General features: G+C 33.9%; 41 protein-coding genes and 1 long non-coding RNA gene across 53 annotated transcripts; 20 read left to right on the forward strand and 22 right to left on the reverse strand.

The window, feature by feature from the left end:
* Positions 1-3,113: 3,113 nt before the first annotated feature.
* On the reverse strand, positions 3,114-7,009 carry LOC108815014 (P-loop NTPase domain-containing protein LPA1 homolog 1). The gene is made up of 8 exons (XM_018587673.2): positions 6,744-7,009; positions 6,473-6,651; positions 5,501-5,820; positions 5,314-5,395; positions 4,787-5,185; positions 3,989-4,714; positions 3,804-3,920; positions 3,114-3,715 (listed from the first exon to the last, which is right to left on the reverse strand). The coding sequence occupies exons 2-8, from the start codon at positions 6,647-6,649 to the stop codon at positions 3,344-3,346; spliced, it is 2,193 nt and encodes a 730-aa protein (XP_018443175.1). The 5' UTR covers positions 6,650-6,651; positions 6,744-7,009; the 3' UTR covers positions 3,114-3,343.
* Positions 7,010-29,238: 22,229 nt separating this feature from the next.
* On the forward strand, positions 29,239-33,756 carry LOC108817731 (E3 ubiquitin-protein ligase WAV3). The gene is made up of 2 exons (XM_018590497.2): positions 29,239-29,619; positions 31,590-33,756. The coding sequence occupies exons 1-2, from the start codon at positions 29,410-29,412 to the stop codon at positions 33,513-33,515; spliced, it is 2,136 nt and encodes a 711-aa protein (XP_018445999.1). The 5' UTR covers positions 29,239-29,409; the 3' UTR covers positions 33,516-33,756.
* A 7,048-nt stretch (positions 33,757-40,804) lies between these two features.
* Positions 40,805-45,013, forward strand: LOC108817239 (uncharacterized). Its single transcript, XM_018589881.2, has 4 exons — positions 40,805-41,004; positions 41,681-42,816; positions 43,026-43,696; positions 43,776-45,013. Exons 1-4 carry the CDS (start codon positions 40,993-40,995, stop codon positions 44,795-44,797), a joined length of 2,841 nt encoding a protein of 946 aa, XP_018445383.2. The 5' UTR covers positions 40,805-40,992; the 3' UTR covers positions 44,798-45,013.
* A 125-nt stretch (positions 45,014-45,138) lies between these two features.
* Positions 45,139-49,887, reverse strand: LOC108818148 (homeobox-leucine zipper protein REVOLUTA). Its single transcript, XM_018591034.2, has 17 exons — positions 49,661-49,887; positions 49,083-49,501; positions 48,728-48,893; positions 48,548-48,621; positions 48,357-48,447; positions 48,157-48,252; positions 47,863-48,060; positions 47,527-47,757; positions 47,332-47,438; positions 47,064-47,238; positions 46,801-46,989; positions 46,622-46,702; positions 46,411-46,545; positions 45,990-46,327; positions 45,807-45,915; positions 45,576-45,725; positions 45,139-45,511 (listed from the first exon to the last, which is right to left on the reverse strand). Exons 2-17 carry the CDS (start codon positions 49,313-49,315, stop codon positions 45,329-45,331), a joined length of 2,556 nt encoding a protein of 851 aa, XP_018446536.1. The 5' UTR covers positions 49,316-49,501; positions 49,661-49,887; the 3' UTR covers positions 45,139-45,328.
* Positions 49,888-65,863: 15,976 nt separating this feature from the next.
* On the reverse strand, positions 65,864-66,585 carry LOC108814805 (protein S40-4). Its single transcript, XM_018587437.2, has one exon. The coding sequence runs from the start codon at positions 66,505-66,507 to the stop codon at positions 66,019-66,021; it is 489 nt and encodes a 162-aa protein (XP_018442939.1). The 5' UTR covers positions 66,508-66,585; the 3' UTR covers positions 65,864-66,018.
* On the forward strand, positions 66,580-68,717 carry LOC130497413 (uncharacterized). The gene is made up of 4 exons (XM_056990181.1): positions 66,580-67,364; positions 67,646-67,823; positions 67,916-67,993; positions 68,098-68,717. Exons 1-3 carry the CDS (start codon positions 67,052-67,054, stop codon positions 67,932-67,934), a joined length of 510 nt encoding a protein of 169 aa, XP_056846161.1. The 5' UTR covers positions 66,580-67,051; the 3' UTR covers positions 67,935-67,993; positions 68,098-68,717.
* Positions 68,718-76,646: 7,929 nt separating this feature from the next.
* On the forward strand, positions 76,647-77,535 carry LOC108814149 (60S ribosomal protein L12-3). The gene has a single exon (XM_018586652.2). The coding sequence runs from the start codon at positions 76,787-76,789 to the stop codon at positions 77,285-77,287; it is 501 nt and encodes a 166-aa protein (XP_018442154.1). The 5' UTR covers positions 76,647-76,786; the 3' UTR covers positions 77,288-77,535.
* A 2,520-nt stretch (positions 77,536-80,055) lies between these two features.
* On the forward strand, positions 80,056-81,750 carry LOC108814148 (probable aquaporin PIP2-4). The gene is made up of 4 exons (XM_018586650.2): positions 80,056-80,461; positions 80,754-80,904; positions 81,057-81,342; positions 81,443-81,750. Exons 1-4 carry the CDS (start codon positions 80,155-80,157, stop codon positions 81,554-81,556), a joined length of 858 nt encoding a protein of 285 aa, XP_018442152.2. The 5' UTR covers positions 80,056-80,154; the 3' UTR covers positions 81,557-81,750.
* A 4,490-nt stretch (positions 81,751-86,240) lies between these two features.
* Positions 86,241-86,792, forward strand: LOC108816418 (uncharacterized). The gene has a single exon (XM_056990525.1). It carries the CDS (start codon positions 86,260-86,262, stop codon positions 86,686-86,688), a length of 429 nt encoding a protein of 142 aa, XP_056846505.1. The 5' UTR covers positions 86,241-86,259; the 3' UTR covers positions 86,689-86,792.
* Positions 86,793-88,308: 1,516 nt separating this feature from the next.
* On the forward strand, positions 88,309-91,450 carry LOC108818052 (protein disulfide isomerase-like 1-4). Its single transcript, XM_018590903.2, has 10 exons — positions 88,309-88,992; positions 89,205-89,500; positions 89,605-89,723; positions 89,810-89,890; positions 90,045-90,131; positions 90,219-90,362; positions 90,452-90,532; positions 90,625-90,759; positions 90,858-90,914; positions 91,013-91,450. The coding sequence occupies exons 1-10, from the start codon at positions 88,394-88,396 to the stop codon at positions 91,220-91,222; spliced, it is 1,809 nt and encodes a 602-aa protein (XP_018446405.2). The 5' UTR covers positions 88,309-88,393; the 3' UTR covers positions 91,223-91,450.
* A 133-nt stretch (positions 91,451-91,583) lies between these two features.
* On the reverse strand, positions 91,584-102,250 carry LOC108815090 (pumilio homolog 11-like). The gene is made up of 5 exons (XM_018587751.2): positions 101,264-102,250; positions 100,659-100,821; positions 100,411-100,574; positions 100,061-100,310; positions 91,584-91,878 (listed from the first exon to the last, which is right to left on the reverse strand). Exons 1-5 carry the CDS (start codon positions 102,133-102,135, stop codon positions 91,771-91,773), a joined length of 1,557 nt encoding a protein of 518 aa, XP_018443253.1. The 5' UTR covers positions 102,136-102,250; the 3' UTR covers positions 91,584-91,770.
* On the reverse strand, positions 95,050-97,854 carry LOC108814993 (glycerol-3-phosphate acyltransferase 9). Its single transcript, XM_018587649.2, has 12 exons — positions 97,697-97,854; positions 97,537-97,594; positions 97,339-97,457; positions 97,083-97,182; positions 96,808-96,903; positions 96,624-96,720; positions 96,400-96,487; positions 96,231-96,327; positions 96,066-96,151; positions 95,750-95,869; positions 95,545-95,643; positions 95,050-95,288 (listed from the first exon to the last, which is right to left on the reverse strand). Exons 1-12 carry the CDS (start codon positions 97,801-97,803, stop codon positions 95,240-95,242), a joined length of 1,116 nt encoding a protein of 371 aa, XP_018443151.1. The 5' UTR covers positions 97,804-97,854; the 3' UTR covers positions 95,050-95,239.
* Positions 102,251-107,243: 4,993 nt separating the features above from the next.
* On the forward strand, positions 107,244-107,751 carry LOC108816811 (putative defensin-like protein 274). The gene is made up of 2 exons (XM_018589376.2): positions 107,244-107,316; positions 107,499-107,751. Exons 1-2 carry the CDS (start codon positions 107,244-107,246, stop codon positions 107,657-107,659), a joined length of 234 nt encoding a protein of 77 aa, XP_018444878.1. The 3' UTR covers positions 107,660-107,751.
* A 2,606-nt stretch (positions 107,752-110,357) lies between these two features.
* On the forward strand, positions 110,358-111,085 carry LOC108818136 (putative defensin-like protein 274). The gene is made up of 2 exons (XM_018591017.2): positions 110,358-110,486; positions 110,664-111,085. The coding sequence occupies exons 1-2, from the start codon at positions 110,414-110,416 to the stop codon at positions 110,822-110,824; spliced, it is 234 nt and encodes a 77-aa protein (XP_018446519.2). The 5' UTR covers positions 110,358-110,413; the 3' UTR covers positions 110,825-111,085.
* Positions 111,086-111,163: 78 nt separating this feature from the next.
* Positions 111,164-115,477, reverse strand: LOC108818135 (4-hydroxy-3-methylbut-2-en-1-yl diphosphate synthase (ferredoxin), chloroplastic). The gene is made up of 19 exons (XM_018591016.2): positions 115,314-115,477; positions 114,842-115,075; positions 114,604-114,761; positions 114,344-114,450; positions 114,161-114,261; positions 113,994-114,070; positions 113,564-113,914; positions 113,374-113,490; positions 113,219-113,293; positions 113,053-113,130; positions 112,913-112,972; positions 112,775-112,837; positions 112,560-112,704; positions 112,347-112,485; positions 112,192-112,269; positions 111,949-112,108; positions 111,775-111,873; positions 111,562-111,666; positions 111,164-111,473 (listed from the first exon to the last, which is right to left on the reverse strand). Exons 2-19 carry the CDS (start codon positions 115,047-115,049, stop codon positions 111,369-111,371), a joined length of 2,226 nt encoding a protein of 741 aa, XP_018446518.2. The 5' UTR covers positions 115,050-115,075; positions 115,314-115,477; the 3' UTR covers positions 111,164-111,368.
* Positions 115,478-116,130: 653 nt separating this feature from the next.
* Positions 116,131-117,799, reverse strand: LOC108815993 (uncharacterized). Of its 2 annotated transcripts, XM_018588545.2 has the most exons (5): positions 117,619-117,797; positions 117,120-117,360; positions 116,870-117,045; positions 116,488-116,779; positions 116,131-116,407 (listed from the first exon to the last, which is right to left on the reverse strand). In XM_018588545.2, exons 1-5 carry the CDS (start codon positions 117,692-117,694, stop codon positions 116,344-116,346), a joined length of 849 nt encoding a protein of 282 aa, XP_018444047.1. In that variant the 5' UTR covers positions 117,695-117,797; the 3' UTR covers positions 116,131-116,343. The 2 variants fall into 2 exon arrangements, with proteins under 2 accessions (XP_018444047.1, XP_018444048.1); XM_018588546.2 differs by lacking the exon at positions 116,131-116,407 and having other exon boundaries at positions 116,638-116,793; positions 117,619-117,799.
* A 1,739-nt stretch (positions 117,800-119,538) lies between these two features.
* Positions 119,539-122,549, reverse strand: LOC108818471 (uncharacterized). Of its 5 annotated transcripts, none has more exons than XM_018591447.2 (9): positions 122,390-122,548; positions 121,966-122,039; positions 121,165-121,680; positions 120,928-121,087; positions 120,569-120,851; positions 120,418-120,490; positions 120,234-120,324; positions 120,076-120,155; positions 119,539-119,982 (listed from the first exon to the last, which is right to left on the reverse strand). In XM_018591447.2, coding segments are annotated over exons 1-9 (1,485 nt in total). In that variant the 5' UTR covers positions 122,391-122,548; the 3' UTR covers positions 119,539-119,775. The 5 variants fall into 5 exon arrangements, with proteins under 5 accessions (XP_018446949.1, XP_018446948.1, XP_018446951.1 ...); XM_018591446.2 differs by having other exon boundaries at positions 121,165-121,683; XM_018591449.1 differs by lacking the exon at positions 122,390-122,548 and adding an exon at positions 122,146-122,383 and having other exon boundaries at positions 121,165-121,683.
* A 10,384-nt stretch (positions 122,550-132,933) lies between these two features.
* LOC108814522 (F-box/kelch-repeat protein At5g60570) lies at positions 132,934-135,205 on the reverse strand. 2 transcript variants are annotated; one of them, XM_056990738.1, is made up of 3 exons: positions 134,966-135,205; positions 134,418-134,601; positions 132,934-134,292 (listed from the first exon to the last, which is right to left on the reverse strand). In XM_056990738.1, the coding sequence occupies exons 2-3, from the start codon at positions 134,512-134,514 to the stop codon at positions 133,145-133,147; spliced, it is 1,245 nt and encodes a 414-aa protein (XP_056846718.1). In that variant the 5' UTR covers positions 134,515-134,601; positions 134,966-135,205; the 3' UTR covers positions 132,934-133,144. The 2 variants fall into 2 exon arrangements, with proteins under 2 accessions (XP_056846718.1, XP_018442615.1); XM_018587113.2 differs by having other exon boundaries at positions 132,934-134,601; positions 134,966-135,203.
* A 247-nt stretch (positions 135,206-135,452) lies between these two features.
* Positions 135,453-138,895, reverse strand: LOC108814548 (serine/threonine-protein kinase GRIK2). 3 transcript variants are annotated; one of them, XM_018587146.2, is made up of 13 exons: positions 138,735-138,895; positions 138,049-138,259; positions 137,567-137,963; positions 137,408-137,482; positions 137,281-137,325; positions 137,121-137,195; positions 136,959-137,046; positions 136,745-136,869; positions 136,557-136,652; positions 136,407-136,473; positions 136,181-136,302; positions 135,993-136,071; positions 135,453-135,902 (listed from the first exon to the last, which is right to left on the reverse strand). In XM_018587146.2, the coding sequence occupies exons 3-13, from the start codon at positions 137,867-137,869 to the stop codon at positions 135,733-135,735; spliced, it is 1,245 nt and encodes a 414-aa protein (XP_018442648.1). In that variant the 5' UTR covers positions 137,870-137,963; positions 138,049-138,259; positions 138,735-138,895; the 3' UTR covers positions 135,453-135,732. The 3 variants fall into 3 exon arrangements, with proteins under 3 accessions (XP_018442648.1, XP_018442645.1, XP_018442647.1); XM_018587143.2 differs by having other exon boundaries at positions 138,049-138,337; XM_018587145.2 differs by having other exon boundaries at positions 138,049-138,334; positions 138,735-138,892.
* Positions 138,896-140,057: 1,162 nt separating this feature from the next.
* Positions 140,058-142,080, forward strand: LOC108814262 (probable pyridoxal 5'-phosphate synthase subunit PDX2). 2 transcript variants are annotated; one of them, XM_056991389.1, is made up of 6 exons: positions 140,058-140,357; positions 140,901-140,988; positions 141,101-141,174; positions 141,251-141,406; positions 141,526-141,623; positions 141,741-142,080. In XM_056991389.1, the coding sequence occupies exons 1-6, from the start codon at positions 140,178-140,180 to the stop codon at positions 141,874-141,876; spliced, it is 732 nt and encodes a 243-aa protein (XP_056847369.1). In that variant the 5' UTR covers positions 140,058-140,177; the 3' UTR covers positions 141,877-142,080. The 2 variants fall into 2 exon arrangements, with proteins under 2 accessions (XP_056847369.1, XP_018442299.1); XM_018586797.2 differs by having other exon boundaries at positions 140,066-140,357; positions 141,251-141,442.
* Positions 142,081-142,897: 817 nt separating this feature from the next.
* On the forward strand, positions 142,898-144,706 carry LOC108816559 (uncharacterized). The gene is made up of 2 exons (XM_018589127.2): positions 142,898-143,544; positions 143,665-144,706. Exons 1-2 carry the CDS (start codon positions 143,007-143,009, stop codon positions 144,387-144,389), a joined length of 1,263 nt encoding a protein of 420 aa, XP_018444629.1. The 5' UTR covers positions 142,898-143,006; the 3' UTR covers positions 144,390-144,706.
* A 998-nt stretch (positions 144,707-145,704) lies between these two features.
* LOC108816423 (uncharacterized) lies at positions 145,705-146,829 on the forward strand. Its single transcript, XM_018588995.2, has 2 exons — positions 145,705-146,013; positions 146,097-146,829. The coding sequence occupies exons 1-2, from the start codon at positions 145,740-145,742 to the stop codon at positions 146,819-146,821; spliced, it is 999 nt and encodes a 332-aa protein (XP_018444497.2). The 5' UTR covers positions 145,705-145,739; the 3' UTR covers positions 146,822-146,829.
* Positions 146,830-146,932: 103 nt separating this feature from the next.
* On the reverse strand, positions 146,933-148,066 carry LOC108816422 (dehydrodolichyl diphosphate synthase 8-like). Its single transcript, XM_018588994.2, has one exon. It carries the CDS (start codon positions 147,997-147,999, stop codon positions 147,184-147,186), a length of 816 nt encoding a protein of 271 aa, XP_018444496.2. The 5' UTR covers positions 148,000-148,066; the 3' UTR covers positions 146,933-147,183.
* Positions 148,067-149,773: 1,707 nt separating this feature from the next.
* LOC108816629 (dehydrodolichyl diphosphate synthase 8) lies at positions 149,774-150,738 on the reverse strand. Its single transcript, XM_018589192.2, has one exon. It carries the CDS (start codon positions 150,668-150,670, stop codon positions 149,855-149,857), a length of 816 nt encoding a protein of 271 aa, XP_018444694.1. The 5' UTR covers positions 150,671-150,738; the 3' UTR covers positions 149,774-149,854.
* Positions 150,739-151,647: 909 nt separating this feature from the next.
* LOC108816073 (protein transport protein Sec61 subunit beta) lies at positions 151,648-152,267 on the forward strand. Its single transcript, XM_018588642.2, has one exon. It carries the CDS (start codon positions 151,791-151,793, stop codon positions 152,118-152,120), a length of 330 nt encoding a protein of 109 aa, XP_018444144.1. The 5' UTR covers positions 151,648-151,790; the 3' UTR covers positions 152,121-152,267.
* An 8,025-nt stretch (positions 152,268-160,292) lies between these two features.
* Positions 160,293-164,388, forward strand: LOC108818239 (auxin response factor 4). The gene is made up of 12 exons (XM_018591139.2): positions 160,293-161,093; positions 161,240-161,296; positions 161,511-161,696; positions 161,795-161,879; positions 161,957-162,047; positions 162,127-162,288; positions 162,383-162,502; positions 162,575-162,650; positions 162,727-162,895; positions 162,975-163,654; positions 163,742-163,932; positions 164,022-164,388. Exons 1-12 carry the CDS (start codon positions 160,731-160,733, stop codon positions 164,188-164,190), a joined length of 2,349 nt encoding a protein of 782 aa, XP_018446641.1. The 5' UTR covers positions 160,293-160,730; the 3' UTR covers positions 164,191-164,388.
* Positions 164,389-165,794: 1,406 nt separating this feature from the next.
* Positions 165,795-166,989, reverse strand: LOC108816905 (agamous-like MADS-box protein AGL62). Its single transcript, XM_018589466.1, has 2 exons — positions 166,669-166,989; positions 165,795-166,313 (listed from the first exon to the last, which is right to left on the reverse strand). Exons 1-2 carry the CDS (start codon positions 166,987-166,989, stop codon positions 165,795-165,797), a joined length of 840 nt encoding a protein of 279 aa, XP_018444968.1.
* A 3,646-nt stretch (positions 166,990-170,635) lies between these two features.
* On the reverse strand, positions 170,636-175,935 carry LOC108818419 (E3 SUMO-protein ligase SIZ1). 2 transcript variants are annotated; one of them, XM_018591385.2, is made up of 17 exons: positions 175,639-175,935; positions 175,419-175,499; positions 175,262-175,304; positions 175,100-175,172; positions 174,847-175,009; positions 174,594-174,724; positions 174,386-174,454; positions 173,977-174,064; positions 173,816-173,891; positions 173,592-173,665; positions 173,353-173,460; positions 173,011-173,172; positions 172,795-172,899; positions 172,641-172,721; positions 171,429-172,554; positions 171,103-171,188; positions 170,636-170,984 (listed from the first exon to the last, which is right to left on the reverse strand). In XM_018591385.2, exons 1-17 carry the CDS (start codon positions 175,660-175,662, stop codon positions 170,913-170,915), a joined length of 2,562 nt encoding a protein of 853 aa, XP_018446887.2. In that variant the 5' UTR covers positions 175,663-175,935; the 3' UTR covers positions 170,636-170,912. The 2 variants fall into 2 exon arrangements, with proteins under 2 accessions (XP_018446887.2, XP_018446888.2); XM_018591386.2 differs by lacking the exon at positions 170,636-170,984 and having other exon boundaries at positions 171,116-171,188; positions 171,429-171,544; positions 171,648-172,554.
* A 10,079-nt stretch (positions 175,936-186,014) lies between these two features.
* Positions 186,015-186,638, forward strand: LOC108817610 (uncharacterized). The gene is made up of 2 exons (XM_018590337.2): positions 186,015-186,225; positions 186,310-186,638. Exons 1-2 carry the CDS (start codon positions 186,143-186,145, stop codon positions 186,539-186,541), a joined length of 315 nt encoding a protein of 104 aa, XP_018445839.2. The 5' UTR covers positions 186,015-186,142; the 3' UTR covers positions 186,542-186,638.
* Positions 186,639-186,994: 356 nt separating this feature from the next.
* Positions 186,995-189,315, reverse strand: LOC108817608 (elongation factor 1-alpha 1-like). Its single transcript, XM_056990549.1, has 3 exons — positions 189,173-189,315; positions 188,192-188,655; positions 186,995-188,102 (listed from the first exon to the last, which is right to left on the reverse strand). The coding sequence occupies exons 2-3, from the start codon at positions 188,651-188,653 to the stop codon at positions 187,215-187,217; spliced, it is 1,350 nt and encodes a 449-aa protein (XP_056846529.1). The 5' UTR covers positions 188,654-188,655; positions 189,173-189,315; the 3' UTR covers positions 186,995-187,214.
* A 3,307-nt stretch (positions 189,316-192,622) lies between these two features.
* Positions 192,623-194,859, reverse strand: LOC108818372 (thiol protease aleurain). The gene is made up of 7 exons (XM_018591329.2): positions 194,481-194,859; positions 194,016-194,131; positions 193,829-193,902; positions 193,475-193,739; positions 193,255-193,386; positions 193,017-193,152; positions 192,623-192,882 (listed from the first exon to the last, which is right to left on the reverse strand). Exons 1-7 carry the CDS (start codon positions 194,797-194,799, stop codon positions 192,845-192,847), a joined length of 1,080 nt encoding a protein of 359 aa, XP_018446831.1. The 5' UTR covers positions 194,800-194,859; the 3' UTR covers positions 192,623-192,844.
* Positions 194,860-196,756: 1,897 nt separating this feature from the next.
* LOC108815997 (uncharacterized) lies at positions 196,757-197,491 on the reverse strand. The gene is made up of 2 exons (XR_001943775.2): positions 197,221-197,491; positions 196,757-197,140 (listed from the first exon to the last, which is right to left on the reverse strand). It is a non-coding gene; the product is annotated as an uncharacterized LOC108815997 (long non-coding RNA).
* A 2,211-nt stretch (positions 197,492-199,702) lies between these two features.
* LOC108815089 (stress response protein NST1-like) lies at positions 199,703-202,646 on the forward strand. The gene is made up of 4 exons (XM_056990869.1): positions 199,703-200,669; positions 200,790-200,868; positions 201,147-201,887; positions 202,101-202,646. The coding sequence occupies exons 1-4, from the start codon at positions 200,634-200,636 to the stop codon at positions 202,472-202,474; spliced, it is 1,230 nt and encodes a 409-aa protein (XP_056846849.1). The 5' UTR covers positions 199,703-200,633; the 3' UTR covers positions 202,475-202,646.
* Positions 202,647-203,873: 1,227 nt separating this feature from the next.
* Positions 203,874-205,065, forward strand: LOC108814840 (adenylate kinase isoenzyme 6 homolog). The gene is made up of 3 exons (XM_018587470.2): positions 203,874-204,193; positions 204,468-204,613; positions 204,694-205,065. The coding sequence occupies exons 1-3, from the start codon at positions 203,945-203,947 to the stop codon at positions 204,881-204,883; spliced, it is 585 nt and encodes a 194-aa protein (XP_018442972.1). The 5' UTR covers positions 203,874-203,944; the 3' UTR covers positions 204,884-205,065.
* Positions 205,053-206,351, forward strand: LOC108836205 (3-hydroxyacyl-[acyl-carrier-protein] dehydratase, mitochondrial-like). Of its 2 annotated transcripts, none has more exons than XM_056990871.1 (4): positions 205,053-205,171; positions 205,532-205,806; positions 205,914-206,029; positions 206,115-206,351. In XM_056990871.1, the coding sequence occupies exons 2-4, from the start codon at positions 205,540-205,542 to the stop codon at positions 206,209-206,211; spliced, it is 480 nt and encodes a 159-aa protein (XP_056846851.1). In that variant the 5' UTR covers positions 205,053-205,171; positions 205,532-205,539; the 3' UTR covers positions 206,212-206,351. The 2 variants fall into 2 exon arrangements, with proteins under 2 accessions (XP_056846851.1, XP_056846850.1); XM_056990870.1 differs by having other exon boundaries at positions 205,083-205,310.
* On the forward strand, positions 206,336-207,078 carry LOC108816626 (uncharacterized). The gene has a single exon (XM_018589190.2). The coding sequence runs from the start codon at positions 206,469-206,471 to the stop codon at positions 206,934-206,936; it is 468 nt and encodes a 155-aa protein (XP_018444692.1). The 5' UTR covers positions 206,336-206,468; the 3' UTR covers positions 206,937-207,078.
* A 142-nt stretch (positions 207,079-207,220) lies between these two features.
* LOC108836206 (putative L-type lectin-domain containing receptor kinase I.10) lies at positions 207,221-209,532 on the reverse strand. Its single transcript, XM_056990868.1, has one exon. The coding sequence runs from the start codon at positions 209,399-209,401 to the stop codon at positions 207,404-207,406; it is 1,998 nt and encodes a 665-aa protein (XP_056846848.1). The 5' UTR covers positions 209,402-209,532; the 3' UTR covers positions 207,221-207,403.
* A 3,219-nt stretch (positions 209,533-212,751) lies between these two features.
* Positions 212,752-213,675, reverse strand: LOC108815088 (L-type lectin-domain containing receptor kinase I.9-like). Its single transcript, XM_018587748.2, has one exon. It carries the CDS (start codon positions 213,673-213,675, stop codon positions 212,752-212,754), a length of 924 nt encoding a protein of 307 aa, XP_018443250.2.
* A 2,987-nt stretch (positions 213,676-216,662) lies between these two features.
* LOC108815299 (L-type lectin-domain containing receptor kinase I.9-like) lies at positions 216,663-217,574 on the reverse strand. Its single transcript, XM_018587943.1, has one exon. The coding sequence runs from the start codon at positions 217,572-217,574 to the stop codon at positions 216,663-216,665; it is 912 nt and encodes a 303-aa protein (XP_018443445.1).
* A 3,144-nt stretch (positions 217,575-220,718) lies between these two features.
* LOC108816770 (protein STRICTOSIDINE SYNTHASE-LIKE 12-like) lies at positions 220,719-222,114 on the reverse strand. Its single transcript, XM_018589336.2, has 3 exons — positions 221,850-222,114; positions 221,454-221,723; positions 220,719-221,196 (listed from the first exon to the last, which is right to left on the reverse strand). Exons 1-3 carry the CDS (start codon positions 222,080-222,082, stop codon positions 220,719-220,721), a joined length of 981 nt encoding a protein of 326 aa, XP_018444838.1. The 5' UTR covers positions 222,083-222,114.
* A 1,346-nt stretch (positions 222,115-223,460) lies between these two features.
* Positions 223,461-225,867, reverse strand: LOC108814142 (enolase 1, chloroplastic). Its single transcript, XM_018586645.2, has 7 exons — positions 225,392-225,867; positions 224,824-225,131; positions 224,584-224,738; positions 224,177-224,494; positions 223,951-224,097; positions 223,827-223,877; positions 223,461-223,744 (listed from the first exon to the last, which is right to left on the reverse strand). The coding sequence occupies exons 1-7, from the start codon at positions 225,784-225,786 to the stop codon at positions 223,679-223,681; spliced, it is 1,440 nt and encodes a 479-aa protein (XP_018442147.1). The 5' UTR covers positions 225,787-225,867; the 3' UTR covers positions 223,461-223,678.
* Positions 225,868-228,042: 2,175 nt separating this feature from the next.
* Positions 228,043-228,771, forward strand: LOC108816236 (uncharacterized). Its single transcript, XM_018588807.2, has one exon. It carries the CDS (start codon positions 228,136-228,138, stop codon positions 228,571-228,573), a length of 438 nt encoding a protein of 145 aa, XP_018444309.1. The 5' UTR covers positions 228,043-228,135; the 3' UTR covers positions 228,574-228,771.
* Positions 228,772-230,465: the final 1,694 nt, after the last annotated feature.

The raw sequence follows: 230,465 nt of genomic DNA on the forward strand, positions 1-230,465 counted from the left end.
GCAGAGAGTACTTTCTTACAGCCTTTACAAATATATTACTCCCTCTGTTTCTGAATAAGTGTCGTTTTAGAGTTGTGCACACGGATTAAGAAATCATTAAATTTTGCATATTTTCCATACAAAAACATCATTATCCATACATCTTAACCAATAGAAAAATAAAATGCAGAAAAAAATTAATAAATTTTGCATTGAAATGCTAAAACGACACTTATTTTGCAACGAAAAAAAATATCTACAACGACACTTAATATGAAACGGAGGGAGTATATCAGTACAATTAAGATCGGTGGCAGAAACTTGAAACTGTATATGTCACATATATAATGGTCTAGCTTTCCTATACGTTGTGTTCTTTTTGTTTTTGAAAGGGTTTCATTAGAGAGAAAAACATAAACCATATATATTAGAAAATTAAGTTTAGCTGTAATAATGGAATTTTCTCACCTATCATTAGAAGTGAATTTTCCTTGAAATTTATGATACAAGAAGGGTAAACTTGTAAAATATGAGTTTCTTCACATAGTGGGATGCAAATAATCAATCCAAGAAAATCACGGCACGATTCATTCCGGTGATCCTACCTCTCTACGTGAAAATGTCTTTGCATTGACTGAAAGGTTCCATTTGATAATTTATACTATTTTTGGGGTTAGTTTTTTTTAACATACTAGCTAGTGTCATAGAAAGAAACAAATTTTTTAGATTCTAACATAATAAAATATAATTTTGATGATGATGTAATCAGATCCCTAACTAATGCTTAGAAATATTGTGACAGCAGAATTAACAGTTGTACTTTTATAGTTAAAGAAAGTCACCATGCGTTTCCCTCACTAAAAATAGTTTAGACAATTGACAGAGACGTGCAATATATAAATACTAGCAAATCATCCGCGCCATGCACATATCGGAATATTTTATAAATATTTTAAATATCTTTTTTTAAAATATATTTTTTTAAAATATAATAATAAAAAAATATATGTAAAATCTATTTAATGATTTGATCAAATTGAAATTGTAAAAACATTTATCTTTTATATATCAATTCAAGTAACACACAAATCTTAAATTTTGAAATCAAATTATTTAAATATTTTTAGTATGATATATATTTAATTTAAAAGATATATATATATATATATATATAATGAAATCTCATAATTATATAATTTTATGATCATTAGTATACGAAAAGAAGAGGAAACACAAATTATTATCAAGTCTTTGTTATTCAAAATCATTCATTCATTGTCATATAGATTTTAGTCATATTAGGTAATTTTAAATCTTTTATTTTAAAAAATAAAGAAAAATATTTTTATAGATTACTTATTAATTTTATGGTTAATTTAATAAGAATTTTAATATATATTTAGATGTACCAACATATTTTTCTAAAGATTTTAAGAGTATTCTAGTGGACAATGACAATACTTAAATGTTGTAATCCTTTTATTTTAATATATAAGGGATTATTTTGTTTATTGATTTGATATTTAAGTTTGTAACGAAATAAAATTGTACATGACAAAAAGAAAACCAAATAATTTTTATCAGTGAAGAAAGATTGATAACACTATATTTTTTCATTAATCTATTCTACTTAAAAACATCATATGAAATTAAATTTATCTATATGTATGATTTACAATTTATACCACCCAAACTTAGTTTAAGATATTCAATTAGATTTAATTTATTACTTGCAAATTAAATTATTTTAATACAAAATACCATTATCATGAAACTATATATCACTAAATATTTTCTCTAATTTGAGATAAATTTTATCTTTTCTATAAAAATATCTTATAGAGTTTTTTTTCAAAATTTAATATTTTAATAAATAGATTAAATTCATAATTTTATTAAAAATATAAATATTAAAAATATTATTAATGTTTCTAGTTTTCAAACCCAACATTTTAACTTAAACCAAATTAAATATTTTTCCAACAAAAAATCAAATCAGTTTACAAATATAAATAAAATTAAAATAAAATATTTTTTATTTATTCAAGTTCTGCAAAGGTTTACATACTTTAAATGCAAATAAAAATCTAGTTAGTGGTAATTCATGACAATTAACATGTTTTGTGACGAAAACATGTTTTTATTTAGCAGTTCCACGTTTTTGGGTGTTTTCGTAAGGAAATCTCTATTATGAAAAATAATTTTCATAATTATTTTGTTGTATTCATTTCATAGTATGATTATGATACATGTAATTAAATTGGATTAGGAATGCAATTTCTAAAGAAAAAGAAAATAAGCAAACCACTAAAAAGGAATCTTATATTGTCAACTGCAGTAGCAACATGCTGGTTACAATGCCAGCAGATTTATAGATGCACACAAATTATTATGTATACTAAACTGTGACATGTGTATCTAAGACAAAAGTGGCTCAACAATTGTAAGTCAAGTTCTCCGGATTCCATTAGCGAATTTAATTCGATGATGTTATCATATTATGTGTTTATTTTGGTTGTGAGTTTCATTTTTTAATCCAGGTTCTAGATCAAAGTCTGTAATTCTTCCAAGTCATATTGAACGAGACTTCTAAGGTTTGCTTTTTGATATTTTTCAGTTACACTTGGTAAACGAGCTCATCTTATGTTTAAGCTACTATATAGTTCAACTCAATTAGACAATTTAATATTTGACACAAGGCGTTTGAAACAAAATCCAATTTGTCTTTGATAAAATGTTATGTGTCCACCACAATGCCGCTTTTGTAATCTATAAAGCTTTATGTTTCATAGATAATTGATAACCAAAAACTATATCCAAACAATGGCCTAAACAAAGTTGTGAATGAAGAAGGCTGTGAATAAAATGAAATCCAAGACATGGTATGTTATACAACATTGTATCCATTGCTCTTACACTCCTTGACCTCAGCCACATTGAACATTCTCCAATTTTTCGGTTTTATGCTCAGGATTTAAGATTCTTATGTCTTGGATCGAGACAAAAACATCTACTTTGTGCTGCATCACTTTTTATCTACCGTGTCCAGTTAAGTACTACATAAAAAACAAGAGAACTCTGAACCAACGTTGTTTTGAGTCATTGCCACTAATTATATGTAAAAAAGGGATATGAATCCAAGATTCTACTTGCTTTTACAGCTCCCCAATAAAACGTAAGTATAGACTTAAGTCTTAAAATCTGAGATCAAAGTTCATAATCTAAGGTCTCAAGTCATAAGAAAAAAAGTGTTGAACAATCCCAAAGTTTTAAACAAGTAATTAACGACTATACACACACACACACGAACCCACAAAAGTTAAACTAAACACTAAACCATAATTAACTAACTAAAGGAGTTTTATCATGGGGCACCCAAAAGAATCGGATCACCCAAACCCGACCCACGTTTTCCAAGAGCCGAGATGCTTAGAGAACGCTTCCTCATCTTTTCTTTACCCGACCAAAGTCTCCCATCTCCATACTCGCACGTGAGCAGCGATGCGCATAGCTCGAGCGGCTCGACCAGCTGCTGGTTCGCGGCGGTCCGAAGAAAAAGGTCCAAGTTCTGTATGTACTTGTCATCTTTTGTTGCCGGCTTGTGGTTCTTCTCAGACATTACCGCGACCGTATCTCGTGACTCTTCCTCGTCATCCGTCCAGTAACTTTTGTCTTCCATAGCAAGATCATCGTACTCCTCATCTGACTTTGTAGACTGCTCATCAACCGATCCCACCTGTAAACAATCACCCACAACACTTTCTTTAGATACTCAAAACACAAAAAAAAACATTTGAATATACTTTTTTATTTTATTTTTAAACCTCGTCATGGTCTCGCTTGTTATCATCATCATCATCGCTAAAATCTGTATCTTCTTGCTCAGGAGGATCATCTTCAACTTCTTCATCGCTACCATGCACGGACTGCTCCTCCTTAAGCTGAAAATAACAATACCATATAAGCCACATAATCATAAAAAAAAACTTTCCACATTTAGAAAGTATACCTCTTTGGAGTTTCCTTCAGACATCCTAGGCGAGCTGCAGCAAGAAGAATAATGCCTACTAGCGTTTTCACCCAAGTCTACACTCCCAGCTCGGCTCGTAGCTCCATCACTAGGCCAAGCACTGATCCCAAACAGACCAAACTGAAGATTCACCGGTTCGGCTTTCTGTAAGTATCCATAAACAGGATGCTCCATTCCATTCGTCTCATTACAAAAGACAACAGGCTTCCCGGTCTCATGATCAACCTTACCACCAGCAAGCGGCCAAGTTCTCGCGAAAGTTCCATCAGTATTCAGAAGAGCCATCAGGTTCCTAGAGGAGCCTTTCCTCTGGATCAGCTGAAACATTCCTTTGGAACTCAGCGTGTTAGCCGTGCACTGGTTCCTATACTCGTCGTCTATCACGGAGACGGTGTTGGTGGTAGCGTCATAGAGCTGCTCTCCTGCTTCTCGCCTACGCATGCAGCTGAAGACCGTAGCGTGGATCGCTGCCACGCTCTTGTCCACGTTGGTGTTGTTTATCTTGGGAACTAAATGCTTGTCTGCTCGTTTACACAAGTAGTCCTGTATGGTTCTTATGTTACGTATATACTTCACATACTTGTTTTTCTCTGGGTCCAGGGTCATGTACTTGGCTCTCACTGCGAACCGTTCCAAATGTTTCTCCTCGTTTGAGATGTAAACCATGAATGGAACGATGGAAGGATGCTTTTTCATTAGTCCCATCTACAAGAGCAAGTAAGAAGTTATACAAAACGAGATGTGTGGTTGGTTACAAGGAGAGTCAGAGAGGCTTACCACAAAGTTAAGGCTTAGATGGACACCTTCAACAACCACAGACTCTTTCCTTTCTTCCCATGAGGTAATGAGTCTATCGAGATTCTCAATCACCATTTCACTCTGTGCCTTAAACCCTTCTACAGCCATTTGCTTGCGACTTAACAAAGTATTACTGGACTTAACACCTTCAGAGGCATTTGGTTTCTCTTCATCAAGTATTGATTTTCCATAACTATCCAACTTCTTGGCTCTTCTTCTTTTGGCTTTTGACTCGGCAACTGCCACAGGGTCGAGGTACTCTCCAGCGTGGTAGGTTGATGCCCAAAGCAGAGGATCCTGCTTCTCATCAACGAAACTTCTCATCATATGACGGATTGAGTCGGTTGAGACAACCGTCGTAATCCCCAACCTGCTTCCCTGTTAACAACAAGATGCAGCATTAATGTAAGCTTCTCAAAATGTTAACCTAAAATCAAATAGCCAAGAAAAAGGACTTAATATGGCTAATCTATCTAAAGGTTATAAATAGTTATGATGAATAATACCAAAAGTGCAGAGAGTGTAGATTTGCCACAGCCACTAGTGCCACATAACAGAACCGTCACAGATTCTTTCCTTTCTCTAATCCTGCAGCAAATAATTACAACTTTTTAAAGATATGATAATGAGAAGTAAAAGAGCATATTATATTCACCACATATATGTTTCTGATTAATGGTAAAGAAAAATTACTTGCAAGCCAGAATCAAGTCTGCTCTTTGGTCATGACCCACATACTTGTACTCAGCAAGAGCGTCACATACAACGTTTAAGAACACCTCTCTTGTAACAACGGCGGTCGTTCGCTTTTTATACATCTCAAACGGCTTGCTTTTGCTCTTATCATCAGCAATATCATTGGTAGCTGAGAAATTAACTTTGTTAACCTTTTCTACAACATCACAAGCTGAAGGAGTATCACATGTCTTCCCAAATACAGATTCTTTCCCATGAGAGGGTGAAAGTATTAATGATCCCTCACTTCTTATTAACTCGAAAACCCTGCGGCTAATCTGCTCACAACGAAAGAAAGAAAAAAAAACAGAACTTCAGGATCTATCTTGAAACATTGTACCTTTACAAGAAACTAAAGACGCTCATGAAAAGACTGAACACAGAATCCAAAGACATGAGGAACATAATACAATTAGACAGAATCACACCACAACTTTAGCTAAGGATCAAATGATCTAATCTCCAATCAAAACTAAAAATACTACTCTGTAAAAACAGTAAAAAAATCAAATTAATAAAAAACATTGATAAAATCAAAAGTCATGTTTACATTAACCTCAAATATTAGTAAAATAATTAATCATCTCATTCACCCAAAAATAATAATTAATTCTGAAAGAAAAGACATGTCGGTCAGTAAAGCCAAAGTACGAAACCGAGACGACAAAACAACGTGCTTAAAACTTGTCTAAAATCCAGACACAACTCTGTTAGAGAATCCATTTCAAGTCTTTGACAAGAAATGCGTATTCGTTATGATATTGTTCCATCCATATAACTTTATAACCAAAAAACTAAAATTAAATGGAAATAATCTCATACAATTAAACGACAAGAATAAAGAATCAGAACTCGATGAAAGCGATGTTATCGGAAAATAAATCAAAAAAAAAAAAAATCCGAAGAAAAAAAAGAAGAATCTGAGATGACCTTGAAGGCGTGACGCGCTTTGCATCCCATGAGCTGGAGAGTACTCTGCAAAACCGGACGCGTATACCTAAACGAATCTTTCCAATTCCCGGTACCGTCTTCTTCCACAATGGCCGTCGTTATATCAACATCGCCGTCGACCACCACTATGTACATCACCTTTGTCGTCTCCGTCATGTCTGTTCAAAAGAACAATATATTTTTTAGATACATGATATAAACCGATAACATGCAGGAATGAAAAATGAATTCATTATTAGGGAATGTGTACCTTGTTTAGGAAGGAAATAAGCGTAGAGATTAGGGTTATTAAGAATCGCAGATTGTGAATCTATCGTCGTTATAAGGCGGAGAAGAAGAAGATGGTGTGGCCACTTTGTGTCAGCTTTGTTCCACGCATCGCTTCAGTAAAGCCTCCACGAGTCTCTCTCTTTTAAAGCCCACCTTCCTCTCTCTCTCTCTCTCTCTCTCTCTCTCTCTCTCTTTTGTCGCGTTTCCTTTACAGATGAAAATTTTTTTTGTTTTGGTCTTGGGGCTTAATTGGATTTTTTTCAAGTTCAGACAGTATCTATCTTTTCCTTTTAAATGTTATAGATGAGCTTTGTTTTCAATCAAATTGCTCCCTACCGGAACCAATCCGAATCAATTCATCATATTCACACATCCGGTTAGATTTATTACAGTCGGTTAATTCTGGTTTAAAGTCAAACTTTTAGTTAGAACCAGCTTAAGTTACATACCGAATCAACATGTGTAGGGGTTTTTAATTGACCCTTTTTATTTTAAATTTTCTATAACCAAGTGTTTTTTTTTTAACTATAACCAAGTTTTTCGCCGACCCCAGTTCTTCCGGTCTTCGTCAACAATTAATTAGGATCCAACTTTTAAGAGGAAAAGTAGTAATATGTTTTAAAATAAAAAAATTACATACACTATAGTTATTATACTATATATTTTTAAAATACTTGATCTCAGTTCCTGTAAAAGAAAAACTCAATCCAAAACTTCATGTGTTCCAACTCACAAAAGTAAACAAATCTATAGTTGGTGTTTAAAAAAAAAGTGTTTCAAAAAAACAAATCAATGGTTGACAAAAAAGTAAATAATTTATTTGACGAGTTTGTATTACCCAATTTCTGGAAATTTTTATTTTTTGGCTAAATATCAAAAGCATGATCAAAATGGCAGGTTTCAAAAGATATTTTTCCTCTTCATAAAATCCATAAAAAGATGAAATACACACTGCCTTAACCATAATTAGATAACCCGCAGATATTTAACTAAATGCAAAATTGATAACTTTTCAATTTAATCAATCGTTAATTGGTAATTTTTTAAAATATTTTCTAACAGATAAACATAAATTATATTTATTTTTTATTAATATTATAAATTTTCTTTTTCTTATTAATATTTTAATATAAATTTGATTTAACTGAACATTAAAATTAAGATAAAAACAATTTTTTTATTTTGAAATATATTTAAGAATGTGCATGTATATATTTAAAACTATAATCTTAGGTAGATTTTCTATCTATTTATTTTAATTAAATATATTAAATAAATATGTAAAATTGCATAATTTTCAAAAATTAAAATTAAACAATATTTATAAAATCTGTAGATATATATATAGAAACTACTGATTTTACGATTTAATTTGATTTTATGATTTAATTTTTATAATTTTCTAAAAATATGTATATATTTTGAAATATTTTTAATTTAAATGATATTTCAAAATTTGAAATGCCATAATTGAATATATTTATTTTAATGATGATTTATGAGTTATTACCATATTTTTAAAAAGTCCAAAAATATAAATCGACAATAAATGTAATACATGAGTTATTACCATATTTAAAAAGTTTACCAAAAATATAAATTAACATTAAATATAATTTTCCATGTCATATTAATTTATTAGACATGTCATCAATTTTAGTAGCCATGCCATATTACTTTTGTGAAAATGATTGTAGAAGACATGTGGTAAAATCATTTCTCAAATATAATCTAGGGGATGAAAATTTCATAATTGTCAAAAATTAAAATTTAAAAATATTTATAAAACATGTAGATATATATAAGAAACTAATGATTTTACGATTTAATTTGATTTTATGATTTAATTTTTGTAATTTTCTAAAAATATGTATATATTTTTGAAATATTTTTAATTTAAATTATATTTCGAAATTTGAAATGTCATAATTGAATATATTTATTTTAATGATGATTTATGAGTTATTACCATATTTTAAAAAGTCCAAAAATATAAATCAAAAATAAATGTAATATATGAGTTATTACCATATTTTAAAAAGTTTACCAAAAATATAAATTAACATTAAGTATAATTATCCATGTCATATTAATCTATAAGATATGTCATCAATTTTATTAATCATGTCATATTATTTTTGTGAGAATGATTGTAAAGAAGACATGTGGCAAAAATTGTCCATGTCATATTAATCTATAAGACATGTCATCAATTTTAGTAGCCATGTCATATTATTTTTGTGAGAATGATTGTAGAGAAGACATGTGGCAAAATCACTTCTCAAATATAGTCTAGGGGATATCGTAACCACATATATTTTTCTGTTTGATCTCATTAACACGAACAACAGAAGCGAATTAAAATTACATAAATAACTCATCCTATAATATTAAATATATTTTTCACCTATACTTGCTCTCCTTGTCCAAAACATTATGATATTTCCAAAACCAAAAACGAACTTAACTGAATATTCATTGTCCCATGATTCATCTAATCAAAAACTTAACTATCTTGACTTTTAAAGTCTTCCTGGGACAAGAATTCCTTCCTTGAATGACGAAAGTCGCCCTAATTTCCGCCATAAATTACGTGTTCAACCAACGCATCATATCACTATATCAGCTCCTAGATCAAAGGGTGTTCTAGGGAGACCACCCAAAATTTTTTGATGGGCCTTCCTGATTGCATTTAAAACCCAACCTGTGGGGCCAGAAAGAAAGAATCAAGCAGTGGTAAAAAATGTAGTAATCATGTGATAATAACAAGGGCAAAGTAGCTGACTGTGATGAGAAAAGGAAAGAAAAGGACCGAAAAAGACAAGAATAGTGGCCCAATATCGGGTCAGAGGACAAACGTCGCATCCACGAAGGTGACTAAGCGGCTGGACCCCGTCAATTATTTTCATATTTGTCTGTTGTTTGTAACGGAGCCCCATAATTTTTTTTTATATTAACTTGTTTTTTTTTTTTGACAAAAAAGGGTTAAACCCGGGTCAATGATGACACAAGTCTAACCCCCGGGTGGAGATACAGCCCACGGATAGACCCTTTCCTGGACATTCAAATGACCGAAAGCAATAGCTCATATCCGTGTGGCCGGTGGGGTTATATTAACTTGTTTTACTTGAGAAAGTTATAAAATGATCAAATGTATTGGTAAATCAATTCACAGCGGACTGTGTTGGTTCTAAACTGGCCCGGCCGGTTCTATTCAGGTGTTCCGGTTTCCTGATAAATTATCTACTTATAAATTGGGATATCATTGGTAAGATGTGTCTGAGTTGTACGTGTTAGAGCTTTTTCTTGTTCTTGAGTACACTCGGTGTGGCTCTGTTACGGGTTTATAGATTTAAGAAACTCTGTATTGTAATTTTTTGGGTATGAACCTCTATTTTCAATTAATAAATTCAGTTAAGAAATTGCGTACTTGAGGAGCAACACATCACTTTGAGAATTACACAACCTAGGAATCAAATTCAAAGAGATTATATCAAATTTAAGTCAGTTATCGTATGTTTCAGAGTCTCAATAGTACTGTATATAGTTGTCGTCCTCATCTTACATGCCTATCCTTCTCCACTCAAGCTTCCTAAAACGCTCCAGTACTAGTCAATCCAGCATTATGTTCTAGGTGGAAATTGTATGGTCTCCACTAGCTGGTTTGAAATCTGAATTTATTATGTGTTTTACCTAACTAGATTTTGATCCGCGATTTTTTAAAGCACATAAATTTTTTCTTTTCAAAATATAAATCTGAATTTATTATGTGTTTTACTTAACTAGATTTTGATCCGCGATTTTTAAAGCACATAAATTTTTTCTTTTCAAAATATTATTTTAAGAGAAAAATATTATTAATTATAAGATTATGTGTTTTAGTTTTGATTTCTAATAAAATTACACTTTTATTGTTTTTTATGTTTAAGAAATATTTATAAATTGTAAAAAGTGATTTAAAAGTTTCAAATTTATACTAAAATAAATTAATTATGAACAGTTCAATTTCTAAGTCGTCTTGTATTAAATATTTTAATATTGTCTAAACTACTAAATTCATATGTCATTATTTTGTAAATATAATCCGTAACTCAAAATTTTAAATTTAAATGTCATTACTTTGTTATCTTCTTATAATATAATGAAATTACTTGAAAAAAAAACAGTGTATAGTTTTGAGTTTTTTGTAGTTTTACAAAATCTGGATATTATCAAATTTTTGAATTATGTACCAAACATATATTATACAAACATATATTATACACGACTTTTTTGTAAAAGCTTGTAGGCTTATTTGTTAGAAACAGAGTTGTAATGATGTACATAAAAAAGTAGCATAAATGGTAAGTACCGAAAACATGGATTAGGGTATGTATATTGTGCTTTAGGTATTAAAATACACTAGATCATGACCCGCGCGACCGCGCGGATTTTATTTTTTATTTTTTAACACATAACATATAATCTATAATAGTTAATACAATTTGGAGTTTGTCCTTTTCACATAATGTGGTTTTATATAATTTCGAGTTTTCTCATTGTTTAAGAAAAATGTTAAAACTGTTTTTTCTATTAATAGTTTTTCATTGGTGTATTAGAGATATAACTTTATGGTGAAAATACTAACATAATATCAAACAATACGATTTGGTTTTGACATTGTGCTTTTTGGGAGTTTTTCTGAATGTTTTGTGAATGTCCAATGATGAATAGGAAGGCAAGTACTTGTACACACATTTTAGTGTGAGGAAATGAATATTTTCTAACCTATTAAATTAGATATAATAAATACAAAATCTATATTGACACCGAGATTTTAGGTATAGTAGAATAAACTTGGAGAAGAGGGTTTTTCATATTCATGATTTTTGAAATCTGGCAATATGATTGTCAATATTTGATTGTAACCGAGATTTTAAGTATAGTAGACTCAACTTGGTGAAGAGGTTTTCCAATAATCGATTTTTTAAAAAAAATATATATTGATGTTTTTGAAATAAGAACATCAATTATTATGTATATTCTATTTAGTGTATATTCAAAGCAAACCTCGATTATTTGAGCATAAATTCTGATATCTTTAGTATTGAGTTTCAAAAGTTCTGTATCAAGCTACTTAAAATTTAAAGATTCATTAGTATTTGATGCCAAATAATTGTTTTTTAAATCCGATATTGTAGGTTGATAGTTATTTGGTTAATTGAATCAACTGGTTTAGTTGTATAATGACTGGCTAAAGATTCGTGTAATATTTGTAATTTTTTGTCAACTTACTCGTGTAATAATATTTATATTTTTAATAACATGTGTAATATTTATTTTTATTTCTATCTATTTATATTTTTATTTTTAAGAACTCAGACTCGTGTAATATTTATATTGGAGACATTTATTGTATTCATTTGACTATAATAAAAGAGAAGGATAGTTATATTTGTACTATGATATAATATAAATATGATAATGTAAACATACTTTAACGAAAAGAATAGATATTTTGTTTAATAGATATATATAATATAAAAAATATATCTTATAGTGGAGTTAAATGATAGATGGTTGATATTTAACTATTTAAGGAAATATTTTAATGAAAGGTTAGACTAAAAATAATAATGTGATGTCCAACTTAAAAATCCACCTAGAAGAAGTTATAATGTTTCTGTTTTAATAAGATAGATATTTTTTTTTTCAGCTCAGAATTAACTGTTTTTGAAATTTATATATGGACATAACTCACAATAGATTACATATTATTGGTACAATAGAGAATTAACAGAACCAATTAAAATGAGTCAATTTCGAGTGGTTTTGATGGGCCTTTAGTTTCCTCAAGATTTTTCAATAATTTAAAATAAGAGCAGTTGATTGGTTAAGTAATAAGTAATAAAAATTAATAAATAAAAAAGTTATAAAAAGGCATAGCACTGTAAATATCTAAGAAAATTAAGGGCATAATACCAATAGGAATTATGTTTTTAGTAATATAGATTACTTGTAAAAAAACAGCGTATAGTTTAGTGTTTTGTGTAATTTTACAAAATCCGAATATTATCAAATTTGTGAGTTATTTACCAAACATATTATATACACGATTTTTTTTGTAAAAGCTTGTAGGCTTATTTGCTAGAAACAGAGTTGTAATGATGTGCATAAAAAATAGCATAAATGTAAAATACTGAAAACATGGATTAGGGTATGTATATTGTGTTTCAGGTATTAAAATACATATCTGTTTTGTGAGTTCAGAATTGGCTGTTTTGAATTTTATATATGGACATAATTTACGATAGATTACATATTATTGGTACAATAAAGAATTAACAAAACCAATTGGAAATGAGTTAATTGAGCAAGAAAATCAAGTGGTTTTGATGGTGCCTTTAGTTTCGTTGAGATTTTTCAATAATCTAAAACATGAGTAGTTGATTGGTTAATTAATAGGTAATAAAACTTAATAAATAAAAAAGTTAAGTATGAAAATGGCATAGCACTGTAAATATCTAAAAAAACTAAAAGCATAATACTAACATATATTATACTTTAATAACATAGATATCATGCAACGGTTTTGATAAAACATATTGAAAATATATGGTAGTGAATTTCCTGTATATATATTTTAAATTAGGTTAAACTGTCGTGCTTATTATATATTTCAAATTTCAGGCGTATTGATCCTCTAATCTTCTGAAATACATAGTTGGAGCTTATCTCCAATATATGTATAAAATACTACAAATTGAGTTTTTTTCTAAATAACAAACTACAAATTGAATTTTTTTTGGCGGAAAGGGGAACACATTTTTTTCTACGAACACGTCTATGCAGTTATATTATTGCGAATTTATATAATCGAGTTCGTATAGGAAAATAATTATAACTTTTGCTTGACAATCTTTATTTGTTCTCCTGATTAAAAATTAAAACCAATGGGATTCAACTAATAGCCATTGGTTTAGGGTCATGGTCATTGGCGTACATAACTGATCTTTGTGGAGACCCACCACTAAGTTACAATACAAGTTCACTAGCACGCACAACCGGAGAAAGTCTGTATCTTTTGCATGTTGGAACATAAAAAATGATTTCCTTCTTTGTCAATCTCTAGCAAACAACTTTAAAAAGCTTTAGGTAGTTGAGTTCCATTACATTGATTATATATGCGAATACAACATGTCAGTTTATTTTATTTGTTAGCATGCACATAAAGCTAAACACAAATGAAAATCTTTTATATTTTCTTAGTTGTTTACAAATTGCCAACTAATATTCTTCTTGACTGTTACGCCTATCTTGAAATTCAATGTTCAAAGGTAATAAAGCTCGCCGATGAATATACAAGGATACATATAAGAGTTACCAGATATTAATTACACAAACACTAGCTGCTTCACGGACTTTATCTTTATCTTTTCCATTATGATTTTTTGCCCTATCCACTGATCTGATCGGTTTCGGAAGAAAACACACGTAATATGTCTTATCCGAGTTTGCAACACCTTCCAGTTAATATCAAATGTTGGACCGATCTTCTAATCATTTTACGAATTAGAAATCTCCCTGAACTTTTCTTCCTTCAAAATTGTACTCTTCCTGCTATATATTTATACAAAGTTGTATGTTGTATATTGCATCTCTGTGTCTTAAATCTCTAATGTACCAGTAAAATATATCTGTGGTACGGTATGCCTTTTCGGTTTAGGAAAATTACTATTTCTATTGGGAAAATGAAATCGGGTTTTTTGAGGCTGTATAAATAAGGATCTAAGGGTTTCTAAATTATTATCACATCATTAATAAAAACCGTAAACGGGTATTTACCTCAATACGTTTTGTTCTCTATTCTTCTTTTACCCTAACGGTGACTGTTCACAACATTGCAATTCAGAAGCCTAGTGCCAAAGAGGCTACCACATCTTGTTGAAAACCAAATCATCCAATTTCGTTACATGTGATCATATTTAAATAACCAAACGATGTATTAAGAATGGTGCCGACTCATAAGCAGCCAATTACACAAGCACTCAGTTACATAATTCCCTAAACCATAATATTATTTTCAGTTTAATTAAGAAATAACACATTCTAGTTCAATTTATTGTTTTGTGTTTGAAAATGTTTAACACAGGACTAGTAAGTCTACCCGTATTTAGAAATATTGAAAACCTTACAAAATCAATTAAACCTTTTGTTATAAATTAATAAATTATTTAGATTCTCAAGTACATTATGAGATCTATATCCTAACTTTGTCCTTTAAAAAAAATCCTAACTTTGTCTATAAAATAGTAAAAATAACTGATTCGATATGTTTGTGTGATATACACTCAAGCTGACAAAAAAAGAGAAAAAAGTGTGATATACACTCAATTGATAAGCAGCCAAGTGAGAATACAATCAGTCTAGCTTATTTTATATCTTCGATCGCTATCTATAAATATCGCTCTAGCCAACTTAATGAGATTAGAGAAAGAAAGTATCACAATCTTGATACTCATCTTTACGACTTTAGAAATATATATAAAACCAAACATATATATTACACATGGATCAGAAGCTTGACCGAAAGATTGTTGACCAAAATTTAATGTGTCTGATTTGACGGCGATGGCTTCGGCTGACAAAGTTAGACATTCCCGGTGATCTCGAGGAGGTCCATGTTTGGTCCGAGTGTCTCTAAGACTCTAAGCTATATTTTTTTAAAGTGGACTTACGTTGAACTCACTTCTTGCATTAGACTTTGGGAGATATGCAAATGAGCGAAAAGATAGCAGCCAAAAGTAAACTGGTACCGTAGTGTGTTATATATATTAATCAAAACTAAGTTTGGACTCGAAGGCAGCAGGTAAGACCAAGTTATTTAAATATTTTATTACAAACAAAAAGTTATAACTAGGGATTAAACAAAGTGTTATATAAAGAATAATATAAGCTCCATGAACATGTGTAAGACTAATATTAATAGATATAAAGTCTCTGCTAAGTATGGCATATATTTACGAAAAAGTTCAAAAAAAAAAAAGTATGGCATATATACTATACTTGGATTTTATATATAGAAAAGAGGAAGAAAAGATTTGGCAAAGTTGTTTAAATATAGTTTACAAAAAAAAAGTTGTTTAAATATCCCAACCTTTCACGATAGTGGAAGTAAAAAAAGAAGTAAAAAGAGTTATCACTAATGGATAATGTTTGTCAGTATTAGTAATGGATTTATAGGTTGAAGAAGGATTAGTTGGCCTTAATTGAGCTCAAGGGACGGATAATTCATATCACCAACTTAAACTGAGATACTGATAAGACTTAGAAGCTACAAGACATGCACTTCTTGTTTAAAAATAAAAATAAAAACTTGATTCAACATCTTGCTTATATATAACTAGTGTTGGCCCGCACGCCCGTGCGGATGATATCTTCAATTTTTAGAAATTTTACAATGTCTATATTTCTATTCTTTTAATATTTATTAAGGCATTCAATTTGTTTGTTCAGTTTAGCTACTTATTTTTTCAAATAAAATTGTTTTTTTTTCTTCAACTCAAATGTGTGTGTTTCTTGCTCATTATGATTTTTTTGACAGACATGATGTCTAAGTTTTTTTTTATAATTATAATTTTAAAAAATAAATTTGTATGCTCATTTTTCAGTAAAAATTTTTTACTATTATATTTGAAATAAAATGATTTAAAATGAATTTTTATATGATTTAAAACAATATTATTAGTTTGTATATTAGATATATGTATTAGCTTGTTACAATAATAGGTAGTTTGTATAAATTTGAATTTAATACTATAGTAATACATTAAAAATAGGAATTACTTTGTTAAATAGTTGGCCCAAATAAGAAAAATTGTGAAAAATATGAGACCTTATTCAGTGATAAAGGCCGAGCCCAAATTCTGTGAACAAAATCTTGAATAATACAAAAAATATATGTTTGAAAGGTTAGGTCAAAATTGTAGAATTTAAGTAAATATTTTGTTAGTTGTGATTCGAAATAATAGTTATAGGCATATACATTTTTAAATTATTAACTACACATTCATTTTTTATTTTAGTCATCATAAACACCAGAATATATTTTTTAATACAGATTAGGTAATGATTTCCTTTGTGTGATGGTGGATGCGTTGAAATTGGGAAAAACAACTGAATATGGTTGAGTTTAGAAATTATTGAATTTATTAGTATGAACGGATTAATTGTATTTTTATATGGTTTATTTTTCTATTCTTGTGTGTATGTAGGAAACGTTTTTGAATTATTTTATTTTGGAAACTAATAAATTAGAAATATAGGTTACGTGAACAATATCAAATGATTTAAACCTTTTGTCAAAAAAAATCAAATGACTTCAAACTATAATATATTTTGTTATTCTTTAACCTAAATACATTTTTAAAAAATATAATAAGATTTTATCCATATCAGAGAATTGTTAAAGTACACCATGTTAGAATCCATACAATTGATCATAAAAATATCAGAGTAAACATAAAAATACATACAAAAATTAATGGTTTAGATGAGAATAAGTTAGATGATAGCACAACAATGTCTATTACACCATTCCTCTTAAGCATTGTATATTTTGAATCGATTACCTGGTTAAGTATTTAAACAATATGTGGTTAGGTATTTATATATTGGTTTTTAGTTTGTAGAGCAAGGTAGAAGGACGCATGTTGAAGAGAATTAAATTAATTTTGGTTCAGTGGATTTAGGTGGTATTTATATATTTGGTTTTTAGTTTGTATTGGGCTGGTATTGTGATGTCAATGTCTTACGCTCGTTTAGGAATTAAATGAAACGGCAGTTTTTAATCTAATGGCAGAGGTATGTAATTATTGTGTAAAACTAAGGGACATTTCCTATTTGTATTTCACTTTTAATAGTTTAGATATATGTTATGTGAATATCGTTTTCATATGATATTCTTTTTTTTTTGATCAATCATATGATATTCTTCATATCCATCAAGATGGAAGCTTAATCTAATCGTTTACAAAGATTGAAAAGACGAAATCAGAGTATAACCAGTTTAATCTTTTTCTTTTTGTACCAATCATTTAACTTTCTTAAGTTTATAGATTAATAATATTTCAGTGGTCAATTCTGTCAAATAGTTTTTTAAAAATTTTATCACAAAATAGCTCTAAAAAAATAAAATGATCAAAATAGTTTTTTTTTATTTTGAAAAATTTAATATTTATTTTTTATTTTTAAAAATTTGAATTTATTTCTTAAACCCCACTTCTTAACTATAATCTCTAAGTCTTAGATTAGTTAACACTAAAAATATAAATACATATTTAACCTTTAATAAAACTTATTTTGGTCATTTTCTTCTTTAAAATACTATTTTGTGAAAATAAATTAAAATTGATTATCTAAGAGAATTTCTCTATTTCAGCAGTCTTTCTTTTTCTATTTGATTTAGAAGTGCTAAACTTCTATCCTTTTTTTGATAATTTCTCTTCTTTTTTCTTTTGACAATTTTCTTTTGTTATTACAACCGAATTGTCCATTTAATTATTTAAAGAATACTACAAATCATAACATAAATCAAATAAGGTTAAAAATAAACATACCCCTACATAAGATATACTCATCTCATCATCGCATTAATTCCCATGAACACAAACACCATCGAAGGTAACAAGTTCCTTGACCTTGAGAATATCAAACCCAAAACCAACACCAAAAAGGCAACAGCCTCTGCACATTAAAATTCACCAAAGCAAACGCAACTGAACTAACAAGAATCGAAAATTGATTCTTTGAACACTATCTCTTCTCAAACCGGCACGAACCCTTACCGGCAAGAAGCATTTAACTTATCGTTGTCACTTTTCAGGCACTGGCTAACAAGAAGCATTTAACTTATCGTTGTCACTTTTCAGGCACTGGCTATAATCGAAAATCGAAAATTGATCCTTCGTTCTGTATCTTTCTGAATAAGTCCAAGCACACGCGTTTGTTCCTGAAATATCAACAACCTGAAGGTTATATCGAATGGCTATGTCATTCTGTATCAATAAAAGTTCGTATTTCAGAAGGTAAGATACGTGCCTTGGATATAGCTGCTATTTCATCAATACCAGGTGATGCAGCATTGAGCATATCTTCAAGGTTCAAGTCCACGATGGCTAGAGAAGCAGCACCGGCTTGTTTTCCCGACACCTCCTTTTTACCTCCCAGAAGGTAATACACCAAATCTTAGTGAGCAGAGCACAATCGCACATACCTGATAATTGGACCGCTGAATTTTTCAAACCGGTGGTCGGACCAGATTCGACCTTAAATCGATGAAATTGGATATAAAACCACCCAAAAGCAATGAACCGGGAAACAGATTGGTTTCGGAGATAGCTTCGGGGATGGCTCACAGATTCGTTACATTCGTATGTGATCTTTTAAAAAAGTGAATGGCAAAGACTTTTACCGGCCATTTTCATTCTATTATATGGGCTCATATTTAAGCCCATATAAAATTGAAGGTGAGGATATATACCGGAGATGAGATGGAGTGGCTACAGAACTAGAGAAATCTAAAATGGAGTATCTGCAAGCCTCAGTGGTGGTTACGGAGGCTAAACGAGTAATGTTTTCCGGATTTATTGGTGAAACATACTGCAGATTTTGGAAATCTTTTGTTTTAAAAATAAAAATACCAAAGTTTGTATTACATTTTTATGAAGTATTTACACTGACATGTATATGCTTGATCAAGGTCATTTTACATCTTTTCTCAACATTATGGACTATGAAAACATACAATACATCTTGTCGCCTTCATTTCAACGTTCTATTTATTTATGTTATGGACGATAGCAATATGAGCCGGGCTCATCCATAACATAGCACATTGCATGACAGTAAGTCACCATCCGGAAACCACTTCATGGTGGCCCAGTGGTAAGCGCCAAAGAGGAAGCGCCCTGGGTTCGACATGCGGTGGCCATCGGGGCTAGCGTTAAATCGCAAGAATACGTGGGTTGCCGTCGGCCTCGTGAGATTAGTCTGGGCGAAGTCTGGGACCCCACGGTTATCAAAAAAAAAAAAAAGTCACCATCGGGACCAAGTGAAGCTGCGGGAACATTCCAAACAGGAAGGTATATACGAAAACACCGTACCACCAAACAGTGCTGAAAGCCTGAAAGGACATATATCATATCGTGCTGCATAGAAATCTTCAACTTCTTTTTGGTTCTTTTAATTCCCATAACGTCTGGCCAACCTGAGGACATGGTGATTGTTGTTGCTCATATAGGTTTCATTTCCTTTCAGACGAAGTACAAGAGGAAAAACGCTTGGATAAACTTTAGTCTCAATTGTAGCTCGAAAATTTGATAGTTTATGTGTGTTATTTTTTATGGTTTTGAGATTTGAATTAATATGATGTTTTAGATTTTATTGATTATTGATTTTCATGGTTTGATCATGATCATCTTGAGACTTGAGTAGTAAGATTGATATTTGGTAAAAATATGGACTAAAAACGAATATTGTTACAAATGAAAACTGATATTCTGATCCCTTGCAACTTTCTTTCTTATAATTTGTCTAAAAGTGAATTAAAAAGTTGTCACAAAACAAACTAAAAAGGATTTAGGAACTATTTATATAAATGGTTTGCCAACTTGAATTTGTATCGCACATTTTTTATTAAACAATATGTAGAAAACTTTGGTAAATTTTGACAATGATAATTACTTTTTTGTTGAATGAGTATACATTATGCATGTTTGAATTCAAAAGCTGACACAAAAAAAAAATACACCCTCCATTTCAAAATAATAAATCTTTTAAGATTTTCATTTAAGAAAAATATATAAACTCTTAACTAGAAATGTATTATTTTCGTGATTATCTATTTTCAACAATTTTTAATCAATTAAAATTCAGTAAACAAAATTAATGTCTTCAAAATTTATAATTTATCATTATTACATATGTTGAAAATGTAAAATATAGAAATATTTTTTTTCATAGATCCGAAGGAGTATTTACAAATTATTAAGACACATGGCATGCTCAAACAATTATAATTAAATGTTGATATTGACCAGGTTTTGCTAATAATAAAATTTCTAAAAATAAAGTATTGTTTTTCTTGCTAAACAGTTGATTTCATGTTTCGTTATCCAAAATATATATTAGGTTGCTTGTTGACCAAATCGTTTATCTTTGAATTCAAACTATGTGTTAGTTAATATTCTTCACTAACACTATGTCATCATTTGAATAAAAAGCATGTTAATACACAGTGACTTATATACATTTGCACTAATTAAAATGATACTAAGTAGGCATGTAATTATAATGCCTCGCGTCAGGTATTTAAACCAACTGCAATTTTTTAGTTTTTCTCTGTAACTTCAAATCAAGATCTCATAACATATAGATAAGATAAGAGTTCGATTCATAGTTGGAAACATTCAACATTAAAACACCGTTACCAGACCATCGTTTTGTTCTTTTGTTCTTTTATCTCTTTGGTTTTCATTTTCTGTAGAGTGTACTAGACGAGGTTATAGAAATACTAAAAATCTTTTGAGTAACAAACCAAGGGTGGTTAATGACAACACGTATCTTCGGTTGCTTTCATGTGTAAACTATTTTAATAAGAAGCGAAAAAGATATGTTTAGTTCAAACAAAACGGCGGAGGTTTAAGTAAGAGAACTCGATGGAACATTCAGCGCAGACCAATGAAAAACTTTCGGCTTTGGCATGTTATCCAAAATATATTTTCTGCATATAATTTAATGTTTTTCATTGACATCTCACTCTCTCCATAGCTGTCTGTATTATCTCAAATAAATTAGCCGATAAATTATATATGTGAATTATACTCTTTCCATTTCGAAGAAATAATGCATATTTTAGAAACTTTCACATTTTTAATAAGATATAATAAAATATATTAAAATTTAATCATAAATACATAATTTTCTGTAATTTTATATTTTTATAATTTTAAACCAATAAAATTTTACAAAATACAATTAATATTTTTGAATTTCATAATTGAAAAAATCTTACATTAGAAATATAAATATTATATCTTTTGAAATAACTTTTTATAAAACTTGCATATTTTTTAAACTGATGAAGTAAAATATTGCGTCGAATTATTTGTGAAATGAAAAAAAAGGTTAATAATAACACGACAAGAGTCACAAGATACCGTGGGTGCAAATAAATGAAACCGGTTTTTAGGGGTGACTTTTAATAAGGGAGAATGACTTTTGGTGGCTGCAAGTGATCTGTTTTCTTTTACATTTCGCAATCTTGGTTAGGTTGTATACAGCAAAGCATGGTGTTTGTATTAATATACAAACCATCATTGTAACATCTATATCTATTCATCAAAACTCCATGTAGACGAATTATTCAACCACTTTTATCCACTGTGACGCGCACATATAAAGAATTAACAACAATAAAAGTTACTATATCCAATATTGTTGTTTATAAGATATTAACCAATATATGTAATCAGTTTCTTGACCAAATTCATAGTCTAATCATTTATATATTATGCCGACGTAGTATTATTATCGGAGTTCAGATTCAATGGCATATATACAAGTAATTGAATAAAATTAGTTTCTTAATTGATTAAGTTGATCAAATATATGTTCTTTGTAAAACCATCGAAGAAATGTTTTTTTTTTTTTGGAGATGCGATTAAAAATTATTATTATCTTTCACACGGCATATCTCATATAACCATCTCGCTTTTGTTTTATCAGGTACTCGGATGAAAGAGCTTCCGGCCAACGAAACTAGCAAAATTATTGCACGCTAATGAGCTCTCGCGTCAGCTTCAGGTTGCCTTCACACACACAAACACATGCATCTAAGTACATAACAAACGGAAAAATAACTTAAAACCTTTGTCTTTGTTTCATCAAAGAAATGTTTATGTGATATATATTCATCTGATCAACAACTACACAGTTTATGCTCATATAACTCTAAACTTATACCCTTAGAACCCCAAGTATACTTCTAAGGGAGCGCATGACACCCACTGCTTAGATTTATTCTTATCCTAAATATCTATAGTGTTAAAGTTATCTTATTTGTACGTGCCAAGACAAATAAAACAAAACTAGCTCATTCACCTTTACAAATGTATAAAGATGGCGAATACGGGACTCTGCAACTATTCATATTTTTATTGTAACTTGACTATCTATCTTCATTCCCACGTATATTGGTAATACTTTTCGATCAGCTAATACAAAAGACAACAGAAATATGTAGAAGTACTTAAGTAGTCCGGGGTAATCCGACCAAACTTTTCATATGATATTTTAGTATATACCTTATACTAGTCCGATCAATGTACTTTCTACATAAATCAACCTCTATGCCATGTGGAATGAATGATATCACTTTTCACTCATGTGTTCTTTCCTCACAACTTGGGATGTTACACATCTATATTATTAAAGTTGAAGTACAAATTGGAGATGTTTGGAAACAAGGATATTAGAATAAATGAGATATGTTTGGCAACATGAATAGTAGAGATGTGTACTTTCTTTTATTTACACATTTGACCATTGTATTTTCAATAAATTAATAACAAATGAGAATTGCTTAGAAACATGAATGTCAAATTTAATACTTCTTTTTATTTAAACATTTAGCCATTGTTTTTATAATAAATTAAACAACTTTTTCTATATTTCTTTTTATTTACAATCCTATCACTATATTTACACATCTTTTCATTTACAATTCTTTATGGTGAAAATGAAAACACAAACTGAAATATAAATAGTATATTATATTAATTTTTTAAAAAAACAGTATTATTATCTTATTTAGTTTATTCAAATACAAAAATTTCAAGAGTTCAATTTTCAAAAAAAAAATCATAAAATTAATAATAATTCATAGAAAACTAATGCAAAAAAATTAAAACTTTGAAACATGGATAAAAGTATGTCAAGAAGAAGAAAATAATGGCTTATGTTATTAATAAAAATTGGAAATCCATTATATCAGTTTTAAAATATACAAAATGGACTAATCTAATTACCTAAAAACATTGTTTTGTCTAAAATAATCATAAAATAAAATTTGAATCTTATATACGTATTTCAATCAAAATAATAATTTAGTAGATTTATATCAAAAATTGATTTAAAATATGCATATATTAAAAAAAATATTTTTACTAAAATATTTTCCAATAACCATTATTAAAAATGTTTTCAATATATATAAGAAAAATACAAAAAGATTAATTTTATATACTAACTTAAATTATGGTTTTTATATATCTATATTATTAAAGTTGAAGTACAAATTGAAGATGTTTGGAAACAAGGATATTAGAATAAATGAGATATGTTTGGCAACATGGATAGTAGAAATGTGTACTTTCTTTTATTTACACATTTGGCCATTGTATTTTCAATAAATTAATAACAAATGAGAATTGCTTAGAAACATGAATGTCAAATTTAATACTTCTTTTTATTTAAACATTTAGCCATTGTTTTTATAATAAATTAAACAACTTTCTTTCTATATTTCTTTTTATTTACAATTCTATCACTATATTTACACATCTTTTCATTTACAATTCTTTATGGTGAAAATGAAAACACAAACTGAAATATAAATAGTATATTATTTTAAAAAAAATTTAAAAACAGTATTATTATCTTATTTAGTTTATTCAAATATAAAAATTTCAAGAGTTCAATTTTCAAAACAAAAATCATAAAATTAATAATAATTCATAGAAAACTAATGCAAAAAAATTAAAAATTTGAAACATGGATAAAAGTATGTCAAGAAGAAGAAAATAATGGCTTATGTTATTAATAAAAATTGGAAATCCATTATATCAGTTTTAAAATATACAAAATGGACTAATCTAATTACCTAAAAACATTGTTTTGTCTAAAATAATCATAAAATAAAATTTAAATTTTATCAAAAATTGATTTAAAATATGCATATATTAAAAAAATATTTTTACTAAAATATTTTCCAATAACCATTATTAAAAATGTTTTCAATATATATAAGAAAAATACAAAAAGATTAATTTTATATACTAACTTAAATTATGGTTTTTATATATCTATAAAAACCATAATTAATTATATGGTTTTTGTTGTCGAAAGGCTATTCTATTATTTATATAATGACCCAATACAATTAATTATATGATGACATATATATGATACATAATAGTGACTAGGGCTGGGCGTTCAGGTATCCATTCTGGTTCGTTTCAGATCTGTTTGAGTTTTGGGTTTCCAGTAGCAAAGATTTCAGCCCATTCATATATTTCTACATTTCAGTTATAACTAGGGCTGGGCGTTTAGGTATCCATTCGGGTTCGTTTCAGATCTGCTTGGGTCTTGGGTTTCCGAGGTCAAAGATTTTAGCCCGATTCAAATATTTCTAAATTTTAGTTCGAATTATATTCGGATCTTTGCGGGTTCACTTCAGGGTCGGATAACCCATTTAAATTATATTTTTTTAAATTCATTATATATTTTGAATTTCTTAAAATCTATAAATAAAATAATATATTGTATATAAATCTAAATAACATATGTCTAAATACCTAAACTTAACATATAAATTGGTTTGGTTTAAATTTTGGATCAAAAATCAATAATTATTTTAAATATTTTTGGTATTTTGAGTGTACTTCCACTATGTTAGATATTTATATTTGACTATTTTATATATTTTCAAATATTTAAACCAACCTAAAAGTATCATATATATTCTAGGTGTTTTTTATAAAAATTAAAACTAAAATAATTAATATATATAAGTATATAAATCTTTTTCGGATACATTTTGATATCCAAAATACTTTGGTTCGAATTGGTTATGGTTTCGGTTGTCTAAATATCACAATCTTGAATAATTTGGATATTTAATCAATTTTGGTTGGGGTTTGGTATTACTCTTTCGGATCGTGATCGGTTCGGTTCTTCAGATTTGAATTTTTTATTCAGCTTTGATATTGACATGAAAAATAAATAGCAGTATATTTTTGAAATATACACCCGCACCAGTGTGCGGGTCAAAATTTAGTTTAAATAAAAATGTAAATATTTAATTAATATTGAAATATGTCACATTGTTTAAACAAAATATTAATGTAAAAATATTGTAAAGTTGCATTCTAAAATCATTTATTTTAACAGCAAGTCAAATAAATATGTTGATTGGAGAGGAATAAAATAAAGCCAGAGAAGCACATAGTTTACCAGAGACACCTTATGTGTCAAATTTATTATAAAGAAAATTTCACAAAATTAAATACATTCAATAACTATAAACAAATAATATATTTCATAAAAGTGAAAAATAATACCCGCGCTTTCGAAGCGCGGGTCAAAATCTAGTTCTTTAATTTACAATAATACTCTCATCTCTAATTCTCTTCTATCATAAGAGGCTCCAACAAAAACAAAATATGCTTATCTTTTCTCGAAACTCAACATTTATGACATGAATAATATTCTTCTTACAATTGAAAATATTCCAAATGAAAGGACTCCTGAAAATTTACACATTAAGCAATTTACTCATTTTTCTGTTTCAGATTAATTCATGTTTTAGATTTTTCACGCTTATTAATAAAATACATTATATCTAGTTTGAAACAGAGGAAATATTATTAACCAAAGATGTGAATATCAGATATTTTGTTTGGTTGGATATTATTTTCTCCATGAGATTTTTGTTTTCTCTATAGAATTCTTTATGATGGTTGACACCCTGTAAATAGACCACAATTTCAATATTCTCTACCTAATGAATGGGTTCTAATTAATGGCTATGAAGTTTTTTGCTTTATCTTTGTCCCCTGCTTTTTTTTTCCTATCCTCAACTCATTTCTCCTCTCTTTTTCTTCTCCTTTTCAACCATTCTTAATACACTTATCAATTTTCCTACACTTCCATAAATCTGTGCACGCACCCTCACGCGTTTGACACAACCCATACTCCTACTCTCATAGTTCAGATGGTTTAGCCGCGTATTTTAGGACAATGACTTTTACTATATCAGTTTATGAATGTAAGAACTTATTACATTATTATTTCCTCTGTTTCATATTACTTGTCGTTCTAGGTTTATATACACATATTAAAAAATATATTTAATTTTACATAATTTTTGTAAAAAATACTATTACCAATACACCTAACCATATATCAACCAATAAAAAATATAATAGAGAATATTGTCACTAAATTTTGCATTGAAAACCGAAAATAACACTTCTTTTTGAAACGAAAATTCTACTCTAAAACGATAAATAATTTGAAACGGAGGGAATAGTTAACTTTCATAAAATACGAATTAATATCACTAGGCAAAATCCTTATTATGTTCAAATATGTTTTAGTAAATTGCTGGGAAAACTTAGTCTAAATAAGAGCGAGTCAGCGAGAGAATTTACAACTTCCAAATTTTCTATTTTGAGATAAACTATCTACCTTTATCTTAGGAGTAGGATTTGTTTTACATACGTGCATGTAAATTTTTTTTTCCTGGCTGGGGCAGTGGTTAGAAGTTGGTGAACCATCATTCTGTGACTGTATATTAAATTCCATGGGCAGAGCTTTTACTTGTGGAACGAAGAGAATCCAAAACAATATGCAAATTTTAATCTTAAAATACGTTTAGATTTAAGTTGCTGATGATATATGACCATGAGTCTTGACAATCAAATGTTTTGCCATTACTCCTGAACTAATTTTGGATAGTTTGCAAGTTAAGGTCATGTATAATTCAAGGTCTGGCTTATAATTTACAAAATATTAACTGCAGAAATTGCTTCAAACAAACAAAACAAGTAGGTTGTATAAGGCACGCATGCATTGATTAATTTCCAACTACTTCAACGGCCACGGCTTAAATCTTACAAGTTTCAGTCTTTTTTTTTCTTTCTTTCTTTGACATGAAATAATTAATGAACGCTAGCACAAAGTCATTTTCTTATGAAACAAAAAGTAGATGCATTCATGGAAGAATCAGATTGTGTTGGAAGTCTTTTTCTTGGGAGGAAAAACTATAGCCAGAAAAATATATCGAAAATTTCAAAAATCGTGTAACTGAAAATTCATACCTTCATCTTGTTGTGTGAACAAAAAAAATGTCAAACATCATCAAGTAAATTTTCTATTATGATAATTTAGGAGCATCCCCAATCTATTAAAAATGTATAGACTAATTCAAGAGCATGTAACTCTCTTTCTATATATTCAAATGAGGCGTAAGTAATGAAATCATATCTAAGTAACCATGTAATAGAAGCTTTCAAATACATGTTGTTTGGCAACCCAAAGATCTCTACCACTATACTACCATTAGTAGTTATTAAGTAAATAATGTTGGGAAACAAAATAACTACAATAAATTAACACAATATAATGCCATATTTGGAAGATATGATGTAATTATCAAAAAATATTGAGAGTTATTGGTTGGGATGTAACAAATGTCTTTAACTTTTTTCTTTTATCTATGGTTATTAAAATCTTTTCTGTTTCATAAAAAGTGCCATTTTAATCTTTTTTCTTGTGACACAAAAATATTAATTTAAATTTTCAATGCAAATTATACTTATTTTCAGTTTAAAATTAGTTACAAATTGCATTAATCTTATAAATAATTTTATTTATCTTAAATATCAAACATGTGTAACTAATGCAAAATTAAATACATTTCAATCACTTTTTTAATTTGTGTGAAAGAATCAAAATAACGTTTATTAAGAAATAGAAAGAATATCAATTGTGCATTTTTTATCTATTTAAATAAAGCTAAAACCAAAAAGTAATGAAATTGATATAGCAACTATGCTTTCTAAAGCATTATTTAGCAAACTGAAAAAAAATATTTCATAAAAATATATTTTTGTTTTGATTATTTTTTCATTTAATTCTTTCACGTACATCATATATAATTACATCAGAATTTTCTACAAATTAAATTTTACATTAAAATTTCTACAATTACATTCTAACCAATCATCACTGTTTCATATATATTATGAATCTAATTACAACAAAGTACAATAAAGCACTTTGTATTAATAATGTCAAAATTATAACGTTTTATTAATTTCTTGATTTGGGAATCTGATTCAAAACCAAAAAATACTACTATTAGTTTATTAAATTTTAATTTCTTGAACACTAATTTATAACAAATTGTATTTTAAGCGGCTGTAATCAAATCAAATCAAAAATTGAGAGTACTAGCTAGGTAATAGCATTAATTAATTTAGGAAGCGAAATGTTGAACAATAGTAAAAGTCGTGTCTGACCAATAAAAGAACACCAAAAAACATAAAAATCAAAGGTCAAATTTAACTTTGGTATAATCCCAAAGTTTTCATAGCGAATTGTATTGACCAAAGTACCCTTAACCCATTCCATCATCTAAAAGAAGGTCAAAAACTTCCCCACCGTGTCTCTCTCTCTCTCTCTCTCTGCGCAGACAAAGAAACTTTGGAGATGCTCTAAACACATGTCTACAGAAGATAAGACGTGAATATTTTCTCCGGAAATTTTCATTTTTTCGTTCATTTCTATAGATTCTGATCCCTGCAAAAAAAAGAAAAAAAGAAATGGGAAGCAAATGGCGAAAAGCAAAGCTAGCTTTGGGTCTAAACTTGTGTCTTTACGTTCCCAAAACGGCCGAAGAGTCTTCATCGCTGGCAAGGAGATCCAACGACGCCGTTTCGCTTTCTCCGGTAACTGTTCCAAGGCCCACGACGCCTACTCCGTCCTCCTCTGGTCTCCGATTGCCTAGGTCCATTAGCATATCCTCATCAAAGGTTTGATTTGTCTTTTCTCCAATCAATGTTTTTTAAGCGTTTCTGTTTACGTCTGATTACAAAGTTTTTTTTTTATTTTATTTTTATATTTCGTGTTCATCATCTCTGTGTTTGATTCTGTTCCAGTAGATTTCATTTTAAATGGTTTAATTTTTCCAGTCAAATTTGTTTTGTTTATGCAAAAAAAAAAATTAAAGTTGTGAAATTTCGATTTTGTTAAAAACTTTGTATGGTTCAAAACTTGGGTTAATACAGCAAATCCAAGTGCTAATCTTTCTTGGAAATCCAAAATTAATTTAAATTTACCTTTTTTAGTTGTTATTTTGTACTTTTTAATTGTTTAATCTTCAGTTAATCTCTTTTTCTTAAAAGTGTTTGGATCTTCACGCACATCAAATGATCTTATTAGGAGTAGTTTCTTTTCTTTTTAATTTGTGACCAAACAATAACAACTCATTTAACTTCTTAAAAAAACAAAGTTATGAAAAATCAAGCAGTAAAATGGAAAATGTTTCATTTGATTAGATGTGGTTTTCAACTACTATGGCCCTCATATGTTTGTGTTTATCAACTTAAAATCAGCTAATATATTTTTTATTGTGTTAGAGATTTACTAGCTTTTAAAAATATTATTCATTCTGAAAATTATAATAAAAGAAAAACCCTTTTCATAAGGTTAAGTAATAATGTCTAGGGATATTAGTAGATAAAAATGTAGAATGATTAGTGAGGTTAGGATTTGGTAAACGTTTTTCCTTCAAAACAAACTTAATAGTATAACAGGAATCATGATATCTTCATCAAGATTTTGACATTATTATAGCTGGCTTAAGATTGGATTCTATTTGTTCTGTCTTTGTCCCTGGTTTATAGTGCCTTCTGTCTCTTTCTCTCTTTCTTTTTTCACCATTTTCTTAGTGTAATATTTATTGGTATTGCTGAAGAAAGATGAGCAACTTGTTATATAATGTAATGGAATCAACCTCCCAAATGGAGCCACTATGGGAAAAAAGTTTTTGGACAATAGTCAAGTGCACTTCAAGGACCAATCTTCTTTTTTCGGTTGCTTTTCTGTGCATTCAACTTTTCAATTATTGTTGATTGATACCCCTCTTAGAGTTTTAAATCTACTGTTAACTATATATATATATATATTAATATATTATCCTTAATCCACTTTAACTTTTCTGTTTACAAGTACATTTTTCTTAATCTTAGCATACATCTAGTTAACCAAAGTTGTAATAATTCTTAGTTTTAGCCATTAGATTACATTACTGTTTACATAAGCATTTGGTTTATAAGTTAGTTGTACCTAATTTGATACTGTTCTTCTAAAATTTAACGCTTTTTTTTTTTAACTTTGCTTTGCATTTACTATATATATTTTCAAACTTTCATCTTTATGCCGTTGAATTTGCCTAAAAAGCTTTGAATTACTGATCTGGTTAATTTTGTCCTTTAACTTTATAAAGCTGAGTCCTTTGTGTTTCACTCTCTTTTATCCATTGTTCTTTTAGTTGTTTGACCTCATTAGATTCCAAAGAACTTTGATTAAGATTCCAAGATCCCTATTCTCTCACAGAGAAACCAATTTTTTTGCTTGGGTCTAATATTATTGAATGGTCAAACTACTAAGCCTAATGGTTATAATCTTAAGTACATTCTCTGAGAATTTATATATTATTTTCCTGGTTATTATTATTATGGAAGATTCCATAATTTTTTTTCCTGTTATGCTCTTCTTTTTATGCATCATTCAATAATAGAGGCTCATTAGTAACAGAAACAAATGTGTCAGAGACTATGACACAGACTCACTTATGTCAGGTTCCTTTGGATTCTTGCAATCAACTGACAATGACTTGTCTCACTCTGTATTACGTGGAACCCATTTTCTTTCTCTCATAAAGTTTCCCTTCAATCTTTTATCCAGAATCTAATCCCTCATTGTTTTGTGACATTTGCAGAAAACATGTGCTATCTGCTTGACGGCGATGAAAGCAGGACAAGGTCACGCAATCTTCACAGCAGAATGCTCTCACTCGTTTCATTTCCACTGCATCACCACCAACGTTCAACACGGGAACCAGATTTGTCCCGTTTGCCGAGCTAAATGGAACGAAGTCCCTCTTCAGAGCCCTAATGCTAATGCTAATAAGTCTAAACCGATAGTACTTAGACCAAGAGATGATGCGTGGATGACAATACCACCACGCAGGTCGTCTCAGAACCAATCTTCTCCGCGTCCCGACCGTCTAATAAGACCTGTCTCCACGATCTTTAACAACGAGCCTGCTGTTTTCAATGACGACGAGGCTCTGGAGCTTCAAGACCTTCCTTCCGAATCATCCAATGGCGTCTCCGGGAAGCTGGAAGTTAAAACGTATCCAGAGATCTCAGAAGTGGTGAGATCCGTTTCGTTCAAGGACTTCGCCGTGCTGATCAACCTAAAAGCTCCTCCTGTCTCATCCTCCTCTTCTTCTGCTTCCCGTGCCCCTGTTGATCTAGTCACGGTTCTTGACGTGAGCGGAAGCATGGCGGGAACGAAACTAGCTTTGCTGAAACGAGCCATGGGGTTCGTGATTCAGAATCTCGGACCTTTCGACCGTCTCTCAGTCATCTCCTTCTCCTCCACGGCACGCCGTAACTTCCCTCTCCGTCTCATGACGGAGACAGGTAAGCAAGAGGCGTTACAAGCTGTTAACTCTTTAGTCTCAAACGGTGGGACTAACATAGCTGAGGGTTTAAAGAAAGGCGCGAGGGTTTTAGCCGACCGTAGATTCAAGAACTCAGTATCGAGCATCGTCCTCTTATCCGATGGTCAAGATACATACACCATGACTACTAGTCCCACTGGCTCTAAGTCTAATAACACCAAAGGAAGTACTGATTACAAAACCTTGCTTCCTAAAGAAGTAAACCGGATCCCGGTTCACGCGTTTGGTTTCGGTGCTGACCACGACGCTTCCTTGATGCATTCCATCGCTGAAAACTCGGGAGGGACGTTTTCTTTCATAGAGTCCGAGACGGTTATACAAGACGCGTTTGCGCAGTGCATTGGTGGTCTTCTTAGCGTCATGGTTCAAGAGCTTTGCGTCAAGATCGAGTGTGTTCATCCCTTAAAGATTGGTTCGGTTAAAGCTGGGAGTTACCGGTTCGATTCGAGAACCGGTTCGATTGAAGTGGGTGATCTTTATGCAGAGGAAGAGAGGAACTTCTTGGTGGATCTTGATGTTCCTATTATAGATGGCGTTTTGGAATTGGATACAATGTCGTTGCTCAAGGTTGGATGCGTTTACAGAGATCCGGTGACGAAAGAGACGGTTGATATGAGTTCTTCCGGCGAAGTAGTGAAGATTCTAAGACCGGTTGTGATGTTGTCGGAACGAAAACCTGTGGTGTCTATCGAAGTTGATAGACAGAAAATTAGGTTACGTGCGGCGGAAGCAATCTCCGAAGCTAGGGTTTTAGCTGAGCGGGGTGAGTTAACCGAAGCTGTTTCGGTTCTAGAGACTTGTCGTGGGGTTTTGTCGGAGACTGTGTCGGGAAGAGCGGGAGATCCGTTGTGTGTGTCGCTTTGCGCGGAGCTGAAGGAGATGCAGGAGAGGATGGCGAGCCGTCAGGTGTACGAGAGTTCTGGTAGGGCTTACGTTCTCGCGGGGCTGAGCTCGCACTCGTGGCAGAGAGCCACGGCGAGAGGGGACATGAGTGATAGTACGACGATTAGTTACCAGACGCAGTCGATGGTGGATATGGTGAATCTTTCTCAGACCATGACGTTCGGATGCCCTCCTAGAGCAAACTCTAGTTCGAATAATCCTAATCCAAAACCTTCGGCTCAGAGGAAGCTCCGGCAGGCTCTCACTTTCCCGGCGAGGCCAAGGCCTAGGTGATTGATTGGTGGAAGCTATTTGATGACGTTATGCATTTTTCATATTCTCTTGGTTTTTTTTTTTCTTATGACGATTTGTTTTGCAATTTGGGAGGGGTAGTTTAAGTTTAGTTTTTCAATTTTGGGGGTATAAGTTGAATGATTAGCTTCTGGTGGGGTTGGAACAAAAAATGAAAAAGAATATGGTACAATTGTGGAATCGGTGGTTATATATAAGGTAATTACATTGGCATTTTTAGCAAGCGTGACTTGTTTTTCTTTTCCTTTTTATACTTTTCCCCCCTTAATGTGTCTGATTGGGGGCCTGGGGGTATAAGTGTGTGTGAGTTGTGAATCTTGTGATTGTGGAGAAAATGCTCTCCCATAAATATTCTAAGTTTTTATATACGTTTTTTTACAGTTTTATCTGATGACTATTAAAATATGAATAGAAATGAGTAGAAAATAAAAGAATATGAACAAAATTAAAAGAATAAAAAGAATATTTATTATTTTTGTTTCATATCAATTTTAATAAGAAAATGTTTTTGTTATATGGTTCTTAAAGAACGATAAAGAATCAAAAGCAACAAATTTTTTCTATAAATGATGTAATTTTTAAAGAATGAGTAGGAATCGATCATTTTCCTTAGTTTTATATGTCACCATTTGAACCCTACATGAAATTCCATTACAAGCTACCTTATTTTTGAAATGTGAAATGTGTCATGTGCTATGTGTTATTCTGATGATGACATATATATAATTCCATTAGAAGTTGCCTTATCATGAAATTATGTAAATAGTTTCCACGACTGTTATGTGTTTCTTAATATATTTCTTCGACTTTATCTCTTGTAATTAAAATTATTAAAATAACGGTTTATCACCTTCAGCTTATAAGAAAATGGATATATATATAGTTTCTAACCTAACAACAAATGCATATCATTTTTTAATCTGAACTTACAATATATAGCTTCAATAAAGTTGGTATTTCTGTTTTACCAAAAATAAAAGTTGGTATTTCTGAACACAATATTAATGTCCGCGTTGATGATGTGGCAAAAAACTCATGATATACTGTAAACTCGTTCTCTTTTGTATTTTATGTAGTTAGTATAAGGGGGTGTATTGAATCTGAAACTTGAATTGATTTGATTTTTAATGAGTTTTGAGATGATTGCAGGAGAATTAGAGAATTTGATGTGATTTTTGTTAAAACACTCTAAAATCTCATCTAAAGTAGTGGGATTTGGATTTTTATTTTTATAACTAAGGAACTCCCCTCAAACACTCTAAAAACATTCAAAGTACTCTAAAATCTCCAACTTAAATTTTGTTCAATAACAGTGGATTTCAGAGTGTTTTATAAAATGTCAAGTTCAATAACACTGGATTTTAAAGTGTTTTTTAAAATCCACGTTTGAATAACAGTGGATTTGTCATTTTAATACAAATCACTTAAAACTCTTAGTTGAATACACCCCCCTAAGAGAAAATTACACTCAAAGATTGCTACTTCACACACTTTCCTTCTATATGTTTTACCTATATAACCCTGAATAACTAAAGAAACTATTAACTGTATCTTTAACTATTTACCTAACTAAAAGACTTATTAACCTTCTTAAAAAATATTAATAAAAATTACAAATTACAATCTTATCTTTTCGTCTTTTCCTTGGCGATCACAAGTCTTCGTAAACCAAATTACAACATTATCTCTTCTCTTCTCTTCGGCAAGACCACTAATCTAGAAAACAGAGAAAAACCTAACTACTCTTCGTCTTTTAAATCTTCGAATCTAACAATCTGCATTATTTTGACATCGCAATTTTGTCATCTTCCGAATGCCTTTTCTTCTTTATCAACGCCGTCTATTCTCATCTATCCTCGCCTCCGTAAAATCTATCCTCGCCGCTGTCTATCTTGACGCCGTCTGTTTTCATCTAGCCGGATCTGTTATACAAACGGAATTAGCTTGACGGTCGCAACATCACTAAGAACGAAGCTTAGTTATGTGGAAACGTTGGCAGTGGAGACCATAGTGGAGGAAGCGATGGATACTGCAGTGGAGGTGGTGGTGGTTATGGAAGCGATGGAGGAAGACGTGTGGTTGGTGGTGGTTACAATGGTGGTGGTTGGTGGAGGTGACTGCTGAATCTTCATCCACAAAACCTTGAACATAAGACCGCGTCCACAAGATCATCATCCACAAAACCTCTGTTCTGATTGATATCTTTTTTCTGTGTCCACATGATCTCGTCCACAAGACCTCTATGCCGAATCTTCATCCTCAAAACCTTTAACACGAAATCTTTTGTAAGATTGAAGACATTTTGATAACTTTTCCAAGGTTCTCAGCCGTGGAAAATGTACGTTAGATCCGATATGGTCTTACTTCATATGAATTGTAGAACCTGTAGGCTTTCTTAAGATTGAGATTTATTTGTTGAAGTTTTGTGATTTGAATCTGGATTTGTAGTATACTCGTTGATCTATTGTTGAGGGATTCAGTGTGTAGTATATGTAATGTTTTATTTGATTCGATTTTAATCCTATTTGCAGCGAGGTAACGACTGATATATTGATGTGGAAGAACAAGAAGATTCCACAAAACAGTGTTCATAATATGTACGTCCACATAACACTCGTCCACAAAGACGCATCCATACAAAATTTTCACATAAACACTTGTCCACAAAGACGTATCCATACAAAACTGTCACAAAAACCTGACTCCAATCTCTGCTCCAGCTTCTTTTTTATTTTGTTCATGATTGATTAAAGAGATAGACATTTAATATGAGAACGTAGTTGTTGTCCTTTTATTGATAGAAAATTATAACTTGAGGATTGTGAGGCACTCGGAAAATGTTTTAAAGCTGAAGCAATTCGTGGATGTGTTGGTGCTAGGGTTGCAAACTCTAATTGGTTCTGAATGAGGCTCAAATCTGAAAGAAGCCATCCATATCCACAAAACAGTGTCCATATATGTCCACAATTTGCATGTCCACATAACACTCGTCCACAAAGATGTATCCATACAAAATTGAAGGACCAGATCTGAAAATAATCAGGAATCTACCATTGTTGCTCGATCTCTTATGTGACGAGACAGAGATGGCGATGACCAGCACGATGAGGCTTGAATCTGAGTATGACACCATCGACAAAGCAAAACGACAGAGATGGTATGGTAGCGCGAGATAGAGCGACGAACTGCTGTAGAGAAGAGAGAGTTTGAGACAAATGAATCATGGAGGATACAAAGCATACGCTACAGAGGAGGATTGCGGTAGAGAGCCGTTGGTCAGATTACAGTGGCTGGTAATTGTAACGAGAGAGAAACCGCCAAGCTTGATCGCGATGAGTTGATGTCGAAAGCAAAAAAAGCCACGAAGAAGATGAATCTAATTTGGAGAAACATTAATAATCTAACTATTTTCCTAACTTAACTAACAAGAAGAAAGTAACTGGTTTTTTTTTGCTAACTAATTTAAGGGTATAAAGGTCAAAAAAATGTCTTGGTTTCGTAAATTGTGTGCTAAAAACGCAATGTGTTCTTTTGTGAAAAGAAAAAGACAAATGTGTCTTTTATTGTAAGTCTCTCTTAGTATAAGCTATTTTTTGATCAAAATATAAGCTATTAACACAAGTTTTAGTATACTAATACTATGGATCCAAGCCGAAAGAAATTCTTAAGCATCGAATTATAAACTTCGGCCTTGTTAGCCCATGATAATATGAATCCACTAGTGTGCCAACCATTAATAATTTTGTGGTTTGATTTGGACATACACGGTAACACAGATCTATATATACCTGGAATTGAGTAAAATATAATAAACTTCACAACGAATATTTTAGATAGTTCCAAAATAAAAAGTTTTTAGATATTATTCATTAACTTTTAATTCTCTAATGGATTTTTCTTCCCTATATTTAATTTTATCTATCTATATTATTTTTTGAAAATTTATTTTACTGATTTGTCATATTTTCTATAATTTTAGAATAAGTTATTAATTTAATTAATATTTTAATTTTAATATATATATATATATATATATATATATATTTTATCTTGATATTTAAGATAACTAATGAACAGATTTATTAATTAATTCTACTGACATATATATATATACAAATTTTTATAAGTATATTAATACACATATTTATCATAGTATTTAGGATATTTAATTAATAAATAGATTTTAAGAACAAATATTAACAAATTCTATTGATTTCTCTGATTCTCATTGAAAATATTGATCGAAATACTGATTACTCCTTATTACAATATTAAAATTAAGATTAAAGGTCATCATTGAAAATATATGTCATAAAATCTAAATTTAATACTCATGTTACATATTTATATTTTGAACATTAAAAATCATATTATTAACCTGAAATAAATTAATTTGTATTGGTAAATGAAAAACATCAAAATATTTTCTGATCTATAAAATAATAAATGTTATCGAATAGTAAATTTAAAACCAAAATAGTAAGTATTATATAAATAAGATAAAAAATTGAATAACACTAAAATTTTGACAAATAATAAATATAATCTAAGAGGATACATAGATAATATCTTGTAAATTATTATTTTTGTATCTTGTCTCACTGTTTTAAAATCTAAATTATAGAGAGTATATAATTTTTATTAGTTATTTTATTTTGTGATGTTTTTATAAGTTGTGATTGTTTATAATCCTTTGAGTGCACTGAATTTTTTTCCGTAAAAAAATACAATAATTGTTTTCCTAATTTGAATTTTGATTCGAAATCTACATCCCATAAAATAAAACTATAAAACAAAAAAACAGTTTAATATATCGATTACCGACATGAACTTTGAAGTTTTATAATTCATAATGTTAATTTATTTTTTATTTAGTTTAATATTATGAAATTACTATAAAAGTAAATATTTAACTAAACTTTTTAAGGTATATATATTAGTCTACACAAGGTGTGGATTATCAATTTAGTTTATGTATTTTAACAATTGTAAAAAAATGAACATGTAGTTATTTAAATATAAATAAAATAAGAAAAATAAAAAGAAAAATTATAATTAAAAAAAAGAATAGCACAGACCGAAACGAAAAATCGACATACCTAATTTTTAAATATGAAAATCGACTCACATGTTCAGTCGGCCTTGAGAAAAAAATAAAGAAGTTGAAAAATAATCACAAACGTCCTAAAAGATTTTGATGGCAGAAAACGTCACAGATTACTTTCTTCAGTTCCTACAACACATACGTAACTAATTTTGTTTGATATTTAAAAGCTGAGGACAGTCGATAGGCGAGACTGGCTCACGTGCTGAAGCCTTTGTTATTGGATCTCAAGATCTACCTCCCAGTTCTCTCAGTAAAGTCAAAGTACTTATAATATATCTGTGAAAGTCAAATAGTAATTAACAGTATTTTATAGTAAAAATTCAGTTAAACAAGTTTACAGCATGACTCATGAATAAAAAAGATGTCCGTCGAATTTTAAATAGTTCCATCCACCAAAGCCCGCTCGATTAGGTGAATGGCCAACTAGGACTTATCACTTGCTTCGGTATGGTGAGTCTTAGTCTAGGTTTTCCGTTTTCCGTTTTCCGCTTTTGTATTCCAATAAAACTTAAATTAATTCAAATTGGAAAGAAATAAGCAAAGTGGAAATAAGCAAAGTGGAAACGTTTACTTTTGTTGAAAATCTTCCAATACAATGATAGATTTTGTTAACGTTTCATGGAATATCTTCTGACTTTCTAATCATTCACAAATATGCAAATATATATGGATAGATAATTATAGTGGAATACCATTATTCTTTCTTCCGAATATAATCTAACATCGAGTTGAAAATTACATAAAACTAAGCTGGAAATACTCAGAAAATGTGATAATTTATACCAAGTTGGAGATATAAAAATAAACAAATGACAAATATATTAGGCTAAAAAAATAACGCACTAGTACCCCGACTTTGAATCGAACATATGTACACGGTACACCACTCGTACATGGACTTTAATAAGACATATGTATACACATTTGAAAGTGGTGTACTTGACACTATGATGAAGTTGACAAATGACTAAAGGCTAAGTTTGGTGAAGTTCAAATGAGTAATTACACTATACAATCCGTGTCTTCATGACTATGTGTCGGTCCACATATATTAGGTACAATGGAACAAACGAAGCTGCTTGGTCGTGAAAAAGGGTTGGTTTCTGAGAAGTCAAATTACAACTTCCTTGAAAATATATAATTGCAGAACTATCTATATTTGGAGAGACCGGACATTATAATTCAATTTTCTTTCGATGTTATTTTTCTACCTAGTCTTCAAACTTTATTAACCAGCGGCCTAATCAAATCATTCTACACAAGATGTAAATATAAGATAGGTCAACTAACAGGTTGTAATACATAAGGTGGTATTTTCTTGCTTGTTTTGTTGAAATAGTTTGCTCTTCTTGATCGTTGATATATAAAATTCACATTTTCGGAAATACATTGTCCTTCTTGATTCATATTTTTTTAATACTTGACTGTAAAATTTACTTGTGTTAAATGTCTTGTGAATTTGTTGCTCAGCAGTAGCTCTACGAAAATAAACTCAGATGTATTATCATATTGAATCCAAGATGTATATATGATATGACATAACTTAGAAAATGTGATGTAATTGGATTCAGTGACTTCATCAATTTTAGAAACACTGGACACCTTTTTTTTTTGTACAGCCAAAAAAGTTAGAAGTAATTTGTACAGTGACACTATTTAATGGTATACGTATAGTGATATGTGTATATATGTACATCAAATAGCAAGTGACATCCAAAAAGTGTGCAATCATGTTTACCGTGTCTAGTTGAGTGACTAAGGATAAGTATATATTCTTATGTAAATTTACACATGCGTGACCGACCTCAAGACTCGTAATCTAAGTGACAAAACAACCATTGATCATAACAATCATATTAATAATAACCATGTAAATATGTAATTATTCACCCACGAGAAAAAGATACTTATATGCCCAAAGAAATTTTGTATTCTTGTAATTAATAATTTATAATATAAATTTATGAGTTTATAAAATGGAGCTTTCTGGTAAAATGTTCGGCTAAAGGCCACTAAAATGTAGACTATAATATAATTAAAAGGTGGCAAATTGCTGCAAAGTTCAACTACGTATCTACATGCAAATTGCAAAGTCAAACCGTCGCTTGTTCGAGACATTTGTATAAAATGTTTTTGTACTCCAAACTTTCAATAACTCATTCTCTACTCAAATCTTTCTTCTTTATTCTTTTTGGGGTCAATCTCTCTACTCAAATCTTTCGTTCTTCGGTTATTGGACTCATTTCAATTCAATTTTGCATTACTCGAGGAGAATCTGTACTATAATATAAATATATCGTGTGGATCGTCTGCTGAATAAGAAAAGGCTCAAGTTCCCACAATACGACGATCATGTTCACAAAGGTAATATACTTGATGTATCTCATGAAAGTTGGTTCCAAAAATATACTATATTTTATATATCTTTTTCATGATTAGACTGCATAAATCTTTAAATAATCATTTAAATGAAATCAATGAATAGAGTGCATCAAAATTGATTTTGGTCTAGCTTTTGAACAAATCAGGATACCAAAATTTGTTTCACTTATGTTTCATACATGGGAAAAGTGAAATATCAAATTAAAAATAATATATTGTTCGTTCAAGTAACAAAGCGATTGAAGTGAATAAGACTACCTCTGTTTGTGTCATTAGTTATATTCACAAACACAATATTGTATTTACAGAATGAAAAAAACATAGCATATGCAAGTGTTAAATGCAAAGGCAACCATTTTACACGCCAATGAACCCGGCTTTTCCCGTTGCGTATCGTCCTAATTATCCATTATTAAATCATATTCTCTTGAATAAATATAACAACTCAAGGAGTTACAAAAACCTTTACTTTATTCTTAATGAACGTTTACCCCATGTGATATCCCTCCTTCCTTGCTTAATGCTTCTTCACCTACAAATCTCTGTTTATATATATATTTGCATTTGTCTTGTTCCTCTTATATATACATAAAAAGCTCGAAGAGGAAAAGAAACACCAACCTTTACGTTCTTATCTGATATCTCTTGTTTTCTTCAGATTAAAAAGGTTTTGGATTCTGAGAAAATGGGTTTTATCCGGCCACCGGCGGTGAGAAAGGACGGTGACTATATCGAGAGCATATTCGGAGACTATTCCGCCGGAAAACAAAAACCAATCCGGAAGCTCAACTCCACCAAGTTCGTGACGGTGCTGACGTTTCTTCAGTTCGTATTCGCCGTCTACGCCACTGGACTTCTCTACTACATGAGTCCTTCTATTGACTTGCGGGCCAAACCAGACTTCACTTGGGCCACTAAATGGGCCCATAATATGCGTACTTACATCGTCACCCCTCACGTCGTCAGCCATTTTCAAGACTCTGCCTCTATGCTAAAAGAGGAGAATATTCCGGCGGTGTTCTCTCCGGCGGAGGTTTGCGAGTACGAGAAGATCGACTTCTCGCAGAAAAAATCAAACGACGAGAAGATGATCAAGATGAAAAGAGAGCTATTCGACGACGTTCTGGACTTCCAGAAGAAGAATCTCGGTTCCGAGAGTTTAGAAGAGCTGATGAAGATGAAGTCCAAATGGGCCTTAAACGGGCCCAACAAACCCAAAGTAACAGTGATCCTAAACCATTTCAAACGAAAAACACTTTGCGCTCAGCTCGACTCTCTCCTCCACCAAACGCTGCCGTTTCACCATGTCTGGGTCCTGGCCTTCGGGAGCCCCAACGAAGCATCTCTCCGGCGGATCTCCGGGAGCTACAACGACTCTCGGATCAGCTTCATCAGCTCGAACTACGACTTCAAATACTACGGAAGGTTCCAGATCGCGCTTCAGACGGAGGCCGATCTCGTCTACATCCTCGACGACGATATGATCCCCGGGAAGAAGATGCTCCAGATGCTCGCGCACGTCGCGGGGACGGAGAAGTACGAGAACTCGGTGCTGGGAAGCATCGGACGGATTCTTCCCTTCCGGCAGAGGGATTTCACGTTTCCGAGCTACAGGAAGTTCCGATCGAAGGAGGCGGGGCTTTACTTGCCTGATCCGGCGTACGACATCACTCTGGATCGGATCCTCCAGGTTGATTTCTTGTCAAGCTCGTGGTTCTTATCGGCTGAGCTCGTGAAAGCGTTGTTCATCGAGAAACCGTTCACTTTCGCTACTGGCGAAGATCTTCACCTGAGGTCAGTTTCGACTTTTCACGTGTTTCCTTTCCTTTGAGTGTACAACAAGGCAGTGTTTCTAATTAAAATAACCTAATAGGAGGGAGGATGATGATCTTCGTGAGAGTAAATGACTCACGTGTTTAGGCAATGTTATGTCACGTGATGATTATTAAAAAAAAAAGGAAAGTTTGTTCTTGAAGTAATGATTTGTTTGTTATTTTTGGCAGCTATCAGCTTCAGAAATACAGGAACGCAGGTTCTTTTGTTCTTCCTGTGGATCCAAACGACAAAGAGACGTGGGGAGATAGTGAACATAGACTCGCTTACGTGTCCGAGACCACAGTGATATTCAAAAACATTGTGGAAGTCAGAGACAACCAATGGTGGAAAGCTCTTTCGACTGGTTACATAACCCAATGGGCTGCGATGTATCCTCAAAAGATCGACGCTCTGTTCTACGCGCATTCGATCGATGAAGTCAAGGCGCTTGGTCCTTTGCTCGAGAAGTTCAGAACCACTGTTGGTAAAAAGGCTTACATCGCGGTTTCCGGCGGGAAGTTCTGTCCGTGCGAGGATGCTGCCTCGGCTTTGAACTGGCCTAAGGTGGTTTGCAACGAGAGGAGGTTCAAGATTTTTGATTTGGAAGTTGGAGCTATCTTGGGTGTGTCGAACTCGGAGGTGCCTGTGTTGCAAGCTGTGTATTCGAGTATGAAAGGGCTTATCAAGATCCATAACCCTAGCGTGGTGATTACGGTAGCTGATGCTGATCCTAATGTCAAGAAAGCTTTGAAAATGGCTACCGAGACGAATCTTAATGGCACTGCATTTGTTCTTCTTCCCAGAGCTTCTATCTCCAAGGTTCTATGGATGGCTGATTTAAGATCAACAGCATTGCCAAGTAAGTAGAGTCATTGCCTCTTTACTTTTCTTTTTTTGCATTTGCAATTTTGCTTACTTGATATTTGACATGGTTGCAGACTGGAATAAGATGAGAGTCTCAGTGAACATCATCACCCAAAACCGAGCTCAGTCTTTACTAAGATTGCTTAGGTCTTTGAGCAATGCATACTACCTTGGAGACGAGATACCTATCAGCTTCAACATGGATAGCAAAGTGGACGAAGAGACGATCAAAGTAGTGAGCACATTCGACTGGCCTCACGGTCCCAAAACCTTAAGAAGAAGAATCATCCAAGGAGGATTAATCAGAGCCGTGAGTGAGAGTTGGTATCCAGCTTCTGATGATGACTTTGGTCTCTTACTCGAAGACGACATCGAAGTCTCTCCTTACTACTACCTCTGGATCAAATACGCTCTCCTCGCTTACCACTACGACCCTCAAATCTCTTTCCCTGAACTCGCCTCCATCTCTCTTTACACGCCCAAGATCGTCGAGGTTGTTAAAGAGAGACCCAAGTGGAACCCAACAGAGTTCTTCAAACAGATCCATCCCCACACACCTTACCTTCACCAGTTACCTTGCAGCTGGGGAGCCGTCTTCTTCCCAAAGCAATGGAGAGAGTTCTACGTCTACATGAACATGAGATTCACCGAGAACGCCAAAGCGAACCCGGTTCAGATTCCGAAATCAAGAACCAACGGTTGGCAAGCTTCTTGGAAGAAGTTCTTGATCGACATGATGTACCTTAGAGGATACGTTAGTCTCTACCCGAACTTCCCTAACCAACAGAGCTTCTCCACCAACCACATGGAGCCAGGAGCTCACATTGCAGCCAAAGACAACGTGGTGAAACACAACAAAACCGACTTCGAAGTTCCTCTGCTCATGGATGATTTCAGAAACTTCTTGCCGAGCCAGAAACTCCCTCCGGCGTCGAAGCTCCCGTCCCTCAACCTCTTTAACATGCCGGTCTCTCTTAAAGGTCTCAAAGCTGCAGGAGCTAAGCTTGGTCAAGACGTTCTTCGTTGCAACAATGTCTCTGAGATTGTTGCCGTCAATCATCAGACAGGTTTGCCAGCTAGATGCATGAAATTCTGAAGATGCTCCTCCCATCTTTAACGGCCGGTAAAAAATTTTACTCGGCTGTAATTTTTCTCTGTGGATTCTTGTTGATTCTTTGTTTTTAAAAATTAGTTATATATTACTATATATGGTAGAAGGAAATAAATATAAGGAGATATGTAACTGTCTAAAGGCAAAAGAGGAAACGTTTGTAACCTTTTGATTAACTCCACTTCACAAGAAACATGATTTGATTCTGATAAATATACAATGTTGTTTGAAACCTTTGTCTCCAGAGCCATCACAAGAGATATATGAATGCTTCTCTCCATGATTCCATTCACAAAGCTTTTGACCCAAAAAGATGGCAAATCATCTCCTTAATAATATATATATATATAGATTCATCATACCAATCCTCAGCTAAAATGAAAACACAATGAAAAGAGATAGGAACATCTGATCAAAACAGAGAAACCAGACGTCTTACACAACCAAAAAAACAGAGTTGTCTAAAAGTAGTTTTTGATTAGCCCTTCCTAAATAAACTCACAAGAAAATACAAAATTACACAAACGACCAGTTTACAAAGGAGAAAGCAAGACAATGCAAAGTATGATCATTGCCGTCGCTGTTGTTCTCAGATGATGCAGTAGTAGCAGCAAACACTTTCCAAGCAACAGCTTGTTCATAAGTCACATGTCTTCCCATCGTAGACAAACATATTCCTGAAGGCAAGCATGCATATCCCTGTAGAGACAAAAGACAATTAGAGTCTCAAAACATTTTCTTCTAACCATTTTTTTGTTTTTACCTGTTGCATTAGCTTGGCGAAATCTGAGCAGAGAGCCTTTCGACCAGATTCATCAAAGATCTTTTCCAGTGTAATGTCTTGTAAGGCTACAAGTGTTGTCTCTAGCATGTCTAAACCAGCTTGGTTCGCGAACATGAACACTGGTTGAGGCTACAACATAACCATACTATATCAAAACCGAGTTACAATTAAAAAATGATTATAGAACTAAGGGGTGTTCACGTCACACACCTTTAAAGAGCAACACAAGATGGCATCTTGATGATCCCATAGGAGTTTCAATACCGAGTCGTTGCTCCCAAGCGAGTCAACCGTCAGCAACTCCGACCCTAAGTGGTGACTGTAACAACAAACATTACAAGTTAAAGACATCATCATTACTTAGCTAGGAACCATAAGTAAATAAAAACTCACGTGTAACTTTGTGAGATCCACTGGGCAAGTGTGACAGCTTCAGGAGAACCCGGGGAGAGTTTAGAGCCGAGACTTGGGCTTATCCCAGACGGTGAGATCGCCATGGCAACGCGTTGAACCGAAGAGATCACGCTACGCACGTACTGACAAGCCATACCAGCAACATTGTCTTGCAAGTTGTTTTCAAAAGGGAACTGAAACGCGATGGTGAGGATGCATCTGGAGTTTGAGCCAGAAGAAGAGTTCCCAGAAGCATTCTCTGGCGATGGACCAACTTCAAGGCTAGAAGTCAAGTCTAGTGTCCGGTGGTTAGCTGTTAACAGATCTTGCGCATCTCCCTGTATGAAAGAAAACAAAAAGAAAATGTGAGCCTTGAGACACAAGAAATCTCTTAAAAGTAAAGTGGAGCGAAGACAAGTACCGTTTTAGCATCAACGGGTATGACTCTGAATCCAGAAGGAACAAGAGGAGCATCATCCGGGAACATCTCATTGATGGGAGCAAATATTAGTTCTGAACAAGCTCCAACAGCATTCTCATCAATCCCAGTACATATCTGTCAATACATCATTTAAAGGTCAGTTCAACTATTATGAAACAGCGAGAAACTTCAAGAACCAAAAGATATATACCTGAAGAAGATGGACATCACGGGACATAAACGCATCTTCTTGTGCAAGAGAATGACCTTCTAGTCTAACAACTTCAAGCATCTGAAGCCATTAACACCACCAAAAATACATTTAAATAAAAAAAAACACATTAAAAATAAATGTTCTTCTTTCATCGGAAAAGACTTTGAAATAATTACTTCTTCGTGTTCAATGGTATGCCCTAGAGGCATTATGATTTGGCTCCCGGTGAACCTCGTAGGTCTCATTCCCGGATAAGCAAAACTTCCCGCTTTAAGCGTCGCAGCAGAATATGCATCAACATTGAAATCAGCCCACTCTGACCGATGCTCTCTTAGAAACCGGATCAAAACCGCAGGAGGAACATTCTACAACAAAAACAACACATTACAAAGGGTCCAAAGGACACAAAAGAATCATAACTAGGTCACAAGTTACTTACTTGGAGAAGCATAGAAGCCTTGGCACAAAGCACACCTCCAAGGAAGGAAAGAGAATTAGACATATTATTCAAATGCTTTGTAGAGTTAATAGCAACGATGATGTCTTCAGCCCCATCACAGTGCATTGTTGACCATCCATCGTCACCAAACCCATTAACCGCATCATTAAACCCCCTGCAAGATTAGATAGATAGATAATAACTTAAGCAGCAAGAAAGAAAAGTAAAGTAAAGAACAACATTTTTTAGATTTGATTTGAATTATTACCTGCTTAATCTTTGGCTAAATGTTCTTAAAACAGCAGGCTGCCTTCCTAATCCATACACTAATTCACCATTAGACTCCTGAGCTAGTTGCCTGATATACCTCAATGCCTAATAACATCATGAGCTCAAACCCATTAGATATACCACATGTGGAATCAAATCATATGTCAAATGTTTATTATTTATATACACTCACGGAAATGGTCATTTTCTGTGCGACGACTTTAGATGACTCGTAAAGTGGTCGAAGCACATCAGGAACACTCCAAGCCTCAAGATTAAGGTGATCGACAATGTGAATAATGGAACCGCCACCATCACAAGGCCTTATTAGATACCCACTAGAAAGCATTTCTGCTCTCACGAACTGAGAAGCTGAAGCAGCATTAGGACCTGCTCCAGAACCAGAGAGTGACCTCTCACAAACCTTTTTTTTAAAGACGCATGGAGAAAAGAAAAAAGAAGTCAACAACCAAGATATATATATATATATATATATATATAGAAACATAAGTTTATGAGAGTGGCATACCACAAAACTGCCATTGTCTAGGCTAGTTGTGTATCTCAGGGTCCAGAAATCGCGGGCAGGAGCCAGAGTCGTTGGTGCATATGTCTGCATATACACGAGCTCAATGGTGCCGCCATTACCAGCAGGGAACATAGTGAAAACTTCGAGGCTTCTACAGTCACGGAACCAAGCTGGCCTATCTTTGAGGATCTCTGCAATCTGCAAGGAAACAAATAACACCAAACTGGTTTTAACAATGTTTGACTCTTTAAGTCTCTGCAATAGCTTTTGAACAGAGTGGCCGCTTTCTATTACCTTGACGGGTTCTAAACTAACAAGACCACAGGCTCGAGCTGCCACCCCACTGCATCTTTGCGAAATAGCAAATATGCCAACCGAATCCGGACCAGGCTAAACATACAAAACATCTCAACATTTGAATATAACCATAGATATTCAACAAAAAAGACACACAAAAGTAATGAATGATAGGAGAGGAGGAGTGTAAATAAAACCTTCATCCCAGGCATCTGAACCCAATCAACAGCAGTTCCTGTAGCCTTGGATAGGAACTCTGCCAATGTCTCCTCCGCGATCGAGAGCAGTCTAAGTAACCCCAAAAAAAACAACTCATTAGCAGCCCCAAAAGATACCAAGAAACGTCACTACAACAAAATCAAAAAAATAAAATAAAAGAAGGTCTTACCCAGCAGGACTATTGGCGTCTCTAAGAGAATGCTGAGGAGTTGTTACCACAGAATCACAGCTTGGATCATTCACCTGATGAGAACACAACAACAACATCATCAAGCTCAAATCACTTAATCATCCTTTTTAAGAAAACCTTTTTTTAAGAAAACAAACAAGTTTTAACATAACAACATACAACAGTAGTAGTAAGCTGCTGCTTCATATATCCATTTTCACAGACAAGCTGAGAAACTTGCTTCTGCAACCTATCGTTCTCTTCCATCAACAGTTTGTTCATTGCTGATAGCTTCCTGTTTACGCTCTGTAGCCTCGACGCCTCTTTCCTCTGCTTATCTCGACACCTAAACAGTACCAAACATCAGACTGATAACTTTAGTCACGAGATTTAATTTTAGGAAAAAGCTAATGAAGAATCCAAATCTGGAAACCCTTTCGAAGAGAACAGGAAAACTGTGTCAGAACATGGACCAAACTCTTTGTAAGAGAGCAAAGAAACCAGACAAAAGTGGTCCAAAAGTCTATATATTTACCTCCGGTTTTGGAACCAGACTTTGATCTGCTTAGGCTCGATATTGGCCAAGATAGAACACTCACGGATCAACTGTTGCCTCCGGAGGGAGCTCGGCTTAGGACACTCGGCGTAGACACGCTCGAGGGCCTCGACTTGCTCAGCCGTGTACCTGACGTACTTGCCGCTACTGTCTAAATGTCTGTTCATGCTATCGCTGCTTCTCTCTCGGTGATTAGCCACCGCCATCTCCATCCTTCTTTGCTTACTCTTTTTTATTTGTTTTTTTTTTTCTTTTTTCTTAGGAAAGTCCGTCTCTGGTTTCTTAAGAGAAACGTAAATTGAAAGTCTTTTTTTTTTTTTTTTGTTCAGACAAAAGAAGATTCTATAATTCTATGGTCGTGGCTTGTAGCGAAAGACCAAAACCGGCATGTGGATTCTCTGAGAATTTTGGATAAAGATAAAGATGACAAGTTTTAAAATTAAATTTAACAAAAAAAAAGGTTTATAAGAACAGAGAGAGAGAAGAAAGAAAGAAAGATTCAGAAGATCTGAGAATTTTGAAAGATTCTTCTTAGGAAAAACAGAGTAACCACTCACAATTTACACAGAGTTTGAACAGACTAACTGGTTGAAGAAAGCATTATCAGAATTGAGGACACATAAATCTTCTGAACTAAGAACATCGCTTTGTGTTACAATTTGAAGCTGGAAAGTTTCTCTTTACGAATCTGAAGAAAAATTTAAACTGAGAAGAAAAAAAACAAGACAGAGGAGAGAGAGAGAGAATGGTTGTGTGAGAAAGTGAAGGGGAGAGAGAGAGAGTTTAAGTGATGTGTGTCCGCTGTCTGAGCTTAAGAACAAGAGAGGGAAAGAATAAAAGAAAGCAAGAAATTGTGAAACAGAGGATTTGCACGCAAACCGACAAGCTGTAACACAAAAAAAAAGGTCTAAACTTGTGCGTTTTTCTTTTTCTTTTTTTTTTAATTTTATAATATTTTATCTCATTTACGATGTTGTCCCTATTGTTTGTGTTAAATGACAACTTTCTAAGACTTTATTAGTTTTTTTCTTGTTTATTTAGCGTTTTAATCTCGTTTGCTTTGAATTTGCCATTTGGATTAGATCAACTCCGTTCATAATCGAGTTTATTTTAAAATCTTGACTAAACTGGAACAATAATCTGTCAACTCTAGTTGGTAAATGGTAAAGAATCTAAAGGAACGAAATCGAATTATTTACCAATAGACTGAAAATAAATAGTTTGTATATATTATTTGTTATGTCTACTTTTATAAAATGTGATTGGTTTGATTGTAATGGCAAATTATTTGATGTAATATGTCGTAGCTCATATTTGTTTTTATGTATGTAGAAGAAAAAAACTTATGATTCAGATATTTTACATACACACAGTAAAAAAAATAAAAATTAGTCGCATTGAGACTTATTTATATTCTTAGCTTATGAAAACATAAATAAATAATAATAATTTTCAGTTGGTTTTTGCTAGATTGTGAAAAAATGAGGCTGCCGCCAAATGATGAAAGAGATATCACTCCAAAGAAATCTAACTTCGATGGTAAAAGTCATAGTTGGACGAAAAAATGGTTTTGAATAACAAAAATATAAAAATACCAAAAAAAAGGTTTCCGGCAAGAATGAAAATAAAAACATTGTATGTCAAACCTCAAATTAACACACAAGGGAATGAAGTCATAGCGGATTAGTTGGTCAATATTATGTCAGATCCAAATTCACATGACAAGTCCACAAGGCACGAACACCTCCAACAACTATCCTGGGATTTTTAGTTAGAGCTAATTTTTAGTTGGCTAAGCTTTACTGATATATTAGGACATTATACTGATGATAGGAAGATGTGCGAGAGAGTTATCAAGGTTTTGAAGAATACATTCATGAAATCACATAAAATATGATGTGTTAGTCTGTGTGGCATATCCATATCACGGTGTTTTAATGGCATGGAGGCAGCATTCTGTAAATATAAATGGAATTTGAGATAGCCACCATGATATATATAATGCTTTTACTGTATGAACTTTTACTAAAAATAAATTGTGAATTGTAAATTCCAGAATATTGAGAACTAGTTACTGGAAACGAGAATAGACGTTATTAAGAAAGAAAAGCCTTATGATCGCTCTGTCTCTGACATAATCATTTTAACACATCAAGCAATCAAAGTATGTCTTGTAATGGTAGTGTTTTATTTGTTAGCATGTCTTATCTTCCTTTATTATACGAACCAATTTTGTTTTATTTCAAGAATATAAATATAAACTCTGTAAAAAGGTTTACGAGAATAACTTGGTGCTATGACTGCTATCCTACAAAAGGCTGTCTAAAGGAGCTAAACCGCTGAGAACACGCCAAGACACGAATGCTAATTTAAAAGCCATCGTTCGAGTTAATAAAAGGTTAAGGTTGCCAGTACTATTAAACTACCATTTACAAACTGATTAAGGCAGCGCATCGTTTATTTGAAGATAACAATTTTAAAAATCTAAAAGCAATCAGAAGACAGTGATCAGTCAGTCAAACGCAGTAATACGACTAAACCTCTTTGAAAATTTTACACAACACATATCATACCGCCTTTTAACTTTCATCTGTAAGTGTAATTACTTTCTGTAAAAAAAAACTTTTTTACTTTTTTTTGGGTTCCAACTTCCAAATATAAAAGTTACTTTCTTTTTGTTCCAAGTAAAATACCCCTTTTTCTTCTGTTTTTTTGTTTTCTTTTTAGATAATTTTATATCGACAAAAAAAAAGAAAAAAAAAGATAAATTACACGGTAGATTAACAAAGTATATATCATGTATATGTCCTAACATATATACTGTATATACTCCATTTCCAAAATATACATGTTTAGTAAAAAGTTATCTCTAAATTATTATTTTTTTATTTTCTAAGCATTTTTATTAGATAATAATAATAAATTATTTTTTGTATAAAAATAATTATTGATTTTTATTTAAAATCAAGAGAATTATACAATCATAGAAAGGATGCATTATTAAAATTTTAATATATTTTATTAATAGATAAATCTCAAACCTACATATTTTAAAAATAGATGGAGTATACATTCTTTGTTTGGGAATTTTTTTGTTCGATTAATTTAGAATACTACGAATCTATAAATAGCTCAGTTTAATCTTGAAATAAAAGTGCAGTCTATGATGAAAAGTGTTATACCATGTTCTTAAACAAAAGTCTAGAACTACAAACCATGAAAACATTTTAAAAAGACAAAAAAAAAACAACAGCGCATAAATTTCAGGGAACCAAGCAATTAACAACATAGCCTTACATTTTAGAAGTTTGCTTTGTTTATTAAATATGGGTCTTATAAAAATAAAGAAAACAATTTACGGAAAATGCGAGAGATAAAAGAAAAAAAAATGAAAGGAGGGGGAATATAAGATCCTTTTCAAAAAAAAAAAGGAGGAATAGAAAATAATAAGGTTCCTTAATTCCAGACAATCTGCGTCTCTTTTATGGCCTCACTCTCCCTTCAGACTTCAATTATCCGTCACACATCGCCTCACTAGTTCTCTTCCTTTTTCTTCTATTCTTTTTATGTTTTTCTTATAATTATTCGTTCTAGTACTATATCTATTTAAACTCACTGTATATCTACAAATCGTTTTATGTTTATGATGGGTATTCTATTATTCTATCTACATTTTCCTTACCGTGTTAACACCACTTTTGAAGAAAACCGTGTTTACACCACAATATTCAGTTAAAACGCTACTGACGACCAAAGTATGTACGTTTTACCGCACTTTTACTGCCCAGCCATGACAAACACAATTGCCATTTTGCACGTTGATTTGATAGTATGAATATTGATTTTGCCGAAAGAATTTTCATTTTAATGTTTTTATTTGCTTTTCAATCTGAAACCATTTCAGTATAATATAAAATGAAAAGTGTTTGACGACGTGGTATTTTCATCAGCTTTTCGCATGCGCCAAAAGTAACTCTCACGTGCTGACCACACATTTACACCCATTTATCTATTATTTTATTTTCTTCATTATTTTCAGCAATTTATTGTTTTGGTAATTTATATGTTTAACTATAATCTTTTTTTGAAACTTATCTAACTATACATTTTTTTTTTGTAAACTATCTAACTATACATTTTGCCATGTTTATTTATTTGATCTTATTACTTGTACTGCTATATAAGTTTACCAGCTATAATTTTCAGTACAATAACCTTTGTTCAGCTATTATATAGTTCTATAAATTTACCAGTTATGAACATGATACTATAAATAACCTTTGTTCAGCTATTATATAATTCTATAAATTTACCATTTTTGTTTTAACTTCGACGATATTCTCATTCCGTATGTTACTTACAAGTTTGACTGTAATACATTTTACACAATTGTTTCAAAAATAGTTTTGTTGTTTGGTGGATATATTTTCGGACTGGGAAGTTTAACTTGATCATAATATTATATATATCCAGCTATGGTAAAATGCATTTTTCATGTGTAGAACTACACCTGGAGTTGGATGATCAACTGTGTATTGCATATACAATAGAAATAGACTTTTTTTTTGATCGAACAATAGAAATAGATTTATTTTTATGTATATGATTGTTATTGTCACTCGTAGATCTGTTGCTTTTAAAGGTTTTTTCAGTCATGTTTTTTTTTTAAAGATTCATTCAAAATTTGAGGCACTTGTCGTTAGCTGTGGCTCATAATGATAATGCACAATTTCATACTATACTAAAATAGTACTATATGTTTGACCCATGTGCTTGATTGTTTCGCAAGCGACAAATTAAACAGTTTTAAAACAGTTAAATTAAAAATGGTTATATAATCAGCTTCTTCTTTTTAACTTGAGGTTGAAATTACTCTTTTTGGAACAATGATTACCTTATTTTATTTCATAGTGTCTAGTGATGAAACCATGATTCTTTGTTCTATTCTTTCAAATTCTATAGAAAATCAAGCGCTATCTATATATTAATTAATGCGTGCATATATGTATGCGTAACATGACGACAAAAGCCTAAACCAAAGAGATACTGAAACTGTTTAAATCCAAATCATTGGCCAACATGTCCAATTAAGGGAAGTGTTTAGAAACGTTAAGACTACTGCCATCTAACTATTCCAAGTTCGACTATATGCGCGTAATATTCACCATTTTTGTTAAAAATAGAGTAAGAAATTTCCTTTTAAGATTTAACTGGACATGCAATATATACATGTCCTAGCCAAGTACGTTCGTTCATTTATGTAATATGTAGAACGCTTAGCGATTCGATTCAACTACATTATCATATTCATAAATACAGACGTAACATTTTGCATAAAAAATTTACAATACACAATCTAACGAACGTTTTTTAGTGCAATACACAATATAACCCGCAACGTAGAGAAATAGTTCAACTTTCAGCATGTTGCATTATGCACTAGCTTACGGAATTTACATAAACTGCATAATACATATTAAGCACTAAAAATGGTAAGAAACACAACGGTTAACTTATATATTGTTTAATTTTAATACCAATGAATTCAAAGCATTTCACTTACAATAGAATGTTTTTAACAATACCATCTTCTCTAAAAAGGGGATCCTATGATAAATAAACAATTTCGACTAAGTTACATGGAACCAGTGCCGGCTTTGAACACATCCGCAAGAAACATTTGATTGGGGCCTCTGATTTATTAAAAAATTCAGGCCTAATTTTCTTACATTGTTATTGTTTGTCGTAATGTTTAATGGGATCTTCTAAAACCTATTTTTATTGAGTAACACAGATTTGTAACCATATCTTTCTTTTTGACATAAGTTAATATGAGAATTAAAAAAATTAAGTAAACATATAATTATCTCCGAGGTTAAATTATTATATCCCAAAACAATTCTTTCACACCTCCTAAATGTTACAAGAGCAAAATATAAAAGAAAAATCAGAAGCTTTTCAAAACTGAAGTTGATAAAATCTTATTTGCGGTCTACTATGTCATAGAAAAAATTAAATGGTTTGGTTATACTATCGATTGAGAAAGATATAATCAAATACCTTGATTGTGAAAGTTTGATGGATGATTTCGTAGAAAAAAATGCAAGAAAAATTATTTTTAAGAACTCATAAAGTTTTACTGGTTTCATTAATATTGTACCTTAAGGTTTTTATGGATTAAGTTCTAATGTATTAATTAAGGGCCTCATTTTTTAATTTCGTATTGGACCACGAAAATTTCAGAACCGGCACTGCATGGAACTGTGTTTAAACAAATAATAAGCAACCGAAAAAAACTAAAAAGTCTGGCGTGGGTGAAAAGATCGGAGAAGCTGAACTTTGATGAACACCGGCAACCATTAACATACTGTCATGACTTTACCAAAACAAAATCACAGAAGGTTGAAACATAAGATGAATAAATTAAGTATGTTAAATGTGTGCTACTCAAATTCCTCGTGTATAAAATAGAATGTTAAACAAAATAAGATATTTATGAGATTGAAATACTCCTTTTAATCATATTAAATGACAACCAAAGATAACAAAAAAATGACAGCCAAAAACAAAATCACAGAAGGCTGAAACATAAGATGAATAAGTTATGTTACAATTAGCTTCATGTTTGATATATTCATCTTCTCTAAAAAGGGGATCCGACCCTTTTCAAGTTTCATTTAAAAACAAATGTTTTAAATCATATTTCATGTAAATGTGTTAAATTATATATTGATATATATTAATGAAGTTTTAATTGTTTTGCCTGAAAAAAATGTAACACTCTGACCATTCATGACTAGTGAATTTTATATGTTCGTTCTCTCGGTCCGTTACCTCGTTTCGTCACGAGTGGTGAGTGGTGTGTTTTTTTAAAAAAAAAATCGAAAGTCTTATTGACGGACAATAGAATTACTACATGAATCTTTTTTTCATGTTTTGACCTTGTTCACGTGAAATCATAAATCACTTCCGAAAGATCACCCATACTTTTACTATTCTACTTCAAACATGTTTAACTCTGGAGTTTTAAATGGATATGTGTCTAAAAAGCTAAGTTCACTTTGGTGATCACATAGATAGTCAGACCAGTTCTCTTAAGTATTTATATATATATTAGAAATTGAGATATTAAAATTCATCCTCACTCACAGAATGCAATATCTTTGTTGTGCTCTACGATAGATATTAAGATATTTTTTGGGTCAAAACCGAAATAGATAATCAGCTTTGATATCACTTATAACACTTTGACCGCCCACGACTAATGGGTTTTTCATGCTTGTTCTCTCGTTCGATGGGCTCATTCTGTGCGACAGTCGACAGACGGTTTATTATTTTTCAACGCTTGTAAATCTTAGTTACTAACCCTAAATTCAACCATTTTTGGTAATTTAGTCTTACTCACATAATATCGCGAATCATTTTTTATAAGTCACTCATCTTTTTAATACTCCAATTCAGTCATTTCTAAATTTTTAAATGGATGTATAACCAAAAAGTTAAGTGTACTTTAATAATATAAGTAATTAAAAAATCAATTTCTAAAGATATCAAAAATCAGAATGCTACAAAAAAAAATAAGGTAAAAACAAGGAGATACGAATAGAGGATGTCTCCACATCAATGGTTGCGAGTTGCAACAAATAAAAGAAAGTGTCCCCACTAGTTTCACATTGTAGTACAAACTCAAATTATACACAATAATATTCTTCTTGAGATAAACCACTCGGATGCCGAAATAAATCTAAATTTAAATATGGAAAAGGTCAAAATGTCACACTCTTGCTTTTGTTTTTTGTTTTAAATATTATCTTTTGCTTTTTATTTGTCAAATATAAATATTTTGTTGTTGATGTTGTTGGTCTTGATGGGATATTAATATTCCTCCACTTTGTCCCCTCCTAACTTCCCCACCCAAATTTAACATCTTCTTCTCCTATTTATTGTCCACTTTACTTACCTCCCAATATAACGTATAGTTTTTTAAGGCAATATAACGTATAGTTTTTTGTGGTAAAAATATAACGTATAGTTTTATGTACCATTTATGAATGTTTTGGGAATGGTAGACGCTCTGTCTTCTCTCTTCTTCTTGAGAGAAAAAGTGAGGGTCGTGGTGGTTCCCCGACGGTGGTCTTCTCAGATTTTGGCTCCAGGTGACGGATATTAATTCAACCTGTTGGCGCCGGCTTATGATTCCGGAGACGGAGGTTCCTTACAACTCTGTACTGCCGGCTTTGTCTCTCTAGCGCTGTCACCTTCTTCTCTTTGAAGACGAAGCTGTTTGGTTCTTTGGAACTCGGGGTTCCCGAGTATAAAAGGTTCTGATGGTTGGATTAGGGGGTGGGGGTACGTTTAGGCTCCGGTAGAGATCTCAAGACAGGTTTGATGAAGCTTTCCGGAGGGGCAAGTATTGGTGACGACGATGGGCGCGGTGGTTGGTCGACGGTGAATCACGGCGAAACAAGTTTTGTTTCGTCTTCTCCGGCGAAAATCCCGGCCGTTGGTTCGTGAAGGGATGTATAGAAGACGCGTGTCTCATGCAATCGGTGGATTGGAGCGCGTGGTCGGTTTGGTGTGCCCTGTGGACGCGTGGTGTTGCAAGTGACGCGTGGATGCGTCTGTGGGCTTTCGGGTTTTGGCCCATTTTGTCGGGCTTTGGGTTTTGTTGTACTCGGGTCTTTTTGGTCCCTTGTATGTTGGTTTGGGCTTGGTCCGGTTTTGGACCTTGTTCTTTTATTTAATAAACCTTTAGATGGAAAAAAAAATGTTTATTTATGAATAATCATATACATATGATATGTCGCCTTCTATTTTGTTGAAAGCATTGCTTATATAAGATAATACCATAATAAAATCGCATTTCTTAACTATCTATATATTTATATTTACATATGATTTTTCTTTTCACTAATAATAAGTTAAACATAAGTTTCAAAAAAAAAAAATTGAATATAGAAGCAATAAAACCAAATGTTTTAGATCAGAGACAATCTAAATATTCGAACAATTAAATAAATTGGAATCCATGTTCTGACATTTAGTAAAGATTAATCTACTAAAATATGTATATACTGTAGAGCTTTACTTTCCTGAGATTCATATTAAATCTCACCAGTATTTATAATATTTCAATTGATTTCGACTTAATGTTTCTTTCTTCTGCGGCTATTGTTTGTGGTTATCAAATTTTTTATTCAATAACATCTTTGAAATTAAAAGAGGATAGTCTTGAAAAGGTAAAACACTGAGTAAAAGGATAAAAACTACGGGGTACATATATGCTTAAAATATTGATGCAACAGACTTTTTTTTTTTGAGCAACTGATGCAACAGACTACTAACATAAATAGTTGGATAGATAGATGGAACAGGAAAAAAATTGAAATACAGTACAAAACTACAAATATATGATAATTATGTAGTTTGATCAATAAAACTAAAAAAAAAAAAAAAAAAAAAAAAAAAAAAAAAAAAAAAAAAAAAAACCCGTATCATCAGTGTCTTAGGTTCAATCCTTGATAACACCCCTTTTAGCTCTTTTTCAGAAAAAAAAAAACGTTTCAACCAGTCAACCAGATACATGCGTGATAGCATTCAATGTATACATAGTTATTTAATGGTGCTATCAATATATATACACTTACATTGTGCTATATATACCGCAGCAAACACAGTCAACAATCCAAAATAAAGAGAAAATTGTCAATGTTTTATCGTCCTTGTGCTGTTCAAACCACGACAAACACTGTCATAATACAACATAAAGAAAAATATCATATCCCAAAACCCGTAGTGAAAACATTTGAATCAAAATTAATAAAATTCCTCTGCATATAAAAGCACTTGAAAACATCAAAACGATTCTAAGATTTAAGAATTTTAGCCAAAACAAAAAAATTAAGAAAGCAGATACATATTAGAAACACACACAGATAAATATAACTAAAACAAAACCTCAGTTTATATCATAAAATATTGTTTAGCAGCCTAAATTCAATATATAATTATAAATATGTGTCAAATACTTTGTTGTCGTCTATTGGTTTATTTTCGTGTTAGACCAAACAACTTTTTTCGATCAAACCAAATAACTTTCAAGGTGTTACAAAAAAAAATAAAATAATAACTTTCGATGTTTAACTCTATAATACATAATAAGATTGAAAGTGAGGTTAGATGGCCAATATTACTCAAAACTAAACGCTAAAATTCTAGCTGGATCTCCTTTAAATATATTTAATCGTTTATGTGCTTTCGGATATTAAATTTTGTAGAATTAATTTTTCGTCATAGAAAACTTTTGGGATTCTCATATTTATTAAAAAATAGTATATAGAATAAAATTATTATAATTATCTTTATTCATAATAATAATATTGGCCACGATAAAAGAACTAAAAACATTTGTTTCCTATTCAGGCTAATTAATGGTTTTAATAGAAAATTTAAAACACTATAGTATCTCCCCCACCGCCCCAAAAAATGTTTTTATATGCTTTCATAATGTCATACATATTATCTTCTCAATGCTTTCAATCTGTTCTTAAACAACATTTTCTACCGATCTAAGAAGCTTCTTATTCCAGTTGTAGTTTTGAAGAGGAAACAAGTTTTCGTGTGATCCAACTCCAAAACAACTAGTAGCAGTGCTAAGTTGTTTTGGAACATAAAAGTTGAAAGTGTTTACAAGCTCATAGAATATGTAGTTGAAGTATATATTAGATTTATGTACACATAAACAGAATGTAATATGTGCACAGAGTGATTATACAAGAGAAAGAGAGACTATACACCAAATATTTTAGGTTAAAATTAGGTGTGTATACAGTGTATTTGTGATGAGAGTGTTGCCTTCTTTACAGATGTGATGAGAGCCCATTGCTTGCAGGAGAAAGAGAATAATGTGGGAAATGGGACATGCTTCGATAAACCCAAATATTCTGGGCCAATAAAAGATCCAATCATATGGGCCCACTTTGTCTTTATAATGGGCCCCATCAGTACTTTTAGAGGTAGCTGTCGAATGCGGAGACCTGACCTAACTGGGACCCAATCATCAGATCCCTTCATTATTCTTTTTGTCGTTCAACTAAATTCCTCAACTAACGAAAATGAATAATTGTCAATTTTATTCACATCACATCTTCAAATCTTGACAATGCGTCTGTGCCCTCTCCTCCTCTGCGTTTGCATTGTTTTAAAACCGAAACTTTTTGCGTTTGAGTTTACATATATAAAAAATAAACAAAAGGGTCTTTTCTCGTTTGTATTTGGCCCAAGTGAAATGATTTTGCATCTGTGACCACAATGCGTTATAACTGTTCAAAACCCCATCTAGGAGAAACAGAGGTTTGGTCCTCTCCTCCTCGATTGGCATTGATAACGACAACTCGAAGAGTATTGCGTAAGGCTAACCTAATTAATGTAGTTGACTGAAGGCTGATATGTTGTTACCAGTTTACCATTTTTATATAAACGTCCGTGGCACGATTTTTCATGATTCTTCTTCTTGTTTTCTCCTCAACTTTTGTTTTCTTATCTTTACCAAAGTCAAACTAAGTTTTTGGAACATATGAATTTTCAACATCTTAACGTCTATAATAAACAACTATGATTGACATTGCAATGATAAAACTTTATAAGACTATTTGACCAGTACACCACCATAAGCTAGTGAGCAGACTAGGACAAGGAAAAAGAAATGAATGCAGATTAATAATATTATTAAGAAAGTTTAGACTATCTAATTATACATAAATCTATGGAGTTGAAAGTCTCGAACGCTTTGTCTTTGACCAAAAGTAAGCATTGGCTAGAGCCTAGAGGCAAAGAAAAGCAAGACATACATCTCATGAGTTGTTCAGTACGAGAAGTATCACAATACACATGATTACAGAAGTATCCCTCAATATACTTGACACTTAAAAATTACAAAAGGTGGAAACTTTCTCTTTCATTTATATGTGTGTATAATTTATGTTTAAAAGGGAATTAAAACCTTATACTTTTCTTAACAAAAGAAGAAAAAATCCTTCCACTTGTTAATGGAGGGGGATGTGGCTAGATTTGATGTATCAGCTACTTTAGTCTTTAGCGTAATTAGAGCACTAATCAGTATTATTTTACAAAACTAATCGCTCTGACAGATTGCTGACATAAGCGTTACTCCAGAACTGAACATGAGTTTTAAGGTTTCCTTCATGCCTTGATGAGGCTTGAGGAGGTGAAACTAAATGCATTGGTTATGTACAGTACTTTTTGACATGTTATGTACAGTATTCTAAAAGACGAGAACTATATAACGTGTATACGTTACCTTACCTGTATAAGCCGTCTGTAAAGCTAATCGAATTTAGTTGTCGCCTGTTTGTCATTCCATGTGAAGCTTGATACATAATTTCGTTCTAATATTTGAAAATTGAGATTAAAATTTTGTATTGTGAACATATCAACGGAGTTATTTGTGATTTCTTATTTTTGTTGTGGTCACTTTTGTAACTAACATTTTTATTGGAATTCATATGTATATTAATTATTATGAATTTCATCGATACTTCTATCTATATGTTTTTTCTATATTATTTGTTTAACGTTTTTAACCAAAATATATATCTTGTACTCACTGTATAAATGTTTGCATTGCATGTAAATATGCAAGACGAATAGCCTGTAGCATATTTTAAAACACATATCTTAAACAGGATTATTTTTAATAATAAGAAACATGTTCAAAAAAAAAAAACATGTTCATGATTTGAATGGTAATCAATATGCATAGTTGTATAATCTTAGCTAACGAGAAAAATAGTGGTTTACGGTGTGTTACACTATCACCATACCTTTTTTTTTTGAACTTAACTATCACCATATATACTTGGTAAAATCAAAGTTGTACACAATGTTTTGACAGAAAGAAAAAGAAATACATTGGCAGTATACAAAACAGTCAAATTATGTAATAGTTTCGACTTTTAACAAAAAAAACACCATTTTCTTTTTGTATAGCATCGACATACTTCAAAATTAATAAGTAGGTATCGTATTACTCTGAACAAATCCACGAAGAAAGATCGTAAAATTAATATCTCTATTGCTAATAGTTAAAATGGACTTGGGCTTTATATACATGGGCCATTTATCCTTATGGTTGAATTACGTCTACGTGCACGTCCATATATAATAATCAAAATGTCACATTACAGCTTTATTTAGAAATTGACATGACAATGATTGATGACTATAGCGATGTGGATTGTTCATCTAACTTGGAGGAATTTAAAAATTTCAACTAATTTACGAGATGTCACTTACAAATCCAGTCAGTCTACTTATAGTTTAACCATAAAGTATGGGCAAACTATTTATTTCCACACCAAAATTATAATAAAGTAGGTTCATACAATTCTTCGTGCTCGTCCTAATTACACATATTAAATATATGAACTTATCTATTTCATTTTCAAAAATCAAAACCCGAAACCACACAGACAAAGATTTATCTTGGTTTTTACTAATTTAGAATCTAAATCGATACCAAACCAGTTAAATCAATCAAACCAAGTAGTATCGAACTGAAATTAAAACCCGATCCAACCTGATATTCAAATAGTACTCGACCCAACTTCTTAATAGGATGTTGGGTTAGGTTCTATTTGGATATCAGGTCAGATTTTAATTTAAGTTCGATACCAACAAGTTTGATATTGATTTAGACTCTAAACTAGTAAAAACCAAGTTAAACCTTCATCTGTGTGGTTTCGGGTTTCGATCTTCGAAAATAGAAATAGATAAGTTCATATATTTAAAATGTGTGCAATTAAGTTCATATACTTAAAATATGTACAATTAGAACGAGCATGAAAGATTGCGTAGAACGTTAATATACGATGTTTCTGGTGTGTAAATAGGTTGTTTACTCAAAAAGTATTAACCCTTAGTTTTTAATCATAACTTCCATCCAAGAAATTTTCAAGATGTTGTAATGATTTATTTTAGAATAATTTTTTTTAATCTGATTGAATCCAGGAAAATCGCAGATCCGCGGATAAACTTTTTTCAAAACATTCAAATGGACCAAACCTGAAATGTGTTAGCGTCTCAGATTTGTCTACTATCACTTAACCATGAGATCCGTTCTGCTATAATAATTTAAAGAGACCATAAGCTACTCATAGCTGATGATGGTTCTATTGTAATTGTTTTCAATATGGTTGTCACATACATTCTATTGTATTCAAACAAAAGTTAAGATTCAAACAATAGCAAATGACTTATATTTGTATTAAAAAATGTTTAACTGTTGGGGATGAAAATAATATTATATAATGTAGTTTTAGGTATAAAAGAATACATCGTTTTACTCTTGAGTTTTCTGGTATTCGAAAGTAATAATAATAGTAAAAAATATAAGCTAACACCTATTATTCTATGTAAAGATTCTCATTGATAAAAAAATACACAGGTGTTTTTTTTTTTGATAATAAATACACAGGTGTTTCAAAAAAAAAAATACACATGAACCAATCCATTTATTATAAATTATATTCTTTGTCAACAACTCATACAGCTATTCTTAAGGTTTAAATCTAGTGACCATGTACCAATTACCGATTTTTTTTGAATAGCAAACATATTAACTTCTTTCTTTGATTTTTTTTACAAATAAAATCTACCGATAAAATAAATATGTAAGGGGAGACGACGCCGCTACGGCGGATGGACGGTTAGAAGGTTTCTTCACGGATCTGACTGGTTTAGAGATTTTCCGGCGGAAATCGGGGGAATCGGAAGCGGCTGAGGCTGATGAGTAGAGATCGGATTCGTCGAACTCGAATCCGGAGTCGTTGGCGGCGTAGTACGACTGATCGGTTCCGCCGAGGAAACGGTGGCTTGGCCGTGCGTAGTAACTTTTCCCCGTCGCCATCGAAGAAGAGGAGATTTTAAGAATTTAGAATTTTATATTAATTTTTAAAAATTGTTATTTTGAAGTTTTGTTCTGCTGTTAGAACTTAGAAGAATAAAATCTACCGATAAAATAAATATGTAAGGGGAGATTATTGGCTAATAAATTATCATCGACTTTGAAATTATTGAAATTTCATTGTCATTAGTTCATTGATTTTAACAATCTTAGTCAAATCTTTTATTATTAGTTTATTTTTTAAATCAATTAAAATCTATTGTTATTCAAAAAAATAGTTATTACTGATTTTCTAATTCTAATTAAATTTAGTGTTATTGAAAGATGAATTCTCTTCATTTTTACTCATAAAACATAACTTTCATAATATTATGTGTATCCATGAGATTTATAAAATTTATGTGATAGAAAAGTCTACAAAACAAAATAATCTAAAATTATAATTCATTTTATATATAATTGATTTTGAATGTATAATTATATTTTATCGTTTATCATTAAATAAAATAAAATAAATTTATATAGTTTTCGAATTATATGTTTTGTATTCAAACATATTATAAAACAAATTTCAAATTTCTTATTTCGTATATTTTCATATCCTGTAAAGTGGACCGGAGATCTGTTTCTTAATTTTTTAGTATTTATGATTTTTGTTTTAATAAACATTAACATTTTCGTATTTGTTTCACTCTAAAAGTACATAGATATTTGTATTTTTTAGATCGAAACTAATTAAATTAACGGACAAAGTATTTTGCCCTACTCATATTGTTAAACATACAAATCAGAATATGACACCCAACTTGAGAACTTCATTAGTCATTACAATGCCTTTGCCGGTCCCATAAATTACGACTCTAATGCATGTTTAAGTTGCAACTAATAATAATTTGCAGGTAGAATAAGATGATTATGTTACTCTCATAAGATCGTCTATGTAATTCGTTAATTTCCTATATAGAATGCAATTAGTTACATATTCTGGACCTTAAATCCTATAAATTATTGTGACAAGAAGATAAATTCCAAATTTAATAATTTTCGAGAAATGTGTTTTGATAATGACAGTTCTTACATTGAGGATAGTAAGCATAATGTTCAGTCACAGGAAGTGCATGTCAACTTATAATCCCCTACAACACCATTCACGTAATCGTTTGCTGGACTTTGATAAGCAAATCCATTTTTGTTTAAATAAGAAACTTGTACCATCACTCATTCACTTGTTATAAAATATTCGAGCAAACGAATATGGTTGAAACCATATTCAAAAAAAAAAGGATGTAAACAAAGAATGATGAGAATAATTCTTAAGCAACTATGTCACTTTCATGTGTTCTAAGCCTCTGCTTTTCTTTACCCACTACATCAAACACTCAACATCCCACCAATAACTCAAACTATTCCTCCCCCCCTCCCCATTTTTCAGTTTTCTCCATTTACAACCCCTTAATTTAATTTTAACAACGAAATTTCCCAAATCTGGATTTTACAGGTTAATTCGCAGTAAATGACTTTGTTAATGAAATAAGAAGTTACTTTTCTTTCTTCCGGAAACATTATGGCTCTAACTGGTGACCATTAAATTAGGAATAGGAATGAGTAGAAAGGAATGAATAGGAATAAAATCAATGGAATTAAAAGGAATATTTATTACTTTTGTTCCATATCAATTTTGATAAGGAATACTTTTGTTCTATGGTTCCTTAAAATTAAAGGAATGACAAGGAATCAGACGGAACAAAAATTCCCTATAAATGGTGTAATTTTTAAGGAATGAGTGGGAATGGATCATTCCCCTTAGTTCCCTATGTCACCAGTTAGAGCCTATATATTACAGTACTCATCTCAAGACGCAAAATGTAATAATATCTCAAAAATTACATGGAGAAAATTTTCGGAATAGATGATAAGTCAAGGGCATTTCAAGAAAATATCAAATGCTCTCTCTGACAGTTACTTATTAAAAGGACCTCAAATTTGAAAATATTAATCCTGGAACCCAATTTTCTCAAAAATTGCATTTCTAACCCTACTCAGATCTCTCCCTTTCAAAGTCCTCCCAACTCCTTCGTGAACCGAGAACGACGCCATCCTCGTCTTCGCCAGAAACTCGTGCGGAGGCAACCTCCCGCCGCTGGCGTCCAACCAGTCGCCTCCGTCTTCCTCGTCATCCACGACGCTTCTCCGACGGTTATCGCGACGTTCCTCCCGGAGAATCTTAGACCAGTCCGGCACGTTCACCGGGAGAGACGACGCCGCTACGGCGGATGGACGGTTAGACGGTTTCTTCACGGATCTGACTGGTTTAGAGATTTTCCGGCGGAAATCGGGGGAATCGGAAGCGGCTGAGGCTGATGAGTAGAGATCGGATTCGTCGAACTCGAATCCGGAGTCGTTGGCGGCGTAGTACGACTGATCGGTTCCGCCGAGGAAACGGTGGCTTGGCCGTGCGTAGTAACTTTTCCCCGTCGCCATCGAAGAAGAGGAGATTTTAAGAATTTAGAATTTTATATTAATTTTTAAAAATTGTTATTTTGAAGTTTTGTTCTGCTGTTAGAACTTAGAAGAATTATGCTTTGAGGGGAGTCTTTGCTTTTATACAGGAGTGCTGTTCGTTTGGTTGCCGCAGCTCTGGCGTCTGCGTCTGCGGCAATAATTTTCGCACAAAGTTTGTTCGTTTCATCGACGCAGGTACCGGCGTCTGCGTCTGCGTCTAGACGCAGCGTCCAGCGTCAAGACGCCGAAAAAACTAGCGGTCGCGTCTTTTTTTATGCGTCTACTTTACCTATTTACCAATCCACCCTTAATTTAATTTGCTAATTACCAAAATACCTAAACCTATTGACGCAGACGCTTCTCTTCTCCGATAGACGCCTCAGCTTCTCTTCTCCAGCTCTCTCTCGATCTCTCGATCTCAAACGCAGCTCTCTCTCTCTCATTGTCTCCATCTCCGACACAGACCGCTCTATCATCTCCGGCTCGAGCACTCTCTTCGCCAACACAGACCACGAGCTCTCCCATGTCCGGCTCGACCTCTCTCTTCTCCGACGCAGACCACGAGCTCTCTCATCTCTGGCTCGAGCTTTCTCTTTTTCGACACAGACCACGAGCTATCTCACCTCGACAGAGATCTCTCGATCTACCCATCTCCCAGCTCATCTCATCTCAAGCTCTCTCTTCTCCATACCTTTTCATGACTCTTCTCTTTCCTCTTGTTATCATCTTCCACAGGTCTTCAGAGCTCTCTCTCTTCTTTGCCGCAGCTCGAGCTATGTCATCCTCTCTCTCTTCTCCACCTCTCTCAAACTCTCGACCTTCTCTCCATCTCTCAGGTTACATCTCTTAGAAACTTTCTTAAGTCTCTTTCTGTTTTATAACTATGGAAGCTATCATATCAACTGCAGCTATAGTAACTTCTTGGAGAAACCAGTTTAAGAGTATATATTTCTATCTGTTTTTACAGGAACCCTTTGTTTAAAATAGTGGTCTGAGCTTCTGGTCTTACCTTGTAGCTGTGTGTCTTTACTTGTGATGTTTCTGAATTTGAAACTGTCTAAGCTTTTCGTCCTGGTTCATGGCTGATAAGAGTTTCTAATACATGATAATTGCTAAGGTGGACTCTTCCCATTATACTTGTGGTTGTTAGTAGAAAGAGTAGCTGTCATCTCACTGTTTTTCTTCTTCATCTCATTATACTTCACCAATGGAGGAAGCTCCCACTCTTCCACATCCATGGTTAGTAGTCTTCTGACCGGTGAAAGCCTATCTGGGGAAGTATTACTGAACAAGAGGTAAAAAGAACGTTTTCAGTAAAGTATATTTGGTGTTTCAGAATGTAAAAGTGCTGAGGTGTTTGTGTTCTGTGTTCTTTAAATATGCTCAGAATCAGAATCTTGAACTAGAGGTGAGAAGACTGAGACTCGAACTGCAACAGTTTAAGTGTACCATGGCCCGAGAAACTGTAAGATACTTACTACCATATTTTCAAAAGTATGTGTCTTTGAGATGGGTTTGTGTCTGATGTTGATGCTTTACTGATGGGTTTCTCTTGTTTGGTATTTGCAGGTCTCAAGCTCTCCCAAGCTTCTCTCACTCAAGCTCTGTCAAGCTTTTCTCACTCAAGCTCTGTCAAGCTTCTCTCACTCAAGCTTCTCTCATTCATATCTCACACAAGAGTGGAGAACAACACGTATTACAGTAAACAAGAGACCTGTTGAGATCGTTTGACTCGCAGCAAAGGCTAAGCTGTTTTGATTCTAACGTCTTTACACAAACCAGAAGCAGCAATGTTACCAAATTATAACTAATACAAATTCATCAGAAGCAAGCACCCAATTACACAACTGAATACTATGATTCTACATTGCAGATAAAAACTGGTGGAGTCCCATCTACAATGGGTTTTTGCTTCATTATATCAACCAGATTTAACCCAATTCAACCTATAATCCTCTCTTCATAATTCGACCATTTGGATATGGCAAAAGCTTCTCTCAGCACTATTACTTGATCAATTACCATTATCTTTCTCTTGACGATCATGAAAGAACCAGAATTCAAAATCATTATCTTTAAAACATATTTGTCTTATTTGTTTGAAGTGATAATTTCAAAAATTAAATGTATGATTTTATCATATTACTTTAGTATAATTTTTTTAGTATGATTGATTATGATTATAAGTAGTTTGATGTATTATTTTTATTTTTATCTAGCTTATGATTTATGACATCAAATATTTTTATATTTGACCAAAAATTTATTACCAATTAAACATAATATTCTTATGGATGTAAATATATTTAAACTACATTTTATTTATTTAAAATACAATTTTACAAATTTTTAAAAATAAAATATGAATAAATAAAAATAGTCGCAGCGTCAACCAAACGAACAACCTAAAACAGCGTCATGCGTCGGCGTTTTGCGGCTGCGTCAATTTCATGCGTCTTTAAAACGAACAACAATCAGCGTCGGCGTCGGCGTCAGCGTCAGCGTCAGCGGCAACCAAACGAACATCGGATAAACGAGTTTGACGCAGCTATTGACGCCGACGCCGACGCCGACGCTGACGCTAAAACCGGCAGCAACCAAACGAACAGGACTAGGTTTTGGGGGTTGGATAAAATGGATAAGAGTCTCTCTCTCTCTCTTAACTTCTAGTCTCCGTTATTGTGGAGATTACGCAACTACCCTTGAATTAATGAATTGTATAATGTTCACGAACGCGAAAGATTACCTTTCGTGGAGAGAATATTACGTGTGTCGTATTGGCATATACATACCACTTTGTTTTGTTTTTTTGAAGTATTCGTCTACTTAAATATGAAATTTATATCTCTATATGATACTTGTACTTGATTACAAAGTGTGTACTAAATATGGCACCTGAATTATTTTTCTAATCAAAATGTTTTTTTTTGTGTGAACTAATCATCTGTTATATTAATTTAATTTTTTCTTTTTCAATATAAGTATATCCAAATCTAAAATAATGGTATATAACTATATACTAACTTCAAAAAAATAAAATAACTATAATATATCTGTTGACAGAAAACAACGATAATACCTCTTGAAAACACATCATTCTCTCTGTGTTGTCACCCATACAAAGAAATAAATCCAATTTGCAAGAAAAAAAATGAAAGAAGCCTTCGATCCAAAAAAGGAAAAAAAAAAATGAAAGAAGACTCCATTCACAAAAAAAAAAAAACTTTAACGTCGGCAAAAAAAAACAAAAGAAAAGAAAAAATGACACCGAAAAATGACAAAGAAAACGCATGGACAGAGAATATTACGGAATATAATAGTAGTATAGTAATAATAAGCCTCGACCATTTGGAAACTTACGAGGTTGGTCGGTGTGAGCAGCGCGGAGAACCAGAACCGTCGAGAATTTCATCATCACTCGTCAATGTAGCCGTTCACATTCGAATTTTTTAATTAGTACTCTCTCCGTTTCAAATTATATGTCGTTTTGGAGCAAAATTTTCGTTTCAAAATAAGTGTCGTTTTATGATTTCAATGCAAAATTTATTGACTTTTTAATCTAATCTATTTTTCTATTGGTTGAAATCTAATTAGGTGTATTGGTAATGATGTTTTTATCTAGTAAATATATAAAATTAAATGTTTTATTAATCTGTGTGCCGAAGTCTAGAACGACAAATAAATTGAAACGGAGGGAGTAGTATTTTTATAATAAATTATGTACCCAATGAAAACACTCTGCACAAAGCTCCCCACTAATGCTTTCTCTCGTGTGCTTATTTATTTATTTATTTTTTTATTGTGAATATTAGGCCTAAGGAATCTTTTAGAAAAAAAAAATATTAGGCCTAAGTGTTAAGATCATCTCTAACAGTTTATTTTTATTTCCACTTTAAAATAGAATAATTTAATTTAAATTTTATTCTAATGATATTTTATTTTATGGTAGAAAATAGAATGATAAATAGAAAATAAACAAGTTATTTTATATTGGGAATAAATTTATTTTTATTCTATTATAGAATAAAAATATAGTATTATTTGAACATTTTTACTCTAAATTCTATTTTAGAATATAAAATATAGTGGATATAAAAATACCTTGACTTATGAATCATGACAAATGCAAAATAAATATAGATCATTTATCACGCATATTAGACTTCAACTTTTTGTCGTTCAACTTTCTAAATACAGATCAAAAATTATAAAATAAAAATAAACTGCATACAATATAAATCTGGTCATTAAATTATGATATGTTTGCTCAAAAAAATATTAGCTAGCTGCGGTGAGAAGAAAGGAAAGGTATCAAAACAATACTGAGGACCAATGGGATTTATTCATTTCTTATTTTTCTGTTGACTATAAATATACTCATTAATTTCACTTTTGAATTAAATACTATATTTTATTTCAAAATTACATTTAACATATTGTTTCATATTTTCATATCTATTAGTAGTTTATTATAAACGAATTTTCTAAAATAGATATTTAACTTATATATACTGTCTTCTATAAATTTGGTAATAGAAATTTTGTATATGTAGATTGCATATTCATACTTTTATATATTTTGTGATAAATAGTTATGCATGTTATGTTTTATATAATCTAAGAATATATGTTTATACCAGAGAATTTTATAATGAGATTTTAATAAAGAAACATATAATATAATATATGTTATAGTTTATATTTTATAAATGATAATAATTAACATAAATAAGTTAATATTGATTTTATGATTGAGGCAAATGATGTGAAAAACAAAAATTACATAAAAAAGTATGACTAACATTAGAGAAATGATTGTAAACATATAGTGAAACAAAAATATTTCATCTCATTTTTATTTTTAAATTTTCAACATTAGTCGAATATGATGATTTATTAAAATAAATTCCAATGAAAAATTATGTCAAGAATTTTAAAATATTAACCAAAAATAAATATAAATTTCTAATTTTTAAAACAAAATAGTTATTTTGTTAAAATATACCAAAATATAATTTAATCTATAAAATATTTAATAAAAATATGAAAGTTTTAAATGTGAAAAAATATAAATATATAATTTCTATCTTTAACAACCCAAATTATTTTGTTGATATTTAATTAGAAATCCATTGGAAATTTCAATGTTATTTTATGATAATTTATATGTTTCTTATGGTATATGTATTTGTTTTGTATAATTATTGATGAGCATTGGTTCTGTATTTGTTCTCTTTGATATGCGTCCATATTGGAAGCCTAGAATTTTAGATTATGGTCATCCGCTAGATTTGCTCACATATTACAGTTTGACTAACAGATAGCAGATGTTGCACAAATGAAAAAGACTAACAGATAGCAGACTCCATAGTTCACAATCCATTCTTCGTAGCTTCAAGTTTTCTTGTGGTTGAACTTCTTTCTCTTTTAAATGCATACCTTTAAGCCATGTGACTAAATACTACTACCAGTTATCACGAGAACATCTGCGCTCTAATATTTTTGCTATTTTCCATATATACATGTTTGATATGTAAATTTCCTCTTCTCGAAGTTAGTCTGCAAGTTAGCATTTAAAAGAGAAATAACGGATCATACCGGTGCAAGTCTCTTGTTGCTTCCGCCAAAAGAAAGAAACAAAACAAAATTAGGGGAATATTAGCTACTAGTTTCAAAGAGAATAAAAAACGACTTATTAAAGCAAAAAAAAAGAAACAATATTATATAGCAAAGGAATTAAATTTGACAGTGTTAAAAGATCTCAAATCCTCGATTTGAGAAGTTTTCCAACAAGAATTATGACTGAAATATTTTAAAATTTAGTTTTGTAATTATTAAAATTTCATTTCGTTCATTTTTATATATTATGATATGAAAATGTAAGTACTCTACTAACTCTCTTTCTTTTTTTGGTCAAACTCAAACATCATTTTTCATAAAACTATACATGAACAAGTTTTGTCGTGACTCGTGTGACTGGGTTCTCTTTCGCCAGTCCCAATTTCCAAAGGCAAGGAGAGAGACAATCAAGCAGAGCATAGAGTCTGTCTGCGACCGATACACGTGTCGATACAGACCAGTCTCACTACACGTGGTATCATTTTTCCTTCGATAAACGCCATGAAAGGTGGGACCCGGAATCTGACGCGCTTAGCCGTTTTTTTCCGTCTAATTTATTATAAAACGAACAAGACCGAAGCCCAACATACATAATACAAGGAGTACAAACCCGAAGCCCAACAACGGTACCTAAGACAAAAACGGCTACGAAGCCCATTAACCTAAACCGACCACACGCGTCGGTAATAGTGAAGAAAAGACATGTGTACAGTCCTCGACCTAACGAGGTTACACGCGTCTCACCGAAACCGCCACCGAATCAACCTCTCCCGGAGCTATCACCGGAGGAAAGACACCGCCGAAACTACTCCGGAGAACCCTGCAACGCCAGTGTACTCACCGACGGTTCACCATAGTCAACTCGGGAATACAAGATCTTCATCTTTCCCGATTTCAAACGTTTATATCTCGCCAACTCGAGATATAATAATATCTCGATATTTCTCGTCTCGTTGAGGTATAGCTCGTGGTTTTATTTCTAGGCTCCGATGTGCATAATTGCAAAAGGGGTTAAATTATAGAAAAAATAGTTAAACCACAAAAAAATAAATTTCGAAAATGATAAAATACATGTTAAATAGATTAAAATATTTAATTGAAAAATTAATTAAAATATTATATATTTAGTTTGTTATAAGAAAATACAATAAATATCACTTTGTTATAAGAAAAGTGTGATATTTGTTATAAGAAATTATTTTTAAAATTATAAAATTTTGTGGAATGGTATTTACTTTCTTATTATTACAAAATGTGAAAGGAACCAAATTTTATTAAGATATTTAAGTTTTTATCATAAATATTTAACTTATCTTTCAATACATTTTTGATAATAAAATAATATTTATGATATAATATAAAATAATAATAATGTAACTTTACTTATAACATAATTATTTATCATTAAAATTTTACTGTTATTTATTTAAAATTTATAATAGTGTTAACATATAATTTAATAATACAAGAAAATTAGTTTTTACTTTATAAAAATTCTATTTATACTTTTTATTAACAAAAGTAAAAACCTGCATTTTATATATTTTTTATTCGATAATTTATTAATTTATAAAATATTTGTGAAATCGCGTTTAATGCACCATTCTATTATCATTTCATTCCGTAAAATCACCAATCATGGCCTTTATCTATTTTTGAGCTTCCGCTGGTCATACTGTTGAACTTCTGCTTATTTAAATGTTTTGTTCAGAGTGATGTTTTCTTTCTCTTTATAGATTTTTTTGTGTCTATCCACATCTACGCATTTTAATTTATGGGTTTTTGTTATATCGAGACGATTTAGTTTTTTTCTTTCTCTGAGAATTAAATTGTTTTGATGGCTCTTCGAACTCATTGGGGCGCTATCTGAACAGAGTCGACGTAGTTTTTCACGTACATCGATCGGTACATGGTCAATATTATTCTAGGCGTCACTTTAACTCATAGATGCAGTTGGCACAAGACTGAAAATTCATATTTACAAATTTCATTAACTTTTTTAAATGGTTCATATAATCATATTTGATGTGTAAGTTTATTTTCTACAATGTAATATTATGTTTTGTATTTTGTTGAGGTTATTCTAACGGATGATTGTTTTACGTATTCGTGGAAGTGAAACGGAGAGAAAAATTCAGTTTTATATGATTTCAGTCAAGTTAGAATGTTGTTAATTATTTTCTGAAAGCAACATTTTTACGCATATCAAAAGCCTTTTTCACCATATTTGTTTCTGTTTTAGAGGTTTATAAGAATAATAAAAACATAGCGTTTGTGCTTCTTCCCAAGTGATCTGAAATGTTGTGTAATTCACTTAAGAAACGGATAAAGTAAAAGCATTATCTATTTTTAAAAGTGTCGACATTGTGGGCACATCGACACTATTAGCCCGATTATATTAATGATTAGAAAAAAAGGAAAAGTTGAAATTCTGCTCTGTGATGGTGATGATGATAACAAAGTGACTTTACTGCGAAAACCTAAGAAAATAGATGCTTTTCAATCATGTTATCCTTTCCCGAAAGTTTTTTTTTGAAAGCGCCTTTCCCGAAAGTTACGAACCATAAACACAATATATGAATTATAACAGAGCTTGGTTTTAAATAGGCACAGCCAGTCACATGGCTCAGGGGAAAGCGAGAATATGAAAATTTACAAGTTTTTTTGAAGTTAGTGGTGAATCATTGGCCTATTGTATGTTGTGTGGAGTCTTTATAAATGATCAATCGATTAGATTCCTTTTATGTAATTCAGTTGGTCTATGAAAGATCATGCCACGCATAAAAAAATGCAAGAGAACACATCTGTTATAGTGTTAACTAAGTTTCTTAACGGTAGTATTCAAGTACACTCTCATCAACAGTTTTGTAAGTCTTGTTGAAAATCTTAAAAGATTTTAAAATACTTCTGTCGTAATTCTTGTTTTAAAAATCTTAGCAGGTGAACTTAAGACTTCTTTGCAAGTTTTGAAAAATGTTTTACTTTCCTAAGAAAAAATTAACAAAAATGCTATTTTATGATTCTTGTTTGTTAGGGGAACAAAATAGGACAATTTGCAGTTTGATAATGGTAACATATAAGATTTTATGATCATGTAACAAACAAATTTTTGCAAGTTGTTCGTTGTCAAACACATGTTGTCGACCAGAATAGTTTCTAAATCAATAAATGAATATTCTATATTGGGAAATATGATTGTATATATGAATCTACGTTAAACAGAAGCTTTGAAGATCAATGCGACTATTCTTTTTCTGCAATTATCTTTGACGTGAATATACAAATACGTATGCATGTACATTAGCACCAACTATCACTGAATCCGATAAATTTGCTATTTGTTTTATCTCTTGTATGGCTATATACAATAGTACAACTAATATACACATGCCTCGTTGGCGTTGTCCTACATCCTTTGAACTTCGATCAATCTCCCAGTTAGCCAGTCCAGGTGCTCGGGAAAGAGCTAACCGTAGCAGTCAATACATCAGATATTAATTTGCGTATGTATGTACATACAGACCCATTCCTCTTCAAAAAGTTCAATCACAATGCAAATTCCCGGAAGCATATCGTATAATCACTGAGTGCGATTGGTAAAGTGTTAGAGTAAATAAAAAATAATAAAAAATGAAAATAAGAGGAAAATAAAAATGGAAGAACGAGTAAAGTAGACTATGGCTTCGACTGAAAAGTGTGGTTAGCAAGAAAAGAATTGGAGTATTTTTTTATTTTATTTGCTGAGTTACTTTACATTTAGCCAATCAAGTGAAAATTTTTTCTTTCGGTTTCTTCGAATTACTGTTTAAATGGAGGAAAAGCGTGAAACACACTTACGATTTTACTCTTAACTTAAATAAGAGTAATTACTCTGCTTTACTTGCTGGGATGAGGCATTCAAAGCTATAAACAGAACTAAAAAGAAGAAAAGACAACAGAATTAGGAGACAAACTCATTCAAGTGCCTAGTGATTTCAGTTTTTATGCAAGATTCCTCCGATCTCAGTGTAAACATCTTGTGTGGCACTGGCACTGGCACAGGCCCTGTACTGTACATTCCAGTGGACTTAAACAGCATTAAAGAGACAACACTGACTTCATATCCATATAAGACTACCATTTCTAGCAGTTCAGAATTCATTAAATCTTCTTTATTGTGCAACAAAAGTGGACTACCTATATACATATGTGGACACACAAGTGGAGTATATATTGAGCCAATTCCATATCTTAACAAGAAGGTTCCTGACAGGAAAATTAAAATGAAAACGAAAACAAACCCCATTGGGCTTTCAAATCTAACGAGGCCGTATTCAATTATACATGAGCATCCATTAACTTTAACTTTGTCGAATAACCAGGCCCATGTTAATCGCGTATCTCACAAACATCCACACCACTGAACCGGACCGAAGTAAAGTCGGAAATGAACGAATCTCATGAATTTCTTGAAGCTTGGTTCTGAGAAGTAACCAACGACACTCGACTTGTGATTTCGGGTCAAGGAACCAAACCCGTACCGGGGGTAATTTCGTTATTTCCATCAAAACCCTAGTTACTGGGGACTCGATTTATAACTGAGAAACCCTAAAAAAAAGCAGAGTGAGTGAGTGACACAAGAAAGAGAGATTAAGACAAAATGCCGCCGAAGTTGGACCCGTCTCAGATCGTCGACGTCTACGTCCGCGTCACCGGAGGTGAGGTCGGAGCAGCGAGTTCGCTCGCCCCTAAGATCGGTCCACTCGGTCTCGCGCCCAAGAAGATCGGAGAAGACATCGCCAAGGAGACGGCGAAAGAGTGGAAAGGGCTGAGAGTCACCGTCAAGCTCACCGTTCAGAACCGTCAGGCCAAGGTCACCGTCGTTCCCTCCGCGGCGGCTCTGGTGATCAAGGCCTTGAAGGAGCCGGAGAGAGACCGTAAGAAGGTGAAGAACATCAAGCACAACGGGAACATCTCGTTCGATGACGTCATCGAGATCGCTAAGATCATGCGTCCGAGGTCTATCGCTAAGGAGCTGAGCGGGACGGTGAGGGAGATCTTGGGGACTTGCGTCTCCGTTGGGTGCACTGTGGATGGAAGAGACCCGAAGGATCTTCAGGAGGAGATTGTCAGTGGAGACATTGATGTTCCTAACGAGTGAAACAAAGGTTTCGTTTTTTGAGTTCTCTTGCTGTTTTGTCTTTTTTCGGGGATTTGCTTTTTAGTATACTGTTTTTTCGGTATTGAGATTTTGGATGATACTTTTTGATTTTGCACATTTGAACCATTAGAATGTTTCATTTCTATAGTCTATGGACTTGGTTTTGAAGTGTCACAAGGATAGTGACATGATTGAATCTGAAGCGGTTGATCAGTCATCTATAAAATTTATAATGAATTAAGTTCTTACTGTCTCCTCCTCGATTTGCTTTGAATCTGATTGTAAATTTAAGACAAATTATAACACTTTGGCCTTGGCTGTTTTTATAGTAGTGTATGGAAGAAACATTCAAATACCTATGAGGTCTTGTCGATAGAGTGAATATTATTTAGGCTGTCTCATTTTCTACCTCCTTGAGTAATGATGGATATTGTCTGTGATGTATTATTCAAATAATGAAAATTGTTGAATGCATCAAAAGATACGGAAGGTTTATAACAAAATACATGTATAATGCGCAGTGTTTACTCGCAGTTACTCTTTAATTAAAAACACCTGGGTGAGAAATGTAACAGTGTACTTGTCCCTAACATGATATAGTTCAGTTGATTGCGTTAGCAGCGTTACAGTGCCTTTGGGTTTGGTTACTTTCTTGTCGGGCTTGTACTTAAAACCCATTGTTGAATGATGGACTTTGAGTTAATATGACTAGTGGACTTTGTTGTTTGATCCAGTCATGTTAGAGATTCGTATTTACGGGATAAAAAACGATGGTAGTTCAAACTTCAAATGAGAGAAAGCAGGTCATTATATAGGACCTTCTAACACCAGAATAGTAATGCTTCAAAGGGTTGTTCAGTTGTTAGAGGCCACTATCAAAGACGCTTATATACTATGAAATGATCATCATCATGCTGCCAAACTCAACAAAGAAAAATGTACATGCTCGCTCACATGCATCACTTACATGGATCCATATATATATATTTGTGGTCTCACTCAACGATATAGATATATCTGTAATGACATAATGTAATTAGATATATAATATATGTATGCATTAAGTCCAACATTAATTGAATAATTGGAGAAATTATGAGCAAGGGCGCTGGTACATAATGCTATGTATACATGAAAAATCGGCTGGCAAAGATAACATATAATAATATGTTCAAAGCTGTTCTTATTTTGCCTGTCATGGATACCATTCTTATCATCTTCTCCTCTTTATTATACAGTAAATCAGGGACAGTATCATGCTATTACAAAATCTGTGTAATCATTGTTATTAACTGTATGTAATTTGATTTTGTATTACTTCTTTAAAGTTTTGCGTGAAAATGATATACAACTTTTTAATGTGGGTGGGGTGAGACTTTGCTTGTTCAATGAACAAAAATCAAGTGCAGAAAATTCTTGCACACCAAAATGCAATTCCCAAAAAGCGCATTTTTTCTTAATAAGCTAATTAGTTACATAACATTTTACAAGATTCCTGTTTCCTCATATCTTTGTGGAACTTTGTCATATATGTATACTATATAGTAATTATTGCTACAAGCTGGCTCTTTCCCGTTAATGTCACATATACGAATACATGATTAGTCTAACTTCAAAAAATTTAAGTTGTGACGACGTTGATGTAGACTCGTTCCAGAATCAATTCGGTGCAAGTAAGGAAACAATAATAGATAAACATATCTTAAAAGTATGTCTTGAGTTTAATATCCATATATATAAGTCATCTTCGTTGGGCAACGTAGTTAATTAGTACTAATACATTATGGATTGTTCAGCCATAATATATAGTTTGATCATCTTGTTAAACGTATTATCCAAATATATTTTATGCATGATTTTCATTCTATGCAACATTTCTTTTCTATTTATTTATGCAACATGCTGGACTAGTGATAGATAAAATTAATGAGGTGAAATTTGACGTTGTAAGTTGTAACAACTGAAAAATATTAAATTAAGGGTTCAACTAGAATTATTACGAACACAAGTACATGTCTAAATCGAGGGGTTGGTTGGACGGCTTAAAACAAGTTTATCTACCCCTAATCATGCAGTTTTAAGACAGCTTGGAGTCTCTGACCTTTAACTAAGTTATTCCGAAAATTCACGCATAATAAACAAAATGTTGAATTGAAGAAACATCTATCTCGACATAGATTAGTGGAGGCTCTGGAGACAGATGATTGGCTATACGAATGTGTTGTATAGTCTGAACTATCATGCTTTACCTTGCATTGTCTATTTGCCTTACAAGGACTTTTTAGTTAAGTTTCTGATTAGGCCCGTAATTTTTTTGTTTGGTTTGGGATCAGTCTTTTAACCAGAAAATTAATGGACCTCAATCCCAAGCAATGTCAGGACTAAAGGTGATCTATGGTTCACCCTCCTTTTGGAAAGACCATCCAAACGCCACTACACTACTTACATTTCATTGCTTAACCGAACACACCCGCCTTTTTCTTAAAGAAAAGGTTGATATAGAAGCCAATGTAAGAAAATCTAGAAGTAAAAAAGATTATATGCCACTCATCCCTTTATATAGTGATAATTACAAACATAATGGCGATGTTGAGATGTTTTCTCATGATACCACCAGCTTATACGGTTTAGATAAGATTCCTTTCGTAATTAATTCTTTTCATAACTATTTTCAAATATATATACACTTAACTGTCATAATAATTAAGAATCATATAAATGATCTGTCTTATAATGTACTTATACCAAACCTTTTCATACAGTCTCTGTGTATATATATAGACACAATTAAACCCAAGAGCTACAACAAACATTAAAACTCATCTATCTCTTGCTCTCTCTGTCTCTCATCATCATCATCTTTGGCCATGGCAAAGGACTTGGAGGTGCAAGAGAGGGGAGCAACGGCGGCGAGAGATTACGTTGATCCGCCTCCGGCGCCTTTGTTAGACATGGAGGAACTTGGGAAGTGGTCGCTCTACAGAGCGGTCATAGCTGAGTTTGTGGCGACACTTCTCTTCCTTTACGTCTCAGTCCTCACCGTAATCGGCTACAAAGCTCAGACCGACGCAAACGCGGGAGGAGTTGATTGCGGCGGTGTAGGAATATTGGGGATTGCGTGGGCTTTCGGTGGAATGATTTTTGTTCTCGTTTACTGTACCGCCGGTGTCTCCGGTAAGTTTAAACAAAACGTTCGAGTCACGGCACATATATTGTCACGTAAAAATAATGTCAGAAATATTGTTTATTATGAAACAAATAGACCATAGTTGCTTTAGAAAAAGAAAAAAAATACCATTATTGCTCTACGTGTATTAGTTTTTAACATCATTCTATGTTACTACGTATATTAGTTAGAGATGGTGAATCCGGTTAGGTATGAATTACTTTTGTTCAGCTTATCTAAATTAAAATACAGCCATAATACAATTTGAGTTAATTTTGTGTGTATTATTTACCTTTGAAGGTGGTCATATAAATCCGGCTGTTACGTTCGGATTGTTCTTAGCTAGAAAAGTCTCATTGGTGCGGACAGTGTTATACATTGTGGCTCAGTGCCTTGGTGCCATCTGCGGTTGCGGTCTTGTCAAAGCATTCCAAAGTTCTTACTACACCAGGTTCCATCATGTCTCAACATTCATGCCTCAAGATTTAATTCTAAATCGATTTTAAAAGCCAATCAATTATATATGTATAATTATAAGCATGCATGTTAGTATATATTTGATTACGATGTTTTATTAACTACCAGAATTATTGATAACATTAGATATGGAGGTGGAGCTAATGAGCTAGCTGACGGCTACAACAAAGGAACTGGACTCGGTGCGGAGATCATCGGGACATTTGTCCTAGTCTACACCGTTTTCTCGGCCACAGATCCCAAGCGAAGCGCACGTGACTCTCACATTCCTGTTTTGGCGCCACTTCCTATTGGTTTTGCCGTCTTCATGGTTCACTTAGCCACCATTCCCATCACCGGAACCGGAATCAACCCGGCTCGTAGCTTCGGAGCTGCAGTTATCTACAACCAAGAAAAGGCCTGGGACGACCAAGTACGTTATTGACTTTTTTTTATATGGACACATTGTATTAGTAACGTATGAAATGAATCTAATGATATGTTTGATTATATATATCTGATAATTTGAACAGTGGATCTTTTGGGTGGGACCATTGATCGGGGCAGCCGCAGCTGCGTTATACCATCAGTTTGTTCTAAGAGCAGCTGGGATTAAAAGTCTTGGCTCCTTTAGGAGCTCTGCTTAATTTTAATTGTTTAAATTAAGCCACAAGTTGATCTTTATTCAAAATGATAATTACCACAAATTCCACAACCAGCAGAAAGAGGAAGTTTACCTGTATCTTTTTTTTTCTATGTTCTGTTTTTTTTTGAATTTCATGGAATTTCCCATTGGTTGTAAATGTGGTTTTAATTAATGTTGCTTTAAGATAAATCTCGATTCCGCTTTATATCATTTCGTAGAGTTAACGTTAATTCTGCACTGATTCTATTGCTCTTGGGGAATCAACAAGAAAAAAACTCACTTTATCAACAAGAAGGAACCTCAGGTATTCTTTTTAACCGGGCTTCGTAGCCTGGTGGTAATGGAACCTCGGCTGAGGTGCCCGCCACCCAGCTTCGAAACCCGGCCACAGCGATTTAACATCCTTACTGCTGGGGCGCTGGACCCCTTCGGGAGATATTTGGGAAAGTGGCTGCCTAGACACCAGAGATATCAAAAAAAAGAAAACTCACTTATCTCTATTTTCATAACTTTCTCGATACACACAAACTTTTCCAACAACGAGGACAAAACATTTGGATATGCATATCATGTTAATGATTATACAATTCTCAAATTACAACTTGTTAGTTCTCTATCTGATACCAAATATACATAACTGAGTGTTTACCAAATATACATAACTGAGTTATGTGATTCCTCATCAGGCTCCTCAATATGCTTTGCTTACATATGATTTGGTCAGATACCTAATCGGTTAGAAAGCTGGTTGGTTTATTAGCGGGAATTGAGTGTTATATTTTGTAGTTGTAGTAATAAATCCGATAGGATACTTAGGATTTGGTAAGCAGAGTAAGCAAACCCGAGTTAAGAGTTGACTTATGTAGATTGATTTCTGTCTTTGTTCTCACTGTCTCAGACTACTTAACAACTTATGCACAACTTTTGTCCTGCTCATTAATAAACAAAAAAAGAAGAAGAAGGTTTCCTTTTTTATTTATACATGTTTGTACGTTTTCCTCCGCCTCAGTTTCTCTTCGCTCTTATTTCTCTCGTTCGTCTGAATGTTCACTCCGAGTTTCGTGCTTTGCACAAATAATAAGCTCTCTAAATTCCATGTCCCCAAAAAGCAAGCGTCTTGCACTAAGGCGCTACAAACTTTGCGATATTTACATGACGTTATCACTTATCACCACGACCAAAAAAAACATGACGTTATCACTTTCCAAGTAAGGGTCTTTTGTCTCTCTTTTGATATTTACATATGAGAACAAGCAAACTAGTAATTCTCTTGTTATATTTAGGGTTTAAATATACATCACCACTGGAGATGTTAAACCATCCAAGAGAAGAATATGGAGGATGGCCAATAGAGAATCTGGCGGTATATTCTCAAAATGAGTTTCAACCGTAGTAAATATTCTACAGAAACTAGTTTTCTACATATGCGAAGAATCAGCTATAACACCATTAGTATATATGTTTCATCCGTGTTACGTAACTATAATTAGCTGGATAGACTAAAATATCTGAAATTTCTTAATATCACTTATATTATCTTTTATAAAGAGATATTTTGACTATTTATAAAAAATATTAAACTAACAAAGAATATTTAAAATGTTAAATCATAGCTATTGCCTAATACTGTATATAAAAATTCTAATATCAACTTGGGTAACTTTGAAATTTTGAAATTTTGAAATTTTGAAATTTTGAAATTTTGAAAGCTCAACTTGGATAAAATCATTTGAAAAAGAAGTTACATGAACATCTTAGTAAAGACATATACGGATTTATATGTTGGGAATACATGTTTCATGCATACAATCTATATTTGTATATAATCCCTGATAAAGTGACAATCTGATTTTACATAATTCGTCTTTTTACAAAACACACAATTACTTGCAATTTGAAGAACATCTTTATTATCACAATATATTGATATACTATGAATTTTATCCATATTTAGCTATTTTATATAAGTGTTTTAAAATCTGTTTACCTTGATTTGAAATCATTTTAGAGTATTTATAGGTTCATGTATATTTTAGAGAAAATAGTGATTTTAGAGCATTTTGGAAATAAATTTAGAAGAAACTTGTAACTGACCATGGAATCAGTCCAGAATAGACATTCAGAGTCAACCAACGAACGACGGATATCGTCTGTCGTCGATCGACAGCGAATCGTGCAAAAAACGACTTGGTTTTTTAGTCGATTTATAGCTCAAGTCCCACACAATTACATAACTACCCTTTATGATACCTTCCTTTTCTCAGTCATTTTTACTTTGTCCTCTTCCCTTTCTCTCTTCTCTCTTCAGCCATGACTCTCCTCCATCTCTCTCCCCTCTTTCTCACGGTCATGACTCTCCTCCAATACTTTCAGCCTCTCTTACTTGCTTTTGAATACCTTCAGCTGGTTTTTGAGAAGATTTGTCAATACTTTGAAACTGTCTTGGTTACTTCTGAGCACTATCTTTTTGGTGATTCTTTTTCCGTTGAGGTTGTCTGTAACCGAAACAGCCCTCAAGGTAGTAGATGCTGTGACATTCATATCAACCTTGCTGTTTGATAGAGAAGCGTGGAGAAACATGTGGAAACATACCGTTTTACCTAGTGGCTGCAACGGTTTCCTTCTCCTTATTTGGTGTTGTCTTCCGCCTCTATCTCAAGAGACCTGTCTTGCACATGATGGAGGTTGCTAATAACAGATTCCCAAACGTCATCTTGTTAGTTGGGTGCATGTGCACCTGGTGGATCTCGGTTGGTTTGATCTCCCTTGCCTTTTTGGTTCTAGACTGTGATAGCTGGAGCAGCCTTGGAGTTGTGTTCTTCTTTAGTTGGTACTTCCAATTCACCAGTTCCATAAAACTCTTCCTGCAGAGAGAAGATTTCTTTGGAGTTTGCGGTTCTATCCTGAAAATCTTTCACGCTCTTTATGATTCAACCCTCTAGATAATTATTGGGAATCACCCATCGTCTACACCCTCGGTATCATCCTTCTGATGTTTAAAGGTAATGTTCTTCGATTTCCCGAGGTACTGAATCTGAATGAGCCACTAGGATTTGCTGGTCAAAGGAATGATGGGCCGGTTGGTGATGGTGATGGGCCTGAGATGGCTCTTTAATTACATTGGTTATGATGGGCTTCATGAGGTTGTTCTTGGTTGTGATGGACTGCCTGAGGTTGACGGTGATGGGCCAGAAGATGGTGAGGGTATTGAGGCAGGTGATGATGAGGATGATGGGCCAGAAGATGGTGAGGATGATGGGCCAGAAGATGGTGAGCCGGGTGCTCGATTCTGGTTGGTTATGATGATGGCGGCGTTTCTGGGCAGGTTGGTGATGTGAGTGAAGGTAGAGGTCAATGTAGAAGTCGGCTGTGCTGAAAGGTTGATGATTTGATCGTAGATTAATATTTAAGTGTTTCCTTTTTAGATCTGTCAATGCTTTTTAGTTTTTTTTTAATTAAAAAAAGTTATCAAGTTTGGATGTATCCTTTCGGCTTTGGATCCACAAGTACAACGAAACTTCTTTGTTTTGGTATAGCAGTTTGGAACATCGTTTTTTAACTAGCCATCTTTATCTTCTTCTTCCTTTCGACTCTAAGATAAGTCTCACTGTTATCTTTTCCTAGAGTTAACGTTTATTTTGCTTAAGTTACGTTTCTCTTGGAAAATCAGATGTCACGTATGTTTACAGTAGTATCCAGACACAAAGAAAACTCACTTTATTTCTATATAATAATATTGCTAACAAAAGCACTCTCTGTTTACTTTCCAGCACCATATGGTGTCAACTATGGATTGAAAACAAGAGCAGTTCGAAAATGAAACAATACAAACCTTAAATGTGGACCCGATTAATAATTTTCCTTTTCTTAGTGTTTCTATATTTATTAAGTCTCACATCGAAACTTGAGAGATTTATAGGGTAATATATATGTGATGTGGCAATCTTCCACTCTTGAGCTAGCTTTTGGATGTGAGTTAAGCCCATCACTAATATAGTATCAGAGCCAGGTTTTAATTTCTCTTGATTGTGGTCCACCTGTGGATGTCCAGTCCCACAAACTTCACGCTTCAGATGTCCAATCCTGAGCGTGAGGGGGGGGGGGTGTATTAAGTCTCACATCGAAACTTGAGAGATTTATAGGGTAATATATATGTGATGTGGCAATCCTCCACTCTTGAGCTAGTTTTTGGGTGTGAGTTAGGCCCATCACTAATAATATTCCATTGCGGTTCCTTCAAGCTAACAAACTCTTCATGCATTCTTTTCTACTAATCTTACCCCAACTAAAACTACAGGAACAAACCTTATGGACGATATGTTTTAAAATGATTTAGCCCATATATCAAATATAAACAAAGTAAATTCCAACGGTGAAACCAATAAACTACAAGTCTACAAATTAAAATATTTAGTTCTGGTAGTTATTTAAGCAAGTTGTACTATCAACACTTGTGTTAGAGGGAAATTATTAAACTAAACAATGAAATTTACAAACAAGAAAACTGCATTAACCGAAGTGGGTTTTCCTCGACTTCTCTTCACTCATTCAAAAATAACTTTTTCTTCTTTTGTTATTGTACAATCATACAATTCTGCACTTTAAGCAACAACTATCTTTACTAAAAACCGACTTTATAAAGACCCGAAAACACACAAAACAAAACCAAACATTAAAAGGTTTATGTGGATAAAGAAAAACAACATGACATACCTAACTCATTCCTTGCTCTTCTTCTTCTCCTGCTTGTTAATGCTTCTATGTGTGTCCATTGCAGGAAGCAGACATGCTCACGATCCAGTTTATTTAAACCCATCTGCCTTCTCTCCGGAAGCTTACGATTTCTTTCACCCAAAATCATCACTTCCTGACAATAATCCGCCAAGAGACTCGCCTTCTTCGCCATCACCTTCACCATCACCTTCAAAGACCTCTAATGTAGAAGCAGATACACAAGGAAGTAAATTTTCATCAGAAGAGCACAAGAGTCTCAGAGAAGAAGGAAGAGGAGAAACCCTTGGAATAGTGTTAGGCGTTTCTTTCGCAGCTTTTATCTTGATGGGAGCTTACTTTGTGATCAAGAAACGACGAGCAAATATAACCCGCACGATTGTAATCCAGTATAATGCTTGAATTAACCAAAAAACATTATTTAAAGATTTGTCAAATTGCTATTGGTGTGATTATGTAGAATGGTATACTATGTTACCCTGAGGCAAGAGATCGAGCTCTAAACCTTTTTTTTTATCAAAACTTCAAAGTTTTGCTATTACCAAACTTCAAAGTTTATGCAAAGTTTAGCAAATTACTAAACTTCAAACTTTTGTTAACTACCCATTCATCTCAAAATTCACGTAATCTTCCAAACTCAAAATAGTAGTATAAATTTTCAAAATTTTCTTGAAAAATATAAAATTTTGAAGATAAATATCAAACTCAAAATGATAATATTTTGAATTTTGCAAAAGATAGAATCATAGATAATAAAGAATAAATTTTTGAAATGACCATGAAAAAATAAACTATATATATTGTAAAAATTAAAGCAATATAATATTTTGAAATCTTAACTAAAAATTAAAAGAAAACTTAATATCATAACATCCAAAATATTCTATATCAATAAAATTTACTAAACTAATATGATAGATGCTACTACGTAAAATAATAATATTATTTAAACAATATATTTTTTTACTTATACATCCCGTAATTATAATATATGTTAAAGTATATTTTTAACACACAACATGTAAATATAAATTATCTTAAATATTATTTATTTTCTATAATATAAATAAATAAAATTTAAAAATATATTGTAGCAAAGCATATAAATTAAAAAAACATATATTGAAAAAGGTTATCTATTTGATTATTTTATATTGTATGTAACTTGAAAATATATTAATAAGTAATAAAAATTAATAACAAAGTAAAATGTAATAACGTTCAAAAAAATATAAAAAAATATTATAGAATTACACAATATATAATACAAAAATAGAAAATATATATATATATATATATATATATATATATATATATTTGTAATAATATCAAATACATTTATATTAAAATCTAGTTTGTATTAAATAGGGGTAAAGATGGAGCTCCAAACTTACCAATTACCATTTTTTATTTTACCAAAAGAATAATTGCCATCTTTTAGGGGGATGTATTCAATTTAGCATTTGATGTGATTTGATTTTTAATGGAGTTTTAGATGATTTTAATAAGTTGCAGAGATTTAGGTGATTTTTGTTAAACTACTCTAGAATATCACCTAAAACAATGAGATTTGAGTTTTATTTTTTTTAACTAAGAAACTCCACCCAAACACCCCAAAATCACCTCAAAACTTTAAAATCCCACAACTTAAAATATTTTCAGTAACAGTGAATTTCAGAGTACTTTACGAAATGTCAAGTTCAATAACAGTGTATTTTAAATGAGTTTTTAAAATGCATGTTTGAATAACAGTGGATTTGTCATTTTAATACAAATCACCTGAAACTCTCGGTTGAATACATCCCTCTTATAGATTTTAACTATTTTGAGCTTTAAAAGAATTGCCGAAAAAACCATATTCAATGTCGTATACTTAAAACTGAAATAAAATTTAATTGGTGTCAGAGACAATAATAGTTTGGATTCAGTTCCTATATTTTGGTGAACTCATTTAATTAGCTCGTATCTCAAACCGACGACGTACAAGTCAAATCCAGCAAACGACGTCGTACAAGTCAACTAAGTATTGTAGTAATCGTCAGATCTCAACAACATCGATCCCTGTCTGATCTCGATCACACAGCAATTTCAGACAGTCGCACTAGAAATGGCTTTCCGCGTTTTCCTCCTCCTCTCTCTCCTCACCGCTCTCCTCGTTTTCTCCGCCGTTTCTCCTTCTCTCGCCACCTCCGACAACGTCGACGATGAAGATCTCAGCTTCCTCGAAGACCCCAAAGAAGAATCCGACCACCCCACCAATCCACTTCCCTCCACCGACTCCGAGCTCGACGAGTTCAACGAAGGAGAAGAAGAAGATCCGGAGATGTACGGCGACGAAGACGAAGACGAAGGAGGAGAAGATCTCTCCGATCTAGGCAATCCGGACTCAGATCCGTTCCCGGCGGCGGCGGCGGAAGTCGACGAGAAAGACGTGGTGGTCATCAAAGAGCGCAACTTCACGGACGTGATCGAGAAGAACCAGTACGTCATGGTCGAGTTCTACGCTCCCTGGTGCGGTCACTGCCAGTCTCTTGCTCCCGAGTACGCTGCGGCCGCGACTGAGCTTAAAGGAGACGGCGTCGTTTTGGCTAAGATCGATGCCACGGAGGAGAACGAGCTCGCTCATCAGTATAGTGTTCAGGGCTTCCCCACCATACTGTTCTTCGTGGATGGAGAGCACAAGCCTTACAATGGAGGCAGGACCAAGTAAGTCAACTCTCCATTTTTTTGTAACTAAAGTTCAAACCTTTATTGTGAATTGTATTCAAAGTTCAAACCTTTATTGTGATCTCTATTGAAAGTTGAAACCTTTAGTGTGAATTGTATTGAAAGTTCAAATCTTTATTTGTGAATTGTATTGAAAGTTCAAACCTTTTAGTGTCAACTGTATTGAAAGTTCAAACCTTTTGTGATGACAGAGAAACGATAGTGACGTGGGTGAAGAAGAAGATAGGTCCTGGTGTGTATAATCTAACCACATTAGATGATGCTGAGAAAGTGTTGACTTCTGGGAACAAAGTGGTGTTGGGTTACTTGAACTCTTTGGTGGGTGTTGAGCACGATCAGCTTGCTGCTGCTTCCAAAGCTGAAGACGATGTGAACTTCTATCAGACAGTGAACCCTGATGTTGCCAAGATGTTCCACATCGATCCTGAGTCTAAACGGCCTGCTCTTGTTCTAGTTAAGAGGGAAGCAGAGAAGATTAGCCATTTTGGTTGGTTCTTTAAATCTTTTTTTTTTTTAATAACCTTTTGGTCTAGTGGTATTTGTTTATTTTGGCTCTGCTTATTGTGTGTTTGGGTTATTGTGAATCTGCAGATGGGGAGTTTGTTAAGTCTGATATAGCTAGTTTTGTGTCTGCCAACAAGCTTCCTTTGGTCTCTGTTTTCACCAGAGAGAGTGCACCCGAGATTTTCGAGAGTGCAATCAAGAAGCAGGTGTTTGTTTTTTTAGTGAGATTCTTCAATTCCAGAAGATGTCTTAGGCTTACTACTTACATGAATGTATATGTTCTCTTTTGCAGGTGTTGTTGTTTGTAACACAAAATGAATCAGAGAAGGTTCTTCCAGAGTTTGAAGAAGCAGCAAAATCATTTAAAGGAAAGGTACGAACATAGGCCTGCTGCCAGGTTTAATTCTGATGTATATTTGATATGCTTTGTTTTGCATCAAGACAAAAGCACATGAAACTGGCTATGTATATATCTTGGTAGGGTTACTTCTAAGAAGCCTTTGTTGTTTGTTTGTTTGTTGGAACAGCTCATCTTTGTATCTGTGGATCTGGATAATGAAGATTATGGGAAGCCAGTTGCTGAATATTTTGGTGTGTCTGGGAATGGTCCTAAAGTAAGTCCTTTCTTTTGTTTATATATCTAAGCTCAATAGAGTGTCACATCTTTCTTTGGCTAAATACTCGTCTCTCTCTGTGTGTAGCTTATTGCCTACACAGGAAATGAAGATCCTAAAAAACACTTCTTCGATGGTGAAATCAAGTCTGATAAAATCAAGGCATTCGGGGAAGAGTTCTTGAGCGACAAGCTAAAGCCTTTCTATAAGTCTGACCCTATTCCTGAAAAGGTAACAAAATGCCTGTCTCTGTCTTACCCATTCATTCCCCATCTTTGATTCTCTATTCATGTAAACGCTGGATTTAATGCCTCCTATAGAATGATGAAGATGTGAAAATCGTGGTTGGAGATAACTTTGATGACATTGTCCTGGACGAGTCCAAGGATGTTCTTCTGGAGGTACATTACTATTGTGTACCATAGTCTGTTTTATAAACCGAAATGGAATTCATGTTTTCTCATATTTATGTTTAATTTAATGCAAAACTTAGGTCTACGCACCATGGTGTGGCCATTGCCAAGCCCTAGAGCCAATGTATAACAAGCTTGCTAAACATTTACGAGACATTGACTCTCTTGTCATAGCCAAGATGGATGGAACAACCAATGAACATCCCAAGGCGAAGGTAGAGAATACTTTCTTTAATGAAATGCATTAAAAGCCCTTCTTTGTTCTACAGACTCGTGAGTTTTAATTTTTTTTTCAACTTAAAATTGTTTGCAGGCCGAAGGATTCCCTACAATTCTCTTCTTCCCTGCAGGAAACAAGACCGCAGAACCGGTAAGATCTGCTCTTCTCTGCCTGCATTAGGTTTTTGTCTTCGTAAACTCCCTCCTCTAAGACATAATTTGTCTTCTTTTTTGCTGTGTGTGGAGCAGATAACTGTAGATACAGACCGCACTGTGGTTGCATTCTACAAGTTTTTGAGGAAACACGCAACCATTCCGTTCAAACTGGAGAAACCTGCTGCATCAACTGAATCTACTAAACCTGCTGAGTCCACACCAAAAGTAGAAACTACTGAGACCAAAGGCAAACCTGATAGCACCACAAAGACTACCGAAAGTGACTCCAAGGACGAGTTGTGATCCGAAGCTTAAGAAGAGGATATATGAGTTATAGAAAACACTCTCCATAAGTTATGTTTGTCTGATCAGAATTGTTTAATCAATGATGGAGATTTTTGAGTTATTTTAGTGTTGAGAAAGACACTTGTACTCTTTTGATTTGTGGTTTTGAAGACCAACTTTTAAACTGTAACACAAGGAAATAAGTTAAGTAGCACAATAAGATTCAATAAAAATATTTCCGTATGATCTTAAAAGATTCAAACTGTTCATTGTAAAAGCTCAATTTCTTGTGGATCAAGACACTTAAAATAAATAGATTAGAGGGCAGGGAATGTTGCACTTCTTAGCGTTTCCAAACTCAGAGGAGCTCGTGGGTTGCGGTCAAGTATACAAACAAGATGCAAAAAAACATGACTCGTTAGATCAAGTTTCAATACAAGAAGATAAACAACATCCAAAAAAGACAGTGACAACAACAGGACTTTCTGTCTTGTATGGATGATATATAGAGAGTCAAGTCCTACGTCTTCAACAAAACAACAATACTTTTCTTGCATGAGGGGTTATCACTTCCTCAAGTGTCGGCTCTTGGAGAACATCCTCTTGCAATATGGATTCATCTTAAGGTTTCCAAATGTTCGTATTTTATTAACCAAGCTCGCCCGAACATAGCCCTACGCAGTCCAAAAAAGAATAGCAAGTTATGTTACACTCTGTTTCCGAGTGTATTTATAAAATATGATGATCACAACTGGGACTGAGAGTAGTAACCTTAGTTTTAGATAGAGCGGACTGGATAACGTGACCATTACTCACACATTTTCTAGGCTAGCTATTGAGTATCTTTTCATAATAATTATAAAAACGTTACCCAAAAGGGTCTTGAGCAAGGTGGAGAGAGTTTCTGGCTATTTCAGCAATGAGGTTCTCACGTTCCGCACCATCTGAGCATCTAACGCAGAGTTGCAGCACACAACATCCATATTTATGAGTTGCAATTGTGGCACAGAATCTCGTAGCACCCTCCAAGACGAACTGCACCCAAAAACAATATTTATTATTTAATGCTCTCACTCACCAAATTTCAAGAAGGCGAGGAGATTATGTTAAAACTTAAACGCTGCATTTAATTTTTTGGTTGACTCCTATAGAATGATGAAGATGTGAAAATCGTTGTTGGAGATAAGTTTGATGACATTGTCCTGGACGAGTCCAAGGATGTTCTTCTCGAGGTACACTACTATTGTGTACCATAGTCTGTTTTATAAACCGGTATGGAATTAAAGCAAAATGAGCCACGAGTTTGTTTTATCTAATGGAAGGTGCTTTATCGTTACATTCACTTCTCTTCCAATCTAGCAAGGAGGGACTCCGCGAAACTCTGTTGCCTGTGAAATCCAAAGAAACACAAATAAGCATCAATACAAAACAAGTACCAATGCCACCAGCAAGTACTAGGAATGATTCATAGAGCAGACAAATTGAGCCCTTAAAGTTGACGACGTAAAGCCACCACAAATAAACTCAGGCATGGTATGACTCTGAACTAATCAGCTAATAGACAACCATGGTACTGTAAATTCTTAAGAGATTCAACAGGACAATCAAAGCAGTAGATTTTCTATAAAGAAAAACACGTTGAACATAATTGCGTTCACTATGCTTGGTGGTCTTGAAAACTTCAAGTATCCATCCCAAGGGCCTTTTTTGAGGCACAATAATATCAATAGAAATCTTTCCGTGAAACGTTAAAGTTTCTAACTGATATACTGCAAAGCTGGATTTCATGTGGATCAAGACACTTCAAATCAATAGATTAGATGCAAAGCATGATTGAATTTTAGCAAAGACTTCTATACCTTGTATTGAGATTTGTTTTTACTGATTGTTCTGTTACAATCTTATTACTCATATCACTCTAAATTTAAGTAATGAAATAATCTTTTGATGTCTTGACAAAAAAAAAAGAAAAAAGAAATGATCTTTTGATGCTAAAAAATTGTTAAGTAATTCATACTAAAATAAGACAGCTACATATTTTGTATTCATATGTAATAAAAACATATATTCAAGAATGATATACAACAAAAATTTAGTAAGATGTACTAATTTTGTAAAATATTTTTTCTAGAATAGATATTTTTAAAAAAAATATTTTACAAAGATAGATGTTTTACCTGATGCAAAATGGTAAACTTTAAAAATTTAAAAATTAAAAATTAACCAAACGTCATCTTGTTAGTTGGGTGCATGTGCACCTGGTGGATCTCGGTTGGCTTGATCTCCCTTGCCTCTTGGGTTCTAGACTGTGACAGCTGGAACAGCATTGGAGTTGTGTTCTTCTTCAGTTGGTACTTCCAATTCACCAGTTCCATAAAACTCTTCCTGCAGAGAGAAGATTTCTTTGGAATTTACGGTTCCATCCTGAAAATCTTTCACGATCTTTATGATTCAACCCTCAGATAGTTATTGGGAATCACCAATCGTCTACACCCTCGGTATCATCAACAAAATAAAAAGTGAATTTTTGCTTTCGTGAAATTCAAATTCGACTAGAAAGATTAAATAAAATTTGTTCTTTCTTACTTGTTTATGGATAGATAATTCAAATAGAGATATAGATCTATAGAGAGTCTTGCATCGTTTTGTATTTCCTGAAAATTACCTGTTGTTGGATCAGATTCCAATCAATTTTGTATAAATTTTTAATGGAATAATTTTTTTTCTTTATTAATGACTATTAGAAGACAAAAAGAACAAAAAAAATAAATCTAACATGGAAATTATGATAATACGTGTATTTGATTTTGAAAGATTAATAAGTAAATATATATATATCTAATACTGATATACAACCTAATAGAAATATATAGAATAGTAACTACTATATATAAATAGAATAAAAAATAGGTAAAAGAAACCTCAAACTAAATAAATGGACGTATTAATGTTTTGAAAAGGGAAGATGATTGCTTTAATGAGCTGGTAAGTTTGGATTAAGAAATCTTTTGTTGCTGTTAAGTTGTAGAGAACTGATTATGTAATAGTTTCCAGGGTTAGTGTCAAACTGTGATGCTGAAAACTCTCAAGATCTAACTGATTCTGGAAATCCAAGGCCACAGAACAACATTCTAGTGATACTGCCGAAGAGAGTTTCAACAAATGGAAGAAACCGCAAGGGGTGATTATGCTCTTGAACATCATCTCTCACTGAAAAAGAGGCGCAAATTGCTTCTAGAAGCTACTTTAATATTTTGAGCTTATACTGTCACAGGCACTCGCTAGGGTTAACTTTTGTCTAATGGTTATGATACTTGTTGTTGCAGGATAATACTAAAGATTGCCATGAAACCGATCTTTCCAAAATAAAAGCTGGAGAATTCATGCAAAGCTTCATCTTCTGAGGCCAGATTCAGCGGGCTTTCTAGAGAAAATTGATTCTTTCCTCTATAAGAAAGTTAGTATAGGTTCAGAGCTTAGTAGAGAGTTCATGAGAATGATATTCCGGTTGCTAACAAAAGGTCTTTTGAGTTGTCGCCTGAAGCCAGTCCAATAGAGAGATTACGAACACTCTCCATTAAGTAGCAACTGTTATGCAGAGGAACTGTGTAAAAAGAGTCAAAAAGGAATCCACGTCCTTTGAACGTGAGTGAGAGGTACAGTTGAATCAAGAAAAGTGTTCGTCTTTAGATCATTGCGTCATGGAGAATGTTACCTCAGAGAGAGAGAGCAAGTAGAGAGGTGGAAATACATGATGAAGATGAGCTAGATTTTGTGAATTTGATCTCCCGCTTGACTCGATGAGATAGACCACATGAAACTAATTGATAGGTTAAAGCTTCAAAGATTGAATCTTTCTTTAATGAATGTATTAAATTCTTAGCCTTTCCAAACTCGGAAGAGCTCGTGAATAAGACCGGTTGTAGTCTTACAAAAAAATTCATATTGAAAGATTCACAAAACGTAGAGAAACTAAAGCAAAAATAAGCCACGAAGTTTGTTTTATCTAAACGGAAAGGTGCTTTATCGTTACATTCACTTCTCTTCCAATCTAGCAAGGAGGGACTCCGCAAAACTCTGTTGCCTGTGAATCCAAAAAAACAAATAAGCATCAATACAAAACAAGTACGAATGCAAACTCCAAGTACTAGGAAGGATTCATAGATCAGAACAATTGAGCCCTTAAAGTGACGTAAAGCCACCACAAATGAACTCAGGTAAGGTATGACTCTGAACTAATCAGCTAATAGACAACCATGGTACTGTAAATTCTTAAGAGATTCCACAGGATAAAATCAAAGCAGTAGATTTTCTAGAAAGAGAAAACACGTAGAACATACTTGCGTTCACTATGCTTGGAGCTTGGTCTTGAATACTTCAAGTATCCATCCCAAGGGACCTTTTTGAGGCCTGCCCGAAGAGATATCATGTCTCTCACCCTGTGACAAGTAGATAAAAGTTTAATCTCACAAATGTTATGCTAGGTTTTGTATTTCTAGTACGAAACTTATCTATTATAGAAGGCATAAGAGAAGAATGTCCTACCTCTCTGCAAACTCAATTGCTGTTTCACCAGGCCTTATAGTTTGGGGTTCCAAGTACCACACTTCACACACAACTGCCCATGAAGTCATGAGTTGCAGCAAGTGCATCGTGAATGATTGTCTGCAAAGACAGACAATGCAACACCTTTTTGTTAACAAGACAAAGAGATGGCCCTAAAATATTCTGCTGTTTTTGCACCAGAACAACACTTCTTTCAATCGCAACTATGCATTATAAAAGTGAAACAATACTCGTATAATCTATCTGTTAGAGATGCTTCTCAAAAATACACTAGAAATCCAAAAATTGTCCTTACTTTCTGCTGTTCCAGAAGGCGTCAACAAAAATCTTGTTGTATTTGATTGCGATTGGACATACAGTGCAGCCCAATTCAAAAGCACCCTGAATATTGCCATGAAGCGAATCATAAACTATAGTATAGAGGGCAAAATACATAAACAGCTTAGGTTCTTCAAAATACCTTCTTAAACATCACGGTATAATTATTATTTACACACGTCCCTTCGGGAAATATGAGAAGAGGATTATTGTCAGCTCCTTGGACATGGTCCCTTAACCTGAATTAATGTGATCAATATAAGTCGACTCCATAATAATCAGAATATAAAAGAGATAAGAATCATGCATACTTTCTCGCTACAATTTCACGATCCTTTGCCTCGGAACGATTGAACCAGATACATCCTACACTCTCTAATATTGTGCTCTGCAGAAGCCCTTCATTTTCAAAAGCAACAAAAGTCAATATTGGCTTTAACAAACAAAAAAAAGCACGAAAGGAATCACTAGTCACAAGCCTAGTAAAAACAGAGCAATCATCATAAAGCACACTTCAAAAACCCCTGAGACGTACCAACCCAACCAGGATGCTTCTGCATTATAACAGCAAATGCGGTCATCTGCTCCAAGACGATGAAATCAATCATTGAGGTATGGTTGGCAACATAGACCTGTTTAACCACACTCACATATGAAGCATATGTATACAAGGAGATAGAGACAAAGTTGAAGAGTAAAAGGAAGGAAGGAAGAATGACCTGTTTAGGACGAATGCTAGGGCGTGGGCCATGATATTTGACAACTCCTGTCCATGAACCGACAAAAAAGCTGCAAATCATTTCCACCAAGACCCTCTGGTAATATACATTAAAAGACAGTACCGAGTTGAACATCAAGAGCTCCAAAAGGGAGGAATATATGAGCATAATACAAGAAATTTATCCCGACTTAAAAAAACATCATCTTCCTGAATTCTAGATGTAATAATATAATAACAAAAATAAAAGCGAGAAACATAAAAAGGCAACTCCACCTCTATATTTTTCCTCAACCTGTCTTGACCTTTGAGCAGCGAATGTACGGGGATGAATGTTGAAAGGAAAATAAACCACCCAAAAGCTAAAGTGAGGCACCTGCACGTTTTTTTTTAAATGAACCGCTCAGTCCAAACACATGGCTCTGCATAATCTTAAAAACTTTTTTTTAAAACAAGAAAGAACCCAACACTCCATACAGAAGGAAAGCACACGGTTCCTAGAGAATCGAAGTGTATTACAATATACAAGTACCTCAAGGGAAAGAGAATGCAGTATCTAACAACCACCCCAAAGCACCATAGAGGAAACAGGTAAATGTTCCAGTTCCAAGGCTCTGGTGGATTCGACTTGAAACATCTTGTGAATGAGTCCTGCAAACAAAACATATATATAAGCTCTCAATCCTTTTGCTCATTATAAAAAAAAAACAAAAAAAAAAACAAATCTAACATCAACGATGGCACCAGCAGCTTCAGTGAGAGTCGGTGAGATGTCGATCAAATCAATCCTTCAAAAATCAAAAGACAAAAGAGGCATTGCTACGGATTCAAATCACATTTTAAATTCCAATAGATTTTCTGACATGCGGAGGGAGAGAGAATGAATTTACAGGCGGAGCTTGCCGCGAGGTTCATGGATGGACGAGCCGGAAGGAAGATAATCTTCGATGTTAAGCTCCGATCTCGACGTCACCAGCTTCCCCGCCGTACTGCTCATTGTTCCGTGCACTTTCCGATCGCCCGCCGGGTGAATGAATTGGTTGTGGTGGTGAAACGAAGCACAATACCACATTGGGGATGCAGCAGGCCAGGCTCATTAGTGTAAAAGGCCCAACCCAATTAGAATCGATAATCTTTTAGCTCGAGTATAGTAAAATTAATTTTGGAGTTGCATTTGGTTAGAATAAAATCCAATTTGATTATAGAATTCTTTCTATTTTACAGAAAAAAAAAATGTAGAAATAGATTAACTAGACATGATATCATATCATTCAGTCTATTTTCTGTTTTTCTTTATCACTAACAGTTACATTTCTTCTTTCGTGGAGTTGTCTATAATTAGTTTGAAGTCAACCAATGAAAGAAACAGATTTAAGTACGCGTCAAAATAATATTACAAAGTGGTCACTTGCATGAACTACTCTAATTATACGTTCCATCGTTTTCACGTACTTCTCCCTGTTGAATATTTACTATTGCTCACAATCCAATATTAAATACTTTTGCAAATATCATAACCGTTGACCGTTTGGTGCCAAAGCAATATCTCAAGGGGGTCACTCAGATGAACTTTAAGTAGAAAATGAACAACATCACTACCTTCATCTCTTGTTTCCCTCCGTATCTAGTTGCTATACGTTGACAGAGAATTTTGTGTTCATTTTTATTACATCTCAAATTTGGTTTGATATGCATGCTAATATCTTTGATCAGTCTCAGGACAGTGGCAGCCTTGACCCGAACCCGAAGTAGTGAAAAGTTTGTACTTTTTAAATATTTATTTTATTTTTAATAAAGAAATATTTTTTATTTTAAAATAATTATATTTTTATAAATAAATAATTCCAAATAAATTTTACAAAAATCATTGTTCATTAATGATAATTTAATATATTCAAGTTTAATGAATACTAGATTTTAATCTGTCCTTTAAATTACGGGTATATTTTTAAAAAAAAAAATTCAGAAAATTTTAATTTTTTATATTTTTGTAGTCATATTTGTTTTTAATTTTAATTGAATTTGATATGGTAATCATTTAAATAAATGAAATACATAGTTGGAGATAAATTTATCAATATCTTATGTTCATGTTTTAATAGAATTGATTTTGTGATTTATACAAGAGCTTTTTTGTTGCTATCTTTCAATATTTCTGCATTCAAAATTTTAAAATTTATGATAAAAACTGATGGAAAAACAAAATTTCTTTGAAAATTAAAGCATACATTTGAGTATAACCTGAATCTGAATCAAAACCAAACGGTGGCAAACCAACTAAAATATAATTGGGTTTAAATTTGATTACCATAAAATAAAATGAAAGACAAAAGAGACTATTAGTTTTATCTTGAGGATTCAAAAGGATATGCTTAATCAAAAAGGCCACGGAAGAGCCTGCCCAGTTTACACAATTCAAGTGGCACGCATACGGCATACGTCACGTGTTTTGCCTAAAAAAGAAGTATGTTGCCCTGCGTTCTAGAGCTCGGTTTTGGCATAAAAGGAAACGCAGGGAGACAAGTTTCAGAGGCTGGTGAGGACTAAGGAGAGACGAGTTGTGTACTTTGATTAACAAGTTTTGGATGGTAGTTTTGTAATGTTTTTTTTTTGGTCAAAAAGTTTGAAGCATGAACTCTGTAAAATCTCTCAAACTGTTTATATATTTTAGTTAACTACATGTTAAACTAAAAAGATACCAAAACTACATCAAACCGAACAAACCCAAATTATGGATAATTTGTCTTTTGATTTCATTGTTGCGATAACCCGGTTAAATTGAAAACCGAAGATACCAAACCAAACCTAATCATACAAACCGTCTAAATCTCCATCTCATTCTAGTATTTCAAAAACACAATTGGAGTCAGGAGAGGAAAAGGTTAAACCACATAAAAACATGACTCGTTAGATCAGTTTTAGTACTGTAGTAGAAGATGAACAACATCCAAAAAGAGAAGGACAACAAAAGGGACCGTCTTGTATGGATCATAGAGTCAGTCCTACATCTTCACCAAAAGAACAACACTTTTCTTGCATGAGGGATTGAGGGGTTATCACTTCCTAAAGTGGCGGCTCTTGGAGAATATTCTCTTGCAATATGGATTCGAGCTAAGGTTTCCAAATCTTCGTACCTTATCCACCAAGCTCGCCCGAACATTGCCCTACGCCAGTCCAAAAAGCAGTTTATGCTATGTAACTGAGTGTATGTTATAAAAATATGATGATCACAGGACAAGACTGAGAGTAAAAACCTTAGTTTTAGATAGAGCTGACTGGATAACGTAATTAGCAAAAGGGTCCTGAAGAAGACGCTCGAAGTGTGGATCAGAGATGAGCTCGTGGACAATCTGGGATCTACTCTCTGGATAGTGTCTAATACATTTCTCCACTACATGACTACCAAACTTCTGTGTAGCCAATCTCACGTAGTTCCCTTTTAACTCAAACATTACACTTACTCCTCCCAAGTTCTGCTCTATTATGTATTGCAGCACATAGTTCCTGCGATCAAAAAGAAAGGTATAAAGTTGAAGATGTGACCGACCATTACTCACACACACTAGTATGAGTATCTTTTTCATAATTAGTATAAAAACGTTACCCGAAAGGGTCTTGAGCAAGGTGGAGAGCGTTTCTGGCTATTTCAGCAACGAGGTTCTCACGTTCCGCACCATCTGAGTGTTTAACGCAGAGTTGCAGCACACAACATCCATATTTATGAGTTGCAATTGTGGCACAGAACCTCGTAGCACCCTCCAAAACGAACTGCACCCAAAAACAATATTTATTATTTAATGCTCTCACTCATCAAATTTCAAGAGGGCGATTGAGATTATTTTAAAAAGAAACCTTGTTATCTTCAGGGGCAAGGAATTTTAAGCAACTTTGAATAACATGATTTCCATTTACATCTCTAACCAGAGAGAGCAAACCAGGTTTAAGAGCTAATTTAACCAGATTGATTTCTGTCTTTGTTCTTACTGTCTCAATCAGCTTCTGCACCACTCTTGTCCTGCTCATTAATAAAAAAAAAGGTTTCAGCTTTTATCTTAATCCGTCAAAACCGAAGATTTCCAAAAAACATGAATCATCAAGTCAAAGTCCATGAACTTGAAATGTTGTTTTTTTGTCAAAGGTCTCTGATTTGTCTCAAATCAGTAAAAGCAATTCATCTTTTTCTACCAACAAGTGCTGACAAAATTACTCAAAAGATCTCAATTTTTTTTTTCCTTTTCCATAAACATCATAGGAATTTTTCTTTCACGAAAACCAAGAAAAATCCACAAAGATGCAACGCAGCTTCACGTTTATTATGAAATAACAACTTTTTTAAAAAAAGAAAAAATCAAATATTCTGAAACATTAAATGATCTGATACTTATTTGTCCTGTTAAAATAGTATTACTATGTAAGTATTAATTAATTAATTAATAAATTTTGAAGCAAAAGCTTACCCATAACTGTGGAGGGAGATTTCGATAAGCAAGCCAGGTGTGGATGTCAACTTGATGAGGATTTGTGTTCTCTGCTGTTGGTTGCAGACTTTGATAAGCTTTTGTATGAGAAAGTTCCCAAACTGATCCATTCCAAGTTCGACTACATCATTTATCAATCCTCTGAATATAATAAGAAAGCTTCCAGCTTCTTCTTCTTCTTCTTCTTCAATCAGTTTCTGTAAAAAACGACAACCCATCTGATCTTTTGCCATTAAGTAGACAGATCCATAGATTCCAATCATGGACGCAAGATCTGGACACAAAGCTTCTTCCTTCATGCATTTGGCAGAACCCTCACGTCGTTGTCGAGAACCTCCTCCTCTCAAGAAGTAATCTCTTTTCGTGTCCTCTGTAAAGCCGCCTATGTGGTTGCTAGGGTAGTCTTCCCGAGCAAGCAATCTAAGCAACCGACTGTCGCCATGATGAGAGCTCCTCCTCTGCATTAGACGAGCGTGAGGATGATGAGAAGAAGCTTCCGGAAACGAACCACCACCAAGCCTCACATGCTGGTCGAATCCGTGAAGAAAAGGAAGATGGGATCCGGTGAAAAAACTCCTTTCTTCTTCTTCATCGGAGATAACCATTTTACTGAGACTCTTCTGACACAAACCGACAAGATCAATATCAGCTCTTCTTGCTGTGTTCAGGTTTCTGCGAGACTGTAATGGGTTTGAAATCGGCGTCAAGCGAAGTCCGGCAATTCCGAAACCCACATCAGGGGGGAGAAGATGATGAATGTCACTACTACTGTACCAAGTTGTTCTTCCTCTCAAATCATCATCAGGTGAAAACTCAAAACCTTCCATGAACTTCTTTTTCTCTTTAAACATCAGGGAGAGGCAGGAGTCAAATCTTTAGTTTTATACACAACACAAGCACAAAGGATGTGACTTGTGGTGGGGGAGTATGTAAGAAGATAACAAAAAGAACAAAGCAAAGAAAAGAAGAAGGTCTGTTTTCTTTTTCTGTTTTCTTCTGTAATTAATTCTCTGTGTTGTTAAAAAATATGTTGGGACTTACAAAGAAGGGAGATATGATACGTTTGAGGAGGGTACGGAGAGAAAGGCTGTTCTCTTTTGTTTTTTGTCGTATGGTTTAAGAGAGAGAGACGGCGTCTTGATACTACACTTGAAAAGAAAAAAGTTGAAGATAGATAAAAAAAAGAGAATAAAATATATTTTGTAAACAATATATAAAGATCACTCATCGTTTCTTATTTATAGATTTAAGTTTGTCTATGACTTCTGCTATATATTTCTTCCTACTTGTTGTTTCAGAAATATGCACACAAATTAAGAAAACATTTAATTATTTACATTTCCTAAGCATAAAATTATTACATCTATTTTTTAGAGAAAAAATCATCATTACATCTACTTATAATTCAACCAATAATAAAATAGACTGAATAATATCATTGGTTATATAATTTTAATTGTTAATAAAATTTTATTTTGAAAATTTAAATTCCTATTCTATTTGAAACAGAAATATTATCTAAAACATCAAGTCTTCGAAAATTCTCACGTCCAGTTTTACAGTAGAGATGAAATTGATATGACTATATATTATTTATTCCATCTTATCTTACAGCTGTAAGCATAGAGACTAAAAAAATATTTAATTTTTTATATTTTCAAAGTAAAATCATCATTAGCTATCTATCCATTTATAGTCTGACCAAAAGTAAAAATGTAAAATATAACATTAATTGTTAATAAATTCTACTTGAAAAAGTTAAATCGTTGCTTCATTTGGAACACATATTATTCTCAAAAATATCCACAGAAGCACATTTTAACCTCCATAATAAAAGCTGGCTCTCGTATTCTTTCTCAAGACAAGCTCGGTCACATTATTAACCTCCACAGGAAGTCATCTCAGAGAGTCCGTTTATCAGGGCGAGGCCACGTAACAAGGTAACAAGGTCGCAAGGACGAGGTCACAAAACCGAACTCGCTCATTGAACATCAATTAATAGCACTGCGATCTGGGCCAAATAAGCACACTCGTATCTTTGGAACGAAGGCCAACCACCTCACAAAAATCCACTTTATTCTCTAACGAAGTCGTTCCCGTTCCCGCAAGTTAACTCACCTAATCTGACGTGTCAAAATCAACGAACAAACATATTCCTTTAAAAGCGACGTTTCCGAGCACGACTTCTCCGAACAGCCGCCATACACTCAGACCTCAACGTGGAGACTTCTCCGAGCTCGACCTCAACGCGGCGTCTCCGAGCTCGCCATCAACGTGGCGTCTCCAAGCTTGACAACAACGCAGCGTCTCCGAGCTTGTCATCAAGATTCAAGGCGGCGTCTTCGAACTAAACCTCAAAGCGCTGCGGCGAACTCGCCGTTGACATCAACGCGGCGTCTCCTGAACTCTCCATATCAACCTGACTAGGGATGTCAATTGTACATGATGTCCATTGGTTACCCATGTCCAAACCCATTTGGACTAAACCAAATTAGACCAACAAATAAAGATGTCCAATTGGGTTTAACCAATTAGATCCAAATCCAACGAGCTTAATCTAAATAGACATGGGCGGCCAAATAATACAAAAATCATAAGATTTTATTTTGAGGAAAAAATCAAGTTTTCCCTCGAAAACCGTAAATCGGAATTTTTTAACAGAACCGTAAGTTGAGTTTTCCCGTCAAAAACATAAAATTGAGATTTCCTGCCAAAATCTTAAAATCGAGTTTTAGAGTTTTCCCGTCAAAACTGTAAATCGAGTTTTCCCACCAAAACCGTAAAATCGAATTTTCCCGCCAAAACCGTAAAATCGAGTTTTCCCGCCAAAACCGTAAAATCGAGTTTTTCCGTCAAAACCGTAAAATCGAGTTTTTCTGTCAAAACCGTAAAATCGAGTTTTTCCGTCAAAACTGTAAATCGAGTTTTCCCGCCAAAACCGTTAAATTGAGATTTCCCGCCAAAATCGTAAAATCGAGTTTTCCCTCCAAAACCGTGAAATCGAGTTTTTTTTCCAAAACCGTAAAATTGAGATTTCTCACCAAAATCATAAAATCGAATTTTTGAGTTTTCCCGTCAAAACAGTAAAATCGAATTTTCCCGCCAAAACCGTAAAATCGAGTTTTCTCGCCAAAATCGTATATGTGCTTTTGAATTAATTAGAAAAACAATGAAATTATGTTTTTTTTCTTTTTTTTTTGTTAAAAATGATATTTTCGATGTTAAAGCAGAAATTGTATTTGGACTTTACGGAATGCCCATTTGGAATGGACCAATTTAGTCTGGACAATTTGGTCTGGTATAATTTGAGATTAAAAAAATAATGTCCATTTGGACTGGTGTGTCCATTTGGACAGCCCAAATAGACTTGGACAGCCCAATTAACACCTCTAAACCTAACGTTTCCGTTCTCGTTAACAATTGCTCCACCTCTGCGCTGACTCTTATTACAATATTCGCGGAGCATCACGAATAGATAGCATAATATCATTAATAATACTGTATAATATTAATTGTTAATGAATTCCACCTTAGGAATAAAATTCGTTTTTTAATTTTGAACAAAAAAATATTTTCAAAAACATATACAATCAAAAGAGAATACCCACTTATTTATTATCATTTACCACAACCTATATGCCATCCGAAGGAGATTCGTCAAGCCTCTTCAGTTCCTTAGCGAGCTGCTTGATAATACTGTGTGGTAAGTTCTCGTTACTTGCATGAGCAATAAAAAACACCATAAAAAAAGGAAACAAATCAGAACATGCAAAATTTAAAGGCATTTCACGAAGTTTCAAAGTAAGCACAACTCTATTTCTAAGCAAGAAATAAATAAGCAGAGAAAGAGAATTACGATGGAGAATAATAAGTGCAAAAGGGCCCTCCACTTCTTCTCCTCAGGGTCAGATAATCTTGCAGAAGTTAGCACCAATGTGATGAAATCCTTTTCATGTCTTCAAGACTCAAATGCGATCAAACTGAACCAAATGCCACACATACAAACAAAAGGGTTAACGCTTGGCTTCCTTAGGTTTATGGTAATAATCATAGCACTGTCTTTCTTTACATGGCGACACTCAGTGATCTGTTTAATTATTTTTGGTGACATGAACATCGTCAGAGCTTTAGAATAGAGACTTTTATATATTGGAGATGTTTGATAGCACATTATAATAGTCTGAAAGAAAGAAACTTTGGAAAAACTCTTAACTATTTTTTTCAGGGTGTAAATGTTACTTTTTGGTCTAAACTCTTAGAAATGCTACTTCTTTAGCTTAAATTATTCTATTTGATTTTTTCCGAACAATTTCTGAGTTAAAGAAAATTATTTTGATGTCATATATTCACTGTTTGTTATTTGTGGTCATTAGAGATTGGCTCATGCTATCACCAAGGTCTATGCTGAACTTTTTGAAGAGATGTTTCGCAAGCTTTATGCCGCAGAACCAACACAAGTTGGTCCAGTGGTGATTACTTGAGGGAGCTTCGGCCCCAATACGGGAAGCCACCTGGGTTCGATTCGTGTTGGCCACCTGCCTTGTGGAGTTTCCGTCCACAAGTACCCGGGTTGCAGGCCTCCAGGAGATTAGTCGGTTGACAGTCAGAAAAGCATGTGCGGATTACAGGCTCTCGGGCAAACGGAAACCACCTGTCGGATTACGGGTCGCCGGATATCCCTGGTTTAAAAAAAAAAAAAAAGCTTTATGCCGCAGTGGTTTAGATAAGCAAAGTTTCGACATCCTATTATTTTAGTGTTTATCTCTATAAATATAGCAGTAATGTGCGGCACAGCACACTTGTGTCTATAACATACACATTCAATCATCCGTTAATAAATTGTTTGGCTGTAAGTTATGTTAACATTCGTCTTGTTTACAAATCTACAGGTTTCATAAAAAGTAGGTTTCGTCTTTACTTTATTGAATACTCCATACGTTTGATTGATATTAAATGTCGTTTTATACTTGTATACACAGATTAAGAAATCATTTAATTTTGTATATTTTTTATATAAAAATATCATTATTCATACACTTACTCATATTTCAAACAAATAAAAAATATACTAAAAAATAAAATTAATAAATTATATCTAGAAATGCTAAAACAACACTTATTTTACGAAGAAATTTTTTTTATACACCAACACTTAATATAAAACAAAAATAGTATGATTTAATTGTGTTTAATACTCCTTCTATTCTTTATTAGATAACTTTTAGAGTTATGCACATACATTAGTTTTCTTACGTTTTTTATACAAAAACATCATTAACTATTCACCTAACCACAAATCTACCAATAACAAAATAGGTTTCATAATATAAATGGTCAAATAACAATAAAAATTTATAATCTTATATTGAAAATTAAAAACGTCATCAATTTTGAATATATTTTTTTCTGAAGTATTAAAAACAGAGGGAATAGTATAGAACTCGTACATTATATAAACATTAACAAATTATTATAAGAGAATACAATAGTGATTAGTGTGTAACGTGTAATCTGATACTGTCAAGTTTGATCTTAGGGACTAAGTGATCATAGAGATTGTGATGGTCTTCTTTCTCTACTTTAAATTACCCTCAAATATGTCTTACTATTAAAAAGAATCATATGTTGTATAATTTGCCAGGAAAATGAAAGGAAAGCTAAAAGAATTTGACTTGAGTAAAAAGTTAAAGTTACTCTCTCTACCTTCCATTCTTTCTCATCCTCACCAAATTTAGATGTAAAAAACGAAAGCTGGTTCTATTTTGATGATGTTTATTTTCGTCTACTGCTACATTAACCATAAATTATCTTGACTAAAATAGAAAGAAAGAAAAGTGAAAATTTACTATCTTTAAAACTAACTATAGATATAAAACCACAAAAGTCGATCATAATTTTCCAAACACAAGATTTCGAGTTGAACACTTACTACAAAAGAAAACAAAACTGCAAAAAAAAAATGGAGTCATCAAGATTTCAACTTGTTGCCCTTTTCGTCATCTTCTCTCTCGTTATTTCTGCCAAATCTCAAGGTGTCTAACAATTACCATGAATCTTTATTAGGTTTACATTCAAAGATGTTTATTTCTGCTTCTACAAAACGTTTTCTATACAAAAGGTTTTGTCATTTGTTCAATAACAATAACATGTATAGTATTGTGTCATGGTCACAAACCTAAGCATTTTTCTTGAATTCAACTGAAAAAAAAAACAGGAGATGATATATTGGAGGGACCGTGCCGCTTGAGGGGAACGTGCAAACAGGACAGCGACTGTGACGTTCATTGCCATCGAAAGACCGACCCTCCAGGCATGGGCGGCCACTGCATCTTGGCTAGACCCGCTGGTCCCGTTTGCTGCTGCCTTTTTGATTAATCCGATATCATTTTTAATTCTTTATCCATGATCAATATTTTTAGCAATAGACAAAAGTCCCCTGATCAAATAAGTTCTTAATTTATTTACGTCCCAACTCCCAATAAAGCGAAGAATAAATCTACTTCTATAACAGAAATTCTCTATTTTAGAAAAAAATACAGACATAGATTAGAGATGGTCTTATAAAGTTTCTCTTTTCTAGAGTTAAAATTAGAGAAATACATTGGAGATCAGTCTTATAATTTGATTTTTTTTCTTATATTTTGGTTTTTTTTTCTTTTTGTTTACCGCACAGACAATTGTATCATGTCATGGTAGTATTTTTTTCGATTGTAAGAGAATGGCTATTATTAGTGAACAATTAAATATTTTTTTCTTTTGTTGTTAATTCCATCATAGGCAATAAGAAAAGGAAAGATCAGTTTATTCTGCAAAGCTAGCAACTTCTGCTAACTTGCTGTGTTGTATTACTAAATACTACTCCATGTTAACGAAAAATAAAAACTAAATACTACTCCATATGTCTTCTAACAGATTAAGAAAATGATGTGATTTTGGGTTCGTTTATGAAATACTAGATATGGAAGACAATCAAATTTAATCAACTCATGAAGTTATCTAATATATCCAACCTTTTTTATGAAGTTCAAGCTCAATAAAGATCAAAATCAAGTGATTTTTTTGATATTTAAATAAAGTGACAAAATAAAAATTAAATAGATGGAAAACTTTTCTCTTGCATGCAATAAATATTTGTCTCAGGAACTTTTTTTCTCCTTCATGAACTGTTTTGTGATTTCTCTCTCTCATTTGTGATTTCCAAAACTAATAAAGTTAGATACTCCCTCCATTTTTATATAAATATCACTTTGACATTTTTCACATGGAATTATATGTAAGTTGTTACTCCCTCCGTTTCATATTAAGTGTCGTTTTAGAGAATTTTTTTCGTTGCAAAATAAGTGTCGTTTTAGAGTTTCAATGCAAAATTTATTAACTTTATTCTCCATTCTATTTTTCTATTGGTTGAATTGTATCGGTAATGATGTTTTTATATTGAAAATATGCAAAATTAAATGCTTTCTTAATCCGTGTGCACAAGTCTAAAACGACACTTATAATGAAACAGAGGAAGTATTAGTTATTCTTCTCTAACTAATACTTCATCCGTTCCTGAAAGTAAAATTTTCTAGAATTTTCACGTTTATTAAGAATTTAATAAGTATTTACATTTTAGTTTACTATTTATTTTTCTATACAAGTTCTAATAACTATTTACCAATCAAATTTAATCAATTCAAATACTCACAATTAATTAATGTTTCTTAAAAGTATACAAAATTACCTTAAAAATATAGAAAATCTATCTTTGTGAAACAAAAATAAAATCTAAAAATCTTATTTTCGGGAACGGAAGGAATAATATTTTAAATATATAAAATTATTTATAAAATCAATGTATTTGCAATTAATTTTTAACTCAAAATAAATATAATTTGCATTGAAATTATAAAGTGACAATTTTTGTAGAACAAAAAAAATGTTAGAATGACACTTATTATAAAAAGTAAAAGTTAATTGTCTCAAATTTCAACTGTATTCAATCATGATGTACATAAGATAAAATTCCATTCGCATATGGAGTCCCAACTGTATTCAATCAGGTAGAATAGCATCTTACTTTATAGTATCGATCATTTTACATTGTAGTCTGAGAGAAGTCCTATTCACTTACCACAACCTAGATGCCACCTGGAGGTGATTCGTCAAGACTCTTCAGTTCCTTAGCGAGCTGCTTGATAATATTGTGCGGTACCTTCTCGTTACTTGCCTGAGCACTAAGAAACACCATAAAAAGGAGACAATCAGAACAGTGAACTTTAAAGGCATTTCATGAAGTTTCAATGGAAGCACAATTCTATTTCTAAGCAGGAAATAAATAAGCAGAGAAAGAGAATTACAATGTGATGGAATCCTCCAAAGAAGTTCTTCTCGGGGTCAGATAAACAGGCAGAAGCACCAATCGCCAATGTGATGGAATCATTTTTAGGTCTTCGAGACTCAAATGTGATCAAACTGAACCAAAGGCCACACATACACTTAACATTGGTCTTGTTTACAAATTACAAGTTTCAACAAAATTATGTTTGGTCTTTACTTTATTGAAGATGATTTGACTGCGTTTAACAGTGTATTGTAGAGATAGAATACAATATATATATATATATATATATATATATATATATATAATTATTTAACAAATTATTAGAAGAGAATACGATAGTGATTAGTGTGTAATGTGTAATCAGGTACTCTCAAATGTGTTTTTAGGGATTAAGTGAACATATAGATTGTGAATATCATCTTTCTCTACACTAAATTACCCACAAAATATATCTTACGATTAAAATATTCATAATTTTCAAGGAAAATGAAAGCTAAAAGAATTTGACTTGAGTAAATTAAAGTTACTCTCTCTCTACCATCCATTCTTTGCTCATCCTCACCAAATTTAGATGTAAGAAACGAAAGCTAGTTCTATTTTGAGAGATGAACTTTCGTTTACTGCTACATTAACCATAAATTCTCTTGACTATATTTGAAAACAGAAAGAAAGAAAAAGTAAAAATTTACTATCTTTAAAACTAACAACAGATATAAAACCACAAAAGTCGATCACAAATTTTCCAAACACAAGATTTCCAGTTGAATATCTTTGCACTTACTAAAAAAGAAAACAAACTGCAAAAAATGGCGTCATCAAGATTGCAACTTGTTTTCCTTCTCCTCATATTCTCTCTCGTTATTTCTGCCAAATCTCAAGGTGTCTTACTGTTACCATTAATCTTTATTAGGTTTACATTCAAAGATGTTTATTTTTGTTTCTACAAAACGTTCTATATACAAATTTTTTATCATTTGATCGATCAATAACAACAACATGTAAGTCATGGTCACAAACCTAATACAATTTTCTTGAATTCCACTGAAAAAAAAACAGGAAATGATATAATGGACGGACCGTGCCGCTTGAGGGGAACGTGCAAACAGGACAGCGACTGCGACGTTCATTGCCATCGGAACACTGACCCTCCAGCCATGGGCGGCCACTGCCTCTTGGCTAGACCAACTGGTCCTGTTTGTTGCTGCCTTTTTGATTAATCCGATCCTTTTTAATTGGTTAACTCTCCATGATCAATTTTTTTGTAGCAAAAGACAAAAGTCTCACGATCAAATAAGTTCTTAGTTTAATTACGTCCCAACTCCCAATAAAGCGAGGAATAAAAGAAAAGATTTTGTGTTTCTTATAACTTGATTATTATTTTTTTTGTTTACCGCACAAACACTTGTATCATGTCATGGTAGTTTTAGGGAAAAAAAATTGTAAGAGAATGGCTATATTATTAGTGAACAATTATATAACTCATTTTATATTCTTTTGTTGTTAACTCCATCATAGGCCAAAAGAAAAAGATCAGTTTCTTCTGCAAAGCTACCAACTTCTGCTAACTTGCTTCTGTTGTATTATTTAAAAACTCAGAACTATTATCAGTTTAGAGATTTGGACATTGTTGAATATGACGCATTGCACAATAAATAGGTATATGTATATATACATACATACATACACATATTATCTTCTTCTCTCCCTCTCAAATTTCAGAAAATAATGATCCATTTTTATCCATCTTTGCCAACAATAAATCTACTCATCAGCCACAGGTGGGTCCACCCAACGACCATGTTCTTTGATCAGACCGATCAGAGCATCAGTTGCCCCCGACATGGCAATCCCACGCTTCACCACCGTCTGTCCACAAAAATTTAAAACTTAATATATATAATAAAACACATTCCACTTCAAAAGATCCAAGAAGCTTTGAGAGTAAAGGTGTCACCTTTCCAACGTAAAGATCGATTTTCCCGGGAGAACCGCCTACATAACCGAAATCAGCATCAGCCATTTCTCCAGGTCCATTCACAATGCAACCCATTATTGCAATCTGCACCATTTTTTTTTCAAAATCCATTTATTTACACACTCCAAAAAACCATAACAACATTTTCTTGAAAAAAAAACAAAAAGAACAAAGGTTTGGTTTTTAGCTAACCGAAACGCCAGGCAAATGTGAAGTCTTTTTTCTGATCTCAGCACTGATTTCTTGCAAGTCAAACAGAGTTCTTCCACAAGACGGACACGACACATATTCCTGCAACAAACAATTTTAAGGAAAGATTTGAAGAAAATAGAAACAGTAGAGATTGGTTGTGTGCTTTATATATACCGTCTTGGTGTTACGCATCCTGCAGCCTTGTAACAAGTTGAAAGAAGTGTTCCTAAGGAACTCGAAGTCTTGATCAGGTGCTTCCAGCATTACACCATCTCCAAGTCCGTCCACTAGAAGTGCTCCAGCGTATGTCCCTGCGTGGATCACCAGTTCGTCCCTGCATTGTGCGCAAACAAGAAAGAAAGAAAGAAACCATCAATACCATATCAAAAAAAGTTCTGATGACAGTCGCTATCTTACCTGTGAATCCCTGTTGGGAAGTTAATGTGGTGAATGACGGGAAAATTAACTGAATTCTCGGATAGGAACTCGAATAGTCTACAAAATCAAAGACGAGAAGAGTATCAGTTTAGCTTATAAAGGTCATAACTTTTGAACTCATTAATAATATTTACCTCCGAGCTGCGTGTACTCTGCTAACTTTGTCTTCATTGAAGGGTACATCATGGAGAATCATAGTAGCATCAATGTTCTTGAGCACTTCAAGCTCCTCGTATGGCTCATCACCACGTACAGAGACAACCAAGCGTGTACCTATAATAACCCATGCTAAGAAAACCCCAAAAAGGAATGTGATAGTGTTTTAGGAAGGTTTTTGTCTGAGTCACCTTCAGGGAGAAGCTTGTAAGCACCACCAGATAGTTCCTTGAGGTTGACAAGAACCATTGCATTGGGCAAAGGCTTTGTGAGTTGCTCTGAGAAAGGTGCTATGACTCCCATACTCACATCGATCAACCGTTTAAGAGCCAAACGCTGTAAACAGAACTCAATGTTTATACTCAGAGCCAGTGTCAAGTCTTAGAGAAGAAAGCATGATTCTTACAGCAACGTGATCATCTACAGGTGGAAGCTCTCTTAGTAAGATTGAATCAACTGTTGCCAGATCCTACACAAGCATTACTAGATAAGTAAGAATCGGGATGCGTCTCTCTCATGAAGACAAAAATGAAACATATCTCACCTTGAATGGCATCCCCACGACAAGCTTTGTAGCGAGCGATCTGTAGAGGAGTTCAGGTGCCTAGAAAGAAAGCAAATTAACGAAAGGAAGACAATGAACCATTTCTACATTCTGCAAAGAGTATTTATAAAAATGCTCACCTTAAGTTGATCTAGAGAAACCGTCATCAGAACAGAACCATCACGGTGAAGGACGTTTCTGTAATCAACCTCTTCTCCCTACAGTTTTTTTCCAGGAAGAAGAATCATTTCGATTTCGTCCAGATAAATTTTTCTTTAATTCCGTTTCAAAATGTACAGTTGTTACCTCTTTTTGTACAGGTAGATCACCTGTCCTTCGCTGAAAATCAAAGTAATGCCTATGCTTCTCTTCAAATGGTGCCTATTACACAAAAGGGTTGCATTAGTCACAGTATAAACTATATATAGTAGAAAAGGAACAGAAGAAGAATCAATTCATACAACGCCTTGTTGAAGCTCAGCAGCTTTTGTCCCCAGGTTGGCCAATCTCTTACACGGATCAATCTCCTCTTCTGGTGGCTCAGTCAGCGAAACTCTTATCGTGTCACCAAGTCCATCCTGCAATTACAACAACCATCACGTTATTATATAAATATATCAAAAAAAATGTGTTTCCTCTATGGAGGTGTACCTGAAGAAGCGTCCCGATTCCAATAGCAGACTTCATCCGTCCATCTTCACCTTCTCCAGCCTCAGTGACTCCCAAATGCAGAGGATAATCCCATCCATGAACATACATCTCCGCCACGAGTAAACGGTACGCCTGGACCATGATCACCGGGTTGCTAGCTTTCATGGAGAAAACAAAGTTGTGGTAGTCTAGTTTCCGACATATCCGTGCAAACTCAAACGCAGATTCAACCATTCCTCGTGGAGAGTCACCATAATAGCTCATGATACGGTCAGAAAGACTTCCATGGTTTGTCCCTATACGCATTGCTCTCCCATACTTTTTGCATTTCTCAACTAAAGGAGTGAAGACCTAAGGGGAGAAAAAAAAAGGATTAATAATACTTTACAGGTGTCTCATCAAGTAACAAAAATGCTTTCTTCCTACCAACCTGCTCGATATGCTGAAGTTCTTTCTGGTATTCATCTTCTGTGTACTCTATCGTCTCAAACTGTGCCCTTCTGTCCGCTACAAAGGTGGGAAGAAAGAAACCATTCATGCGTGAGTTTAAAGAAACAAGTTAGAGAGACAAAAAGGAAGAAGAAGAAGAAGGTGTACCAAAGTTTCCGGGGTTGACGCGGATCTTGTCAAAGCATTCAGCTACACGCAATGCTACAGCAGGCGCAAAATGAATATCCGCCACAAGTGGTATATTGTAACTGTAACACAGAATTAAGTTAGATACTAATCAAACACCCACAAAACATAGCAGAAGACTCTCGGGTATGTATGGGGGTTTACTTAAGCTGAACAAGTTTATCTTTGATTTCAAAGCATGCGTCAGCCTCTTTCTTCCCTTGAACAGTGATCCTCACAATGTCCGCTCCTCTATCCGCTATTCTCATTACCTAAACAAATCACAGAACCAAGTCTCTATAATGTCATAAGCTTTAGGGGTGCCCCTGCAGCACAATTCAAACAACTGACACCAAATCTTGGGTAATACTTAGAAACTGAAAATAGATGATACTAAGAGGGAGGGAGGGAGTTGCAAAAAGAACCTCGTCAACAGTAGCGGCAACATCCTTGGTATCGGAAGTAGTCATGGTTTGGATCCTTATGGGATGGTCGCTGCCAAGGGCGACATCTCCAACCATAACAGTACGAGTCTTCCTTCTCACCGTCTTATTCAATGACTCGCAATATTTCTGCCTTGGCACTACCAAAAAAAACAACAAAATCAATCAATCAACTCTGAAAGAGCTTGAAAACAAGACTTTCAATGCATATATATTATACCTAAGAGAGGGCTTCCTTCAGAAGCAGGTTGAAGCTCGGCTAAATCAGAGCCTTGATTCGAACTCCGGATCACTGAAACTCTTCTTCTTGCAGATCTTAAGCTCCCCAAATCACAAATCCTCACAATACTCATGCTTTTACCAAATCCGAGCTTCGAATCCGAGATGTTGACCCCGGAGAAGGGAGCTGGCAATACCCCAGTCGCCATTTTCTTTCTCACTGAGTCAAAAGTAACTGCATAGCCACAGAACAAAACCAGCTTACTAGAAAATCAGTTTTAATTACAAGGAAGATCATGCAAACTTAAAAAAAGCTCTTTTCTTTTGGTTTAGTTATGAATTTGAATTAGAAATCAAAAGAAAAGACTAAATTTTTATAAAAGGATGATACTTTACTTTGTTTTCTCGACACTCACAAAACTTAATTCTACCAAACCTGAGAAAAGTTGGCACAAGGGATGAAGAAACAGTACCTGAAGGCAGGCGCGAGGGCAAGAACACGCAACTGAGAAACCACAGTTTGAAGAAGCCAAGGAATCAGAAATAGAGGGAGATGCGAATGTTCGAGAGGAATAAACTAGTGGTGAGAAGAGTTTGAGAGGGATTGATTGATCAAATTAAAACTCTGTGGATAAACGTTTTTTAGACCAATGCCGAGAGAAAACAGAACACAGACATGTGGAGATCAAAATGTTTTTAAATTGTAAAGTGATGCCTTATTTTATCTTTTATTCAACTTTGACCCCGTAATTAAACAATTCATTTAAAAATTATCAATGAATTTATTTTTACATGTTTAAATTTCATATTAGTTTTTTCTAAAAATAATTGGAAATTATTAATACAAGATTACCAACTATTTCTAGACAAATACTGCATGATTCTTTCCCCAAATATGTTCCTAACATTCCATAACTTCTTCACATCTTGCAAATGGACCAATTAGAAATTTTTAGTGAAAATTATGAAACAGTCCACCAATTCCTTTAAACCACAAATACAGACAGAATCGCATATAGGCACAAACATTTGGATTCTATTGAATTGATTCGAAATTTTTGATATTATATTCACAAATTTCATTCGAGTTTTACAAATTTTTTTAAGTTGGATTGAATTTATTCTTTCTTACTTTGGTTCAGATTTTAATCAATATCTAAAATCGTCTGAAAGTATTTTCTAAAACCTTTAAAATTAACAAAAAATACTCAAAATATATAAGTTATTCAAAAAGTTAATTAAAAACTAATTAAACTATCTAAACTAAATAAAAATATTGAAAATAACAAATCGAACAAACTATCGGATACTTTTGTATAATGGTTTGGAAGCAGTTTTCACTTCACAAAGTAAGGTTAGGGATTCAAACCAGACGCTCAAAATCAGCAATCTTCTCGTATTACACTTACATAATCTGATAACATATATGATAAAACCAAAACCAAAAATCGAGTAAGAACCATAGCGAAGTCAGATCAAAGCTTTAACCAGCTTCCTTCTCTCTTAACAGTCTTCTTCCTCTTCAAGCAAATACTTCTCAAGAATCGCCACTGTTGCTTCCTTCGCACTGAATCAACCACCAAAACACACAACAGTCTTTTAAGTAAACACCTCACAAAGATTCTAAAACATCTCTCACTAACATACCTTCCAGGTCTGATGATCGTATACTTCCCCACTTTACTCAAATCAACTATCGTCGACCCCGCACGACCCGACGGTAGCAAACCGCCATCATACACATAAGCACAGTGCTGCCAAAGATTCTCAAAATCACTCACGCAAACGCTGCTTCTATCACCGCTTAGATTAGCACTCGTAAGAGCCAAAACACTTCCCGAACCCCTCGATACTTCCCTGATGAACTCACTGTCCGGAACACGTACTCCAATCGTATCTATCCCCGGGTTTAAGGACTTTTCGAGAATGCTCGACTCACCTGTTTTAACAACACTACAAGAACACTCTCACATAAAAGAGAATCATGTCGATGCAACAATAACGAGAAAGAAGATAAAGATGCAAAAACCTCGTTGAAGGACGAGAGTGACTGGACCGGGTAAGAGCGAGTCGAGTAAACCGTGAGGCAAGTGGTTCGTTGTAGCGACTCTCTTGATGTCTGATACATCACCGACGCAGATGGCTAAAGGGCTTGTAAGCTTACGGCCTTTGATCTCGTAGATTCGGTTAACCGCTTCTAAAGAACTGTAAACCCCCACAGTTTAGTTTTGGTAAAATGTAAAAGCTTATTATTCAGATATTTGTTTTGAACATATTACCAAGCATCACAGGCGAATCCGTAAAGCGTATCGGTAGGCACAGCGATGACTTTCTCTGATTTGATTGCTTCGATGGCTTCATGTGCATAGGCTTCAGTTGCGGGGTGGACTATGCATGAATTGGTCACAACAGAGAGTTCTGCTCTCTGCAGACTCCAAACCATGTTCTTCTGCAATCCCAATCTAAGTCTTCTACTGTGGTTAGTAGCAGTTGCAAAGAATCTTAACTCGGGGAAAGCTCCTAGATACACGTGAGAAGAGAATGCTCATTAGCTTTCATCTTCAACTTAACATAATCGATTCAGACACGAAAGTTTCCGACAAAGGAGCAGACTTTCGAATAGATATTACAAACGAAGAGAAACCCATAAAACATGTGTGTTTCACTTTGATTTTCATCCATTCAGAAAACAAAAACGGAACAAGGAATGACACGAAACCAGGATGAGGTCACAGGAGGGAACAAAGTGAAACGGATTGACAAAAAAAAAAGACAAACCTTTACGCAGGAGAGGATGAGACGGCACAGGTAATATGCCGGGAAGTTTCTCGGCGAGCCTCGTTGAGAAGTTCATGGCTGTAATCCTTCACTTTGACGTTCACCGCCGTCGAGAAAAGGGCAAAGATTTTGCCGAAGTCAGAGAAACCTTTTTCCTCTTGGCACGTGATTGCATCGTGACCTTTTGTCAATTTCATTACTTTTCTTAGTCCACAATTTTTTTTCATATTTTTTTATGATAACGATGATTATCAAATTAATTAAATTCGTTTTTAATTTATAGATAATTATATACTAACAACTCTAATCAAATTATATTTTGAAAATAATAAAGATCTTAAATCACTTAGTAAATAATAATATAAATATTTTTGAATTTTTGCCAATATTTTTAGAAATTACCACAGTGAATAAGTTTGATTTATTTGAGAAATAAATTGTTGACTGGTCAAATTTTTCATAATTCTATGTTAAGTTATATTTTTTTCAATTATTAATCTTAGTAAATAATTTTAATAATTTAGTTGATAATTTATATTATCTTAAAAATAACTAAAATTATAATAATAATATCATCGATAAATTTATATTATATTTACTTATTAATATTAAAATATTATATATTTGTATATTATATTATATTTATAATTTATTAATATGATTTTATTTTAATGTAAATATCACATAACAAAGAATAAATCTATTATCTAACATAATATTTTTGGGTAATTAAACTCATTCATTGTGATAATTTTTGTAAATATTGACAAAAAATTAAAAAATATTGAAAATAATCAGATCAGAATTAGAATATCCTTAACAAATAATTACATTAGAATTGTTAATATATAATTATCCATAAATTAAAAATAAATTTGATTAATTTTCATCATTATCTAGAAAAGTTCAACATTATGTTATTCAAAAATATTTTATATCATAAAATTTAGAAATAAATATATATTCTTGTATATAGTTTTATGTATATATGAATGTTTTAAGTTTATTTTATGTAACAAACATAATTCTTACTTTAAAAAATTATTGTATATAAAATTGATATTTAGTTAAATATTAAATATTTTAAAATTAAATTAATTTGTTCTAATAATTTTTGAATTGATAATATATATACTTATAAATTTGTTAAAATTATTAAATCCGTAAATGGCGATACAACATTTAATTTATCATATCTCATCATCTATATTGTTTTTGAAAACAAATGATGACATGACATAACAATAATAATGACATGGATTAAAAACCAATTTTAACATGAACAATTACATATAATTTTTTTATAGTTTTAGTATTTTATAAATTTGGTGATAACTAATAAGTTAATAACTCATAAATAACCACAGTTAGTAGTATAATAAATAATTTAATAGTAGAAACAGAAATAAAGTAACATTTAATATCTTTTAAAATATTATTTAGTTCTGTTTTATAATTATACAGCTTTTCCTTTATGCAGTTTTAAAAAAACATGTAATTTGCTAATTCCAATACGATTAATTTCTTTTAATATTTACAAATTTCAGAAGTATTATTTAATTATATGTTTTGACCATTATATACTTAACCAATTTTTCTTAATTTTATAAAAACTGATTTAATATTTTTAAATATATACATATATATTATATAAATTAAAATTTCTTTATTTTATCTTAATTATTTAAGTAAATTAAATTTTAAAATTAAATATTTTAAGCAAATATTAAAATCTAAAAATTAAGAAAATATTATTTTAAATAAAATTTTATTTTTTAAATAATTAACTCCTAGTGCAAAATTAGTGGAATCCATTTTGTTTATTTTTGGTCTTTCATTAGAGCATTTTGTTAACTTATTAATGTCTTAGACTATATCAACATTTAAGCTATTTCTTTTTTTTGTAACTTTCATTTAAGCTATTTCCATAACAATTTTATTATACATGAGAACTTTACAAGCAATGCTACTACAAAACAATTAGTTTGCAGAGATTGAGCAGTCAAAGTTACAAACTTACAAACAATACAATGGTGTATGTAAACAAAGCATAGACAAACAAAATAACAATCATTTTAAGCATTCCACTTTATCACACATAACATTAACCAACAAAAACTGTATAAATGTAAAATCATCATTCCACTTTTCCTGGCTCTAAGCTGCATTTGGATGATGCTGAGAGGTTGTTGCATCCAGCGTTTGGGGCAGCGTCTGAGCATTGTTCAGCTGCTGCTCCAGCCTTCTGGCTAGCCATCTACGTCTCCATCTCACAAACTCAACCATCACTGAACTACCGCATATGCATACACCAAATCCAGCAAATGTTGACAGAAGAACTGACAGAACCGGTTGCAACTCCACCTGTTTACCAAACCAAGATAGCACATTTTAACAACAAACAACTAAGGGGGATTATAAATAATAAAAAGAAGAGATACGTTGAAGAGTACTAACCACTGAATAAAATACATGGGCGAAGAGAACCACCAAAGCAAACTGTACAGATGCGTAAATCCACACAAATCTTCTCATTACTGCAAAAAAATATTTAATCCAATCAACCAAACACATATCAGAAACAAGGAGAACAATGAAGAGGACAAAACATATACCCATGGTTGATGCAGTCATGGATGCAAGAAGACCAAGAATACAAGAAAACGGCAGTGATATAGCAATTGCACCCGTCCCCATTTTCTCAACCTGCATTATATCAAAACTTAATTACTCTTTATACTATAGTAGAGATGATGCTTCTTGTTGTTAACATAAATAGTAGAGAGATGGTTTTTTTACCAGGAGCTGCTCCAGGAAACAAAAGTAAGCAAGCATACTGATGATTACTAGAACCGGGACCTCCTGCCAAACCCTATAGAGATATAATATTTAAACACTTTCTGTAAATTTCTAACGATCTTGCAGAAACTTCAGTAAATGAATCATTTACCTGTACCCAGTGACATCTATCTGAGGAACACCAGAGTTTCGAATGCTTTGGATCCGTAGGAGTGTCACAGGCAAGTTCTTAACTTCTTGTTTACACACCTCACAGGTTTTGTTACCTTTTATGGTGAACCATTTGAGAGCACAGTCTTTGTGCGCAAGAGCAAGCTCTCCTTTGCAACTACACTCCATTTTTAAAGTTTCTCCTCCTTCACAGAGATCCACCAAACAAATCCTACAAACTGCTTCCTCCTCAGGTATGTCTTCTCCATCAGCTTCACATGTTTCTGTTCAAATACGTTAAAGGATTAGATTTACTATGGATAAACAACAACCGAATGAACCATGAACTAATAACTTTACCAGTATTAACAGCCTCAGATGCATTTGAGAAAACGTCTCCTTCCTTTACACGAGGAGTTGAAGGGATCACTCTGAAGAAAGAATCCATTCCCTTTAGGCTTGCTTCCTTGTCATTAACAGGCACAGAGCGAGAGCGACCTATATGCACCCTCCCTTTGCTCTGCAATACTCAAGTATATTAAGAGAAAGCAAAGCCTAAAGAGAAAGCTTAACGATACAAAAAAGAGAAAAGCTTACGGTTGGAGTTTGAGGAGCAACACAACTGCTTCCTCCTCCGTGAGCTGACTCTGAGTTTAAAAGCACAATGGGAGTCACAGGTAGAGATGAAGTTCTCTTGATCCTAGGCGTGAACAACTTTGAAAGAGATAGCGACCTCGGTATAGAAGCCTTCTCCTGCAATGCAGAAGGACAAGACACGTCCCCTCCTTGTCCCTTTTCCACATCAGTGTTAGAGAGTTTTGGTTTGAATCCAACTTTTGGGATTAGACTCTTCAGGGAAGATTTACTCCGGGGAGGATGAGGAGGAGGAGGAGGAGGAGCAGAAGAGGAAGCAGGACCAGGGCCTGGAGAAGTAGAAGTCAAAGAGAAGTTGACTCTTCTTGGAGTTGGACTAGGCATTTTGATGACAACGGAATCTTCAGGGGAGAGATTGGTTGCTCTTGAAGGTATCTGCAAAGAGAGATTGTTGCGTCTCCATTGTTGAACGTTTTCACAAGTCTCTTCTGTTATAGCAGAGTAGGATCCTTCTTCGGCCTTCTTATTAAAAACATAGATCAAAGTTCAAACAAAATAAGTTCTATGAGAAAACACAACTGTTCTCAGATCAATTAGATCTTTTCCAAAAGCATGATGACAAACATATCAAGCAATCTTTAACTAAGTACTTAGCACAAAAAAACATATATCTAATCTTTTTAATTCAATTCAAGAAACACAGCATCAAAACCACAACTACACTTTACATACACATATCATTCATTCAGAGATCAAGAATCATACTTGCATGTGTGTATTATTAACATATGTGTGTCTATGTACCTGATTTGAAGAAGGGGCAGAATCATCATGGTTTGAAACAAGAGGATTAAGAGGCTTCTCCTCAGTACCCATCACTACACAGATCAACAAGAGAAGAGATTGATGATTTCACACAACCTTAATAATATTCCCCACATAATTGAAAAAAAAAAGTGTCTCCACCAAAAGAGGAAGGGTAACCTTAGCAAATAGAAAACAAAACGGAAACTTTTATTACAAGGCCAGCCACACAAAGTCTTCACAGTTTGGTAGAGAGGAAAAAAGCGTGACACACTACCAAGAAACTAGAGACAAAAAACCCACAACTACAAGAACCCCAGAAACTAAAGAAACGTCCCTGAAAAGAAAACTACCAGTAAACCCGCCCAAAAGTAAGAAACTTTGAGACACAAGGAACAAGAGAGAGAGAGAGAGGGGTTGTTACTTTATCTTTCTCGAGATTAGTGCTTATAATGATGGGAGAGAAGAATAAGATAAGTGGAAATGGGCTGTAAATGAGAGTCTAGAAGAATGAGAAAAAGGAATGGAGACAGTGAGAAAGAGAAGAAAGCAATCAAGCATGATTCTCATTTATGGAGAGAGAATGAGAGATGGGCCTACCTCTCTGAAGATTTTGCCCACTTCTCTCTCTCTCTTCTCATTTTCATTTTTTTTTCTTGCGTAGAAGGCTAAAAGCATTACACGAGTCTTTTCTGTTTTGTTCTTTTGCCATTTTCATGTAGATTTTTCAAGTTGTTTTTCTGGATAAGTCATCAGTGCTGGGCTTATAAATGTGATTCCTAGCTATGTGAAAAGTAACTACGTTTTTGCTATTCCGAAACCTATAGTTTCAAGCAATTACTGGCTTCAAATACATTTTTAGATGGTAAACTTTGGACTTATATTTTGTCAAAAAAAAAACTTTGGACTTATATCCTCTTATTTATGTTAGATTAACTAACTATTTTCCACTTATATTTCATGATAGTCAACTTACATTTTATAATTTTTATTTTGGCCATGTATTTATCCACAATATTTAGGATACCTCCAATTTTTAGCCTAACAAAAGAGTCGGTACAAACCTTTCTTTTTGTTATCATCTAGAATTTTATAATTTTAGTTTTTGATAAATACAACTATAAATATAAAATGAAATATTAAATCGACAAAAAGTGTAACGCCCCGACCGCCCAGGGCTAATGGGCCACCCACGCCCGCTTTCTCGGCCCGTGGGCCCCATCCCATCCGACGATCGGTCGTTAATTTTTCAAGGCTCGAAATCATTGTTTACTGACCCTGCAATCACCACCCGACCTTTCCCCGTGCTTTGGCCTCACTCGCACGCTATCGCGAATCACTTCCCGATAGGTCACCCATCCTTCCACTACTCCAACTCAAGCACGCTTAACTCTGGAGTTGTTTTAGGATGTGCTCCGGAAAAGGTAAGTCAACTTTGGTGACATAGGTAGCCAAATCAATTCTCTTAAGCCTTTTCACATATCACAACTCGGGATGTTACAATTCACCCCCTCTCACAGAACGCAACGCCCTCGTTGCGCCCCAGGACAGGTCTCAAGACGCCTCTCAGGTCAGAACTGAGACGGCTAACCAGCTCTGATACCACTTGTAACGCCCCGACCGCCCACGGCTAATGGGCCACCCACGCCCGCTCTCTCGGCCCGTGGGCCCCATCCCATCTGACGGTCGGTCGTTAATTTTTCAAGGCTCGAAATCATTGTTTACTGACCCTGCAATCACCACCCGACCTTTCCCCGTGCTTTGGCCTCACTCGCACGCTATCGCGAATCACTTCCCGATAGGTCACCCATCCTTCCACTACTCCAGCTCAAGCACGCTTAACTCTGGAGTTCTTTTAGGATGTGCTCCGGAAAAGGTAAGTCAACTTTGGTGACATAAGTAGCCAAATCAATTCTCTTAAGCCTTTTCACATATCACAACTCGGGATGTTACAAAAAGTTTAAACTAGTAGAAACATAATAAACTCAAGTTAACAAGTATAAATGAAGTAAATATATAAAACAGACTACAGTGAAATCTTTATAAATTAATAATGTTAAGTCTACACCAAAATTATAATCTTTTATCAATTTATATAAATTATTAATTTATCGATAAACTAATTGAACCAAAAATTTAATTTGGAACTATAAAATTATATTAATTTATAGAAATTTTTTATGTATATTTATTTATCGAATATTAACTTAAAAAGATTATACCGTAAAAGGTTTTAGAGCAAGTCTAACTTAAAGATACCAGCAAGACTATAAATATAAAATATTATAGAAAACGAAAGCACAAAATCATTTACAAAACAAAAAAATATGTGTATTTATCAAAAACAAAACAATTTTTATTGTGTGTGTGCTACTGTGCTGATGTGGTGCGGCATCAGCTCGATGAGATCTTTGTAATTTACATTTTGTGTATGACATGTGTAGTTTTGTATAGTGGCTTTCTTCTTTTTTTTCCTATCTGTCAATTAATCTCTTTCGGATTTTGCTTTTGCTATTATCCACCCAAGTTTGATGTAACGCCTGCATTTCGTAAAGGTTTCAAAAAAAAAGAAATTAGTTTTATTATAATCTTCGTGGTAATAGGTTTAGGGTCACAATTGGTGAAATTGGACTCACTTAGTTTAAAAATAAAACTAGATCTTTATATGTCCATCCTTACAGAGTATTATTCATATATATGAAGTATTAACATTCATGAAAAATTATACCAGTTTTTATCATTAAGATCCATGAAAGAGGAATGATATAGAACTTATTGAATTCATCATTTTATAAATTTAATTTCATGTGAATCATAATGTTCTCGGTTTATTTGTTAAAAAATTAATGACCGGTTGAATTACTAATCTTTATATCTTTTATTAGGTATGGTAGAAAAATGTTTGAAAAGATATTATAATATATTTACAGTTCTCTATTAATAAATTAAACAAAAATTGTATGTGTATGTGATATTATGTTTTGGAAGATTCAATGCATTCACATTATCTATAAAAACACTTTCAATTGATGGTTCTATCCATTGAAGTTCTAAATATGTAAATATGTATATATGTGTATATACATATTTAGAATTCCAGTGTGTAGAACCCTCCTATTAAAGATGTTCTTATCTTGTAACAGTTTTGCTATATAGCATCTATAATATGATTATATTGTGTGATTTGACACTTTACTATGTCTGTTCATTAACTCACTTTAATATGCTCCAAGTCTTTTTTTTTCTTTGCTAACTGCTCGAATATGCTCTCCAAGTAGAAACAACCAATTCTAATTCATTTCTAAGCTTATATCACAAATTTATTCAACAACTTTTTTTTTGCAATTATCTGAATTTTAGGCCAATAAAATAATACTTATTAGTTTAAATCTTCTATGATTTATTAAAAACAACAAAACAAATTTGACTATAAAAATTATATTTGACTATGGAAATTATATTTGTTCTGTTTATTGTCCAATGACCGTATATATATTTGGTAAACTGTATGACAGTATTATAAATGTATCACTATATAAATAATTAAAATTTGCATATTTTGTATGTTATTATTAAAAGAGGTGAAGAACTACAAGCATACAGAGAAGCTGTAAAAGTTACTAATGTATTTTTGTGTGTGTTCTACACACTTTTAAATGCTGATTTTATGAAAAAGAAACACGATATATTATTTGAATTTGGAGCTGTAAATTCGGAATGATGCCCAAAATGCAAGTAGCTTTATTACATATTTTGCCTCTTACGAAGAAGGATAACTGCTTTTAAAACTTTGTAGGAGTAATCAGTCACTTACATGAATTGAAGCTATTTTGACTTGAATTCAAAATCAGCCAGTCTTCATCATAGGTGCTAAGCTGGATGCTTTATACGTGTTCTTTATTGAAGATTTGTGTCCCTGTATTTGTATAAATGATCTTACGCATGCCTTTTTTTTTTATTTGCTTAGAAATGATGGTCAGAATAATGCTGAGGTGTTAAGCTGAAGCTTTTCTATTCTATTTATTGAACACTTTTGTGTTGAACACTTGTGTCTCTGTATTGTATAAATCATCTTAGAGCATCTCAATTGTATTATTATTATTTTTACTCTAAAATAGTGCAACACCAAAATAGAACTGGGTTTATTTTAAATAGTATTCCATTTTCTACTCCAAAAAAGAATATTCCAAAATAATTTCACTTTTATTTAATTAATAATTATTAGTAATGTCTTCTATTTATAAAAAATACAACTAGCCCATTATGTTTACAAAACTTCCACAAAAATATAAATGATTTAAATTCAAAATTTATTAATGAAAAGTAAAATAATCATAAATAATAATGAATGTTAGAATATTTTTTCCACAAAATGGTAACTAATGCATTTTATAATGAATAATGTGTAATAAAGGCATCATTAGTGGTGAGGTACCATAAAAAAGTTTTTTTCATTTAAATTTTAAACTATAAAAAATTATAGTCACTGATAAATTGACAGCAAAAAAAAATGAGTATCTTCTCCCATGAAGAAAGTTTCTTCAAACTTTCGGAGAAACACTCTTTTTTCTTTCCTTCTTGTTTTTTATTCTTTTTTATTTTGTTATTGTTCAATAACAGTCTGAAAGACCCTTGACACGCATACTCACATTTTGGAAATATATAGTTGGAAAAATGTTGGGATATACAGTTAACTAGAACTTCTCAAGTTTCATATGTAGGTTTCCTTGTAAATTTTACATTTTCATATGGTTACTAATCTATGGCGTGAGAGAAACGAGCGGAGGCACAACATCAATTCAAGGCCGGCATTGCAGTTAGTGAGGATGATTGACAAAACTGTTAGGGATCATATCATGTCTACAAACTATTTCTTGAAGCCACACACAGAAGGGTTGATGTGTAGGTGGTCTGGAGCTCACATTCTTTAACTTTTTTTGTGATTTGATGCAAACATTCTTTCTATGCAGTCGTTACTTTATAATTGTAAATAACTCTTCTCAGTGATGTAATGTTCAAAAAAAAAATTCTTTTGAGTGATGATCAATAAATTTAAAATTTCATCAAAAAAAAATTACTCATCATATATTAATTATGTTAATATCTACAGCCTAAATTATAAAATCTAAATTTGAACAAAAATCCTACAACAATTCTTTCTCTGTTTTTAATATATGTTTTTGTCTTCCACACAAAACATGTTAAATTTTGATGATAAATATATCATTTTCTATGAGTACTATTTTCTATAGTTTTAGACCATATTATTTTAATAAGTATAACTACTTTGTTTTGAAGTTTATAGCTTATCATTATCAACTAATAAAAATACATAATTATCATTATCAACTAATAAATATAAAACATATAATTTTTTGAATCAATTTTTTTCTCTAACATTTTACTTTCTGAACCAGAGTAAATAGTTGTCATTTGAAATTTATCTAGTACTGTGCAGTCGATAAATTTTTTAATTTAATTGCGTCAGTAATTGTTTCGATCTTCATTTTTCAAAATAATAAACAAGGAAAACCCCTAAAATAAATAAGAAAATAAATCTGAATGGCCAAACCTACCGACTACGTGAAAGTAGCATACCTAAGTCATCCAAACCTAACACCGGAATTGGCCGACACACCAAAGGCTAATTAAAACATATTGGTAGGCAAAGCTCATTCTCTCTATCTACAATTCTACATATGAATAGCACTACAGGATATTGTTTCTCTTTTCGCAATGATTGTTTACATGTATCAGGATAAGCTTCTTAGCATGAATTAGGAGTTATGATGACTTTCTAAACTAACAAACTATATAAGTTTCTATACAATACGAATGATAAGTAATTTTCAAAAAAAAAGTACAAATGATAAGTAAGTATTTGATCTAATGTTGAAAATCATATTGGATCTACTCATTGATAGAAAATCTTTAAATTTTATTTGCCAGTCACTAAAACTTCAGAAAACCACAAATTTTAAACCTAGATTGGAAGTCATCCTGTGCAACATCACTGGTATTATCGATGTGAGTAGGGCTGGGCAGAAGGCGAGTATTTGCTATTTTGCATGTATTTACGACTTGACTTGCCTTGTACAAGTAATAAAATTTTCGACTTGTACTTGATTTGCTAAAAACGAGTATTTGCTATTTAGAGTATTTGATCAAAAATAAATTATTTGCAAGTTACTTGCCTTGCTTTATTACTTATTATTTACGAGTACATATAAACTATTTACGAGTACTTATGAATTATTTAGATATTTTTCAAAATATTTAAGAACTACTTACTAAATAATACTCTATAAGAAATAGACATGAAAGTTTGTTTTGTCTATTCTACATATGCGAATTACTTTAAATGAAATATTTGTTCATATTTTAGAAAAGACAAATAAAAATTGTCTTCTCCAAACAAGTAACAAGTAATAACAAGTCATATAACTAAATTTTAGTACTTGTTATTATGTAATAATTGACTAGATGACGACGAGTATTTAAAACACAAGATATGAAATAAGTAAGAAATATAAGAAGAGTAATGAGTATTTATATTCAATCCTAAATGCAAGTAAAAGAAAAGACAAATATGAATAAGTAACTAATAGATCATGTAACAAATAGCAAGTTAAAGTTATGAAGTAAATAACGAAGCAAGTAACGAGGCGAACGAGTCAAGTACTAAAATAATAACGATACTTGATATTTGACTTGGTCTTGCAAGTAATGAAAATTGTCGACTTGTTACTTGTCTTGAAAACACCGAGTACTTGAATTTTCGAGACGGATACAAGTCAAATAGCGAGTTTAAGACGAGTAACCGGTAATGATGTCCAGCCTTTTTTTTTTTGCCATCTTAATATTATATTAAAGGCCAAAGGCCAATAGAATACAAACTATTTAAAACATAAAGCCCAACAACGCAGGATTAACACTACAAGTCTTAAAAGGCCATCCGCAAGCCCATTAACAAAGAGTCAACCATTGACCTAAATTACAAAGCCCAACCGAGCCCATTCAGAACAAGACCGACTTCCCTACCCACGTGTACGACCACACATCATTTAATCTCCACGCGTCCCGACGAAAGTCATTCTTCTTCCTCCGGCTTCAGAAACAGCAACACGACGGCTCTCCGTCGGCGGCGGATTCATATCCGGGACAACACCCTTCAACCAAACCCAACACTGCTCCCTACGAGCTGTTGGCACATGACAGATCTATGAAATCATCATATAGATTAAACGCCTTCTATCAATCCTCTGTTGCCAACATAACAACATGCAGCACCAGACAAAGATTGAGAGGCAGAGTACAGGTAAGCAAGAGATTTCATAGATCGAAGCGAACGGAGAACCCTAATAATAGCCGGCGATGACGGAGCGAGATACACCCCCGCCTCCCGGAGACAAAAGCCGGCGAAGCCGAGGCTAAAGAAGCCACCGCTTCCCAGAGGCAAAGCCGAACCACCGCTAAAGGAAAAAAGAACAGCGCCGGAATCTATAAACTATAAACACAAATTAACACAAAGGAAAAGAAAAAGAAAGAGATCCAATCGACGGTGGCTATAGGAGCCCCAACCGTCGGTCGGAGAATCGAAGCCCTTTTGTTTTTTTTTTCTCTCTCTAGCTCTCGCTTCTCTTTACTAAACAATACGTCTTTCCTCTAATGATGTCCAGCCTTAGATGTGAGAGATTGGATGGGTTCAGAAAAAAAAAAAAAAAGATAGCTTCGTATGATAAGTGACACGTGAGCATCATGCTCGACGACCCACATTGTTTGGGAGAAAGCATCAAAACACCAACTACCAGATTCTATAAAATAAGTAGACTTAAATAAAGCCTGCATTACGATGAGTCGATGACCTTGGTGGGGGGGTTTTGACACAACCATAAAATTTTGTCTTTTCTGAAATTTTAAATATTTTTTTTTAATATGTATTCTTATCTTTTAACAAAATTATTATTTCAAAGTTTACTTTGTTGGGCTGTATTCAGCATTATTTCATTAGAGTTTTTAAAATAGGATGCATAATAAACTTTAACATAATTAGTAGTTTGTTTATTTACTTTAAAACTATTTCTCCTTCCGTTTCAGTTTACTTGTTGGAATAGAATTTTCATTTAAAAATAAATATCATTTTGGAATTTTAATGCAGAATTTATTAACAATATTCTTTAACATGTTTTCTATTAATTGAAATATAATTAGGTATATTTATAATTATGTTTTTATTTTGAAATATGCAAAACTAAATACTTTTTAATATACATGTATAAAAATAAAATGACAATTAAAATAAAATGGAATGAGTATTTATTTGGTTCCTTTTAATTAGCAAAAAGCCCATGGAAATTCATCAATCTACCACAAATTTCCATAAAAATATAGTGATTTTTTAATCTTCCATGGCAATACCTAATATTTGCATTTCCTCCATTAATCTATACTATTGACATCTCCTTAACTTCTTCTAGTATTTACAAATGTGTCATTACCATTTAATTATATATATATATATATTAATATTTTCAATTGTTAATACATATATCTACCTACAATTTAGGAAACTACTTATATTTACAATAATTTAGAAAACTATAGAAGCTCTACAAACTAATTTTGGTGGCAAAATTTGATTAATAAAGTATTACTATATACATTACTTAATTACAATATGATTTTTGTTGCTACTACGATATCCTGCCAAAAATAACTTAATGCATACAACACAATATATTCAAAAATAATGGTTATATTAAATCACTATTAACATTGTTCTTATCATTTTAAATCATGCAAAAGCCCAATCCCGGTTAATATAGTATTTCAAAAATTATAATGGACTCCAACTAAATTTCGTTAATCTTTTTAATACTTAGTTTTTTCTTGTTATTTTAATATAGCACTATTTTTGTTATTTTCAAACTTTACTCCATCTACTTTGTTTTGTTCAATTTAATATATTTAATTTTAAAACTTTGTTTCTTTTATTACTCAGATTATGATAATTTTAATCAAAAATATCAACCGAAAGTTGGTTTTTTATATGTTAAAAGCGATAAGAACATTTTTAATAGTGACTTAGTATAATCATTATTTTTGATATATGATATTGAATGCATCAAGTTGACTACAAAAACAATAACTGTATTACGATATATGCTATACAATATTCCCTCATTTTCTAAATAAGTGTAATTTTGATAATTTTTTAATACAAATTAATAAATAACTAAAATATATGTAAATTGTTACTAATTACATCTATCTGACCAAATAGTATTTTAGATAAATATTTATAAAATTAATGCAGTTTGCAATTAATTCTCAGCTAAAAATAAGTATTATTTATATTAAATTTGTGAAGTGATCCTTTTTGTATAATAAAAATAAAATAAAATAACACTTATTATGAAACCAAAGAAATATGATTTTATTGAGTGATCCTTCAGTCTTAGCAATTAATTAAGCAAACTAAGAAATAATGGTAGGAGAAAGAAGAATTATATGTTTACGTGTCTTTTAGATCAAGATAATATATTTATATTTCATAAAATAATATATTAAAAATTAAATATATTTCTATTATTAGTTATATAATGAATCAAAGTGGTTGACATTTTTATAACTGCATTTTGTAGACTTATTCAATTAAATATGTAAAATATTAATGAAGTACAAATAGGTTATATAGACATATTAAATCAAATTTATTATAAAATCACTATAAAATGAATCAATGCAAAAAAGGTGAAACATATCATTACATTTCAGTTTTGAAATATTTAAAATATAAGTGAATATAATGATGTTGAATTTACAATATATTCTTCAAAAATAAATATTACTCTAATTTTTAACTTTATTTTAGAAAACAGGTTAGAACCTAAAATAATATAAATATAAATTGGCAGTATATATTTCAAATTGTTTTCCACACACAAACGGTATACATCACTAAATAAAGTTGCACATCTTATTCGTAAAGTTAAAATCGAAAACTAATTGTTAAAACAAAACTGAAACTGCAATTTTAATAAAATACTTCTCATCTAAATTTCTATTAGTTTAATTAAATTAGTATATGGTGTGGGTTATAATATTTTTCAAAACCAAAAATTTAGCACATTTTAAATTTTATAACTTCAAAAAAATATGAAATTAAAAATTTTATTAGAAATTTTATTAAATAAAAATAATTCCGCGCTTTAAAATCTAGTATTTATTATACTTTTTTTTTGGTGTAAATGTTAAGAATAGTATTTATTATACTTGAACTCATGTGCTGTATTAAATACAAGTATGTTCAAATTCGTATCACACGTTAAGTTTGTCTCACGAATGCAAAAAAAGAAGCAAATGTTCAAATACTAGTTCTTCTGGGAACACATGACTAAATTGGAAAACTGCAATTATGTAAACACGAAAACCAAATTCATTAGCTCATGTAAACACGAAAATCAAATCCATTAAGTAGATCCCACACGTCATTATCTTAACTTTGGAACTACTGAGAAGTCCGGACACGAAAACGATATCTACATCATACTTTGTATCTTGTACTTGTTTGCTGACCTGTCGATGAGATGTACAGAATTTTGATATCAAATCTTAAATATATAATTTATACTGCCGACAAAGAAACTATATTTATACTTACGTTCGTGTATACCGTAGATGTTGTTATTACCAAAAGCCCGTTTTTAAGGTCTAATAGGCTAGTGATAGATAACTCACAAAGCCCGTTTTTGATGGGTTAAACATGTGAACCATGAAACTACAACTTTTGTGAGCTTCAGAGGAAGTTCATATTCTTTTGTAGCAAACACTAAACACCCCTTTTACATACATAGTTTTATTTTCTACCAAAAACCATTACAGAAATATACATGTTGGGAATTTTCTCCACTTTTATTCAAGTAAAAATGATATAAATAAGCTTTAAAAGGAGGTACACATTTTGAAGAGTAATGAATTTTCTTTCCTTTTTCAGTTTACACAAATAAAAAATAAAAATCAGAAACAAACACAAAAGCATGTTAATCCCAAGCAGAAAGAAAAATAGCAAACAAAAACTTCCAAGTTGAAGACCGAACCACAGAGACAAGATCTGATGTATCACAAACCCAACTTCCAAGTCGAAGAAACCAAAAAAGATTGATTCCTTTAACTTTTTTTAACAACCCATCACTGCGCAGTTATAAACAAAGACACCAACATTCTCTTTAACACCAATCACTTTCCAATCCAAGTTCCCATCTCTACCACCCGTCTTCGGACACCAAGCATTCACAACAATCCCCTCACCGTTACTCCCTCTCTGCCCACAAACAACCAACAACCGATCACCGCACGGTTTAAACGCCAACCCCCAACCGTTAGACGAGTCCACCATCGGCGGCAACCTCCCCATCACTTCCCACTCGTTCCTCTCCTTATCATACCTCTTCACCATGTTGGTCAAATACTCAAGCGTGAACAGCTCGTTGTTCACCACCACAACGAGAGGCGGCGCCTGCGCCGCCCTGTTCACGTTCGGATACATCCCTTCGATCTTCCTCCATCTCCTCGTCTCGAGATCAAACTCTTCCCCATACGTGACCGACACGTTAGGGCTCGACATCCCTCCAACCACGTAGAACCTCCCGTCCATGAAGAACCCGGAGCAAAGCCTCCGAGGCGAATGCATGTTGGGAAGCATCTCCCACCTCCCGGAAGAAGAATCATAAATCTCCGCAGAGGCTAATACATTCCCCATCATATCAGTCCCTCCAGCCACGATAGCGATCCCTCCCGAGCTCCCCGAAGCGAACAAGCAGCGAGGACGGTGCATCCCTTCGCATTTGACCCAGCGCCGCCGAGACCTCAGACCGTACTTCCATATCGCGAACTGGAAAAGCTCTCTCCCGAAGACGAGGAGCTCGTCGTCCACGGCCAGAGACTCTTTGTCCGCGTGGTTGAAGCACTCGTCGCAGGGTATTTTGGGAAGCACCGTCCATTTGTTTTTCGTGGGAGAGAACGTTAGCCAGCCTCTAGGGTCGCAGACCATGAAGACGAGATGCTCGACTATTCCGAGTTCTTTTCTGAGAGCGAAGAGATGATTGAACTTGATCAAGTTGTTGTAGTTTTTGCTTACGCAGGAGAGAGAAGGGTAGTCTGTTCTTGGAACCCAAGCGAGACAGTTTAGAGCGACGTCGTCGATAAGACCGGGGAGAAGCGAGTCGCTTGACCCCAGCCTCGGGCGTTGAGCATCATTCTCTACAACAGAAACAGAGTTAGAGACTTGTCTTGTCTCAGGAGAATGTTCTTCAGCCGCCATTATTGCTAATTTGAATACAAAAAGAATCCAACCAAAACCCCCAAAAGAAAAGGAAAGAAAGAAAAGAAAGAAAAATACAAACAAGAAATCTTTTTTTTTGTCAAGACTGTTCTTCTTCAAGTATCATTACAGCAGCTGTTACTCAGTTGGGAAACACTTGTCCCAGTATTCATAGACAGATTCAGTGCGTTGCTCCAAAACAATCTCCATCTCTTTATTTGTTCCATCAAAGAATAGTAACACACATCTCAACACGAGCGAGTATCCAAAGTAGGGACAATCTTCTGACCAATGGCAAAAAACCCCAATTAAATCTGTAGTAATCACAAATTTATAAAAAAAAAAAAGTCAAATAAAAACACACACAAAAATCAGAATCTTAGAAAGCTTTTTTAACTAAACAAAAAGTAGAAAGAAACGTAAAATAAAAATCGCATCTTTGCACAAGGCCGATCCCGAAACTCAGAAAAAAAAAACGAAAAGTATGAACAATCATATCCCCAAATATGAGTAAGCAGATCCGAATAAACTAAAAAAAGGAAAACTGAGATTGGAAAATGCGACCCAGATCCGGAAATAAGGATCATATTGGATATCAGTAACGGAGCAGAGAACAACAAATCAAAAAGAAGATTGTCCAATGAAAACGAATATCAATCCAGTATCCCATACGCTTACCTCCAAATAAAAAAGCTCCAAATTGGTTGAATTTTAGATCTCGTTGTCCCACCGTGTTATTCCGGTGATACTATTTACCCGTCGCCGGCGACCGTCATGGTGTCGATAAAAAAAAAGGTAAGAGAGAATGAATAGAAGATTAGTGCGGAACAGAGAGAGAGAGAGAGAGAAACTGAAAACTGGGTTTTGGAGAAGAAGGTTTGCGTTGTACACAAGTGTCTTGTTGTGACCAAAGCCGAAAAAGAGACATAACTATAACATAAGCTTCTGTCTGTTTTTTATTCTGATCCTTTAACTTATAGATATTTCTGCTTAAACCCTTAAATCGACAGTAATAATCTAAATAGGTCTAACTGGATCAAACAAAATAGGTACATGTAAATTTGCAGATCTAAATGAATACTCCTGATAAACTAATATTTAAATATGTTTAAACATGGTATACATTAAAAACAGTTTATACCAAGAGAGTACCATTCTACTTACGTGGCGAAATGAATCTTTGTATATATATCAAACCCGTCCATGGAAACAAAAATTCAGACCCTTAAATATCAAGATCACTCGTAGTTCTTTTAAAAACTTAAAACAACAACACATTAAGAAGAACATGACAATTATCTAAGTATATATTAAAGAAAAAAAAAAAACAATGACCGAAAAGTTTTACGGGAAAGGAGATGCGATACCCTGATGTTAACATTCTCTGCATATATTCTTCAAGCTTTATGCATTTTGTTTTTTTTTCAAAAAAGCTTCCGAAGTCTTTACCTAGGATCTGACATCCCATTAGCTTCTTCTTCTTCTTCTTCTTGTTCAATCTTTAAGGCAGAATTACGTCGTTTGCAGCAACAAATATACTCAGGGACATGCCCTTCTTCTTCCATGACCCATGGATGCTCCAACACATTCTTCAGTGTCATTCTCTCACTCGGATCTGCAACAACAACAGGTGATGATATTCCACCATTATTAATCCACTCTCATTATTCAGGTTTTATTGTTAACTACACCAATAAGTACTCACTCTTGCAAAGTAGACCCTCGATCAAATCTCTTAGAAGAGGATTCAATCCATCCGGGATGGTCAAAGGGTTGTTAACAATCTGTTTAAGTAAATAAAATAACCAATGTTTAGGGATCTATTCAAAAAAACATTCCTTGAGACTCAAGAAAAAGCATTGGTCAGAGGCAAAAAAAAAAAAGAAACCTTACCTTGTCGTAGGTGTCCTGAAGAGTATCAGCAAGAAACGGGTATTGTCCCAATATCATATGATACAAAGTAACTCCCACTGCCCATGTATCCGCAGCTCTCCCACTATACGTTATACCTGACACTGATTCCAGAATCCAAGTACAAAAAAATATTCGCTTATTCTCTCTAATACACTAACGAGCCTAGGACCAAGTTTAAAGAGATTAGTTAAAAAAAAAAGCTGACCTAAACAACATTCTGGAGCAGTGAAGACTGGCGTCCCAGGAGATCGACGCAGTTGATCATCATCATCCTGTAACAACAACAACCCATTGGATGGTTACTTACTTACACCACAAGATACGTATCTAAATACTAATGAAGATAAATGACTACCTTGAATACTTGGCTGACACTGAAATCTCCTATCTTCACTGTACCGCTACTAGTAACCAGCAGATTGTCGGGTTTAATGTCCCCGTGTATTACATTCTGTGTACATAGAAATAGTATCAAAAGAGTATTTTACGTGATTAAACCATGAATCTAGAGAAAGAAGTGATAAAGAAAAAGAAGGATCATACATGAGCATGAAGGTACATCAGGCCAGCAACTATATCTCGCAAGTACTTTCTAGCAGTTTTCTCACCGAGAGCACCAGGCGGTCCAGAACCGTCATATACCCATTTTCCATCAATGTATTCGAGAACTGGATGAAACCAAAAAGACAAAACACTATGAGATAAAGAGGCTCTTTCCACAAAGAAAACAGAAAAGAGAAGAGGAAGATGAGAGTACCCATGTAAAAATGATCAGTTTCCGGATCATCTATCACCTCAATGAGATTAACAATGTTAGGATGCTCCAAAATTTTCATAATCATAACCTGAAAGCGAATACATAAAAAAAAAGGAGCGTAAACACAACTTCTCTCATATGAAACCAAATGGAACTGCATACCTCACGAAGAACATCACTCATAGCAGTCTCTGAAGGTGCAACCCTTAGCCTTACTAAATGCGACTTGTGAAACGCCTAGAACCCCAAAAGTATTAAACCCAAAATATGTCAGGAGGTCTTTAAACCCTATTAAGTGATCAACTAAGCAAATTAAACTTACTTTGATAGCATAATGCTGGCCATCTACGGTGCTTCGATATAAAACCTGAGTTGCCAAAAGAAAAAAGATTAACATTGCTAGCTGCTTTTGGAGGATAACACTTCAAAACGATGAGTTTCATACTTACCACTTTACCATAGCTACCAGATCCAATTTTACACACGCGAACATACTCATTGATCATCTTGTTACCATCTTCATCCTAAAAAAAAATCAAACAAGAAAGATAAACGCGTACACTTGGAATATGAGAGAGCTAGAGAGGAGCAAGAGAAGTGACATTTACCTCTCCACGAATAAGTTGATTAGTTTCTTTAACAGGAACTTGCCTGCAGATCAATCCATTATCTAGTCTATATTTCAAAATTTCCTCAGAACGTTGAGAGCGGCTCTTCTGCTCAACTTCTTCGTCATCTTCCTCATCTTCTCCTCTCACGATGCTAGTTACATCGCTATCACACGAGTATGAATATGCATCATCATCATCATCACCGTAGGGCTCTGGAGGTTGTCGGGTTCTAGTAGAAGAAGTACCAAAGCATCCAAAGCAACCCATGGTACGGGCAAACAAAAAATTATCACGAAACATGATCCAACTAACTCCTCCCCCAAGATAAAACAGATATGTGTTCTTCAAAGTAATGATTAAAAAATAGAAAGTTGCTGAATATTAATAGAAGAACCTGTACAAAAGAAAAGGTGACATTAAAGTTGTTAACATAATGACAACTTAAACATCCAAATAACCACACAAAAAAATCATCTTACCCCAGAAGAGATGAAAAAGGGGTTTAGATGGAGTTTTAGCTATTCCAAAGGATGCCACTCAGCGAGATGAACAGAAGAACTTGAGAGATCATAACCACTGCATTCGAAACGCGACATGTGTGATGAAACTGCAACCTTATGGAGAAAAGTTTTGTGGTTTTTTTTTTAATCTCCTTCTTCAGGTTGAGGAGAAGCAACAACAACTCGTTGACTGCATATGCATAGCCAGAGTTATTAAGAGCTACAGAACTTTCACCAATAAAGTCAAGATGTGAAATAAAGGCTTCTGCTGCAGAAAAAAAAAAGGTCAAAATTTAACATGTTTACCAAAAAAAAAAAAGGTCAATCAATATATATCTCATAACAACCAATACGACGGCTCGTTTTACAAAAATTTAATAGACTTTTTGTTTGATTAGTCAGTAAAACACAAATCGAAATCCATTTAACACCATAAAACATGATTCATCAAACGAAGAAAGGTGTAAAGTTTTTTTCAATTCAAGCAATCAAAAAATCAACTGTAAATCGAATAATGCAAAGATTCTATAACAAACCCAGAATCTTCCTAAAGAAAACCCTAATTTGGGGATCGAATGGAGCAGAAGAAAAAAAAAAACTTAAGAATCCGTGAAGCAGATAACGAAGGAGATTGAGAGTATTGGGAGATAAATATTGAATCTTACATTCAAACTGGTTTTGGGAATTTTCGATCGGAGAAGAAGAGAATGAGCGTCGTGCGTGCGTGCGTGAGATTAGTTCCGACCAACAAATATGAAATATAGAGAGAGATTTGAAAGCCTTTGGACCGATATTCTCTCTCTTCTCCCCTTTCTGTTCTGTCTTTTTATTTTCCTTTTTTGGGTTTATTTATTTTCTCATTAATTTTTTAGAAAAAGGAGTTTTATATTTAAACTTTACCAGCTAATTGTGACAAATACTTTAAACACACAAAAGTTTATTTTGTCCTAAAAATAAAAAAGTATCACCTGCTACCTACCTACCTGGAGTAGTTTTTTTGAGAATGCAATGATCCAGCAAACTATACAAAACTTATTTATTTTTTTCTTTTTGCTTATTACAACCAAAGCACTAGTCCCACCGGTATCTTGCTTTATGTGTAAAGAGATTTGTAATATCTTCTTAACGGAAAAAAAATAACTAAATCTTTTATATAATATATATATGTGCTTCACTAATGTTTTTGTGTTTGTTTTTTCAACATTAATATAATAATTCTATTAAAAATTTGATGATCTTTATTAGTAAGGGTATATCTCACACTCACAAGTGAATTCAGTAGTTGAAGTTGTTATATATCTCTATTTTTTTATTTGTATTCAATTTCTGATGTAAAATATTTAATATGCGTCTGAAATAGAATAGTTGAACGTTTAAAAACGGAGTTAGAATGCTAATACTTCAGATTTGATTTATTTATTACGTTCCTAAGCACCTATACAACAAATATATGATCCTGTTTTTCGAACCCATTTATATATCCGGGGTAAAAATCTATCTATAGACTGCACTTACAATTGAAAATTAGTATAAACTCTACTATAAATTTGGAATACTCCAAATTACCACACACACACATATATAACAAAAATTAGTGTGTTTTGGTCTTATTCACACTAAATTAATGATTTATTTATATATATAAATTAACACATATATATATATATATATATTTATAAATGAAGTAAAATAATTTATTTATAAGTTTTTCACATATATAACAAAATTCACTATAAAAAAATCACCATCCTACATTTTTTGGTTAAAAGAAAGAGATGTTTTTTTCTAAATATATAGGAAATCACGTTTTAAAAGCTTTTTAAGCTTAAGAATTTTGTTAACCTAATTTTTTTTTTAAAACTTGTGCTTTTTTGTACGAATAAAAAAAGGGATTTGTTTACATTCTAAATATATTTTCTGGGAGAAAATTAAAATCGTGGGCGGCGAAAGAAACACAAAACAGATGTGGCAAAGAAATTGTCGCCACACAACAAAAGCATTTGCCTTTGTCTGACTGAGTCCATACACCCAAGCTCTTCTCTATCTAGTGGTGTTTATTATCTGACACTCTCTCTCTGTCTCTCTCGATCCCTCATCAAGCCGCCGCAATGACCGTGGGAGTTTTAGCTTTGCAGGGCTCCTTCAATGAGCACATCGCGGCTCTGCGTCGGCTAGGCGTCCAAGGAATCGAGATTAGGAAGGCGGAGCAGCTTCTCACCGTCTCATCCCTCATAATCCCTGGCGGCGAGAGCACCACCATGGCCAAACTCGCCGAGTACCATAACCTGGTCCTCTCTCTCTCTCTCTCTCTCTCTTTAGAATCTCTGTGTGTTTTTTTTGTAGTAATCCAATTGTTTGGGAATGAAATTTATTGTTTTTATTACTAGGACCTACTTTGGTGAATCTTAGCAAAGGTTTCTCTTTTATGTATCTGAATAAACGAATCTGGCGTTTATCACTAATCAGGCAATTTAGAATTTTAGGATTTTGTCTTAACGAAAAGTTATTTTGTTCCAAAGTTCTGATCTTTTTGGAGAAATGATTTCTGTATTTAGTTAGGAAACTTTGTGGTTTGATCGTCTCTAACTCTCCTAGAGAGTATCTCAGTTAGTCTTCTCCAAAAAGATTGGCTTTGAGATTGAAAAAGGAGGACTTTTTGATATGCAAGTAGTACATAAGGTGATGTGTCAATTTGTGTTTTTTTTTTTCTCTGTGACACTTAATGGCTTAGTCGATGAAACGAATCTGAAAGGAGTTAGTCATGTGGACAAATAGTTATGCAAGACGACTCTTATGTGTTTTAGTTTTTCTTTCCTTTCGATTCTTTGAAGTTTCCGGCTCTACGTGAGTTTGTAAAAACGGGGAAACCTGTTTGGGGGACATGCGCTGGTCTTATCTTCTTGGCAGACAGAGCCGTTGGTGAGAGTACTTACTTGACTCATCTTCCCATCACAACTTGTGTTGCCACATTATTTAAAACAAAAAACAAAAAAAAACAAAATAACGAGAAAAATGTTGTAAATAATTCCAGGTCAGAAAGAGGGAGGTCAAGAACTAGTTGGTGGTCTTGATTGCACCGTGCATAGGAACTTCTTTGGCAGCCAGGTAAAATAAAACGTTCTTCAACAATAAAAGGGTGTGGCAAAAAGCTTGATTATCAACGTTTTCTTTTAATGTGTAGATTCAAAGTTTTGAAGCTGATATCTCAGTACCTCTACTAACATCTAAAGAAGGTGGGCCGGAGACATACCGAGGAGTCTTCATACGTGCTCCAGCTGTTCTCGACGTTGGCCCTGATGTCCAAGTCTTGGCGCATTATCCCGTCCCATCGAACAAGGTCTTGTATTCAAGCTCCACCGTCCAAATCCAAGAGGTTTTGCTTAGTTTTGCAACCCATGCTCATGAAAACGACTGCGTGAGGACATGTATGAATCTCGTCTTTTTGTGTCTTTTCAGGAAGATGCTGTTCCAGAGACGAACGTCATTGTTGCTGTGAAGCAAAGAAACTTGTTAGCGACTGCGTTTCACCCCGAGTTAACCGCAGACACGCGATGGTAATATTACTTTTTAACTCTTTTCCCTGTCTTTTAATTTCCTGGCCTTGGTTGGTTATTATGATCTGGTATGCTTTGATTTTTACTCTTGTATGGTCAAAATATTCTTTTTCACAGGCACAGTTATTTCATGAAGATGGGGAAAGAGGTCGAAGAAGGAGCTTCTTCAAGCAGTAGTGGAACGATTGTTTCTGTTGGAGAAACCAGCGTTGGTACCGAGCAAGCTAAGCCTGATATTCCTATATATCAGTAACTAACATTAGAGAGAAGAGACTCATCACTTCTCTTGAAATAAAAGAAAAAAAAAACTATAGAAAAGTGTCAGATTCTTTTTGATGTTTTGTGGAAAGAAAATGTCAATCTAGTTTGCATTTGAGCACACAAGAAAAATTCACAGTACTTTGTTTTCTTGACACAACTTTGTATACCGTTGAATCAAACCTGCTTCTTTGGCTCATGGTTCAGTTTTGTTTGTGCCTTTTGAATTGATACTGGTTGTTTGGCCAAGAATAAGGACAGAATAGAACAAGACTTGACAAGTATAAAATTCGGTTTAAGTTTTGGTACAAGAATACAGATGCTAAACTGGTTCGTAATAAACCAGTCAACTGTTTTGGCGTGTTTGACTTTACTTTGGTGTCTCGTAATGGTGCGAGCCTGTAGTGTAGTGGGCGGCTTGTGGACCAATGAAAAGTCAAGAAAGTTTCTTGGAATACACACATTTACAGACATGTGGGGAGGGCTTTCTTCGTCATTTAAGGCATCCTCACGTTCTAGCTTTAGCTCGTTTCTTGGACAGAAAGGCATCAAGACACAGCCAATTAGATTCCTTTCATATATAGAATCCTATACTATACACAGTGATTTCATAAATATTAGCAAGAAACTTTTAATTAAAAAAACAGGGAAAATGTTGAATTTTAACAAATATCTTGAAGTAACATATACAAATGAATTTCTGATAGTTACGGAGATTATTATAGTGGTTCGATTAATAAATTTTATCAGGAAAATGAAGTAATTTTAAAATAACGTTTTGATCATGAAGCTTAAGGAAATGGGTAAAGAACAGTGTGAACATATAATTACGTAAGTTTTTGATAAAATTAAATTAATCATCTAGCTTTATAGTTTTGATGTTGAAGCTTCAACAAGTAGGCTTTTTGACTTGGGACGAACTCAAAGAGTCGGCTTCTTTCTTAAGATGAAGCAAAGGATATTATCAGATGAGGTTTTAAATTAGTCAACTCAATTCTTTCTTCACTCTATAAAACCCCTCCTTCTGCAACAACATTCCACCACAAAACAAAAATTAATCATCCTTTTAAACTAAAGAAGAAGCTAAAGAAGAAGAAGCCAAAGAAGAAGTCTTGAACTTGAGAGATGGAGCACAGAAAGTCATATGTGCTCGTCGCTCTCTTCGCATTGCTTCTCTTGACCGAAGTTGTCATTGCTGCGAGTGATGGCGGCAAAGGCAACGGTAATAACGGCAAGGGGCAAGTAGACAAGGGTAATGGAGGATATGATGATGGTAAAGGCAAAGGTAATGGTAATGGTAATGGTAATGGTAACGGTCCAAAGGACAAGGACAAGAAGGATAAAGAAAAGAAGGAAAAGGAGAAGAAGGACAAGGAAGAAAAGGCAAAGAAGGACAAGGAGAAAAAGGAGAAAGAGAAGAAGGAAAAAGAGAGGAAAGAGAAAGAGAAAAGGGACAAGGAGCAGAGTGAAGCGGCTGCAAGATACAGGATGCTTTCACCGTTGCCCACAGGACAAGAGCAGGCCATGTGCCAGGGTCAGGGTGCATGTTATTACAAGACTCTTGCTTGTCCTGGTGAATGTCCCAAGAGGAAGCCCGCCAAGAACAGAAACACCAAAGCTTGTTTCATTGACTGCACCAGCAAATGCGAAGCTACATGCAAATGTAAGTACATTCTATTTCAGTTGGTCTCCTTCAACTTGTGTTACAAGTAAAAGGTTAACTTATATACCAAATAAATTCTTTTTTTTCTTTTTTTACTAATAATTAAATTCTTTCTTACAGGGAGGAAACCGAACTGCAACGGCTACGGTTCTCTATGCTATGACCCTAGATTTGTTGGAGGAGATGGTAGGATGTTCTATTTCCATGGATCCAAAGGAGGAAACTTTGCGATCGTTTCAGACAATAACCTCCAGATCAACGCTCACTTCATTGGTACAAGACCCGTTGGAAGAACCAGAGACTTCACATGGGTGCAAGCCCTGAATGTCATGTTCGAAAACCACAAGCTCGTGATCACAGCCAATAAAGTGACACAGTGGGATGAAAACTCTGACTCCTTTACCATCAGATACAACGAAGAGCTCATCACGCTACCAGAAGATGAAGAATCCGAATGGAGGGCAAATTCGGGACAAAGAGAGATCGTAATCGAAAGAACCGACGAGAAAAACAGCGTGAGAGTACTTGTCTCTGGTCTTGTTCAGATGGACATCAAAGTGAGACCAATAGGGAAAGAAGAAGATAGAGTTCACAACTATCAGTTGCCTCAAGATGATGCTTTTGCGCATCTTGAGACTCAGTTCAAGTTCTTAGACCTAAGCGAGCTCGTTGAGGGTGTTTTGGGGAAAACCTACCGTCCTGATTACGTTAGCACGGCCAAGACTGGTGTTCCAATGCCTGTGATGGGAGGAGAAGACAAATACCAGACGCCTTCTCTGTTCTCGCCTACTTGCAGACTCTGCAGGTTTAAGCTTCAAGAAGAACATCTCTCTGCTGATATCTAATGAGCAGAAGAAGAATAAGTATGGAAACTATACTATCTGTTTTATTTAAAAAATCGTATTTATCTGTTTTGTCTGAAACTATTCTATATTCATGAAAAATTAATGTAATAAGAGCCAAGAATATAAATCTTTGGCTCGTTTATGATGTTTTTGAGGGTTTAAGAATTATAAGACGTTTCTTGCGCCGGAAACAAACCCTTGATTTCTTAATTTGCACCTGTTGCGTTGTTGTGTGTTTGAATATGAATATGTTTAAATAATAAGTATAATAAACTATATTGTGTGTATATTCATGCATTTGAATATGACACTGTATTTCTTGGATCAAGTTTTTTTTGGATATTCTTCACTTTGGAAGCAAGTGTCTTTTTGGGTTTTGAGGAACAACTGGAGATGCTTAAAAGACACACTCTTTTCGCTAGAATTTATAAACCAAATACCAAAAATCATATTTAAATAATCAAATAAGTTAGTAATAATAAAAAGAAGCTTGCAATTTTCTAGGTATAGATTCATGTGATCCAAAGGAAATTAAATTATGTTATACATCACATGAATACATGACTTCAAATACCAATCTACTTATAAAATTATAATCAAATGCAATAATGTCAACCCCTCAATGATGATTTCTGCGCAACTACTCTTGGCATCATGAATAAATTGCATGTGTAGATCCGTCTTCAATGGCTCTCACTAGCTTCTCAGCCCCTTGATCTACGACTTGATAGTGTGGGAAAATATATATAAGTAATGGCGCGCAGATATAGTGAAAAAGATGAAATGCTTTATATTTTTACATGACCACCGTAACATATTACTGTTTGTTTGTACACAGCTACTATACATCGACGTAAAAAGATGTAGTCGACGCATTTCAAGTTTAAACGTGTGTTTCTAAAGCGTTTCAGTGACTTGAAAATAAATCATATTACTTGTAGTTATCTGCTTACACAACATTTCACCAACAAATCTCATGATGAATACCATATTTGATATAGCAAACCGTACGTCCTCATATAAACAAGGTCTAATAGATTCACACTTTGTAGTTACCAAACTTATCTTTAGTTATTTTTCTTCCTCGAGTAATTAAATATTCAGGTCAAGGTTTTGAATCAAGTAGTGGTTCTACCAAAGGATTTTAATAAACAAAAGTGGAAGCTGTTTCTTCATGTGGTTTGATCAAATCAGGACCGTTAGTTTAGCCGCTATCTGCTGCTTACTTTCAGCCTCTCTTCTCTATAAGAACACTCACTCCACTTCTCTGAAATCAAAATACACAAGTAAACCTAAAAACAAATACTCTTTTCTTTTCTCAAGACGTTAGCATCTTGAAGAACAAGAAATATGTCACGGGTCCTAGTCATTTTAATCGTTCTTGTCTCTGTTTCCGCGGTTTCAGCAGCAAAGAAAGGTGCTTATGATGCAGCTTCAACGAACTACAATGTGCTGTCTCCACTTGGCTCGGGCCAAGAGCGAGTTCTATGCTTGGCGAGAGGATCCTGTAACCAGAAGATCCTCACTTGTCCCAAGGAATGTCCCCAAAGGAAACCTCAGATGAACAAGAAGGAAAAAGCCTGTTTCATTGATTGTAGCAGCAAATGCGAAGTCACCTGCAAATGTAAGTTACCAGAATGTATTTTATTTTGTAACTCTATGGATATGTGAGATCTCTGACTTGATTGGTTTTGTGTTGTTGAGCAGGGAGGATAGCAAACTGCAACGGTTATGGCTCTTTATGTTACGATCCAAGATTCGTAGGAGGAGATGGAGTGATGTTCTACTTCCACGGAAACAAAGACGGGAACTTCGCTATTGTCTCTGACGAGAATCTTCAAATCAATGCACATTTTATCGGTACAAGACCTGCTGGTAGAACCAGAGACTTCACATGGGTTCAAGCCTTCTCAGTCATGTTCGATGCTCACAACCTAGTCATCGCGGCCAAGAAGGTTTCCTCTTGGGACGACTCTGTTGACTCTCTTGTTGTGAGATGGAACGGGGAAGAAGTTGAAGTCCCGTCAGGAGGTGAAGCAGAGTGGAGAATCAATCTTGAAGAAAGAGAAGTTGTGGTTGAGAGAACTGATGTGAGGAATAACGTGAGAGTCACGGTATCTGGTATTGTTCAGATGGATATTAAGGTTAGACCAATAGGTAAAGAGGAAGACAGAGTTCATAACTATCAGTTGCCTGAAGATGATGTTTTTGCTCATCTGGAGACTCAGTTTAAGTTCTTTAGCTTGAGTGATCTCGTTGAGGGAGTTTTGGGGAAAACATATAGGCCTGGATACGTTAGTCCGGTTAAGATTGGAGTCCCTATGCCAATGATGGGTGGAGAAGACAAGTATCAGACTCCTTCTCTGTTCTCACCTCTCTGTAATGTCTGCAGGTTCCAAGGCAAACCTGATCCCGGTGTGGCTAAGTACTAAATGTTCAAAGATCTGTTTGTTCTTTTTATTAATCGAAATGTGTTTACATTGTAGTGTTTAAGCATCGTTAAATGGAGATGTTCTGTGTCTTTTGGCTTTGATTTGGATTTAATACATAATAAGAATGATTTTCTTCTGTTTTCTTGTTCATATTTATAGTTTCTTGTGCCACAAGAAACATGTAACTCCAGCAGAGATGGTAAGAGTTCATGCTGCGGCTAGGGATCGGTGCTCTAACCTAATGAAACATTCGTCTTAATTCCTAGATTTCTAAGAACTAGTATACATGGGTTTTATGCATCTGCTTAGTAAAAACAATTTATTTCTCAAGTCCGTTCCGCTAGGGTTTAACTTAAACCTATTTAGTCGAGCTTTTGCTTCCTCTGCAAGTAATCGTGCATCCTCTGGAATTTAAGAATGGCCCAAACCAAATGCCAAAGACCTAACTCCGGCCAGAGAGCTGCCGTGGTATGAAGAAGGGACCTTGAACTCTGCCAAGTCATGAAATCACTCAGCCGATCGATTCCTCCTGATCTTATTACAAGATCCGGATCAGGAACAATTGATGTATACATACACTCTTCAACATCACTCACCTCCAAAACCTGAGGACTATCCCCACCCTCACACTTCCTCACACAAGATTCTCTAATAGCCTGAACAATCTCGTGACTTGTACTGTACGCAACGATAACCACAACCACTAACCCCCTATTCTCCTCGGTAAGTTCCATCAGTCTCTGAGCTGCGGCTTTAAGACGCTCCTTTACCAGATTCAAATCACCAGCAAATATCACTTTCAAATCTTTTAGATTCCCGGAGATCGCTTGATCGATAGTGAGCTCGATTTTCTCCAGCATCAGATCCATCATACACTTGACTTCTTCAGGTTCTCTCTTGAAATTATCGATACCAAAGGCGTAGAGCGTGACGTACGGTACACCAATCTCTTGGCAGTACTGAAGAACGTATGTTACTGACACGAAACCGGCTCTGTGTCCAGCGTCTAGGCCTTGAAGATTGTGTTTCTTGGCGAATCTGCGGTTTCCATCCATGATGAATGAGATGTGATTAGGGATTGGACCGACGCATAGAACTTTAAATATGAATCTCCTCATTAGAGTTATGAAACCATTGAAGAGTTTAGAGAACTCACCTACTTCTTCTCGGGTATTCATCTCGGCTTATATGGTTATGGGAATGGAGAATTGGAGAACACTTAGGTTTTATTTTTTTTCATAGTTGCTGTGAGTGAAATATAAACAAGAGAGATATGAAGTGTGTTTTTGGGAGGAAAATGCAAATGGAATGAGCATATGATATGGCTGATTTCTAGGGAAGGGAGAAAATGGCTGATCAATAACTCTTCTTAGTTTAATAAATATGTAATGTCTCCCCTTAAAAACAATTTAACTTAATTTAGTAAGTAGAATTTTTATTACTGAAAAAAAACATAAAGTAAGGCCTCAACCACCTCACGGCTCTCATGTCCGTTCATTCGGTTTATGAGCTTCAATGTTTGAGTGACGATCGATGTATTTTTAGAACGCCAAAGACTTAATTATTATATTTTCAACTACCACCTAATTTTTTCATGTGCACTGGTCTCATTTACACCTTGTAGGAATCACTTCTCAATATATCATATATCATTACATTATTCTAACTCAAGGATGATTAATTCTAGAATTCTCTCCATATTGATTTTCCACTCTCCTGTTGTGAGATGGAACGGGAAGAAGTTGAAGTTCTGACAGAAGATGAAACAGAGTGGAGAATCAATCTTAAAGAAAGAGAAGTTGTTGCTGAGAGAAAAGATAAGAGTTTAACGTGAGAGTCACGGTATCTGGGATTGTTCAGATGGATATTAAGGTTAGAGCAATATGCAAAGAAGAAGATAGAGTTCATAACTATTAGTTGCCTGAAGACGATGTTTTTGCTCATCTGAAAATTTTATTAATTAGCTCAACTAGAATTGACCATTGTGTCAGAGGTCCCCAAAGTGACCGCTGAGACAAAACTAATATTACATATTGTGTTTAGGTTTGGGGGAAATTATAGGTTTTGGTTTCCGAACCTCTTGATATTCCAAAAAATGTTGATTTTGCTCATCTGGAGACTCAGTTTAAGTTCTTTAACATGAGTGATCTCCTCGAGGGAGTTTTGGGAAAACATATCGGCTTGGATACATCAGTCTGGTTAAGATTGGATTCAGGACCGGCTCAACACTATTAAGAGTCCTAGAGCAAAATAAAATAAAATTAGACCCTATATTAAAAAAAAAAAATTAGGCTCAATAAAATGACTAATTTGAAATATATTTAAGTTATTTTAATATAAGTTAACTAATATGCATGTTTTTATTTGAGTTTTTATTAAATTTTTGTACTCACATTTTATAATAATACATAAATTTAAATTTAGTATATTATAAATCATTAAAAAAACTAAAATAAAAAAAATTGGGGTGGGTCCTGGGGCGGTCGCACTGACCGCCCTCCATGCTAAGCCGGCCCTGATTGGATTCCCCTTGCCAATGATGGGTGGAGAAGACAAGTATCAGACTCCTTCTATGTTCTCACCTTTCTGTAATGTCTGCAGGTTCCAAGGCAAACATGGTCCTGGTGTGGCTAGGTTCTAAAATCTTCAAATGCTTGTTTGTTTTTATTACTCAAAATTGTGTTTAAATTGTAGTGTTTTAACATCATTAAATCGCGATGTTCTGTGTCTTTTGGTTTTTATTTGGAGCCAATGCATAATAAGGATGATTTTCTTATGCTTTCTCGTTCTTACCTATCGTTTCTTGTGCCACAAGAGACAGGTAAATCCAACGTAAGTGTTAAGAGTTTTAGGGCTCAGGGCCGGTTTTGGACAAAGCGTAATGTCCTGGCTCCCAATTTTTTAAGAACTCTTATATATAGGTTCTATGCATCTATTTTGTAAAAGACAAAATGTTATTAATAACTAATTTAATATGTTTATGTCGTCATAAATCTTTAAGTCCAACCATGCTAATATTTAAGTTAAACCTATTTAGTCGAGTTTTTGCTTCTTCTGCAAGTAATTTTGCATCCTTTGGAAATTAAGAATAGCCCAAACCAAATGCCAAAGACCTAGCTCCGGCCAAAGAGCCGCCGTGGTATGAAGGAGAGAACTCGAAGTCTGCCAAGTCATGAAGTTACTCAGCCGATCTCGTCCTCCTGTTCTTATTACAAGAGCAGGATCAGGAAGAATTGATGTATACATACACTCTTCAACATCACTCAACTCCAAAACTAGAGGACTATCTCCACCCTCACACTTCCTTAGACAAGATTCTCTAATAGCCTGAACAATCTCGTGACTTGTGCTGTAAGCAACGCAAACCACAACCATTAAACCTCTATTCTCCTCAGTAACTTCCATCAGTCTCTGCGCTGCTGCTTTAAGACGCTCGTTTAACATATTCAAATCACCAACAAAGATCACTTTCAAATTGTTTAGATTCCCTGAGATAGCTCGATCGATTGTGAGCTCGATTTTCTCCAGCATGAGATCCATCACACACTTGACTTCTTCGGGTTCTCTCTTGAAATTATCGTGACCAAAGGCGTAGAGTGTGACGTACGGTACACCAATCTCTTGGCAGTACTGAAGAATATATGTTACGGATACGAAACCAGCTCTGTGTCCAGCATCTAGGCCTTGAAGATTGTGTTTCTTGGCGAATCTGCGGTTTCCATCCATGATGAATGAGATGTGATTAGGGATTGGACCAACGCATAAAACTTTGAATATGAATCTTCTCATCAGAGTCATGAAACCATTGAAGAGTTTAGAGAATTCACCTACTTCTTCTCGGGTATTCATCTCGGCTTATATGGTTATGGGAATGGATAATTGGAGAACACTTAGGTTTTATTGTTTATACATGCTGTGAGTGAAATATAAACAAGAGATATGGGAGGGAATGCAAATGGAATGAGCATATGATATGGCTGATTTCTAGGGACGGGAGAAAACGGCTGATCAACGACTCTTCTTAGTTTAACAATTTTGTAATGTCTCTGCTTAAAACAATATACTCCCTCCATTCCTAATATGAGATGTTTAAAGATTTTTTGATGTTTCAAAATGTAAAATGTTCTCATATTTCTAAATTTTTTTTACTGTGTAACTAATCATATTTAATAGTTTATTTTATAATTGGTTGATTTGTTTTCAATGTATAGTTTTAGTGATAATTTTAGATAAAAAAAATTATTAATATGTATGTTTGAACTAAAACATTTTATATTTAGAAATGGAGGAAATTACTTTATTTACTAAGTAGAATTTTTATTACTGAAAAAAAACAAAATGTAAAGCTCCACCTCGTGACTCCCACACCTGCTCACATATGTGGACTTTACTATCTGACCGACGGTTTGGGATACTGAAAGACTTGTTTATTGTCTTTACAATCAACTACGTGTGTTTTGGTTTTACTCGCACCATATTACGAATTATTTCCATTCCGTTTATCCAACTCAAACATAACTAGTTCTGAAGTTTTTTTTCTGGACAAATGCTAAAATGATCTTTGATGACATATGTATTTATTAGTTTTATCAAGTTTTTCACCATTTACCGGAAGTCAGAATTAAATCTATTAAGCATTTCACGGTAAATTGGGCCATAATTTTCCAAACATAGGGCCCAATATAAACTGGGCTTGGATACATTACAACTAAACTATTTAAGAACGCATAGGCCTATCCAAAACGTACTGTGTAATTATAGAAAACATTCCCTAAATACTATCGAACAAGATTCATCTTCCCGTGACTACCGCCCAAAAAAAGTCGTCGGGAGTATCCTATATAATGTAGTTTATATACATACTACAACCCCCACGTCTCTTCCTCTCTATTCATCAACATCTATTATACAATACCACCACCAAAGATTTGACTTTTTTATCTTCTCTTTTCCGTCCAACGCGAGAATAATGGCTAAAGGCTCTTCCCAGTCCCAATCATCAACATCCACCTCCTCCTCAGCCTCCCGTCCCGGTCTGGCTGCTCCTCGTGGATCCGCCGCCGCTACGGCTGGCATGCGTCGCCGCAAGCTCGGTGGCGGTGGAGGCGCATCGGCAGGGGGAGGATCCGTGGGTGGGGGAGGATCGAGCAACATGCTGAGGTTCTACACGGATGAAGCTCCTGGTTTGAAGATATCACCTACGGTTGTTCTCATTATGAGTCTATGCTTCATCGGTTTTGTCACCGCTCTTCACGTCTTTGGAAAGCTCTACCTTCACAAATCCGGATCCAAAGCTTAGATCTTGTCATCTTGATCTTCTCCGATGTGTGTTGCTGAGTTTTCTTTTTGTATGTCTTTTGTTTCCTTTTTTTGGTCGATCTTGATCTTGATCTTGATCCATGTAAGTCTTTAAACGTTGAATAAAACATGTTAGTTTTTGTTTGTATGTGTTTAACTACATAAACTTGGAATGTATATTACAATTTATATTATCTTAATTGTGTAAAGATTAATCTTCACAATCAATGGCTCTCTGTTTTCAAATTTAGACTCGATCTTGGTTCAGATTGGTTTTGTATGAAGCTTAAAATAATCCACAGTTGCATGTGCTAATTCCGGGAATGAGTTATGATGTGTTCTTCGTGAGAGCTTCTAATTGAATCCGATTCACATATGGGCAAAATAGGCTGTACTAACTTGTCCGTGAAAAAAGCCCAAGCAAGGAGCTCATCAATTAGGAGATATCGGTACATCTAGCCCAGTAGGATCTACAGGCCCATGGGAGATGATGGAGATCACTTCCAAGGACCAAAATTCTAATACTTCGTTCATGAAAATATGAATATCTTATTTTAACATTACATCGTAATGGGGGTCAAGCTAGCTACTAGAGGCAGATCATTCTTTAGAACAACGGATATAGCAAAAGTGTTTAAAATAATTTCATGTTGGCATTAGAGAGACATGAGGATCCAAATATCAAATGCAATAATTCGATATCGACGACAATTACTCGTACAAATTAATTAATAATATTACATCAACTTAGTTCAAATGGTTTGCTCCAAAAACCTCAAAATAGTTTTTCTTTTCATTTCTTTCTGGTTTGTATAATCTTTTTGGTAAAATAAAATCATCCATAATAGGAAAGATAAATATCGAAAAGATGGTGAGATTTTAGATTCTTATAAAGGGTTATATAACAAGGAAGTGGAGATGTATAGTTTGGTACTGGATGTTTGAATTTATATTTGAGGTTAAACTTTCACTCAAATGCACATTTTTAATCTGTTATTTATATATAACCTTTAACTAAAAGCAAAAAAACAAAAAAACAAAAAAAAAGCAAAAAAAACAAGAAGAAAATAGGACCCAACTTTAACGTAGGCTCCAAATTGACAAATTGCTTTCTCCTTATGGGATACCGTTTGTCTCTACAATTTTCCTTTTTCTGATGGACCCGCTTTTCTTATCACAAGTTGATATATGAATCCTACCTAACCTGTTTTAGTTTTAACGACTGTCTGTACAGTAAAGCTTATCTTATGGTTGGTTAATCAACGTTTTGAGTCTAATTGAACATGTCTAATCTTCTACAAAGTAGTGCTTTGCTTAGTAATCAACTAAGAAACAAACAAAACATATTATCATCTTTCTTATCACATGCTTCAAAAGTTTTTAAGGATCTGTACTCATTTTTATATTATGCTTTTGATATAGTAAATACACAAAGAACCGTTTGCTATAAGTATATTGTTTCACTTGCATGATATGTATATACTCCCTCCATTTCGATTTAATTGTCGTTGTTGAGAAAAATTTCCGTTTCAAAATAAGTGTCGTTTTAGAATTTTAATGTCAAATTTATTAAAAAGATTCTATATTCTATTTTTCTATTGGTTAAAATATGATTAGATGTATAGGTAATTGTGTCTTTATTTTAGAAATATACAAAATCATATTTTTTAGATTGTGTGCATAGACGTAAAACACGATAATTAAAATAAAGTGGAGGGAGTATAATTTAGAAAGATGATATAATGTATACTATGCTCAAAGCTTAGGTCATTTTTAGGGTTGACTGTACTTTCTTTTGTTATAGACTTAAGAAAGGTTGCAACACACAAATTTCCAAATTACAAATTTCACCTGTGTAGACTTTATACCAACCACAACCAGTCCTATCCTAAAGTACTAAATGTGTAACGTAAATTTTACAATTTACATACTTTGACTTCAAAAATCACTATTTTTCCATTAATTAATGCGGAACCGCAATTTACTAGAACCATGTAAAAGGAAAAGTCATAAAATTTATTACAGGAAAAATAATTTTAAAATGAGTGAGGAAGGAAGAGAGGAGTGTCTTTAATCGTATTGATACAGAGACACTGTGACTTTAATAAAGTCATTGGCGTTGCTTTGTCGTTTTCACGACAATTTTTTTTGACACGACGTCTCCTAATTATCCACCACTGTCTTTCCTTTTTATATATTTCTCTGCAAATTATATTAGTTTTTCTAATATAATAATCTATATCTTGTGGCATTTAAACATCTTTATTTATAATTTTTGTTTGATGTTATACATCCATATATGAGCCGTCTAAGTGGTTTTAAAGTAGCAAAAATGAAAAAGGATAGTGAACACACAAAATTAGCTGGTAATGTATTAGTTAACAGTACATGCTAAACCAATGGTAAATCTTATGTTACTTGAGGGAACTTAGATTCAAATACAGTTTGGTCTAGTGGTATTTGAGAAATTTTCGATCCCAATATAGTGTTGGATTTGATTCACATTAGCCACCGTAGAATGAAAACGACCTCCTTAAATGTCTTTGGCAGATTCCCCAATTATATTCCAGTAGATGACTATTATACGGTAGTCAGATTTTTTTCGTGAATATCCGGATATCAGGATCATCAAATTTTTTGTAAATCTTATAGTAGCTTAAACTATCTAACATCTGCAGGTTATCAAAACTATGTTGATGGTGTTAGCAACACAACATATATTAGTTTAGAAATATTGCTATATCATTATACTTTTAATTTTTTGAATGCCATCTTAAAGAAAACAACTATCTAGCATCTGCAAAAAGAAACATTGCATTTAAATTTAACCTGGTAAAATATAAAATACAATGACAACACAAAGCAGTGGGTACGAACTACGAAGTACCAATAGTAGAAACATGCAGAATCATTTTCACCAATAATGTTATTTGTAAGTGGTTTGAACCAAATTGTCTTATAGCATATTAGAACATTTCACCAAGAAAACCAGTATCGTTGGGCACAGTTTACTTAGAAAAAAAGAAATCCAACTGTAAAGAATCTCTTGTATCTATTCTATTTAAAAAGAAATACAAAATATTACTTGCCTATTTTCAATTGAGTTTTTGTAGATTTTCATTACCTTTTAAGTTATTTGAACTACTTCATTTATTGTATTTTAATTAGTTTGAAATCATTTATTACAGAGTATTAATTATAACTTACATATCTTAAAATATTTTATTATATCTTCTTTATCGCTCTTTTTAATTACTTCATTAATTGTATTTACTATATTAATTCACATAATTTATTCTACGTATTAACAATAATAGTTTCATAGATTTGAATGGAATTTCTTTATTCATAACAAAAATCCAAACCAGTTAAAAAATAATTTTATTTATTCACATAATCAATTAGATATGGATATCCAAGTATATATATTCGAGTACAAATCGATTTTTTGATATTGATTTTTTTTTTGTTTTAAAATCAAATTCTATTCAGATATTATAAATTTATGGACGAGGTTCGAGTCGGATCTTTCCGTATCCAGATAAATTCGCATGAACCTAAAGATTTTACAAATAATTTATATGTTTTAAAAATACTGTTAAACAATCTATAAAAGGACAAAAAGAATTAAAATATACGCGGACGTGCGGATCAAGTTCTAATATTAACTGAGGAACATTACAACTTTTGAATATAGCCACGTGTCATCATCAAAATGCATTTTCAAAATCTTTAGAAAACAGGTTGATCCATATAAATATAAATATATTATATTTTTATTAAAGTAACTATCAATTGATTAGTAATGTATAAAAATGATTCTTCATTCTTTCATTAGATAACAGCTAGAGGAATTGAAACAAATGGAAACTGCCCCCATTGTTTAGAACCAGAAACAGAACTTCATCTCTTCTTCCTGTGCCCGTTTGCAAAACAGGTCTGGGAGGCAGCTCCATTTACGATACCTAATATATATATATATATATATATAACTATTAGTGATTTTGAATAATAAAGATTTAATAATATTTTTTGTACCCTACATCCTTTTTGTTTAATATATAATAAAAAAAATTAGATTTTTCAATTGTTGGTAAATTGTGTCCATTACGTCTAATCATATATACATCTAATAGACTAATACATCAAGTCCAGTAGTATCGAGCACACTGATAGAATACAAAATAAATCCATCTCTTATATTAATTTGTTATGGTTTTTTTTTGTCAAAGATATTCAAAGATATTAATTTGTTATGGTTTCAGCTCCATTAAACTTTGATACAATCTTTTTAAAAAAAGTCGAATTGTTATTGTGTATGGTTTTGTAAATTACTAAAATGCAACATTACATTGTGATTAAAAAAAATATTGCATCAACCATTCTTTTATATTTTAGAAGATAATGAATTCAATGGAATGTTCACTCCGTGAAAATCATGAATTATCAGTTAGCTACATTTATTTTCATATCTCAAATAGAAATATTATATAAATCTCGCAGTCACGTATTTTATGAGTATTTATTAGATGAGACAAGTTGACAAAAAAAAATTATTAGATGAGACAAGACTACACATACATATAGATTTATAGATTTACTATAATCCAATATAAACTCTGTCTACTTTTTTTTCTTTTTTTTGAAAGCTGTCTACTTTTTTCACTGTAAACTATTTTCATTAATCATCAAAGATCATAGTAAAAATACAATGTCGGAGACATAGCCAGAGAGTTTTACGGGAGACTAAAACCTTAAAGGATTAAGGGAAACTAACCATCATGAACCAATCCTTTAGAAACAAAAGAATCAAGCAAATACATAACAAAACATAACTAAGGACTCTACCACATAGAACACTGAAGTACGGGAGCTTTCAAAGGCCATTGGAGAGAAGAACCAAGAGCAGTAGATGCGGAACTACTAAACTCCAGAGCCGCAGCCAGACGAAAATAAACCGGAGAACTGGAAAGAACCGAAGCAAAAGAAACTGCATGGAAAGCAACCCATAACGATCAAGCTAAGCAAATGAACACAAACAAGAATCTGAACTTGTACCCATCTATCTTCACCTCAAAGAGTCTAAGCCAAGAACTATGTATCTCCACAAGAGATTAGTCTTACACCTATTAGCCTTACAAAATCGGGCCAATAAGACCAACGGAGAAAACTACGTATAAACTTTGTTTACTAGAATTTTTCAAAAAAAAAAACTTTGTTTACTAGAACTAGAGTTTGGTAATAATTGTGTCTATTTCAAGAATTAAAAAAAAATCCACTCATGTTTGTTTACAGGTAGCATAAATATATATAAAATCAAATATAATTAAAAATCTGAATGACAATATGCAGAATAGTTATGAAACAGTTGCGGTATACTTCTAATAGTAATAAAAATGTATATATATAAAAATTCGTAATTATTAATTGCTGTGCAGTGCGGTTTGTAAACATCTAAAGTTTAAGTTAGAAAAAGAGAGAAATGAAATAGATTCACCAAACTATATATTCCATCCGTTTCTGAATAAGTGTTGCTTTGATTTTTTATACAGATTAAAAAGTGACGAAAATATATATAAATTGTTATTAATTATAAAATCAGTGTTGTTTGCAATTAATTTTCAGCTGAAAATATATATAATTTACATTGAAATTATAAAATTATACTTTTTGTGAAATAATAAAAAAAATTAGAATAACACTTATTATGAAACAGAGAGAGTATATATCAATTTTACAAGCAAATATAATTTTAGTAAAGAATGGAAATGATATGCTCCGATCCCTTGTTTCTTTTCACAAATAAAATGATAACTAGATCTTGACCCGCGCTTTGGAAGCGCGGAATATTTTACGATGAAAATTTTCACTAATAACTTAACAAATATTTTGTTAACTTTTAAAGGTGTGTATTTAAAATATTTTTGTATTTAAATCAGTGTTTTTAAATTCAACCCGATTGTGATTATACCGGTTAATCTGGAGATCTAACAATTCAATTTAGTTTTTTAAAATATTCATATTAAAAAGTCACTAAAACCCGAGACTAACCGATTGAACTCATGGATGACCGATATGTAATCTAATTTGATTGAAATTGTAATATTTTCATAATTTGTAATCTTATAATCCAAATTTTAAAGTTTATTATTTTGTAATTTATGAAATTATGACGTTTCTACAAAATTTTAAAGAGAAAATGATGGATATAAAATAACTAAAATTAATTATTGTATTGTTTGGAAACATTGATAGTAGTATATAAAATATATTGTTTGGAAATATTGATAGTAGTATAAAGAAATAAGTATATTGTTTGGAAACATGGATAGTAGTATAAAGAAAAGAACATTAGTGATTTAATGTAGATTTAACTATAAAGTATAAAGGTGTATTTAATTTAAAAACTTACAAAATAAATGTTAGGTCCAACAAAATGTTTCTGTTTTAATAAGATAGATATTTTGACTACTATAAAGTTACTAGTAGCAGACAGAAGAATATGGTCATCGTATCATTAAGATTAAAAGAATTACACGTTTCGAACTATGGTGTAATATTAGAATAAATAAGATTTATTTTTGATCGAATTAGAATAGTAATTAAGTAGTAAAGGAAAAGAAAGAACTTTGAGCTAATTTTAGAAGGGATTAATAAAGAGAATTACACGTTTCGAACCGTGGTGTGATATTAGAATAAATAAGATATATTTGTAATCTAATTAGAAAAGTAATTAAATACTAAAGAAAAAGCAAAGAACATTAAGCTAATTTTAGAAGGCTTGATAAAGAGAATTACACGTTTCGAGCTGTGATGTAATATTAGAATAAATAAGATATATTTCCAATCAGATTAGAATAATAATTAGTACCAAAGAAAAATAAAGAATATTAAGCTCATTTTAGAATTAGTTGTCCAACAACAAAAAGAAGGGGAGGAAATGAGAAAAGGTGGGACCAAAGGGCAGCAAATATCAAGGGGGGTTATTGTTAGTTGTTGGGACTCACTCGGTCACTCAGAACTCAGAGGAGACTCATTCTTCCTCCCTCTCCCATCCCATCATCCTTTTTGTTTTTGTTATTTTCTTATCAACAAAGCAACTTAAAACACCAAATAAGCTAAACAATTTGCTAATCTTAAAAACACCAAATAAGCTAAACAATTTGCTAATTAACACTATCAGTAAAAACACGCAAAAGTTCATTTAAAATGGCTTTAAGAAAAATTAATATTCTCAAAACAACACAGTAACATATTACATCTTCTTTCTTTGAAATTATATTGTTGAGTAAACCACTAAAATAAACATATCTGAATTCCAATTTTTCTCCTAGCAAAAAGTATTATATTAGTATAAATTACTGAATAAGTCGGTATGATTATTTGATTTAAATTTTAACACTGAAAAGACTTCTTTTGTATGGTTTTAAATACAATACCTTACCTTATTAATAACAAAATGCTGATTTCATATTATTTTTCTCACAAAAAAAGAGAGAAAAGTGCTTTTGTTACAAAATTGAAAAGAACCTAGTCTTCTGTCTTTAGCTGGTTGGTTGGCTCTTAACAACGCAATTGAAAAGAACAAAAAAAAAATAGCAAAAGCTGAACAAAATTTCAGAATAAAAAATTAATACATAACATCAGTAAAGAAAGAACAAACATAGATTCCAAAGAGATACACAGTTTCCTTTGTAAGAGTATGAAAAAGAAAAAAGTTAAATCAATTTGTGTGTTCTTTAAAAAGATTCCTGAGAAGCTAAACAATTATAAAAACGCTAAAATTAATCTATTCGATGTCATAAAATACTTACTAGACTGTTAAACGATTAGCGGATAGTATGTGTCGATTAACATGTACTTTAGTGGAATAGTTTAAGCTAATCACAAGCTTCTTAGTAGCAATATCAACTAATAAAACTTTAATACATTCCTTATTTTTAACAAAAAGAGAAACTGGAAGTAATTAGCAAAAAAAATGTAACCTTTTTTTTTGGGTGCAAACGTGTGTATAATAAATATAGTTTTGTTGATAAATCTATTTAGGTGAATAAATAATTATTTATTGCGAAACGAAAAGAAAATAAAGTAAGAAGAAGACCAAAGAGAGTGCAGGTGTGTGGGTTCTGTCCTGTCTTGGCTTTTGTCTCCCCCGCTTATCTCTCCCTCTCTCTCTCTTGGCTTTTACTTCACTTTATTTTTCTTCTTTCTAAATTACTTTTCTTTAATATATTTTTTTCTTTTATCAATCTGCAATTTATCTTATGTCTGTTCCTTCTGCTCCCTCTTCTCAGTACCTGCAAATGGAGGAAGACGAATCTTACTTTGAAACCCTTCTTCTCATTTGATACCCTTCTCTCTCTCCCTCTCTCTCTCTCTCTCTCAAACTCTTGCTTCCACAATCTTATATAATCAAATCTTTCACATCAATTGAAAACATTCAGTTTGTTTCTTCTTTCTTTGTGAAATTTAATCCTGAAACGAGGAGAGGGCTTCTGTCACTTCACACACGAATTTTAGCAAACTTTTCCTTTGATGGGTTTTACTTGTTTTGTTGTAATTTGATTCCAAAAAGTATCCTTTCTTTTTTTCTTTTTTTAATTCGTCCCCTATGGAATTTGACTTGAACACTGAGTTTGCGGAGGTGGAGGAAGAGGAGAATGATGAAGGAGGAGGAGCAAGGATTGAGAAAGGTAGGCTTGGAGTTTCACCCTCATCTTCTTCTTCATGCTCCTCTGGTTCATCCTCATCATCATCATCTACTACAGCTTCTGCTTCCTCCATATACTCTGAGCTGTGGCATGCTTGTGCTGGTCCTCTCACTTCTCTTCCCAAGAAAGGCAATGTAGTTGTGTATTTCCCACAAGGTCATCTGGAGCAAGTTGCTTTGGTTCCTTATTCAACTCCTCTTGATATCCCCAAACTTGATCTCAGTCCTCAAATCTTCTGCAGGGTGGCTAATGTTCACTTGCTTGTAAGCACTGTCTTTATCATTTACCTATAAATATCCCCTTTGTGTTGTTGTTACTCTTTTACTATTATTGAACTAGTTCCGTTTTTTTCTTCTTTTCTAATTGTGGTAATTGGTTTGCAAATTTGGTTCCTTTTGTGGGAGAAAAGGCTAATAAGGAAACTGATGAAGTCTATACTCAAGTCACTCTGCTTCCACTTCAAGAGGTATTCTTTTTGATAATCTAACTGAATGTTTGAAGAAGCAAATTCTAGGTGAGATTTTAGACGCTGAGGTCTAAAGTGTTTGTGAATAATTGTGTTAATGGTTGACTCAAAGCCATCATGTCATTTGAAAGGAACATAGAGAGTTGAAGCATTGAAATATTTTGGTCTTGAGTGAGTTATGATTATGTTGAGTGAAACATGTTTGGTTTTACAGTTATCAATGCTTAATGGAGAGGGGAAAGAGGTGAGGGAGTCAGGAGGGGATGAAGAGAAGAATGGAAGCTCATCTATCAAAAGAACACCTCATATGTTCTGCAAAACCTTAACAGCTTCTGACACAAGCACCCATGGAGGCTTCTCAGTTCCTAGGAGAGCCGCTGAAGATTGTTTCGCTCCTCTTGTATATGCTTCTCTCTTAATCAATTTCCTTTCTTTTTTTTTTCTCCTGAGAGGTGTAACCTTCTTGTTACTTGCTATTTTTTTTCCACGGATGTTTAGGACTACAAACAACAGAGGCCATCTCAAGAGCTCATCGCAAAGGATCTCCACGGAGTAGAGTGGAAGTTTCGTCATATCTATAGAGGTGATGAGTCTTGCTGTTATTCTTTTTTCTTGTCAATGAAACCCAAAATGTTTAGTTCTGTCTCTTTGGTAGTATAGGTCAACCAAGGAGGCATCTGCTCACCACTGGTTGGAGTATCTTTGTTAGTCAAAAGAGTCTTGTCTCTGGTGATGCGGTTCTCTTTCTGAGGTATATGCTTAAAGATTTCAGTTTTATCATTGTGTTTGCCCTCTTCTTTAAACTCATTTCTAAACATCTGCGTTTCTAGAGATGAAAATGGAGAGCTGAGGTTAGGAATCAGAAGATCTGCACGGCCAAGAAACGGACTTCCTGATTCAATCATCCAGAAGAGTTCTTCTTCGAACATTCTGTCCCTTGTGGCTAATGCTGTGACTAACAAAAGCATGTTTCATGTGTTTTACAGTCCACGGTAAAGATGCAATGAAATTGCCATTAGTAATGGATCCTAATTGCTTTTAAAAGGTTATAAAACGTTGTTGATTCATGGGGGTTATTATATGCAGAGCAACTCACGCAGAGTTTGTGATTCCTTATGAGAAGTATATCACAAGCATCAGGAATCCCATTTGCATTGGCACAAGATTCAGAATGAGATTTGAAATGGATGATTCTCCTGAGAGAAGGTATTTACTATTACTATCTTTCTGCTGTTGCTAGTTTTCTTGAAAGAGAACTCTCTTTTCTTTTTCTTGCAGATGCGCTGGTGTAGTGACTGGAGTCTGTGACTCGGATCCGTATAGGTGGCCAAACTCTAAATGGAGGTGCTTGTTGGTGAGTCCTCTCTCATCACATGTATACAAGAAAGACCACCAGTAGTTAAAACCTTTCAACATATATTGTTTGGTAGGTGCGTTGGGATGAGTCTTTTATGAGTGATCACCAAGAAAGAGTTTCCCCTTGGGAGATTGATCCTTCGGGTTCTCTCCCACCCTTAAGCATTCAGTCATCTCCAAGGCCTAAAAGGCCTTGGGCAGGTCTACTGGGTACTACTACTCCACAAGGAAACCCCATAACTGGTAAAATAAAAAACACTCATAGAAGAAGAATATGTTTTTGGCAACTTGATTGATAACTTTTTGTTGGTTTGAAAAGCAGAGAGGGGTGTTTTTTTGGACTTTGAGGAGTCGGTTAGACCCTCTAAGGTCTTGCAAGGTCAAGAAAATATAGGTTCTGTTGCATCATCATCACCTTCTTTACAAGGTTTTGATGTTATGAACCGCCGGATACTGGATTTCGCTGAGATGCAGTCCCATGCTAATCCAGTTCTTTTATCTAGTACTAGAGTGAAGGATCGGTTTGGTGAGTTTGTAGATTCTACGTCCCTGGACCTTGATAGGTTTCCAAGGGTCTTGCAAGGTCAAGAAATTTGCTCGCTTCGATCATTCCCTCAAATAGCTGGTTTCACTCCAGCTTCTGCTTCAGGGAGTCCTAGTCTTGGATACACTGGTGGTCCCTTTGCTTATCAAGCCAACAAGTCCAGTTTCTATCCACTAGCGTCACAAGGGATTAGGAGCTCGCATATTCCATTTCAGAATCCATACAATGCTGGAGGAGACAAATCTTTGAGTCACCCTTCTGGTAGAAAGTTCGATGCACAAAGTGAAGGTGGCCTGCCAAAGAGTGTACCGTTCAAGATTGATGTGATGGGAACAGAGAAAGGCGGAGACGTTAATATGAATGCTTCAACAGCAGGTTGTAAGCTTTTTGGATTCTCCTTACCTGTGGAGACACCTGCGTCTAACCCTCAAAGCTCGAGCAAAAGGATCTGTACAAAGGTAAAAAAGCCGTTTTCTAACATCATCTCTTTGGCTTTTCTTGGAGCTGCATTTCTAGATGTCTCTTCTGTATTGTGATTTCAAAAGGTTCACAAGCAAGGAAGCCTGGTGGGGAGAGCTATTGATTTGTCACGACTAAATGGATACAATGATCTACTCACCGAGCTTGAACGTCTCTTCAACATGGAAGGCCTTCTCAGGGATCCTGAAAAAGGATGGAGGATCTTGTACACTGATAGTGAGAATGATATGATGGTCGTTGGTGATGATCCATGGCAGTAAGTATTTTTTTTTTCCATGTCTTCTAAAAGCTCAAATCACAAATATGAAAATGATATATATTTATTTATTGGCTGTGTGGGGGCAGTGATTTCTGCAATGTGGTGTTGAAGATACATTTGTACACGAAAGAGGAAGTGGAGAATGGGAATGATGATAACAAGAGTTGTTTAGAACAAGCAGCTCTCATGATGGAAGCATCAAAGTCATCCTCTGTGAGCCAGCCTGATTCTTCTCCAACGGTCACTAGGGTTTGATATATCATATAATAACAAACCAGAAATAAAAGCTTTTGTTGCTTTTTGTACTTTTCAAGTGTGTGTTTTTTTGCTTACAAAAGACATAAAAGATTTCATGTTTCTCTTGGGTGTCTCTGTGTGATGTTTGTGTTATCTCATGTCTCCATGAGGTTTGGATCGTTTAACTCTTTAATGATTTGTGATTTATGTTGTGTATGTGTGGACCATGCCGATGTACGAGTTAAGTTGCAATATATGTGCGTTGGCTTTGAGGTCTCCAATAAAGTTACAATGTATCTTGCAATGGCATTTTATGTGGATTTCCTTTTTTTTTTTCCTCGGAATGATTGTATTTGATTCAACCAAAATATTACACAAGTTCTTAAACATAAGCCGGCTGAGACAACCACCTCACAGAAGCAAAGCCGATTAAAGAACAATCTTTGGAGCCAAAAACCGGTGGACAACAACTAAATTCCCGAAAACTAATTAAAGATCTATCTTAATTTGTTTCATAGGTTTGCAAAATTCCAAAATTCTAGCTTACTGGAAAATATTTTTTTGTCAATACTATTAAGTATTAAGTATGAATTGATATGAATTAGCATATATTTTATAAAAATAATGAGTACAAATACAACCTCCCACTTTTCTACAAAAAAAATAACAAATGGGAAATGAGAAAATAAAAACATTATTTGAAAACAAAAGTATTAAATTGTATATATTTATATATTTCGTAAATTATAAATAAATAAAATATATTTATTACAGAATAATTATAATTTTATATTTTTAAAAAATTAAAATAAAAACCCTGATTTTTTTTAAATACCAAAATAAATTTTAAAAATCTACTCAAGTCTTGTATTAGTATATATATGTATTCAAATTCTCTGAAATTCGATCCAGAAAGCTTCCATATTATCTAAACTATAAAAATTAGACTATAAATTTTTTGCTACATCTTCGATTTTTTTTTACCTTCTAAATATTGTTATGCTATGTACTTAACTATTTATAGTTGAAGTTTATAATTTGTCTAATGGTAATTTTAATTCGAATCTAACAAAAAGAGTTTTATATATTTCTTTGGTTTCTTAATACATGTGTGCTTTTTATTATAAATATTTTTCATTATTGAAAAAAATAAAAAAATAGATTGCCATTTGTAAAAAAAATATATGTTGTACTATTATGATGAATCACTTATCAACATTTAATATTACAATGTAAATTTTACTTTCATTTATTGTATTTTATTTAATAGTTATCATTTCAGGAGTTTTAATAGTCTTTATGTGCACAGTTTTAATAGTCTTTATATTCTAATAAAATGGTGTAGTATATATTACAGATTTTCTTGGGATACAAAGAAAATGTAAGAAAATTTTATTTATACTTGGTATCTTTTCACGATAAATTTCATGTGTATTTTGAGAAATAAATATATTTTTATTGAAAATAAGAGACATCAATTCTGAAAAAAATCAATTCTGAAAAAAATACAAAATACTATGAAAGAAGAGAAACACAACATACTAAGAAGAAATGAGGATAAAACATTTTTTTTTGTCTCGACACTCCATTGGATCATATAGAAATGATCAGTCACAATCAGATCAAAGATGAGGAGGGTGGCCATCTTGATGACGTTCATTCTCGGAGAAGCCTTCTTCTTTAAAACTCAGATTTTGGTTTTGGTTCTGGTACTGATTAAACCCTTGCATGTAGTTTAAATTGTATTCTGGAACAAATCCTCCAGCATAATTATTGTTTCCATAAGGTAATGGATAATTAGGAGAATACATGTTCTGGTTGTAGTATGCATTCGCGTTGAACATTCTTCTTTGAACACACGGGTCCAAATTAGGGTTGATATAAGCCCCATCTAGGAAAGGAGCACCACTGGAACTTCCCACATAGAAGTTCTGCAGAGGAAAAGTTGCTTGCAAATGTTTGGAGGCCTCATCTGTAACAGTTTTTCTCAATTTTTCCAGTAAACCTTTAAATTCTATGGCATGAGCTAAGTCAAGCTCTTCAACGGGTTCTTCCCACCAACACTCAGGCATTTTAGAATTTTTTCTTATTTTTTTTAATTCTTCATTTTTCTTTTTTGCTGATTCCAAATCATTCATCACCTGCAAATACAAAATAACTTATTTTCCAGTGTATGTGTAAAAGATCCTATTTGGTATCATCTCAAATTAATTCCTCCAAAAATAAACTTATATACCTATATTAAGAGCATTTAAATAACACAATCTACATATACTAATAAACATATAAATTATGACACTAATCTCTGCATGATTACATTACCAGTATAGAAGTATATTCTATATACAGAGAAAATACATAATATACTGTACATTACATTAGTTATTTGTGAAAACTAACATGCACATAAATATTAAAAATATTTGAATACAACATTAAGGTTTTTATGATTTATATAAACCATAATAATATATTGAATAATACGATAGAAGTCACCTGAGTAAGATAGTCGTTCATAGTCGGAATGGTAATTGGACGCACTTCATTAAATCGCATGTTGTTGTTTTGGTTAGGAGGTTGTTGGTTAATATTTAAGAATCGATTAAGCACGAGCTCAACACTTGGATGACCAAAAGAATAGACTTTTCCACCAGGTGAGAACACAATAACGGCGATATCTGCACCACAAAGTGTATTAAGCTCACTAGCTTTTTTGAAAAGGCCGGATCTTCTTTTCGAAAAAGTAACTTGAAGGTTACTCTCATTTTCCATCTTGGCCATTGTAATCCTCTGGCGACCTTTACTTTTTTTTGCCATGTTTTGGGAATCTGGAAAAGAAAATATGTTTTGACGTTTACCTTAGCGACAACTTTCATGTATTTATAGCAAAACATTACATACTAGCAATTAATATTAAGAGTTATCTAAGAGTAATATCGAATCCAAAATATTATATTATATGGTTAAATTTCATTTTTACCAATTTTAGTTGTTGCAATATCTTTATATTCCCTCACTATAAGGTATGGAATTTATATTTATTTGACTTTGATATATCATTTCACTTGGTACAATGTAATAAAATCTGACACCTCACTATATGTGATATTCCCGAATTTGTTAAATGATAAAAATTTCTTTCTAAATAAAATTGACATATATGATGATATAAGAAATTTCACTAAAATTGAAGTTTTTTTAAATGTATTTAGCAATTGATAAAAAAACTGGACTTCTTACAAAAACATTTAAACTCAAAATTTAAATTATTTTGCAATTATATTCATCAATACTATCTATAGAATAGCATATTAACCAACTGTATTACAATTATACAATATATCTTTTTCAGTCACTAATAGAAAGCAATCTACTATGATCATGTTTTTTTTCCATGTCGCACTGATCTGCCAAAATGTGGGTTTTGTTGTTATAGGTGTGGTTTTTGTTGTTATAGGTTTTTGTGACTTGCAACCTGCTACTGTGAACTGCTGATTTATGACCAAATATTATTTATTTTTTTGTTGCAGATCGGATATATTTTTTTATTTTAACTGTATTTTTATAAATTTTAAATCGGGACTGATTGTGCGTTTAGTCATCCGAAACAAAAAAAAGCAATAATATGTGATTTATGGCTTGATTGCACATTTAGTCGCGCGACAACAATAACAAAACGAACAATAACATGCGATAAGTCGTTAGTTAAGTCGAATCAACACATAGACGAACAAGACACATCTATGAAAGTGGAGGGAATTTTCCTGAGTCTCTACGTCATCTCACCAAAACTTAACATCGTGTACTTTGAAAAAATTAGACTATACTTTAATGATTCGAGTGAGATAAGTGAAAGATATCAATGTATAGAATGGGAAACATGGGTAAGGCTATAACAATAAGATGTTTGTTAATTAGCCTTCTGGTGCGTACATTGATTTAACGATGGAAGAATCATTTGCATATAACTCACATGCATGGTCGGAAAATATTTTAGTCTGGTTACATAGATATGCCTTCTCAAGTTTAAGTCTAATTTCATGTGAGAACGTTTTTATGTCTATTGTAAACGTGGTCTTCAACGCATATGGTTGTTCAGCTACGGTGCGGACAAATTCTGAAGGCATAACAACTCATGTGTACTCAAAGAACAAGAGCTTTTAAAAGTAGTTGGTTCCTTCATCTGATTGTTAAAGAAAACAACTCTACGCTACATTCTTCTATTGCTTTCAGTATCATGGTTCATTCATGTTTCCGCTTCGCTTCTATGTAATACATTTATAAGTTTCATAAGATTTATAACCTCTTGTATGGATTTAGAAAGTTTATAATTTGTTAACAAAAAAAAGTTTATAATCGACTTAATTTTGTATAAGATAATTTAAGATCAACTTAGCTAGATTTATGACTTACGATAAATGATGTGTATGTCCTATAATATAATATTTTCATAAAAAGTATAGATTTAGTAAATTATGTGTAATACAATATTATAAACCCTTTTAAATTATTTATACTTTGAATCTCAGTTCAGCCAATCTACTTGTTCTCTTAAAGTTTTATAATATATATATGGTTGTATATAAAACTTATAATCACATATGGAAAATTTTATAAATATGTTTTCAAAGTTTTACAATGTTTTATAAGACTCTAAATTTTTTTTTATACATATTTTTATGGTACTCTTATATAGTTTATAAACTCTTTTGCAAGGATTATATATGTAATTAGAAAATAACTATATAAATGTTGAACTAAAGCTTTTCTATTGTATTATCTTCTCAAAAATCACAATAGAATAAAATAAATCAGTAGCTACATAATAAAAATCAAAATAACACATAAATTGAACACACCGTTTCTTCATAAATCAGCTTAGATTATCTCATAAATCAAGTAAAAGACAAACCATAAAATTTTGCAGATTTTATTTAGAAAGATAGATTCAAAGCTTGTAAAACTAAAAATTAATAAATAAAAAATGTAAGATATATATTGGGCAAATCTCCTTCTTTTTAGTTTTTGTTCCCTAAATAGTCCCAAAACTCAAAGTGACCAAATATGTTTCATTAAAGGATAAATGATAATTTTACACTCATTTATAATTTTAATTTATTATTTATTAGATGTATATAAATAAATAGAAATAAAAATTTAATATACGAACATCTAAAATTCAAAAATATTATTTTGAATTTATTCAAAGTTTAAAAAGACCTTCTTTAACATGTATGATACCTTCATGAATTTATATAAACAAATTCTGAATCCAGGAATAATTTCATAAATGTGTAAATAGATTTTTTGAATGTGATTGTATAAGAAGCTTCTTTCTAGACATCTTCTTGAATTTTATTTATATGCATCTTTTTAAAAAAAAATATCTCAATTTAGTATATATACATATAATTTGAATTCAGTAAAGTGTTGTATATATATATATATATACATTCATGAAAGTTTTCCTACATAAAATTTTAAAATATATATTTATAAACATTATGAACATTTTTGTAAATTTTATGAAGATATCATTACATATTTATCAATATTTTCCAAAATTTAGGAAGATATTATACTTATTTAGGAAGATCTTCTAAATTCAAAGTCATATAAATATAATACATATCAGGAATGTATTTCTAAATTTTTTAAAGAAAATTGTTTTCTAAAAGAAATTTTGGAAAAGACAAAATGTTCTGAAAAAAAAAGAAATTCGAAAAAATACAATTTTGGAAATAAAATTTGATAAAAAGTTCAAAACAAAATTCTGAATATATTATTTTAAATATATTTGTTTCTGAAAATATTATTTTAAATGTATTTGTAAAGAAGATGTATACTTTTCATTTACATTTTAAATTTTAATGATAACTTATTTCGATCATTTTGACTTCTGAGACCAAAAATTTGTTTTGGGGTTATTTGAACTCATTTCTCATATATATTTGATGAATCTGAGACAAAATTGAGAGAATCACTAAGTGAGAAAGAGTTTTTGATAAGATTTGTTTTTTTATAGTATATGTTTTTAAGTTAAAGAGAGTTCGGTTAAATTGTATTAGTTTAATTGTATTTTTTGGAAATAGTAAGTAACTAAAAGAACTTTTTAAAGCGGTAATATAAAAGATGTACTTTTATAATTTCACAAAAGAAAATATAGAAATATATGATTTAAATCTGTCTCAGAATTGACAATTGACTATGGACAAGATGAAAGATGCAAGTTGTGAAAAAAGTTACATTTACAGTAAAGACTAGAACCCGGCAACAGAGAGTAACTTTCTTCACTCCACTTATTTACTCTACGAACCCGAGAGTAAATTCTCTTTTAATTTTACATTTTTGTTTTTAGTTTTACACGTGAGTATTTCTGTGTTACTGACATTCTCTGTTCTGCTAAATATAGCGACCAGTTGAGTATTTTGCTGGTATTGCATTGGCCACAATATTTGCAAAATGGATAAGAGCTGATTTTTATAATAGATAAAAAATAGGGAGCCCATAATTTACAACGTTCCATGCTTCTGGCACCCAAGTAATTTTAATAATCTTCCATAAAAGAAAAAAGCTATTCGAGTATACAAGTTACCAATTAACCCGGAACCACCTCTGTGCCCTGCCTATTAAGTAAACTAAATCACCCTCTGTGCTTTGCTTTGGTCCCCTGCAGTGTGTAACAGACAAGGGCCAACCGATACTGAGGAGACTCAGCAATATAAAGAAATAAATAGTTACTACCAATTCGAGTCTTGTCTGCACACCGAATCAAGGCTAACTCCTGCTGTCTGATATTCCTGTTGATTGTTCTGTGCATAGCATTAAGAATCAAAAGGAACACCGAATCATCCCGAGGGAGAGAGAACAAAACATGAAGAAATATCACTCAGAATCTGAGTCAATGGAGAGGAACATCCGAGGTCTTACAGAACGCTTCTGCCGAGGAAATGAAAATGGGTTGTCTGATCTTTGTCTCTTTGCCTTGTCGTCATTCATACCCAAAAGCAAAGACGCTGCAAATACGCACTAACGGTCAGTATGTGTACCACATCGTCAAAGACTTAACTGATTAGATAAAGCTACATTTAAAAACTAAAATAGATCTTTCTCCATCCACATTGTTTACAAGACTCAACACCTAATAAAATGAAGAAAATAGAAACGCAAACATCATGAAAAGGATCCACATTTACAGGGGCCCTTGATGGTTGCAGGAAAGCAGTATTATAATTCGTCTCAGACATGGAACGCACCAGTATCTGTCGTTGTCAACATCTGCTGGTTTGAGTTGAGGCCATTTGCAGAAGTAGCCTTTCCATGATTCCCACCACCAGCGCTATCGCCGAGCCTAAGCGATATCCAGTCATCACTGCGGATACCATTTGACATATCAGCTTGGTTTAAAAAACCCGTCTGAGCTGAAGCATCTGGTTTCGTTGGCAAAAATATTTGAAGTGAAGGATCGTCTCTACCAAATGCAAGAGGATTGTCAACTAGGCCGCCATCGTTCGCACCTACTTCAGATGTCTCAGGAGCCATGGTGTAATCTCCATTCATTTCAGGAGCACAGTTTAGTGGAGGGCCATGATGATGCAAACCAAGTAAACCTTCTGAGACGTCAGCATCAGATGCAAATAGTGGGAACCCAGGGGCTTCTGGAGTATCAGGAGGAAGTGACCACCATGGCGTCACAAAATCATCATCATCGTTGGAAACACCTAAGCGTGAACTTCCCCCACCAGCCATGGTGTGCGTGTCCTCATTATATGAGTTAATGATACCAGAAGGGTTCAACGGAAAGTTTACCCCACCACTGTATCCAGGTGCAGGAGTGATTACTGCATCGTTATCTTCATCAGAATCACTTAGAACAATAACTTCATTGTTCATATCCTCCCCAGCTTGGTTTCCGTCAAGAATGTTATAGCCTGAATCGACATTCATTGAAATGGAATCAAGTTCGATGCCATTGGTTCCAAAGTCAAAGGATCCAATAGCATCCTGGCTTACGCTTGCATCATCACCACCACCATCACGACCACTTCCAGTAGCGCTACTACTCATTGGTATACCATTCTTGTCCTGATACCCAACCTTATTACTGGAAGAAAGTCCATTTGGAGTAGGCTTCCTAACTTCCCAAACGCCATTGCGATTCTTCCTTATGCCAAGTTTCAGAGGAGTTGGACCATCTGAGAAACCTTCTTGTTTAACCGGAATCAACATTTCCATCTTCCGCTTAACCTCATCAACAGAGGGGCATAGGCTACCATCGGGTAAGTGCCACTGTGAGAGTTCACTCTGTTTTTTGGACTTTACACGCCAAGAACCATCAGGTTTCACTTCAATTTCAGTCACATCTTCTTCACAATGCTTCATCTGTCGTGCAGGAAGGAAACAAATTCAATAACGTCGATACAAACTACAAAGATTCGTGAATTTTTAGTATTCTCAAAAGTATATACCTTAGACGTGATACGGTTAAAATAAGGATCCACGATTACATGTTCAACTGAGTAGTTCTTCAGACAAATAGGGCACTGCCACTGCATATAAACAGAAAAACGTTAGAAAACAAGAGGAGTAACCAAATATTTAGACAAGGATAAAGAGACCTGCCTTTCTGGAACGTTGATTCAACTGTACAAACACCTCAAGGTCAAACCCGCCCATGTGCACACACGGTGAAAATCTCCCAGCAACTTTTATCCTAGTACCGCTCATCTAATGACACAATCAAAAAGACAATTAAAATTCAGTCTTCGAGGTAATGTAGCATCAGTTACTTGACTGTAATAAGTATGAAAACTGAGCTCGAAGCTATTAATAACTTACAGGACACCGGAGGTTGACACCGAAGGAATCAGCAACAACTTCAATGTCACTATCACTGTCTGCATTATCATCTCCACCTCCACCCCCAATGCATCGTCGTACACGTGCTAGAGCATCTTCAAACGTCTCCCCTTTAGTCTCTTCTGGAATCAAATTTAGAACCTAGATGGGAAAAGTGAGTTAGTATTCAAGCAACTTAGATAACCATAACTGAATCCCTGAGCACTCAGGAACACTTGATAATAGGCAAGAGTATAGTGAATACAGGGAAATGAAATGTTGCAGAACGACAGACAGTGGCTGACAATTGTAATTCCAACAAAGCTTAATCTAGTAAAGTACCTCTTGTAGAGTCCTGCGCTTCACAAGTCTAACTCCAAAACAAAATCTCCGAATATCACCTCCGCCCAAGGTTATTCTGTTAATTCCATCCCTAACAAAAGGTGTGATCTGCCCAAATAGTAAAATGAGATGGTAACAAATTACACAACTGATTGCAAGACTTTCAATGTGTGAGAGAGATACACTCCTATATTTTCAGTCAAAAGGGTTACGGTTCAAAAAAAGGATAAAAAGCTTACGATAGGTCCATCGTCGCGGCCGTTAGCCCCCAAAAGCTGTGACGCAGGTCGGCTACTGGTGCGTACAGTCGTACCTATGAAATAATAGTGTGTATCATGAATCGCATATCAGAAGGCATAGAGCATTCTTATTGAGTACAATCATAATAAGAAGAAAACTAAGACATTATGTATGTGAATGCAAAATAACGCATTCCCTATTACAGAGGATGTAACTGTCATACCATTGATCTGCAGTTCAGGGTACTGAGGCCACTGCATCCTAAAGACAACTTTGTCGTTCAAAAGCATACACCATGCCTAAACAAAAGTAAATCCCAGTTAGAAACGTACAAGTAGAGACAGTGTTACATATATTTGAGTTTTTTTTTTTGCAAAATCCAACCTGAACATCGTACTCTTGTTTGGCGAACAAGTCCTTGTCTGACCTTGTGATTTGAAAAGTTCTCTCAACAGTCTGCACTGTGTTTACACTGGAAAGATTTTGATCGGAACATTAGAATAAACAAAAGCTAGAAACAGTTTGCTTTTTTCAGTAGGAGCGCATCTAGCTACGAAAAAATTGTAATTCTTGTTCCCACGATTACCCCTTCCCAAAGAAAGGAGAAGACAAGCGAAAAGTAAAGAACTAAATTCACACTATGCGGATGATTATTAGTGAGCGCTTTATTGGAGGAAACGAAAACATAAAAAGACAATGCACGATGAAACAGATGGTGATGTAATCATCTAGGATGATAAGCCCATCTAGTAATTCAGCTTTCTAAAGAAAAAGTCTTAACGTAAGTTCTTACCCATCAATTGAGACGGTCGATGGAGTCAACCTCACTGGATAAAGTGGATGTGCCACTGTAACGAAAAACCTGCACAAGCAAAACCACAGTAGAACAACCGTGAAACACAATCCTAATGATGGAGACAGTTGTTAATGTAAAGATAACAATGAGATTTTACACAAGATTCCAACTTTCTATGAGAACAGTACTAGAAGCACAAACTTACGGGTCAGCTCGCGTAAGTCGACAGACTTCACAATAAAAGGTTTCAGGAAGTGGCGGATTCCCATTCATAGACTTTTCCGGGAAAATAACGCAGCCAACATGCTCCCAAACATGGCATCTTGGATCCTCACACTGAAATCGAAAAGAGAGAGAACATCAATTCAGCATCACAAAACTGAACCAACAGTAATACAAATCAGGTCATCGGTCAAAAACAGCAATAGAGGCGCTGAGTATTTTCTCAAGATTTTTACCTGTATCATTGAGTCAGTCTCCAGTGAACTTCCACAAACACATCGAACTTTCACTTGTGGTCGAAAGGAATCATCAGGCTCCCCCTTGACTTTCAGATTGCTGGTTTCTGAACTTACTTGGGCTTTTGATGCTAAATCACTTGCCCCAGACACTTGCATTTTCCTATCAAACACAAAAAAAAAAAATTGTACTCTTTTTAAACCATAGCGTTCCATAAAAAAAAAAAAACAATTTTAAGAAACGATGTCTCACCTATAAGTATCATCAACTAGTTTTGCAACTTCTTCCCTCGCCATTGTATTCTTTTTAGACCACAACTTGGCAGCTGACAGAAGGAAACGAAGACAGAAGTTGAGTTTTAATTTAATACACCACCAAGACGTGAATAAACAAAGAGAAGTGGTTTCAGTTAACCTTGTCCATCAGACAGAAGTGTCAAGACCCGCTCAACAAGATCCTGCAAACCAAAAAAATATAAAAAAGCAGATGTGACAATGGCAATAATACAAGTTGACTATTTAGCAATGCGCTGTGAGAAGCAATAAACAGAATCAGGAGAAAGATCAAAAACCTGTTTCTTCCCCTGTTTCGAAAGTCCCAGTTGAGTGAGCACATCCTTGAGCTCTTTTATCCTAAAAGATGATAGTTTCTCCTGCAACACACCACCACAACAACAAAACAAAACAAAAAATAATTAAACTTTGAGCCTAATATAAAAGCAAAGACAAAATCCACAAACCATACGCATATATATCATATAAAAGCAGCGATCTTTTCAGACAATCAAATACCTTACAGCCAGCTTCCAAATCCATGTCTTGAACCCACCAGACACAAACACGAAGCAAAAAATCTCTGTTCTAAATTCAAAAAAAAAAAGATTAAAACGGAAACAGAAACCAAGGGATCGGAGACTGTTGCATCAAAAGATATTGAAACTGGATTAGAAAAAGGACTGATGAGAAATTAGGGTTTTCTATTAGCTTTGATTAGATTTATCCTCCCGGGAAAAAGGAAAAAAAAAATTAAAAAGAAAATCGGATCCCCTCCCCTGCGAGAGGAAACGCACACAAAAGAAAGAAAGAAAGGGTAGCCGGACCAGTCGTCGATTATCAAATCCGGTTTAGTGAATTCGCAATACGTCCGGGTTTAGATTCCGTGCTGTCACGTGCACGGTCCAATCCCTAAGTCTCCCCCCAACCCCCACCAAAGTTGACGCGTTCTTTATTTATTTTTTTATAAATTGACTTTCGGTTCGTCTTCTTCTTTAATTATTTCTCCACCCACTATTTAGGTTTTACAATCTAAACGGTGCCGTTTCCTTGGTCTTCTAGACGAATTTCCTATTGATGACACCAGCCGTTGGATCAACCGGGCCGGATTATAATGTTTTTTTTTCTTGTATGTGTTTTCCAAATTTGCCGGTTTAATAGTATCTCAAAGCAATTTGGAAGTAATGCAGCATCATAAGCATATACCCCATGATTCGGTCAAATTTGGTAGGTAATATAATTGAATCCCAAAAAAAAGATTGATATCTAAATATTTAAAAGGTCATTCTAGAAGAACATATATATTCCCGCGTTATTCGATCCAGTAATTATCTGTCCCTAAATTTTTTACAGCTGTGTTTTAGACTACTCAAATTCTTCTCTTTATACAGTTACCCTTCTTCATGTTGATAGAGTTGTTCAAAAAAAAAAAAAAAAAAACATATCCTATCGTAGAAAATCCATAACTATTTGGGCTTTAATTTGTGGGCTAAAATGTGCCTCAAATCGTTATTATGGGCCGAGCAGGTTTTTGATTTGCTTTCCCTCTCTTTTACTCCAACATGAAGCAAGAAGGTTGTTACGTCAATGGGGGAAAAGGATTATCCGGAGGAGATTTTAGCCTTAATGTTGTTGTTTAGAAAATCTTGACGTGTAGCTTTTGCGCTAAACTTTTACTAAAACTATATCTACTTTTGCAACTTTGAGGATATTACATGTCGCAATTGTCATTGCAGGTTACCTGAATATGGATACGTCCTCGTATAAAAGTCTGATATTTTTTTTTGTGTATTCGAAAAACTTAGAACTAGATTTTCATTGATCTACTTAGTGAAGAGTATTGAGTCTTGGGAGATGGTCTTTATTGGATTCGTTTTTCTTTTTGCTTCCAATGGAAACAATTTAACCTTTGAGCTCATGATGTTGATAGTATTCACAGAATAGTCAAACTTTTCGTCTAAACTTTTCAATAGGCCCTTTCTTAAAGACAAACAATTTTTTTTAAAAAAAGAAACTAAAAGAAAATATTTTTTCGCTAGTTTGTGAGAGAATCAAATCCTAAATATGTGTATTATGCACTACAATTCATACATATATATATATATATATATATATATATTGATAAGATTTTCTTGTAGTTTTCAGATTGAGGATATGCTGATCTTCATGGAGCTCTCCAATGAGGAAACTCCGATCCACAAAGTAAGACCAAAACATCTTTGAGCAAAGAGCAGGAACTAGATTATCATTTTTTTTCTTTTATGAAATGTTAAATTTATTGATCATCAGGAAAAAAAATGTTTCATGTACAACTAGAATGTACTAAAAATCTCTTTTCTACTCTATTCCCTCCCATTGTGGGCACGAAACCAAGTTTGAAGCAGCCCTGCAAGTTTAGGCTTCGCATAGTACCAGATTGTCATTTCAGGTATAGTAAGGTTATCTAGAGGCTCAAGCCAAGGTCATGTAATGACCAATCTTTTAACTTATGGCAATATAAGTACAAAGATAATATTTATAGATGGCCATATATGTTACTTAAAGAAAGAAAGAAGAACAAATACGGCTTGAAATGGTATCCATCATTTGTTAGAGCACAAAAACAAAAAAAATAATAATACAGATACTAAACTGCCGAAAGATTTAACCGAATTACTTTGAAACTTCGAACTGTATCTCTCTGCATTTTAGATGCATATACAAGGATTGTTGCGTAGGAGAGATACCGTCACCATCTTCTAAACTCTTAAGAAGATGTGATGGCGCTATCTCTCCTGCGAAGCGAACCTTTATTTGCAGTTTCCAAACCATTGAAGAAGCAAGAACACTCATGACGATTCTATATATATGTGTGTAAGTGTAGACACTCTACTAGATTCATCTCATCCATATATATATATTTCCAATGGTTTGCAAAAAAAAAGAAAATTTATACTATCACTATCGTTGCTCTTTTAATTGTCGTTTAGTTTGCAGCTTTCTATGTGGCTACAATCAAATGAATTATTATCCCAAGTGAGATCACAGATGAATTATTATCCCAAGTGAGATCACCGTTTTCACGTCATGTCCAATTATTTGACATTACCTTCACCTCCTAGGTGTTACATCGATTTGTTTATTTTTTTTTTTTGAACACCGATTATATTAAAAACTTGAAAAGGGTTTAGTTGGGTACAATCAATGCGCCATCAACTTCCAACAACAATCCAGATGCAATTAAAGCATCCTTGGCTAACAAATCTGCAACTGTGTTCCTCTCTCGAGGTATCCACACAAAACAAACAAATTCGAAATCAAGGGAAATGAGAAGGACATCCGCCACAATTCCATGGAGTTCTGGAGATCCTGAACCGGAGTTAAGGTACTTGATCAGCTGAGCCGAATCCGACTCAAACCGCAGCTTCTTCATCTTCAATCTTCGACATTCAAAGATAGCTTCACGCATAGCCATGGCCTCCGCCTGTAAAGAAGACGCAACATACGCAGCAGAGGATTTGGACGTTTGTTGTTGCAGAGATGGAAACTGGAAGACCCATCCAAACCCTGCTGCTTGTCTACCAACATTCCAGGCCGCGTCTGTTCGCACCACCACCGTATGATTGGGGCAGTGGACCACCGCGCTGGCTTGCGGTCTTGATATTCCTTTGTCTGGCGTACTGTCCCTGCTCCACTCCCTAGCCATAACAATAGCTGATGACAATGCATCTTCCGGAGACATAGAGAATCCTTCAAAAACAAAGCTGTTCCGGGCTTTCCATATCGACCATAAGATCCATGGAAACAGAGATCCCGACCCAATTCCCGCTGGAGGCAAACAGATATTTGCACAGAAAATCTTCCATGAAGCAAGCAAATCTATCATTCCACTACACTCCACACCATTCACAAAAGGAGCAAGAAGCCAGACCTTTCGGGCAAACGGGCATTGGAATAGAAGATGAATGATAGATTCAATGCATCCACATCGCTTACACTTAGGATCGATAGGTATGTGTCTCTCTAACAATCGCTCTCCAACTGGTATAGCACCTTTTATGACTTTCCACGCAAATAGCTTAACTTTTGGTGCACAATCAATGGCCCAAATATTCGTTCTCCAGTCGAAATTTGGTGGAATTATCAAATCTCCAGCTCCAGCCTCCTCCTCTTCTAGCGCGGTGTAATAACCGGACTTCACAGAGTAATCCCCTGTTTTTGTGCCCAACCAAATCAGTTTATCCTCGGCTCCAGTAACACTTTGCTTGATGCTGAGAATACACTCCTCATAATCAGGGAGGAGGAGTTGAATTTTCTCCCGATCCCAATGTCGCTCCTCACCCACCATCAAATCAGACACACACAGCGTAGCGGCCAGCTCTCCCACCGGTCCCATTGGGCGTGTTGGAGTACTCAACGAAAGCCAGGGGTCTTGCCATATATTGATAGATGTTCCATCCCCCACTGCCCATCCGAGATTCCTCAGTAGCAGATCACGTCCAATGAGTATACGAATAGAGTTTTGCAGAGCAGGCTATCTGACTTTTGGATCATTCTCCATCCAATTTTGGCTAGCAAGGAATCATTGAATTTCTGGAAGTCCCGGAGACCCAACCCTCCTATCGCCTTCGGCTTGGCTATATTATCCCAGGAAACCCAAGCCATTTTCTTTTGATCTTCATTGTTATCCCACCAGAATCGGGTCATCACCGATTGGATTCTCTTACATAGAGATACCGGCAGCTTGAAACATGTCATCGAATAGGAGGGAATGGGCGAGAGGACACTCTGAAGCATAACAAGCTTCCCCGCTGTTGAGAGAAATCTTGTTGACCAACTCTTTGCTTTCTGCTGGATCCTATCAATGATGGAGGAAAACAAATCTCTCTTCCGCCTTCCAAACTGTTCCGGGAGCCCCAAGTATTTTCCTACACCACCTTCTTTCTGAATTTGTAGTTCATTTTTCACCATAGTCTTTAGCTCCAATGGTGCTCTCCGGGAGAAAGTAATAGTAGACTTATCGGGATTGATAGTCTGCCCAGAAGCGATCTCGTATTGTCGCAGGATGCTAATGAGCGCCTTGCAGTTTCCCTTATCAGCATGTAAGAAAAACATGGTATCGTCCGCAAAAAGTAGATGAGAGACCCGAGGACATCCTCTAGCCACTCTGAGTCCTTTGAGAACTCTCTCTTCTTGCGCTCTGTTACATAATCCCGAGAGGACTTCACTACACATGATGAATATGTAGGGAGAGAGGGGATCGCCTTGGCGGATTCCTCTGCTCGGTACTACCTTCTCTCTAGGCAAGCCGTTGATGAGGAAGGAGTATGTAACAGTAGAGATACATTGCATGATCGCTCGTATCCAATCTTGGTGGAATCCCAACCTTGAGAGTACGGCAGCAATAAAATCCCATTCGAGGCGGTCGTAGGCTTTGCTCATATCTGTTTTAACCGCCATCGCACATCTCTGTTCCGCTTTTGAATTTTTCAGATAGTGCAGGACCTCGTGTGTGATGAGGACATTGTCACCTATAGCCCGTCCTGGAACAAAAGCCGATTGATTTTCCGAGATAAGCTTGTCCATTAGCGGCTGTAATCGACGAGTGAGCAGCTTCGAGTAGATCTTATAGTACACATTACAAAGGGCAATGGGTCTATAATCAGAGACCTTTTGGGGCTTGTTTATTTTCGGGATCAGCCGGATGTTAGTGTGATTTATGCTGTCCGGCAGCGGATTCCCGCTAAAAAATCCTTGAACTTCCTGAATAATGTCCGGCCCAATGCAGTCCCAATGAGTATGGAAAAAACCAGCCGAGAAGCCATCCGGTCCCGGGGCCTTTTCTGCATTGATAGACTGTACAGCCTCCTTAATCTCCAAAGCCGATGGGATACTCAGAAGGAGATTGTTTTCCTCTTCAGTAATAATAGGGCGGAGTGCCTTATTTACTGTTTCTTCTCGCTCTCCCGGAGTAGTCGTGAAGAGTTGCTGGAAGTAGCTCCCAATGACTTGCACAATTTCTTCTTCCTTATGCACCAGTTCCCCTTCTTCGTTCTCCAGAACCGAGAACGCATTCAAACGTTTTCTAATCTTCGTTATGGCGTGGAAATAACCCGTATTACGGTCACCCAGCTTTAGCCAAAGCAGTCTGCTCCGTTGCCGCCAGTACTCCTCCTCCGCAAGATAAGCCGAGCTGAGTTGCTTTGTGATATCTTGAATCACTGCCTTATCGTTTGTCGGGCTTGCCAACGCCACATGTAGTTCCCGCTTTTTCTGCTCTATTAGCTTCATGCTATTCCGTTGCTTGGCCCGGTTCCATTCTGATATCGCACTTCGCGCCGAAGATAGCTTGTCCATCACTGAATCGTGGTCATCCTCTACCCAGGCGTCTGTTATTATTCTTTTGGCCTCTTCATCTTTGCATAATCTCCTATCATATCTGAACTGGCCCTTTCTTCTTTTACCTCCTTGATCGAAAAAGGTTAGCAGTGGCATATGATCCGAGCTCTCGAAGCCTAAATATTGAGATCTCGCTGTGGGGAAACTCTCTGCCCATAGGGTGTTAGCAGCTGCTCTGTCTAACCTGCAACGCACTAGATGATCACCTCTCTGTCCTCTCCACGAGAGTGGGTCACCCGAATGCCGGAGATCAAAGAGATCTCCTTCAGAGAAGAAGGTACGCATATCCATAAAGGATCCTTCCGGTCTGACGATACCTCCATCCTTCTCATCTCCGCAAAGAATATCATTGAAGTCCCCTGTTAGAAACCATGGGGCTTCTCGGGCAGAATTGATAGCTAGGAGATGGTCCCATAATTCCTTCCTCTGTTTTTTATCCGGATTCCCGTATATAAAAGAGGAGTAAAAACTTTTCCCTTCAAATTCAATCAACGTATCTATTACATTCGGATTTGAATCCAGTACTTGTAGATTGAGCTCTTGCTTCCAAAATAAACCTAAGCCTCCCGCACCATGACCTGTTGGAGGAACCAGGTGGTGACAATCGTATGGTAGGTGGTTCAGTTTCTTGAGGACAAAGGCATCTAGGTTTTTTGATTCCATGATGAAGATAATATCTGGATCGAACTTCTTAGATATCTCTCCCAATCTTCGAACTGTCCAGGGATTCCCCAAGCCCTGGCAGTTCCAGCTAGCTATAGCTAAGGAACGGGGTTGGATTGGATTCGAAAATCCATCCGGCGCCTTGTTGTTCTCGGGATCAGGTTACAAATAGGAGTGTTATCAGAGGTTGTGCTACCTTCCTCAAGTGGAACCCCATCTTGAGTCGCACCTCGCCTTCCTGCAACTTTTTTGGGAGCTTTTTCTGCTCGATCCTGAGTCCCCTGATTCTTCTTTCGGATGCCTGGCAAGCTAGCTTGTTGCATCTTTCGTTTCTTTGAACTAGCTCCTGGAATAGGGCTCCCAGTAGTCGTTCTTCTGATGGGGGGTCTTCCTGGTTTCCTTTTTATGATCTCCACTGGGGCATCAGGGGCATTTATCTCCTTTAGGGACGTTCCATCCACCTGTGGGCCTAATCTGGCTATAGCTGAGATTCTCTCATTTGATCCTCTGTCCTCAGGCAAGACAGATAGCTCCGAATTGTTGAGAGGGCCTAGTCGATTAGCGATTGGTTCTCGCTCCGCAGTGAATGGGGAATCTTCCGCCGGAGATTCTCTTGAAGCTCTACGGGCATTGGCAGCGACAATAAGAGCAGCAGACCTTTCAAGTTGCCCTGCTTCTTCAGCTTTTTTCAATCTTGCTCGGCGAGCTGCACTCTCCACAGGATCCGCACAGCTGGTGTATTGAGACATTACATCTCTCACCACCTCCACAGCTTCCTCCATTTCCACAATAGGTAGAATCCTCTGTTCCTCCTGATCCTGTTCCTGTAAGGGAGTCCCCTTTTCAACAGAAGAGGCCCGCTCTTTTGATATGGCTCTGTATCGTCGAGGAGCAGAATCTTGCTGTATTGGAGAGCCACTCTCCTTTCCTCTATCAGTGCGGCGATGCTGGGAGTAGTGCCTGTGCGAGGAGATCGAGTGGGAATCCCCACGTAAGTTATCATAATCATCGCGAGGTTGATAACTACTCCTATATTCGGGGCGAACATCATTACGACGAGATTGATCTCTATCATGCCGGTCTCTTGGTTGCCACTCCTGTCTAGAATATGATTTAAGGCTGTGGTAAGATTCAGATCTTCCATCTCTTACTGATGAGGTGTGAGACCGTTGGTTATGATAGTTCCTTGGGTGAGAAATAAGGCGATTCCCAAGCTGGAGAGGGAGCCTTTTAGTATCCTCATTAAGCGTAGGGAGTCTCCTCTCCAATCGAGCAGTAGCATGCTCCGGTTCTTTGGGACGCCGCTCTTCTTGTGAGTCCCTCGAATCTTTTTTCTCATGCTTGGCAACTAGACAGTCCCTAAGCTCATGGTCCAGCTTGCAGCATTTTAGGCAGTGTCTTTCTAGTTTTTCATAGACCAGTGTTGCCTCAACTTCACCAGTAGGATACTCTAAGGTGGTAGACTTGATGATGGGGAGTCTCCCATTAACATGGACTCTCATACGCATCGAGAGCGGGGTAATCTCCGCGGTTTCAAAAGTCCCGATATCTTCCCCAATCTTCTCTGCGACCTCATCTGTCCACAAGTGAATTGGGACTCCTTGAATCTTTATCCAAAATGGAATCATCGAAGGGAAGCTTGGTGAGATTGTAGGGATCCATCGTTCAAGTATTATCATCCAGCGGGCGTAATGGTACGGTTGCTTGGCAAGGACAGTTAAGAGATCAGCTTCCAGTTCAAAGCGAAACTGGAACATACCAGAGCCCAAATCTGAGCCAACTGGTGGAATATCTGCCTTCCAATGGTCAATGAAGAAGGGGATGAGAGCCCCGACTTTTTGGAGAGATGGGTTTGTTACCCTTCCAATGATGGTTAGCGCATGGCTCTGTAGCAGCGCAGAGTTATCAGGTTCCGAGAGACGCACTCTAGCCGTACGAGGCGCCGGTCGATGTTCCAAGGCCACGGCCTTGCCTTTCTCGGCAGAAGATAATCTTCTATGCATTCTGGGAGCTGCAGCGACAGTAAGCTGGAAGAGAGCTAGAAGCAAATCGAAGACGAGGTGGTTGAGTTCCAGTAATCACTGTTAGCTTTTGGATGAATCTATCCTGAGGCGAGCCAAAGTCGGACCAGACGGACCAGCAGTCAGAGCAATGTGGGTGAGTCGGCAGGAACCTTTCGGGAGCGGTGCTTGAGGTAGCTGTCCATGGTAACTTCTTCAGGCAAGGATTCCGGTGAGGCGGCGCGGCGGAGACGGTCCCTCCGACCCGAGTCGGGGGAAGAACCCGGAGGGTGGTGGTCAGAAGCAGAGGACGGACCGCTGGATACTGGTTCAAAAGGAATAAAATTCAAACGAGAAGCTTCCTTGCCAGTAGATCTGTACTTTATCAGGAAAGAAACTGGCGGGTAAAGCAGGTTACTAGGGTGGACCAGTTGGATAAAACCACTCCTTGATTCTCGTGTCTGAGAGCTTTTTTCTACCACAAATTCAAATGCTTATCGATTTGTTTATTTATCTTTTCATCTTCGTGTATATGTTTTGCTTCATTTAATTTGAGCTCTTGGTTTTGCATTTGTTCTCAGATGTTACATATATACAACGTTCATTGACAGTGGCGAAAAATCTAGCAAGGTTTCATATGCATATGGAGGGTAAAATGCGACATCAAGGTCCCATCCTAATTGTAAGTCTCAAAAAGCATTGAATTTTATCATTGTATATTGTTTGGTACTGTGTACTGTGAATAGTTCCTGGATTGTGTCACTTTAAAGCACAAGTTGAGCCATTGTATCGTTATGACACTTGTCCATACTAACTAAGATTTACACATTCTATTGATACGCATAATCTCAGCAAAACATTATTTGATAAATTTTACTTATCTCAGCAATTTAGTGATAGATTTTGATCAAAAGTGAGTATTATTTTTAGTAGTCTTTTTCTCTCTTGCAAAACATTGCAAGATTGGTTACAGTCATTAATACTATTAAATGGTATTGGATGATTCTGCTTGATATGTCTTTCATAATGTGTAATAAATGGTGACAGTTACATCAAAACTAACGTGGATGTGGTTAAGACTCGGATTAGTACTAGTATAGAAGTTAAAGGCGGAATTAACTTTTATTGAACAAGTTGGTTTTAGAGAACAAGTTGAGGACTTTGATGATTTAACAATGAGAGACTGCATTGATTCTCCCTGAGAAAAAAAAAGAAAACTGAAAAGCCTTGTTGTCCTTCTCCTACTTTTATCAAATCCAAGTGAAAAAGAGAGAAAAAAAGTTAAAAAGGAGAAATAAAGGATCCAAAACTTGGGTTGTCAATTGTCATGGGACTCATGAGGAGAAAGCGGTAAAGTGTGAAACCGATATTTTTACTTTCACCGCTACTGGAATCATAAGATGTGACTGGTTAGAATTGTATATTCAGCCATACTATTATTTTCAATTGACAAGTTAAACTAATTAATACAACTGGATGTTTATTACGTAAGTTGATATATTTCAAATTATTAATAATTTTTTGTATAATTAATTTCTTAATTAAACTATACTAAAACATGGTATTATAATAAAATTATCATACTACCGTATATTGTTAAGAAATCTAATGAATATCTTAAATATTCTTAATGAGATATTTAGTCAAGTATCTTTTTTTGATCAAATTTAGTCAAGTTTTTTTTTTTTGAACACTGGATTTAGTCAAGTATTTTTTTCTTTTGAACACTGGATTTAGTCAAGTATCTTAATGCAATTTAATAGGAGAAGAAGAAGGAGACCATATCTACTATTACTAATCAACTGCACAGACAACAAGACAAAAGTCTTATCTCTCGTGTATATACCAAAGTGAATATTAATTACATAGTACGACTATATATAATCTATTCACTGCTTAATCCTCTCTCCGTTCCAAGTTCTTGTTTTTGTTTCTCTTTCTTTAGCTCTCTCCCAAATTCTGAATCTACAGAGAAAAAGAAAATGCTTTCGACAACTCTTAGTGGCAACTATGGCTTCCCCCTCTGCATCTCTGGGATCTCTCAGCCGTTATCTCTCTCCAAAGAGTAAATTTTTCTTCTCTTCTCTTGAGATCTCCTCTTTTTTATTTTTCTTTACTTATGTTTGTTTCATTTCTTTTTATGTTGAAGAATGGCAGATCATGACAAGAGAAGGAAGGTGATGAAGAAGAAGATAAGGAGATCGGAAGGTAAAGGTGAGTCCATGAGGCATGGTGCAGAAGAAGAAATGGGTGTGGAGAGATTCCATGATCTATTATGGCTCCAAGAGATGGGAGACAGTGAAGATGTTAGAGATCTAGTTGCTTTATTCCAAGATCTAGGGTCATGGAGCTTTTCTTCTCACACAGCTAAAGCTGCCTAAGAGAAGAAGCCCAAAAACTCTCTGAGATCTCACTGAGATGTTTCTTCTTTGTAAAACTGCAGATCAAAAATCTATAAAATATTCCTCAATGTTTTCACTGTTGTTGTTGACACGTTTATTTGTCGCTGGTGTCATGATGTTTCGATGCTTGCTGCCTCTTTTGGCATCATCCCTTTTTATTTTGGTTTTTAGTTCTTAGCTGGATAACCGCTCCTGAACTTTAATCATTTAGTCAAGGCTTATTAATTGTCGTTTGTTTGCTAATCGTTGTTAAACCATTTTTTGGTTAAAACATTGTAACTTGTTAGAGCATCATTAACAACAATGGCAATATGACGAGTCTCCCATATACTGGAAGGGATTCTCAAACAAAGATACTCTTAAGTTCCATTAAACGACAGAAACGTGGCTTCGTTCAAGCTTAAACTAAAAAGAAGTAATTTAACAAGGGCATTCAAGAAGAAAGAAAATTAATGAGTAGCACAACGGAACGCTAAAACACATTAGGAAAAATTATCCAGAAAACTGCATAATTGTAAACCCACAAGTCTCAGAGATATGCAAAAAGGAGGTAGAGATGAGAAAGAAACAGAAAATAAAAGAACAAAGGCTCAAACGCCATCAAAGTTTTTCTTAAAAGCAAAAAGAAAACACAAAGACGAGAGAAGTCTCATCATTTGGCTCCCTTCTTCACTGCGGCCTTGGTGACCTTGGCACCGGTTGGGTCCTTCTTGTCAACACTCTTGATGACACCAACAGCAACGGTCTGCCTCATGTCCCTAACAGCGAAACGTCCCAACGGTGGGTACTCAGAGAAAGTCTCGACAACCATGGGCTTGGTCGGAGTCATCTTAACCATACCAGCATCACCATTCTTCAAAAACTTGGGCTCCTTCTCGATCTCCTTACCAGATCGCCTGTCAATCTTGGTCAAGATCTCAGAGAACTTGACTGCAATGTGGGACGTGTGGCAATCGAGAACTGGGGCGTATCCGTTACCGATCTGACCAGGGTGGTTCATGATGATGACCTGGGATGTGAAGTTGGCAGCTCCCTTAGCAGGGTCATCCTTGGAGTTGGATGCAACATACCCACGCTTGAGATCCTTGACAGCAACATTCTTAACATTGAATCCAACGTTGTCACCTGGAAGTGCCTCCACAAGAGACTCGTGGTGCATCTCAACGGACTTAACCTCAGTGGTCAACCCTGAAGGAGCGAAGGTGACAACCATACCGGGCTTGAGCAGACCAGTCTCGACACGTCCCACTGGCACCGTTCCAATACCACCGATCTTGTAGACATCCTGAAGTGGGAGACGGAGGGGCTTGTCAGAGGGTCTCTTGGGCTCGTTGATCTGGTCAAGAGCCTCGAGGAGAGTTGGTCCCTTGTACCAGTCAAGGTTGGTGGACCTCTCAATCATGTTGTCACCCTCGAATCCAGAGATGGGGACGAATGGGATTTTGTCAGGGTTGTACCCAACCTTCTTCAAGTAGGAAGACACCTCCTTGATGATTTCATCGTACCTAGCCTTGGAGTACTTAGGGGTAGTAGCATCCATCTAGAAACAAAGATCAAAAACACATTCGTTAGCAACCAATCAGAAGATATCAATCACAATAAGCAAACAAGAACGTGAAGTTAGCTCACCTTGTTACAACAGCAAATCATTTGCTTGACACCAAGGGTGAAAGCAAGAAGAGCATGCTCACGGGTCTGACCATCCTTGGAGATACCAGCCTCGAAACCACCAGTGGTGGAGTCAATGATGAGGACAGCACAATCAGCCTGGGAGGTACCAGTAATCATGTTCTTGATGAAATCACGATGTCCAGGAGCATCAATGACCGTGCAGTAGTACTTGGTGGTCTCGAACTTCCAGAGAGCAATGTCAATGGTGATACCACGCTCACGCTCGGCCTTAAGTTTGTCCAACACCCACGCGTACTTGAAAGACCTCTTGTTCATCTCAGCAGCTTCCTTCTCGAACCTCTCGATGACACGCTTGTCGATACCACCGAGCTTGTAGATCAAGTGACCGGTGGTGGTCGATTTTCCAGAGTCGACATGGCCGATGACCACGATGTTGATGTGAAACTTCTCTTTACCCATAGCTGCATGTTCAAAAGGAGATCAAACCATTAGAACAAGAACAGATACACAATCAACTACTACAATCTATGTATACAGAATCATGAAATAAACGATCTAGCGACAATACATTAAATCTACCTAGATACGTCAACCATACGTGTCAAAAGAATGATTCCCATAGCAAAAAAAATAACAAGACGAAACGAACACTAGACTAGAGCAACAGATCGTGATGATTGCAAGTCGTAACAACATGCGAGGCTACTAGTATATCAGATTTCAAAAATTCCAGACGAGCTATATGAAAAAAAAAGTAAACGCCAACAGTAAACAAGGCGATTCTCGATTAGATCGAAGAATACTCAGATCTTAAGATCGAGCATCGAAAGAGTGAAACAGCTTAGAGGAAGCGATAATCACAGTCGAACTAGAGCTGACGATAAGGATCTAAGGAACGGAGATATAAACATTGACAGAGATATAATATCAGCAATGCTAAGCTAAGATCGTAGATCTATAGAGAGACTTTTTACTCACCTGCAAAGTAAGAATCTGAGAGGAGACTTGCGGCTGTGAAACTGAAATGAGAGCACACCCTTGGGACTGAAACGAAGGAGGCTACTTATAGCTACGAGCTTTAGGGTTTCCGCGTTTTCTCTGTGGTCCTGGTTTTACCAAATTGCCCTTGTGCGTTTTGGATCTTTTTTTGAAGATTCTTTTCTCCAAGGGGTGTACATCAGTACATGCCTGCAACTTTCAACATTTTACGAACACAAACTGATTCCTCAATTAAATAAGAACAATATAACTTCATAACGAATTTGATTAGGACATGTTATCACTAGGTCAACTAGAATTAAGATGATTTAAATAATGAATTGAATGACTCTATCTATATTATTAAAGTTGAAGTACTTTAAGAAGTTATTTGGATATAAGAATAACTATCTATATTAAAACTGTTTGGACACATGTATAGTACTTTCATTTTTACATAATTAGTCACTGGTTTTTTAATAAATTAATTACACTTCCATCTATTACCAAACCAATTCGACATTAACTTTTTTTAACACTAAACCTTACTCGATTAAATTACACAAAAACATATGGAAATAACTAACATGGGCAGATCTAACATTCCAAATAAAATTTTTATTTAATACTTTTGATATCTTAAAAGATATTTCGAGAATGGTAAAAGGAATATACTCATTTAGTTATCCCCAAAAAATCAAGTAATAACTAACTGGTAACAAACGTGATTCTCTTACAAATCTAACATTCCAAATAAGATTTTTTTTTCCTAAATTTTCATATATTAAAAATATATTTCGAAATTCTTAAATAAATATACTCAATTTGATATCTCCGCAAGTATCAAGCAATATCTAACTAGACCTATGGTGCACGCTAATTTTTCTACCCATATATATATACCTCTCTGCGTCTAGCTTTCTCCAAGTCATCGCATCTCAAAGCAGTACACCAAATTCGATATTCCATTTACTGACCTTCTATTTTGTATTCAGTGTTAATGACCTGGAGTGTTGCTTGTGGGGAAAATATGCAGAACAGATCGAATCTCATATTGAAGAAAACGAAGGTCAAGCATTTATTTGTCTAATTCTGTTTGCAAAAATCAGCTGTTACAAAGGTAAACATATCTTCCTTTCAATGTTGATGAGATTCATTTAAAAATTGCCTTGAGATTCTTATATATTTACTAGAATGACTTACGGCAACAACCATATTTTATACTAGGAAATATGTAAATAGCAAATGCATTTGATGCTTCACCTGTGATTCTCAACCCTACCATGCAGGAAGCCCTTGATTTTAAAGAAAGGTATTTGAAGTTTCAAAATCTATTTGTTAAAGTGGATATCTTTTATATTTATAACATAGTTTTATGATAATTTAGATTCTGGATTTGTTTTGTTTAGAAATGGAGAAGAGATCCTTTATAGAAAAAAACGGAGAAGAGATAACAGAGAGAGAGAGGGAGCATGTGGGGAGCAGAAGAAAACGAAAGAGTAGTTGACCTTTTTTCTTAACGTGTAACTTAACAAAAGATTTCCCAGATTAATTAGTTAGACAAATGGTCCGACAGCCAATATTAAAATTGGCCAAATTTAAATTTGGGCAACTGATATAGTAATTATATAGTTAGCCCAGTTATGTAGAAAACTGAAATTTAAAATCCGTTTTATAAAAATAAGTAAGCAATAATATATTTTGTGGCCCATTACATTTTTTTGTAACAACCGTGGCCCATTTCATTATTGTTGTCAAAATTATTCAAAATAATGCAAATTTAGTATTAACTAATTTAGTTTATTAAATTTTTAACAATTCTGATAATATTTTCTAATCGATATTTACAAAAAAATTATATGACACAATATAATAACATTCTCCACAGTTTATATAACCTACTAAAAATACCAACTTTTTATAAAATTTTAATATTAAATCAAACATCTATTACAAATTAAATTGAACACCCGCGTGGAGGCGTTTGGTTACTTTGATAGCATTTATAAATAACAAATTTGTTTGGAAACTTGGATTGTAGTTAAAAAAATTGTTTGGAAACTTAGATTGTATTTTTATTAAAAAAAAATATCTCTATCCAAACAAAATTAGCAAATCCATTTAAACTTCTTACATTTTAGAAAACCACTAATTGATCGTATATGTTTTCGTGATACACAATATTTTCCCCCTAGATTTTTAAATTAAATAAATATCATTCGAGTATTATAAATGTCGTAGGAGGTTCGAGTTGGATCATTTTCGGTCCGGGTTGGTTTGTAGCAACCTAAAAATATATCAATAAACTTTCATTTTAAATATGGCAGTAATAAATAATTTATATACAAAAAAATACAAATTCGTGGAGGCGTGCACATCAAAATGTAATACTGAATTAATATATAAATATGTTATATTGCTATGTAAATAATTGTTTATAGATTCTTTAGTTGACTAATTTTTGATATAGCTTATATTGAAAGAAATTTATTTTAAAAAATTATATGAACTGAAGAAAAAACAATATAAAAGTACTGTACATTTGAATTCAAAATCATTTCTTTTAACAACAAACTAGACAAATATGGTGATTTGTATACAAATTACAATGTAAATATTTAATTAATATAGAAATATCTTACATTGTTTAAACAAAATATCAATGTAAAAGTATTGTACAATTATGTTTTTAAATCATTTATTTTAACGACAAGCCAAATAAATATATTGATTGAATAGAAAATAAAATAAAGTCAGAGAAACACATAGTTTACCAGAGACACTCTAATATGTCGAATTTATTATAAAAAAGTTTTACTAAGATAAATACATTCAATAATTACAAACAAATAATATTTTTCATAAAAGTGAAAAATAATACCCGCGCTTTCGAAGCGCGGGTCAAAATCTAGTTAACATTTTATAATTAATATCACCAGTCCATAAATGGTCTATGGAGTGAGGATATTAGTTCATAAACTATAACAACAATGGTGTGCACATACAGCAAAATAACATTCTGTATACAGTACAAAGTAATCTTGGTATGGGGAACCAACCCTACTCAAATCACGGTTTTAACCGCTTTGCAAGAACTAATCGAAGAGGGAAGCAAATGTGCAAAGACTAAAAACAAACACATTTTTAGCACGAAGCAGCTTTTGACTAAAATCAGATTATCATATATCAATGTGTGTTGACAAAATTAATTAGAAAGACCTACATACCAAAACAAAGTTAAGTGGTGCTAACATTTCACTCCCCCACAAAAGAAATTTAGTGATGTTCACACCTTTACATGTTGGAAGAACAGAAACTGAGGATGAAGAACAAAGCTATAAAGGTGTAAATCAATTTACTTTCTTTAAGTTACCATGTATTATTATTATTATTTTTTCATAAACTTGCATAACTTTGTAAGTTATAAATTGAAATAGGATCAAGAACAAAGGTCCAAATAAATGTATGTCCTTAAATTTGACATGGATACATTATAAAGTTGATCGTCTGTAGTTTATGCATCATTTTGTACATATGAACAGACCTTATGTTACAACAAGCATAAACAAACACTATGCACTCCCAAGTGACTTTCAAGTGATGTCTTACTCCAATATATATGGGGAACATGATTGTAATCAGATCACTGAGAGACGACATTCGCTGATCATCTTAGGCCACAACCGGGTACGATGCACATGCCGCAATACCTGCAAGTTCAAGAACGAATCAACAACAGAGAGAGAGAGACGAAATATGATAAATTATGATTGACTCTGCTCTTGTACAGGCTCTAAAATAAAGGATTTATATGGTAATGGCATCAGGGTTTAGTGAAACTTACCACACATGTTCTTCCCCATCTCCATCTTGAAGTAACCTTTGTCACCCCAATCTGCTCCCCATGAGTTTTTGATAAACCAATATGGAACACCGTCTTCAATTCCATAACCAACCGCCAAAACAGCATGGTTCACGTCCTAATGCCACATTTGAGGAAACGAATCAGACACTAACCAACAAGCTAAGATGAGTCTACTCGCAAATAGTGTTAAGATTCATTTTGAAGAAGAAAGTGTCACCATTGGAGTCTTTCCGCAGTGACTATCACTGTAAACTCCGCTCTTGTAAAGCCGGAACGAGTGTATAACCTCGAATCCTATGCTTACTGGTCGTACCAATCCAACCGCATGCTTCAGTTCATCTTCAGCACCCTGTTAATTGTTTTGAATCCTCATTACACATTAACAGAATGTATAATAATATTTGCAAAAGGGCAGGTGGAATTTCAGAATCCCGTACCAGAGTAATGTTGACAGAGTCAAGGACCTGTACACCGACGTTTTCAGCTGAATATTTGCAGGTTCCATCTTCACCGGTGTAAGGATAAGCTTCCTCTGTGTCGAGGCCCCCGTTGGATTTGATGTATTCAAAGGCTTGGGAAGGAAGGCCACCATTACAGCCATAGTTGTTGAAAGCTCCGGCACAATCCACAAGCTGTTGCTCAGAGAGAGATATTCCTTTTCCAAATGCTTGATGGTAAGCTGCTTCAAGGGCTCCAGTCGTGCTGCAGTACGAGATAGAGAGATCATATGACTTTCAAGTTTTGTATCAAGAGATATCTCCCCAAAAAAAAAGAATTTGCAAAATATACACCTGAATGTCCAGCAAGAACCACAACCTCCCTGGTCTTTGACTGGGCTAACAATACCATCTTCTCTCCAGTCTTTCTGCAGTTACACAAGTTGTCAATACTCAGAGGTAAATTAAAGAAAAGGCTACGTTTTCATAATTAACCTGAAAAAAACAGGAACTTGATGGTCTGAGTGCAGCAAGAACTTACGGTTTCTGGAAGAGCTGCTTCCGTGAGTTTGTGGGTTCCCTTTAAAGCGGCAGAGCAGTTTTGAGCGGCACCAAGCCTGGTCCTTTGAAACTCTTGCCACGTCATATCAGCAAACTCTGTGTAGGATTTTCAAGAGACAAGACATTTTTCTGAGAAGCATCCTTTAATCAGGACATCTAAAATAATAAAAGAAGCAGAACAATGAACTTTGGTGGGTGATACATATTTCACGCAAACTACTCTCTCGTGCTCATATACTCCAATCTTGAGACACGTGAAGCAAAGCATAAATAAAAATCAAATTTAAAAAAAAAAAAAACGTAGAAGATCCCAACACGGAAAAGGTTAATTAATTAATTTATTTATATATCCATGTGTCAGTCATCGTTTGATCTGTTTCCACTCAAGAAGAGACTACTTTCAAAACATCACCCATGGAGAGAAGTAAAGAGACAATAAACTTACGATTGACACCGAGTTTGTAAGACAAGCCTTTCTTATTGGTGGATCTGATCAAATCCAGATTCTCCTTGAATATCGAGAATCTGAGCTTCATCTCCTCCGCGTTCTCGTACCTTTTCCCATACCGGTGAGTGAACCGAGCGAAGGAGAGAGCGTGGCGGGTTTGGCCTAAGATCTCGACAACGGATTCCTCTACTTCTCGTAGACGGTCGGAGACCATACGGATCGGGTTTGACTCGTCGAATCCGATACTCTCCGCGGTAGATACGGCGATGAGAATCAGTAGAGCTACCGATGGTAGGATTGTTCTCACAGATGTCATGGCTTTTTTTTACTCGACCAACGCGTCTGCTTTTGCTTCAGTGGTTTAGCTATAGAGTGTGATGTAAGAAGAGTACTAGTAGAAGACGGAAGAGAGACGGAAACGTTATCGGGACACGTGGGGGTTTGTGAATGGAGAGTTCTTGTCCTATATACTTGGACTGTTGACGTGTACGGTGATGTCATTGTATTTTATACCCAACAAAAATATCAATCAATCATTAGGATTCATCATTTTTTCCAATACGGAAAAATTGCAAAATAGCCCATGGATTTTTGGTCTGGTTTAGTTCATAACCCTTTTTAATTTAGTTTTATACAATCGCATCCTTCAACAAAACCAATTTTTTTTTTACACGGACGAGCTAGCTCAACTGGTAGCATCTCCAGGCGTTTGTCTGAGAGGTCTCCGGTTCGAGTCTCGGACGGAGAAGAGTGTACAGGGCCGTAACAGGTACATACGCAAACTGGTTTCGGGCCAGGGAAACTAGGGCCCAAAGCCCAAACTTCCTAAATTCAAAAAAAAAAAAACAAAACCGATCTTTCTTGTCCCATATGCAATCAAGAGAACAAAAAAATATTGGTACACCGTTTTGTGTTCAAGAATTGTCTTTGTTATAAGAGATTTTTCATGACTATTATTCTTTCTTTCTTCTTTTGACAGAAAAACGAGGGGCAAGTAATTGTGTCTTTGACCTCACTCTTGCTGCTGTTGTTTTGGTTGTCTCCCAAATCAAATGTCTTCACTTTTTTTTGGTAAAATGTTAAATTTAACCATTTTCGATTTTAAAATGTTGCGAACAACTTATTATGCAGAAAAAAAAGAAACAACACAACCCAAACACAAGAACAGAACAGAACAGCCTCAAGGAGCCCTAGGACCAGAAAAGTAGAACTGCAGCAGCGACAGAGAAAATCAGGCGATGGGAAGGACAATAAACGATCCCGGATCAGACGATCAAGGGCTTAACGAAGACCGACCGCTGCGGAGACAGAGGTAAACACACAGGCGTTACATTCCTTCCAGATGAGGTAGATAGCAGATTGAAAGATCAGCTTGATGACAGGCAGAGCTTGGTAAGGGTGGCGGAGGTGAGAGATCATGGCAGCTGCAGAATGAATGTCAAGAGGGGTAGCAGGCAAGATTGCCTGAGCAAAGTGCTTCTAGATGCTGGAAGAGAACTCACATTCAAAGAAGAGGTGGTGATATGTTTCCAATTACCCGAGGAGCATAACACACATTCCGGTGAAACATTTAATCCCCAGCGGATACTGGGTTACTCATAACTTATGTTGTCTTATTCCTATTATCATGAAAGTTTCAAGAACTGGATACACAACTAATCAGAACTTGTATTAGTTTAATAAAATGTAAAGTTTTTCCAAGTTTACGCATTGTTTCTTTTTCTCTTTGCTCATCCCCAACAGTTTTTTTCATTATCATTTTCACCGTCTTTTTTCTCTATACCTTTACCGACACTCTTTTTTCATCTCTCCATTACACGAACTACCATTTCTCACTTTGTTCCATGTATCCATCATCAGAGGTTGCATGGCTTCACTTTCGTTCTCTCATTGAAAAATGTAACTAAGTATATCAATTTTAACCATCATCATAAATTATTATTAAATTATACAATCCAAATCAGTTGAAATTTTACTAAGTTATACAAAGTTCTATACATACTTGAACCAAATTTTACCACTACAAGAAAAATGGCTTTTATTAGCGGACGAAAAATGCTATCTATCGATACGATAGCGGTTTATGAAGCGCTGTATCATCGCCCGTCATAATAGGTCAAGCACTTTAGATAGCGGTTTTTTGTGATGCTATCTTTTGTTCCGCTACGATAGCGCTTTTCTATCTGCAATTAAATATTCTTTAATAGCGTATAATTTTTGTTATTATTTCTATTATAAAAAATTAAAAAAAATTAAAAAAATTAAAAACATAATTAAATTTTAAAATTGTTTATATAATTTTTTATTAAATAAAATAATTTATAATTAAACTGGTTTACCATAAGAATATGATTTACAAATTAAAAATATTAAACTAAATAAACCTAAAACCTAAACAAAGATTAAACCTAATTACTATCTAAACCTATCCCCCAGCCGCACATCCACCTTCGCCGTCTTCTTCATCTTCTGACCATCCAGCCATGATTAACTAAACCGAAATCTAAATCTAATCGACTCTTCAGCCACCATCTCCATCTTCACAAAGCTTCAGCCACCGTCCATGAACCACCAACAGACCACCGACTTTTGCACCACTGCTGCACCACGCTTAACCAGAGATGCAGATGCCGCTCTGTCAAATCTCCATCTCAGATCTGTAAAAAAACAAAACCAATTAGAGGAGAAGTTATAAAGATGAGAGAGAGAGAGACAGAGAGAGAGAGAGAGAGGTGACCTGTGGTGTTGGTGATGAGCGTGACGGTGGGGATGGTGGTGAAGAACTCGACGGAATCAAAAGAGAGTGGTGGTGACGAACAAAGTGAAGACCGACGGTGGTTATGGGGAAGAGGAGATGGAAATTGAAAAAATAAATAAATTGATTGAGAGAGATGAATGTCGCAGAGAAGAGAACGAAGAAGAAGAAAAAGTGAAAAAGAAGAGGAAGGGGTGAATGTCGCAGAGAGAGGAAAGAGAGAGATAAAGGGGATTAAATTTGGTCTGTTGGATTAATCTAATCCAATGGTGGAGATTGTAATCTGAGTACTTTGATATTATTGGTCCATGACAATTTTTTTTGTTAATTGATTTTTTTTATCTTTGGTAAAATTATAAAAGTATTTATAGTTCTATTTAATTTATATGTTAGACAGTATAAAAATATATATATCGAGCTTTTTATTTTTTTAATATGCAAACTGAAAATATTAAAATCTAAAAGTTATGTTTATGATAGATGGTTTAAAATTTGGAGAATGAGACTTATACTTTAATATAAAAAGATTAAATTTTAAATTTAAATTTAAGATATGAGGTTATTGTATGAATTATTAGGTTTAAATTTAAGATATGAGGTTAAAGTTTGGATATAAGATCAAATTTTGATTTTAAATTTAAGATATGAAGTTATAGTTTGGATATAGTGTATGAAGTTAAGGTTTTTTGAAGAGTTTGAAAATTATAAATTTAATAAGGGTTTGAAGCTTTTAATATTTTGTTACTTTTGCAAGTAAGAGTTAGAAAATAGTTAGGGTTATAAGCTTAAACTAGAGTTTAGATATGGATACATGGTTTAGAGTTTGAAAAGATGTTAAAGAATTAGGGTTTGAGGTTTGAATTTAAGATTTGAATTAATTATAAATTTTGAAAATATCAAAATTTGAGTTTAAACTTAAGATTTAAGTTTTAAAATATTGTAAAGATTATTAGTATATTATTGTTTAAATTTTGTTTTTTAGAGTATATGGTTCAAAAGTTTGTTTAGGGTTTAGGGATTCAAAAAATACACTATTATAGCGTTTATTATTTTATATGCTATTAAATGTATGCTACCATAGCGTTTCCAATTAGGCCTCTCTATCATAACGTTTCCAAAAATACAAACGCTATCTAAAACTAACAGATATATCAACCATAGCAGAAAACGAAAAAACGTTATCCTGATCTGCTATTAAAACGCATTTTTCTTGTAGTGTACTAAGTTATATTATTTTGGATTCATTTTTTCTTTTCTTTTGATGGATAATTCGAAATTTATTATTTTTTTTTATTTTTCTAGAGAAAGAAATTACTCTTCTTTTTAGGAATAGCATACTTTCTCTGGATGCGGATGGATTAAAGAAGACCAGTGAGATTAAAAAGATTAATTTAGTTTCAGTGAAGAAAGAAAAAAATAGGAAAAATGAGTAAACCCTAAAATACTTTAGTCAATTTTGGGAATAGTAAAGATAAGGAATGGATTGACCCAATTAATATCTAATTGGATTGGATAACCACCTGGTTAAATTGTAACTATATAAATTTTATTTTGGTTTTGTGGCCATTTAGTCTATTTTTCAATTTAAATAAATATTTATTAAAATAAAAAATAGACAAGAGCATTTGAGATTTTTTTTGGCTTGGAGTATACGAGACTTTAATCCGTTATGGACCTTTTGATCCAATAGATGATACAAAAAATTCTCAAAATTTGCCAATTTCTATAACAAAGAACCCCATTCTTATCCTTGGCAATATGTTTGCACCTCCGATAAATTCTTAACTTGAACTAAACCATTATACAAAACAACTCGATGCTTTAATTTTGGTCTGAATTGATTACTGTAGACTGGGTATTTTATTTCCTAGCTTCGAAGAAATGATTAGGGTCTTTCTTATATCATTTACAAAAGTGGTAACACGGTATTAGTTGACGCCAATAAACTAAGGGGGATGTATTCAATTTAACATTTGATGTTATTTAATTTTTAATGGGGTTTTAGATGATTTTAATAAGTTGCAGAGATTTAGGTGATTTTTGTTAAACTACTCTAGAATATCACCTAAAACAATAGGATTTGAGTTTTAATTTTTTTAACTAAGAAACTCCACCCAAACACCCTAAAATCACCTCAAAACTTTAAAACTCCACAACTTAAAATATTTTCAATAACAGTGGATTTCAGAGTACTTTACGAAATGTCAAGTTCAATAACAGTGGATTTTAAATGAGTTTTTAAAATTCATGATTGAATAACAGTAGATTTGTCATTTTAATACAAATCACTTGAAACTCTCGGTTGAATACACCCCCTAAGAGACGCAGCTACCTTCTACTCACATATTATATAGAAAGACTGAAACTGTTATTATTCTTCCGATCTATTATATAGAAATATTCAACTTGTTTTTATTTTAACCGTCTATAATATCATAAGACCCAAAAGTTTTGAGTCTAAGACCATCGTTATCGCAGTGTCTTAGACACGTTCCTTAGTAATTAAATGTCAAATAAATAAATGTAAAATGCCAAGAAACAAGTGAAACGTTTGTTAATTAAGAACTTTTTGCACGCGTTCCTTAATGCCACGCGTCATACAGGGAAAGCTGTACTCTCTCTCATCTCTATCTCATCTTCATCTTCTTCGTTAGCAATCCATCTTTTAATTTTGTTTCAGTCTGATTGCTGTTTCTGGGTTTCGCAAATGTTCTTTGAACAAAGCTTTTGATTATGTTTTGCTTCGTGACGACTTGAAGAAGAAGATCCGGGTAAAAGCAATCAAAATCGGATCCGGGTAAAAGCAATCAAAATCGGATCTTGTTGTTGGCTGCTGCTGGTTTTGATGCTGTGGTCTTCATCAGGATGGTCATTTGCAGCATTCGTATCTTCTCAATTGTTGCGGTCGTTTGCATTTCCTTTGTGCTTCCTGTAAACTATTACGGACAAAAGCTTGTAAAAACAGAGCTTAAAGTATTTTAAACACTTCTTCATATGTTTTTACTTATTAACATAAATAATTAATTTACTAAGAACTAACCTAAAAGTCCCAGCAATAATTTCCCTTTTTCTTAATGTTTCTTAACATTGTTCCTTAGCTCAAAATTACTAATAAACAAATCTAAGACCTCTCTAGCAATAATGTTGCTCTAAGTGTCTAACCATCGATAAGAGAATATAATAAGATTTAAATTGTCTGTATTCGTCTAGATTTTAATCGTCCATAGTTGTGACTTGTGAGCATGCTGGACTAATCGTTATTATATTCACTAATCAGTATAAGAAATCGTATAAATAAACGGCAAGCAAAGCTTTAGTGAGCAAGCTGCAAGGCTGCAATCATATTCCTCCTTTGTTATCTCTCTTCACTCTATAATATTTTATATTTTTAGAAAATGAAGGTTTGTTGTTTCTGTTTCAACGAAAAGAAGGTTTGCTTTTTCAATTCCCAGAACAAATTTAAGAAATCTACATTAATGGCTTAAAAATTTATATATATTATGCGATAAGGGTTATGTGCTTATACTATGGACTGATTATTTCAATTGCAGGAGATAGTTATACTCAGAGTTAAATTTTTTAATGAAAGCATCAAACAGATAGCTAAGGAAGTTGCCAGCAAGTTTCCAGGTACACCATCACTAATCTATGGTTAATTGGTTAATTATACTAAAATAAATATAATGGCAAATATTCAGCTTACATACATAAGAAGTTTAGTCTATTTAACTTCAAAACATTTGAGGTATTATAATTCATCCTTTTCGCTCTTATTTCGAATTTAATGTAATGACACAATGTCCATCTAACTCTAAGAAAATGCATTCTTTGTAAAAACAACTTTTTGAATTGAATGAAGTTTACATTTTCTTTTAAGAAAATTAAGCAATAACCGTTTATATTATTAGGAGTAACTAAGGTGGTAGAGGTTGAAGGAGAATGTCAGCTAGAGGTTAGGGGAGAATTTAGTATTTCTGGATTGACAAAGAAACTAAAGAAGATAGATGCATCTGTTGAGACAAACAAGATTGTATCTGATGGGGTAACGGAGCCAGAAATCAAGATTCAGCCGCGAGATGAAGGCAAACGACCTATTAAAATACAAAAAGCGAGTAAACCGCTCAATGATGGTGCCAGCAGCTCAAACGGGACAGCATCGCAAAATTATGGATCATTAATGTGGGAGCAGGCAAAAGGTGTCGGTGCTGGTGCTGCTGAGCAGGCGAAAGCTATAGGTGTCGGTGCGGCTGAGAAGGCAAAAGCTATCGGTGCGGAAGCGTTTAACCTTCTTCCTAACAATATGAAATGGAATTATGCAAAGAAGAACGATAGAAAAGAGAATATGGCAGTGGTACTACATTGTGAGGAAGAAGAAATGAAAGAAAAGAAGATCAGGCAGGAGAAAGAGAAAGAGAAGAAGAGAATAGCTTTAGCGGAAGAAGAGATGAAACAAAAGAAGATCAAGCAGGAGAAAGAGGAAGAGAGGAAGAAACAAGCTTTAGCCGATGAAATGAAAAGACAAAAGAAGATGAAGGAAGAAGGAAAGAGAAGGAAACAAGCTTTAGCCGAAGAAGAGGAAAAACAAAAGAAGATCAAGCAGGAGAGGGAGGACGAGAAAAGGAGGAGACAAGCTTTAGAAAATAACTCAGGTGCTTGCATCATCTTATGAAAACACACATCTTACTTTCCTCTAGCTCTTATATTTCAACTTTTTTTTTTTTTTTTTTGAGGTGGTGATCGGTTTGAGGTCCATGGACTAGAATTTCATCTCATCTTCTAAAATAAAGATTGTATCCTTATTTTCTCGTGGTACAGTTTTTGTTGATTAACAATTAGATATGCGTTATTCATCTGATGCGCAGGAGGAACCTCAATGGTGGCAGGAATCACAGGAAGTTTGTGGAACGCCGTATCCACAGTAACAAATGCTTCCGCGCAAACACTAGGAGACCTACATCGAAGCATATCCACGCAAACACAACGAACCGGACAGCCAAGTACATCAACGTACACACAACGAACTACGCAACCAAGTACAGGAAGTTTGTGGAACACCGTATCCACAGCAACAAATGCTTCCACGCAAACACTAGGAGACCTACATCGAAGCATATATTCCACGCAAACACAACGAACCGGACAGCCAAGTACATCAACGTACACACAACGAACTAGGCAACCAAGTACATCAACGCAAAATCCATTTTCAACACAAAGAGGAAACACGACCAGTTGAAAAGAAAGGCGGGTATTCAAGTTTTCATGATATGTTTTCGAGTCCATGGACTAGAAAATTCATCTTATCTACTACAATGAAGTTTTTTGTTTTTTTTTGTAAAAATACTACAATGAAGTTTGTGTCCTTATTTTCAATATTGTATTTTTTTTAACAAATGTTGTATTTCTATTGTTTTGTTTGCCTTTAGACTTGATCATCCAAGTTACGGTTGTCGAATGATATCATTGTGTTGCTTTATAATGGTTTAACTAAAATCGAGTGTTCTTCAGCTCAATAAATAAGCAAAAGATATATCGAGTCTTCTGGAAATCATTATGAATAAAATCGTCCATAGTTTATTATAAAAAGTTGTAAATATTTTATTGACTTCTGAAAATATATATATTAACACATACAAAATAATTAATTAAATAGGAAAATTAAAATCCTTGCTGCAATTAATGTATATAAAAAAGAAAAAAAATACAATTCATCCATGTACAAACTCACAAGGCATAACTAAACAAAAAAATACTAAACAATATGAGAAATTGTTAGAAATACCAAAAATTAAATACTACTTTTCAAAAAAAATTATCATCAATCGAAAATATACTAATATTTGGGTCTAAAATTTAGTGATTATTTTTAAGATTTAATGTTAGAGGATTGGGGTTGAGTTTATAAATGTTCTATAAATATTTTTAAAAAATAATTTAGTGTTGTTTTATAAATAAATATAAAAGAATATCGATATCATTTCTCATATCATATATCTTTGGAACTAAAGTGTAAAGTAAAATATCCCTAAGACTCTCATGCAAAATATATCTTTATGATTTAAATAGATGGAGATTTTGGAGATAAATCATCTCAAGACTTTTATGTGGAACAGATTGTGGATTATTGATTTAGCTTTTATTTAATTTACTACTAAGTATTGGTTTTATTTAGTATTTAACATTATTGTTTTATAATTTAATATTTAAAATTTAAAATATCTTATGAAATTATTCATTTTATTTTATAGTTATTTTTATAATCTTTTATTTTTTTAGTAGTTGATCGCGAATTACCTTATTTAACTCATGATTTAAATAATCTGAATTCAAATTTATATTAAAATTTATATAATAAATAAACTGAACTGAGCTAAAGCTAACTCATCTCATTTTAACACCATTTTACATCACTCATAAAAAAAGTATTATGTAACAAAAAATCAAAATGTGTCCATGATTAAATTATAAATCACTTCTGATTTAATTGTATTTTATTTTAATTTGTGAATTGTGACGTAGAAAAGAAAACTTTTCTTAAAAAATAAAAAAAAAACTTTTAACACCGTTAGATCATCCAACATCAATCAGTTTGACGGCCGTGAGGGATTCACACTCACCCTTTATTAGTAGGCTTTTAGGTTTGTAAAAAACCAAACCCTACTCTCCTCTTCTTCTTCCCTACTTCCAAATCTTACGCACGGCGGCGATGCTTAGAACTCTGTTTAAGCCTAACGGAAAGAGCGTCCTCATGGCGGGAGCTAACAACGGGACGAGGCGCTTAAGGCCGAACCTACTGATCACGGGGACTCCTGGTACCGGTAAATCGACGACGGCTTCTGCTCTGGCGGAGGCCACGAACTTCCGGTATATCTGCGTCGGAGATCTCGTCAAAGAGAAGAACTTGCACGATGGTTGGGACGATCAGTTCCAGTGCCACGTCATCAACGAAGACCTGGTGAGTTGTTTTGTTCATCATCTTTCAGCTTCTTCTTCGAATTCGAATTCATTACCAAACCGTATCGTAGTCAAAAAAGGTTGTCTTTGCTTGATTTGTTGGTTACGTTTCAAATTGTTCCCAAAAGTTTCCGTTTTTTAATTTTACTTAACCGACATCGAAATTAAAGTGTCTGAAGCTGCATTGTTATTGAAGATTCAAATCATTAAGCTCACATGAGAAGATTTCTGTCTTTTAGCTATTATTGTGTGTGTTTTAATTTCGTGTTGTTCAGGTGTGTGATGAGCTAGAAGATATAATGGAAGGAGGAGGTGTGATTGTAGATTACCACGGATGTGACTTCTTCCCTGAGCGCTGGTTTGATCGTGTTGTCGTCCTTCGAACTGAAAACTCCGTTCTCTATGACCGTTTAACCAAGAGGTCAGTTTAGTTTCTTCATTTAAAAGGTGTTTGTTTCGCTGCTTTTGATATTGTTCTCAAACCAAACCAAATCAAACCAGGGATTATTCTGGAACCAAGCTTAGTAACAACATGGAATGCGAGATCTTCCAAGTCCTGCTCGAAGAAGCAAGAGATAGTTACAAAGAGGAGATTGTCGTCGCGCTACAGAGTAACACAATCGAAGATATCTCTAACAATGTCGCAAGTTTGACTGAATGGATCACCACTTGGCAGTCACGAGAAAGGTGACGTGTCATCATACTGGAATCCTTATGACAGTGCCTTCTTTAAGGTCCAGCTTTTGGTAGTTTCTGTATCGGGGTTTGCTTGCAATTTGTATACTGATATTATTGAAAGACAATGCGATCAAGCTTATTATATGTATGCTCCGTTTGATACTCTTATTAAAAAAGAAAAGCTTTTTGTTATTATTTCCTAGCGTGTTTTTATGTTACAAAGTCACAAATGTGTTATGATTGAGAGAGATACATAAATCTGGATCATACTCAACCTTCATGGTCATGATGGGTTAATATGGTATGGAATATTAGTCAGTCATTAGTGCGTAACTCAGTTTAATCGCAATCCTGTCCTAAGCTCAAAAGTTGAACAGAAAAAAGTAAAAGTAGGTTAAGCTTGAAGAAGCAAAGTCTGTATCTTTCTCTTATTCGACGAGGTTACTATTCTCTTGTTGTCATTATTTCTTAGAAAAATTGATTATAAGATTAGTCTATGATCCCTATATTGTTAGCAATTGAGAAAATAAAGTTTGCATCTTTGACTTCAACTTCAACTTCACGCCTAGAAGCTGTTCGTCAAAATGACTCAATGAGAAAAGTTGCCACTGAAAAAGAGTATGTGATGATACTTTTTTTTTCTTTTTGTTTGATTGTTCAGGTGAAGCAATGCTGGCCAAGACAATTTTTACAAGAACCATCCTTGTTTCGAGGTGTTTCGCATCAGCTGCTTCAAAGACACTTAAAGTAGGAGATGTTTTAAGAGAAGCAAGAGTGTACTCAAGTGAAGATGTTAAGAGCTATGCTGAGGTGAGCCATGATTGGAATCCACTTCACTTCGATCAAGAACTCGCCCGAAAATCCGGATTTGAGAACCGCCTTGTCCATGGAATGCTCGTGTCTTCCATGTTTCCTCGTATTATCTCTTCCCATTTCGTGAGTTCTCTAGTTTGCATTTACTAATGTTCCACATGTCCTAGTTGTGAATGACTCTTACAGATTTACAGAAACATGACATAATCTTGTTTGGTATTTTGTTGCAGCCTGGAGCAGTGTATGTATCTCAATCTCTGCATTTCCGGTCACCAGTTCACATAGGGGATGAAATTCTCGGTTTGGTACAAGCCACAGCTTTAAGAGAAACCAAGAACAAGTACATGTAAGCTTAACTTATTCAACATCCAAAAAGTTTTAGTATTTTGTTAATTCTATAGCATAACTAGATCCTCATTTCGATGTGTCAGTGTCAAATTCTCAACCAGATGCATCAAGAATAACACTGAACTGGTTGTCCTTGATGGTGAAGCTACTGCAATTTTACCAAGCCTCCATATGCTATAGTCATCAAGATCCTAGGTCCGCAAGTTTATTTTGAATTTTTAATTCAGTTTCATTATCTTTTTGATATTTTTTTTGTTCAGGATTCTTTGCCGTGATATATTGTTTTGATATTTAAATTTCAAACTTATACGTTGAGATAATATAGGAACTAAACACCACTAATTTCTCTAACAAGACATTTTAATAAATCTTTAACTACAAAAGACTTGCGTCTCTTTTCTCAATGAGAGAAGAAAGAAAACGAGATAGCAGCAGAGATGGAAAAGAGAGGTGTGCCTCTGAGATCAATCATCTCACATTCTCTCTGGATAACCTTAGTTGGAATCCTTCTCTTCAGTCTCTCAACCACGAGAAGACACAACTTTGGTTACACGAAATTCTTTTCGATATGCGGAACGTTACTCATGACTTTGCCTTGGATAATCCAACTTCTTGTAACCTCTTCTGTCATATTACTGCATAAGAGTACATGTTACAACCTCATGTGGATTGTCCGGCCGCCAAAATCATCTGAAGAGAATCATCATCCCACTAATGTCGTCACTATCTCTTCTTCTTCTTCTCCATCATCTCCTCTCCCGTCTGGCCATGTTCTGAAGAAAGATGATGCTGGTGAGATCGAGATTAGGATTGTGATTCCAAGAAGTCCACAGTCAACTCATCTGGAGATTGAAGGAAGAAACAACTCCAAACTTCTACCAAATGGATCACCACCTGTTTCTTAAATGTGACTAGTACTCTGTTCTTGTTCTTTCATTTATGTTTTTCTTTAAAAGACTATGGTCTGAAACTTGTAGTGCTTACAAGTTTTGTGATATTTCCGTTGTGAGTTTCCATTAGTAATGAATCAGATTGCTATTTTATAACTCATATGTTAATCTCTATTAAGAATACACACACTGACTACACAGAGCTTCTTGAACTGAAGAGTATAATAAGATAAAAAAAGGATGGTGGTTGAAACGCTTATATTCATTTCAAAGGAAACACAAGAAGATACAAATATGAAGGGTTTAAACCAATAAGGGATAAGATTGCAAATTATTTTCTGAAAAATTCATTGATCTTAAGACAAAGTGAGAGAGAGATAACACAATCTTGAAAGCTAGAAAATCTGCTTTCTGCTATGTACATTTGGTGTTTACCTATGACTAACGATCTTATATAATCCAATGTATGTCTTAACCACGGCTTATTCTTTTGAAGGGGAGCTTTTGGCCAAGGAAGAAGAGATGGAGGAGGAAGCTGACCAGCTCCTTGAAGCTACAAGAGAGGCTGCATCGATCAGAACCGAAGAATGACTGCTTAAACCCACAGTATATGGTGAAACATCTGGCAAAGGCAGGCTGTTGTTTAAGTATAAGACCACTTGTTCCATCGTAGGCCTTGATTCCGGCACTGTACTTGAACATAGCAAACCGAGTTTCATAACCATCTCTACTTCCTCTTGCGAGTATTCATCTCCCAGTCTCGGGTCAATAGCATCAAGCAGAGCATCCCTTTTCCAGCACTCACAAACCCATTTGATCAGAAGCCGTTTCTCACATTGTAACTGTGGTTCCACAGGTCTCCTCCCACATGTTACTTCAAGCATGAAAACACCAAAGGCATACACATCAGTTCCAGTGTTAGCTACCATATCTATTACTTCTGGCGCTATGTACCCTATGGTTCCAACGGCTCCTGTTGGGTGTGCATACCCTCCATGGTCATGAAACCTTGCCATACCAAAATCCCCTAGCCTTCCGTTGAACTCACCGTCCAACATAATGTTTGAAGATTTGATATCTCTGTGCAGAACAACTTGGTCAGCACCTGTGTGAAGGTAACAAAGAGCAGAAGCTATCCCCTTAAGGATCACAAGCCTCTGGGGCCAAGAGAGTACTGGTTTCTGGTCATCAAACAAATGCTCATCAAGACTACCATTAGGCATGTACTCAGAGACAAGAAGAAGCTCATGCTTTCTCCTGCAGTAACCAAGAAGTGGAACAAGGTTCCTGTGTTTCAGACATCTCATGCTCACCACTTCAGACACAAACTGCTTCACACCTTCATCACCGTTATAAGACATTCTCTTCACAGCTATCTCTCTGCTTAGCATGAGAGTTCCTCTGTACACTTCTCCAAAACCTCCTTTTCCAAGAAACCCATCTTTGTGAAACCCTTTTGTTGCTTTGTATAATGACTTGTAAGAGAATCTGTGCGCACCGAACTCCTTCTCCCATGCTTCGGTCACTTCTGCGTACTTGCACCTCCTAAAAAGATACACTCCTATGAGAACACCTAACCCCATGGTAGCCACAAAACCAAGCAAGACAATGAACAGTTGAGATAGATTCTTATGTTCCGCTCTTGGAGGAGGAACTTCAGGGAGTCTTGACAAGTCAAGACTCTGTAAAGATCCTCTGTCTGTGCAAAAACTCCACGAAAGAACATACTGGTAACTAGTAGCTGTCCCTGTTGCTGCAGAGAATCCAACAAAAAGTCTTGAACTATTAGGAAAAACTTCGGTAAGATTGATGGGTTGTGACAACAGAGGCCGGCTTGGCTTCTCAACTTCAAGAGGAGCTATTGAGACATTGAGCAAAGTGCCTTCATAATCCACCCACACCTGTAATGGCTTTCCACTCAGTAGGTTTATGCTTTCGTTCTTCCCCTCTATGTCTGAATAGTAAGAAGCTGAAGCTATTCCTACGGAGAGAGGACTGTGGACATCAATCCCCACATGGTTCTTGTCTATATCTTCAAAATCTGGATTCCAAATAGTATCAAGCTCAACAGAAAGCACATCAGAAGAAGGGTATCCACTTTTAGACACGTTGAAGATCCCCAGGTACCTAGTTGTTTCTGCATGAGAGAAATCCATAGAAGGAGATACAACAAAGGCCATGCCGTGGCCACCTTCATGCCCTGGCTGAGGAACCAAAGCGCAAACGAAGTGTGTTGAGAAAGAGAGCGGTTTAGAAGAAGCGAGCTTAACTGGTTTCTTGTAGAAAACATGACCCATCTGATGATTTCCAGCGTTTGTAAGCTGCAGCAATCCACTGGGAAGGACTGTTGCAGATCCATCAAGATAAAGATTTTCTTGCACTCCAAAGTTGTCGTAGAGAAACTTTATCTCTTGTTGAGTTGATAGATAAATGAGATGGAAAGAAGAGATCATGAGGATCTGAAGCAATCTACAAGTCATTGCTGATGATGATGATGAATAAGAGAGTCTGCTGGATCTGTGTTGAAGAACATTAACCTTTGCAAGTTGAAGGAACAAAGAAAGAAGTGAGCTTTTGTGTTTTTAGTGTAAAGTATTGTTTGTTTATTCTCAAGGGAATATTAGCATATCACCGTTTTTTTTTCTTTTTCCCCTTTACAAACTGGACTTCAATAATGCTATATACAATATTAATATAAATAAACTAACAATAAAGCTTCATTTTAGACAATATTTTAACACTAACTAGACTTTTGACCCGCACGCCCGTGCGGGTGTTCTTTTTCGGTTCGCAATATTTAATTTTTATTATATTTTATATAAATGTGATGTTGTTAATATATATTCTATGCTGATTTAATACATATTTTATGATGGTTTGTTGACCGATATTGGACAGTTCCGTTTGTATTTTTAATTACCCTACACAATATGTTTTTAGTATTTGGTTTTGATAAACAAAAAACCTAAAAGAATATATTTGATTTTTCAAAACTTACATATTCATCAGCAAAAACTATTTGAAGAGTCTCTCCCACCGAATAAGGTGTTTTGTTGCCAGGAATGAAGCAATTTGACTTGAGATCACTATTTCATCTTAAATGGATTCATGTTTTTGAGAGGTGTGAAACTTGCATTGCTCGACATTTTTTTTGATCTGGATGTGAATGTTGTTCTTCAACGTATATTGAATTGTATATAGTTTTATAAGTGAGACATATATGATAGTAAAATCTAAACTAATTATTTGAAAACTTGATTTGCAAGTCGTGTAGATAAAAAATATACTAAAGGTTAGGAATATTTTGTCAATATTTTGTTTTTAATTTTTTTCACATAATGATAAGTATTTAAAGTTTGGAATATACTAAAGATGTTGTAATCAATCGATCCTATAAATCTGTAATTAGCAAGTATATTGATATTTTTATAAATATGATACCTTTAATTTAGGGGCTTGTTATGTTAAGTTATTAAGATAGTTAAAGATTTTACGAACAGTGAATTGATATATCTGACTTAGTTGATATATTTTTTTAATGATAGGTGCAACAAAATCATTAGAAAACTTTATACATAGATTTTATGTTTAGAATATTAATTAATATAAATATTGAATCCTATTAATCTATAAAATAGTAGTCAACCCGAATGGTTTTTAATTTTATCCAATACAAGTAGTACATATAAGGGAAAATTCTATAAAAATATCTCAACTAAATTTGTTAAGCTTTTAAATACCTAAATTTTTTCGCTGTCTAGTTTAATATCTCAACTAAATTTTTTAAGCTTTTAAATACCTAAACTTTTTCGCTGTCTAGTTTAATATCCCAACTAAATTTTTTAAGCTTTAAATACCTAAACTTTTTTGATGTCTAGTTTAATAACCCAATTAATTATTTTGCTCACTTTAATATACAAACTTTTAAAACTAAGTCTATTTAATATCCAAACTTTTTTATTTTAATTAAAAATACTAATAATTTTCAGACGAAATTTTAAAAAATCTCTAAATTTTACAAACATCTCAGAAAATTCTAATTTTATTTTATGTTTGAGAATAAAATTAACTAAAATGTGTATAACCTTAAATTTTGAAATAAAAATTTTAAATTTTAAGTATTGAGTTTAGTTTATTTTCTGAAATAGAAAACAAATTTATTTATTTTCCTTAAAACTTAATTTTAAAAATTTTAAAATTTTCTTCCTAACTTATTACCTTCTTTCCTAAATCATAAATAAAATTAGAATTTTCTGAGATTGTTTTGTAAATTTGAAGGTTTTTTAAATTTTGTTTGAAACTTATCAGTATTTTAAATAAATTTTGATTATTAAAAGGGACATAATTTTAAAAATTTGTATATTAAAATGAACAGTATAATTAGTTAGGATATTAAACTGGGTAACAAAAAAGTTTTGGTATTAAAAAGTTTAATGAAATTTAGTTGGAGTATTTTTATGAAATTTTCCCTACATATAGTCCGGTTTAGTAATGCTATTTACAGTTATAATATTATAGTTATATATTAGTTTTGGCTGTAACACTATTTTAATAAAAAAATTGGCAATGGATTCAACAATATCGCTTACTAAATTTTTGAAACAGTTTCATGCTGATATCGAGATTGTGCTGATGTCCAACTGTATGGTTAGAGATTTTATAGTTAAAGATATACAAATTGGTCAAAGATAATGTTAATGGGCTTCGATTTGGATTATGACGTGAAAGGCTTAAACAAAATTATAGCAAATCTGTATCATTAATATCAGTGGCAGATATTGTAAATATTTAGATGAAGTATGGGTTAATTTTCTTTTGTACTTCACTTTTAATAGGATAGATAGATGACTCAAGTTCAACCCAGTGAAAACTACGCAACGCTGCATGTGAGTAAATCTGTAATAACGGGTCAAACAAAAGATTAAACTATATATAACACCTATATGTCTTAGATCTTATCCCTACTTGTTCAACTTGGAGCTAGCTTTTATATGTGTTGAACCCAAAAAGAATCCTACAGACCTTGTACTTTCAATATTTCGTTGGTCTTTCCTCATGCAGAAACCGAAAGCAATGTCTTTTCCAGACTAAAAGGATCAAGGCTAGGAGATCCTGGGGAAGTCAAGAAAGACAGCTACGAATGTTCTGTAAAACAATAAAAATAGCTTAGTAACTAAACCCTTGATGCCGAAAAACAAAATCATCTTGTGATTTAGATTAGGATCTGGCAGAACTCCCAATACACAGTTGTAAAAATATTCATGGCACATTCAACGTAAAATGGAAATCAGATAAGAGGCTACTGTTAAGATACTTGGATAACCAATGTTTAAGAAGTTTCCTTGACTGTGTTGCACTGTGGCCGTCTCTAGAGACATTGAACAGAGACCTAAGATCTTCCTTGTTCATTTCCAAAAGTCCAAAATTCGCCGGTTGTTGAACAGTACACACAAGTGCAGATGTTTGCTTAACATTTTCAAAATAATACAATGAGAAATATTATAAATGAACCAGCTTTTAGTGTCATCAAACAAAGGCCTGTACTATTGTTCATGTACTCTGAGACCACAACAAGGTTTGTGTTTGAAATAGAGTTTTTAAAGGAGAATGAACTGAAACACAATACATTAACTTATAGAAAAACATAATTAAACTTATTAAATCACATACTAATTATTTAATCATTTAATTAAGTAGAAGTTAAAATCGCAAAATTACTAAGCAAATAAACAATAAATAGTAACTACAATTTTGGTTACATATTCCCATTCATTACCAATTTATTCTGATGATTGAATCACATTTCAACACTTACCAGCAAAAAATAAACTCATGCAAGAACATACAAAACCACAAAAGACAGGCAAAGAAGCAGAACAATAACAAGGGTAGGAAGCTTCTTATGAGGAGCTGAAGAATGAGGAACTTCAACAAGTCTTGAGATATCAAGTTGCTGCAGTGATCCTCTGTTTGTACTGAAACTCCACCCAACAATGTATTGATCACTGACCGCTGCACCTGTTGATGCAGAGAACCCAACAAACAGTCTTGAACTATTTCTAAAGACTTCTGTAAGATTGATGGGTTGTGACAGAAGAGGCCGACTTGGCTTCTGGACTTCAAGTGGAGCGATAGAAACATTGAGCACAGTGCCTTCATAATCCACCCAAACCTGTATAGGCTTCCCACTCAACAAGTTCATGCTTTCGTTTTTACCGTTTATGTCGGAATAGTAAGATGCTGAAGCGACTCCGAGAGATATAGGACTGTTCACATCAATCCCCACGTGATTGGTAATGACATCATTGAACTCAGGGTTCCATATAGTGTCAAGCTCAACAGCAAGAACGTGAGAAGAGGGAGATGATTCAAGTGCTGATGCGTTGAAAGCCCCCAAGTATCTTGTTGCCTCTGCGTGTGAGAAATCTCTTGAAGGAGATACTAGGAAGGCAATACCATGGCCACCTTCACGACCTTGCTTAGGCACCAGAGCACACACGAAATGCGTCGAGAAAGAGAGTGGTTTAGAGGAACTGAGCTCAACTGGTTTCTTGTAAAAAGCATGACCAATTTGATTCAGTGAAGTGTTTGTCAGCTGCAGTAATCCACTGGAAAGTACTTTTGCAGAAGCATCTAGATAAAGATCTTCTTGGTCAAGAAAGTTTTTATAGACAAACCTTGTTTCTTGTTGACTTGTTAAAGAGATGAGATGAAGAGAAGAGATGATCAGGATCTGAAGTAGCCAACGAGCCATTTTCTGATGATGAAAAAGAGAGTCAGGATCTAATGTGTACATCTTCTTTCACCACAAAACATTGCATCTTATAACCTTTCAAGGTGGATAAAAAAAATGAAACAGAGAAAAACGTGAGCTTCTATTTTAGTAATCAAAGACTAACAAACTTTCTAATATTGTTTATTTTGATAACAAGCTTCACAACGTGGTGTGGCTTTCAAAATATTTCGTTTTGACAATATTTTAACTTGTAGATCTCAAATTTTGAATCAGAGTAGACAAACCGCGTCTGCGGCATGGAGCTACCATAAAACAATAGTATAATGCACCAACTTGAAGCTAACAAAATATACTATGGCCCTGACCTTCCGGTCGCAGAATAAATAAAAATACATTTTTTGTGATGATACTTCTAAGCAATTATGTGCGAGACCAAGAAGAAAGAAGGCTAGGAAAGTCTGGCATATGCATGACAACGATCTTTACATGATGAATATGACAACAGCTGATAGAAACTATAGGTAGGTCCTACCTTTTCAATCTAACCCTCTGCTCTAAAGTTGCAGGAGAATACATCTTCACAGTAACAACAACTCATAATCACTAAAACTAATATTGGAGAGGAAAAAAATAGACAATCACTACAACATAGTCTTCTTTCATGGGATGAAAAGAAGAGATCATCAGGATCTGAAGCAGTCTACAAGTCATTGCTGATGATGAATAAGGGAGTCTGGTCTTTGTTGAAGAACATAACCTTGCAAGCTGAAGAGAAAGCAACAATAATGAAAAAATATTAGCATCATATGCAGTCGCCGTTTACAAACAGGAGTTAATGCCATGCTATAGTATTATATAAATCAACAATAAAGCTTTATCTGAGACAATATATTAAGTTATTAACTATAAGACCCAAGATCTACCCATTGAAACTACCGCAATGATGCATGTGGGTGTACCTAGAAACGGTAAAAACGGGCAAACAATATATTAAACATTAAGGGGGGTTATTGGTTTAAAAATTCTAAAGGAGTTTTAAAATTTTGAGAATCCACTATTATTGGTTTATAGATTTTAAAAGTCTTACTAAAATCTATTGTTATTGGTTTGATGACTTCTAAATTCCATTCAAATCCTTTGTTATTCATAAAGTTTAGTTATTATGGATTTTACTATTCCATTAAATTCTATTGTTATTGGAAGGTGGATTCCTTATATTTTTACTCATGAGACTAGACTTTGAAAATATCACATATACTCATAAGATTTCTGAAATCGGTGAAATAAGAAAAACATACACATATTGAATATTTATCTACGTAAACACACTACACGAAACTCAATAATGGTGAAGCACCAAACTCACATGATCTGTAATTCATTATATTTTTTTATAGTTTCATATTTGACAAAACAAATGTTTGATTTAATAATGGTGAAGAAATATAACTCATACGATAACTAGAATAGTGTTTCGAGAAAATCACAAAAGTCAAAGAAAATAAGACTGATTATTATCACAAGAAAACCAATAAGAAGAGGAACTCACCAAACATAAGGAAAATGAGAAATGTGTATCATTGTATCAATTGATGTTTATATATATATATGGTTTTTCGAGATTTTATTTTTGGAAAAGTTCTAGAGAGATTGTATACATTGCCTTATAACTAGAAATATTTTGAAAAATATATTATGCAAATCCATGATAATTAATAAAATCTGTTGAAATCAATACAAAGTATTGATAGAAATTTGTTAACTCTACCTAACTTCTAAAAATCTGTAAACTTTTAAAATCACTAAACTCCTTCTAAATTCTGACTCCAATAACCCCCCTAACTTACACTCCATCTGTTTCAATATAAATGATGTTTTAGAATTCATTTTTCCAGTTTAAATGATGTTTTCAATTTTCTATAAAGAATTTTAATTTATTTTGTTTTTGTAACTATTCATAGTCTATAGTATGATTTTGAAATATATATATATATATATATAGTGTTAACTTTTTATGGGTTGAGTTTGTTTTAAAAAATGCTATTTTGATGTAAAAATAATAATTTAATAAAAATTATAAAATTTACTTAATGTCCCAGAACTTTAAACATCAAATAAAACAAAACGGAAGGATATATCTTAGACTAGAATTGTGTTATCTTTCAGTGGATTTGAGTCATTTGATCCAACTTGGAACTAGCTTATTGGATTTGACCCGAGGTCCTACTTCTTCAACTTGGAACTAGTTTTTTTTTTTTTTTTTTGCTAAACCGTAAATATCATATTAACGAGAAGAAGATTTTACAAGATTCTTTTGCTAAACTATAGCTAGACCGAAACATCCATCTTATACACAGCATGAACTAGTTGTCACATGTTACATATATGTATGTCAGGCTCAACGACTACTAGATTGGTCTCTCTTGTATGTTGTGTTACAACATCATAGGTTGTTCAAACCCTGGCTTAATTAGGAACTAGAGCGCAAATGAAGTGTGTTGAGAAAGAGAGTAGTTGAGACGGACTGATGGACTGAGCTTTACTGGTTTCTTGTAGAAAACATGAGCCATTTAAGCTTAACATTTTCTTAAGTAACACAATTATCTGATAAATATTATTAACAAACCAGCTTTCTTACAGATAACATTTCTTATCTGACAAAACATATTGAGGAGTAATGCCTGAGCACATATCTCATTCCAGTATTCGGTAAGAGTGAAAGAGGTACTTTGAGGATCTATATGTAATCTGAGAATTTTGTAGCCATTAACCAAACCTAAAAGGAAAAGCAACATCATGTTGGAAGCTGAAACACAATACATGAACTTAGAGCAGAAAAAAAATAATTAAGTCGAAATTAAAATGGCAAATCACTAAGAAATAAATAAGGAATAGTAACTACAATTTTGGTTACATATTCCCATTCATTACCATTTACTCTCTCTCTCTCTCTCTCTCTCAATTTTCAATAACAATTCAACAACACTTACTATCAAAAGTAAAACTCATGCAATAATAGTCAACCCCACAATAGCCAGAATACCAAACAGAATAATAAACAGCGCAAGAAGCTTCTTATCTGTACCAGCAGGATAAGGAAGTTCAGCAATTCTTGAGGTATCAAGTAGCTGCAGTGATCCTCTGTCTGTACTGAAACTCCACCCCATAATGTATTGATCACTCACCGCGTTCCCCGTTGCTGCAGAGAATCCAACATGCAGTTTCGATATATTCGGAAATATCTTTGAAAGGTTAATGGGATGTGACAAAAGAGGCCGACTTGGCTTCTTGACTTTAAGTGGAGCTATAGAAACGTTGAGCACAGTGCCTTCATAATCCACCCAGACCTGTATAGGCTTTCCACTCAAGAGGTTCATGCTTTCGTTTTTCTTTTCTATATCGGAATAGTAAGATGCTGGAGCCACTGCGAGAGATTTAGGACTGTTCACATCAATCCCCACGTGGTTTTTCTTGGAATCTTTGAACTCAGGGTTCCAAATAGTGTCGAGCTCAACAGCGAGAACACGAGAAGAGGGAGATGATTCAAGTGTGGAAGCGTCGAAAACCCCCAAGTATCTCGTTGGCTGTGCGTGGGAGAAATCCATAGAAGGAGATACTATGAAGGCAATGCCATGACCGCCTTCGATACTCTGCTTTTTCACCAGAGCACACACGAAATGCGTCGAGAAAGAGGAACCGAGCTCAAGTGGTTTATCGTAGAAAGCATGACCGATTTGATACTTTGAAGTGTTTGTCAGCTGTAATATTCCATTGGGATGTACTTTTGCAGAAGCGTCTAGATAAAGATCTTCTTGATCAAGAAAGTCTTCAAAGACAAACGTCGTTTCTTTTTGACTTGATAGAGAGATGAGATGAAGAGAAGAGATGAGCAAGATCTGAAGCAGCCAACTAGCCATTGCTGATGATGAAAAAGAGAGTTTTGGATCTGATGTGCAGATCTTCTTTCACCTCGAATCAATGCATCTTATAACCTTTCAAGCTTGATAAAAAAAATGAACATAGAAAAACGTGAGCTTCTATTTTAGTAATCAAAGCCCTATCAAAAAAAATTTCTAACATATTGTTGATTTTAATAACAAGCTTCACGTGGTTTGGTTTTCGAAAGATTCTAGTTTGAGACTATTTTAACTTGTAGATCTCAACTTGAATCAGAGTAGACAATCTCGTCTGCTGCAAAACGTTGTTTAAGATATGGAAGCAGACAAAAATAAATGATATTCTTAACATGGGAGCAGACAAAATATATATAATAACATATCTTAAACATGATTAAAATAGTGTTGGGAAGCAGGTCGGATTCGTCTCTGCTTGACCCGTCTTCATCCGACGTGTTGACTATTTTTTTTTTCAAAAACTTTAACGTGTATAACCTATAAATAAAATTTAGTAAATCCTGTGGATTAATAATAACTAAAATAAAAAATACTTTTATGTATTTTACATAAAATATTTTAATAATATAAATTGTATATTATAAAAGTAAAGTAATTTCCATTATGAATTATCTTCTATCATTTTCATTTTAGGAATCTCTGTTGAATTTTTTTTTATTTAATCTGGAGGTATCCGAACTTATAAAAGAGTTCAGATTAATTTTCAAGGGAAAATGCAGTCCATACAGAAAAAAACTCGTACTTACCATTTGGCCATGATGTTCTGAATAATCTCCGTTGAACTTTTCTTCCTTCAAATTGCACTCTTCCTAATATCTATTGTTATAAAAAAGGGATTGGATCCTTCTTAGACTATCCACGTCGATAACCGGATCACTAATTCGATCGACGTCTTGACGACACCTGTCCAGATTAATAAAATGCAGAGTTTCATTTAATTACAATTGATATTGAGTTAATTATATTTGGGCCCAAAATCAAGACAAAAATAGGTTTATAATGTTTTCATCATCCTCCCGACAAACAATTTTAGGGTTCATCGGATCCAGGACTTTTGAATTTTGTCTACCAACAATGGTGGTTCTGAGATTGCCTAAGACTCAGTGATTCATTGTTAATCTTTCCCTCAGACTCTGATCATGTTTTTCAGTCTTTAATTTCACTTCCGATTACAACTCGCACTGATTCAACATCATTAACCAAAACTTAAAGCTTCATGCCCAATACAACCACAATCTCAAATTCAATGAATCTTATCCATCTTTAAGACAGTGATTTTTCCCTATAAAAAGGTTAGGATTCATCCCTTGAACATCAGCGTCACAGTTCATAATATCTAGAGAGATTTTATTTTTCAGTATAATGGCTGTCTCATCTGTTTTGCTCTTTGATTTGAAGTTGTGGCTTCCATAGAGTTTTCAAATATGGTTTACAAATTTTTATCTGTAATCTGACTAGAAGTAGATTGCTGAAATATATGTGTATATTAGAGACTACTGATTGAAAAGTTAATATAGGTGATGGATGTGGTATACTGAAATTTGATTCTGATATTTTATACCATTAAAAGTATGTCAGAATTTTATGTACTTTTAACTATTTGTCATATGATAGTGCAAGTTGATAAAAAAAAAAGTTATATGATAGTGTACCTCTTTGTCTCTTTGCGCTCTGGTTCTTTTACTTGAAACATAAAGTCAGTTTTGAGAGGAGATATAGAGGAGGGGACAGAAGAAACTATTGGCTGAACCTTATCGTCCGCCACGCCACATACTCTGCATGCAGTTCTTTAGAGCATCTCTTACCCTATACTATATTTGATTCTATACTCTATAATAGAGTAAAATCTACTCCAACCCATCTTTATTTCTTCCTCTAAAATAGAGATTTGCTATTTTTACCTCTATATTTAGAGTAAAAAATAGCATTCCTCTACAATAAAGGCATGCTTTTTTATTTGCAAAATAGTCCTTAAACTTTTTGTGATTATAAATAAAATACATGTTTATGGACAAATATAATACTTTTTACATATGATATCACAGTTTTTGTTTACATAATAGTTTTAAATTTTCACAATTATAAATAATCATAAATAAAAAATACAATAAATTTATTCAAAATTTTTAAAAAATAAAAAATTAACAAATGATATTTAATGTTTTATATTCAACTAAAACTAAAACTAAAATTTAACTATTAAAAATTTTACATAGCTTTAACATATTAATAAAAATATTTAAGCTCAACCTAAATATTATTCAATACTTATTTCGCATTTCGAAATGCATTAACAAATAATTTATGTTAAAATATAGTAATATTGAAGGTTAGATAATGTCTATTTTATTTTATTTTATTTATATACGATAGCTTTTTGTAATAAAATGTTTATTTTAAATGATATTGTAATTTTATGAAAAATAAAAAAATTATAATGATTGGATGAATTTTCAACATGTATAAGTAGAATGTATTAGTTGTAAAATAATAAAAGAATCTTTCAAGAATATTCCTTTTTAGATGAAGAAATAGAGAAATATATTGGAGAAGAACCCATATATATTATAGAGTTCCTCTATTACAAAAGAAAAGATAGAAAAATACATTGGAGATGGTATTACCTTAAGTCAACTTTTCTAGCATCCGTTTTTTTTTTAATCTAGCATCCATTTTGCTAGAATCAAACATCATTTTTTTTTATTGTTCAGATATTCTTCTAATCTCATTAGTAAAAAATATCTTAAATGTATTTGAAACTGACACACTTCTAGCATTTTGATTACCAAAAAAACACCCGGTTTATAATATACATTTGTCACTACTAGGCTACTAGCAAAAACTGCACGATTTTTGTATGTACTTATGTAATGAAAAGGGAAACTGCATTGGTCAGAAATCTCGAAAATTTCAGGAAATTAATCTAAAACATATGACGTCCGACCAGTTTTCTTTTAAAAAAAGGAAAACTTCGTCCTCACTGAATATAACCAGGAAATAAGAAGGAACGGAATTTATAAGAACGTGTATAATGAACAAACGAGCTTTAAATTTTGAGTTGACACTATAACTTTATTAAGGATTGAATGATTTTATATAGTTTTTCAAAGTTATCACATAAAACAATCACGATATTGTAATACCAAATTAAAGTTTCATGATTCCAGCAAATGGTCCAGTAAGTGTTCCAAGATAAAGTTTTCCATCCAACTCATTGGCTTCACTAAGCAAAGTGTTCCCAAACTCATTCTTGACAAAAATGGTCTGAAGAACTTTTCCGTTAGAATCGATTTTAACGGCCGAAGGATCCGTTGGTACGACCACCTCGTTCTTGACCGAAGCGATCCAAAAGTTTCCAGTAGAACCGATCCTCCTAATGTTGTCAGGGTTCGAGACAGAACTTGTGACGTCTTCCATCGATCCAGCTTTGGGTCCTGTGATCCAGTATCTCTTGATGTTACTCTTTATGAACTCGCTAACAAGTACGAACGAACCATCTGAGCTCACGGCGCAACCAGCCGCACCACTTAGACCTTCCATTAACACCGTCACTGCTTTAGTCGCTGGATCGTATTTGAAGAGCTTTCCGCTAGCGTCTTTTGCTGCAACTGCGATCAACACTTCCCTGCATTGCATAACCAACAAATATTATTACGCAAACTCAATCAAACATTTTCATGTATATATATATATATATATATATATTGACTACACCAATTTAAAATTTATTTTGAATAAATTATTGATTAAAATTTATGAAAATAATAAAATAGTTTGATTGGTGCCGTTATAGCTCTTAATCATGAAGCTACGTGCATGTCTAAGTTATAGACGACAGAAAATATATATATGTATATAGAAGATCGAATATAGATACTCTACATTGGGTTGAACTTTGAGCTGAAAGAAGTGAAGTAGACGACGCCGGTGGTGGGATCAACGTCAAGACCGTCGAGAAACTTGAAGGGCTTTCCGTCGACACTGTCGGCGATCTTTGTGGCCAAACCTCCGGCGGGAGGGATAACGTGAAGACCCAAAGGAGCATCAGCGACGTAAAGGTCACCTGTTTTGGGGTTGAAGGCTACCCCGGCAGGTCGGCCACATTTCCAGGCCAATGCGGTTCCAACTATTCCATTGCACCATGCAGAATTCCTATAGAAACCAAACCAATTATATTCTTAAAACGTTAATATAAAGAAAAACAAGAAAACCGATATCAATAATATTTAATTTTTGAAACCATGATTTAAAAACTTATTAGATAAAGGAGAAACTTACGAAGTCTCGGTGATCTGAGCAAAATCTTCGAAACCCTTGTCGGCTGTATACTTGAGGATTTTACCACCAGAGACTCCGGTGTAAAAAGCTTTTCCGGTGGTATCAAAGGCAAAAGATTCAGGGCCTGACCTGTTTCCTGGAATCGGAAGTTTCTGGAAAGACGAGTCATCGGAGAAAACAGCCGAAGAAAGAGAGAGGAGAAGAAGAGAAATTACAAAGACAGACGAAGTCATTGTATTCTTAGCTTTGTTCTTGATATCAAAGAGATCTAGAATCTACTGTTGGTGTACAAGAACCTGTTTATGTCTGTATATATAGAGAGAGAGAGACTTGCTTAAAAAGGAAAATATAGATTTCTTTGACGAACAAAATAGAAAATATTTAATGTTTCCACTTATAGATGGAGAAATATACTCTTCTTGTTTTGGGTGATTCAATATATTTGATTACATCCAATCCACATTAAATGCTAAAAATTGGAGGTATTTATATAGTATCAAATCATACTAAAAAGCAAATTATCTAAATAAATAAAGAAACAAATATGCACAAATCCCCTTTATATATCATTTGAGGAACATCCCTTTAGACGATGATCAAAAGTTTGAAATTTCATCAAAAAAAAATTTACACTATGGAAACGTAACGAAAAAAAGAAAACTAACAATATAATATATCGGGAGGATTTTGAAGGGATTTTTGCTTCACATTTTAACCACATGTTTAATTAAAAACTAACATCGTTAAACATAGTTGACATCATCTAAATCGATGTGTAAAATCTGGAAATTTCAAAAGTTTGTGTATTTAATAGAAAACAAAAATTAACTCAAGTTTTAAACGGGGATCCAAAATAGTTTTTGTATTTTATTAGTAAATGAAAATTAGTTCGGGTATTTTGAAAGAATTTTCTATTCACAAACTTAAACACGTGTTTAATTAAACACTAACATTATTGTCACTTCCGTTAAATATAGTTAACGATGTATAAAACGATATGTAAAATCTGTGAATTTCAAAAATTTGTGTATTTAATAAGAAACAAAAATAATTCGTATATTTTATTAGCAAATGAAAATTAGTCCGTATATTTTTAAAGAATTTTTCCTTTCTAAAATTTATAGATTAAAAATTATATACTCTCTTAAATAAATTTACTACGCGCAGGAATTACCAATTTACCACCTAGTTATACTAATCGTACTCCTCTCATATATAGTTATGTTTTTATTATGTACTTTTTGAAAAATACGATTAGGACGCCTCTCATTGTAATTATAGTCTAAGAAACTATATACATTATATTATTTACTGTATACGTTTTTCTTATAATAAAAACATAACTATATATTTATGTAGAATTAATGTACTTTTGCCTTTTTTTGTTAAGAAAACTTTTGCATATTTGTTTCCCTTTGTGGAATTAATGTACTTTTGCCTTTTTTTGTTAAAAAAACTTTTGCATATTTGTTTCCCTTTGTGGAATTAATGACACCAAATCGCCAAATATACGTTCAATTTTCAACCATGAAGTCCATATTCTTAAACAATACTCTTCTCAATCATTAGAACGAATAAAACTGTCATAAAGCCGAGCTTTTGCATAAAAGATAATGGTACGCTCCGGTTTATCCCGGTTATCCAATTACTCCAAAAAAATGCAAATGTCAACATGAGTATCAATCACATTACAACAAAAGACTCCCGAGTGAAAAAGCTGTTCCGTTTTATTTGTTTTCTTTTTTCATAAAGAAAACTCAGAGAAAGCTACAAAAGTTATTTTTTTTGCTTAATAAGCAAAAACCAATAAATCCCTCTCTCAAATCTTCTCAGGGTGATCTAAAAGCTTCGCCGGCGTAACGCACGTTGCCAAGTTCCTCTTCAATACGGAGAAGCTGCAACAGAAACAAATCAAACTCACGGTGTAAGTTTGGCTGTCTCAAGATTTATAAGTTTGGATGTCAGTTAATATTTTACCTGGTTGTATTTTGACAAGCGTTCACTTCGGCAAGGAGCACCAGTTTTGATCTATATACATAACATATGTCGTTGATTAGAGAATAACACTTTATGATACAGACATGTTTAGAAAATATGTTACCTGTCCACTTGCCAAACCAACAGAAAGATCTGCAATGAAGTTATCCTCTGTCTCGCCACTCCTGTGACTAACCATCACACCCCAGCCTGCAGCTTTGGAGTCTAGTGCTGCTTGAATTGACTCTGTCACTGTCCCAATCTGGTTCACCTGTAAAACCACACAAAAGATGAAACCCTCCATCTAATAACCTTGGAGAAAGAGATAAAAGTAAATGAATTGTTCTGACCTTCAACAACAGAGCATTGCAAGACTTTTTCTTGATAGCTTCAGCTATCCTCTTCGGGTTAGTGACCAACAAGTCATCACCCACGAGTTGGATATCAACAGATGATTGCAATGAAGCCCATGAGCTCCAATCATCCTGGTCAAAAGGATCCTCGATAGATACGATAGGGAAGTCCTTGATGAACTCTCTGTAGAGTTCAGCAAGACTCTCAGCTGATAGAACATGAGCTCCGTCGTTGGGCTGTTTCTTGAAGTTCAAATCGTATCTTCCATCCTTGGTGAAAAACTCTGACGCAGCTACATCCATTCCTATTTTGATCTGCAATAGAGTTATATCACATTATGTGAATGGTGTGTAAACATTTGACACCACCAAAGGATCTTGAAAAATAGAAGAAGTTGGTTTACCTTTCCGGTGTAACCGGCCTTTTCAATAGCGTCAATGAGCAGAACTAGTCCCTCCCTGTTATCTTGAACATTTGGAGCAAAACCTCCTTCATCTCCCACATTACAAGCATCTTGACCATACTTACTTTTGATTATCCCCTTCAACGTATGGTAAACTGTAATCAACAAAAATACAATTAAGTGCATTTTTACTATAGAAAAAAAACAACGCTTTGATCTCATCATCACATTGACTTTTACCTTCACTTCCCATCTGAAAGGCCTCAGAGAAAGAGGTTGCTCCTACCGGTAGAATCATAAACTCTTGCATAGCCAAGCTGTTCCCAGCGTGACTGCCACCATTGATGACATTGAAAGCAGGAACAGGCATGACAAGCTCCTTTGTTCCAGATAGTTCCTGGATGTGTTTGTACAGAGGCACTCCTTTGGCTCCAGCACCTGCCCTGCAAACACTCAGTGACACTCCTAATATAGCGTTAGCCCCGAGTTTCGACTTGTTCAAGGTTCCATCCAGTTCCAGCATAAGAGCATCTACATCAGCTTGGTTCCTTCAAAGAAAAAAAAACAAAATCTATACAAAGTCAATACAGTAAATTAAGGTTACAAGAACACAAAAATAAAAAATAAATAAATAAGAGTATCTAAAACAGATTCAAGCCATATCAACAAGCAGAAACAAACTCAACAACATTTAAAAACCAGATTAACCAAATTAACAGCTGTTTAGCGAGATCTTAAAAAATAAGAACACCAACACAAAACTCATTGTCGTGTCTCAACGCAAGTTCTTTTTATCCTTTATACATACCTAACATCAACTCCGATGAGTTTGGGAGCCACAAGTTCGTTGATGTTCTTGATAGCCTGCAAGACACCTTTACCACCGTAAACGGTCTTATCACCATCTCTAAGCTCGAGCGCCTCGTAGATCCCGGTAGATGCACCACTGGGAACGGCGGAACGGTACAGATCATCGGTAACCAGATCAACCTCCACCGTGGGATTCCCTCTGCTATCGATAATCTGCCTCGCTTTCACTCCCTTCACTCTGCACTCCTTGGCCACCGCCGAGCATTGCACACCTGTGCGGCGGAATCTCAGGCATGACGGCGCGGTTTCAGAGTGTCGCTGGGGGGAGACGACGCGGTGGCTGGAGGAGAGGAAGGATCTCTGGAGTTGGTGAGGGTTGGTGGTCAAAGCCATGAATGAGAAACCTAACGAGAAAATAGTAACTAGAGAGAGAGAGAGAGAGAGAGAGAGGTTTTTTTATGTATGTATTTGAAAAACGTCCTTACGAGGGTTGGTGTAGGCGATGAAAACTAAGAGGAGTCAAAGGTCAAGCATAAAACCGGTTCTTTCTCAATTTAATTCCGGTCAAATATTTGGTTAGGTTTAAAATTAGGAGATAAACTAAAGAAATCGCGGTTGAAGATTTGGTGATGTACCAAATTAAGAGATGTATATTAAGCTAGGAGTTTGAATCACAAATGGAGGAATTGACTGAACTACTACTTTTTAGTACCATTTTCATGTATATGTGAACTACATTTACCCTTAGTTTTAAAAGGTTAAATAATTTATGTTCCTACATCACAAGTTTAATTTCGTTCATCCAAAAACTGATTTGGATATCAGAAACCGTTTAATTTATTGTTTCATCAATTAAAATATGACCAACCCAATCGCAAGTTAACTAAAACTAGATTTTAATCCGCGTTTTAAAAGCGTAAAATATTTTTAACAAATCTAACTTACAAAATCAATATATTTTAACATTTTTTGATAAGTAGTGTTTTACCATTTTATTTTAGTTTATTTGAAAACTATATAATTATATTAGTTGTATTTATATTAAATATAAAAGTTATATAAGATACTTTTTAATAATTATTAGTCTGTTTTGTTATGAACTTTTAACAAAATTTATGTAATTTATTTGATTAATTCTGTGATCTACATATTTGATGAATTTTTACTAAGTTTAAATGAATGCAATTTTTTATGAAAATATAAATACAATAGTTCATTAATTTAATTAATTTCATATTAAACAAAATTTTATAAAACATATTGGTTTTGTAAATTAGATTTTGTTAAAATATTCTTATGCTTTTAAAACACGGATCATAAATCTAATTTTAGTTAAGTTACCATTAGCTACGTTATATTTTAATTTATGAAACTGGAGATTTAAATGGTCTCTGATATTGACATCATTTTTTGGATAAATAAAATTAAACTCATGATTTTAACTACATGATCATGTCATGCATAACATATATTTTGTGTAAATTGATATATATTAATATAATTTACATGGTTAACCATGCGATGGTCAATACTTCATGTAATCAGCAATTATTTTCCCTAAAAAAACAATGTGATAAACTTGAAACTCTTCCATCACAAATTTATTGTTATTTAAACATAATTTTTAAAAATAATTTAAAGTTTAATATTATTAAACTTGTCATTTCATAAGTGTGTAAATTACTCTGAAAGTTTCTATTAAAAAACGTTTTACAATCAATTGTAATTAAGCACTCTCAAATTTAGTGTTTTCATAGTGTTTGAGATGTGTTTCTAAACTCAACTATGTGATTTTTAGATGATTTTATGTGAATCTAAGAATTTGATATAATTTTTGTAAACTCTAGAATCTCATATAAAACCATGAAATTTTGATTTCTATTTTTAATTATAAAACTCTACTCAATTTTTCTAAACATTTGAACCAGTTTAAAATTTAAAGTTTAATATTTTTTCAATAATAATGGATTTCAGAATATTTTATAAAATAACAAGTAACACTAAATTTAAAATATTTTTATAGGGAAAATTTCATAAAATAACCTCAAGTAATTTTGTTAATTTTTTAGATCCCCAATTTTTTTCGCTTCCCATTTTAATATTTCAACTAATTATTTTTCTAATTTATATTTGTCTTGTTTTGTTTTGATATTTGTATCTAGAGAAAACTAATATATTCAAGTATATAAATCTGATATATATATATTAGGATATCCGAAATATTCCGGATCGGATTTGACTCTCTAGAATCCAAATTTTTAAATCCATTCGGATATTTAACCAGTTTTAGTTCAGTATATTCAAATCGAATCCAGTTCGATTTTTCAGGTTATGATTTTTTTGCCAAGCCCTGACTTTCATTACAAAACTCTAAAATTCATCAAATTCATTTCATTAATCTCAACAAATACATTTAATAGTAGTTGCAGAAACTAAAGTCAAGATCAGATCAACAGTTAGCGTTTACTTCACCTCTAAGGGAACAATGGATGATATGTATTTTGTTATAGTATTATAGTTTGAGAAGCTTTATATGAAGCTGATGAGGATTTTTCCGCTTTATTCACCTTTCCATGTCATTCTTTAACAAACACTGGTCGGCTAAAAGGCTCTTCAAAAGACTAATGTTCATGTGCACATGCGCTATATATTAGATCATCCGCAGATATGCAAATAACTAAAAGATCCCATCGTCCTATCGGCAAATATTGATTTTCAAGAACCAAAACATCACAAGCACCAATGGCAATGACTAGTACTAGTAGCAGCACTTCGTTGTATCCTCCTGCTCAACAACCGCAGCAACCATTAGTAGAGAATGAGATCGAACCAACTGCGACAAGTGCTAATATGGTCGCAGCACCAAACGGTCCAAACCACTACTCGTCCGGCTCCATTGGACCCTTCTTTGCAGTCATCTCTGTTCTTGTTGTTCTTGCAGTTCTCTCCTGCGTCTTGGGCCGGATATGCGCACGGCGACGACGCCAGAGAAGTGGTGTAGTGGCTGAAGTCAATCCGTTGGAGATGATAAAGAGTCGTGGGCCTTTAGGGTGGCTGAGACGGAAATGGATACGGTGCTTGACCGGAGACGTGGAGGCTGGAGCTAAAGTTACTGATTGCACCGGCAAAGAAACGCCTAAAGATGGTGATCAGACTCGTCTAGAAGCTCCTCCAGCTTAAACTCACTATGTGTCTTTTAGAGTGAGACTATTAATAAAAGATTTAGAAACATCTGAAGTAGAACGTAAACAAATTACGACATATTCTATACGTTAATTCAGTTCTTTTTTTTTCTTTTGTGCTAGTTATTTTTCAGTTCTTCAAACAAACATAAATTGTAGTTTCATCCCTTCAATCTCACAATATATATCTTGTGAAATTTTATACTTCATTGTTACAAATCTCACGTTCAAAAACAAAGATGGATATTATATTATCCATATGTAAACACAGAAAAAAATAGTAGTCAGAAGCCATAATTTGTCTTTGATCGGTGAACAAGAACAAGAACATTCTTGAAATCTAGAAAACAAACTCATGAGGCTTCATCCCTTGTTCCACCAGACACAAGAAGTAAACCAGAAGGAAGCTGCTTCAAAAACACAACTCTCTTTCCCTTGCCCCGACCAGCAAGAATGATCAGCACTGTCCCTGGCGTGATGCTCGATCTGCAATACGGTAATAAGAATGATCATAATACAAACAGAACCGTACGGAGATGAAACTAACCACGAACGAAAGTAACGGATAAGCAAACCAGACATCGAGTAAAGTACCTGGAGCTTGGTGGGTTTTGTTTGGGTTGCGTCTGTTGGCGAGAGGCTTCTTCAAGTCTTCAGCAGGATAGAACTTCGGGGGCTTCTCCGACGGAGCATCAGCCTTGGACTTAGCGTCGTGTCGGGGAAAACGCTGCCGTTTCTGGCCTTGATAGCCCAGATTAATATGGGCCAGTTATGGGCTTTGTAGTTTTATTAGGCTTCAATATGTGGACTCTTCATTAAAGCAGAAGCCCAAACATTAAAACAATGGCCAACCGAGTAAGCGAGCCTACTTCTCGCGGTGGCGGTCAGTTGGAAGACACTCAAACTGTTTTGGGTCAAAGAGTTTGGTGGTTTTAGGCCATTGTGAACTCAGTCACATCACATGCATGATGCATCTATTAGAATAAGAATATTCCAATGATGCTCATCAAAAGAGACTCCTTAAGAAAACTTCATTCAACAAGTCTACTTAGCCTAGATACAAAATGTTGACAAATATTTCTTTAAGTAGAAAAGTTATATTGATTCAGTTACGTTATCATCGCCTAGTTATTGATTTAATTATATATATGGTGTCCAGGTCCGGTGTTTTAGGGGCCAAGTTGTAGGTTAGTAGTTTCTTTAATATTGTAACGACGTCGACTACATAAGCACGTTACCACTTTCCTCGAACTTTCAATATGTTGTATAACCAAGACCACCAACTAGTTTCGTGTCTTTTTAGTTACTTCTCAGAACTATTTTCTCGTCGTGTAATGTTCTTTAAACATTATTCTTTTGTTTAGTGCTTTTTAGTTACTTATGATCACTTATCAGAACTATTTTCTCGTCGTGTAATGGCTTTTAAACATTTTTCTTTTGTAGTGTTCAAAAAAAAAAAAAACATTTTTCTTTTGTTTCTTGTTTATTACTGTATGCTGTTTTTTTTTGAACACCACTGTATACTGTTTATAAATTCAATTCGGTCTGTCTTTTGAAAAGTCTCGCACTCCACCTTTTACTATTGATTTTATTGTAAATAACAACATTATGCACGTACTCTCTTGGCTTTTGTTGCTCTGCATATCTCGAGGTAAGTTTATTTTCTTGCAACTCGTGAGTCACGGAGTCGTGAGCCATGACTTTAGACAAACTTTAACTACATAACTAATGGATATTTTCTGAAGACATGAGAAAATTCAACCAAAAGACAAAATGATAGTCATAGTACTGGTACTATGCTTTCAACGTTCCGACTGTTTATTACATTTAACATATGGTTTGGTGTTCAAACCAATAATTTAGGTTTAGTTTGTTTAGTTTGGATTGGAC

This window comes from Raphanus sativus, chromosome 7, assembly GCF_000801105.2.
Source record: "Raphanus sativus cultivar WK10039 chromosome 7, ASM80110v3, whole genome shotgun sequence".
NCBI lineage: Eukaryota > Viridiplantae > Streptophyta > Magnoliopsida > Brassicales > Brassicaceae > Raphanus > Raphanus sativus.

Bases quoted from the DNA above. Each gene is read 5' to 3' on its own strand.
- LOC108815014 (XM_018587673.2), bottom strand. From the start codon at position 6,649: ATGACGGAGACGACAAAGGTGATGTACATAGTGGTGGTCGACGGCGAT. The intron at 5,821-6,472 runs GTCATCTCAGAT...CGTTGTGAGCAG, and splicing joins AAGCGCGTCACGCCTTCAAG to ATTAGCCGCAGGGTTTTCGA. The intron at 4,715-4,786 runs GTAAGCCTCTCT...TTGCTCTTGTAG, and splicing joins ATCTAAGCCTTAACTTTGTG to ATGGGACTAATGAAAAAGCA.
- LOC108817731 (XM_018590497.2), top strand. From the start codon at position 29,410: ATGGGAAGCAAATGGCGAAAAGCAAAGCTAGCTTTGGGTCTAAACTTG. The intron at 29,620-31,589 runs GTTTGATTTGTC...TGACATTTGCAG, and splicing joins TTAGCATATCCTCATCAAAG to AAAACATGTGCTATCTGCTT.
- LOC108817239 (XM_018589881.2), top strand. The intron at 42,817-43,025 runs GTCAGTTTCGAC...TATTTTTGGCAG, and splicing joins GGCGAAGATCTTCACCTGAG to CTATCAGCTTCAGAAATACA. The intron at 43,697-43,775 runs GTAAGTAGAGTC...ACATGGTTGCAG, and splicing joins AAGATCAACAGCATTGCCAA to ACTGGAATAAGATGAGAGTC.
- LOC108818148 (XM_018591034.2), bottom strand. From the start codon at position 49,315: ATGGAGATGGCGGTGGCTAATCACCGAGAGAGAAGCAGCGATAGCATG. The intron at 48,061-48,156 runs GTAATAGAAAGC...GTTTCCTTGCAG, and splicing joins TTAGTTTAGAACCCGTCAAG to ATTGCAGAGATCCTCAAAGA. The intron at 45,726-45,806 runs GTGTGTGACGTG...GTTATGTTGTAG, and splicing joins TCTTGTGTTGCTCTTTAAAG to CCTCAACCAGTGTTCATGTT.
- LOC108814805 (XM_018587437.2), bottom strand. From the start codon at position 66,507: ATGGCGACGGGGAAAAGTTACTACGCACGGCCAAGCCACCGTTTCCTC.
- LOC130497413 (XM_056990181.1), top strand. From the start codon at position 67,052: ATGTCCGGCTCGACCTCTCTCTTCTCCGACGCAGACCACGAGCTCTCT. The intron at 67,365-67,645 runs GTTACATCTCTT...ATAATTGCTAAG, and splicing joins ACCTTCTCTCCATCTCTCAG to GTGGACTCTTCCCATTATAC.
- LOC108814149 (XM_018586652.2), top strand. From the start codon at position 76,787: ATGCCGCCGAAGTTGGACCCGTCTCAGATCGTCGACGTCTACGTCCGC.
- LOC108814148 (XM_018586650.2), top strand. From the start codon at position 80,155: ATGGCAAAGGACTTGGAGGTGCAAGAGAGGGGAGCAACGGCGGCGAGA. The intron at 80,462-80,753 runs GTAAGTTTAAAC...TTACCTTTGAAG, and splicing joins CTGTACCGCCGGTGTCTCCG to GTGGTCATATAAATCCGGCT. The intron at 81,343-81,442 runs GTACGTTATTGA...TAATTTGAACAG, and splicing joins AAAAGGCCTGGGACGACCAA to TGGATCTTTTGGGTGGGACC.
- LOC108816418 (XM_056990525.1), top strand. From the start codon at position 86,260: ATGACATACCTAACTCATTCCTTGCTCTTCTTCTTCTCCTGCTTGTTA.
- LOC108818052 (XM_018590903.2), top strand. From the start codon at position 88,394: ATGGCTTTCCGCGTTTTCCTCCTCCTCTCTCTCCTCACCGCTCTCCTC. The intron at 90,760-90,857 runs GTAGAGAATACT...AATTGTTTGCAG, and splicing joins ATGAACATCCCAAGGCGAAG to GCCGAAGGATTCCCTACAAT. The intron at 90,915-91,012 runs GTAAGATCTGCT...TGTGTGGAGCAG, and splicing joins GAAACAAGACCGCAGAACCG to ATAACTGTAGATACAGACCG.
- LOC108814993 (XM_018587649.2), bottom strand. From the start codon at position 97,803: ATGAGCAGTACGGCGGGGAAGCTGGTGACGTCGAGATCGGAGCTTAAC. The intron at 96,488-96,623 runs GTACGTCTCAGG...TTGAAAATGAAG, and splicing joins GAAGCATCCTGGTTGGGTTG to GGCTTCTGCAGAGCACAATA. The intron at 96,328-96,399 runs GTATGCATGATT...ACATTAATTCAG, and splicing joins CGTGAAATTGTAGCGAGAAA to GTTAAGGGACCATGTCCAAG.
- LOC108815090 (XM_018587751.2), bottom strand. From the start codon at position 102,135: ATGTTTAAAGAGAAAAAGAAGTTCATGGAAGGTTTTGAGTTTTCACCT. The intron at 100,822-101,263 runs GTAAGCTTTTGC...ATTAATGAGCAG, and splicing joins ATCTCCCTCCACAGTTATGG to GACAAGAGTGGTGCAGAAGC. The intron at 100,575-100,658 runs GTTTCTTTTTAA...TTTTGGGTGCAG, and splicing joins TTGCCCCTGAAGATAACAAG to TTCGTTTTGGAGGGTGCTAC.
- LOC108816811 (XM_018589376.2), top strand. From the start codon at position 107,244: ATGGAGTCATCAAGATTTCAACTTGTTGCCCTTTTCGTCATCTTCTCT. The intron at 107,317-107,498 runs GTGTCTAACAAT...AAAAAAAAACAG, and splicing joins TATTTCTGCCAAATCTCAAG to GAGATGATATATTGGAGGGA.
- LOC108818136 (XM_018591017.2), top strand. From the start codon at position 110,414: ATGGCGTCATCAAGATTGCAACTTGTTTTCCTTCTCCTCATATTCTCT. The intron at 110,487-110,663 runs GTGTCTTACTGT...AAAAAAAAACAG, and splicing joins TATTTCTGCCAAATCTCAAG to GAAATGATATAATGGACGGA.
- LOC108818135 (XM_018591016.2), bottom strand. From the start codon at position 115,049: ATGGCGACTGGGGTATTGCCAGCTCCCTTCTCCGGGGTCAACATCTCG. The intron at 114,451-114,603 runs GTTCTTTTTGCA...TGATTTGTTTAG, and splicing joins TTGCCGCTACTGTTGACGAG to GTAATGAGAATAGCGGATAG. The intron at 114,071-114,160 runs GTACACCTTCTT...CCACCTTTGTAG, and splicing joins CGTCAACCCCGGAAACTTTG to CGGACAGAAGGGCACAGTTT.
- LOC108815993 (XM_018588545.2), bottom strand. From the start codon at position 117,694: ATGAACTTCTCAACGAGGCTCGCCGAGAAACTTCCCGGCATATTACCT. The intron at 117,361-117,618 runs GTTTGTCTTTTT...ACGTGTATCTAG, and splicing joins TCATCCTCTCCTGCGTAAAG to GAGCTTTCCCCGAGTTAAGA. The intron at 116,780-116,869 runs GTTTTTGCATCT...TTGTTAAAACAG, and splicing joins CACTCTCGTCCTTCAACGAG to GTGAGTCGAGCATTCTCGAA.
- LOC108818471 (XM_056991087.1), bottom strand. The intron at 120,491-120,568 runs GTAAATGATTCA...ATATCTCTATAG, and splicing joins ATAGATGTCACTGGGTACAG to GGTTTGGCAGGAGGTCCCGG. The intron at 120,325-120,417 runs GTAAAAAAACCA...GATATAATGCAG, and splicing joins GTTTCCTGGAGCAGCTCCTG to GTTGAGAAAATGGGGACGGG.
- LOC108814522 (XM_056990738.1), bottom strand. From the start codon at position 134,514: ATGGAACAAATAAAGAGATGGAGATTGTTTTGGAGCAACGCACTGAAT. The intron at 134,293-134,417 runs GTAATGATACTT...TATTCAAATTAG, and splicing joins CCAACTGAGTAACAGCTGCT to CAATAATGGCGGCTGAAGAA.
- LOC108814548 (XM_018587146.2), bottom strand. From the start codon at position 137,869: ATGTTTCGTGATAATTTTTTGTTTGCCCGTACCATGGGTTGCTTTGGA. The intron at 136,870-136,958 runs GTACTCTCATCT...GGTTTCATCCAG, and splicing joins AACTGATCATTTTTACATGG to TTCTCGAATACATTGATGGA. The intron at 136,653-136,744 runs GTATGATCCTTC...CTATGTACACAG, and splicing joins TGATGTACCTTCATGCTCAT to AATGTAATACACGGGGACAT.
- LOC108814262 (XM_018586797.2), top strand. From the start codon at position 140,178: ATGACCGTGGGAGTTTTAGCTTTGCAGGGCTCCTTCAATGAGCACATC. The intron at 140,358-140,900 runs GTCCTCTCTCTC...GATTCTTTGAAG, and splicing joins TCGCCGAGTACCATAACCTG to TTTCCGGCTCTACGTGAGTT. The intron at 141,443-141,525 runs GTTTTGCTTAGT...GTGTCTTTTCAG, and splicing joins CCACCGTCCAAATCCAAGAG to GAAGATGCTGTTCCAGAGAC.
- LOC108816559 (XM_018589127.2), top strand. From the start codon at position 143,007: ATGGAGCACAGAAAGTCATATGTGCTCGTCGCTCTCTTCGCATTGCTT. The intron at 143,545-143,664 runs GTAAGTACATTC...TCTTTCTTACAG, and splicing joins ATGCGAAGCTACATGCAAAT to GGAGGAAACCGAACTGCAAC.
- LOC108816423 (XM_018588995.2), top strand. From the start codon at position 145,740: ATGTCACGGGTCCTAGTCATTTTAATCGTTCTTGTCTCTGTTTCCGCG. The intron at 146,014-146,096 runs GTAAGTTACCAG...GTTGTTGAGCAG, and splicing joins ATGCGAAGTCACCTGCAAAT to GGAGGATAGCAAACTGCAAC.
- LOC108816422 (XM_018588994.2), bottom strand. From the start codon at position 147,999: ATGAATACCCGAGAAGAAGTAGGTGAGTTCTCTAAACTCTTCAATGGT.
- LOC108816629 (XM_018589192.2), bottom strand. From the start codon at position 150,670: ATGAATACCCGAGAAGAAGTAGGTGAATTCTCTAAACTCTTCAATGGT.
- LOC108816073 (XM_018588642.2), top strand. From the start codon at position 151,791: ATGGCTAAAGGCTCTTCCCAGTCCCAATCATCAACATCCACCTCCTCC.
- LOC108818239 (XM_018591139.2), top strand. From the start codon at position 160,731: ATGGAATTTGACTTGAACACTGAGTTTGCGGAGGTGGAGGAAGAGGAG. The intron at 162,289-162,382 runs GTAAAGATGCAA...TATTATATGCAG, and splicing joins CATGTGTTTTACAGTCCACG to AGCAACTCACGCAGAGTTTG. The intron at 162,651-162,726 runs GTGAGTCCTCTC...ATTGTTTGGTAG, and splicing joins CTAAATGGAGGTGCTTGTTG to GTGCGTTGGGATGAGTCTTT.
- LOC108816905 (XM_018589466.1), bottom strand. From the start codon at position 166,989: ATGGCAAAAAAAAGTAAAGGTCGCCAGAGGATTACAATGGCCAAGATG. The intron at 166,314-166,668 runs GTGACTTCTATC...TTGTATTTGCAG, and splicing joins TGAACGACTATCTTACTCAG to GTGATGAATGATTTGGAATC.
- LOC108818419 (XM_018591385.2), bottom strand. From the start codon at position 175,662: ATGGATTTGGAAGCTGGCTGTAAG. The intron at 175,305-175,418 runs GTTTTTGATCTT...TTTGGTTTGCAG, and splicing joins CGAAACAGGGGAAGAAACAG to GATCTTGTTGAGCGGGTCTT. The intron at 171,189-171,428 runs GTGCGTTCCATG...GCGTATTTGCAG, and splicing joins GTTGACAACGACAGATACTG to CGTCTTTGCTTTTGGGTATG.
- LOC108817610 (XM_018590337.2), top strand. From the start codon at position 186,143: ATGCTTTCGACAACTCTTAGTGGCAACTATGGCTTCCCCCTCTGCATC. The intron at 186,226-186,309 runs GTAAATTTTTCT...TTTATGTTGAAG, and splicing joins CCGTTATCTCTCTCCAAAGA to AATGGCAGATCATGACAAGA.
- LOC108817608 (XM_056990549.1), bottom strand. From the start codon at position 188,653: ATGGGTAAAGAGAAGTTTCACATCAACATCGTGGTCATCGGCCATGTC. The intron at 188,103-188,191 runs GTGAGCTAACTT...CTTTGTTTCTAG, and splicing joins TGATTTGCTGTTGTAACAAG to ATGGATGCTACTACCCCTAA.
- LOC108818372 (XM_018591329.2), bottom strand. From the start codon at position 194,799: ATGACATCTGTGAGAACAATCCTACCATCGGTAGCTCTACTGATTCTC. The intron at 193,153-193,254 runs GTGACACTTTCT...ATGTGGCATTAG, and splicing joins ACTGCGGAAAGACTCCAATG to GACGTGAACCATGCTGTTTT. The intron at 192,883-193,016 runs GTAAGTTTCACT...TTGAACTTGCAG, and splicing joins GATGGGGAAGAACATGTGTG to GTATTGCGGCATGTGCATCG.
- LOC108815089 (XM_056990869.1), top strand. From the start codon at position 200,634: ATGAAGGTTTGTTGTTTCTGTTTCAACGAAAAGAAG. The intron at 200,670-200,789 runs GTTTGCTTTTTC...TTTCAATTGCAG, and splicing joins TCTGTTTCAACGAAAAGAAG to GAGATAGTTATACTCAGAGT. The intron at 200,869-201,146 runs GTACACCATCAC...TTATATTATTAG, and splicing joins AGTTGCCAGCAAGTTTCCAG to GAGTAACTAAGGTGGTAGAG.
- LOC108814840 (XM_018587470.2), top strand. From the start codon at position 203,945: ATGCTTAGAACTCTGTTTAAGCCTAACGGAAAGAGCGTCCTCATGGCG. The intron at 204,194-204,467 runs GTGAGTTGTTTT...CGTGTTGTTCAG, and splicing joins ACGTCATCAACGAAGACCTG to GTGTGTGATGAGCTAGAAGA. The intron at 204,614-204,693 runs GTCAGTTTAGTT...AAATCAAACCAG, and splicing joins TATGACCGTTTAACCAAGAG to GGATTATTCTGGAACCAAGC.
- LOC108836205 (XM_056990871.1), top strand. From the start codon at position 205,540: ATGCTGGCCAAGACAATTTTTACAAGAACCATCCTTGTTTCGAGGTGT. The intron at 205,807-205,913 runs GTGAGTTCTCTA...ATTTTGTTGCAG, and splicing joins GTATTATCTCTTCCCATTTC to CCTGGAGCAGTGTATGTATC. The intron at 206,030-206,114 runs GTAAGCTTAACT...TCGATGTGTCAG, and splicing joins GAAACCAAGAACAAGTACAT to TGTCAAATTCTCAACCAGAT.
- LOC108816626 (XM_018589190.2), top strand. From the start codon at position 206,469: ATGGAAAAGAGAGGTGTGCCTCTGAGATCAATCATCTCACATTCTCTC.
- LOC108836206 (XM_056990868.1), bottom strand. From the start codon at position 209,401: ATGACTTGTAGATTGCTTCAGATCCTCATGATCTCTTCTTTCCATCTC.
- LOC108815088 (XM_018587748.2), bottom strand. From the start codon at position 213,675: ATGGCTCGTTGGCTACTTCAGATCCTGATCATCTCTTCTCTTCATCTC.
- LOC108815299 (XM_018587943.1), bottom strand. From the start codon at position 217,574: ATGGCTAGTTGGCTGCTTCAGATCTTGCTCATCTCTTCTCTTCATCTC.
- LOC108816770 (XM_018589336.2), bottom strand. From the start codon at position 222,082: ATGACTTCGTCTGTCTTTGTAATTTCTCTTCTTCTCCTCTCTCTTTCT. The intron at 221,724-221,849 runs GTAAGTTTCTCC...TGGTTTCTATAG, and splicing joins GCTCAGATCACCGAGACTTC to GAATTCTGCATGGTGCAATG. The intron at 221,197-221,453 runs GTAGAGTATCTA...TATGCAATGCAG, and splicing joins AGCTCAAAGTTCAACCCAAT to GGAAGTGTTGATCGCAGTTG.
- LOC108814142 (XM_018586645.2), bottom strand. From the start codon at position 225,786: ATGGCTTTGACCACCAACCCTCACCAACTCCAGAGATCCTTCCTCTCC. The intron at 224,098-224,176 runs GTCAGAACAATT...GTGGTTTTACAG, and splicing joins GCAATGCTCTGTTGTTGAAG to GTGAACCAGATTGGGACAGT. The intron at 223,745-223,826 runs GTAAAATATTAA...TTTCTGTTGCAG, and splicing joins GCTTGTCAAAATACAACCAG to CTTCTCCGTATTGAAGAGGA.
- LOC108816236 (XM_018588807.2), top strand. From the start codon at position 228,136: ATGGCAATGACTAGTACTAGTAGCAGCACTTCGTTGTATCCTCCTGCT.